The sequence below is a fragment of the Chamaea fasciata genome, unplaced genomic scaffold (assembly GCF_029207755.1).
Source record: "Chamaea fasciata isolate MVZ Bird 193981 ecotype frontalis unplaced genomic scaffold, bChaFas1.0.hap1 SCAF_4, whole genome shotgun sequence".
NCBI lineage: Eukaryota > Metazoa > Chordata > Aves > Passeriformes > Sylviidae > Chamaea > Chamaea fasciata.
In genome coordinates, this window is record NW_027094089.1 from 64,217,071 (window position 1) to 64,505,428 (window position 288,358).

The 288,358-nt window shown below is 40.0% G+C and overlaps 2 protein-coding genes, 1 long non-coding RNA gene and 1 other non-coding gene across 12 annotated transcripts in view; 2 read left to right on the plus strand and 2 right to left on the minus strand.

Moving 5' to 3' along the window:
- The first annotated feature begins 6,988 nt into the window (after positions 1–6,988).
- On the plus strand, positions 6,989–146,354 carry EPB41L4A (erythrocyte membrane protein band 4.1 like 4A). 5 transcript variants are annotated; one of them, XM_066181824.1, is made up of 24 exons: positions 25,731–25,797; positions 26,058–26,371; positions 74,636–74,740; positions 80,575–80,626; positions 81,705–81,783; positions 85,386–85,483; positions 87,971–88,091; positions 92,196–92,283; positions 94,380–94,468; positions 94,852–94,915; positions 105,456–105,547; positions 106,461–106,538; positions 108,972–109,084; positions 114,993–115,074; positions 119,480–119,563; positions 121,801–121,914; positions 124,247–124,294; positions 128,902–128,979; positions 133,374–133,493; positions 138,562–138,609; positions 139,186–139,254; positions 140,108–140,218; positions 141,234–141,315; positions 142,343–146,354. In XM_066181824.1, exons 2-24 carry the CDS (start codon positions 26,273–26,275, stop codon positions 142,469–142,471), a joined length of 2,043 nt encoding a protein of 680 aa, XP_066037921.1. In that variant the 5' UTR covers positions 25,731–25,797; positions 26,058–26,272; the 3' UTR covers positions 142,472–146,354. The 5 variants fall into 5 exon arrangements, 3 of the variants coding, with proteins under 3 accessions (XP_066037920.1, XP_066037921.1, XP_066037919.1); XR_010720528.1 differs by lacking the exon at positions 25,731–25,797 and having other exon boundaries at positions 26,176–26,371; positions 142,343–142,851; positions 143,784–146,354; XR_010720529.1 differs by lacking the exon at positions 25,731–25,797 and having other exon boundaries at positions 26,176–26,371; positions 142,343–142,851; positions 146,110–146,354.
- A 1,652-nt stretch (positions 146,355–148,006) lies between these two features.
- Positions 148,007–151,236, minus strand: LOC136288528 (uncharacterized). Of its 3 annotated transcripts, none has more exons than XR_010720532.1 (5): positions 150,925–151,236; positions 150,415–150,484; positions 149,569–149,675; positions 148,753–148,905; positions 148,007–148,205 (listed from the first exon to the last, which is right to left on the minus strand). It is a non-coding gene; the product is annotated as an uncharacterized lncRNA (long non-coding RNA). The 3 variants fall into 3 exon arrangements; XR_010720531.1 differs by lacking the exon at positions 150,925–151,236 and adding an exon at positions 150,788–150,915; XR_010720530.1 differs by lacking the exon at positions 150,925–151,236 and adding an exon at positions 150,581–150,666.
- Positions 150,134–150,265, minus strand: LOC136289079 (small nucleolar RNA SNORA13). Its single transcript, XR_010720704.1, has one exon. It is a non-coding gene; the product is annotated as a small nucleolar RNA SNORA13 (small nucleolar RNA).
- A 127,639-nt stretch (positions 151,237–278,875) lies between the features above and the next one.
- The window catches only part of NREP (neuronal regeneration related protein), a 20,711-nt gene continuing 11,228 nt past the window's right edge, over positions 278,876–288,358 (plus strand). Inside the window, exons 1-3 of one of the 3 annotated variants that reach the window (XM_066181826.1) lie at positions 278,876–278,916; positions 279,612–279,659; positions 281,175–281,237. In XM_066181826.1, coding sequence (XP_066037923.1) covers positions 281,235–281,237 — 3 coding nt within the window. In that variant the 5' untranslated portion in view covers positions 278,876–278,916; positions 279,612–279,659; positions 281,175–281,234. The other 2 variants (XM_066181827.1, XM_066181828.1) reach the window with 2 other exon arrangements.

Here is a 288,358-nt window from a genome sequence, read left to right on the forward strand (position 1 = left end):
TTTTTCAACTCAAGTTGCCTTTGGTGCATTTCTCTGGGCAGAGCCGCTGGAGCAAGGTACAATCAGTGAACCTTTGGAACTGAAATGAGTGTTGGTTTGTGTCACTGGGAGCAATTAGCAGATGCCTGTCTTAGGATCCAGGAGGGTTTTGTCAAGGAGTGCTGATGGGGGCTAGAGGAAAACAGGCAGGTATGCCCAGCTGATCCTCTGGTTGTGTAAAGGTGGGCCAAGAAACTGTTGAAGGGTTTGTGCAGGTGGAGGAGTCACATGTTTGGGGAGAAGGCACTGCAAGGGCCTGCTAAGGAAAGCTCCAATTGCCATAGGAAAAGTGGGCACAGGAAAGAAAGCCCCAGTCCAAGAGGCCATCTCCCTTCTTTTGGGACAGTCCAACCCAAACCTGTCCATGCTTCTAGGCCTATCTTGTGTCCTGTTTTTTGGGACTGAGCATGGGTAAACCACCTGCCCATCAAGAGCCACCCCTGAGTTCTAGCCTTGGCTTCCAACCTCCCATCACCAGTGCAAGCACCATGAACACAGCCAGTGTGCTGCCTAAGGATGTTGGCTAGGGACCCTCCAGCAACCAAGGCCACAGTTCAGATCCATCTGATGGACATGCCCAGCAGTCTGAAGAGATGGGACATCCTAATGAACACTGGGACCCTTTGGACAGCATTGACTCAGGCTTAGGAGCGTGCAAAGGAGCATCACAGTATGGATCGTGGCCAAAAGTGCCGTGGCTTTCCCCTAAGCTGGGAGGGCCTTGGGGGCAGGTTGTCTAGGAACAAGGCACAGGCCTGCCCATCCTGTGCTGTTCTCTGTGTGTGCTGTTACCAGTGAGTCATGTAGGGGATGGGCTGAGTCATTTCCTACTAACCCCTAAAATCAAGAGCCAACCAAGACCAAGATGATCAAAAGCTTTTACCATTTCATGACGCTCCTCCAGGTGTACTTATAGCCAAATGCACATGCAATGCAGGGCTTCAGCACTTACAGGAGTTTTGCAAATAAGCATCACAGATAAGAATCATCAGTTAGAAGTACAGCTAATGAAGTTATTCCCCCTCTTGGTTTGGAACCCTATTGAAGCCTCTGCCTTGCTTCTAGCCCCCCACTGGTTGTGTCAAAATACACAAGAAAGTGAAATGGCCTTGGTTCACTGAAGAACCAAGATTCAAAGAGGGTTTCAGGAATGTGTTTGTCTACCAGGGTAGGAAACGTCATGCAATTAGCTAAGAAACTATAGAATTAGACAAGACTAGTCTACAAAGCTACAAAGGTATGAGAAAAGCAAACATCTTTTGGCATCATTGTGTACCCTCGGATGGTAGGCGGAGGGCACACAAGTGGTGTGGGAGGCTCGTGGGCAGAAGAGTTGTACTGCTCACAGGCAGAAGGACCTTGAGTGGATGGAGAAGGGAGCTGTCAGGAAGGTACAGCGGAAGAGGCACCACCCTGCACCCACAGCTTTGCCTGGCCCTGGACCAGCTGTGGGTGGTGAGCACCAGCAAGGAGGCCGAGCCACAGGCAGAAGCACCGCAGCAGGAAGACAGCAATAAGGATGCCACATTGATCATCCTTATCTGGCCCAGTGGCTTGTGTGTCGCCACTTTTGGATGAGTCGTGGTGCCATGTGCCATGGTAGGGCAGGAGAGCTTGCCAAGAAGGAGGCCTTGGGCAGCCTTGCCTCTGGCCTCCATGCAGTGCAGGAACAGAGTGGTCTGTGTGGCCCAGTCAGCTTTTGCTTGCCAGAATGCAAGGGCAAAAGCCACTGCTTTGGCAGCTGACAGGGAGCCAGGGCCTGGGCAGCACCTCTGTCCTGCTCCACCACAAGGGCTTCAGATCCATGGGCACAGGGCAGGGCCATGCAGGTATGCTTCTCTGCCCCCCAGGGGCTGGGGGCAGCAGGGCCTGATGCTGGGGCTTCTCTTCCTGCAGCTCCCAGGCACTGAAGGAGCAGTGGGTGAGCGTGCTGCAGGGGTAAGGTGCTGCTCCTGCTGCTGTTGCTATTGCTACTGCCACTGCAGGGGAATGTTCCTGCATTGGCCACACCAGGGAACACAGCTCCTCAGCTGGGAAGACCTGTGGCTTCAGGCAGCTGCTGGGCACAGCTGCCTGACGAGACACCGCAGGTGGCTTGGGGCTCACCCAGCTCCCTGCTTGTCCCTTTGCCACTGCACAGGACCCAGAGAACCCAAGCTTGCCAAGCATCAAAGCCCTGGCCACACAGTTGAACAGCTGCTGTGCAGTGTCTCTCTGCTGCAGTCTCTGTGCCTGAGCACTGCTTTCTGCACCCAGCCACAGAGGCACAGCTGCTCATGTTCTTGCACTGCTTCTCTCTTGCACAGTGGAGGCTGTTGAGCACCAGGAAGCTGGAGCAGCTGGTGGAAGAGCTGTAAAAGTTGAGAAGGTGCTGCCCTCCACCCACTGTTGCCTCTAGCTGTGCTGGGCTGCCAGGGAGTCTTGCATAGTGCACTGACCTTCTGTGCAGGGAAGCAGGGGGCCCTGCTGCCACTGGGCTAGCAGAAGCCTGGGAGAGCCGGTGGCAGCGCTGGCATGTCCTTGCTGCTGGTGCTGGCAGGGCTGCTGATGGGCAGGGCAGAGAGGCCGGTGGGCCAGAGGCTGCCAGCTGTGTGCCACACCCAGGCTGCCAGGGCTGGGTGGCAGCTGGCTGTTGGCCCTTTGTGCTGTGGGGCTGCTCTGCAAGCATGCCTGGCTTCTTGTGCAGGCTGATCCCAAGCAAGGGCCTACCACGATCCTGTCCAACGAGGCAGGACAACTTGGCCGCTGCCCAGGTTAGTCTGGGAAGCAAACTTCTTCTCTGGGTCAGCTGCACTTGCCTGCACCCCATGTGTGGCCTTGCAGGTGTGGCACCTGTTATAACTGAATTTATCTCTGTGGTTTCAGTTGTACGATCTGGGTTGGGGTTTTCTCATTTCGGTTGTACAGTCTAGGGAAAGGGAAAAGCAAAGTATACGGGCGTCTGATAGGCAGCCCTTTCCCCACAATAAAAAACATTTTCCCATCCATTTACTCCCTTCTATCTTCTTAACTGGCTCTTTCTCTAGCTCCCCTGATTCCCCTTGGTTAGTTTCCTGTGCAGCAGCCATTAAGATTTTAGCTTTTAGCTTTGTCTTCTCTTCATCCCTCCTGAGATACACTTTTTGGGCTTCTTTTAATAAGTCATGAATTCCTTGATCTTGCCAGTCTTCTAATTTTTCAAGCTTCTTCCTAATGTCCTGCCAAAATCTTGTGACATATTGAACTTTAAAAACTGCTTGTCCCTGGGAGCTCTCAGTGTCTAAACCCGAATATAATTGAAAATTCTTTTTCAATCTGTTTAACCAGTCTGCTAGAGACTTTTCTTTACCCTGACGGCAGTCAAAAGCTAACTAAATATTATTCGTTCTCGGTACTGCCTCTTTGATGCTCCTAAATATTAGATTACGATATTCCTTCATACTTTGTTGTCTGGTTTCATCGTTTGGGTCCCAATTCAGGCCTGCTAGTGGCAGTTTGTGTTCCCCAGGGGGTCATAAACGGTTTTCTCACTCCCATATTTTCACTCCTCCTATTCTTATAATTTGTAGTTTTTGGAGGAGAAATAGGATGGTTTGGATAGAGTTTATTTCCTCCCATGTATAAACACTGGATCCTAGGAACTGGTCTAATTGGTGGAAGACTCCAACTGGGTCCTCCATCAAAGGCCTAATTTCTTTTTTAAACCATCTTACCTCTGAAGCTGTCAAAGGTGCATTTACAAAACCTATCCCTCCTCTGGTCCCTCCCATGGGGACTGCTCATAACAGGAACAGCCGAATTCCTTCAGTCTGGGAGATATTGCTTACTCTGGACCAAGTGCCCAAATACAGACCTTCTAGCCTGGGCACCTCTAGCCTTGAGGCCATTCCTTTTTCCCAAGTCTAGGGTTTGTCCACTTACATTAACACCAGTGAGGTCTGTCTGATTTGCTAGTACTGTGAGACTAGAAGCATCAGATTGGGAATCTGAGGGACTGGTAGAAGAAAGATATTGAGAGGGTAGGGGAATGGTTATAGTTAATGACGTGGGGCTTTTTGAGGGTAGCACAGGTGAAGATGGGGAAACTAGAGAAGTGACTGGAGCTGTGGGAGTTTGTGGTGTCTCGTTTGTCCCCGTGAGTCCTATCACGATTGGGTGTGCTCTTTCTCTTCTGGGAGACCTTTTATTACCACTCGGGGTTTCTAGGTGAGATTCTGGCCCTGTGATGGCCAATGTATCTGTAGCTTGCCCTTCTAGGGAAGAAGGAAGAAAAGAGGTTGAGGAAGGTATAGATGTGAGGACTGGGGAGTGGGATATGAAGTTGGGAAAGTTCCCATTTGCACTGAAATGAGAAGGATCATACCAAGTCTTGCTAACCACAGGGACTGCAGTATGAGCAACTAAGAAAGGCTGGAGTCATTCCACTCGAGTTAAAGGCCCAGTATCACCTCGCAGCTGAAGAAGACAAGACGGGTTGAAGTTGCTAAGTTAAAAGTTATTGTGTTAAATTTTTCAAGTGACAAGTTGCTGATTTATAATGTAGTAATGTTGCCTTGTAAAAATACTTCCTTTTGTTCTAATTCCAGGAACCTCCAGAGCTTTATAAGGGTAGAGCTCTCCCCGTTTAAGTGAAAAAGATTTGACCCCAAAATTTATCTAACAGGGGATTGATGCACTATGGAATTAAGCTAAAGACATCGAATGAAGACCATTAGAAGTTGAAGCAGAACCTGACTGAATGACCATAAAAGATCGCCTGACCAGAAGAAGTGAGAGAACAGAGAGAATGACTCTCCAATGAGTCCACAACTAGGACTAGTCATTATTCTCTCTCTCTTTACTACGATGAAGGCCAGCGAAGGATGTGATAAATGCTACGATCCTGTCTACATGGGAAATACCTGAGGATATATCCACAGAGTACATAGCAGCATCAACCCCATGTGTATCAATACCAAGGAAGTAACCACAAGTAAAGAAGAAGAAAAAACTTATTGGCTGGCAGAAAACAAAGGATCATTTGAATAAAAAATAAATGGGGCGTGTCCTACCAAAGAGTTCTGGATATGCATCAAAAATGATCTAAGGAACTCCATGGGCCAGGCCAAACAAAAAGGTTTGGATAACATCAAGGAGAAAGAAGTAAAAGATTTTAACTATGGATATAATGGCCCTGGAGTGGGACGGGAGAAATCTATCTCTAGATTAGGTCAAAAGAATTAGTCATGAATTAAACATCAGTAACTGTTGGGTTTGTGGAGGTACCAAAACCACAGAAGGGTGGCCTTGGGAGGGAATGGCCCCAACCGCAAGGGAAATAGTAAAAATAATGACCACCATGGGAAATCCCGTCTTAGGCCCCAGAGACTATGGAGAAACCTGAATTCTCCAGAATAAAATTATTGGGGAAGAGTGCATACGGAGAAAATGGAGGTTGTACATGGGGCAGGTAGGGGAAATGCCTTGCAAGTGATATAAAATCATTGCAAATACAAAATTCAAATGCCCAGTGGACCCCCAAAGCACCGGAATTGTATTGGTCCAACAAAGGGGGCAAGGCTTTTCATATATTAAAGTAAGAAAGTTATATGAATGTATCACCCGAGAACAGAACCCCTTTAAGGCCATCCTGCAGGTGGCCTAATTTTGGGACCAACTAGAAAATACCAAAGAGGAGTTTTGGGTTGCCCCAAATGGACTATATTTGTTATGTGGGGAAAAGGCATACGCCCCATTGCCTCCAACCTGGAAGGGGAGTTGTACCTTAGGGGTAATCCACCCCTCCTTCTTTCTGCTCCCCTGGGAAGCAGGAAAGATTTTAGGAGCCCTCCTATATATCACAAGAAAAAGGAGAGATATAATAGGCGGAACTCAACAGTGGAGGGAGGAAATCTGGACTTCAGAAAGGATACTAGAAACCTATGGTTCTGCGACTTGGGCACAGGATGGTTCCTGGGGATATCTAACCCAAATTTATATGTTAAAGAGAATATTCCGCTTACAAGCTCTGTTTGCCCTGACCACCAATTGTACTACCATAGCAACTGACCTGTTAACTACCCAGTAAGATCAAATGCGTACTGCCTTATACCATAATCGATTGGCTCTTGACTACCTATTAGCTGAGGAAGGGGGAATATGTGGGGAATTTAATACATCTAAGTGTTGTTTGGAGATTGATGACAAGGAGGAAAACATTAAAAACATCACTAAAGAGATTCAGAAATTAGCACACGTACCCCCTCAAAAATGGACCCCTCTGTTCAAAAGTACCTGGCTGGAAGAGTGGTTCCAAGGGGAATGGTGGAAAAAGGCTTTAATAATTGGGACATTTGCTTCATGTGGACTAATTTTTCTCCCTTGTGTCATTCCATATGTAATACGATTGGTAACCTCCACAGTAAAAGCAGCCTTAGAGAACACCTCAGTGGTGCAGCAATTCCTAGTAAAGATGTTGGTGGAAAAGATGGAACAAATCCTCCTAATGAGAAAGAGAGACCCACCCCCTGTGACTCCTAAAAGTCAGAAGAAATCAGACAAGAAGTATCAGAAATGAAAAAAACTTTATGAAAGCTGTAAGAGTCCAGTATGAGCCAACTTAGACTAATACCCAGCAATGACTAGAACATTTTGATGTGAGCATGGCCCGATCAAATGATTAAAGGGGGGAAATTGTTATAACTGAATTTATCTCTGCGGTTTCAGTTGTACGGTCTGGGTTAGAGTTTTCTCGTTTCAGTTCTACAGTCTAGGGAAAGGGAAAAGCAAAGTATATGGACATCTGATAGGTGGCGCTGCAGAGCAGAAAGGGGAGGAAGAAAGGGAAAGGAGGACCATTGGGACTCCTCCAGATGGACAGCTCTGGTGGCCAAACATCTCCTGAGCCCAGGCCATGGTAACAACAAATCACACGATGCCCTCTGAGGCAGGAGGCGGACCCTGGACACAAGCCAAACCAGAGCCTGGAAGTGGGCAACGCTGGCCAAAGGACAGTGACCTCGAAGGGAGGAATCAATGGAAAGGATAGATGGTAGAATAAAAGGACGTACTGAGGTGAGCTTGGGTCCTCTGGGCTGCAGATTGCCATACAGGGTGTGTCTCTGCCTCAGTGAGGAGGAGAAGGGCTGCTCCCCTCTCCTAGCTGCCCGGATTTTAGTGATTGGATGTTTATTAAACCAGTTAATCCCGTTCAATAGTGACTGGCAAGCAATTTATTACAGCACCCTGAGGCAAGACTTGCACTTCTACCCACAGCTTGGAGAAAGGCAGGGTCAGGGGCGGGGCAGCTTGTTGCAGCACCACGCCAGCTCTCAGGTGCCTCCGAGCAGCAGCCATACTTGCGGCTGCCCGCTGCCTGCGTGATGTGTCGCACGGCTGTGCACGGCGCCTAAGGCAGGCAGGGCTGGTTGCGACAGCACTGGTCTGGTGGTCTCCACTGGTCTCCTGGCGGTCTCTTTTGTTCCCTTTTCCTTTGCAGCGGGAGGGACCAGTGGCAGCAGCGGCAGGATGAGGAGGAGGTGGCTGCCCTGGCCCTTTGCTCTGTGGCATGGCCCAGCTGGGGCTGCCAGGGGCCCGGGGAAGGAGGGTTGCAGCTACAGCAGGGCACTCTTCAGGCAGCCCTGGCAGCCGTCTGCGCGGACGACGGCACGTTGCCGCGGCCCATGCAGGTAAAGCAGCTCACACAGGGGTTGCTCATCCCTGCGTCTGGCTGCTGCCCAGCCAGTGTCCCCACGTGCGTCCCCCGGCGAAGGACCACTGGGCTTTTCAGCCGTGGCTTAGCCTTCTGCTCCCAGTCCCTTGGCAGCAGGAGACAGGGAGCCCAGGCCAGGGCAGAGCTCCAGGGCAGCTCCTCACACACTTCCTGCCCTCCTGCCTCTCCTGCAGGAGCTGCTGGCTGTCCTGCACTAGCAAGGGCCCAGAAAGGAAGGAAGGCATCTTTTACAAAACTGAGAGCGCCACTTGGAGAGATACGTAACACTTGTTCAGTTTCAACTTCACACATAAGGCAGAGAACAGAGCCCCTCTTGGTATACCTGTGGTTATATTTGAGAGAGGAGGGGAAGGAAGAGCTTATAAAAAGTCTCGAGATAGAAAAATTGACAGTATTTGGGAAGAATAATGAAGCATAGAGGCAACAGAAAAGCGCATAGCTTGCACAAGCTATTGGAACACATTGGTGTTTCTTACCCTCTTCAATTACTTCTTTGTCTCCAATTTTTGACCTGTCAGGGCATAAGCTGATATGTTCTATCACATGAGAGTTTAAGAAGCAAAGAGGGCTCTGTTGCTTTTTGCACTGTTTTGTTTGACACGACTGAGAAAAGTAGAACTATGTGAAATGTTGGTATAAACAATTAGAGACAGCACAGTTCCAGCAACAATTTTCAGTCTTTTTTGGATAAATACAGCCTGTGCATAATAAGTTATGACAGTATGGATTTAACACCAATGTCAGTCAGCAAACTCACCTTTCCCGTATTTTGGCAGGAGAAACAACAGTACAGCTGAAGAAATGGGTTTGGAGTTAGTATAAGTATAAATATTTTAAAAAATAGGTCTCTGTGAAATACAACAAGACAAACAGGAATTAGTACATATAGTTATATATTTATATACTTACAGCACAGAGAGAGTGGAAGAGATATGTAAATTAAAAGAGACTGTGGTTTATACAGGTTTGAAAAATAGGTATTAAAGCAGTTAAAAGAACTCAAGCTTACTTGAATGATGAATTGTTTATCTATCCTGCATAATTTAAAAAATACGTGTTTATACATACTTTTATAATAAGAGGTATTAACTTACTTCAAATACTGTCATGTATTCTTAATTATTTCTCAATACATTTATGCACATTTGTGTCCAAACAAATCCTATTAAAATACAATCTTTTATTTTTTCAGCAAATGTCAAAGAACAAAATTAATATGACATCTCAGTAACTATGGAAAACAAAGTGCGGTAAGGATAGAACAGAGGATGTATAGCCATTTATTGATTTAACAAGAGTAGAAAAGAGATTTGGGAGTCTCTTGTACTTTTTTTGCCTTGTGATGAAATCTTCAAATTCACATGAAAAATATGACTGGTATAAGAGGCACTTTATGTGTTGTAGTTCTGTCTTTAGGTATTATGTTGCAGGTTTCTTCTTACCTAAAAATAACAAAAAAGTATAAGACTTCCCCTATTTTATTTTACAATTCACAAAAGTATGAAGTAGCAACATTCTGCAGTGCATACTGTATGAAGAAATTACATCTAATTCCAGACAAAAAATAACTGGGCATCCAATTTATCAGTGTGAAAACGACTTCACACTTTTCATTCAAACAGCTGGTTAAGTTAGTAAATTATCAACCGGGCAAAATAAGGAAACAGATGTTTGAAAGACAGTTATGTTTAGGACACCATCTACTCTTAGCATACTACATTAGCAGTAGATTAAGAAACATTACATACCTACAAGTAAGTGTCAATGATGATTATAAAGTAGGTATATTTTGGAATGTGGATTGATTGCACTAAGAAAATGTATGGAAAAAGCTTTCTCTTAACATGTCACAAGGTAGAGAAAGAATAGCCTATGAATAAGATCAAAAGAGGTGGGTTTAAAAGCAGTAAAATTTATATTACTTAGTGGAATAAGAATATCCTAAGCAAACCAAGAAAAAGACAAATGTAAGGGAAGCTGAAAAAAATAGAAGCATATTGTACAAATCAGAAAAAACAACAAGATACATTATTTCAGAATTTATCTAGTACACTAAAAAGAAATACATTGGCATCATCCAGTGTAAATACTGGTAAATCACCTGTAATATGTAGGAAGTAAACCCAAGAAAGAAAACTGTAAAAAAGAATCAGAGCATCACGTCTCAACTCTTCAATCAATGCAGCATTCACTTCCTGATTTCTGAAAGCCAGATACTTTTAATTAAATTAAACTTTGTATTGAGCAGTGCCAAATCAGTAGAAATGGTGGAGTAATTCCAGGACCCTTTAGAATGTCTTCAGCTACTGAAATAGGCAGTATTTAAGAACTTGATTTACAAAACCTTGACACCAAAAGGTCTGGTCACTTTAGATAAATTTCAAACTGCAGATGTTACCTAGAAAATACATGATTTAAATTCTGGATTGTTTAATATTTTATTCAAATTAGGAGCAGTTGGTGAATAAACATAGACTTTTTTAAAATGAAGAGAATGATCACTATTTTCAGTTTACATATAGTCACTTTTGCCAATTTCATACATAAATAGTCCTTATGGATAGTGACCTGAAATGAAAGTTTATTGTGAGATGATACAACTACATATCCTAATACATACTTCTAAAAATAGGATTTTGTTTCCTCAGTATAAGTTACACATTGTTATATTTTAAGAACCAGTTCTTTCAGAATCAGTGAGGAGCTCTGGCCTTGTTCCCTGTGCAGCTGAAGATATTTCTTGAATTGTCAATGACTTCAGCGATCTCTCTTTCTATTCAGTACTATGAGACTTCTTAGGGATGACTCATGAGTTGCTGTAGCCCTTGTATTCACTCCAATTATTGTCAAGAGATGAGATTATTCCCCAGATAAAGAATCACCATCTTCTCTGGCCAGCAATTTAAGCCCTAAATTCAGTAGGCCTGGCCTTGTTTGAGTGGATATTGGCTTATTTACAGCCATGCTTCACAGGACGCATTCTGGCACTAAGTTGCCTTCAATGATTGTGTCTTCTGACTATCTCTCCTCCAGAGAGTAGTGCCAATGCAGTCCCTTTTGATTAAGAGCAAACCCAAAGTGAGTCTTCATTAACGCAAGCTGTTTTGAGCAAATGAAACCAAGAGGGAAATCCTAGAAATACCAGGGTCCCTCCTGGTATTAGCTTACATGGAGGAGCTTTTCTAAGTGTTGTTCCCAGTAAGCTGAACATGCCAACAAAGCAGCAATCAACTTCTTGACAAGGTTAGTAATCTCATTATAATTGAATAACTTTTCAGGATTCTTTAAGCAGATATGTTTCTGCCTGTGAAGAAACATACAGGATGATCCCACAAATGCAGATATTGGCTTGTTCTGTTTGAATAATCTCAAAACCCAGCAACTGTTCAGTTACTCAGATTTCCTCCATGAACTGAAATGTCATGCTCTTGTATAAGGCCAAATAAATGTCAGAGTGTTAATGAGTTTTCTCCATGATTACAGTCAGATTATAAATCTTCTATGAATCCTGTGTAAAGGGCATCAGGAATACCGTGTGTTAAAGAAGCTCATGAAGTTCTGTGTTAAAGAATGCTCAGTGGTTGGACAACGCTGGTATGTTCAAAATCTCTTTCAGACTAATGTGGTCTCTGATTTGTTGGCTGTCTTGTGCATATTCATATAGATGCAAACAATATTCTGCTCTGATGACTTTCATTTACCTGTGTGAGAGTCTAAAGCTATGTTGTTTCCAACATCTGAGGCTTTAAAAGCAGGGCTGAAAAATGTCCTGAGGAAACTTTGTCTGGCCTCACAGCTGATTAAGCTGCAGTTTGACCTAGAAACATCTTTGGACCCTTTCCAAGCTTATCTTCTTATACCACCATCATAAGATATTTGTAGATATCAGGTGAATTGTCATCAGTTCTCTGGTGGGTCAATCTTGACTGAGTGCCAGGTGTCCACCCATTCTTTTTCACTCACCCTCCTCAATTGGACAGGGGCAGAAAACATGATGAAAGTCCAATAGGTTGAGGCAAGAACAGGGACATCTTTTAGCAATTAGTATCACGGGCAAACAGACTTAACTTGGAGCATATTGATTTAATCATTTGCCAATTAAAAATAGAGTAGTATGATGAGAAACAAAGACAAAACCTGAAAGCCCTGTCCAACTTCTTCCCAGGCTCATCTGCTCTCCTTCAGTTCAACACTGCTTCTTCCTTCTGTCTCCAGCAGTTCAGGGATATGAGGAATAGGGCCTGGGATCAGTCCATAGCAGTCCTTTCTTGCTTCTCCTTCCTCCTCATTTTTCCGCTGCTCTGGCATGTCCCTACTGTGGAATACATACCTTCATGAACTTCTTCGGTATGGGTCCTTGCTGCAGGATGCAGATCTTCACTACTGCTCCAGCTGTTCCCTTTCCACTGTCCTAGGGTGACTTTATGATGCTTGTATCCCCAATTATCAGTTCTGTTTATGTTAGATATTGTGATCCGTACCTTTAAGACTGGTTCCAAGAGTGAAGCAGGAAGAAAGAGAAGCGCTGAGTTTGTTTTCAGAAACTGCACTCACTCCTCCACATTCTGCTCCTGGACTGTGTTGTCTGCAGCACAGACAGAAAGTGGGACAGAGATCTCCTTTGCTTTTAGTTGATCTTAGCTAGCTGAGGCAGAGAAGTTCCCTGGACTGTTTTTTTTAATTTTTTCTTGGAACTGTTTAAACTTGTTCTGGACTGAAAATCCCAGAAAAACACCCGAATCTCATGCCTGTGGCCCACTGGGGCCCCAGACAGCATTTTCTGGTGCCAGAGGGACTGGTAAGAGACTGAGTGAGCCAAGCTACATTCCATGACAAGGACTTTCTGAGCTTTGCTATCTCTTTGAACAGCGAGAGATTTTATTGTTTCATATTATTCATTTTTTATGATTGTGGATACTTTGCTTGTTAAATAAATAGTTTTTTCCACTTTTCTCCAAGGAAATCTTTTCCTGAACTGGATGGGAGAGGGGCCGCTTGAATTTGCTATTCTGGAGGGATCCCATTTAGAGGTTTTCTCTCAAATTTGCCCTAAACCAGGACATCCACGGGGTCATTCCTTCAGAAACAGATTGCTTCAGTGTGGGTCCCCCACAAGGTCGCAATCCTGCCACCAAACCTGCTCCACTGGCAACAGGCCCTTTGGGTCTGCACTGTTTCTGTGCAGAGTTTCTGTGGGCTGCAGTTTCCTTCCTGGGACCTTCTGCATTATCTGTATGGGTACATCTATGGATACAGTACTGATTGCTCCCCTGTGCCCTCCATGGGCTGCAGGCGCACAGCTGCCACACCATGGTCTCCTCCAAGGTGAGGAGAGGAATCTCAGCCCTGGCACTGGAGCACCTCCTGCCCCCCCTTCTGCACTGACCTTGGGATCTGCAGGGCTGTTCCTCAGATTTTTCTCAGTCCTCTCTCACAGTTATTGTGCAGTGTTTTTCCATTTTGTTGAATGTGTTATTACAGAGTCACCACCATCTTGGCTGAGAGATTGGCTATGTCCCACAGTGGGTCCACTGTGGGTCCATGTGTGGGTCTGACCCATCTTCAGTCTCCAGTGGCCATTCCTGCAGCACATTCTGCCAAGACCTGGGCACTAGTACCTGGTACAAGTTCTGCTCAACACCATTCTAAACTTGGTTGTTCCATGTCGAGGCCCAGGAGCCTGCCACCAAGGTGTTTATGTCTCAACCCTGGAGGGGCCAAGGCAAAAAGAGAGAAACACCCCTCTAGGTTAGGGTGAGAAGAGCCTCTCTCTCATGGGCCTTTGCAGTAACATACTGATGTCTTGTAGGTTCTGTTATTCTGTTGGCTTGTCAAGTTGATATCACCCCTGTTCAGCCCCTGTTTACCGTTTATGTACCCTTTCTAGAATGTTCTTCCTTCCCTCAATTGATGCAGTGCCTTCTAACCCCTTAGCCCTGTCCAACTCAGTCACTGACACTGCACACAGCAGGGGACACTCTCCAGGAGCAGGATGACCTGGAGTGCGGCTTAGAGCAGCAGCTCTAACATGGAAGGCTGTTAAGGTGCAAGGTGGACATAAAGGATGAGAGGAGGGTCTTCAGTGTTGTAAATTCAAAAGGCTTTTATTCCTCAGGAGGGGAGGTGAACAAAGGGAGACACAGTGACCGAAGACCCCGAGCTGGGGCAAACACATGCTTTTAAGGAGGGGTGGTCTTACAGGTTGTCACGATCCGCTAATGCAAGCAGGGGTTGTGATGGTTTGTTAACTGATCTCAGAGTGCAGAAACAATACAGAGAGGATTTCAATATCGATCAAAACAAATGCACCTTTATTGAGTGCCAACAGCAAATGTGATAGAAGGATTTGAAAGGAAATAAAGGATAGAGAGAAAAGAGAGAGGGTGGGTAATAGCTACCAAAGGAGAGACGAAATCCTTGTGGTCTGACCAATAGATCCGTCTTCTTCCATGGGGTGATCACAAAGTCTTTGGTTAACTCAGGGGTCTTTACAGTCCTTTCCAAAGCAACAAGCAGTTGGCCAAAAGCTGGGGAGATTGTTATGGTGTGTTAGTTTTGAGAGAACGAGAACAGGTACAGCCATTAGCAAGTACAGTCAATTCACCGTGACTTGACCATTGTTTCTGCTCAGGTTCTGATGTTCTGATGGGAATGCATGCTAGCTTTTTCCATCGAACACACCTACAGGCAACACTTGGCAGACGTCCCACCTCAGCCAGGCCAGAACTCCTGTACTGGGGCTTTAGAGTCCTTTAGGGGTTTCAGTCTCTGTCCTTGACGATGGTTGTGAGGCAGATGAGGGATCTTTGGACTGTCTCTTACACAGGTGGGGACAAGTACCTAACCAATAAGGAAAAGGTAGGGGAGGAGTTCAGTAGATATTACAGGAGCCTATGGGAAGACTCTAGGGGAGGGCACAACTTGTCACCAGCAATCACCTGTCGAAGACCATGGAACATTCTAGGGAAAGGGTAAGTACATCAGGGATTGACAGGGAGGGTAGGAGGTACATTTATAGGATTGACACAGAACAATCAAGAACAAAGGGCAGGGTAAGGTAAGACTGACAATTCAGTGGGGACAAGTTAGCCAGGGAAAAACTATTGCAACAGGGAGGTAACAGAACAAACCACAACACTCAATCCCCATTGGCTCAGTTTTGCTGCATTGCTCCAACCCTGTTGTCCTATTGGTTTTCCCACTTCTTAAGCTCTCCTCTGCAGCACTTTCCCTTATCCCTGTTGGACCTTGACCCTCAAATCCACCCGTTTTGTCCTGTATTTGACCCTGTGCCCTCAGTCCAAATCTGTTCTCGTCCCTGGACCGCTCTGAATCTGTACCCTGTTCCCGAATAAACAGCTCTTGGATTATCATAGGAGGGCCTGTCCCTTTGCCTTTATCATCAGTTACTCTTTGCAGTGTGCACCAGCCTTAGAAAGCACAGGTCACTCTCAAGGCCATGTTGTTGCACACCACAAGAGCTCCAAGGGCAGAAGGATCACACAGGATGGAACAAGAAGTGGGTGAATTTTTTACATGATTTCCCAAAATGGAATCCTTGTCCTGAAACATTATGTTGTTTCCAAGCTGAGTATGTGTCTTGGGTTATGCAACCAAAAAAAATGTTTTTCTTTTCCATGTGTTGAAACCAGTTGGAGAGCTGTTTTCTTTATCTCTTGCAACTCCAGGGGGAAGGGAGCAGATGCCTTCTGTTAATGGACCAGCTGTTAAAACCAGGTGGAACACTGTTTGTTATCTCTTCCACAGCATGTCCACCCTCCAGGGGGTATCTTCTGTTAATGGGCTGTTAAAGCTCACCAGTGACATGACACACTACATCATCCCAGTGACCTGTCCACCCTCCAGGGAGATATCTTCTGTTCATGGGCCATTAAGGCTCATCAATGACATGACACATACATCATCCCATTGTGAGATGCTCCATCCAGTGGAGGGCGCCAAACCGTTCCTACCTAGATAAAAACTGAGATGTAGAAACAGCAGGCATTCTGGTTTTCCACTGGATTCCCAAAGGAAGACTGGACCCATCTTGCCATTACTGGACCCTTTTCTACAGGACCATCTTTACTCCAACAGAACTACATCTGCCACTCCAGGAGGATTCACTTTGAACTGACCAACATGGTGTCAGGTTGTATTTCTGACTCTGTCAGGGTTTCTAGGATTTTCTGTTTCTTTTGTTTGTTTGTTTTTTGTACTACTACATTTGTATTCTTAGTAATTCTAGTAAGGAACTGTCATTCCTATTCCCAAATCTTTGCCTAAAAAGCCTTTAATTGCAAAATTATAATAATTTGGAAGGCAGGGATTTACATTCTCCATTCAAGGGAAACTCCAGCTTTCCCTGGCAGATACCTGTCTTGCCAAACCAAGACAGTATGCTTTCTTTGAAAACTTCAAAGTAGTAGATAAAACAATCAAATTAAAAGACCCAAGTGTTTTTCTGAAAAGGTCAAAATTGTTTCAGTCAGCTATCTGCCTCTTCTGCCAATCCTTACCTCTTTTACAAAAAGCCTTGGATCACTAGGATTAGTGATAGAGTCAATATTGCCTTCTGGTTTTTTTATACCTCTGTTGAGAGAGCAGTATAAATAAAAGACTTCTACTTATTTTTTTGATGGTACAGACAGCAGCAAACAGAAATATAGCATTAATTTTTAACTGGTTGTCCTGGCGTGACTTTTTGATGCTTGTATTCCCAATTGTCTGTTCTGTTTATGGTGTATCTTAAGTTCTGTATCTTTAAGACTAAGTAATTCCTGATAAGTAACAGCTGTGTTAATTAACCAATACGGCCTTGCCCCTGATGAGTAACAGCTATAGCCAATAAAGATGAGTGAGATAAAAGAGGGGATTAGCTGGTAAGGGCAGGATCATCATGGAGGAGCAACCTTGAGGAGCATGAAGCAGAGACTCGTGAAGCAGAGACTCGTGAAGCAGAGACTCGTGAAGCAGAGACTCGTGAAGCAGAGACTCGTGAAGCAGAGACTCGTGAAGCAGAGACTCGTGAAGCAGAGACTCGTGAAGCAGAGACTCGTGAAGCAGAGACTCGTGAAGCAGAGACTCGTGAAGCAGGATCCTGGAGAGAGAGAATCACTGCTGTGAGACTTGTTTTGTGAGCGAAGGGAGAGAAAGAAGATGCGTGGAGTTTGTTATGAAAACAGTATTCACTCTTCTGCATTCCCACTCCTGGAATGTGCTCGTCTGAGGCACAGACAAGCAGTGGCATGGAGACCTGCTTTGTTCTTAGTTTTAGCTAGCTGAGGCAGAGAAGCTCTCTTGGACTTTTTCTTGGGACTATTTAAATCTGGTCTGGATTGAAAAGCCCAGAGGAGCATTTAGGAGCTCACACCTGCGGCCTGTCGGGGCCTGGACCTCTGGAAGGACTGATACGAGACTGAGAGAGCTGAGCTACCCACGGCAAGGACTTTCTGAATTTACCATCTCACTTCAGACCCATGAAAAGTTTTATTGTTTCATACTATTGATTCTTTATGCTTGTGGGCACTTTGGTAAATAAATAGTTTTTTCCACTTTTCTCTGGGGAAGTTCTTTTCCCAGACTGGTTGAGGGGAGGGGCCATTTGGGTCTGCTCTCCAGAGGGACCCCATTCAGGGGTTATCTCACAGATTTGCCCTAAACCAGGACACTGGTAAACTTAGTAGCATTATAGTCTGTACAAACACCCATCCATAAATATGCAAAGAATGGTGCAGAACTCAGCTACAACCATCAGTTGGGTTAATAGACTTCAAGGTACAAATACACAACCATGCAAAATATTATTTCAGGTATGCTGTTCTGGCAATGAATTAAAATTCTAGGAATGCAGACCCTATCAAAACAGTATGAACATGATCTAAAATACATGTACAAGCAAATTAAAAATTCATCGTGCTTATTCAGTGCTAGCAACGATGGAAATTGTCAGTGAACTTGGTATAAGGAATATTGAACACTCTAAGTTTGTCAAGAAAAAGCATTTCTGTAGATATATTAATGGAGAAGAAATGGCTTAATCTCATTAATCTTCTACTCAGATGCTGTGTACAGAGTTCTTATATCCTTGTAGCACTGCTGTATCCGTCCCTGGCAATCTGTGCTATTCTGTAATGTGGTGGATTTGAGAATATGCATATATTAGAATAATACTGTGTTTTACATTCTGTGTAAGCTGTAACATTCCTACTTTTGTGTCCTAGAAAATAAAACAACATCCAAAGTTTAATCAATTTGTACATAATATTTAGTATGTTAAAAAGGGGTGTATACTTTGATTTATTCAGGATCACCAATGAACATCTAATGTGGGACACATTGTTCTCCAAGACTGACAAAATCTGGTTTTTATTTTCAAGGTATAGAAATGTTCTTGGCTTCATTGAGCAATTGCTTCATTTTTTTATGTTCAGGTGTGGGGGAAAAGAACCTCCAAACACTGAAAAACCCAAGCCCCATATTATATGAGCAACACAGAGCATGCCTTGCTGTTTAATCCATGTGCTTAGGAGGAGTTACAGTGAGACAGGTTACCAGTTCCCTGCTGGAAATACCAGAAGCTCACCTTTAAAAGTTGTATTTTACTGTGTAGCAAGGTAGGAAGCCCGGCCATGAACGCAGCTTGAGTTTTTGAGGAGCAAAGGAGGTCTGTGGAAGCAGATGAAGGGGAGGAACACCCATGGTGCTTAAACCATGTTCCTGTTGCCTTCAAGGCAAAATATTACATCTGAGGATAAGACCTGTGCAAGCAGCATTTGCACTTCAATTCTATCAGTTATTTACATTTTCATGACCTCATCTGATACTCTCTTTCTATCCCTGTTTATCAGGCTGAGCTCCTGCAGATGCAATTCCTGATTAGAGCACTTTTGTAATACTTTCATGCTCTTTCTCTTTTTCAGTTTATATGCTCTTTTCCTCCACTTTTCCTTTTATTTCTCTCTTCTCTGATGTGCCTCATAGCTGCTTTTATTATCCTAGCTTTCACCTCTGTATGGTATACCTACTTTTCAGTTCTTTTCATCCTAGCAACAAACAGATGTTCTTTCTTCTTCTCCTCTTTCTCCTGCACTTTTCTTGTATACTCCCCTCTCCTCCCCTATGCTGGAAATTGAGTTTTTACTTTTTGGTTTCAGCCAGCTGAATGTTAGCATGGCCAAGTAATTTGAACTTAGAAGTGGGGTGGCAGTAAATTAGACTGTTACACAGACTGATGAGCAGTAGGTATCGTTGTACTGCTAAAGCTTGTGTCAGACATACACTATGAGAATATGAAAGACAGCAGTACCAAGACTTCAAAAATACGCTGAACCTCTTATTTATCTCATCCATTTCTTTGAAAAACACTGGGTGCTGATAATTTTTATTCTGAATGCAGGATGAGGTCTGTAATTTCTTTGCTTTATTAAGGGACTACATGTCCCATGCAGGTCACATTTACTTTTTTTTTTTTTAAATATCTCTTATGGAGAGAATCAAAGGCTAAAAAAAGATACGCACAGGAACATGTCAGTCAGGTGTAACCATGCTTAGAAACTTCCAGAAAAGGGAAAGACTTCCCAGATTGTCATGTTGTTCATCCTGATTTATTAATTCCAGAAAATATGCCTTATCAGAGTGAGTTTCTGGCTTCTGCAGCAAGAAACATACCCCATATTGAAGGGGATGTGATAAACACAAAATCAATTAGGCAGTTTAGTGGTCCTGACTGACTTTGAACTGGAGCAATCCCTCTGCAGGTTTGGCATCACTCACAATCAGAGGCTCATGTTGGAGCTTGAGGGAATCCTTCTCAACCATCTGTTACCAGAAGGAAATTTGAAAGGAAGACACAGCAGGCGACATGTGACATGCTTTAGTCTGTATCTTCTCATATTAATTATCTGAGTTTACAAGATATATATGACAACCTGGTTATTTCCTTAATCAGTTGCAGGGAGCTATTTAAATCTCTTTGCTTTTGAAATCAACATAGATAAGTGTAGTTACTGAAAAAAATATTTATTTCTTCCAATTTCCTGCAACATCCCATCACCACACTCTCATTATAGCTCACAATAAGTGATGTTCTCTAGACAATAACTGCATTTTCTGCTTTCAAGGTTCAGCTTAAGAGCACTGCTTATCCAGAAAGGGCATTTCTTCACACAAATTGTATTAGAAAATCTCTGGATTTTCAGATTGTCCAAAACTTGGAAGTATTGCTGCATACTACAGCTGATACTATTTTAGTCTATTGTAGTGGTTTGAAAGCAAAACAAATGAGAGGCTCCAAGTCAGAGATACAATTTAATAGGAAAAAAGGAAAGAAAGTAAAATAAAATGGATGCAATAATACAAAAGACCACTGACAGAGTCAGAATACAACCTGAGCGTAGTGATGGAAGCAGTCCAGATGAGGTGGTCTTCCTGAAGCAGTGATCCTGTAGAAAGCTCTGGTAGCTCGGGTCCTCTGGGAAGCCAGTGGGTAAGCGCCCCTCTGGTGTTCAGAGTCTCAGCTTATATCCAGGCTGGAATGCTTGGCTCCTCCCTCTGGGCGGAGCATCTCACAATGGGATGGTGAGTCATGTGATAAGGCCTGATGGGCCCATTAACAGGAGATAGTCCAGGAGGGAGTTATCTGTGAGTCGTGTGGCAAAGGTGCTGATGGGCCCATTAACAGAAGATAAGCCAGAGTGGAGGAGGCAGGGAGCACTGCCTCACCTGGTTTCAACAGTTCATGAAGATGGTGATAGAATATACTTTAACCCAGGACAAGTATACATCTCACAATAGTAGAAATTGAGATTAGCTACATGAGAATGACAGGTTTAAATTAGAAACTGTGTTTAGGATTAGCGCTGAAGATCTCAATTGAGAATGTGGCTGTAATATCCAAACATCAGAAGAGAGAATAAATGAAGATCTAATACCTGTAAAAAAACCAAAATGGCCCTGAATTTATAAAAGTTAAAGTTCACAGTAGTAAGCTTATTAAACATAAAGTAGTCAGCTGTTTTCTCCATCAGAACTTCCTACCGATGGCTTTTAGATGTAAAAATTTTCTTCTATGTGTGGGAAATGCTTCCTATATAAAATGTTTGTCTTAATTGACATCTATGTCCCTCTTAACGAGGTCTTGACTGGTTGCCTCCCTGATCTGGCTTGGAATTCTGGCTGGGGGGAGTCCTCTCAGTCCGTGTTTGCCTTGCCTAGGTCATTGCTTAGGTTTATTGTGTCCCTGGATTTATTGCCATGGCATTTGTAGACCTCTGTCTAATTAATCTCAGTGGAACAGTATTGAAGATCTCCAAAACTTGCATCCAGAAAGAGGCCGAGAGGAAAAGAAGAGGCAGTGGTTAAAAACAAATGTCGTTTTTGTTGCTTGAACAATGTGAGGTACAAAAGACAGCAGACTGGTTACCTGAGTTCTGTCATTGGCCAGCCAGCATGGCCCTTTGGGAAAAATTATCCTTCACTAAGTGTATTCAGAGCAACTGCTTTCTACAAGAATATCAGAGTATATCTGGTGCCCTGGAACAAGCATAGCACCAGCTCCCTGAGATGTAGGCTTTGGCTCACCATTGTTCATTGTCTTACCCCAAAGATGCACATCTGGAGCTATTCTAATGGGATAGGAGAAAATGTAGTAGTTTGGAGACAATAATCTTTTTGTGTTTAAGCATAGATCTACTCAGTTGTGCTTTATTAAGAAAAGTGACAGTTTATCCACTAGGTAGTATTCTTTGAAAAACCCTTCTCTGCAAGAAGATCATCTCCCAAACATCCACACATCCTTCACAGCCTCTGGGTTTTTTCTGCAGATTGGGGCTACAAGGTACTGGTTTAAATTGCAAGACCATGACTTGAAGTCCTGAAGAGAATGATTGGTTTTGTTTCCTATTGGAAACAAAGTTAGTTTGTTACATCTTGACACCCAATTACCTTACTATTAAAACTTAAATTTAAGTTCTGCCAAGGAAGCTAAGCATAAGCAAAATAAAACAGGATCATCTGGTTCTTCTTTGCATAGGGCTAACTTGTCAAAGTCTTGACAGACACTTTGTAAAACCACACCACACACAAAATAAGGTTCAATAAACAGTAGCTAAAGTGAGATTTTTTTTTCTTGCTTTAATAAAAGTGTATAGATTTTTCAGTTTCTAATTTTACCTGTAGAGTTTACAATAAATATCCTGAAAGCTTTATTTTATTTTTTTTTGGGGGGGTGGATGAGGTGTTGTTAATGTCATGTTTTCATATTAAAATTAAGTAAATGAGAGGTGCTTATTATTTCCTGGATTGTTAAGTGTGTATTTGTAGTGTTGCAATCTTCTGGGGTCTTGTTAAAAGTGTGAAGAAAATCAAGAAGTGATTGACACTCAGTCCCATGTCAGTTCAAAGGACCTCAAGGTATTTATTGCTATAGAAATACTAAAGAATGTAATCAGCTGTTCAAGTTTACTTTGTGGCCTTCTAAGATTTGTTTTGTTTTGTTGTGTGGTTCTTTTATGTTATCCTTGTGCTGTTTATCTGAACTTGGGTCTTTCTGTAACATTTCTTGTAATTAAGTGGTCTGAACTGGCATGTTGTAATTTAGGGACTCTAAATGTATTGTGTAGAGCATGTTTTATATTTCATGCAAAAATGTTGACAAAAATTTTTTGCAGGAAATATAAAACTGATGAATATGTGAATAAATTTATTTTCACAGTGTTTTTGACCATAGATTCTAATGGTGCAGTGGGTGTGTACATGTCTAATGTGTAGTAGTAACACAGAGTCCAGACAAATCAGTAGTTGACAATGTTGTAAGTAAAGCCTTTCATTAGTGAAATGAGAAATGTCAATTCATGCACCATTGTAACAAACTTTTGCCTCTGAATACTGTAAAATGCAACGCGGAAAGTATTCTTTTTCCACTGCCTGCTTTGCTCGTCTTTTTGGGTGGAAGAACCACAAATAAGTAGAGTTTTTAATGGCATGTTGAAGCTCTGGAGACCCGCTGTGGCGGGTCTGAGGACAGGTGTGTCTGGGCAGGTGGGCAGTGCCGAACCAGAGCAGTGCAGTGCTGCTGAGGGAGTTGTACTTTATTTTTCCTGTAAAGACCAGAGACCCTGCTGGACAATAACTATTGAACAGTTGTCTCAGTAATAGTTTTTTCTTTAATGGAAGATGCATTTGGGGCTGTAAGTGTAGCCCAGGGAGTATGTACTGTTTCTCTGTGTCTTCATTTTAATCTTCTTGCATTAGACCTCAGTGCTTTTTCTCTGTTCATTGTTTGAGCAGGGAATTGAGTCCAGGAGACTTGTTTTTACATGTAAAGGAAAATGAAGAGCTTGCTTTATGCCTCCTTTAAATTTTTCCCTCATTCCCTGGAAGCCCACATGGATAAGATGTAGGAATTACATCCTTACATATCAATGGATAATACTGATAGGTAAATGATACTGGTAACAGCTAAAGCAAGTCATCATAACTCTTACTACATGATCAACTTCCTGACAGCAAATGTTTGTGAGCAAAACTGTAAAAATTAGGAAGAAAGCAAATATGCCACCCTGTGTCCTTTGGGCAGTCTAATTGCTGGTATGTCAGAATATGGATATAGGTCACTTCATGTATAGGAGTCCTTGTGGTGTCATTGTGGTGCCTTGGTTAAACACCCTCATTAAAAATTCTGCATTACAGCTAAAATGGAACATTTTCATGAGGGTGTACTGGAACACAGACCTGCAGTGAGTTCTGCTGGTACTTCATCAAACAGGCAATAGAAAAAAATGCCTTATGCCCTGGTCCTGTACTTACAAGCCAGAATTAAACATGTCCATAAGTGTTTGTGTGATGAGAGCTTACGTCAACAAGTTTCCCTCTGCAGTGCTTGACCTGTGTTTTTTCTTGCAGAGAGAAGTAAAAAGGAGCTGTTTCCTAATGGATTTGGAAAACAGATTTGAGGATCTTCACAAGTTGTGAGCTGGTCTTGATACTTGAAATACTGAGGCAGGGCTGGTCTTCTGTGACATGGAGCTCCAATGAAAGACTGGGCCCTACATTTTTGCCCCTTGGTTGTTTTGATTTCCCAAGCTTTTCAGGGCTCATACTGGTTCATAGTATAAGTCCCATCTATCCCATCCCCTCTTCCTCTGCTCCCCCGGCTGATTTTCTCACTTCTTAAGTTCAGAATCCCCTCCCAGGTGTTCATTTCAAGTAGCAGGGTCTGGTAACGCTGCTTTATCAAGTGCTTAGCTGTCAGCAGTAGCTGGCTAGGAGACAAGTTCATGAGTTAACTTCTCTGTTCTCCAAACACTGGCATCAGCTCAACATGACTGCATATTTTGTATTCTCCCCGTGGACCAATCAGCTAATGTGCAGCAACACAAAATGGGTCTTCAAAAAGAGAAGACATGAAATAGTTCACTAGGACATCTTATAAGCAACATATAACCCAGAGCAGTATTGAGAAAACTGTTCAGCTTTGGGATTGTGATTGTAGCTATATAAACACTTAAAATGATAATTCAGGATTTTGAAGCAGTTTTGAGTTTGTTGAGCCCTCCCTCTCACTTGATTGACCAGTGATTTACACATCTATAATGACTTTGACTGACTTAGGGGGTAATTTACGTCACAATGTGCATGATATCTGGATCTAAATAGACTAAAGAGAGAGAGAGAGAAAAAATCTGTTCTCTAGAAAATTGTCTGCTGCCAGAGGGGCTGAAGAACTGTTTGAAAAATGTGTTTAGAAAGCTATTAGTAAATTTTCTGTGCTTTCTGGATGGCATTCTCATAGGGTACATATTTCCCAGGAAAAAAGGTTAGGAACTCGAATTTTTAAACTTTGTCTAGTCTTCCTAAGTCTTTCGAGGTATTTCAAAAGGCTTTATTTTTTTTGAACGTATATAGTGGGTTTTGTCCTGATCTTCCCAGTGCTCAATGGAGTATTGTTTTTGCAGCTACAGGATGGATATGGAGATCCTAACACCCCAAGGTTCAAATACAAACATGCAAATGAGAGCAGTGTTTCTTGGGAGCAGCAGGGTTATATTTAGGACAGGTGTTTAAAAGCAGACTTACCTACATACCTAGCAGGGTTTGTCAAAATAATTTCCTTGTGCCCCTCTCTTATGCCACACGAACAAGTTAATGACCATAAGAAAAACACTTCTGCATGTTCTTAAATTCACACATGTGAAGTTCTTCAATAAGACTCATGCATAGAGATTTACGTAAATGCACAGGCACTTATGAGACCAGGGTTTAACTTGTGTGATCCCTCTTCTACCTGAGAGGGAAAAATCCTGGAGTATATGTATGTACAGCAATGAAAGTGCAGAGGTGGATTGTGGTGTGCTCCAAAAACTATAGACAGCAACTGCAAAGGCAGTTGGAGGTTCTCCCCTGTTCCTCCTTTTCTTTGTTGGCTGGGTTTTGGTTTCAATTTTCTAAGTTGGTTTTGTAAAATTTATTTATTTGTTTTTAATACCACAGTGCCGTTGCTTTGCAAATGGAATATACCTGTTGCAAGCTCAGTATTTAAGAGCATGACGGAGACTAGACTTCCGACCTAGGGCACTTTCGAAAATTCAGCTTCTGCTGGACCCTTCATTCGTGGTGTCTCCTGAAGCGCTTCTTGGTCAAGTGCAGAGACAAAACCCGCTCCCAGCCTCACGCCCGCCGGAGCGGAGCCGGAGCAGCCCGCAGGGGTCAGTGCTGCTGCGGAGACCGGAGCCGCGGCCGCCCCACGGCAGAGGGTAGCGAGGGCCCGCCCCCGGACCTGGAACGCCGGTGAGGTCCCACGCGATGATGAGGCGCGGTGCCGGGCAGGTGCCGTCCGCCGCTCTCCGCCCCCAAGGCGCCCCGGGGGGGCCCTGCCCAGCGGCCGGCAGGAGGCGGCTGGTGCTGCCTGGCCGCTGGGTCTCTCCTCTCTCCATCCCTCCGCCCCCGACGGGGAGGAGACGAGCGCTGCCGGCGCCCCTCCGCACAGCCGGGGGCAGCCGGAGGAGGCAGCGTCGCGGCGGCCGGGCACTGTCACCGCCCTGCTCCGCCAGCAGGGTCCGCGGCCGGAGGTAACGCGCTGGTCGGGCGGGGACCACCCCCACACCCCGGCTGCGGCGGCGGAGAGCGCTGCCCGGCCCCGCTCCTGCACACAAAGGGGAGGCGAGGAATAGTGTGCGGACGGGGCGGAGGACGAGGCGGGTGGGCGGCTCGGTACTTCCCCAGGGCGGCAGCAGCGGGGGAGCCGCCGTGACAGCCGGGCGTGGACGAGGGCTGTGCCCTGGGATCTTTCCTGAAAAAGCCGCCGGTCTTTTCCTCTCCCTTCCCCAAGAGAGAGCCCGGCAGCCCCGTCCAGTCTCTTCCGTGGGATGGCGGCGGGCCGCCCCGCAGGGCTGGGCGCTGCGCCCTAGCAGCCGCCGGGCTACATCCGCGCAGCCGGGGCGCGGAGCCGGGCGCAGCCCAGACTCGGCTGCGCCTCAGCCCCTCTCCACCGCCGCCTGGGGCTCTTCTCGCCTCCCTGCCCCGTCCCCGGCCATCGCAGCAAGCATGGGCTGTTTCTGCGCGGTTCCGGAGGAATTTTACTGCGAAATTTTGCTCCTGGACGAGTCCAAGCTGACCCTGACCACACAGCAGCAGGGCATCAAGGTAAGGATGCCGGCGGGGCTGCGGAATGCGATGCGGGAGAGCCCGCGGGGCTGCCCGGCGGCGGCTGCTTCCCGACAGCCTTACAGTAGCCGGGAAGGGAGCGGCGGCCGGAAAAAGGGATTTCGGAAGGCGAAGGAATAACGTTGTAACTTTGCTTACGGTGGCGCAAAGCACAGATGGTGTAGGGTGACGCGCGCTGGTGGGGCAGATGTGGCTCTGGGTGGCTTCACATCGAGACAGTGACTTAAAGCGAGCAGGTGCCGACAGCCCCGTGGCACTCGGGACGCTCGGCGCAGAGGTATTGTTCTGTACCTGCCACACCAAATAAAAAGAGAAGAGGGCGGCTGTGTGCACGGCGTGTTGAGCGCTCGTGTTTAGTCATGCCTCGCTCTCTCTGCCTTGGGCCGTGCCCGCCCTGGGACGCGCTCTCCCTGGAAAAACCCGGCGGCAGCGGTACTGGGCGGGCGCGCAGCAGCTCCCGAGTGCAGGGGTGAAGGTCCAGCCGCGTTTTCAGCCGGTGTCCCGTCGCCCGGCCGGTGGGAACAGCTCATGCGCCGCTGCAGCACGCTCAGCGCGGATGAACTCTTCAAAGTAGTCATCTGGCAAGCGCTAATGAGCCGTGACAGAGCATGCGAAAACTGAGATTTTTGGAAAGGCCCTTAACTTGGCCCTGTTTGGTTAAGCCTGATGACAGCTGATGGCATGTCACAGACACTTGAAGTTCTTGTTCGAAGAGCCGGGAACATGAATTTATTGTAAGAACGTGGTTTCAGTGTTGGATCAGAAGAGAAAAAAAAAAAAGTAAAAGAGAGAGAGAGAAAACACGATGAAAGAAAGAAATGAGCCCTTCTAAAATTTATTGTTGGAAAGGGCTGACGAATATTACGTAGGACATCCAAAGAATAAAAATCCGTATGCCTTTATGTTTTAGCTTGAATGAGTGAAGCTTGGTGAAGCAACTGGGGAAAGGAGACTCTGAAGGAGGGTAGTGGGGACAGGGAGTTTGCATTCAACAATATATTTTCAACTGTAATCAGTGGTATTACCAGGTCTGCAGGTATTCAGAATTTCCAAGCTTAGCTGAATCAACTGCCTGCAGATAGGTTCATAAATCCATGCTTAGCACAGAGGAGTAAGCAAATCATGGTGAGGCTGGAATTCAGTACCTCTGTAGGGTCTTTGAAGTCTTAAGTTTAGACGCTTCTGAAAAACCTTAACTTTCTGTGTGCAGATGTGGGTGTATCATGCATGCATATGTGCTTTTGTGCAGTAAATGTGCAGTCGCAGAAGTGTGTTAAAAGAGTAATCCGCAAAGATAGTCCTATGGTTAGTCTAATGAATTTAAAGCCTGACCGTGAAGGGTTTGTGCAGTGTCTAATAAAAATTAGTGTCCCATAAGAAAGAAATAAAGAGTTTGAAGATAATAACTTCTTTCCAAGAATGCATGACTTGCAGTCTTGGGAACTGTCTAGTTTAACATGAGGGTGTGGTTTCCTGCCATTCTTAGTGTGATCTGAATGTGGTATAATGCTGAATATTTCATCCGTTTCACCTGATCCTTCTCTGTCTTGAACCTAACCACAGAGCAATCATGGGATCAGTTGGAGCAGTGTGTGGATCTGACAAGAAAAGTAGTAGTTCGTTAACATTTTGGCATAGGCACTCACACTGCAGATGGGGAAACCTTAGGGAATGGAGAATCTCCCTTTTTTGTAGCAGTCTGTTTTCTGTGTTTTCTTTTTTTTTCCTTTATTTTAAGATTAAGTTTGTACACAGTGAAGCCAAATGTCAGTGCTGTAGCTCCATGAGCCTTGGAAAATCCAAAGCAAGGAACTGCAGAGCTCTCTCTTAGCCAATGATTTCCATCATGGTGCCGTCCCTTGCCTTTATACCTGTATGAGTGTTTGTATAGCTGTGCATGAAGAGCACCTCCTGTCCAGCTGAAGGATAGCCACTGGTTTGCCTTTTGCTGGGTGAGCCTTCAGCTGGACCTCTGTGCCCTGGTCGCCACTGGAGGATAGCAGAAATGACTTTTTCAAGTCACTCCTGGCTTCTGTAATTTTAAACTGCGCAGGGGACATTCATGTTGTTATTATTCTACAGCTATTCAGGGATGTTACATTATTAATTCATAGTGAAAGAGAACATATAATTTATAATTTTTTGTCATTTGGCATTTTAACCTTGAAATATGAATGTTTTATTTTAAATATTTTTAAATGTACTCATGCAAGTGCAGAGACTTGTAATTTTTTATTATTGTTTTTTAATTTTTTATTTTTTTAAATTGGCATGTCAGCTTTGGCACCTAGGTATAGTTTGTAAAAGTTCCTATGTGTTTTGTTTTCAAACTAACATTTCCTTAGAACTACAGGGATGGGATCTTCCTTTTGTCATCTTCACTTTTAAATTGGTTCAGAGCTACATGGGAAACAAGCTTTTGGTATTGTTTCACAGACCTTGATTTGTTACAGGAGCACGGTTTTTAAATGTTTATACAAGCAACTCTGTTCTCCAATTTTCTCCCAAGCAGATGCATGTCTGTTAGAAATAAAAACCAGCTCAACAGCTTTTTTTTTTTTGCTTTTTTTTTTTCTGCTTTTTTTTTTTTTTTCTTTCTGCTATCTATGTACTTGCTTGGTATTAGTGGATATAATCCTACTTGCTTTGAAGGGTGGAAGGCAGTGCCCTGTAGGAATGTGAGCCAAGTTTGTTTCTTCAGATATTTGGATATGAAGTAGATACTTCTGTCCAGAGAGTTTTGCAGATGCATTGCTTTGTCGTTGTTTCTGGCTTGTTATGCTTGGCAGCAGTTCTACTCATCAGAACATGACATTTTTTAATTACAGTTTCATTGATGCATTCTTCATACTACAGTGGGCTTCAAATTGTATTTCACATTGAAACAATGAGCAGAGGTGACAAGACTGACACTTTGAGTGCAATTTAGGGATACTTTTCTCTGTGGACTTGAAAGAGCTTGTTAGGGAAAGGAAAGAATTTGTTTTCTTCTGGCTCCCAAGTGGGGAAGCTGAAATGGAAAGAGGTCAAGTGGCCTTTTCAAGGTTGTACGACAAGGAAACAACTTCCTTTCCCTATTAGGCTGATAGTGACTGATCATTCTTGCCATGGGCCATGCTGTCTGGAGGGTTTTGTGAGGATCTCTTCCTCATAGTTCCTCAAACTAATTTTTGCTTTTTAGATTGTGGTGTTTTTTTTGTTTTTTTTTGTTTTGTTTTGGTTTGGTTGTTTTTTTGTGTGTGTGTGTTTTTGTTTTGTTTTGCCATTATCAGCACTGTCTTGCTGTTCTCCCTTTCTGTCTTTGTGGTTCAAGGTTAGAACACTGCTCTATGAAAATGTGGAAGCTGGTTTTCCAGCACTGAGTCTTATAAGAGGCTGATCCGAGTTCAGTAATCAGGAAAGGCCATCAAGTATCTCATAATCTAAATTTTTATATTTTCTTATAGTACATTAACAGAGATATTCTGGAGTGTACATGCATTGAGATAATAAAGTGATGGCAGTTGTTAGTCCTAACAATTTTGGGATGGAAGAGTCTATTCACCAGGTTCTGGTACAGTTTGTCTAGTCATGGTATATGGCCTCAGATGGGGACAGGTTTTCCTCTTAAAAGGATGTTCAAGTTTCCAGTTAGGAAAGGGGTTTTTGCTAAAGATCTGGTAAGAATCAGCTGCCAGCTGAAAAATACTTTTCCAGGACTGCTACTTTGTCTTCTCTTCACACAGACTAAATAATAACTTAGGCATTTTTATGGTACAGTACAATTTGTAGTTCATCTGTTGATGTCACAAGACATTCCTTTGTCCCCTGCCCCCCCCCCCCCCCCCCAATTTTCTTTCCCATTTTTTTTGGTTTGGGGTTTTTTGTTTGTTTGTTTTGTCTTTGTTTTTGTTTTGTTTGGCTTTTTTTCAGTCCCCAGTGAAGCTAAGCAGTTCCAGACTTCATGTCTTTAAAATACAGTGCATACAAAAAATGTGGGGTGCACTTTTGCATCAAGCTATTTTAGTTCTAGGTACACCAAGGAGTCAGTCTGGGAATGATGGGGATCTATTTTTTTCCCAGGGGAAATGTTTAATGAGTGCATTTGATAGCAGGAAATAGAATCCTATGAATAGAAGGAACTTCCATTGTGTTAATTATTGTGAGAGGTAGCATTGAAAGTCAAATTGGTAGTCATTTGCTGTGAATATGGAATGTATTCTTTATGAAAGTGATTTCTGCTGGTTTATTCTTCTGTATTTTACTTGGAAAGGAAAGCATCTTTTTGTGAGAAATGCTTTAATTTTCTAGTTACGCTACTTCAGAAATCTGAAAAATCTTTTTAAAGGTAGATTGCAATTGCTTTCCACCTATGGTAGTTTACCACCTACAGTAATTACTAAACTGTAATATCAAAGTTCAAGCATATTTAATCATATTTTCCTCTGCCCTCTTTGGTATTGATTAATAAAAACTTTCAAGGCAAATTCCTCTAGTTGATTTGAAAAGAATAGTTAATAAAAAATGAATTGATTAAAAGGACACAATCTCAGTCCCAATTCAACCTTTTCTCTATAAAGCAACAGTTTTCTGTATGTACATATTTTCAGCATGTTTTCAATATGTACAACAGTGTACATATTTTCCATAGCAGCAGGAAAACTACACAGACAATACCGTCAAGTTCCGAGTGTGAATGAATACTCATCTCCTCCTCTAACATTGTAGACACCATACATATACATTGTCTGTAGCAAAAGCAACAAAAAAATGTTAGCAGAAAAAGAAGTTACTGATAATCCCTTCCAAATCAGAAAGGTGCTGGTGTTTGTTAAATTTCTGTTATGGGTGTAAAATAGTCATCTGATTGCACACTGAGGACCAGATGGTTTATGTGAAATTTTGCACTATTTCAGTCCTCTAAAAATGGATGGAAATAGTGCACACTTCTAGTTTACAGAGAATGAAAGGAACAAAAAGGGTCATGGACATTTTTCTTAATTGCTCAGCGAAAATTACTGTTACAGATTTGAAATAGATTACTAATTTCACCAGTATCTGTACAGATGAGGCCAGCAATTTTGAATACCCCACGGAATAACCATAAAATGAATGAATACTGAGACACTTTATTTTCCCTAGGTGCACTTAACAAAATTAATGAAACCAGCACGACAAAAAGAAGGAAATCTATTAAATTCTAAATGAAGTTACGTCTTGGTCAGCCTGAGGTTTGAGCAATAGCATTGTCAGAGGTGTCTGTTCTGTTTTCATTGAGCAATAATTTTGTAGTACGATCAAGGCACGTGTAATCTGTGTGAGGTTGCTTTTTTATTGTACAGTTTTGGATTTATGCAAAATATTGAGCATTTCTTCTATTAAAGTATTTAGTATAGTTAAATATCATCCCTTGTTATGTTATTCATTTTATTTAATGAAAATTCTGCACTAAAATTCAGCTACAGAATTGCAATCCTTTCCCTCTAAAAAGAAAACTACTAAAAATTGTCATGTGATATGAGGAGAACTCTTGAAGAGACCGAATTGAGACGGTGCTTCAGAAAGAGAATGTCTTTAAAAGCTAAAATTTTATGTCAGTTCATGCTGTAAAAATATCTGTTTTCAAGATGATATTGAACACATAGGAGAAAAAAGAGAAATTATGTATTGGTCATGTTGCATCATTACTAATATCTGTATTTTTGGTAGAAAGCTGAGAGATGATTTGCCAGTCTTTTTTTTTTTTTTTTTTTTCTTTTTTTAGATTTATTTTCCTAAAGGGGATTTAATTTTGCAATGATAGATCAGCTATATGACCTTCACTTTTTTCACAACTGAGATATTTGCAATTGAATAATCACATTTCAGTATCTGGATACAGTTTTGCAAACTGTATTTTTAAGTGCACATTTTAGATGCTCCTTTTTTGATCAGATCTTCTGCTTGCTACATACCAATTTAATTGCTGAATTTAAAATGAAGGTTGTCATTTCAGTATTGGTTGAACTTTTGTTCCCACTTCTTCCATTGCATCCTGAGTTGTGGATGGTTAATTACTGTCGGTGCTAAGGTCAAAGGGACATGCTTGAGGTCAATCTGTGCTATTACTCAGAAGTGGAAAACCAACAGAAATATTGCAAAGTGAGAACTCTGCTCCTTTGGTTTTGCTGCAGTATGAAGAGGAGAACTTGCCTGTTTTTCCAAGTGGGAAAAGTGCTTTATCTGCCCTTGGCTTGTGACCACAAACACTGATTTCTTTAAAGAGAAGAGACCTTTTGTGAATGGTGATTCTAGCCGTACCTTTCCAGTGTCAGGAAAAGGACACCCGAGAACTTCCTTTGAACTGATATGCAAGTTATCTTTATGGAAAGGAACAACCAAAATTTAATACACTTGCACAGGAATTTTTGACCTTTCTGGATGGAAATCCCTATTGGGCTGAAGGTATCATTAACCTATTGCACCAGGTGTGTTATGTTAAAGTTTGGTTGTTAAAAGTCTCAGAAACTCTTTAAGATTCCTTCTAAAGCCCTTCTTTCTTTTTGCCCCTCATGATTTCTTTTTAATTCTGTCTTGGTGTGAGAGAGGTGCATGGAAATGGCATTTTCTCACTCCTATCAGGCATTTGCATTAGTTATGCTTAGTAAGAGGAATCTTTTATATTCAGTGAAATCCAACTGCTCCTGCTTACATTTAAAATAAATAATTAAGTCATTACAGTAATGAGTAGTTATTAATGTGAAGGAAAAGTGGATCTAATTTGTATGGATGATGTGCTTAGTTATTCGTCAATATTTACATTTTAAACTCTGCAGGGTTACAACTGGATGTCCATAAAGCAGAGAAGACAATCTATCTTCCTGTAGTTCTTCAAGTTTTGGGTATGTGGGCAAAATATTTTTGTGGCTGAGAGAGCCAGTTTGATAATAAATGGCTCAGCACTTTAATACTTCTCCTGTGTTCTCAGGAAAGTAAGAACTGAATGCACTGAAGAATAAATTTTCTTGTCTGTGTGAGAGACAGAATGCCTTTTAGTAATGGAAAGGAAGGATCATCTGTATCTCAAATCCATGAAAATAATTCAGAAGTCAGAAAATGGCAGTTTCCCTATATAATTAGTGGTAAAATTTGGCATGACTATTAATGTGGGCAAGCACATGATTTAACACTTTGCAGAACTAAAGGCATTTGATCATCTTGTAAAATTGAGCTAGAACAAAGATCATCCAGACAAAACTCACTAGATCTGCTTTTTGTTTTCTACATACTATATATTTCACTGAAAGTTCACATTTATGTCTGAGAAGAGGTTATTTGTAGTGTTTCAGAAAATATTTTCCATTCATAGTAATACCCATTTGTGTATTATATTGAATATCTAGTTTATTATTAATCTTTTAAATATATTTGATATGGAGAAAAATTACTGTTCTTATTTTGGTTCATCGGTTTTATTCAGATTCTCAGTGTCACAGTGTAAAAGAGTTGTGACAAACTTCTTTCCTATTTGGTGGATGAGTGGTAGCTGGAAGGAATGTAGTGACATTTTGTTCTGCCCCCTCCCCCCCCCCCGAATACCAGAGCAAGAGTTGTCTATATAAGAGACTGCATTGTGAATCATAAGGGAAAGTAAATTTTCTTTTTATGCTGTTTGTGAGTTCCACAGTAAACTGGTGGAACTAGCAGTTCAGAATTATAAAAATGAGGAGAAATGTATAGGAGACTAATGAAGAGTGAGTTCAGCACTGACTCAGGACTTGAAGCACATTACTGAATACCCCCTTGTGAAAAGAGGTAATCCTACAATGCTTGTGTGACATGTAATATGGAAGCAGATTCTCCACATCTCTCTCGGGGGTGCCTCAAACTGTCTGCAAAACTTGCTGTTTTGAAATGAGTTTCGCTTTGTTTGTCTGGCCAGCACCAGATGCAGACGAATGCTGCACTAGGTCCTGCCTCTGCTTTGATTCTGTGTCAGTGGAGTTTGCTGTGGTGTAAAAGGTGCCTGTAATTTCTAAAGTAGTGTAATCTCATCATGGGCATCAAAGGGAAAGGAAGTTACTTTTAGAACCAAGTGGGACTAGAAGGCCATGACTGCCGGCACTTCTTCAGTATTTGTTCCCACTGAGGTACCATCAGGTCCTCATTCCCTGTGGTTACTGTGGCTGTGGGAAGTGAGAGGGAGTGCAAGGAGCTTGTTGCAGCTTGACGCTTCCATGCTGTGTCACACAGAGCCCGGACCTCCCCCACAGAGGTCCTTTCAAGTGTGCTTCAGGATGACAGGCAATCCTTTGTCTGTGTGATGGGTTTATTTAATATGCCAGAACAAAAGAAAGCTGAGTGTCAGACTCTCATAATTCTGATTGTCATACCATGACTGTAAGGGGTGGGTGATATGTATCAGGGTGCCTTGGAGGGGACCAGGCAACAAATAATCCTGAATGCTGTGCCTCGATCTCCCTTAAGAGCAAATTAGGACACCTCAGGAGGGATCACAGGAGAGAGGTAGCTTTAGTAGTGGTGATCGGAGGGGGGGGGATGTTCCCAGGCAGATAAAGGAGAGATGCAAATGGACAGAATGGTTATACTTGCAAACAAACTTTTTTGTATTGCCATTTGTTTTGTGGAAGAAGGGGAGAAAGCCACAAGACTTTGTGGAGGAACTTTCTGATTAGGTGTGTGAATATCCTGACTTGCCCTTGGCTTTTTAGGTTTAATTTCCATTGGCTACTTTGGGTAGAGGAGGAGGGATTGGGCTTAAAAATGTTATTTTCGTAATATTTTCAGGATGGAATAAAGCCCTCAAATTCAAAAGATCAAATATTTTTCCCCTGTTTTGAAGAGATGTCAGATTCTTCAGCCATATTCTTCCCTCTATTATTTTTATTCTCTAAAAGCCCCATCTTTTCTTTTTGTGTACAATACATAATTTGGCTGAACACTTCTGTTCTCTTTTTAGTGTGTGCCTTCTTCTCCTGGAACATAACAAATTCTAAAGCTGTGGGAAACAAAAGCTGCTGGTATTCATCATAGGGTATCTACCACATTTATTCTGGGTTATTTTGAGAAGTCTTTTGTTCTTCTTAACAAATGAATTTCTGTTTACAAATTACAATGCCTTTAAAATCACCTCTGATTGAACCATCTTTCTCCCAAAATGGGGAGTATTCTGGAGCTCTCTCAATGCTTTGGGTTGGGATGGATGAGATTTACTAGGGAAATGTTCTTGGCCTTGAGGCTCCTTTATCTATGTCTTCAGCGTCTCCAAGGAGTTCCTGCAAAAGCCAATTCTCTTTCTAGGGCAACCATTTAGTAATAATGCGGGGTTTTGTTGTTGTTGTGGGGTTTGTTTGTTTTGTTTTGTTTTGTTTTGTTTTTTTCCTGTGAAAGCAATAGTGAGTTACCAGGGTTTTTCCTGGGTTGGAGAATACTTGAAATTGTCTATCTGGTTTCAATTCCAATGTCGATGACATGTTTTGGGGTGCTTTGGTACCAACTTCAACAGGAGTGTCCCGGGGTGACTTTGTGACGCCTGTATCCCCAGTTGTCTATTCTGTTCGTGCTGGATATCAAGTTGTGCACCTTTAAGACTGGTTCCGAGAGCGAAGGGAAGAAAGAAGAAGTGGGGAGTTTGTTTTCAGAAACAGCAATCACTCCTCCACATTGCTGCTCCCAGACGGTAGGGACAGCAGGACAGAGCTCGCCTTTGCTTTTGGTTAGTTTGTAGCTAGCTGAGGCAGAGAAGTTCCACAGACTGTTTTCTCTTCTTTTTCTTGGAACTGTTTAAACTTGTTCTGGACTGAAACCCCAGAAAAACACCCGGATCTCACACCTGTGGCCCACTGGGCCCCAGGACAGCATTTTCCAGCTCCAGAGGGACTGACAAGAGACTAGGCAAGCTGAACTACAGCCCATGGCAAGGACTTTCTCAATTTTGCCATCTCTCTTCAGAACGGTGAGAAGTTTTGTTGTTTAATATTGTTTATTGTTTTTGTGACTGTGGGCACTTCGCTTGTTGGATAAACTGTTTTTTCCACTTTCCTCTTGGGAGATTTTTTCCAGGAGCAGTCAGGGGAGGGGACACTTGAATTTGCTTTCTAGAGGGACCCCATTTGGAGGTTTCCTCCCAAATCTGCTCTAAACCAGGACAAAGAGCCAAACTAAACCACATATTTCTGTGAGCAAGTTCAATTAATAAGTGAAAATTTACTGGAAAGGAAAAGTGTTATTTCTTGGATGAAGGTGACAGATGTTATTAATGCAAAATAAAAAAAAAAAATTCTACCTTTTTAACAGAAGTCAAATCCTTTCTTAGTCATCCTTGGCCTTTCATCAGTATTCAGATCTTGAGTCTGACTGTTTGGAGCATGAAAGCCGTGTTTGCTGTTTTCATGACTGAATCTTTATTGTTTCCTTTTTCCTACTTTCCTGGAAAAAAAGTCTTCTACAGAAACAGGTTTCAGGAACTATCTCTGAAATCTTTGTTTAAAGGAAAATTGCAATGTAAATCATACTTGTTTATGATGTCTGCTGCTTTGTGAATAAGTGTACCAAAGTCAGAACAGATGATCAGAAAAAATAGTAGGTTTAGTTTTGGTATTATGTATGTGTCTGTACAGAAATTGGAGGGGTCTTGGTGAAATGAAGATGTTTGGGGAGGGGAATCTAAAAAATGTCAAACTCAAGATAATCTTCAGTACTCTTGTTGTTTTAAATCTTTCTTTGTAGTGTTTGTAGTTTTGTGAAAGTTGAAAATTTTTCCTGTGGCATGGAGAAGCTCCATAAGCAGGCAGAAGTCCTGCAGGAAAGCTTGACTCCATCTTAATGTACTTTGTTGAGAGGAAAATTTGATTGGGATGGAGTTAAATCACTTCCATTTCCACTGAGTTGGCTGAAAATGAATCAAACCCATTTTTTTGTTACTGGTATATTTTCTTTTTTCTGTTGCCTATTCTGTATCTGAGATCATGACAGTTTCAATTCCCTTATTATTTATTTATTTATTAAATTTATTTATTTATGCTAATTTTTGGTTTTGTTCCTGAGCTTTAGAAAGATCAGGGTTGAAGATTTGCAGTAGGGCAACATACAGAAATATTTCTGCTTCTGGGTGTGACACACACATAGTGTGCATATAGAACTCTCCCTCCAACAATACTAATCCAGAACTTTTTGTAAACAGATAGTGCCTTCAAAGAAACTTCAGAATTGAAAAGATAAGTGATTTTTTCTTCGGTATTAGTTAATCCTGCCATACGTCTTACTTTGAAGAGAATTTAAACCCGACAGATTTTTATGTGCCTGCTGTCCTAAGGTACAAGCATCCACTTGAAAAGTTACAAAAGTACAAGTCAGTGTTCTTTATCAGAGAACTCTCTTTGAAAGTTATACAGGTATGTGCTCTTCCCATCTCCATGCCCAGCGTGAGGTGATTATACTGTGTTTATATCTCATCCACCGGTGGATTCATGCAATTCTATTGAAAGTGGTGGAGTTTCTTTGCCTACAGTGGATTAAGGGTTCTTCATCTTGATATGCATTTTTTCCTACATAATCTTACCACATGCAGCAGATGGACTTGGTATTAGTATCTATAAGATGAAGAGCATCTAACAGGATGCTGCTTATTGTCTTGTTTTTCAAGATTGCTGTGATTCATATTTCTTTTCTTGCATAAGGAATATGGGATAAGAAAAATCACTTGAACTGAAGAAATTGCAATGTAATTGAATTTTAAACATTGATTTCTGAGTGTACAGAAGATGAAGTGAAAGAATGTATTCAAGCAGCAAATGACAGGAGGTAGGAGAGTATACATTACCTTTAAGAAGCAGGTGTTTGCTGTGGAGTTCACTGTGCACTACAAATGTGCTTGCATTTTGCAGTTGGTGGGGAAGAGTTACAGGGGAACAGGAAATCTGATTGGCCTAATAAGGCTTTTTCTCTTCAGTACAGGCCTGAAAAAAGGGGGGAAATATAATAATGCAAAAAGCTGGGTTTTGTTTGCTCTTTAAAGACTGAAGCAGGAGGGGATTTAAAAGAAATTGCAGCAGTGGTTGTTGAAAGTATACACAAAGGAAACCTTGCACCATTTTCAATATGGAAGGAGGACCTGAACATTTAATTAAACAATGCCTTTGACTCAATTAGTTTATGCTCCAGCATTCTTAGTACATATAGTTTTAGGTCATTTTTCAAGTGTACAGCTCTTTTCTCCTGCATTACATCTGGGAGGCAGGTACACTGTTGTTCCAGGAGCAGAGTGAATGGGAGAAGGTTTCCAGGCCCAAAAATTTTAAGCGTCTCTGACTCAAAGCTGCAAAGGTAGCTCATCTGACAAAGGCCTAACATGTAATTTCACAGCGAGTATTGACCTTATCAAAATATACCCAAAATCTATTGAACCCCTTTGATTATCCCATCACCCCTGCCAGACTGTTGTGCCCCCAAACCTCAAGACTTTCTCTGCATGCAGAAACTTCTGCATGTATTTCTGACTAACTGGATCTGCCTTCATGGGGAAAATAAAGTACAATCCCCCTGCAGTTTGTTCAAGTATGCATTATGATAGTGCTCATGTAACATTGGCTCACTTGTGGGCCAAAGAATATGTTGGAGAAAGTTAAAACACCTTGAAACATATTTATTTATATAATTGTGCTAAAAATTAGCAGAAGCAGTATTTTGGTGAAGTAACAGAATTATTGAACCATGTCACAACAGATGATTGTTGTGATTTTTTTTTTTGCCTTGATCTACCTCATTTAGGTAGAGGGCTGGATCTGCTTAAAAGGACACATTATTTTAAACAAGGATTTCTTCTGGTTTTCAGCTCTTGTTTCAGAGGGGAATTATATCCTCTAATGATAATTGTTTAAGCCAAAATAAGTCAAGTCAGTTGTTGGAGTTTAGTCCTCTCACACATGTTCTGCTGCAAGAGGAGGAAAGAATACTCTCCTGTTTTGAATTATCTCAAATTTCATTTAAGCAATAGTATATCAACATCAATAAAGTGCAGATCAAACAGAAGAAAATTATACATAATAAAATGAAGAAATTGGAAGAATCTGACCTTGGTGAGGAAGAGCCTGTCAGTTTCAGTGGTAATTTTCACGTATCGCATAATCATAGGCAGGATTGCAGTTGTGCACAGAAGACGCAGGCATTGGAACTTACTTTCAGAACTGTTCAGGGGCTTGCATAAGAGTCTTTCAAAAAGTCTTTTCTAAATGTTATACTGGGCACTCAGGCAACTCTGAAAACTTCTCAGGGCTGAATTACTGGTTATATCTCATGTTTGAGACCTTAACCCAGGAGCTGAGCCTAGGAAGCAGCATCTCAGCCTTACAAGCTGGCATTTTCTTAGTCAATGCTAGAAACAGAAGACTGAGAATTTTATGCAGTCGAGCCTGTGGAGTTAACAGTTTTAAGGAACAGCTGCTGCTGAGACAAAGAAATGTTTGCCCCATAGCAATTCTTCACACAGGAAGATACTAACTGTATTTCAGAAGGAAGGTTTAGCTGTCATACAGTCATTTAGGTGGTGACATTGAGCTGAAAGTTCTGTGATTCAGGTTGGTGTGTTACCCTGTCTGAAATTCAGTTCTCCAGAGGGATTACAGTATCTAAATACTTTACTTGTGTGTAGCATTTGTGGGCTCTGCTGTTCTTACAAGTTTCAGTGGAAAGGTTTGGAAAGGTAAGTGTTCAGTCTGGTAATATGTCCATATGCATGAATAACAAATATTTAGTAATTCACTTTACTTTAGACTGCAGTAAGAGGATTTAGTTGCATTACCTTTTATTTGCTGTTGGCTAAGAGCCTTCACTCATTGTGGTGGTGGTGGTTCAGCTTTTGTATCTCAAAGGGCTCTGATTTCTCTGGGAGGTTCAAATCTGCAATGCTTCAGTCTGATTCTTATAGTAGATTTCACTTTGTTTTTTTGTCAGTGCAAAGTCTTGAATTTCTTTCTTGCTTTCATTTGACATAAACTTTCTATTGTCATGGTTGCAGAGAGGAACTCAAAAGCATGAACCCTGCTGACTCCTAAAACCAGTAAGCCTGCATATTTCTGTGAGGAAACTTGGAACTAAAGCAAATGCTAGGACTTTTTTTTCCCCTTGAAGGTAAACTCCTAATTTCTCAATGGCCAGGATTGCTTCTCTAGAAGAGGAGGGACAGGAGGGAATTGGATGAGTAGAATATATGGTCAGTGTATAGTGAATTACATTATGTTGAGGGCATGGTCACAAATACGTGGCTCATTCTTTATAGGTTCTTTTAGTGTGTGTGATCTGTTTTTGAAAACCCCAACTAAAGGAGCCTCCAATGAGCTTAGCTGCAGTCCTTTGTTACTCTTGTAGGAGAAAGCGTTCCCTGACAAGTCGCCAGGGTCAGGTTTGTTTCAGTTAAGCTACTTTTATGTTTTCCTAACTTCAGTGGGTCTGTGCATAGAGTACATTTGATCCTTAACTTCTTTCCACATGCTTTTTTATGGAATATTAGGAGACTTCATGCTAGGAAATGCTGGAAGCTTTGACTTTGAGCAGAAGCAGACACCAAGGCAGTTGTGTGACAGCCAGGATGGGGGACATTACCTGAATATGGGGCATTAAGTTATGTGCAGACCTCTTCCACCACCATCTCTGCTACTCATGGAGAGTCCTGACTTCCTTAGGACCCCTAAAGGAAATATCAGGATTTGAGTTTGTTTTACCTTTGTTTTTTCTCTCATGCTCAGTGTTTCTGAGTACCCCTAGGAGCCTTCATCTTTGTTTCTGCAGTATGTTCTCACTGTTTTGCAGTTTCCTCTTGCCTTTCTTGAATAGTTCTTGTTGTTCTATTATTTCCTTGCTGGTAGCATTTGTCTGCTGGCCAAAGGCTTGAGATGACGTGTAAATGAGCAGAGTGCAGTTCTTGTTTCTACCAGCCCTTGAAGAACCTTGGCTTCATATCTTGGCACTTAAAAAAATGGGATTGGGGAAATGGTTTTTTGTTTGGTTGCTTTGTTTCATTATTTTGACTTTATGTTGTGGGAGTCAGGGATTAGTAATTGTATTTTTTACAATCCATACCACAAGGAACTACAGTATTTTAGCATTCCTTTTTGTGTCTTATCTCTAAATCATGGTGACAGTAATAAAGCAGGAGGGGCAAGTAAGCACTTGGGGAGGGTAAATAAGTACTCCAGTATGAAACATATATTTTGATTAAAATTGATCTTATCAGATGTAGGTCTTTCTACTAGATACAAGTTCTCATACAGTTCTTTGTTAGAAGATCTGAGAGGACCCTGAAGACTGGAAATGTGTTGAAGCAAAAATCTGGGATTTTATTTAAACTAAAAAAAATAGAGTTCTCTGAAAACAAACCCACAAAAGAGGAGCAGAGCAAAAAAATATGTAATCAAACTTCATCCACCAGCTCTGCCAACTTCCTTGCCCCTCTCCCCTTAAAAATTGTCTACAGCTGTGGGCAGATTTGTCTTTGCAGAATTAATTTTGAAATATAAGTTTGCTGGCTTATGAATCCAATATTTATAATTTCCACTGCACTGTTGCATGCAGTGTCCCTTCCCATTTTTAAATATTTATACATTTACTTCCCGGAAGCAAACCCCATGATTTTAGAAAGGTTTTAGAAAACTCATGGTTTCTACAAGAGCCCTCTGCTTCCACGCATCTAGCAATAGCACAAGAGGACATAGCCTCAAGCTGTCCCAGGGTTGGACATCATGAAGAATTTCATGATGTCCAACAACATGGAAATGTTGTTCAAGCATTGGAATGGGCTCTCCAGGGATGTGGTAGAGTCACCATCCCTGGAGGTGTTCAAGAAATAACTGGACAGGGCACTAAGTGGTGTGATCTAGATTGGTCAGAGTCTGGACTTCATAATCTTGGAAATCTTTTCCAGCTTAAAAGATCTGTGATTCCAGGAAGTTCCTTGAAGTGAACTCATTGCTATTTGCATTCTGGTCTCAGGCTTTGAGGAAGCCATTTATAATGGCTTCTTATTAGGTAAGCTCTGACCTTTCATATTTGAAAAGTACTCTGTATTCTTTGTGGTCATGTTGTTGTTCTGACAATAAAGCATTAGACTGAAACTGTAAATGGTATTAACCACCTTTCTTGACAACTGCTATGCAGGCAGCAAAATCCTAGATACAGAAAAAGTACATTGAATCAATATTTTCCACTGTTGCTGAGTTCAGTTTTATGGAAGGCCTGTAGAACTTTAGGGTAGCAATTGGTGTTTGCCTTCAGTTTCACACTCAGCTTGCTGAGATTCATGGTGTCAGGAACAGCCTGTTTTGAGTTACACACCTGATGCACCTTCTGGGCTGGAGGAGTGGGATAGCAGCACTGGTATTGCTCTTGAATTTTTAACTCTCGCACATTTTTTTTAAGATCCACAAATCCTAAGTGCAGTAGAAATAGGAATGACACAGCAGAGGTGATGTCCCTTCCCATTTATGCTTCTTCCAGCCTAAGAGTTGTTGATATTTTTAAGTGTGGCTGTGGAGACAGGTAGGACAGAGATAGGCTATGCAGACCTTTGTAATGCTCAATGAAATTAGGAGGAAAAATGTCTTTGATTAAGAGAGTGCTTCTTGAAGTCTATCCTGATTACAGCTGTGTGTTTCTCCTCTCCTGACTTGTCCCAGCCCTATGTAAGGTAGCCTGAGGTCTACTTTTGTTTACTCCAGTTGGCAGTGGTCCCTGAGGAGTTGTGTGTCACCTGGACATGGCTAGAACAGGGCTGGTCCCAGCCACTCCCTTTCCCCACCCTGCCAAAGTGCTGTGGGCAGGAGGGTGTGGGAGCTGGATCTCTTGGATGAAAGCCCACCAGGTTCCTTCCAAGTGAGGAACCCCCAGTGGTGAATTTGCTGAGACTTTCCTGTTTAAACTGTGTGGGGTGCAGAGAAGGAGTGAACCTGCTGGCTTCCTTCAAATACTCCCTTATCCCCACCGTGAGACGGTTGAATGCTACAATGCAATGCCCTGTAATTTGAAAGACAGGCACAAGGACCTCTGGCTGAAGTCAGTGGGTTTTATCAAGGACCTTCTCTAAAGGCCCTCTCAGAACAACTCTGCAGTTGGTTAGTCTGAGATACTAATGTCTCTGCATCTTTTGCAAAAATGTTACTTGAGCAAAATAGGAATATTTCAAAGAAAATTTAGTTGCCTTAGTTAATTTACAAAAGATGAGTTCATTTTTCATCTTGTTGGAAAGAGTTTTATCATCTTGTTTCATTAAACAGTGTATATGAATAGTAAATGCAATAAATAGTTGCAGAATACAGTGTAACATGATAAATTGAGGTCATAATTAATTCAACCTGTTAATTTTTCCTTTTCCCACTCCTCTGCATCAGAAATACTTTAATAATTGCTTTTAAATCTACCCTTCTTTCTCACTTTCTTAATATATGCCATGTTTTGGGAGTTGTTATTAAAAGTGTTTGTGCTGAAGTGTAGGAACTGATTCCTTGTCCACAGTAGAGATGTTATTTCTTTAAATAAAAAGGCAGATCCATGGATTATATGCTATCACCAATACATTTCTAGTGTTACTTGCCTACTTAATGCATTTATTTAACTTTGTGATTTATAGCCAGGCTTAGTATTGACCTTCATCTTTGTTGATGGCAGATTTAATGCAACCACACTTACCTTAGGAATTGGGATGTGTATTTATCCTGGTTTAGGGAAAATTTGGGAGGAAACTTCCAAAGAGGTCCCTCTAGAAAGCATATTCAAGCAACCCCTCCCCCTACTGGCTCAGGAAAAGATTTTCTTGGAGAAAAGTGGAAAAAACTGTTTATTTACCCGCAAAGTATTCCCAAGCATTAAAAAAAAATGAATAATATTAAACAATGGAACCTCTTGTTCTGAAGAGATGGAAAATTCAGAAGCCTTGTTCACGGGGTGTAGCTCAGCTTGCTCAGACTCTTCACAGTCCCTCCTGCGCTGGAAAATGCCACATCCCGGGCCCCGGTGGGCCACAGATGTGAGCTCCTGGTGTTTTCTGGGGTTTCAGTCCAGAGCAGGGCTGGTCCTTCCCATGAAAAAGAAAAGCCACAGTCTGGGGAGCTTCTCTGCCTCAGCTAGCTACAAACTAACCAAAAGCAAAGGAGAGCTCTGTCCTGCTGTCCCTGCTGCAGACAACACCATCCGGGAGCAGCAATGCGGGGGAGTGAGCGCAGTTTCTGGAAACAAACTCCACCGCTTCTTCTTTCCTCCCTTCGCTCTCAGAACCAGTCTTAAAGGTGCACAACTTAATATCCAGCATAAACAGAACAGGTGACTGGGGGATACAATTCCGCATCATAAAGTCACCCCAGGACAGGATGTCATTGAAGGAGTTTACAAATAAAAAGTGTTGTTCCAATGCATTGTACCTGTTCTAAGAGCACTGTTTTTTATTACATTGGGAATTATTCTCTGCAGCCTTCTGAATAGGCTTATCATCCATCATAGAAGATGCATCCTCAAAATGTGTAATATTGTTTTGACATAATGTTGTCAGACAGTATAAAAAAGTATGTTTTTTTCTTTTCTCCATATTAACCTTTAATTTTACCTTCATGTCGCAGTAGCCTGTTGTCAGCAAGAACAAGTTTCACTTTAAAGTTCAGCAGACTAATTAGTTGCAAAAAAAATTCATTATCTCTCTGGTTTACAGAACCTGAGTGGGTTTGAGATTATAGTGAACTAGAGTGTATTAAACTGCATAACTGGAAATCTAAAACCTTGAGTAAGGATTAATTGTGAAAATGAATTTTCAGGATTTTCGAGCATCTGGATATGTTTTGTGCAGATCACTGGCATAGTTTTGTAACTATTTGGTTTTACTGAGTATTTACTGAAAAGATTGGCCTTAAATAGAATAAAAAAATACACAGTATAAAAATGCTTTTCAAAATATATATATATCCTTTATATAAAAGAGTGTACAGTACAGAAAAATAGAAATGTAGTTTATGCTGGGATCTCTCTATCTATCTGTCTACCTAAAAAAGTACTGGAAAGACCAGAGCCTTTATCCAGGAGATGGGTGGCTGAAAAGTGCAAGTATGCTGAAGAACTGCTGAGCTGCCATTCCTAAAAGTCTGCAAGAGGGTTTTCAACCCCTTGTGAAAGAGAAAAAGGTACTCAGAATTCTTGTGAGTTGGTTGGCAATGGGAAGAAATTTAAAGATGTGTTTTCCATGTGATGTACAATATCAGTCACATTTGATGACTGAGATGATATAAATTTAAAGAATTGGAATTGGATCTTTATACACCCAGCTTAGTTAAGTGACACATTTTCCACTGATTTCAAAAGACTGAAGGTCAACTTTTATCACTTTCTCCTCTGTTGAAAAAGACCTTGACAAGGGCCTGGGAAAAATGTGTATATGTGTGTAATTTTCTCAAGATTTTGAGGCAATTTAAAAAACAACATAAATGTTCTAGCAGAACTAGAATTGGTGGTAAAAGTTTCAAAACATTGGTGTTCAGTGGAATATTTTCATTTTAGAGGAGATTTTGCACACACACATACCGTAATGTTTACTTCATGTATCAATAATTTTTGTCAAGAGACTAATTTTACATGTAAATACACTATTAACATAAAACTACACAATTTAATATATTATCATATGAACTCACTTATTTTTGTCCACATTTTGAAGTCCTAGAAGTAATGTATTTTTTCAGATTTCCTGGTATATTTTCCTGAAAACTTAAGACTAGGATTTTCAGGTATGAATTCCTGGTGGCACATTGGCTGTGCATTAAACTTAAAGTGTTTGAAATTGTTCCAAGAAGTTCCATCTGAACATGAGGAAGAACTTCTCTCTGCAGTGATCAAGCACTAAACAGACTGCCCAGAGATGCTGTGGAATCTCCCTCACTGGGGCTATTTGAGAACCTGGACACAATCCTGGGATGACCCTGCAAGAAGAGGCAGCTGGACCAGATAACCTCATGGTGGTTCCTTCCAGTCTCACCGTTCTGTGATGCTGTGATTCCAGCTGTGCATTTGTTAATGTTGACCGGCATTTCCAGTGGTTTCTGCTTGTGATATGCGACAGCAAGGTATCAGGGAAATCAGGTCAGTGGCGACAGAGTTGCTTGTCTCAGTGACACAACAGAAGGGAGTAGGAAATCTCCCTGAAAGCAAAGAGCTAATTTCTTTTTAGTTTTCTGAAGGATTTGCAGTGCATTGTCTGAGTAAGACCGGTATGGTTTTTTGTGTTACTTGTGTATGGTGCTGTGTTCTGAGCTGAAGTGAGGCCAGACTAGGAAACGTTTGGATATGATCTGAATATTGCCAAAGTTTCTACTAGTACAGTGTTTAGAAGTGGGTTTATTGCTGTTGTCTGGACTTTTAAGTAGTTTGTGGGCTTGTGAAGGGAATAGCAATATTACAGTTCTGGTTCATGACAGGTGTTGGGAAGCATCACTGTGGAAATTATCTGTCTTGACATGACTATGGGGTGCCAGTCATGGTTTCATAGAAGTCAGGTATGCTTCTCACAGTGCCAAAAATGAACACAGAATTAGCCAATTTTTAGAACTGAATAAACAACAAATCTCAACAGCATGTCTGGGTCTGTTTCAGAGAGTTTTGGAGATTATGTGTGGTTACCAGCATGTTCGTAACTTTCTGGCAGAGCAATTAAATTTTTTCCTTTATCCCTACTTGGGCTAACTGGGACTGCCAGCTGGATCTGTTTCTAGATCACTTCTCACAAATTACTCTGACCAGTATTCTGTTTGTGAAATACTAAGACATCTTATCCTTTCATCTGTGTAATAGCAGAAAGCCTTGGAGTAGGCAGGGATGGCAAGAGGCATGGGATTATTGCCTTGTAGGTGATAAATAGTATGATAGGAATATGAAGCCAATCCAGGCTGTGTTCTGTATACTTCACCTGCCTGTGAGTGTTCTGCAATTAACCTTACATGCAGTACCCAAGGGGAGGTAAAAATTACATTTTAAAACCAGATATGCATAAACCTGCACAATAAATTGATGCCTGACAGGCAATTCTCTGAGCTTCCTAGCAGCACACTTTGATTGCCTCTTGGTTCCTATTTCATCCTTGCTCTCTTTTTATCTTTTCCTTTTTATTCAGTTTTTATGAGGTGTTGTGAGTGTAGGGCGTTTTTTTGTCCTCTCTCAATGGTTGCTTGTACAGGCTTGTTAGGCAGGCTCTTTCTACCACATCGTGATGAGATGATGGTTCTGCAGAACCAACAGCTCACACCTGGAGTCTCACAAGAGAGTGAGAGTGGGTGGATGGGGCACAGGAGACATACAAAGCTCATGCGCTACTCTCTGAAGGCAGGTATTAGCACTGCCCTCCCTGTCAGGCAGAAGAAAGCAGAGCTAGAGAGTTTGTTTCTTTTACACTAGGCACAGTATTTCCGGTCCAAGGAAGAAAGTAGTTGTGTTCTCTCTCCTTCTACCTCTTTCTGCTCTTTTGCTCTGCCTCCATTTAATGCATTTTTGACTGTTTCCTTCCTGACTGGAGCTCCAGGGACATCCTTCCAGTTGCTACCTACCTTCTTTCTATATTGCATCAGGGATAAAAAAGGCTTACTTTAAGAAAATAGACTGTAGGGCTGAATATCAATTTGTTTGTTTGTTTGTTTGGGGTTTTTGTTTTGTTGGGGGGTTTGTTTGTTTGTTTGTTTGTTTTGTTTCTCAACTGTGTTGAAAGTAGACCCTTTGCTGCTGTGTCTTATGTTGCTTATCAGTACATGAAGCCTAATGCACAACTACTTTCAGTACAGTTAGGGATGTTTTGGTCTCAGGCACATGGCTTTGAAGCAAGAGCTCATTTTCTCTCTCACTCAGCCAGAGAGATCCAGAAGAAGGGTATTGTTCATCTGAGTAATTTCAAAATTTGGAAGCAAATTTAGAGCTGATGGCTGTTGACAAAGCCACCTCCACTAATGAATCCAAATAAGTATTTGTACAGTTAGTTTTCATCCAGTTTTGAACAAAATCTGTTCTCTTCCTGGGAGTTCTTCCTTCTCTTCACCTCTTGAAAGGAAGAACTGAAATGCAGTTTTTAAGTACCCATTACCTATTTTTGGTATAGATCACATCAGTTGTGACAAGTTAAGTTGCATATGCGGCTTGCATATGGAAGCCAAAGTGTGACAGTGGAGATCTCAAAGGGCTTTGTGTGTGACGTACAAAAATTACTGTGAACAAGGAATTTTTGGTTTCAGGTAGTACACAGACAAATAAATGTGAATGAAATACAGACACTAAAATTTGTCAGAGAGGATAAAGTCTGAGAATATCAGCTCAGAACTTGCCCTTTTTTATTTCACCTTAGTAATTTAGTAATTCTTTTCATTCTTTAAAAAGCAGCATCCGTAAGAAGAAAAGGTAGTGCCATTTTTGGTAGATTGTGCGAATTGAAGAAAAACCCACCCATCATCTGTGGAGGAAAAGGATTTTGTTTCTGCTAATTTCAATGCAGCTTCAAATTTGGAGCAATCATTATGTAAAACTACCCATACTTTAGCTCATTTTTACTGGCTTATACAGTTTCATAAACCTGTAGAGACAGATATGACAGAGCAGCCTGTCTGGCAAAAGCACAGCAAGAAAGCTAAGTGCTTAGAAATCGGAATTCTTCTTTTAGACAAAATACATTAGAGCATTTCTTTAAACCTGAAATGGAATTACTGCTTTCTTGAGCTGCTGTCATGTTTGTTCTTTTATCCTTCACTTAATGAATACCAGAGCTTCAGGATTGCTATTGACATAGTGATTGCAACTGAATATAGAAGTAATTTTTCCAACTCTTTCACATTGTATCTGCTTGTTTGAGAGCATTTTTTATCCATCAGTGTTTGAATCCAGTGCTGCTTTCTTGCTGCAAACAAAAAGACTAAAGAAGGCATGTATCTTCTCAGAAACAAAGAATGGTATCTGGTATTGAAGTAGCAGAGGGGGGAAAAAGGGGCCCAGTGTATTTACTGAGTAATCATCCCTACTTTGTCTGATATTATGCAATCTACCTGTAAGATAAAGCTCAACAGGTGTGGTAAGTTTCATAGCTTAAGTTTTCTTGTGAGAGAACCATGGAGGTTTCTTGTAGCAGTGGGGAACAAAGCGACACAAACCCCCTTATGCATCCAAAGATCACTTTATTATAGAAACTGCCCCCCTTTTTATACTTTTAACTCTCACTGGACATAACCAAAACTTAACAGAAGAAGGGCACCCGTTGGCTGCTCAGCTGCAGTGCTGCTGTCCACGTCTCCTGTCACCCAGCCAGCTTCCCGCTCACATGCTGTCCACGCCTTCCTCCTCAGAACTGCCTCTCACCCCCCAATAGGCTTATAACCAGCCAGAGCCTGCAGCTGTGCCTTTCCAACATGGCCTTCTGGTGAATATAAGCCTTAACAGCTTTAACAAATATAACCCCATATTCCACAGTTTCTGTAGGTTTTGCTGCTGCCTGATATAGTGAGAAAATATGAGTAGAACCAGAGACAATAATTTAGGGGGAGTCGAGTTTTACCAGTAGTGTCTTTTCACCTCTCTAGACTGAAAAAAAAAAACCCCACCAAAATTAAAAACAAAAACAAAACAAACAAAAAACCCCCAAACCAAACCAAACAAAAAAACCACCCAAAACCCCCCCAAAATACCCTGCAAAAAACCCACCTCCTCCATCACGAGTCTTTGGCTTCAGAATTGCAGTGCCCTGAGCCATCCCCTTCCAACATGATAATTTGGATCCTTAGCATGCCTGTTCCTAAAGGAGGATTATGGAGAACTTCAGTGAGCCCTTCTGCTGCCAGTGCTCTGAACTGTAAAGATGAATATGTTAGTCTAGTGTCCAGGGTTTGAAATATACATTCTTCTGATGTGCTTGGAGACAGCCACACATCCTTCACTGCAGCTGTGATTGGCCACTACAGTGAATATTTAATTTTGGTGATATCCTGTTAACAGTCCTGACCCAGAAATCATTCTGTCTTCCTTAGCTGGTAATAATTTAGATACATGCAGTATTGCCTCTCCATAAATTTGTGCTCAGTTTTTAAAAAGGCAGTGATGAGACTGTAGGGTTTAAAATTAAGCGTTGCTGCATCACCTTTCACCTTTTAGGTTGTTTGATGTGTTATTTTTGTTATTGTCACTGGTGTTTTTTTGTTTTGTTTTGTTTTTTTTTTTTTCTTAATGTTTACTGAAAATTTGCATGGATATCTTTTATCCATTTCAGCTTCCTATGTCTTACTCTGTCTTCCTTGTGTCGATACTGGGAGGCACAGACCAAATCACCTTTAATCTCTTTCTGATATAGTGAGTATTTCAGCATTCTTTGACCCCTCCCAAATGACAAGATTTCTAAACTTCATCTGTTTGTTTTTTAAAACTCCCCATCTGAATGAGTTTTAATTTCTTGAAGCACAGAACTGGTTACATTTCTTCAGTTATGTGAAAGTATTGTCACCTTCTTACAGGGATACCTGGAACAGAAGTTCATGGAGTTGTTTTATTCTCTCCCTGCCCTTGCTTAATAACTGTACCACTGTGATCTCAGGTTCACTTGCTTATTCCTGGTGATGCCCAAATTCCATTCAGAGCTACAGCTTGTCAGGACACAAACCTTACTTCATGAAATTGGTATATTTTCTTGCTGTAGATGATCTTGCCCCTTGCAGTTGTTAAAATGCATGTTTTTCAGAGAGCCTGTCCTACCAAGTGGCTCAGGTTATTTTCACCAATAACTGGCTTTTCTCATTACTTGTCACTTTAGTGATTTTTGGAATGTCTACAAATTTTTCTAGGGGGGGTCCTTACATTGCAGCTCATAGAAAAACTGTTGCAAAGCCCTCCTTTGAACTTTGAAGACAGTTCTCCGCTAAAAATTGTATTTTAGGATCTACAATTCACAACATTTATTTAATTTAATTAATAGTTCATTGGTATTTTTTCTAGAATTATTTAAAACATTATTTAGGGTAGATTTACTTATAACTGCCAGACATCTCCAGTAAAGTGTTGCAGTTACAGCAGGCTCCAAAATTTGAGTGTGTGCGTGGGAAAAACAGACCCTTGTCATAATACACATTTATTTTACACAAAGGAAAATGTTTATTTTAATTTTTTTTTCTCCTGACTGTGTTTAATTATTTTGGGGAAGGAAATTTTATAAATGATATTTCTGGTGCTGGAGATGAAATTTTATGAAACTTAGAGCTTTCCCCTTACAGCCTTCTGGAATAACATAATTATGAAACACTGTCATCAGGTTCTCAAAGGTTTATTCTGTGGTCTGTTTACACAATTGCATTGTGTTTACATGGCAAGGTTTTTGTAGTGGGGTCTGCAGGGGTGGCCTCTGTGAGGGGAGCAGGGGAGAAATGGGAAAGGATGGAGCAGCAGCCAGGGGCAGCTGTGGATTGAGCACAACCCCTGTTACCCATCCCTCTGCACTTTTTGGGGAGTAGATACAGGACTCAGAAATGAAGTGTAATTGAGCCTGGGAAGAAGAAATCAAAAGTATTTTAAGTTTTGCTGCCATTTCTTACTATCCTTTGTGTAATTGTCAGCAAATTAAATCACCTTTCCCCAAGCTGTCTCTTTTGCCTGTGACAGTAACTGATGAAGCCATTCCTCTGTCCACATCTTGACCCATGAGCTGTTAATACTGTTCTCTGTCTTTGTCAAGCTGAGGTGGGGAAGTGAGGGAGTCGCTGGGTGGGCATCTGGAAGCCAGCCAAGTCTACTCATGATAACAATAAAGATTTGGGACACAAACTGTTAGCAGCCCAATTTCTTTAAATTAGAACAAGAACATATTATTGTAAATGGTTATGATAATGCTGCTCATATTTATGATGAAGGGTATTGGATAAATTGAAATATTAAGGAAATACTAAGTTTTGTTCGGCAATAGCCATGGTGGATGATTGCTCTCCCTCCCCAGTTGTAGCACTGAGTTGATGCATTAAGTTTTATTCTACCAGTTAATGTAGTTCAAAAATATTTAGCTGTATTTTAAAAAGGTACTAATTATAAGAGCTATTTATGCTTGTTTTACTCATCCTTTGGGTGTTTTTTTGGCTTTTAATGCTTTTTCAAATACAATTCATGTTAGTTTGGCTGTGGAAGGAGTAGATTTTTGACACTTTTGATAATTTAATTTTTTATGGTTTTATAAGGCATTTTAGCCTTGGTGTAAAACACCTACTCTTTTATGTTATTTACTACTGGTGCATATTAATACTATTATTCCTGTAATGAAAATGAAAAAAAAAAAATGAAGAAAGGAGGAAAAAGTGTCAATATTAGTGGAAGATGTTTTAAATTGTTTCTTAATGCAACCTCCAGTCAGCAGATTTTGAAACAGCATATGAGAAAGTAATGTTGATCATAAATTTCTGATAGTTTATTTTTGTATGTGACCAACATGAAAGTTCCACAATTAAATTGCATTTGTTGAGATATGTTCTGCTACCAAATTGTACAAATAATTTATAGTGAAAAAGACTGCTCTTATTATTATTGTGTGGATAGAGAGGAGTCAGGAGGAAGGCATCTCCAGTTTTCTCCAAGGGTTTTGAAGAACATGGCGGCTGTGAACACGTTTCCTGCTCCACGGAGCATGTTTTATTTTTGTATTTTCTTTAATACCATGTATGTTTTTGTGTCAGGTTGGAGATTTCAGTTCAAGTGTCCTCCTAGTGTGGGTTAGCAGAAAGAAATGTGGTATTGTAAGTCTTCATTTCATAATGTGGAGACTTTTTTCTGTTGTGCTGATTGAAGGCCAGAAAATTAAGAATCAAATTGGCTTTTACATAATGTTTACTTATTTCTCTAAGAAACTGAAAGTTTTTAGTTGAAAAACACATTACTGGGTCCTGAAACCTCCAGTGATGGTTGGTTTTTTTTTCTTTTTATTTCAAAGAAATTAAATGCCCTAGGATCAATTCACCTGTCCTTCTGGGTGGATAAGGTTAGCCCTGGCTGAAATTAAACCAGATGTTGCATACTAATAATTCTTTTTCTCTGCTTGCAAAAAACTTTGCTGGTATGTCTCAGAACTTCCCATACCAGAGGCTAATGGCAGGCACAGGTGCATGGCCATGGCCTTTCCAAGCTGGCAGTAGGTTTCCTGCAAATCCCTCAGCCTCAGGGTAGCTCTGTGGTACTGCAGGATCTGGATGTGAGGAAAGGGGGGCTAGTGCATTCCCAGATGCCACTGAGATGAGACCGTGTGGATTGGCTTCCAAAGAATTTGGGGGGCCTAAAGAGATAGTAGCATTGTGTCACCACACGGATGAATAATCAAATAATGTTAATAATCTTTGCTAATGACAGTCTTCTGTATTCTGCAACTGGGTTTGTTTGCAACAGTTGGAAATAAGTTCTTGTGTTTAAAATGTGTTGCTCTTGTGGAACCTGCTTATGGAAAATGATGTAACTAACAGGAGACCTTCTCATCCACAGCGTAATTTCTCGATTGAGACCTGATTTGGTTCTCCTGTTTTATAGATGAGTTGGACCAATGCCTAATGCAACAGCTTTAAATCAAGATTTTCTGGCCTATCTGTGTGGGGTCCAATTATCACAATATTCCTTTCCAAAACAGAGCCTGGGGCTGCAGTACCACAGATTTGGGCTGAAATATTGAGTTAATTTATTTTCTTTCCAACAGTTTTATAAAGATAAAAAATGAAGGACCAGTAGGATAAGTATCTTCCTTTGTGCATTATTAACACAAATGTCTTGCATGCTAATTGACTGCACCTATTAGACCAGTCCACAGGTGTAATCTGAAGAAGCCATCAGTTACCTAGCTGCCTATACAGTGGAAGTTATGAAATAGTATTTTGCCCTGGGAGACTATCTTAGTGTCTTGAGTCATGCAATTACATAAACTCAGAATGTTTCCTTTCATTTTTCTGTATAAAACACAAAAGAGGAAGTGTTAGAAATGTTTCCTGAAAGGTATTTATGTATAAAGTTCTAAGGAGTATGCTGGCAGGAAAGGAACTTTCCTTTTAAATGCTAAACTTACCCAGTTCTAATGGTGCCTAGCCCATGATGAGCTAAGACTCTGCTTGTTACAACTAAGAAACATCTTGCCTTTGAAACAACCAGCTTTTAATGAATTTGTGCTTTAAAGTTTTAATAATAATTAAATTACTTGCAACTGTTGTTTTGGAGATGACTTTTGAACTGTTAACTGTAGTCTTCCTGAGCTTCATAGGCACATAGCACTTGTTTCTCCCATGCTGGAAGAAAAGGACAAGGAAAAAGAAAAAAAATCAGATTAAGATCCTTGGAATTTGGTATTCAATGCCGCATTTTTTTCCAGACACTGTCTTTTTCATTTCTGTATAAAAATGAAGAATGAAGTTTAATCTATAAGAGAAGCAAATTGTAGCTGCAGATTTGGCTGTGAACTGCTTGAATTACAAAGCTCTAGTAAGAAAATTGTCTATGTCTTTTAATTATAAGTTGTGCATAAGAAATGTTTTTCTCTATCAATGTAATGTTTCAAAAACATAGCAGATTTGACTCTGTGACACAGATGGCAGAAATTTCATCCAGAAGTTCAGTGCTAAGTTCTGAGGATACCAGCTCTACGTAATGGAAAGGCTGTTTTAATTTTTGCCAGTTTGTAAACAGTAATTACTGAAGAGTGAAAGATCGATTTCCAGTTTCTGTTGGGACTGGGCTTCTTTCCTTATTTAGTTGGTAAATGTAAGCAAATTCAGTTTGGTATTGCCTTTCCCAGAGGGAAGTCAAAGCATTGTCCTGTTACAATAGAGGTGATTATAACTGGCCCTGTTTAGGCTAAAATTTTCTCTTTTCAACAGTAATAATTCATAGTAGTACATAGAGCTAAGTTGGTTAAATAAAATCATGAAAGACAAAAGTTAATGTAAGAATTGCAAAGTCAGTCATCTTATGTTATAATTAATGCTAAGATATCAGATCATGCTGCGACTGAAATGGGTTTAAGTGGGTCACTGAGATGCTTGTGCCATTGTTTCAAAGTGGCCCTGCTAGCAGCACAGTAATTTATTGAAAATAGTCTGCTTGAACTAAGAGTCTTCTGTTAATAATTACTGAAAAGAACTCATGACAAGTGCTACTGACCTTGAGTTTCTAACAGTTCACTTTAGAAACTCCTCAGAGGCAGCATTTCTGGAAATTTTGCTATAGGTAAACAGAGCTGAGTTGTGTAATTGACTTTATGTATAACCTATCTTTTGGCATGTTTACTTTTAATGTTAGGCTGACTTGATGGTTAACAGTAGAATATCTCCCTGCAGTTAAGAGTTGTAGTTAATATCTAAAAGATTTGTGTAACTTCTTTTAACTCCTGCTTTCCTTCTTTTATAAATAGAAGCAGTGAAAAAAATTAACATACAGTATTTTGTGGGAATAGTCATTATGAGACTGTCCACTGTGAATGAATCATAGGCTGTCACAATTACGTAAGAATATTTTCCAGTTTGTATATTTACACCTTCAGAATATTTTCAAAGTTAAAATGAGTAGCATTTGACTAAATAATACTCTATTGTCTTGGAACAGTAAGTGTACTGTTTATAACCATTTCAATTAAAAAGTACTGATAATATTTGTTGACTAGGGGTCTGTTCAACCTCTGCTAGGAGTTGGGAGTTTTACAGACTACCTCCCATTTCCCCTCTTGTTTTTATAGTTGTATTAATTACATACATTTACTTCAATAATTTCTGTAGGAGAAGGGTTTCTTACAACATCCTTGGAAGCCAGGAATAAGGGCATCCTTACCCCAAAGTACTATTTCCACGTATTCACATTCAAGTCTAATTTCAGACAAATGCAGATAAAGTGATGCAGCATTAATTGGCTCTCTTCTGTGGGCTGTGTTGTGTGATAGGATCATTAAAACTGGAAGCAGCCTCTGAAGGTCTTGTAGTTTATCCTTCCAAGTTAGAGCAGGAACTTTTCCAGATGAGTTTTGGGTCTCTCTAATGGCTGAAGCCCCATAACCTGTGGCTGTGCCCAGATACTTGTATGTCCATGTGCTGTGCCCCACTAGCCACCTTTGTGGCCCTCTGCAGAACTTTATCCTAGTTTATCTTTGTGCAGGACTTGGATAAACTCACATTTTTGCAGAAAGGAGGCCTAATCAACGTGATATAACTCAGGCAGCCAGGAGAGAGTGAGGAATAAATGTGAATTTTCTCACATCAGTCCATAAACAATATTTAAAAAGTTGTACTTCCTCCCTCTCTAGATATGGTGACTATAATTCAACAAGACTTTTGATGTGTAACTTCTGATTCTTATTAGCCCAGAACTTTCCCAGGATGGTAGGAGTGTGAATATACCAGATTAACTGCAATTTATCATAGCTACTTTGGGTCTGGCTTCTGAAAGCAGGCAAAACCAGGTATTATAATGGCTGTAAAATTACTTAGAAGGAAATATTTGCCCTCTTCATAGCCATAGTGGCAATGTATTATGCTTTATGCTCTTTTAAATAAGCATCTGTTTCTCACGTAAATGCTGAAATAATTCAACTCCAGAAATTGCCTTGTCCATAAAACAGAAATTCTAAACCTCTCAGTTTGTTTGTTAGGTCTTAAATTTGTGCTTATTTTGGAAAATGTGATGTATATAAGCCCTTCTGTGAAAAACAGTTTTTCTGAATATTATCTTGCTTGTGCAGTGAGTGCAGGATTAGGACACAATGAGTTGAGTGCTGTCAAAACAGTCAAATCACCAGCTGACTTGTCAAATAGTGAAGTATTTGGAGCCTACTTATGCCACTTGGTTTTGACAGTGGAGTTGCATATCTTTTCTCCTTTGTGACAGATTTGAGAGCAAACATTGTATATGGGAACATAGGTTCCATATGGATGTGGACAATATTCTCCTACAATATTCTGCTGTTTGGTGAACCAGCAATGTCTCAGACTTTGACTTTCAACAGCTGTGCATCTAACTTATTAAAACATTTTCTTTGGTTTTGTCACCTGGAACAACACAGCCAACTGCTTTGTAACAGTTGTTTGAACACTGGATGTTTACAGATCTTGTGAATTGCCCTGTGAACCCAATTGAGGCTCTTCTACTTGTATCAGCTGAGGATCCTGAAAAGTTTGGAGTGTCTAAGACTTGTTGCACTCGTAAAATTACCACATGGAGATTTTAATTTTTTTTTTTTTTGATTGTCAAATGTGCAATGCATTTATCATCTCCAGGGAAAGAACTTAAAACTGACTAAGATTGTAATTTTTTTTCCTTCTAATTTGAAAGAAGGAGCTGCACAATGAATGTAAAGTTCACTGGTGTATATTTCAAGTATAGGCATCTTCAGCGGAATTTTGATAACCTGTTTTAGCTACTTGGATCATGGTCTTGTGTGATGATAATAGGTTCAGGAATAAAATGCTGAAGTTTCCTTGGGCATATCTAAGCTGTACTGATTTTAGCGGATTTATGCAAAAAAAAGGAAGAAGAGGTAGATAAATACTCAAATAAGCATTTTGGTAGGTAGCACTTAATTTCTTAAAACAGAAAGGATGCATGATCATGCTTGCAAATGTGGAGGTGAAAAATTGAAAAAAATTGATTCTTACTGTGGGAATAAGTACAGAGAAGACTTTCCTATCAGAACAGGAAGAGCTTTAATAGTACTAAAAATACTTGTGGACAAAACTAAGCCAATACAAATTTGCAAACATCTCAATTCTGGAATATTAACATACTTTTGCCTTCTTTCATTCAGTGCTAGGTGTAGTCTAGTTTCTTTAAAAATATGTAATGATTTTATTCTTGCTAGTTGCAAGGTCTTTTTTTTAAACCAAGATTTAGACCTGTAATAATGGACTAAAGCAGAGTGATACAGAGGATATATACGAAGCATTACCTCGGGGCTACTGTGATGAGAAACTGCCTCTCTCCTCTCCAAAAACTATTAGCCAAATAATTTGGCCTAAGTGATAACTGTCTCCCTACCCAAGATGGAAGCTCCAGCAGTGTTTGGGTTATTGCAGCTCCGAATGGGATAACAGATGGGTTCCCTCATCTAGCAAAACAGTAAGGTTAATTCTGCTTCAGCCAAGAACTCTGAATTGAGCAAAATGTGTTTCTTGGCAGCCTTCAGGGACCATTTTCAATCTAGCTGTGCAAGTGGAGGTGATGGTTTCTGTTATCTAACTTGCTTTTAATTGCCTACACTTGATTTTCGTACTGTGCTGCTTCTTTGTCAAAATGTGACATCCCCAAATCCATCAACTGCCTTTCTTGAAGAAATGTCAGCAGCTTATTTCAGACAACAGTAATATTCAAATCCTGTGTTCAGCTTTGAGTCTCTCACAACAAGAAAGTCACTGAGGTGCTGGAGCATGTCCCAATAAGGGAAACTTCTCTGGGAGATGGAAAAGGGTCTGGAACACAAGTCTGATGAGAGGGATTGTTTAGTCTGGGAAGGCCTTGTTGCTCTACAACCACCTGGAAGGAGAGCATTGATTGCTTGTCCCATGAAAAAGTGCTGGGACAAGAAGAAATGGCCTCAGGTAGTGCTGGGGAGTTTTATATTGGATAATAGGGAAAATTTCATTATGGAGGGGCTGTCAAACAGTGGAACAGACTGCCCAGGGAAGTGCTGAAGTCACCACCCTGGAAGTATCTAAAAGATATGGACATGTAACGCTTAGGCACATGGTTTAGTGTTATGGATTTGGCAGTGCTGGGTTAGTGGTTGGTCTCAATGTTCTTAAAGGTCTTTTCCAGCTTTGAGTTTTCTATGATTCTCTAACAGAATCAGTGTCACCTTTCTTCTCAGTGGTCCCAGGGGAAGTTTTCACTCTTGGGGCAGGGAGTGACAGCTGGGTAATAGCTGAGTTTATAGAAGCTGTTAGACAACTGTTAAGGAGTGAACAGTTTGACTGTAAAAAAGTGAGAACTACTTCACTCTGGCAGGAAGTGAGGGTGCACAAGACCAGGCAAACCTTCAGCATCCAACCTCAGTATTTTCCGTATTTTATTAGTTAGCCTGGATAATCTTTGATCATCCTTCTGTCAATGAGAGTTTGTTGCCTGTTCTGTGGTTTAACTTTTTATTAAAATCTATATTAGAATATAGGGAAGATACTGGGATAGTGTTGTCCACTCATCCATGAATGACCTCAGTCAGTGACTTTGGTAGAGTGTTCCACGGCAGCAGGTCCAGGCTGGGCCTTGGAAGTGTCAAAGCCACTGACATTACTCTGCCTTAATTAACTGGATAAATGCCAACACTGGCATAGTTTTGTAGTCACCCCAGGCCCAATCTAGATAAAAGTTGTGTATTTTATCAGCATAACTCTGTCTGGGAGATGGCCAATTTCCAGGTAAAATTTCATACATTTTGCATAACCAGATATACCAAATGCCCTTTAGCTGTGTGCTGTGGCTGGGATAACTGATCACTATTCCAGTGCAAGTCCTGCAACCTGGGGGACTTGTTAATTTTCATACTGATTGGATTCCCGCCTAAAATTCCCAGTAGGTTTCTGACTGAGACATCAGCAGGCTATGGCAAGCCAAAATCCATTAGATTTGTGAATTTTAACTAGGACATCTATGCTATCCTGGTTCATTTTTATTGAAACCAGATGAGTTATGCTCCCAGGAGCAGCTGTGTAGGTTGGCATCTGCCCTCTCTTCAGCAGAGGGATGGGGATGTCAAGCACCTTTGGCATCTTGGTGAGAGCTGCTGGATTTGTTACAACTGGGTAGTTGTACGAGACTGTCCTTGAGAACATTTGCTATGTGGGTAATTCATCTAGAGCTAATAGGCCAAATAAATGAATGCATTGATCCTTAGTCATGGCTGAGATGCAGTGGTTGAGGAGCAGAGCCTCAAGAAATTGTGCTGGGATAAATCTTTAATACGGTGGATACTGGACCAACACCTGTTAGGAAATGAAATGTTTGGTTTAGGCTTTTATGGTGGAAAACATTTATTGAAACCTGCTTTGACTCATATAGCACTGCACCTTTCAGTGGAAGGAGACAATCTTGCAGTTTTAGTGACTGTCTTCCTCTTATTAGCTACCTGGGATGAAGTTTGAAACCTCACCTTGGCTGAGCAGCGTCAGTATTTTGGAGGATGCTCTAAATAGTTAAACAGCCTCCTCCACTTCAAAACAAATACAGTTATTTAAAAATCATTTTATGTACATGTTGTAACATGTACATAGAAAGAGATACATATTTTAGTATGGTTTTGGGTGTTGTCTCATGTAACAGTCTTGATGTGGTTATTGTCAGCAGAGGAGTTTTGTGAGCAGAAGTTCATATCACCAGGAGAAAAAAAAAGGATGCAAAAATCAAAACATTACATTTTACAAGGAAGGGTGCTTAGTCACAATTAATTCTGGAAAATGAGAGTCACTGACTTTGCAACAGAACTTCAAGAAGCACTACTTTGGTATGTCTTATTTAGCAACCCGTTGACAAAGGGATGAGTATGGGCATGGTTGAGGTCCACATGAAGAGATAGACCCTAAAATTTACAGAAATGATGCCAGGGAACCCTAGGGGCTAATACTTTATAAAGTTCTGCTCAATATGCTGCTGGTTTTACTCTAAACAAACCACATTATTTTATTTTCAAACAATCAGATCAAAACTGAAGGGTGAGAACCTCCTGTCTTTAAGCAAAATGTTTTGTAGGGTTTTAGTTTTTTGTTGTTGTTGTTTTGGTTTGGTTTTTACTTTTGGATTTCAGTGTGAATAGGATTTTATCCAAATAACCCAGTAAGCTAAATTTACTGTAAACAAAAGTAATGCTGCCAAAAGTCTTGCATTCTATACAGATCAGAGATGAGTAATTTTACCTTCAAGATTTGGACATAACCAAACAACAATCTGGACATAACATTCTGAGCAAGTTAAAAATGAAAGTAGTTATCTTCAGTTTGAAATTTAATGGTCTAGTCTGCAGAACATGTCATGACTTACCTTCAGTGAAAGAATTGTGTTGGGATTATGCAATATTTAAAATAATTCCTTTAAAACATGATCATTTGAGGTTCATCTAGTGCTCTGTGGAGGGCACAGCTGTAACAGAACTGGAGATTCTCTGTTGGAGACTCCTGACAATACACCAGTGGCTTGCCTGCAAGCTTGGGATTTAAACAGAAGAGTTTTTACAATCAGCCTTCCGTTTCATAGTTTATTTTGCTTTCATTGTAGTCATCAGTTTTTTACTCTTATAATTGGGAGGTAGCTGGGATCTGTGTACTGTTTGAGTTCAAAGAAAGGTGTTAAGCTCATGAGCCCAGTAGCTCCACTGTGAGGAAATTTTAGGCTGAAGGCTTAAAATCTTATTTCTAACATAAATCTAAAATTCTCTGCCTTAAAAGTCGGTAAAAATCTCACATTTATTTAAATGTAAATTAGTTATCTTCACATCACTAGTGGAAAAATCTAAAGAGATTTTTTTTTTCGTCTTCTGGTAATAATCAACTCCTTTTTTCCCCTGATGTGAAATATGTTTGTGATTTCTTGTGTATAGTCAGCAAGCTGTTTTAAAAACTGTTTTCCTTTTTGTTTGACATGTGTAAGTGGACTCATAGAGTATAGCAGATAGGAAAGGGTGGTATGCCTGGGGTATTTCATTAACTAACCTCTTGACTCTGATAATGGAGATGCTGCAAGGATGCCATTTTTCATTGGAGTGACAATACTGAGACTATGAGCAGTAAGGGGTCAACTGCTTACATGTCTGCAACTTTTGTTAATGCACAGACATATTTGTTTTGTACTAAATGTAAAGAAAGAAGGATCTGGTTCTGCAAAGTTAAGTGTGCCATGTTTGTGTAGAGATCTTTATGCTATGCTTATCACCAATCTGCCTATCAGTGGGCAGCAATTAATCCAGATTTGCACATGTATATAATTGCTTTATATTCTTCTGCATGGAGATGTATTGTAAAGATGGGGGGTTTTTTTCTTTTTTTTTTTCATTATATGGAATATTCTTGTTAACTTACATAGGTAAGCTGCCACCATATATAAAAAGATAACTCTCATATATATATGTCATACATATCATATTATACCATGTATAAGATGTTCAGTTTCTTGGGTGTTCATATCAAAGAATAAAAACCTTCTGCAGTAATAGGTTTCAAGTCAAGGTATAGCAGTTAATTGGTTTGTAGCCTCATGTTAAAAACATCTTTCCCCAACAACCTTGGTATGTTAAACATCTCTTAAAAATAAAGAGATTGTGGTAATTTTACTGATGAATACATGAACATGCAAATTGTATTCTCTGGTTTGTGCAGTCTTCCCGTATCAATGAAGGCACTTCTAAATATAGTACCCATTTTAGGGATCCAATGAAGAGTAATCAGTGAGAAAGTAGTCCTTGCCTGAATCACTGTGATTGACATCACTACTTGAGAGGTTTTTTTGCTAAAAGGGAAAAAGAATGGAGGTCACAGGGAAAGAAAATCTCACTAAAATATGCTATAGTTTCCCTTAAAATCATACAGAATATTTTGTGCATTACCTTTTCATAGGGAGATGGATGTGTTATCACTACAGTTCCTGCCCAAGAACTTGTTCAGGGTAATACTGACCTTTTAGTGAAATCTCTGAGAAAATAGCTGTAAATTCAGGGTGAGAAGCTTGGGGGACTTCCCTGAAGGGAAGGTGCAAGGGAGAGTTAGCCCTACTGGAGTTGATTGTTCTCTTTGTAGGTTTTCTACGCATCATATTTCAAATTCTGCAATGAATTATTTCACAAAGTTTTGTTCAAATCAGTTTAGCTATTTCCAAGAGTGAAACAAGGAAAAAAAGGGCTGTCAAAGAAAAGGAAAACCAGGACATTTTTGGCTGAGAAACTATTCGAGCAAAGACTACAGTTGCTGTCAGCATGGTGACCACGCCAGAGATGTGTTGTTCTCTGGGTTGGTTTTTTGTTTTTTTTTTTAAGATATGCCTAAAATAAGCCCATTTAAGATGCTGGAATCTCTGTCTCAGGAGAGAATTCTTCATACTTTCTCAGTGAAGTCCTGTTAAGGATGCTATTTCACACTGGCCCTATCAGGTCATACTGTTTCTGATGCTTGAGTTTGGGCACCAAAACTGAAAACAATTTTCTTGCATTTGGAGTCATCAAATGTGTTATAAATGACCAATACAAAATCCAAGGATTTATTTAGCAATTTCAAAAATCAATTTCAAAATGCCATGATAAATCAGGACAACATCGATCAAATGTTGGGTGGGCAGTGGGACAGCAGCAAGGGTGCCTCCCAATCTTACCCACAAATTCGGAGTCCCAGGGTAGGAACTTTATATGGTTTTTCTGCCCTGAGGCAAAAAGCATGACTGTATGCAAAAAGCACAACTTCATACGAAAAGCATGACTGCTTCAATGTCTTTCACTCCTCGAGGGATGTTTTGAAAGGATTTCCTGAAGAATTGAAATGAAACCCTAAAAAAGTCATTGAATCTTCTTTTGGGGCACTTGATGAAGTCAACTGCTAGATTTTCCATCACGATCGATACCAGATCCTTGGGTAGCTGCGAAGATGTGGCCTGCCCGATTAATGAGCCATGTTCACGTTATCTCCTCTGTTTGTGCTGCAAATGTCATGGTGGCACCTCCAAACTAAAAAAGACTTTGGAATTCTGGAGACGCCCTCGGACTGTCTCCAAGAATCCAGGTTTTTTAATTCCAATGTATAATTTTCCACATACAGTTTTAATACGCAAATTTTATAAAGTACAGCTATTACAAAATGTGTCACCTGTCCCACAATACGAGAGTGTGGAGAAATTTCCTCTCTTGATTCACGTGCGGACAAGGGCAAAGTCAGCAGGGGAGAGTGAACTAACAGATTGGAGGTGGATCAGAGTAGTGGAGGGAGGATTTGGTGCAATCCGCGGGAGCCAGAGAGGATGGCTGGCTGGGGGAAGCAGCAGGGTCTGTGTTAAGGGGGTGTGAGCATGAAGGATGCTGTTAGTGCTCTGTGGAATGAGGCAGTATGTGGGAAAGAGCAAGGAGCTAGGAAGTGGTTCAGGAAAGCACACAAACCCTCTGGTTTACACCATGGTTAGATCTAATTACGGAGCACAGCACTGACAGTCGGGAAAGAGCAATGATGCCAGGGAGGAGGCAGTGATAGTCCTGTGTGAGTTGCAGGGGGAGGGGAAACAACTGGTGGTGACACTACCACATACACAGAAAAGAATGAATTAATGGTTTGCAGGTTCTGTCAGTGCTTTAAATTTAAATTTTGTGTGTTGCTATTTTAATTTAAGACGTGTGTTTTGTGTTTATTTATGTGCAGGAGTATCATTCTACAAAAAGAAAAAAAAAGGCTGGCTTGGATTCTGTTTTATCTGAATATGTAGGGCTGGAATCTGCAGCAATTCAGGAACTGATTGACAGCTGAATGATTTGGGAATTGATTGACAGATGAATGAGGCACTCTGGCTGTGAGTGGGGGTGTGAGGGGCCAGACAAACACTAGCTAGCAGAGAGTGACAATAGCTGGGAGCTGTGATGGATACCTCCTTTTCATTCCCCTCTGCTGCCGCGGCTCCATGATCATCCTTCTTTTCCCATGCAGGGGATTTTATGTTGGGTTTTTTGTTTGTTTGTTTGTTTTTTAGTCCAGCTTGTTAAAGTTGAATGCAGCCCAGCACCAGTAAAATGAGCCCATGCAGTGTGTGGCACTGGATAGCATCTCTTCAGGACAGCCAGAAATTCTAGAAGGGGAAGGAGAGAATGCAGGTGTATTGAGTTTCCCATTAGCAGCCATTATGGCCTCTAATGGGTAACTTATTCTTGTCCTGGTGCAAACATGTTCACTCTGTGTGTGTCTGTGTGTGTGTGTGTGTGTGTGTGCGGCATTTGTTAATGAGAATATCTGGAAAACTATTTTTAGAACAAAAATACTTGCCGTGTCTCCTTCATTGCTCTAACAGGAAATGTCTCTTAAACAAAAAATTAAGGCATTTTAAAAAATGTCAATCTTCAATTTTTTTAGTACTAATTTATGATGTTTATTGTGAGAAATGTAAATGAGAATTAAGTTTCCAGTAGAATGAAATCAGTTTTCTGGGAAGCACCATAGCAATCAAACTATTAAAGATGTACATATGTACATTTTTCAGGATAATATTTGTATACCTTTGCCTTCTATCTTACTGCAGAAGTAACTTGGTGGTGTCAGCCTAAATGAGAAATTGAACTTCATCAAACTGGAAATAAAAGTTTTAAATATTAAAAATCATAAAGTGTTTTGGAAAAACCTTTTTGGGATGTGAACGGCTCTGTGGTGGGGCCGGACTCCCTTGGGTTTGTGGTGGAAAAGGAAGTTTCCAAAGATCTGTGTGCTTTGAAAGGCTTGCTGAATGGAAAGAGCTACTATTTTTGTTTTGTACTTTCCCCTCTCTTTCTCCCCTGAGTCACCCATGCAGGAGCTAGGGAGAAAAGGTGTCTCTGTCCTTTCAAGAAATATATCCTCTCTTTGTCTTTTCAATTAGTTTTGCATCTGAGAAGGTTCCACTGTTTTTCTTGTAACTTTTTCTCTTGTGCTATCTCCTGACTGATAATGAGACAGTTCAATTAATGGAATCAGATGCTAAACAAAATCATGCTAGCACCATTGCTTTTGAAAAAGGAAAATGTAAGAAATTACTGATTTTTTTTTTAACTGAGCTTGATAAAGGTTTCTAAGCTGTGAATTGACTTGAAGATAAAGATTTAAGCCTCTATGTTCTATACATTGTAGCCCTTACTCTTGAACACGAGGATTTAGAAAGAAAAGGGTTAAAAAATAAATTGAGAATTTACTTGGGAATTACCATCATAAGTTGCTGACTTCATGACCAGAACATTGATGAGACTTTGAGAAATGGAGACTAAAGGAGGGGGAAGAAAAATGAGGGGATCATACAGGTAAAAGTCAGAGAGGAGCAGAAATAATTATTCTAAGAAAAGAAGATGCAACTTGAAGGCAAAGAGGTTAACTAGGCTGAGAGCAGGGCACCAAATTTGGGCTTTGCTGAGGGAGAGAGTGCATGAGAAGGTGGATTGTTTCTTGCTTTGTCTATTGGAGCTCTGTACAAACAAGCTTCTGCAGGTATGCTCAGCTCTGACAGTACAGCTATTCATTCTGAATGAAAAAATGGCAAAATAAAGGATTGGCAAGATGTATACTGACCTTTTCTCCTTCCTATTCTTATTGCTCCTAATAAAACTTTTCAAACAATGTAACACAAAAAACTTTCTAACCATTCTGCCAGCTAATAATTTGACCCAACTTCTTATAATGAGAATATAACTTCATTACTTCTTTGTTTAACAGCTGAAGTAATAGTAAAATCCTGAAACAGTTTGATAGAGTGAGTGTCTAGTCTTCAATTTTTAACGTTTCTCTTTCTGAAAGCCTTTTAGAGTTTAACTCTTTCCTGACACTCTCCCTTGTGAGTCTTGCACATAAAACAGTTAAGCAAAGCAAGTGACCTATTTGGTCCCTGTGCCCTGATACTGCTGTGCATAATCAGTTTAATATGGCCCATTGTTAAAAATGACCCTATAAATACTGGCTTTTGCATTTGTGTATTAGTCTTTACATGTTGCTGTAGCCCGTGGAAATAGTAGTGTGATGAATATGTTATGTTATGTATACAGCTTATAGCTTATAGAAATAGTAGTGTGATGAATGTATTATACTGTAGGCCTTAGAAAAATATAAAATGTTAAAATGCTTTTATGTAACCAAGAGAGCTGTATAAAGCAATTAATTTTTTTCCCACATCTGCTGATGGACCTCTTCAATTGATAAGATAACCATGACACAAACCAGAACACCAGAGAATTAGAAATCTTGTTAACTACTCATTATCAGGGATGTGTGAAACAACAGGATGAAGCTACAAAAAGGAATAAAATATATTGACCTGATCTGCAGGATGTCATGTAGATAAGTCAGAGTGGAAAACCAAAACAAAGGAAAGTTTCTACAACATCAGAAGCTACCAAGAATGTTTGAATAATGCACGAAACTTATGAATAAATATGTACCTTAGTAATGTAACAGTATATGGATAACAGTGTCTTAATGTACTGGTGTGTTTGTTGGCCGATAGCCAGGAACACCCCAACACTGGACATCGTCCTTTTTTATTTCGTTATTAAACTTTTGAAAATTATTCTGAGTGAACTTTCATTTTTCATATCCAGGAAAATGCATGCAACACCTAATTTAAAAGAGGTGTTTAAGTGGATAACCATAGGAAAAGACAGGGTGTTAGAACTGATGCTTTAGTACCTCAAGTGCCTCCCTTTGGCACAAAGGCAGAAATCACAAAATCACAAATAGAAGGAATAGAAGCAAACATACCAGGACTAGATGACAGATACAAAAAAGATTATACCTATGTATTTATTCCTCAGTTGATATTTTGTATGTATGTTGACAGAACTAACATGGGAAATACTGCTGTAATAAAACATAAGAAATAAAGGAAGACAAAAGAAAAAAGAAATAAGGTAAAATACCTAAAAAGGGGACAAAACACAAACCAAAAATACCAGAATAAGCAGCAGCAAAAAATAGACTTTTGAAATTGCAACAAGTTTATATGAGAAAAGTTTCAAGAGAGACTTTAATGACTGAAGAAAAAAAATTGCATAAACCATGTCATGAAAATCACCTAGAGGTGAAAACAGACATGCTTACTTTAGAAAACGGATGATGCTTACTTTATTTAGAAGGAATGTGCCAAAAGTAAGCACAGCATCCTTTCTCTGCTAGAGTAACACTTCCACCAAGTGCTCTTTTATGGAGCTGCTCACCTCCCAAAGTAAAGGGCCCTCTCCTGACAAGAAGGTACACCAGATCACACAACTGTGAGTGAAGATGTAGTGGTTTGAAAGCAAAACAAATGAGAGGCTCCAAATCAGAGATACAATTTAATAGGAAGAAAGGGAAAAAAAGGTAAAATAAAAATAGATGCAATAATACAAAAGACCACTGACAGAGTCAGAATACAACCTGAGCAGGGTGATGGAAGTAGTCCAGATGAGGTGGTCTTCCTGAAGCAGCGATCCCATAGAAAGGTCTGGTAGCTCGGGTCCTCTGGGAATCCAGTGGGTAAGGGCCCCCTGTACTGCCCCAAACCCCAGATTATATCCAGGTGAGAATGCTTGGTTCCTCCCCCTGGGCAGAGCATCTCACAATGGGATGATGAGTCATGCAGGGGGTCCTTGATGGCCCATTAAACAGAGGTAACTCCCTCCGGGAGTTATCTATGAATCATGGGCAAGGCATTTGATGGGCCATTAGCAGAAGATAATGGCCCAGAGGGAGGGGATCTGGGAAAACACTGCCCCCCCTGGATTCAACAGTTCATGAAGATGATGATAGAATATTTTGTGCACATCCTATACTACAACCCAGGACAGAAGAGCAGTTTCAAAAAGTAGAAAAACAATAGTAACTTACATGTTCACCATTCCCAATGAGTGGTTGTATTCTGTATTTTTAAATTTCATTATTATTGTCATAGTTCTTTTCTTAGGTGTAGAATTATTCAAAGTCCATGAGAATGATGGAAATGTGCATTGCTAATCAGTTCTTCAGAAAAGCTCTTTTCTGTGAAAACTTGAAATGCATTATTGTTGGTAGCTTAGCTCATCTGTCATATGGTGAATGTAGATGCTAATGAACTGGATAATGTTAATATCGGGATGGATTAGTGAATAGATTTTAAAATAAAATGTATATGGCTAGAATTCCTCTAAATGGAACCAGTTGCTGCCATATTGTAAAATATCATTCATTGCAGAGGAGAGATCAATTTTAAAGTGCTAGTAAGTATTTAATTACATTTGCAAAATTTAGTTGTCTTCCCATTATTTGTTTGCTCTCCTTGCCCTTTGTTGTCTTCATTGATTCCTGCTTAGAGCATTCCTTTTAACGTGTGTGCAGGTCCAAATTGCATTGCTATACCATGTAAATATAAACATACTTGCTTACATCTTCTCCCCAAAAAGGACCCCACTGAACTGATTTCCCTTAAGCCAAACATTTTTTAAGTATAATTTCTTTAACTTTTTTTTCTTCTGTGTTTCAGTGTCAAGTAAATTAGTTTACATCTATTTGTGACAGTGCCTCAAAGTGCACTCCAGCCAATAGTTACAAGGGGAGATGTTTAACTGGCTGGAGCCTACGCTCCTAGGAATGTATCCTTCTCTCAAGTTTGCCCGTGAGCAGATAAATTTGTGACAGATAAAATAATTGCAAAACCAGAAAAATATGGTGCATTTTCAGATATTTTTTCTAGAATGTGTTTTATGACTGAAATACAATGGATTGACCACTAGTGAAAGCTAAACTGGTCTACAGGTATCTTAATATACAGCATGTTGACTCCAGTGTCATCTGTTACATCCAGGCAGGTCAGACACTGTCAAGTTCTTGGGAACAGTGATAGGGAAGTCTGTGCCTGTGTCCATAAATCCTAGGAGTTCTCACACAAAAACCTCTGAAAATATGTTGGCATGTCTGCTGCCACTGAAATACAAGCTGAAAGGCAGGGATGGATTAGTACCTTTTGGATGGTTCATTGGATATATACTTAGGGCAGCCTGTGATATTTCATTTCAATTTGTTATATTCTCAGTTTCTGAAAGTATTTACTGCTGTTATATGATTGTGCTGGGGAATATCTTGCATGTACAAAATAACACTAATGTAAATTCATCTCTGTTTGTACATGCATTCTGGAAATTAAGGTTAAGGTGTTTTGTCTGGGTGAATATTTGTAACTGTTTAGCATTTTTAATTTAAAGAGTTTTCTCTGCTTGAAAATGTGGTATGCAAATTGAGGCCTGGGTGGCACACTACCTTGAGGAAAAGGGACCCTTAGTCTTCAGTGTTGAAAACCAAGAACTTTGATTTCTGAGCTTAATGCCTTGCTGCTTTTGTCAGGGGAAGGTGATGAAAAATTGCAATGGTGACTAGTCTTTTCTGAGCTTGAGGTAAGGAGGAAGAAAAAGAAAAGGGAGAAAATGGTATTTGGGGACACCTATTTCTGTGCTGTGTCTGCTCACTCTCATGTGTGAGTGTGTGCTGCCTTTGCTTTTTTTTAAATTTCTCCTGCGTAACCTTTACCTAGGGAAAATACTACAATTGGGTCTCTGAGCATGCTGCATCAGGGGGACACTTTGATGGGCATCTCAAAAGGCAAAGGTTATGTTCAACCTAAGTTCTAAGCCCTTTTTCTGAGCAAAGGTACATGAATTCTTCTGCATCTTCCTTAGATTTTTTTGGGTTGTAAGAAGTACAGTATGTGGATTGAATTATTTTCAGGAGGAAAGCATCATGATGTCTGCTTGATCTAAAAGAGACAATGCATTATTCTATTTTAATAAAAAGAGGCTTCACTACCTATAACACTTTTCCTTCAATAGAGGGACTAGAATCCTACTGAGGCACAGATTTTGTTTTTAAATTCAGTTAATTTCAGTAATAGTTCTGATACGCCTCCACTGCTCTGTGCAACACAAGAGAGAAATTTTTAAAAATACCCAACAAGAAAAACCTCACTGGAACTAAAAAGCAGTGAGCTGTTGAAAAATAACAATTTCAGGTGTCTAAATACAGAATAATATGAATGTTAAAACACAGTATTGTATGTACTGCTTTAAAAAGAATAATTTCAATTTGGTTAAGAAAACTACAGTTAAATCAGCCTTCTCCTGAATCTTCTGGCTGTCTCAGCTAGTATAAACCTGCCTTTCTGGTTTATGAAGCTACAGTGCTAACATGTAAAGCAAGATGTTATGACTCATTGAAACAATTCTTTGTTCTCTCTTGAAAGCATTGCTGATGGTATTTTCAAATGTACTTGGGTTTACCCCAAAGAATGCAAACCTTTCACAAGTCTGAGCTTAATGCAAGGCAGATTATATAATTTTTGCAGTGCCATATGATGTGAATGTAATCCTGTTAAACATCATTAATAGTTTTGGTTTCCAACTTTGCCGAATTTTGGTGTAATTTTATCAGGGGAAGTAAGATGGCCTCTCTTAGTTTGCAAAACTTTGAGCGAATGTAGTTAAAATGTGTTTCAGAAGAGACAAATAGTTACTAAGGGATTCATTAGCAAAACTTCTTTCTTGACTCGACTTGAAGATGCAAATTACTTGCACGAAACCCTGAAATCATGTGGCTAAAAATGAGAACTTCAATTGAAAATGAGTCTGCAGCTGTTTCACCAAGGGGTTCATGTTTTACCTGGACAGTACTCCCTAGTGCTGGGAAAATACGAGGTTAAGGAAGGTGAGGTTTGAAGGGTGTGAGGAGAGGTCCTGGCTCACATCCTGGCTGTTCCCTTGCAAAGCACTTTGTGTTCAGCCGGCTTTGCTGAAAGACATGAAAGGGATTAGCAAAGAGGGCTGTGGAGACTACAACATGAAATCTGTTTTGGCTGATTGTAACCAAAGCACTGAGCATCTTGCTGCTGTAGAGGTGGAGAACCCCCAGCCATTGTAAGCTGGATGGATTTGCTCAGCCTTTCCTCACAGCCAGACCACCTATTTCTGCAGGACCTGCAATTATTGGTTAACTGAGCTGCGTCAAAAGAGAATAAATTATCAGGCATTTATGTTTTCTCTCTGCCTAGCAGTATAAGTAAAAAGCAGTTAAAAAGCCTTTTATCTCTGAAAGGAAAGAAAGGAGGCTTTAGTTTTTAACCAGACCAGGTCTGAAATGTGCATGTTTCTTGGAGATAACAAACCAGCTTTAGGGCCCAGGGAAGGAAAGCTGTCCCAAGAACTCCTTGTGCAGTCCTCAACTCAATGAACAAGAAGACCTCCAGCCAAGAAGGGTAATTGCATTCTAAACAGGTGCAGAGTCATGTAAGTTGAACTCCTGTAAGGCTTAAGCTTCTTTGATTATTCCCAGGGTTGTGTTCTATTACTCTAAGATGCTTGAATGGGAAATCGACGGTGTCATCTTGGTGGCTCAATTAGTATTTCTCAATTAGTATTTCTTAGTGCTGTTAATAAAACCAGTGAATAATGGTACTGGTCAGACAAGGAGTGGAAAGCTCATTGAAAGCAAACAGATTTGAACTTCACATAATCACAAAAGCTGAGCAAGGGTTAGGTGGGCACTACTTGATGTGTCCTGTGAGCCCATGGTGCAAGGCAACCCTTTTTATACCTTCTTGCAAGGATTTACTGACCTCACTGTGGTTAACTGTGTCAAAACCCATCGACTTTGAGTGGCTGATGGTAGAAATCCTTTAGTCTAAAATGTTCTCTGAATGTTTAGTGCCCAGCTGGAAGTGTTGCCGTCATTTATCTGCATGGGTCATTTGGAGTCAGGGTTGCTTGTTTATTTTGAACTTTTCTTGTGTCTGTTTCTAAAGATGCTTCTCCAGTCCTAGGTTCCCAAGACATTGTTGTACTGTTTAAATGAGGATAGAAACAGCTAACAATGCTGAAGGTAATTTACCTTATATGACACGGAATCATAGAACATGCCAGTTGGAAGGGGCTCATCAGGATCGTCAAGTCTAATGTATGAATGATGAGATAACAATGTCCATTTTAGTGGGATGTCTCTTCTGTTTCTTTTGAATGACAACTAAGTTAAAAATAAAGCAAACAAGGAAAATTACTTCAGTCTTAAGTCCTTACTGTCTAGTAATCAAACCTGCATTTTTAGTATTTTTTAAGGGTGTGTTTTGTTTTGTTCTTTTTTCTGCAGTGCTCCTGATAGTCACTCTACAGCTTGTCTTGCCTTGTTCTCACAGCCTGAGTTCAACTTCTTGTTGACAAAACTGATGATAAAATCACTGTATTGCTCTGCTTTATCCAATTTGGTAAATTGTGATTTAGTGAATTTCCACTTACCTTAATCATGTTTCCACCAGATTACCTTCTGTTTTGTGGGTGATCATTAAGGCTCACTGTACACACTGAGCAAATATGTAATTGCAGTTGCTTGATGTAAACAACCAGTATGATGGATTTAGACGAAGAGAACCTTTCAAGTACATCTCCTGCTTTAAGCATATATATGGTAAATCTGTGAATAGCACCGATATGCAGTTTCCAGCCTAGCAGAGACGTTTACTTTGTCATGGCTTGCTTAGTGTGTGAGTGGCCACCTGAAACTGTTGTATTGTCCCTGCTCATGGGATTAGATATTATTCATGACCAAATGCACCTGCTGAAAAAAACCCAGATCTTCACCATTGTGCTATGATTGATACTTCACCAGCAGAACTAAATGAAAGGATTTTTTAATCAGTATTATTTGCCATTTTAATTTTGAAATTATCTCTTCATAGGTTAGAAAGTGAAATTGCACAAACAATATCCCACAGCTTCTATTTTTTGTTTCTTTCCTCTGTGATGATTTTACTACAGTCGTTTATAAAATATGAAGCAGCTAAGCAAAACCTAATTGTGAGTTATGTCCATATTTTCTTGTGGAGTTTAGGACTGTAATCATCAAAGACTCTAATTGATTTGAGGGGGGATCATTCTGTGTAATTATTTTCCATGTTCCTCATCTCTTTGTTGCTGTCTGCCAGGCGAACCAACAAATACAGGCATTCAGGTGGAAGTGAGCTTTTTACAGAGCATTCCCAACAGTACAATGCTGTTTACAATTTGTCCCCAGCATTGTTTGCAAATACTGTCGTAGACACTTAATGAAGTGTTACTCAAGCAAACAGTGAAATTATTTTAATTCAGGGTGGTGGACTGCTCCCCCTTCCATTATCAAAAATACTTTACAAGAAAATAAATAAAACTTAACTTTCTTTACAAAGATTAGTAACAGAGAAGCTAATGATGTATAATTTAGGTCTTAAGGGCAGTTTTGCCTCCTGATCTCCACTGTCAGATTTTGAGTGACAGGTCTGTTCTGGAAGGGCAAGTGAGATTTGAAAAATGCTGTGTTCACCAGAACTATGGGGGTTTGTGTGTTTGTTTGTTTTTCTTTTGGTATTGTGTAACTACTACCTTGCCAGCTTCTTAATAGTATTCTACAGAATTACTTTTTAAACATGTAAAATATTTTCATCTGTACTGCTGAAATATTTGTTAAAGGCACTGGGAACTACCTCAGTTTGTTTTTTTTTTTTAGACAAAGCTAATTGAATGCATGAATGCCACTGCACATAGCTGACAAAGGCAGAGCATCTTTGTGAATAGGCTCTTTAAATTCTTTCCCACAGAAGTCAACAAAAGGGTCGGTTGTCCTGGGCTACGTATTTCGTCACTTAAATTTGGTGGAAATAGATTACTTTGGACTGCGCTACTGTGACCGAAGTCATCAAACGGTGAGTAAAAGACAGCAGATTGGATTTGCTATGTGTAAAATTTATCCTGTTGTGCTGTTTGCCTGTAAAGAATTAGACTGTCATACTTCCCCTAATTTTCAGTGTTTCTTGGCTCAGGTTTCCAGTAATAATTTCTTTTGTTTGTTTGCAATAACATCTTGGAATAGCCATTAACATCTTAGGTAGGAATGGAATCAAATGCTAAATGTTGTTGAAAACTAAATTATGAAAGTACAAATAGTAAAAAGTAATTATATGAAAGTAGGATTGATATTTTTTTCCTCTTTAATATTGTGCCCAGAAGCCAGTGCCTGGTGCTCTGTGCTCCTCAGCCTTGCTTGGCCCTGCAGTGTCTGGGAAGCAATGTCCCTGAGTGCACCACAGCCTACTTCACTTGCTGCAACACCGGCTGAACACCTGTTTCAGGTGTTTTGCCATTTCATGCCATTTTCACTCTGGCTGAACCATCTCTGTGTCCCTGAGCCCACAGAGCCTCTTTGACAGGGATTCACCTCACATCTGAGGCTTTTTCCATTGGGACATTACCATCCTAAAAAGACAAGGAAATGTTTCAGCCAGGCTGAGATGTTTCAGCCAAAGCAGGCAGTGTCTTGGAGCAGTACTATCTGCGCTGCCAAAGGCTTGTGCTGGATTGCTGCAGGCAGAGGTGAGGAGCAGGGGGTGCTCAGCAAGAGGAAACAGTGTTGTATTCACAGGATGGTCTTCATACTACCTTAAAATTATGAAGAGGAGAGTGCCTGGCGTATGGTTAAATTAAGTCAAGCCATTACAGTAAGGATAACAAAAAGTTTATGGTCCTTCATCTGAAAAGTTCATTAAAGAGCCAAACAGTGTAACTGTGTGTAGTTTTATGTGTTTTATGATGAGTGGTTTTATGCTGCTAGCTTGCCATTTTTAGTGAAATCTTGTAGACTCTTAAGAATACGCAGTATAATGGAAAGTTTTCACACAACAAACAACACCTTGTGCTTTAGCTGTAAACATATATTTAGTTGCATGCTTACTATGGCTAAAACTCTCTGGGGTGCTGTGGGAATTAGTCCTGTAATGGCTGGCAAGAAGCCTAGATCTGAATTTTGGATTGGATATTTTTTGGATGGACCACAGTAAAATTCCTAAGGGTAAGGGAAAAAGGTTACCTTGCTAATTAGTTTTAAAACCATGGCCCTGAGATAGTCTCAGGGAGAAAAGTGTTTGGGGGTTGGGCTACCTATTAATGCATTGCTTGTGGTGGGGAAAGTTTTATTATTTGTACTCTCAGTTTTTTTGTCACACTATATATTTAACTGAATTATGAATAAAGCAGCACAGACAAAACTATATATTTTAAACAACAAACCGGTCACAAAAGAAACATTTTTCTTATTAGGGGTTTGAAAGGGCTTGTTTAGTTATTTTTCCCATTACTCTTGCATGCCTCAGCACTTCCAGGTGGTCCTTTAAGTGCTGTGTTGGTGAGCTACCTCTTATGTGGGTGGTAGCATAATTATTTTAGTACTACCAGTAGGGCTCTAATGAGTGAACAAGGTTTCACTGTGCTATGTAGTGTGTATGAATGTGTAGCATTAAAATGGTCTCTTCCTGAACAGCCAACACACTAATTAGCCCGTGAGAAGAGCTAGATGCAGCAAACAGATTGACAGAACTGGGTGGCACTGGCAGAGGCAAAAACAGTAGGATAAAGCATAAACTGGATGACCCTGTCTCTAGGGTAGTAATTTGGTCACATTACACAAATTTGACTTTACTGATATTGCAGGCCTCCCCAAACTCTCCACAGTAAAACCACGGTATTCAAATTGAAAAATCAAGCTCTGGAAGATTACAAGTTACTGTCGGAATAGCATTACCTGTACCTACTTAGTGCTCTGAACAAGACAGGTCTCCACAGGAACAACAAAATGTATCTTCTAATAATTAGTTAAAATACAACATTTAATAATGAATTAAAAACTCCATGATACAAAACCACACCCCAGTGAATAGATGCGTTCAGATAATGCTGTGTGTTTTCAGTAGTGTTTCCTAATCTCTTAGTGCCTCTGTTGATAAACTACATAGTGCTTCTTCTCATGTGGTATTTGATTACCTTTCTTTGTGGTGCAAATTCTTTAAAAGAAAGACCAATTTTCTTTGAGTGCCACCAAATCACTTACTATGCTTCATCATCTAACCTTCACCTGAGCCTCTTGCATTACTGTAGAGAATGCTGGCACCCAAATTAGTGTAAGTTGACACCAGATACTGTCCTCATGGTTCTCAGAGAGGGCATTTGTGTCTTCTGCTTCATCTCCCAGGACTTTGTGCCCCATCTGCTATTTTTAGGTGAGACACAATCATCAGAATATGTGTAGTAGAAATTGAGGGTGGTTTAGGAAACGCTGTCCAGGATCATGGAATCATTAAGGTTGGAAGGGACCTCTGGAGATTACCCAGTCTAACCCCCTGACAAAGCAGAGTCACCTGGAGCAGGCAACTCAGGAACACATCCAGGTGTCTCCAGGGTGGGAAATTCCACACTCTCCCTGGGCAGCTGTTCCTGTGCTCTGCCAACTTCTATGGAAAGAAGTTCTTCCTCATATTGAGGTGGAACTTCTTGTGTTTTAGTTTATGGCCAGTGCTCCTTATCCTGTCACTTTGCATCACGAAAAAGAGTCTGGCACCATCCGCTTGGCACTCACCTTGGAGATATTTATTTGCGTTAATGATATCCTCTCTCAGTCTTCTCTTCTCCAGACTAAACAGGCCCAGCTCTCACCTGTCCTCATAAAAGAAATGCTCCAGACCCCTCTGTGACCCTCTGCTGGACCCTATCCAGTAGCTCCTTGTCTCTCTTGCACTAAGGAGCCAAGAACTGGGCAAAGTTTTCCAGATGTGGCCTCACTAGGGCTGAGCAGAGGAGCAGGACTACCTCCCTCGACTTTCTGGCCACACTCGTCCCACTACAGCCTCTCATTGCTTTAGTATCTGGGGAAAACAGTGGCCCAGGGGTGTATTTCTCCAAGGCCTGGGTGAACTGGTACTGGGAGGGCTATCCTGCCACTCTCACTGCTGGTCCCCGCTATGCTGCAGCTGCCAGGTGCCCTCCACCCAGTCCCTTTGCTACTGCCTTTATGGCTTTGCCAGGGGTGTGTAGGATAGTCAAGCTAGTTACTGGTCTGGAAGAGGCCAGTGTTTTTTTTGAGGTACACAAAAGGCAGAGATAGCAATTTTAATACATGGTATGTCAGGAAAAGCTGAGCAGACTTTGATGAGGGAAAGGGTTCTTCTGAAGCCCAAAGGCGTTCCTTGGGAAATGCCAAAAGAATCATGCTATATACAAAAAATTGTACAGCAGGCTGTGATGTAAATATTGTTCTTATTTTCTTACCTGATACTGCTAATCTGAGCTATTATAATCAGAATGTATCCAGATACCCTCCTAGGGCACTAAGAAGAGAAATACAAATACAGAAGGACATATCATGATATTCATTCATATTGCACCATGCCCCCAGACCCTGCAATGTAGGTATGTTTTTCTCCCCTGCTAGGAGGAAGCTCTGTTTGAGCACAAAACCCCGAGAGCACAGCAGGTAGGAGGTAACCCATGACAGTAGAGAAAATTAATGTCATACAATGTAGAGTATATTTTGTCCTCAAGATCTTAGAAAAAAAGTTAAATTGTACTTAGCTTGTGTTTTGTTTAATGTATTTTTTTTTCTTTTTATGGATTTTTATACTCATCCCCAAGCATGGTATACTAAATTATCTAGGAGGAAAGAGAATTGTTGGGTGTGTTAAATTAGCTGTCGTAGCCAGTGGAAAGAAAAAGGAGACTGAGAATGTTGAGTAGAAACAAGAAATTTTAGAAGAATATTAATGGATTAAAACAACAGACACAAAGCTGATGGTCAGGTAAGTTAGAGGTAGTAAGAATAAACCTTTATAGTGCAGCAGGATCAGTTCACTGATACGATACTAAATATAACGTATATAACTTAAGATTCTGAAAACAAAGATAGAAGCATTAAATACATATTTGTATGTAGGAATTGCCTGAAAATTTTTACACTTCTTATGTAATAGAGACATCCTGAACTCAGCAGATTGAGGTTCTTTGCACTGAACATTTGCAGGGAAAATCTGACACCGCAATTCCTGTTCTTAGTGTTGTCTTAGGTTGTGGGAAAATCTTGATAATTTCAGATTATAATTGAAAAATTACATATTTTATCTTCAAAATTATGTTTCTTCCTGTGGCAAATGTGATCAAAAACTGACACATGTGGCAGGATAGGTACAGGTTTGTAAGAATCCAATTAAGACAGTCCAGCATTTAGTTTGAAGTTGATAGATCTTTCTGCACCAGACACTTCATTGATTGATACTACAGCAAGCATTTCAACCTAGTTAATATTTTGTTTCAAGCAGGTTCATGGAATTTGACCCAAGTTTAACCTTATGCAGATAGAAAAAATTAAGATTCCAGATTAGTGGTAAAGTTCTTGCAGGCACTTAAAAGGGCTAAATATGAAATACTGCATGGAGCTTGGATGGATGCTGCTTACAAATCTGTCTTGTATTGGGAGCCAGATTTGTAAAAGTACAAAGGACAAAAGGGCCCGTTTATTCTTTATGCTGTACTTAAAAACATATATTTTAAAAATGTAATTTCTACCTAAAATTTTAAAAAGGAGTTATTTTCTTTAATAACATTGTACCTTTTTAATCAGTCTTAGTAAACAAAAATTATTAAAGTAATACTATTTGTGTTTGTAAAGAACAATTAGTAAACTAGTACCTTTAGTAACTGTATAGTTGCATTGGTTAGGTCTATTAAAAAATGATACTTTTTCCTCATTTCTTCTGTAAATGTTAAATAGTTCTTTTAGATTTGCAGTATTGATCCCTTGCAGTTAGACGAGGAGGTGCTGGGTCCTCCACCTTTCTGCAGCAGTGGTGAGCTCTTTGCAAGCCTGTGCAGGGAGGGCACAGGTGGGAAAGCACTGAGAAGTGTCACAGTGGCTGCCAGGAGATGAAAAGGGGTAAGGCAGCGTGTCGGAGCTGCCTTGGCCTTCACCGCTCTGGGGTTTGTTGTCAGCAACTGCCATGCAAGTGCATTCGATTAATGAGACTGGTTTTTTGTTCCATTTGTCTTGGCACTTCAGCGTATCAGCTTGGTAGCGTAACTATACCTGACACTGTTTATCCATCTGTACAAGCATTTAACAAGTATCTAACACACATAACTGTGTAGCTGTGCTTAGGTGTGCTCGCAGGGCCCCAGTGTTGGGGTTCTTAGGTCTCTAAATATTCTCATCTTTACAGTCTGGCTTCAGAAATGCCTCTGCATTATCCATGAAATTCCATTCATCTTTGGCTTGCAAATAAAATGTTAGAAATCTCTCGCTCCTCCCCCCACCTCCTGTATTCTTCAGGAAAAATTTGGCAGCCTTTGAAATAACAAATAGCTGCACGGTGATTTTATGTGTGTGTTTGTGCCATTGCCATAGTGCTGAATACTCACTGGGGAAACTAAAAGGTAGATGAGATTCCTGTCTCTTCTCCAACACATTCAAGTGTTTAATCTCACCTGTGCTGATCTCAGGACCTGTGGCACTCACAGAAAAACATGTTCTCTCATGCCAGTTGATAATTATTTTTACTAGCACAAGCAGCAGCACCCTGTCTTCCAGGGATTAGAGTGCAGTTTCTCCTGTCAGCTCAGTATGAGGGAAGGAGAAGAAAAGTTTAAGTGATATGAATAACCAGTTGTTCTGTGTTAATTTTCAAAGTTAAGTAACTAATTTCCATAATTATCTGTCTTGCAGTACTGGCTGGATCCTGCAAAGACCCTCGCTGAACACAAAGAATTGATAAACAGTATGTATTTAATTTGAACTTAAAGGACAAATATGAAGTTACAATGTTCCATCTACACAGTCTGCACAATATCTCTATTCTAGTCACAACAGATCTATAGTTCTTAACAAGTTTGTTATTAGTTTGTTATTCTTAGCTGTATCAAAATTTCACACATGGATTGCATAAAGTATCGTTTAACAGTCATTATTGTCCAAAGACTTCTGTGTGCTTAAATTTTGTTTTAGGCCAATAAGTGGTGTTATTCTTAATCTGTATAATTCATTTTATAGTATATATAATAAAATGCTATCATGTTTAGCATACCATAACTAACTTAGATTCTCTTCTGTTTTTTAAAGTAAAAGTTGTGTCTCCTACTGATAATAGATTTTCTTCTACTACTGTCAGTCTTCAGATATTGCAGATGCTAGATCTGTTTTATTTATTACATTTAAAGACTGGTATTTAGAGATCTTTTTAAAAAATATGTAGAAGTGGAGAACACATGAAATAAATACACTTATAAGAATTTTGCTACAGAGTTACCTGAATAACAGGAGAGTAATGTTTTTAAAAGGTGTATTAGAAGAACTTTTCCAAATATTTCTAAATCTGATTGGCACATAAATGAAGATGCTTCATAAGATACTTGGAAATGTGGAAAGGATTAGTATTCAGCATTATTATTTATGACAGGGAATCACATCTCATGCACAATACATTTTTCAAAAAGCTTCAGTGGAAAAAATATTTAAACATCAAAATCAAGCAGCAAAATAATTATCTTAGAGAAACAACAATTTAGCAATGAAAGCTAAATTACAATATTCAAGATAAGCAAAAATTCCAAGTAGATAGACAAGATGTGAATAATTAAAAGGTTTAAAAAATAATAATAAAAATAGTTTGTTTCCCCTAATGTGTAATGATTGTTGCTGTATGGATTTACTGTGTGAATGTAACATTGTTTCTGAAAATTTCAAGTTTCATAAAATGTTAGTAGCTGTTTTGTAGTCAGCTAGGAACAATTCATACCAATTCATACAAATTAACAATTCATGACAACTCACTTTTACACCAAATTTTTTTCCTGCAGCTGGACCACCATACACTCTGTATTTTGGCATTAAATTTTATGCAGAGGATCCATGTAAACTTAAGGAAGAAATAACAAGGTACAGTATTTAATAAAAGTGTAGTTTGTTGATCTCAGACTAGCAATATATTTCAGCCAGGTGCATATTGTTAGGAAGCCCAAGAAGAAAAGATAGTCTCTGGTCAATCAAAAATCAAAGGACCTTGATGTGCATTTCTGGGAGTGGTTTTTTTTTTTTCTTCTTATTTTCAGTAATGCATTACTACAGCTGCATTTATACTATGTTATAACCAACTTTAGAGTTTACTTGGATAGCAGATATAAATATCTGCATTTTCATCTTTATTTGCCATAGCTTAAATTCCAGAACTGTTTTTCAAGGGGATTTCTTTTGGTCTAAAAATATATGAAGGAAATTGAAGAGTTGCATGCCTCTGGGTCTTTTACCAAAGCTTGTCCTGTGCAAGGTATGAGGATGCACACAGTAACGCATGCACGTGCACACACTTGCACACAGATGCACACACATGGTTATTTGAACCCTCTCACAGTTTTGGGGTTTTCTGTTTATTTTATTTATTAAATGTCTTGGAAAATTAGTTTTAGGTTCAAAAGGAAATTTGAGAATTTGGGTAGGTAGGCAGACAAAATTAGTGTGCTGGCTTGCATCAACAAATGCCAAAACGCTTTTGATGCCCTAAGAATGTGACAATGGGGATTCATTAGAATGCACACAAGGTTATTAATTTTCAACCTAAATTAAAGGTTGCAGCACAGGCAGAATATTTTCTTATTCCAGAGTGAGAAAATTCTTCTGTTTCCATACTGGCACAATAGGAATGGAAGTCTCCAATGTAACAAGACCCAGGCTGTCCTGGTAAAAATAATAAATTCTGTGACTTGGCAGGTAAAAGAGCATAAGCTGGCAGCAATGGGATACCCCTGTACTATGGAAATTTGGTGCCATTTTCTTGTACTTTCCCAGAAGAACTTTAGATCCTTCTCACAGGGAAAGACAGGTGTCCCTGGGAAAGGGAACTTTGGCCACAGAACCTGTTGTGATTGCCTCTTGGGGGGCAGGGTGGAGGTAAGGGGCTAAATTTTCACAAGTTCTTCCTTTGCCCTTTGATAAGGCTAGCCAGTGATCTGCACTGCTCATTAGGTGTGCAGCTCCAGTCAAGAAATGTTGCAGTGTCATTAGGAAGCATCTGGTCATGACTTGACAGTGTTTGGTCATGCAGAACTGGAACCTTGGCTGGTACAGAGGGACAGCCTATGAAAGTGATATGATGGTATTGTCAGTCTTCTATGAAACACATTGACTAGTCAACTGCCTTCAACATCTGTGAACACTTATTCCCGTAGGCTCTTAAATCTTGGAAGGAAGGCTTCTTTTTGTTATTGTTGTTGTTGTTGTTGTTGTTGTTGTTCAGGAAAATAACATTACTATTATTATTATTATTATTATTATTATTATTAATAATAATAATAATAATAATAATAATAAACATCTCCTTATAATAATTTGGGTTGGAAGGGACTGTTAAAGGTCCTTCCACTTAAGAGGCATTAAAGGCCCTCTTTTCCTTTATAGTGATAGTAATAACAGCATTCAGCGAAATTGTGTAATTCCAATGATCTGTTAACTGCTTTGTGCTAATTGATATGTTTCTTTAGAATACATATTGGTTACTTTAATGGACATGAGAGCTAGCTCTGTTGTTATTAGATTCTGACTATCTGTGCCATTACACAATTACTCTTTGCAAATAATGAAAACCTGTCAAATTTGTAATTGCTTTGCAGCAGAATCTGTTTGGCTTGTTGGCAAAAGCTAACACTGTTTGCTAGATGCGTTTGCTAGAGAAAACTTGCAATTAGGCACTCTAATATATGCATGACAAACATGACAGCACACAAGATGAGAGTGCTTTAGTTATAGGTATGAACAAAAGGCCTGGTTTTGCAAAGAGCTCAGTGCCTTCAGTGGGAATTGAGATTGTTCACCTTACAGGAGTCACTTAAGCAATTAACAGTGCAGGATGCAGATGTATTTTGAAGGCTCCTATGCTACTTTATTTTGAGACTACAGAAATATAGGTACCTGCTCCAAGGATAATATATTTTTAGCACCCTCTCCTTCCAAGCTCTGCTTTGTAGAGGTGGAGAAATACTAACAGAAGTGTGGGTGTGCATCAGAAATGCACTTCATGTCAGAAAGATGATGTTGTGTACTTCACAGAGGATGCAAAATCGTCTTGGTCATTATCATAATTCATACAGGGAAGATTTGTTTAGGTAGGATTACAAGCATAAACTAGAAGCAGGATTGAGGTATTGCTTAGAGTGAGGAAACATTGAGTGTCTGTCCTTTTTGTTGCCCAGTGATATTCCCAGGAAATTCTTCTGCAAATGCCCTGTTCCTCTAAGGTAGAGAACATTAACCATTTTTTAGAGGATGGACATGCCTATTCCTATTCCTAACATCTGTCACAGCACAAATTCTGGGGGAAATCATTAATCAGAAGGACATGGGTATCTTTATTCAGAGGCTCATGTGATAAAGTCTAGAAAATTTGATTCGACCTTAAGTTTTCTGAGTCAGCTGTCATGTAATCTGCAGTTTGTAAACTGTCTTGAAATCAGTGTAGGTGCATTTTGAATTTACAGACCATTCCATGGTGCTTTCATAAATTACTTATACTAACACAGAATAAATTATTTGCAGAGTAGCTGAATGGATTTATTGTAGATAAAATTGAACTAGTGAATAATGGAAAGACTATATGCTTGTATGGAAGACCCTTTTTTGTTCTGTAAAAATTGCCTTCATTGTATTTTTACGTTTTGTAGGAAATCAGTACAAGAAATTAACTTAGGATGATGTGAAGCACTGCATAAATCTGTTGTAATAAAACCAGACAAAATCCAAATAGCATTTAAAAGATTTCTCATAAATCATTATGGGAAGTTGCCATACTGCAGACCCTTTATTTAATGGCTTGTTATCTTGTCTGTTCCATCTGCTTTGTGCATATTGATTCATTCTAAGTGGTCTCATTTTTGTCAAGTGTAGAAGCAGGTTATGACTTTGAAAATGACATTTTCACCCCTGATATTACTATCCCAAGCAGGAGAGAACCCAGCGCTATGACAGATTCTGATGGCACAGACTGATTGCTGATGGCACACTCATCCATCTTTTCATGGACTCCATCAAACTTACCTGCTGCATTGTAGTTGTTACTCTGTTTATGTGGAGAGGAAATATTTGAGTAAGGAAGCATCCAATACCCAGTCCTTCTTTACACTGATCCAGTGATGAGGTTAAACTTTTGCCCTTTGATAGGTTTCTTGTTCATGTTTTCTAATTCCTGTCCCTCTTCCCCACTTCCTGACTGCTCTGTGAAAGTCAAAAGAGGTAATTTTAGGGAGATAATTCATTGCGTATTCACAAAATAAGCAGATATAAGGGAAGTCAGGAGTGCTCCCTTTCCTGGGTTCTTTCACTGGATTAATCTTAGTTGTTACTTCAGGGTCAATAGTGGAACTCATTTAGAGAGGAACACAGGCATTTACTGTCACACAGTTATGGTACATGGTATGTGCACAGTAAATGGGATGATTCTGAAATATTAATTGGACTAGAAATAACAACTTTGTTCTATCTCTGTGTTTTAGGTATCAGTTTTTCTTGCAAGTAAAGCAAGATGTTCTACAGGGCCGTTTGCCTTGTCCAATCAACACTGCAGCACAGCTGGGAGCATACATAATTCAGTGTAAGTTCTTCTGGCCCACTGAGAGCTTATTTCTTTTAATCCTGCATTGTGATTAATTTTAAGTGATGACTAAAGACATCATTAACACTTTATGCATTCATTTACAAACAGAAGTACTGTGACTGATTTCACTTAGAGAGCTGTAAATAAATGACCATTCTGAATAGATAATGCAGGAGCAATATGGAAGTTAATGTAAAAAAGAAACTTTAAAGTCAGTCTGAAGACTCTGCTAAACATTCTTTGCTTTGCTGGGGAATATTTTAACAAGTACTCAAGGCTTTATGACTTTGAATTACATGCAGAGTATGACAAAACCTTCATCAGGAGACTTACAGATTTCAAAGACTATTGGCAGTCTCAAATCACAAAATCTTGGAAAAAAAATATTATCTCAGAAATTACATTATGTCAGTATGAATGCATGTTTACTTAATAGGAGGATATGATTTGACCTGATGTGAAGAATTTTCATTTCATTTAGTATTCGTCTACATTCATCCATTAGTAGAGATCTTTTCAGAAGTGGATGTTACATCCTGCATGCAGAATAGAACTAGCAATCAATTCGAAAGGAGTTGTCTGTCTACTGGAGCTCTTCTTTTTTTCCATTACACCTCAAGATCTATATTCAAACACAATTGATAACCAAAAGTTGTGTGAAGAGCCATGCTGAGACCTCTAATCTGCAATTTCTTCTGTGTTAAATTTAGATTTGTCTGAAGTGATAGGTATCAAGGAAAGATTCTTTGTATTATTGGTGTTACAAGTATGACTCAATAACACTGATTGTAACAAAAAATAGGCCTCCATTTATATCCATTTAAGAATGACAAGGCAGAATAACTTGTGTGTGAAATGGGAATGGGAATAATACAGGATTTCATGGTGGATTATATGTGTATCTGAAAAGCTAAAATTTCAGGCAGTATTTATTTGTGTACAGTTATTTTTTACTTAATTTTGCCATCTAAGAAATATGACATCATCCTCTGAAAAATTGTTTGCAGTGCACATTTCACTTTACTGGCAGACATGCCTTCCTTGAAAAAATACTACAAGTGTGAAGCAGGAAAATATTCAATGATGGCACCATCTTCATTTTATTATGAGAAATTAGTAAAAAGAGTAAATTCATGCCCTTTAGTAGTTTTGTAAGGTGGTGAGAGCTGTTGTTTTGGTATACTGTCCTGGTCCTGTAATTCTAATCTCAAATATTGTGTTGGAAAACAATGAGAAAGTTTATAGGAGAGAGAAGAGTTAAAGCATGGCCAAGGTTACATACAGTGAGTTAAAGTTAGTCAAGGCACTAGGAGGCATGCATTTCCATGGGCTCTATAAAAACTTTATCCTTGTATTTAGGGCTTGCACTTGTTCCAAATATGTAAAAACACCTGAGAAATGTCTGTCTCAGACACTGAACACGTAATTTTTATGGAGGTTTTCCAGTGAGACTTCTCAACATCCCTACTGAGCAGATCACTGTCTCTTTCTAGCACTGTCATTTCAACATTTTGGAAAGAAACATCACTAATTAGATGAGTCTTTTCCTTCTTGGCTCTTGAAGCCGTCTTGTGGTTATGTTTTTTGGCTTAGCGGGCATTGGCTAAAAAGCTCCGGTGAAGTCTGTCTCAGAGAAACCCAGTGTACAGATATTATGCAGTGTTATAAAAAAATTGAAATACTAACTTTTGCAGTTTCTCAGACAGATGCAATGATAGTTAAGATCAGTAGATGGGGGTTCTGGCCAAGATGCATATTTGTTTTATAATTATGTTACAACATATGAACAGACATGACTAATGTGTACAAATGTAATTTGCTTCAAAGAAAATTACATTGGCTATTCATCATATTCTTTTCTTTAAGAAAAGTCTTTTGAAAGCCGTTTTTATTTTAAAAGTGAATTTGATATCCAGGAAATAACACTGATATTTTATTGAAAAAGGAAAACTTGTGATTCTTCACAAGAAACAGTTACCATTAGAAGACTTTCTCTCTAGGACTCTCAGGATATTTACCTCCATTTGTATTCCCAGCTTATGTTGAAGTCCCAGCAATAATGTGGATCAGTTCTGCCAGTAATATAGAAGTTTATCATGCGAGAGATATTACAAAACTAGACTTTTCTTCTACACTTGTTTTACATATGCTGCCAAATAATCAAGGTCATTGAATTCAAACTTTGTTGGCTTGGTCAAAATTCTGTGTGGTGTGTAGAAGCACTAGGTTTCTTGTCAAAGCCTCTAGCTCTTTCTAGCTCTAGCCTTCTATATATCTTTTAAAATGCGTGAAGACAATTTTTTCTTGGTTTTATGTGTGTTGATGTGAATAGTTCTCTCTTCCCTTCCTTTTTTCTGTATCTGACTGCTGATTAAATTGGCCGTCAGCTGGAATGCAGTGGCTGTGCACCAGTAGATGTGTTATATAACACATTTTTTGAGAAAAAAGTACAGGTGACCTTTGTTTTCTCCTTGTGTCCTGTAGCTGAGCTGGGGGACTACGACCCGTACAAGCACACCACAGGTTATGTCTCTGAGTACCGCTTCGTTCCTGACCAGAAGGAAGAGCTGGAGGATGCCATAGAGCAGATACACAAGACTCTGATGTAAGAATTCAGTACTGTTGGGAACTTGGCAGATAATACCAGACTCAGGGATGCTAGGCAGGTGGGGAGGAGCAGCCTGTGGTGCAGAGTGGAGGTTTTTACACTTAAGGAAAGGACACAGGGGATCCAGTTACACCTCTCAGAAACAGGAAAGATTTTATGTATTGAAGCTGTTCTTTTAGGAACCGACTAGGACAATAACTGGAAATATGAAGTGTGTCAGACCTAGGTATGGGTGTTTCAGAGCCAGCAGTTTTAATAAAACATATGTCAGAAATTCAACCATATGTAGAGCCAAAATAAACATTTACTTTCTTATCTCCAAGTTCATGTTCCTGGTAAGTGTAAAGAAGCTTGTTCTAACAAATCCAAGTTAGGTGCAATTGTGATATAAGCATTTATGAAGATGAGAGCAGTAAGGACCCTTTCATGAGAGTGTTCATCATAGCCTTTGTCAAAGTAATGCAAAAAGAATCAGTTACCCATCTTGTAGAAGATCTAAATTTTTTGATTTTCTTGCTATAATGAAGCCACAGCCTAGATAAAGGTTAAGTAATTTTTGCCTGTAGCACTGTGTGTTAATGTTATATATATCTTGTTTAATGAGAATAGGTATTAACTCAGGGTCACAGCTGTTCTCTGAAAAGTTTTCCAGTAATTGGAGTCTGTACCAGTTGCCACATTGACCTGAGCTTTCTCTTCCAGGGAAGAGAGTCTGTTGTCAGTAATTATTTCGGTGTGGCTGCATGACAGCCTCATACTAAGTGATGCATTTCAGAGAACTTTCTACATGTAGTTATATGAAGTAAAAAAGTATTGTTTTTTCCATTCCAGAGAGAGGAAACTGAGTCATGGCTAGTTAGTTTGGTTCAACATCACAGAAGCGGTTTGTGAGAAATGAGACTTGACATGAATTGCTGTGAGCTAAGCAGCCTTCATTTCTCTCTCTCAAGTTTCTGTAGTCATTAGATTCAGAAGCCAGTGGTTGTGAAGGGAAGCGATCATTGTCATAACACTTACTGATCTGGAGCTCTGGTATTGTTCTGCTGCTTGCCTGCAGTTGGGTGTCAGGGATTTAGCAGCATCAGAACAGAGAGGAAAGCCAAGGTGTACTTACTCATTGCTACTTCAGCGCAACTGTTACCACCAGCACTGCCAGCTTTGACTTCCGCACAGTTGACCACAGTCTCTTCAGCTAAAAAATGTGAAGCTATAATGGATGAGGGCATCCCAAATTGTCCCATCAACCAGAGACATTTCAGGCACACATTTGTGATTTGGTTTGGAAGAACGGTTTTATTCTTTCTGGATCCCATCATGGAAACATGGGGGCTTTTTTTGGTGGTGGTGGGGTTTTTTTTGGTGGTGGTTTTTTTTTCCTGTTTTCTTCAGCGCAGCTGTGGCACTGTATATACATCCCATCTCCTGGTTACGTCAAGAAAAACTGGTTTTGGTTTCATGTTTCCTCTCAGGTTTGTTTTTTTTTTACGCAACACAATAGCTATTTGGAGACTCAGTAAGGATGAAGTTTTTTGAGAAAGTTTCTATAGCAAGGAAGGTGAGGGAAGAAGGCAAATGGGGTTTCTGATTCTGCAGCCTGCCTACTGTGATTGTTGTTCCATCTACACACCAGCATGACAGCTTCAAGGTCAGAGAGAAGTATGAGGTGACCTGATGTTGTCAGGCACATCTGGGGGATCAAGCAGTGACTTTGGGGCTCACACATGAGGGAGCAAACACTTGGTGCTGGAGGAGAGATAGAATCCCTCTGTGAAGACATGACAGCTGGTGTAGCTCTCCTGACAGTGCCTGTTTCAGACTGTGGGAGATCTGTCACTGACTGGTGCTTGGCAAGTCAGCTGCTACTGTGTTTTGAATCAACATTTCATGCTGCCAGTGGGGCACAAGCAAAGCAAAAATGACCCTGATATTTAGCTTTAAGAGTAGCTTTAGATGTTGTTTAGGGCTTCAAGTGGCACTCAGGTGCCCTTTGTCCATCCAAAGGAGTGTGTATGTGCCAGCTGCATGGCTGTCACTTTGCCAGCCCTGTCATTCCCACTGGCAAAGACTGCTTTAGTTTTGGGATGTGTGATGCTGAGGGGAGTTTGTGTTTTCACAGATGATAAAAATCAAACACGCTTTGTACTAATGGGAGTTCTTTCAGTCCCTGACAGTCCTTCATCCCTTCACATTCTGGTTTCTCCATCTGCTTTTGGGAGGACTTCTACCTCTGTCTTCCATCTGCTTCCTTCAGAAGCTCCAGCTCACATTTTTGCTTTCTTCAATATTTTTGCAAATTTAGTTTCTAAAACATGATGAATTACTGTGAAAGTATTTATAAAATACATCAAACATTTATTTGACATTTGAGCCTTTTGGTCCTTTCAGAGGGAAGTGAGAATAGAGGGATAAGTGCATCAACATTTTTCTAAGCCTGGTCAGTAAGGAAAGACTAACAGCAGGGTTTAAATTGGTGTTGTATTCTAGCACTAATTCAATAATGGGGTAATCCACTTTGCTCAGGACTGGTATTTTACCTGCTTGTGAACTCAGTGAGACAATACAGCCCCTGTAAACACTTTGCTTACATTTCTGGGAGCTCCTCACAAGACTTTAAATTAAAAATCAAGCTGCAGAATAAATTTTTACAGCAAAAAAGATGTGACAGATGTGACTTTACTGATGTCCTGAATGTCCAGTATTCAGTGTGTTCTAAATACAGATAATGAATGACACATCTACTGGGATTTGAAGAAAGAGATTTCTCTTAAAAGTTTTAGGTCTGCTGCTTTTCCAGGAGTCCTTGGAGAGACAAGCACCTGGAAAAGTGGCAGTGCTGCTACACAGATAAGATGAGCTGAAGCAGTCCATCTCCTAAATACAAAGAAGTCATTTAAATGCCTTTGAATACCTTTAAATACCTATTGCATTCGTGCAAACTAGCGCTGCTGTTCACTTCTTTGACCATGGGAGTTCTTTTTCTTTGTCACCCATAACACAAAGTTGGGAAAACCTGGATGGTAGCTTCTAGGCTAGAGAGAATGGTGACACAAGAAGCAAGAATGTGCATATTGCAGGACTTTTCCAGATTTTTGGTCAAAATGTTGAATGTAGAATGCTCTACTTCACACCTTGAATTTGAAAGGTAGCACATCCAGTGAAGTATTTCCCCAAGAAAACCAACAGGATGAAGGAGGATATGCATCTTTTCGAACTGATATTTTTACAAGATGTGCTGTACTTTCCCAATAACGGTCCACTTGCTTTCAGAGAATTATTGAAAAGAAGTGAAAATGAAAACATGGTTTCAACTATTTCAAGCTTACAGAAGAGGATCTTGTTCTTGTATCAGTGACAGATATTAAGGGAAGAGCAAATTAAATTCCGAGGACAAGGCTTTAAAATTATTTGTTTTGTTCTTTTTGAAAATAAATCCATTGTCAGCAATGTAAAATGTGTTCCTACTAGGCAGGATTTCCCCCTCACCAGTTTTTTCAGTTGTTTCCTGCCAGTGGTACTTTTCAACTGATGGACTGGTATCTGCAGCTAGGAAGGCAGGCAGGATCTTTGAAATGGCTAATCTTGCGAGACAGATTCCAGATTTGGTTTTAGTGTAGCAGACCTGGGTACCGCCAGCTGGTGTGACTTACCATAGGCAAGATTTTATGAAAAAAGTAATAACTTATCAGAAATTATGAACCTTGCTTTCAGGAGCTTCAGTATTGCTATGGGGAAGTAGTACTTCCCAACCAGTCATACTATTCCTGCTTTATTAATAATAATGTAGTTATGGGGTAAAAAAGTTGTTTTGCATATTGAAGCCTAAAAATGAAATGTGTGAAGTGTGTTTGTGACAGCAGGGAAAAAGTTAGCCACTGCATTAGGCAAACTTTATATATATGATAGCATATATGTCTGTGGTAGGAGATCACTAGCGATCTAATCTTACTTGGAATAAGAAGTTCAGTGTTGAAAAGACAATGACAGCCTAAAAATCTGGTAAGAAGGGCTGCATATGTGTCCAGGAAACAGTATTTATTAATATGATCTATTTTGATATGTTGATTGGAATTGCATGATTCTTACAAATAATTGTGTTTACAGGGGTCAAGTTCCTGCTGAGGCAGAAGCGAACTACTTAGGTGTGGCCAAATCTCTGGAAATGTATGGAGTGGATCTCCATCCTGTTTATGTAAGTGTTAACTGTGAGAAATAATTACTGCACTAATGTATGAAACAGTATTTAGTTTTGTTGCCACAGGATAGCTGGAAAGGGAACACTACTCAAGAAATGCAAAGGAACACATATTTACAGATGGAGAGGATTCAGTTATTCATACATACAAAAGCCTAATGATTTTCAGAATAAATGCTGTGATTGTGTTATGCCTATAAAAACCAATCAGTTATACTCTGGATAAAAACAATTTAGACAGAAACGAAGTAATTTGTACAACCATCAGGAGACATGAGTGAGGGTTATCACCTTTGTCCTTGACAGAAGAATTTGCCCATTATTTTCGTTTAAATAAGGACAAGTGTGTTCTGAAACCTTTTCAATACCATTTCAAAAATTAGGGTGGAGTAGCAGTAGCATGTCTGGCTTTTTAAAATATTTGTTGTCAAGGTTCTACTAAAGATCCAGACTATGTTTCCATTTTTTCCCATGTATATCATGCAGCATTGCAAGTTGTCTGTATTGCCTCAGAAAACTCCTTCATTTCTTTTGTCTATCAGCATGTATGTTGGGACTGGATCCAAGTCATCACCTGGAGGCTATGTGCTCCTGCTGGAAACATCATTCTATCTTGTTTGAATTATTCTGCCTGTGGCAGGTGGTTGGGGGTTTTTTTGGGTTTGTTTTGTTTTTAATAAAAGAAAATCAGGAGTTCAAATAGGGAGTTGCAGTACAGAAAGTTCACTGAAGTAGATGTACTTTGTAAAATTACTTGAAAGAAAATAAAGAAATCAAGATACTACCTGAAGATTTAATATGTATTTCCTCTGAAAAAATGGGTAGCCTGCAATATAAAGTACCTTTTAATGCACCCTATGGCTTAATTGTATTCATATCCCAGGCTTTGTTCCCCTCCTACCCACAGAAAGCTGGGGAGTTACTGGAACAAGATCCAACATGAACCAACAAAATCATGTTACATTTGTACAGTCTGGAATTTTTTTTTTGCCTCATAACTTGCTTTTGTTGTGCAATGAAATCTCTGCCTGGGTAACCTGTGAACATCATTGTTCCTACTTAAATTACAACATCAGCAAAAGCCCTCATTTGAGACTGAAGCTGCACACATGACGAGATGCAGTTATTTTCCTCCTTTGGTCATATTAAAAATAAAGTTGCCTTTAGCAGTTAATTCACTGAGGAGCAGAGGCAAAGCTTGCTAGGTGTGCTTGACCTTTGTCAGCCCTCTAATCACACAGGACACTTTCTCAGTGGCTCAAGTCAGTCCCTATCACAGCTGACAATTTTGCTGTTCATGCTGCACTGGTTCAGAGCTTGCAGGGCTCTTCCTCATTGCCTCAAGTAGGAAGGTGAATGAGCTTTTCCAGCTGACTTTCTTTTAACCTCATGCACTAGGGTTTGCACTCCTTCAGCTGTAAGCTGCGTCTGGTTTTGGTTATTGATTGTAAATAGGGGAGGTGCTACCACTGAGCAGCAGGGCTTTCACCCTCTTCTCTCCCAGTGCAGTTTGAGATTTGTATCCTGACTTTTGGAATGGTTTCCTTTGGAGGAGTTGATCCATGTGGCTGTTCCCTGCATGCCATTGCTCTTTCTGAACAACAAAAAAAGAAGCTTGACTCTCGCAAAGGAGCTACTTCACTTGGAGGCAGCAGCAGCTGACACTCTTTTAGGAGGGGGAAGGCAGCCATGTGGTTGTATTATAGGTCAGAAAATCATCATTTACTTTCACCTGAAAGTTGGGATAACTGTTGCATTCATGCCTGAATAGAGGAGTTCAGTTTCTGAGTTTTGGCCATTTGCCAAATAGCAAAAATTAATTCAGTAAGAAAACAACAAAAAAGTATTTTTGGTTTTCACTCTGGTATGAAATTCCCATTCTTTCCCTCAGTGCCATTCTTTCTTGCCTCTTTCCCCCCAGAACTACACATTTTCATATAGCAGTTTTCATCAGTAGATCAAGTACTATTTTTTCATTTTTACAGAGAGTGAAAGAGTATATTGAAATCACCAGGATGAATTTCTCACTGGATCTCACTGATACTGTGATTCTACCTGCAACTGTATGAATGACGTAGACTTTTATTTTTTAGGGTGAAAACAAATGTGAATACTTTTTAGGATTAACACCCATAGGAGTTGTTGTCTACAAGAATAAAAAACAAGTAGGAAAGTATTTCTGGTATGTATTATTTAAATATGCAGTCTGCATGAAAACAACAATGTTGTATGGAAGTCTGTGATTTGTGGTTATCTATTTGAAAGTTTAATCATAGCAATATAAAAAAGTATATACAGAATTCTTAAGATTTCTCTGGATTATGCAGCTTTTTAATTCTTTGATAATCTCAGTATTGAAAACAGCAGATCACCTTTACCATACTCATGCTAAAATGTTTACATATCATTAATTATCTGCTGACACCTGGGGCATACTTGAAAAGTAAATCTACCTGTGAGGTTTTTTTTGGTCTTTGTATGCAAATGTATACAATTTCATATTTTATTATGCATGAAATTAAAAGCTCATGAAGTTCTGTCTGTCTTTTTTTCTCAATATTACAGGCCTAGAATTACGAAAGTTCACTTCAAGGAAACACAGTTTGAACTTCGAGTCCTGGGAAAAGATGTAAGGTTTTATTTAGGCCTGAAAAGATAAAAAAAATAATTTTAGGTCTAATGAAGATGGAAATTTAGTGTCTCTGTCAAAGTCTAATTGGTTTTATTGAAATTTACTGTATGAAAAACAATGTAGGTGAAAGGAACCTCACAAAGCTGTCAGGCACAATACAGGCAGCCACATTATATAGCTTGAAACCCATTTGTCAGAGTTTAACATCACTTTGCTCTTAGACCATTTGAGAGAAAGCAATGTTGGTTCCAGTGGGGCAAGGACAGCAGGTTGATAGCAAGAGACGAGGTTTTAAGACACAGTAAGTAAAAAAAAAAAAAATTTATATATATATATATATATATATGTATACAATCCCCTATAAAACATGTGGAGTAGGAAGAGGAGGAGACTGCTGAGAATGTAGGAAAAAATTATAAAATATAATAACAAACCATAGTTGCAATCAGTTTGTGGTTTTTGCTGTCTGGTTTAGTTATAAGTTTAGTTGGCCTAATTATTTTTTGAAAATACTTTGTATATCTTTTTGGAACATGAAAGTTTATAGTTTCACAAGGACTTATAGTTTATAGTTTCAAATAGTATTAACCTGCTGGCAAACATACCCTTTACTGTTTTTCTATGTGTCTTTGTTCATCTTTGCAATGGTTGTCATCTCATCCACAGTTTTTCCATGAGGACATACGTCTTGCTCTCGTTGTGGACAGCATTTCTTGTGTCTTTGCAGAGGTCTTAGCAAATCTTTCTTTTGTTACTCCTAAATGGCTTATATATATTTGGTGTGGTAATATATGGAATTTTTATTTCTGAAGGTGTGTTTGTTGAAATAGGAGGGTTATTTAAAGGCTGGGGGAAGGTTAAGAAAACTTTTCACAATATTTCATGTAAAGGGTGAGTGATAGTTCATGTCCGAGTTTGACTTGGAGTGAACTGCTTGGAAGTGAAGCTGTAGCTTCTGTTTGATGCCACATTTCCAAAGATTTTGTTTTAACCATGTGCAATTGCAAAGGCTTAGCATGCTGAACAGAAGACCTAGAAGGTTTTGGAAAAGATGAGGCTGTGAATATTGATGGCTGGCGAAATCTTACCATTATGATCATAAGGGAGACATTTTGACAGAACTTGGTAGTTTCAAGCCTCGATGGGTATTTCTAGAAAATGTTGAAGAGAACAGTAAGTACAGGGGTGTGTACCTTCATGAAATTTGCCTTTGCAACTAATACTAATCTGAAGTATTTCTACAGCTTTCATATCCTAAAAAGATCAGGAAAGACCAAAATGGCACAGAAAAATCTTCTTTTTCTTTTTTTCAACAGTCTGGGGGTACTTTGAACAAAATTATATATTGGAACAAGCAGACTGTAACCTCAGTCTCTGGATTAAAATTGTCATGATAATTTATGCTGTTCTACACAGAGAAGGAAAAGCTTATCTGTGTATTTGTATGAATGTATGTTCCAATAATCTTAAAAAAAATCTGAGTCACAAGTTTATTTTATTCCTTGTTTTTGAAATAAATGCTATGACTTTGTCCACCCATGTGACACATGAATATATTATAGGAGAGTAAATATGCAATTTTCACGCCATCCTGCTTCCTGGAATATCATTTTACAGCCTGGGGGATCAATACTTTCCTAATACAATCAATATATCAGGTGTGGTTTACCAAGTCTGGAATGTTTTGTGTGTTTCCAGTAGTTATAGAGAGCTCTAGAAGAGATTCAGAAGGAGTAGAAATACTGGGGACTATCCCCTGTCTTTAAAATGAACTTTATGGCATAAAGTGAAGGAGCTACCATGTAATGGAGCAGATTTCTGAGTGAAACAAGTGTTTTGTGTGAATCATGTTTTCCATACATGGTAAAAAATCTCTGCAGGGTGGATTTTGATCCATGTTTCCACACACACCAGCTACCCTTATTCACTCTGTCACCTTTCACTGCTCATAAAGAGGAAGCTGTTGGTGCCTTTAGTACCAGAAAAGTGTTGCTCTTCCCGTGGATGGAGTTACTTGCGGTAACTTCTTTATTGTTGCTTGCTGAGATTGGTGTGAAATTTTTTTCAGCCATGCCAGAAGAATCTGTGTATTTAGCACATTAGGGGTGGAAATAGATGTCCTGATCTTCTTGACAGATGACTCTCTAAATGTACAAGTCCATGTCTTCAGACTACCTAAATTCCATGCTGTTGCATGTCTGCGTCAGCCAAACTATGGCTGCTCATTTTCTTGTTTACATTGCTTCACTTTTCATAAACTAGATGTTTATTGAGCAGAGGATGTTATTGCTTATTTTATTTATTGTCTTATCATAAAGTAAGGATAGAAAAGCTTTGGCTTTTCTGTTTTGTAGCGTAACATCTTGTACTTCATATTGCTTCCATGAGAATAATTCCTGTATATTTAGCTGCCTCATATTTTTTTTCCTGCACACCTGTTGCTATTGTGTACAAGCATGGCCATCAGTATTTTGGTTCCATCTTTCACTACTTTGCTTGTGTTATATGTTTTCTCCCTACGGCCATTGCTGTTGCCCCTTCATAAACAAAATACTGCATTTAATATTTGGTCATCCATGGGTATGTGAGCTGAAGCTCTTTTTCAGTGGTGTTAATCTTTGAATCAGTATTTCATTATTGTCTGCATGAATCCATGTTGTGAATTCTGAGCTATAAATGTGTTAGGTCTTCCCTGGCACCTCTAAGTATCAGCATGAAATTAGGAACTCTTACCCTGCAAGGACTGCTCATGTTCACATTCCCTGAACATGACAAAAAAATTGCCAAGAGTTCTTGAAGATTGAAGTTTATTTCTCAGAAAACTGAGAAATTCATCTAATGCCTATGCATAGTTTCTTGCAGCATGTCTGTTGAGCAACCTTGCTGGACACTATCCAGTAACACAGGCAGCTGCCAAAGCCCTCCCCTCTCCACTAGCAAAACAGAGCTTGATCACAATGGATGCTCTATGTAGAAGTGAGTAGTGGAAGGAGTGCTCAGCATACCTCCTGTGTTTCCCCATGTGAGGAGCACGGCTGGCTTCCTAGATATCTCTTTCAGCTAGGGACATGAAAGGAATCACAGAAAAACACACTTTCTTTGACCGTGTAGGCTGGGAATGTAAATGTAATAATAGGCAGGCATGAGAGATGTGGAACTTTTTTGCTTATAGGTACCAAGTACTATTGTGTTGTTCCCTGCACCCTGGTGCTGTTTTGTGCCTTTTACTTTAGTTGCTCTGTGTCTGAACGTGCACGTGAACGATTTCACTTCTTAGCAGGATTTATGCAAAACTTCTGTTCTTACTTCTCCTGTTTCACAAAACAGAAAGCATTCAATGTGCAAAATAAATCTTTGCACATTGCTTTTGCTTTACAGAAGTCTTTGCTTTCAGCATTTTTGCTATAAGAGAAGGGTCTTTTGGAATTCTGAAATTCTTATTTTAAGAGATCATGAAATTTGGTTATTTTCAAATCAGAACAATATCCCAATCTGTGCAGTTAAAAATGATTTACACATTTCTGTGCATTCCTCTGCAGTCTTCCAAATTCAGATGAAGAGGCTTCCCTCAGCTGAATTCACAAGACGAAATTGGTAATGACTCTTCAGGAGCAATACCAACCACTGATGCAAGTCCAAAGTACATAATTCTTCCCATTTTGCATGGCTGAAACTTGTGTAAATACAATATTTTTTTGTTCTTTTACATAGACCAGAAAACACTGTAAATATGCTTTTTAATCTGCTTTTCATAAGTGTCGTAAGTCTGAAAAATAATTATGTTAATAAGGTGATTCAGCTGTACCCCTTCTTTTCCTATCAAATGCTATATTCAGTCTTGAGTTACAAGTTCCAGTCAGGAACTAATTTGATTTTTTGTTCCTGCAATTTCTTGGGAAGATTGAAGGGGATTTGAAGATAGGTTGCTCTCTGTCTTAAGTCAAATTTATCGTATGTGTAGTTTCCAGACAAAAACAGCAGTTTGATTTTTCTTGTGGTTTAAGAATTGCAAATTACTTTTGAATCATGTGCATTTGCACCTGTCACGATCCGCTCACACAAGCGGGGTTCGTGATGGTTCGTTTTAGGGATCTCAGAGCACTTAAGACACAGCGGGGGACAAACTCAGTTTACTCAATCACAAATGCACCTTTATTTAGTGCCAACAAATGTGATAGTGGGGAGAGAAAAGAGAATAGTAAGAAAGACAGAAAAAGAGGGGAAGGGGATTATAGCTACCAACATGTAGGGTCGAGTCCTCGAGGCTTTTGAAGATGCCTATAGACGCGAGTTTCTCCAGTGGGGTGATCACAAAAGTGAGCGGGGGTCTCCAGGGTTTTTATAGTCCTCTCCGAAGCGACAGGCAGTTGGCCAAACAGGTGGGGGAAATCATTGCAGTGTGTTCATTTAGAGAACTCAGAACAAGTCGGTCGTCAGCAGGTACAGTGTCAACCAGTACAAGTCAGCAGGCACAGTCACTTCACCGTGACTTGCCCATTGTTTCTGCTCAGGTTCTGATGTTCCGATATGCATGCTGGGTTTTTCCATCGAACACACCTGCAGGCAGCACTTGGCCAACATCCCACATCAGCCAGGCCAGAACTCCTGTATTGAGATTTTAAAGTCCCTTTTAGGGGTTTCAGTCTCTGTCCTTGACGATGGTCGTGAGGCAGATGAGGGATCTTCAGACCGTCTCTTACAGCACCCACTTAACTGGGTGCAGTGATAGTAGAGTGATAGTAGAGGGTGGAGGTGAGCAAGCACAATGATACCAATGTGTCATATTAAACAGTTTTGGTTGCTTGTGGGTTTTCTTGTTTTTTCTCAATCACTTTTTGAGCCATCAGAGAAGGACTGTAAGATCGGATCAAGGCCTGCATAAAATTAAATTCACTGACACTAAGGTGATACTGTCAGCTTTCATTTTTTCTAATTCTTCCTCAGTATTTTTGAATTGCTTTATATAAAGCTGTGATATGTTTTGTTTCAGTGTTGACATGCAACTGGCACAGCTTTATCAATTTTAATTGCCAACTTGGTATAACGTTCCTAAAGATTGACCTTCAGTAACCAGCAATAGTACACTGTAACACAAGCTGTGATTTGTCTGCATATGTCAATGTATAAAGACAGAATACTTCTTACTGGAATTAACAGGTGATGGTACCCAGGTATGTGCCTAACCTGGCAAAGAATAATGTTCTGAAGGAGTAGCTTCAGAGCCAGTGTTAATAATTCTGTTACATATGCAGGTGTAGTATGTGTACATGAACTGTGTCCTGTAATAGGGCAAGATCCCTCCTTATGTAGCATTAGCACTCACTGTGGTTGGGAGGAGTGGTGTGTGTGCTGGCATGGTTCCTTCTCTGGTTTTAGGGCTTTCTTCTTCATTTTCTGAGCCTGCATTGCTGGGAGCCCATAAATGTCTTGTAAATTAAGGTAGCTAAAGCCTGCTCTGAATCAGTGGTTCTCAAACTATTTTTGCTCTGTGGGCAGGTTCAGTGCTCCCTGGAATGGGCGTAAATCTACTGACAATGGCCTCTTATCCTGAGAGTAATCCATGAACTCTAAGAACAAGGGATCTAGTGGCCTCCAGAGGGAAGAGCTCTTATTTTAGGTGTGTCTTCTCTTCCAGGTAGAACTGAGCTCACTCCGCCTGGGAACTGAGCTAGCTGGGCGCAAAGCAGCTCTGAGCCTGAAAGCTGTGTAATCAGGCTGGCATCGCGAAGCCAGCAGGAACCTGTTTGCCAAGCACTCCTGAACTTGTGTGCTAGTTTCAGGAGTGTTCTGTGCTTAGGCAGAGCAATGACCCCTCTGACTTGTCCCCTTTGAAGGGTTTTGTAACACGCTTTCAATCTTTCACTCCAGAAGTGTGGGTTATCAGGGTGTAGCGCTGTTCTGATTCCCAGCTCTCTAGTGGAGGTCTTAAAGGCCCTGCCAGATCAGTGTTCTGGCTGGTCTGGCAGCCAGCATAAAATGGAAGGGCTTCAGTGAGAAACAATGCTCACTTTTAAAAACTTCAAAGGTTTATTAAATCTTAATAAAATACAACAAAATGACTGAATAAAGAAAAATTACACTGCTGAGAGCACAGAACTAAACCACCATGTGCTCAGTTACACCGTGGATGCTCTGCCTTTTATAGCTCTGGCCCCTCCTATGTCTTGTCAGTCAACTCCTTCTTTGCCGTTCATTGGTGGAGATTACTTTGCTACAATTTGATTGGCGGTCAGGTGTTGCCATGCTATGCCTCCTAGTAACAAGCCTGCCTTCCTCCCAAATGCCTTGATTACTGAGGCTGTCCAGTGACAACAACACAAGGGGTAGGGGAAAGAGGGCTGTGGGAGAGCAAATCACAATAACATAGCTAAACATCAATAAAACTTCTCTTAGCATACACATAATACTCATGCCTTAATTGTGAGAACCTACCATCACATTAGTGATCTACAACAACTGTCCATCTCTGAATGAACTTGTAGTGTAGACAAGCTATCTGCATCCACTGTGCTAGTCTCTCTCTCCTCCTGTGAGTAAAAATGGTGGTGAGGTTCTAGCAGTATGAGCTGTAGCATGTTTTGGAGACTGCAGGACAAGTTTTCAAAGGACCTAAAAGGAGAGGGATATGTAATGCTCATCCTCACGTTTTTTCAGTGTGTGCTTTTCTCAGGGTTAGGAGGAGGCAGTCCCACAGCTTCACAGGTGGTTATTGCTGCAAGCATCCTTTTGCAGCCTCTGGTCCCATCATCCTGCCCCTCCCTTGCTCCTGCAAGTCTCAGATGGGATTGAAAATAACCATACAAAAAGAAGTGGTTTTCTACTTCTTTGATCAGCAATATGGGCTTCCTGAAAGAACAGAAAAACACCAAGATTGTTCAGAGGAGAGAGATCTCCAGAATGTGCAGACAGCCAAGACTGCTCTGGAAACATGTTCATGATTTACAATTCCTCACCTTTAGTACACTGGGCACTCTAAAAGCAACAGGATGAGTAGCCAGGAGAAGCTTAAGAGGCACCAAACAGCACTGAATGACTTTGGAAGTGTCATTTTCTATAAATCATTAATAAAATTACAATAGGTCTTTGTTTCTTTTGGTTCAGATATATGAGAATAATAAAAACACCCTGCTAACACTAACTACCTGTAGGAAATTGCAATGTTCAAAATGCTAAAAATTTTGTCTTTTATTGGAAAGAAAAAGTCATGGTCTTAACAGGTAAGGCCATCCTTGTTTCACCTATATAAATCAATTCTTTCTCTTGGGGTAGAAATGTTAAACCAGAAAGGTATTGCTGTTTTCAATACTGCTTACTTTTTATATAAGGATTTATAAATTGTCAGGGTAGTCATTGCTCTTACAAGCCTTAAATAGTCCTAAAGAGAATATGGAGGAAGACCTAAACCTGGCTATGCTGACGCAGTGTCATACAGGACTTGGTTGCAGTAAGTTACAGAATCCTTCCCAGATAAGCTGAGACATGATGAAAGAATTATGGATTGTTTCCCCTTTGACAAGGATGAGTGTTTTAGGCTTTTTTTCCTCTCTAGTAAAATTTAATTGTGCTATTGGGTTATTGCAGGCATCAGTTTTGAGGCCACAGTTTTCACACACGGTTTTCCTTCAAATGCAAATAAATAAGTCTGGATGTGTTATCAGTAGACTTGTTGGTCTGTCTGTTGATTTTTAGACAATTGTTTCATTTTCCAGATCTGAGTTCCAAAATGTTTTGGTAAGTTGGATCTATAGGGTTAGTCACCTCCCTGTCTGCCCCACCTCCCCCCCCCCCCCCCTTTTTCTTTTTTTACCCTCCCTGAATGCTGTTGATTGCTGAATACTAAGTGTAGATGTTTTAGCATCATCAACATTTTTCTTAAAAGCTAGGGTGAACTTTCTTCCACCTTAGAAAATTATGCCTTTGTATGATGGAATCAGTAATTTTTGTTGGTCAGATCTTTCTATGATCTGGCAGTGTAACTATATGGTCCCTCTTATTGTCACTTACTGATTTTCATGTGTTTTTTGCTGTTTGTTCTGTGTATGGGAAAGTTCTAAAACTGTAACTTAACAAAGACAAAATGGACAAATAGAATTTTTTCCCCAACAGAAATCTTTCATTGAATGCCAGTGGCATTCAAACTGGTCTAACAGTAAGATATAGCAGAAACACCTTATTTTAAAAATTCTCTTTAAAAAACCTCAAAAAATCATACCTGACTCCTCTCTGCCCCTCCCTTCCCACATCACAGAAACTTCTTCCTTTGAGATTATGTAATTAAATAAATTTAAGTGCAATGGAAGATTCTTTGCCTAAAAGTAGGAGTGCACAAAGGAGCAAGACCCTGCATATTAAAAGTGAGTCATTGAGTTTTTTCCTAACAGAAGCTAAACTGACTCATCATATTGCACCAAGTTCGCAATATTACAGTCCAGTTTGGTATTATCCTTTTGAACATGACTATAGTTGTGTGGATTTATATGTAATCATATTAGATGACAGTCTTATATAGAAGTCATAATTTAACTCAAATAATGAAATCCAAAGCTACTTTTGTGCTATGTGCAAAATAAGTAAATGTAAAGTACCACTTTACATGTTTTCTTTTAAAGTTTTAAAATGTAAAAGTGCATTATGATTTTTCAGTGAGTAGGCTCTTGTTTCTAGCCATCAGAGGAGAAAGAGCAATGTTGTTACTCTGGAAGACTCCAAGATAAATTGATTTTTCTCCGTGACTATTTTCAAGATTTTTCAGGAAGTCTTTACTTTTCAGTGATTAAACCTATTTTTACTGCAAGTTAAACAACTTATGAATCTTGCAGAGGGATGATGATCCCTATCAAACCTAAAGGACTTTGGGAATATAATTATGGGACTAATGTACCACAATATCATTTTATGATATACACAGCAGTATCAGATGAATCCTAGGTTGCAGTATTCTTTGTGGTTGTTCTGTCTTACTGTACTACATGTATTCGTCTCTCTTGCTATAGAGAGTAAAATGTGCTTTTGATGGAAGACCAGAGAATTATTTTAATTCTTTGCCCATTCCATGATGCTGTTCCAGCCAGACATTTAACTAAAATAATGCATGGGAGAAAATAAATTCATGTATGGTGGGGGGTTTTTTGTTTGTTTTTTGTTTGTTTGTCTGTGGTTTTGTTTGTTTGTTTGTTTGTTTGTTTTTTGTCAGGGAATGAAATCTCTATCATTCTAACCACAGGTGCAAAATTCTGTCAGTTTTACTGTTATTTGTTTCAAGGTGAAGGAAAAGCTGCTTGAGGAGGTAATTTTTGGTTTTGTGAGGCTGCTTGACAGCTGTTAATAGAGATTATACTAGCATTTTGTTATAGGTGAAATTTTGAATTCTAGAGAACATAGAGAATTAATTCACAGTTTGCAAGGTGCTTGGAGATAATAATAAACAATAATAAATGAGGAGGGGGAGAAGCGTGCCTGTGCTCTCTACTTGGCATATGCATGTCACTGAAGAAGTGTAACTAATGCAAGGGCATAGATTGTCCAAAATCAGGTGCTGAGGGTGGTGTAGATCACACCTCCTTTTTCACTCATACGTGATGCAGTTTTAGGCTCAGCTTTGTTACAGGGGGTGTCATCCCATGCTGAGGTCTCACACTGATGTCACTTGGCTTGCTCATTCTTTGTGCAAATCACAGCTGAAACACCAAGCACTTGAGTTCACCAGTGAAAAATACATGGAAGGGTATTTTTTGTGAACACATCTGAGTGTTTAGCTTCTTGGAAACAAGCACTGTTATGTGTCTTTTGCTTCTCCTTTTCTGTTGGAAGTATGTTACAGTTTGTATGTGTCCCACTTCTCTTTTCTCTGCCAGTTTCCAGAGATCAGCTTTTAAGCCTTGACTATCCTTTTGTTGTGGCTGTTGTTGTCTTCTTTAAGAGATTTTAAGGTGGATTTTAAGACTTTCAAAATTTTCCTAGCATTTTGAATTATTCTGAAGTTAGCTTTTTTAAAAAATAAAACCCTTCCCTTCTTCTGTTTTGTTGTTGTTGTTGTTTGTTTGTTTGTTTGTTTGTTTGTTGTTTTTCCCTCAGGTTTAACTTCCTCCTTTTCTACATGTATGTTTTGTGTGTTTCCTGTGTCACTGCTTCATATTAGTTTATAACAAATCTTGAGTTCCTTTCTTTCACTTATTCTTGCTTTTATACTGTTTATCAGAATATTTTTGATTGACACCTGAGCTGCAGTTTCAGAAACATCAGAAACATAATTTTTGGGGAAAAAAAAATTGTGCGTTTTACTTAGGAAAAAAGCTGACATGTATGAACAAGAATGAAGGAATGGAAGTGTTTCAATAATCTCTTTTCTCTGTTTTTCAAAAAGAAAACCACTTTTAAATGAAGAATTCTACAGAATTATAGAGCCTGCTTTTCTTTGTGCTGATTTCTTTTCTTGCATGGACTGACATGCGATGGTTGGTTTTTGTGTTCAGTAAATGAGATTTACTTCAATGGCAGGATACCCCATAAGAATATTAAATTTTTTTTTTATCTTCAGTGCAATGAAACTTCCTTCTTTTTTGAAGCACGTAACAAGGTCACATGCAAACATCTCTGGAGATGCTGTGTAGAGCATCATACATTTTTCAGGTGAGTAATGCATAAGTTAGGTTGTGGTTTCCTTAGGGCCACTACACTGAATGGGACCATTGTTATACCTGCAGAGTGGTGTAACAAAGGCTTGGTGTCTTGGTTATAGAATGCTTTTAAAAGCCAAAACCTTTTCTTACAGTGATGTGAAACAATGTTTTTAAAATTGGGTAGTTTGGTGATTTCTTTTGTCTTAGCATTCTTTTCTAAAAAGTACTTCAGATTGCGTATAGTAGGCTTTATCAGAAATACTCACAAATGTGTATGGCAGAATTTAAGATGCCATATAGATTTTGATGTATTTATCCATCAGATTTTCTGTAGCAGCATTGGCTTGAGGGAGGCCTTTGGAATTCAGACATTACTATTTTCTACAGTGCACAGATTTTTTTTTTAAATAGAAATTAATTGAATTTCCATAACATTTTGTTTACTTACTGAGGTGCATAAAATCTTCCCAGTACTGCATGTCTCAAAGCACTTGATTTTACTGTTGCAAAAAACACCAAGAGAAATGTGCTAAGGTGTCTAGTTGGGAACTGGTGGATGGAATCCTCCGGGCTGCCTTTAGCAGTGCTGTAAATAAGTGAACTGAGAATCCCTCCTGCAGTCTCATTACTGTGAAAGGCTTGCCTTCTCCCAAAATTACATGAAAGTCTGCTGGTGCCAGCAATTTACACTTGACTCTGAAATAAAGAGGTATGTAGTCAAAATAGGAGGGACAAACAGGTGGCTTTGGGAAACTCTCAACCCTGTAAGAGTCTGTCCAGAGCTAGGGATGCAGAGGAACTTACAGAAAAAAAAAATTTTCTGAGTCCAAATTTGTATTGTTTATTCTTGACTTGGGAAGAGGACTATCATTCAGATCTATCTATGCATCTTAATCTGTTACTTTATTTTTCAAACTACATAGGATGCCAGAGAATGAATCAAACTCGCTGTCAAGAAAAGTCAGCAAGTTTGGATCCATCAGTTATAAACATCGGTACAGGTGAATTTTTTTGATTGTTTGAACTTCAGTTCATTTCTTTTTCATTCCTTTTCTCCTCTTTCCTTCCAGTGAAAGAAAACCCCCACCCAGAATATGAGCCAGTATAGTTCTGAAGACAAAGGATGAATCAGGGCCATTTGAACAGACTCTTCTTGGGAGTTCGGCAGTTTTGGGACAAATAAAAGTTTCTTCTCTGGATCCCAAATTGATTGAGGCCTGCTGTAATCTGCAGTCAAAGTGGGAGCAGCTTTGACAATTTTTTAAAATCAATATTTCCTTTTAAATCCTGAAATTATGTCCATGTCCTAAAGAGGTTTTCCTGACAACTGGGGAACACTAAAATGAGGGCGTGTCTTTTCTTACTTAAATAGGTGACAACATTGAATGAATGTTCAAGGCTCTAAACCTTGAAAGATGCTGTAAACTTGAAATTAAGGGTGGATAAGGAGCACTGTTTCCACTATCATGCAAGAAATAAATGGATCATAATGAATAATGTTGATAATCATTAGTTAGGCAGATCTTTTCACTTTGCCTATTTCATAATCCAGATTATGTGAGTTATCACACTCTCTGGCATGATCCAGATTCTTCTTGCTGTGGATAACAGAGTAATGATGTCCTGCCTTTTGTGTTTGTAGTGGATCCTGGCCTGCATTACCCCATCTGGGATAATGGGTAGGAGTTTACTGGATTCCTACCAGAGTACTGCCAATGAGTTTTTTCTGTTGGACCATTTCAGCAGATTGGAGCAGTGCACTGGTGCTGGGGAGGAGAAAACTTTGTGTTGGCAAGAACTTTCCAATCAATTAAAAAACAACATGCTATGAAGCAATTAACTGTTTGAGCTATTGCTGCTGGTGGTGCAGTTCAGTTTGTTTTCCTATTTTAATAAACGTCCTGGATGATCGGTGATCAGGCTTGCCATGTTGGGATGATGATCATAACTGACAACTTTGATTGTCTTCCCTTTTTGCCTTTGGTCCCCGTTGTAGCACCGAAAGCAGTGACAGTGTTGTGTATCTGTACACATCATTAGCTCAGAGCAGAAACCATAATATCTCTGTCTGTGTAAGTGGGGGGACCATAATATTTTCATTTGTCTTGTGGTGTTGGGGTGGGGTTTTTTTATGTTGTTTTGGTTTTTTGGTGGTTTGTTGGTGGGGTTTTTTTTGTTTGTTTGTTTGTTTTGTTTTGTTAAATCTTCTAGGTACTTCTCATTGTGTGTTAGACAGTTTTCAGGAAGGCAATTTTCTTGTCTTAAGATTGGATGCTTTGGAGGTCTTAGTGGGGGTGGAAGGTCCTATTCCTGGATGTTTTGTTAAAATTGCTTCTGGAATTTGCAGAACTGTCATGGTTGCCAAACTTAAATGTTGAGCAGAAGAGTTTTCTGGCTGCCTTGGGATCTTGCTTTAAACTAACCAAATAAAAATCCCCACAGTACTGTGATGTAGGGTTAGGATTAGAGATTTTTTTTGTCCTTTAATTCTTTTATAATTTTGAAAATATTAAAATTCTGCAGTGCTGACTATCTGTGAAGGGCTATTGGTGAAAATGCTATCAGTATTTCATGAAGTCTATTCACATAATTCAGACAATCTACTTATATAATTCCTGTGTAGTTGCTTGGTAGTTTCTAGTACGATAACTTTTACTTCAAAATCATCAAACTTCAGTTGTTGAGGACTTAAAAGTGACAATTACTTCTCTTGTGTAGTAAGTTTCCAGGAGCAAATACAGAGTTTTGAGAAGGAGTACGAATTTTAGATTTTTGCTATGACCACTATATTCTGCTTAGTCACGCTGAGAGGAACATGAAAATGAGTATAAAATAATTTATTTGAACTTAATAATTTACTTCAATTGTGCAGTGAAGAAAAACTTTACTGTAAATAAAAATCAAGATTTTTACTTAATTTGTAGTTATCTGGGGCTGTGCTAGTGAGAGTCCTTTTTTACAGTTTGTTTTGCAGTCTTTTGGGCTGCCATTCCACATGCATGAAGAGTAGCTCCTGACTGACTGGAACTGAACAATATTAAATATGTGTAAACAATATTAAATATATTTTCCTTGGAGGAAAACGTAGAGAAAAAAATTCAGGAAGAAATAATATTATTTAAGAAGGTCGTATGTTAGAATATTGTAGGTTAGAAAAGGTCATGCTATCTTAGGCTATTCCTAACAAACCAACATTTTGTTTTAGTGGCTTGTCTCCACTTGAAAATGCCAAATATAGGAGTGGTTGGCACAATCTGTTGGTGATTTTGACAGTGACTGATTCAAAACAAAATTCAGGGTAGTGCTGCTCAACAGGAGAACCAGAGGTGGGATGACAAGTTAATAGCATTTTATTTAGTCTAAGAATCCTTAGTCTAAGGATCCTCCTTGGTAACTATTCCAAGTGCTCCTCATGATTTTATTGTGTTTTGAAGTGGCAAAACGTCTTTGCGAATGACCAGAGACCCTTCTGTGCAGCTTCCACGGCCTGACCAGAGCATTGAAAGAAGTCGCAGCAAGACTTACCCCAAAAGAATGCAACAGACAGGTAGGTCCTTCTCTGCCAGCCTGGGGGCAGATGTCTTCTTTTTTTGCTTCATTTTCTCATCATGAGGTGACTCAGAACTGCTGCAGTGTCCTTGAGGATTTCTCAGAATGGATTCTGTGTTTTACTTTAGGTCAGTATTTATATCTAAGCTTAGCAGGATATGAAACATCCAGCTTTCCAGATAAAATAAAAAAGTTGCTGTGGATTAAAGAGGATAAAACCCCAGGTGTGTAGGTCTAAGGTAAAGGTCGAAAGGGAAGTTTGAAAATAGACAGTGAGAACATGTTTTTTTCTCAGGGGTCCTGTCTATTGCAAACTAATTTTATACCTATATGTCTTGATCAGTATACCATTGTGGTCTGTTTGACCCAAGGTGTCACTTTTGTGCATCTTCTTCCCATTTCAAGGACAGTATCCCTTTATTTTGATATTAAGTGAAACAGAAGTTAGTGCCATGCAGTTTTAACATGCTTCAGATGTCTGAGCTGGAAATCTGTTCTGCATGCGGAAGCTGTCATGGCAAGCTGGAATCTTTTACATGTGTTAGAGGAGATAGGATTAAACTTGTATCACAGAAGTCATGCCTTAGATAACAGATGCTTCCTGAAATTTGGTAATAGAGATGTCAAGCTCCAGGTCCACATACGATTACATGGGTATTACTTAGCTTCATCTATGACAGAAGGCACACAGACTTCAGTCAAACTTGTGCATTGAGTTAAGCATGTGTGTGTGTGTGTGTGTTTGTTATTTGAGAAAAAAATGTGTCTGGGCTTTAAAATGTAAACAATATCCCTCTTTTATTGTGGTTTATATGTCACCATAGAATTTGGGAATCTGTTTTAAAAAAGAGAGCAGATATATACCTCTGGAAACCTCCAGTGTTTATCCTGAATGCAGTCTTTTGATTTAGAAACCAAACTGGTGTGCTCTGCCTTTTAGCTGTGGTGGCTATTGGAATGTAACATAATTAAAAGTATAGCCTTGGAAAATAGAGGCAGTTTACAACATTTTTTTAAATTTTATTTTATTTTATTTTATTTCATTCTGTGTAAAAAGAGAAAAATTGCTTTGCTTTCTGATTCTGGTATGTTTCATTGTGTGTGCAGCTTTAAGTGAGTTTCTGAGAGGACAAGAAGCTGTTCACCCTTTAACCTAATGACTTAAACTTTTTGTTCAGCTGGACTGTCCTGTTTTTAGGGCAGCAGTTCAAGCTGAACAGCATTTCCTACCTCATTAGCCCCTGGTTCTGCTTCAGGAAATTTGTGTAGCTATTTGTCACCTAAAACTCAGCTCTTGGTTTAAGATTATGTTTGCCTTAGCCCAGGCAGCAAAGCTCAGTCTGTGTTGCTGTAAGCCTGTGCATGTGTTGTGTTCATTTTATTTTCAGTCTCTTTGACTGGAAACGTGAGGAAAAACGGAACCCTTCCTGTAGCCTCTTCTGCACTTCTGATGTAATGTGTTAAGAATTCTCTGGGCAACAGATTTTTACTATTTTGGTGGCTTTAAACACTTTCTCCCACTTTAAAATAAAATGTCTGCTTTTTTACCATTTTACTTATGTGTAGTTGTGTTATCTCTATCATCCATCTGTTTTCTTTTTAAATTAAAGCTTAATTGATTACCCATGTGTTCCAAGTGTGCAGTCATATTCCATTGGGGTAAATGCATTAACTTAGATGACATTAATGTTAAATGAATTTTTTTTCATTTCCCACTCAAAATATGGGCTGAGGAAAGAGAGCTATGTCTTTCAAATGCCATCTTTCCCTATGAATTTGCGTATTTTTCTCCTTTTTTTTTTAAGTTTGTCTTTGCTATTCACAGTGATAAATATTGAGTACTCTTCCTCCGTTTAAATAGGCCTTCAGAAGCTGAATGAAGGCTAATGCTGCTTCTCCTCGCTGTGTCAGACATGATAGTCTATTGCATAAAATAAATCTACCTCTTTTCACCTAAAGTTATTCTTAGATATAACAAAGTCCATTTTGCACAATAAATCAAGATTATTTGGAATATTTTAAATTTGCTTAAATATACTATCCCAATGTAGATTTTATTTTGTGGACTATTCTTTTATTTTGGAAGCAAACCTGATAGTCTAGTAAGTTTTATGAGTTATGTAAAAGTTTCCCTGACTGAAATGTTTGAGAAAATTAAATAACATTTCTTCTTAAAATAAATATTCCTTTTGCATAATGACATTATGCAGATGGTCATCATTGATGGCTAGTCCTTTGTTCTCAATTTTCTGTTTGTAGTATGGTGTATTAAGGCTAAATATGATTTGTCCAGCATTTTAAACAGGATGATTTTAGTTTGCATGTATTATATCTTAAGGTATTTTCTGTCAAATACCACTTTAGTTAGGATCCAGCTGGACAAAGGCTTATAATTTGTTTTTGAATGAAAGTCAGGTTTCCATTTACTTCCCCAAATCCAACAACAGCTCACAAATAGCTCATATGAAATTACTTCCTACCACCTTCTCTGAGTTCAGCATCTTTCCTTATCTGCTTCTTTCACTTTTTGTCTTTTCTTAAGACTGCAAGGTGAAATGTATTAAAGGCTTCATTTTTGCAGCCACTGCAATTAGCGATTTTGATTTTGCTTAACCTTTTTTTAAAATCTGTTGGTACTGGTGATGGGACCAGCCACAGCAGTGATTTTGGGGCAGTTAGAACAAGAGCATGACTGCAGCATATAAAATTGGCATTGCCTCCATTAGATGAGTGTCTGTGAAGTGCTAAAACCTCTAGCCTCTGACATCTAATTAAAACCCTTTCCCTTGTTGCTTCTTTTTGCATTCATGTTCTGGTGTTAAAAATATAGTATGTGCTTTTTATATTTTTTTTTCTAACCTGAAGGTAGAGGTTAGTTATCTCTAGCAGAGCTGAGAAATAGTGTTTCTTTGTCTCATTGGTTCACTAAAGTACACAAAAGTCCTTAGAACTCCAGACACTTGGTGATCTCTGGTTAAAGAGCTGAAGCAGGTGCCAGCCAAGACAATGATAGAAAATACTATCTCTTTTTAGTAAAAATATTTGTGGTTTAACAGCGATATTGAAGGAGATGATACTGTCAACAGAGAGAAACTATTTTTTGTGTATAAAAGCCACTGACTGCTTCCCCTGACAGGATGAACACTGCAGACCTTTTGGCTTTAGCATGGCAGATTATTTTCCTGGAATACAGATTGCAGTGTTATTTTGTCACTTGTTTGATACATTTCCTATCTCAGTTGTTCTAGGGCTAGTGGAAAAATCATATAAGGGAACTTTAATGGCTATGATTTTATATTAGATTTAGATGGTGTTTTTATATTAGTGTATGGGGGGGGTTTTGCTGTATGTTTAGGGTGGTATTCAAGTTGGTGTTCATCCAGAGAAAGTTTTTTTGTTTTGTTCTGTCAAGCCTTACGAGTGAGATAAGTGTAATTTGTTTCATTTGCTTATTTTTCCCCTTTCAGCTGAGAGAGAATTACAGTTGCATTTTGCTCTGCTTGCAAATAATAAACTCAAGCTTGGAACAGCATCTCTCACTGTACTGTCCTAGGGCCAGGCTGATAATGTTCAGCTTTCACAACATAGGGTGAAAGTGTTCATTATTCTTTTGGCTGAATGCTGAACATTAAAAGCTCCTTAGGAACATCCTCTAAGGGAAAACGTTGATGTTACCAGACCTGTTGCTGTGGGTCTGAGTTTATTCAGTGGTGGAAAACACATTGCTTAGGGTTTGTTGTTATTTGGTAGCTGAGGTTTGTCCCGGCCTTTGCATGCAGGGTAGTTGTATAAACCAGTGTAAAATAAGTGTTGCCATTCTGATTTAGAAGCCAGGTGGAGACCTGGGTATGGGTATTACAATTTCAGTACTGTCTCTATTTTGATAATCCCTAAGCAATCACTTTTTACCACAGATGCCTATCACTACCCTAACTAGTAGCCATGGTAAGGAGAACTGTTGGTCTGCCCCAGTCAAAGTGTAAGACTGTGTTTGAAAGTTAGATTTTTGAGAAAATGGATTTTGGGGTGATTTTAGCTATTTCCTAATTTATATACAATGTTTGGTAAAAGAATGGATGTGACTGCTTCAGCATTTCAGTCATGGGCATGAGATGAGCAAATTCTTGAGGGTACAGACTTAGAAACTAATAAGAAAAAACAGCTGTTATCACAGAGTAGGCTGTGCTGGTGTAGACATACGGAAGTCCATTCATTTTTATAGGCTCATAGTAGCCCAGGGTGCAAAGCATGAGCTCTTACTGCATGTTTCCATTTGGTCACACTGTCTGCTGCTCTCATGATTTGGTTTAAACACAAACACTGCTTCCAGATAACGTCAGTTAAGTGGCTTTTTTATCTGATAAGAAACAGGCATACCAAGCTAACTACCTTGCCAGGCTGATACGGTTTTGGACACTTGAGTTTTTAAAAATGTAATAGTTAGCTTGAATTGAATGGACAAATCAGCATCAAGATGACTGTAAAAGGGAATTGTGTGCATTCACCTCACTGGAAAAGTTCAGTGCAGTGCATTTAGTCCTGAGGAGTACTTAATCCAGCCAAATGTAAATGACCAGGGAAAACATCCACGAATGAGACGTTCAAGATTTCTGCCTGTCTAAGGTATTTTTGAGAGGCCTATTGCCTCACCTAGTAAGAAACAGTGATATATGTCAGTTTTTGCAATGGGGGTGCAGTCAGAAAGCTCCTGATTAACCCACCATAGTCTGACACTCAGAGGTGATTGGGTGCCTGCAGAATGCTATGGATATTCCAAAAACATAGCAAACAAGCACTTCTGGAGGTGTCTATTACTTTTATATCATCTGACCATCTGGCAGTTCTTTCACTATGATATGTTTTGGAGCACAAGTTTTTTATTCCTCCATTAAGTGACGAGGACTTTCTGTTACTTAATCAAAAATTGCCTCACAGAGGAAAATGTGAAGCACTGAGATCAGTTCCTTTGTTTGAAAAAGTCATATATTTGCTGATTTCTGCAGAAGACTGGCAAATCTAACCTGTAAAAGAACCAACTGATGAGCAGACAAAATGCCTTAGAAAATCTCAAGTATTTGTGTTGAAGTAGGGTCCAAAGACTACGCCAAAAGGGTGGTATGGGAAGTTGAGGGAGATTGTGAAGAAATCCTTTCTCTGAGGCTGAGGAGAAAACTTACCATGCAAAATCTTTTCATAGCTTAAATTAAGACGTCACATTTTTGGTTTAGCCAGTCAAAAGGGCTTAGGGTTTGTACCACTATATTAACAACACTGTGATGCTGTTGCTTGTGTCCAGAGGCCATCATATTATAATGTTCAATCTGTGTAATTATCTTCAACGAACTTGTTCAGAATCCTGTCAAGAGGAGGTCTACCTCAATAATGATATTGTTTTAGTGTTCTACTTGACATCTGCTTCTATAGATGGTAACAGTTTTGTAAGAAATGTCTGAAATTGCCAATTAGGTGGAACCACAATGTGTGAACTGAAGGAAAATCACAGATTAATATTAATAGCAAAGCATGGAAACTGAAATCATAGCACCAGCGGGAATGAAACTGTATTAACCTCATATTTTTATTCTCATTGTTGACTGAGCAGGGAATTGCCTTCTGATGACAGTGGCAGAGTATCCCTTTGAGAACCACAGCTTGAGACTTCTCTGTGTAGAAGAGTAATGAATGTGCTTCATGTTAAATTTTATTGTGCCCTGGTACAACTAGAAATAAGGATAAGACACAAATGTGTGATCCTTACACACCCTTAACAAGAAGAGCACGCACCAAGTATCTTGTGTGTCCATTTTATCTCTCATGCTGCGTTGTAGGTGATTATGCTCAATAGGTGTGCAAACATTTATGCTACAGGACTCATCTGGTTTGGGCTTTTCTTTTTTTTTCCCCAGGTTCTAAGAACATGAGCCAGATTGCAACAAATGGGGAAAATGAAGGAACTACCAAAATTATTGCACCTTCTCCAGTGAAAAGGTATGTAGACCCACAGTTTTCCTTACAGCTTTTAAGAGGTCGTACAACACATTGGATAGAGGAACACATTTAGTAATCATGAGTGTCAGCTTATCCTGCCCTTGAGTTCAGGACCATCTGATCATCTGCTGACAGTGGTCAGAGAGTGTTGCCAAGTAATTAATTCTATAAAACCCTGATCTTCCAATCAGTGCAGAACAGGGATTTTAGGTAACACATGGTTTGAAAACCCATAAATCAGCACAAGTTAATGGGAAGGCGGACAGTCTCAGGTTTAAATAGAAAAAACCACAGGTAATGACCGAAAGGGTCAGGATAGTCCTGAGACGTCCTGTTAGTCTCCCCTGGGAGATGTGGGCTGGCTGTCAGAGCCCTCACGGCATGGACCTTCTGTCTCTGAACAGCACAAGCTTGGGGTGTGTGGGCAGGGAAGAGCATGGGCTCTCTCCCAGCAGTTTTGTTAATCTTGGAATGATTGCCCATTACACTGTTCAAATTGTAATAAAAATCAGGAATGTTTGTTCCTGATCTGCAGGAGTAGTGAATTACTAGGGCCCCTCTGGACTTGTGTGTTTTGCTGTGTCTAATTTATCAGCGCTGAAGTGCACATCTCTAGTTTTTAAGCATACTTGAAGAGGTAAGGCTCAGATTCAGAAAGGGGTTTATATCCCCACCCCTTATTTTAGGTGGAATTTATGTGCCTGAATCAGAAAAAGAGTGATCTGACAAAAGAATTAGTCAAAACCACAGCACTTAACTTCTGTTTAATTGCCTGGATATCTGTCTCTGCATGCTTGGCAATCTGGGCACTTGAGTTTCTTTCTTGACTGAGTAACCCTTAACTGGGCTCACCTATGCATTGAAGCTGTGAACTTCACAGACTAGGTGTCTAGACTGACTTCTGAAAAAGGATCTAAAAGATTTACTGCAAATACTTGGTGGATAGTGTTCTCTATTGCCTAACATTTAGAACAGTTGACTTCCGAAAGAAAAGCTGAGTTCAATTGCTTTCTCATTTTGAGGGAAATTGAATCCACTATTCTAGCTCTTCAGAAAATAATACTAATTGTGTGTTAGAAGAAAGTTTATGATTTTGTAACTTGGTCATGCTGAAGCCACACCATTAAGTAGAATACAATACATAGGTAGAAAAAATACATGAAAGGAAGGCACAAAGAGGATGGATCCAGGCTCCTTCCAGTGGTGCCCAGTGACAGGACCAGGCAGGCACACACTGAAACACAGGAGGTTCCCTCTGAACATGAGAAAACAATTATTCTCTGTGTAGACGACTGAGCACTGGCAAAGGTTGTCCAGAAATGTGGCGGAGTCTCTATCCTTGGAGATAATTTCACAGCTGTCTGGGAGTAGTTCTGGGCAACTGAATCTGGGTCACCCTGCTGGAGCAGGCAGCTGGACCAGATGACATCTAGAGACCCTGACAGCCTCACATTGTGTTGTTCTGTGATTTGTTAGAAGAAAGAAAGATACAAAGGTACCATTATTCCACAGCACAGAGATCATCATTTTGGGAGGCATGGGAGTTCTTTACTACAGAATTTTTGATAATGAGCTGTTAAAAAGAAATGGATAGGCAGGTTTTAGAGGAAGAACCAAAATAAGTGGCTCTCAATATGACAGCTTCAAGGTTTCTGAGTTTAGTTTCTTACCTTGACAGTTCAAAAGCAGTTCAGAGGCAGATTCTTACTCAGTCATGTTTTAGACAGTGTTAGTCACTTCCAGGAAAAAAAAAAAAAAAGGTGTTGGAAGTTGTTTTTCTATTTAGGATTTGGTTTGTTTTTCTCTGTGTTTCTGCACATGAAAAACGTCTTTTGAGTCTGTCAGGCTTCTTGTATGTGAGGCAGCACTTACAGTTTGGAGTTTTGCTCCATCCTGTGTAATTCTTGCATTAGTTGTCAGTGATGCTTGCAGAACATCTTTCAGTAGTGTTCACAAGCTGAGTTTTCATATTTAACATTTCGTTCACTGTTGATATGTATAGTTAATCACTTCTGTGTAAAGTGGTATAATCTCAAATCATAAAAAACCCCAGTGAAATCTCACATGAAATTCAGATCCTAACCCTTTCAGATACTTTGAATGAACTCAGTAGCTTTTGCAACTTGAATTCCTGGAGATGCGGTTGGTATTTGAAGGGCTGTCACACTCTAGCTTTCTGTCTGTAAAGTGTGTATCTGCTCCAAATGAATAATGACTTGGGAATTTAATGCACCTCCCATGTACTTTCTCTTTTTAAGATTTGAAAACTATATTCACAGTTTTTTAAGTTCAGCCTAGCTATTGTTCAGTAGTTCTTCCTGTGCAAATCAATTCCTTTTTGCAATGTGGGACAGAAATGTATTTATCGAAGTTACTTGCTCAGTCTGTAGTAAGCACATATTTTTTTAAGCCTAGGAATAGACTGCATGCACGTATGAGTCAATAATTAATGGGTGCAGCATTAAGAAAATTATTTACCTGGTAAGGTGTAATTTATTTTCTTTTCCTGCTGACTTACTGTAGCTTTGCATTTTGTTCACTCTGTGAGAATTAAATTTTTATCTCAGTGACCTGTAGTAACCAAAGGCTGAGGTTAAAAGTGGATTAGTGAGTTAAGGAGCCACAATTCCGTAATAAAGCTGTCTGTCACCTCCTGCTCTGGGGAAAGAACTCCTAGTTTATATCCTCCTCTCTGTAAGCAATTGTAAAGCTTTTATTTTTCCTGCTTGAGTTGTACTTTATAAATTTATGATGTATTAATGATTGTGTGGGGTTGCTGTCAGTAATACTTCTTGATTACTTTAGTGGAAATCAATGTGGCTGCCTCATTCTGTCTCAGGTGAACAGCTCGTCCATGCAGGAAAAGAGCTCTAGAGATGGTGCTGCAGGAAAAGCTCTGCCCAGCCATTGGCAAGGACAGGGGTGTGCTTCAGTGAAAAGTCATTGAAGTAGCAATTAACTGGAAGCTTTAATGGGTCAGAAGCTGTAAAACCTGACACTGTGAGAATGATAGGAATAAAAGAAGAATTTTAGCATACTGCTTCTTTCCCTCCATCCCCATAGGTATGGTGGGAGACTGGTTACCAAGGTTGATACAGCTCTCAGGCCAGGTGACTGTCCTGGTACTTTGCATTGCAGCAGTTAGTGAAGTCAGCTCTTTCACAAAAATGTCTTTCTGGCAAAAATAAAACCCAAGGCTGTACTGGGGAGGGTGTGAGAAGGATATGCTACTCTGTGAACCTATGAACCTGTAATCTCTCATGCTTTGAATAGTTTTCATCACTCCTGCCTTTGTTGCTCCCATTTTAAAGTACATACTCTACCTGGAAAAATGGTAGAGAAATATGATAAGGAGAATCTGAGGTATGTGGTGAGTCCTGTACTGGGCAAGATTAAGTAGTCTGTGGTTCTTTCATTGAGAAAAGAGATTAGACAGTTCAAAATGTGTAAAAAAAATTAAGGGGTGGAGGTTTTTGATTAGGGAGCCATCGTTCATAGCTGTTTGTTTTTCTTTATTTCTTTCTATAATCACAGAAACAGTCACGAGCAAGGGATGGAAGTTTTGAACCAAGTGGAAGTTTTGAAATAACATTAAATAATCATTTAAGTCATAACCAGATACTGGAACATACTCCAACCAGTCACTATTTATGACAAAAATTAAAAAATGTTTGAAAAGTATTTAAGTAAAGCTATGGAAGAAAGTTTCATTTAAAGCTTTGTAAAATAAAAATTAGGTAAAGCCCCCTGATTCTATAATCTCTTAACTGCAAATTATGGAAGACTATGAGATCATATTATATGTCTGCCCTACTGTTAGACTTCCTACTTAAGTATCTGGTTTTGTTTATTTGGAGACAGGATTACTTGTTTTTCTGATTCAGTGCTGCCACAAGTATGAGCTTGCAGAGATGATCCCTTCCCTTCCCTTCCCTTCCCTTCCCTTCCCTTCCCTTCCCTTCCCTTCCCTTCCCTTCCCTTCCCTTCCCTTCCCTTCCCTTCCCTTCCCTTCCCTTCCCTTCCCTTCCCTTCCCTTCCCTTCCCTTCCCTTCCCTTCCCTTCCCTTCCCTTCCCTTCCCTTCCCTTCCCTTCCCTTCCCTTCCCTTCCCTTCCCTTCCCTTCCCTTCCCTTCCCTTCCCTTCCCTTCCCTTCCCTTCCCTTCCCCTTTTTTCCTTCTTCTTTCTCCTTCCCCTTATGATTGCTCTTTTTAAGAGAGATTTTTCAATGCAGCAGCTCTTTGCCCTCTTTCACATAACAAATAACTATATGCCAGGGTGGGTCTCTCTATTGAGTATATGCCTTTAAAATGAAATTTTAAGTGATCAGCATAAAAGAAAATGTGATCTCTGTAAAATGTTTTTTTTTAAATATATATACATATGTATATATCTGTACTATTATTTAGCTTTAAAAACATGAAAAATGAAAACAGTCCAGAAATGCAAAGAAGTAAAACAAGCACTCCATGGGAGGAAAATGGCCCACAAAGGTAAGGCAAGACTTGATGTCTTAGGTATTGTGCAATGGTAAATGTCATACAACAGCAGAAGGTTGAAGGTTCTTAATGTAATATATTAATATTAATATATTAACACATATTAACACATATTAATATGTGTTGATTCATAATATATGTGTATTGCGTGTAAGCAGATAGGTTCTTTAATGGATAAATAAACAATTAAAAATTAGGAAAGTATATGTAGGAGAAGGTAGCCAGTGAATGAATATCAGCAGTGGCTTTCTACAGAGATCTGTTCATAGACCTCTGATATTTAGTACATTTGTCAAAGAACTTGGAAAAGGGGTAATAAAGTTGGGTGATGATACAAAATTGTTTAGGGTAGTGATAAATTTGTCTGTGAAGAGTGGCAGAAAGACTCCTAAAGCGTGACTGATCAGTAGATTCTGTTGAGCCAAAAAATGCAAAGAGAGGTACATGAGGACAAAAAAAATTACCTTAGATTTCTGATTAATGTGAAGTGCAGTGGAATTATGATGGATAACAAAGAAAACATCAGGTGTGTAGCATTCAGAAAAACAATTAGCAATTATTAGTAAAGCAAGAGAACAGCTTTATGCCATTATATAAATTGGTGGATCACATATGTACTTAGTGAATTTTGGAAGCAGTTCTGATGTCCTTGTCTCAGGAAAAGCAATAGACTTTGAGAGGGGTAGCAAAGGTGATGAAAAATGTGAAAAGCTCTGCAGTAAATCTGCACAAGGAGCAAGGGCAGAGGCAGACAGGAATCTTTCTTCAGAGTGTAAAAGAGGAAATTTCAGGGGATGACATCTAGGAAATCACAAGTCATACTGAGAAAAGAGAAATTGATCAGGACTCTATTTTTCCACCCAAAGAAGTCAGGATCTTCAGGTGAAGCTATTGAAGGTGGTTCAAAAGTGTTGATAAAGGCAGTCAGCAGGGACTCACCATGAGTTGGAGACTGTGGTCCTCCTTTGCAAGGAGGTGAATTCCTGGGGGAAGCTGGGTGAGTCATGGGACAAAAATCCTGAAGTGCTTCTGAAGACAGAGGTGCTGCAACTGGCTCAGTAAGTCCCCTGGACTAGGAATGGTGTGGGACTCAGGGAGCACTGGGAAGCTGTCTTCAGAGTTTTGCTTCCTGTAGTTGGTTATTTACGGCTGCTTTTGGAAACAGGCTACTGAACCAGACAACATGTAAAGTGTAATCCAGAATGGTCCTGCTATTCTGTGGCAATTCAGATCGATACCTGATGTGTCATTTGGGGCACCCTGATGATTTACCCCTTGTACTCCTGTAAACAGCAGTAGTTTTGAGAGTAAGAACAAAGCAGCAAGCAAATATTCTCTTGCTAGGACAGACCTGTTCTTTGATTATTTTTAAAAAAGAGGTGTCATCTTGTCACTTTATGTCTCCAGTGTTTCAGTTGCTCTCAGGACTGCAGGAGGTTTGATCTTGCAGGAGCCAAACAATGGTAGAATTGAGTTTTTGCAAATCTATTAATTCTAAAGCACTATGCAGGTTTAGACACGTAAGTAGGCTGGATGTTGCACAGAGGCTTTCACAGCTCTTAAAAATAATTCTCATTGAGATGAACTGTGGGAACTTTTCACCTGTGCAGAGCAGTGCTGTAATCAGCTGTCTGCAGAAGCAGATGAAGAAGAACATATTCAATTTGAAGGCCAGAGGCTTTCAGGAAAGCAGAAAGAAAGCTGGAGTTTGGAACACCTTCACACCATTGGCAGAGGTTTGCGTGGATGAACAGAAGAGAAATGCAGATGGAATTGTTTCATGTTCCTAAGCATCAGCTCTGTGATGAAGAAGTATGTCATGACAGAACATGGGAAGTTTTCATAGCTACATCCATGGAAAACACGAAGAATACCTAGCTCTGGGTTGGATACGCCATAATAAAGCACAGAAATTTATTAGGGTAAAAGAATATGAATAAACTAAAATCTGTATTTTGTAAGCTTGGAGTTGTTGACTTGGCAATGCTAAGAGGTCTCTCCTACATTTCAAGGTTTAGTGTGAAAAATTTATTGCTAAAGCAGTACTACGTGCATTTACATAGAACACCCACTAACACCCAGAAAAACATGTATAGCTGAAGACTCACCTGAGTGTGTGTGTGTGTGCATGCATGAATCTTTTCATTTTTGTAAGCTGAATTTCAGTTACCTGGCCTAACTGCCCTGGAAATTTTAAAGCTGACTCTTTGCTCTTCCTTTTTTAACCTTAGTGGACTCTATAATTCTGCCAATGACCGCAATAAATCACCAAAGTTTCCTTACTCTTGCCGAAGGAACCCATCCGGTGGCAGTGAGAATGAGTCTGGGCAGCTAGTTCGGAGGAGGTAAGAGCCCCAGGATTAATTACTGTCAGCTTCTTTGTGGAGAATCTTGAGATCCTGCATGTTCAGTGTTCAGTTCGTGGAGGCACAGCTGGGTCCTGGGAAAGGGGGTATTCCAGGGGCCAGTTGTTAGTCAAAAAAACCACCTGAGCAAGAATGCCACAGCTTTTTTTGAAAAGGAAGCTTTGTTCAGGCTGTTTGCTTGTGTGCTGTTGTAAGAAAATGATGTTAATAATGTGAAAACTTTTATTATTGGCATGTGCAAGACTGCTTTACTTACTGGAGCTTTTTTTGTCTGGTGAATGAAAGCACTTATGGATTTGCTTGCTTGACAGTGAACTTCCAAAGCTGTGTTATAAGTACATTTCTTCACTTTAACTGCCCCAAGGATTACACAAATGAGCCACAAAGCTGTCTTCAACAGTCCCATAGGTGAACCACTTTGCATTAGAGAGGATGCCAGCAAAAATAGAACTGTGTGACACTTTGAATTGGTACAAACTGAATTGGATGACTTGGAGGAATAAAACTGAATAGGTGGAGATTCTGTGCTGTCAGTCCTTGAGCATGTCCAAAAAGCAAATTACAGGGACAGTTCTGGAGGAATAGAGTATTGAGACTGTGTTAGCTGGGATGATTTGTCCTGCTGAGAAGCTGCTTTCATCGCTGGGGCACCTTGCCTGGTGCTCTGATCTGTTAAACAAACACAGATACGGTGCCATATTCATTGCAGTCTTCCAGGACTGCCTTAGGAGCCAGCACATGAGAGTTATATCTCTTTCTTACAGCTCTGAAATGAGTCCCTATTTGGCCTTCAAAGCCAGAGCTTGCAAAGGGGTCTCTGACAATGCAGATATATTGATGAGGAAATCTAATCTGTTGTGGAGCTTTTATCCTTGTCAGGTTTCTGAACTTTTTCAGACCTTTTATCTGCCATTAGCTGTCTGGGACAGAAGAGAAGAAATTCACCCATAGTACATGCTTAATGACCTCAAATAAATCAGTATAACTCTTGGGCAATGGAATAATGTTTATTTGCTCTGTTGGATAGAATCCTTGTAGGTATTAACAGCAGTGTGTTTCCTGAATGGGTTTTTCACGTTATACCCTCAGCTAAGCCCCAGGCAGCCCCTCACTCTCCCACCAGCAGGATCAGGGAGAGATCAGAAGGAAGTAGAAACCTTGTCAATTGAAAAACAGTTTAATAGGGAAAGCAAAAGCCAAGCACCAAAGCAAAGTAACACAAGGAATGAATTCACTGCTTCCCGTGGGTGGGCAGGTGTTCAGCCATTTCTAGCAGAGCAGGGCCCCAGCACACTAATGGTGACTTGGGAGGACAAACACCATCGGTCCAAACATCCCTTTCTTCCTCTTCTCCCCACTTTATACACTGAACCTGATGTCACAACGTCTGGAATATCCCTTTGGTCAGTTTGGGTCACCAGTCCTCCCTGTGTCCCCTCCCAGCATCTCATGTACCCCCAGTCTCCTCCAAAATGTGGCCTTGGCTCTGTGCAATCCCTGAACAGCAATAACAAAAGTGTGTCTATATTATCAACCCTATGTTCACCACAACCCTAAAACACATCCCCATCCCTGCCACTGTGAAGAAAACTAACTCTACTGCAGACAAAACCAGTACAGGTTTTCTGATACATTGCTATCTTAGTTGTCAGAAGGACCCATTTGGATTTGTAAAAACAAAGGAGTAGAGATGTGCAAGGCAAAACTCTCTCATATCAAGAAAAGAAAAGTGATTGTGCACTGTGCAGCAGCAAATTGTTTTTATCATCTGGGCTGATCTAGTCAGTGGATAGACAGTCATGCCAACAGCAATTTTTCTCTTGGGCTACCACATAAACAAAATGTTTTAAAAAGTCTTATCTCACATGTGAGACTGTGAAGACCAACAATAGTAGATAGATTTTAACTTAATTATGCCTTCCTGAGTCTTGGTTTTGTTCTTGCACTTTCCTTTTCCAACTGTTAATAACAATAGCTGTGTGGTTTATGCACTCTTTACTGGGGTTAAGAGGAAACCACCAGGCTCTGCTGTGTTGGAAACAGTAGTAAACTCTAAAGGCCAGCACACCTAATTTTGCAAGTCAGGGGTTTGCAATGAGAGCTTGAATGGAATCATGACTTCAAAACTTACTGTGAAGGTGTCCTGAAAGGTTTAAAACAAACATATGCACTATTTTCTGTGCCTGACATTATACTGGAAAAAAAATTCCATCCAAAATCTAAAACACTGTGGGGTTTTTTAATGGGTAATTCTATGTATTCGTATTTAATAACTCTATGAAATTTCATTAAAATTTCCTTAATGTCACAGGAAAAATCAAAACAGTGGTGAAGATTCAGATTTAAAGCAAAGGAGAAGGTAAATATATGATCTGTAGCAGCTATGAAATGATACTGGCCATATTTTGGTTCACTGCATCTCCTCCTTTCCTTCCTCCTCCCTCATCCTCCTAAATGCATAAAAGGTTTGTTGTGTTATGACCTTTTAATTTTTTATTTCTTATCTTTTGCTGAAATGCTCTGTGGCACAGCCTCATCACAGCAGCGTCTTGGAGCACATTGTTACTACCCCATGTTAGAAGCAGCTTGTGAAATTTCCTAAGGCCTTATCTGCAGCTTGAAAGTCAGTTCCATAAGTTTTAGCTTTTGAATTTTGAATCGGCAGATCTGTGTTTACTTCTCCAGCCTCCCTACCCACTTTTAATTAATCTGTTTTGCCAGCAAGTGTGCTATCATCTGAGATGAACTGTCCTCCCAGAGGTAAGGGCAAAGGCATATGAAACTCCTCATGGTCCTCTTGCTGTCTTGCACATTTTTTGCTGAATTTTCTTAAGCTTCTCCTCCCTGCCCCCATCTCCCATTTCAGACTTCTCTAGTTGTCACATTTCAAGAAAAAGGCAGGTGTGAATTTGGGTGTGCCCTTCAAGAACTTCAGCTTTCCACAGATTTTTGCCACATCTGCTCATTATGACTCGCTTTAATGCTTCTCCTTGCTCTTGTCCTCCTGCTTGCACTGCTGGAATAAGAAGACAGTGGAGTGCATTTCAATGTCAGAAGCTCCTGGAACTTGGGAAGGAGAGGAGGCACTCCCAGGATCTAAATCACTGCTGCAGCAGGAAAGGAGCTCTGGCAGAGATACAAACATCTCAGGACAATCGCAGGAAGCCAGAGAAAGTGGTCACATACTTTGTACTTACTATGAAGTAACAGAATATTTTTTGGAAGGATGCTAGCATTACAAGCTGCCAGTGATAGTCCTGTGATAGATGCATAGCATATAAAATGGAGAAGATTTAGTTAAGCATCTCAGATGGAAAGCCTCAGTGCTCGGAAAGGAACTCTTCCCACAGGTTTGTTATTGTGCATTGCAAAAGACCTTCTCCACTTCCTCATGATTTGGCTACTCTCCTCTCATTTTAATCAGAAAAAGACTGCCAGAATGTGAGCTTTCCTCAGCCCAACAAGCCTTCTCCTAGGCAGTGTTTGTTGTGTCTCTTGTAAAACTGTGACTTCTTTCCTGCTCCTTATGCCAGAGTATATAGGTATTCCACCTGCAAAATATCAAATATATTGTATGATGAGGAAAATAAGAGAATAAAGGACAAAAAGTACCTTAAAATTGTCAGAGATCAGGATGATCTCATGTTCTTGCACCTGATTTAGGAAATAATCTTTTTTTCCACCTATATTTGGTATTTTATTCAGTGTAGTAAAAGATGATATTTAATATTCAGTGAAAGATAATATTCTGACAACAAGCATGAACATCTGCCACTCAGCTGAGGAGCCCTTCTGTGTCCCCACAACTGCTTTCCTGACAGGGAACACAAGATAATTCGATATGCAATGTCCAAAAGGTGGATCAGAGTTCCATTGCTGAAAAGTTAGAGAAGGGTTTGAGTTTGATCGTGGAAGTTTTATCTTTTACTTTGCCTGCCACACTGTGATTTTTGGCTGTTTTGGTACCTTATGAGATAAATTACTTAAATCAAGTAAGAAACTTCTTGTCATACTGAAAGATGTTCAAGAAAAGAGTCATGCTAATGACCTGGAAGTGTGAAAGAACAGTGTTGCTCAAATGACTTATTAATGTTGATGTTAGTGGTGTATTTATTAAACATCTGATAAAACTGGGGTGGAGAAAGGTATACTTTCGGCTGTATAAGGTCTGCTGCAGTTCTAGAGCATTTTTTTCTCTTAACTCTTCCATTGTGCTTGAGTGATTCTTTTTGACACCATCTTTTAATTTTCTGTCTTCCTCTGGGGTTACAGTTTTCTATAGTAACACACATATTTTTTATCCCCACTTTAAGCTTCACTCAGAAAAGTGTATTTTTAGCTGGCAGCATGGATCACCTGGCTTTAAATTACGAACATGAAGTTTGGGGATGAGCATGTGACCACAACTGTGGGAAAAACAAAAACCCTCCAACAACATTTTCAGTATTAGAGAATCAAGGCATCGCTTTATTCTGGCCAGGATGTTGTTCTGACCAGGATGTGCAACAGAAATAACTTGATCCACAAGTAGCCTGGATGTGCAGAGGAAATAATTCCCTGACATACATTTTTCCAGATTCTTAACTAACTTTATACAGTTGAAACCCATAGAGATTCATTGGTTCAATGTTCATTGGTTCCAAGTTAAGTAGTACTTAGTATTTGGTTTTCTATTGGGTATTGATTTGTTTGCCTCAGATGTTAATTTGGTCCTAATTCTTATCTCTCCTTTCCCAGACCAGCTGTCTCTGACCGTGTCAGGGTTGATGTTTAGAGCTGATGGTTGTTAATTTTCATTGATGGTCATTAGCTTTTGTGTATCTTCTGTACTACTTCTAGTCTATTGAGATGTTAAATTCATCATGCCTTGCCTAGTGGAACAATGCCCTGAAAAAAACTACAATTCTCTTCCCCGGGGGCAAAGGGAAACAAACCTGGCTAAAGCTATAAAATAAAATAAAAATTAAAATTAAAAACAAAACAAAACAAGAACAAAAAACAAACAAACAAACAAACAAACAAAAAAAAAAAAACAAAAAAACCAACAACAACAAAAAAAAGAACAAACAAAAAAAAAACTCACCAAAAAAACCTCCAAAAAAACCAAACACAAACAAAAAAAACTTGATATCTTTTCCAACAGGGTGAGGTTTCTTCTGTGGGGAGAATTTCACTTTGCCAAATTTTTTCCCTTCAGGCAAGCTGGTTTGAACTGCTTTTCCTAGACCTTAGCTGTCACATTATTCTAAAACGTGTTTGTTTGAATGGGAGCTATTTGAGCTAATGATTTCCTAATTTAGGAGAGAAGGGAGAACAGACTCCATGGACGGAAGCATTTAAAGGCTCAGCAATTTGTTGAAGGCAACCATAATTCACTGGTATTATGGAGAATTTCATGAGGCTCTCAGGTGTGTCAGAATGACATCTGTAACAGTGTCCTGGTTATTTAGTGGTTGTCCTCTAGAAAGCAGACTGGTGTGTGCCTGACCAGATAAAACAGCTCCATTCTGCATCTGTGCTGTTCCCTGGGAACAATCTTCTCTCATCCTGTTTGGGCTCTTCTTCCTAAACCATTAAAACATGCAGTGAGCAGGTGCTAATCAGCAACTTCCTACCTTGTCACGAAATCTTCCCCTTACCTGTTACACCTAAGGAACTCCTTGGCTTGTTTGAGGTGTAGTTTAACAAAGCTGTCCTCTTACGAATGTTAGATATCAAAGAGCAAAAGAAAAGCCAGGAGGCATACGAAAATGTGTATCTCTACCAGCATCATCAGGAGTTTTAGCTCCTATTAGAAATAGCTCCTATTTCATGGCCAGAGACCTCAGAAGAAAAATGCTCTTTTCCAGTGCAGCAAAACCATTACCGATTCCAACTCCATACAGTCTATATCCTTGTAGACCAGCTCCTGTTAGTATCAGTCAGCTTTCCTCATTAATCAGATGAGCTGTCAGTACAGCAGAGAAACACTTCTGTCTTTGGGGGCATTCATGGGATCACAGAAATGTTCAGGTTGGGAAGGACCTTTTTCAGATCATCAAATCCAACCATCCCAAGACCATCCTCACATTAAAGAACTAATGGTCCAAATCAGATTTTGATGAGAATGCCAGTCGTTAGAACCTAGTCAGTGGCACCCTGGGAGAGTGCTGGTTTCTGGGACCAAAGCCCCAACCATTGGTCTGTCTGCTCCAAAATGCAATCACGGATTTAAGGGTCTCAGGTAGTAGAGACGAGTTTGCCTGTATATAGCAGCCTTCTTTTTTCCATAAAGACTATCAGAATCCTAGTGTTTCTTCCATGCTGCCTAACATTCCCTTCAGAGAAGCTGGGTTCAGCTGATTTTCCTAGACTTAAGCTGTCCGATTCTTCTAACACGTTTTTGTTTGAGTGGGAAATACTTGAACTAATGATCTTCTGATTTAGGAGAGAGAAGAGAACAGACTCCATAGACTGAGGACTTAGGAACTTACAGGATGGAAGTTGAGGGGAATAAAAAATATAGATTTGTGAGCATTTTGTTTTGCCTGCAAACCCAGAATTCTGTATCATTTCTGTTGAGAAACTGTGTACCACAATGTGCAAGAAGGAAAGAGCCATACATATTAGAGATTAAACATTTCACACCTCCAAGAAACACGTTGATGTGGCATATACAAAAAGAATGCTGAATGATAAAATAATAAATTTTTTTGAAAAAAAATGAAACAGTGAAATTATTCAAAATGAAAATAGCACTCACCTGATACTACACTCTGGGTGCACTGCTTTTGAAGCAGTTCTTCCCAATCAATTAATAAGAAAAAGATAATATGACTTGCAGGTGTAGGCAAGCATTCCAGAGTCTTTTAATTCTGGTTTTCTGAGTAATGTCTTTGCAGAGTTGTTCTTTCCTCATTTAACACTGCAATCATTTTGGTGTTAGTAGATAAATTCATCCTGAGATGTTGCTTTTCTCTTCTCCAGGTCACGGTCCCGCTGTAACACCAGCAGTGGCAGTGAATCTGAAAATTCCAACAGAGAGAATCGGAAGAAGAGAAACAGGTGACAATATATTAAATATTTTAGACAGGGAGACATGAAACACAGACAAATGGAGATGGACTTTTCTCAGATAAGCCTAGTAAGGAGGGATCTACCATATTTTATGTGTATAGAGTCCTCCTGAGGCAACTAAAGACCCTTTTCTGAAAAATAAGAGTGATAATTGCCAGTACATCATCATAGTTGTATGCAACGAATACCTGCCTTCCTTTTGCTTGGGAAGAGCTCAGTAATGAACCACAAGATCAAGTACAGGGCACACTTACAAAAGACTTGCAATATAAATGCAAATAAAGTAGATAATATCTTGATAATTATATTCTCTGCATATACTTTTACCTCATAAATTCAAGTGCAGATTTTTTCAAGCAGAAAATAAGCTGTTAAGAAGTAAAAATATTTTTAGTGGATATGAATCTCAATGTTGCTTTTAAAATCATGTATTTAATTGTATAAAGATTTTGTTTTCCAAAATATCACGTGTGAGCCCAAACCCAAAGTGTGTACAGCATCAAGTTTTAATAGGACAGCAATAGTTCATGTCAAGTGATGCTAACGAGTCCTGTATTATATATTCTATTTTTCTTGTTGCTGGTATGAAAAAGATGCCATAACTACTGATCTCCTATAAATTTCCTTCAAAGCTGTGTTTTTTATGTTGCACAGGAGATAACAACATCCTAGAGGTATTTCTGAAAATATACTTTTTAAGCACACATACTATTTCCTCATATTGCATAAACACAGTGCAAGAGAAATGTAACTAGACAAAAGAGGAGCTGCTTAAAGGCAAAGTTTCCAAGTTACTGTCTGCATGAGCTGCCACCATTTCTTCATTTCTTATATTCAGTGATAAATGATTTCCAGATCTCTGGAAGCTCTTAGAAATAATTGCATGCTAGATAATGCTGCAGGAGTATGCAGTATAATTACATTCTCAGCATGCCTTGCAGTAGTTAAAGAAATGTTAAAAAGTCATTGTGACACTCACATGGGATGGCATAAAGCACATCTGAGACATAAGATTTCTTTGAAGCTTACCTAAATTAGAGCACTGTCTTGTAAACTACTTGGCTAACAATAACCTAGTGTGCATGGAAGGTTTGCTGTCCAGCTGAAGTTTAAATGACATGCTGAGTGTAGTTTCAGTGATCATCAGTAAATGGTATTTTGTATCCCTTTCTTCAAGAACACTCTTGCCAGGTTTTTTTCCTCCTGTGAAACTCCTTGTGCAAGGAGCTCCACAAGCAAGTGAAAGAAGTTAGAGACTCGCCACAAGAATGTTTTTAAGAACTCCTGGCAATATAAAGACTGAATTTTAAGAAGTATTAAGTACTGCTTATCATTTTGGGAAGAATGAAAGGGCTTTTACCAACCCTTCCTTACCTCATGGAAAAAAATTAAAAATAAAGAGAAAAAATCTTTTGGGGGGTTGTTTTTAAGTTTTTCACATTTTCGTAAATGTAAGATACAGCAAAAATATTGATTTTTCAGCAGCTCTTGTTCTTAGGTGATCCATTGAAACCCAGCCAGATAAAAAATCGTTATCAGTGGTAGATTAAACAAGTACTAAATGAGCTGGAAGTCTAAGACTTTTTTCTTGTGCGCAGGTGCAGGAAAACAACCAGTCGTAATGAATTTCTGCATTTTGTTAGGGGCCACAGCAGGAACACAACAAGCTGAAAGCTTACTGTCAGAAAGAGTAGCTTTCCTGTTTTTAGAGATGAGCCAGCCCTAGCAGGGTTAAATAGAACATTATGATGAGGCTTGCAACTGCTGTTACTCAAGTTTCTGCTTTTACATAGACTAATACAATTTATTTCCCAGTACAATAATCAGGTCCCTGACACAAGCAGAAACAAAATTGTTTTATTTTATTGGAATAAAATGAGTGAGTATTCACATTAACTGTAGAAATCTGCTTCTGGTCATAGTAAAGTAGAATATATTGTTCACATGACAAGAGATCACTGTGACCTATTTTCCAGAAGAAAACAAATTATCAGAGAAAACCAGAAATGCAGATGAGAGCATCTGAAGATAATACAACACTAGAAAAATCTTAGGGAAAATCTTATTACTTGATCTCAGTCTTTGAGGTTTCACTCCATAATATTAATGTTTTCTCTGAAGCAGATGTTCATATGAAAGTGAAGAAGAATCTGTGATGAGCATATTTCAATCATAGAAGAAATGCATTTGTGTTTTCAGTCCTGTGGTCAAAATTTATTGTGTAGATAAAAATATATTAAAGGAGCAGACAATGTGTACTGAAGCATAGTTTCCTTCCTGACTACACTTAGAAGATGCATCTGATTAGAATCAGAGAGTGACTGAATGGTTGGGACTGGCAGGGACCTCTGGACCACCTGGTCCAACCACTGCTTCAGCAGGGCCACCGAGATCCAGGTGTCCGGACCATTCCCAAGCAGCTTTTCAGTCTCTCCAAGGATGGAGATGCCACCATCTCTCTGGACAACCTGTGCCAGTTCTCAGTGAAAAGAGTGAAAGGAAAACTGTAATGAGCTTTCAGTACAAGGGCAACAGTCATTATTCAAAAGTACCTTTAAATAGAAATTTAGGACTTGAGCTAATATTCTTTCAGCTTTTTTAAAAATTTTTTCTGTCACCAGAAAGCTAAAAAATTTGCCCCAAAATTATTAAAATTTGAACATTGCATTCAAATAATGCATTTTGTGTAGAGATTGTGGTACCTTGACCATATTTTACCTTGCTAAATGTGAGCATACTATGTTCCTTTGCAGCTGCAAAACAAATGTATGTTTTGTTTCTTTGTGTCTCCATCTAATAGAGTTCTGTTGTGGTGCAACAGTACTGCAGGTGTGCTGACACTGCTTGTTTTGATAGCTGCGATGCTAACTTTATATATTTAGATTTTCGGTATTTTTGTGCAAATGACTGCCGTGTGTGGGGGGCAGTTGGTGGTGTCTGTACCACATGGGATGATCGCTGTTTGCACAAATTGGATTCTTTGGGATGAAAATCACAAGTCATTACTTGTTGCTGTGTGAGTCCTATTAAATCCTTAGGTAGAAGTTAATGCCTGTCAGCAGATTACAGATTTTAAAAGGTCTGCTTAGAAATCAAAACCTGAAGTTGCAGTCTTCTTCAGATGCTTCATACCATTTGGTAGAATTGTGGCTGTTTACAGTAGTGGGGATTGAGTTCAAAATTCATTATGCATGTGTGAGAAGATCTGATTAAAGGAAAAGCAGGAGCCCGTGTAGCTGGTTTAGAATTCAAAACTCAAAGAGAAAAGTACATCTGAAGTGAAGAGCAGCAACATACTTTGAATTGCCTGCATCTCCAGTGTAATCCCTTTATCTCTGTTGGCTTCTTTGTTTATTTTACCTCTCAGCCTTCCCCTCTGGTTTCTCCAGTATGCCAGCCATACCATCAGATCAGACAATCCACACTTGGGTGATATTTTCCAGGGATGTTTTGAAATCCCTGCTGAATTTTAAATTCAATGCTGTAACCAAGCTTATCCATTTGCTCCACCACCATAGCACTTCATCCCAGCAGTCGTATGTGCAACCTTGAAACTCTGGGAAGCATCTGTGGAACTTTGGTCAAACACTGCCTGGCTGCCTGGAGGGCTGTGGCATTGTGGAATTACTGCAGCCTGCTAACAAATGTGCCGAGTTCACAGCATTTTTATACTTGTTTCAATCCGTAATGCATTCTATTAATGAATTACTGGATTTTAAAGAAACCAAATTTTAAAAAGAAGAAATAAAAGGCAAAGCATGTCATTTAGATCCACACAAGTCATGACAGGGACCAGAGCCTCAGGGCTTAGTGCAGGAGTGCCGTGGAGATCTGCATGCATCCTGAGGTTTGTTGCAGGTTAGGATGAAAGAATGATTCTTCTGAGTGGGGACTCACCAAGGGGATTTTTCCCTGGATCCTAGGAAGGTGCATGCTGCAGTAAAGTACTTTTGGAAGTTGTAATAGTAGAACCTTGTATCATGATGTGGGTGTCCTGTTTGGTGCAGATGAGGTAGAGTGGTATATGTAAACAGGAAAAAATTCCATATGTTTGGCTTGGGCTGGGAAGAAGAATTCAAGTTGTGCGTCTGTCCTTAAAGGCATGGATTGTTACATTTTTGGCTCATACTGTTTCTAAATAACAAATCAGCGAGTTTCCTTTTATATAGTTCTTACACTTTAATGTAGTTTGGGAGCATTAGTTAAAATTTAGCAAGATGAAAGTTTAAGTACAGCATTGCAGAAGCCAGATTTTTTTTTTTTTTTTTTTTTTTTTTTTTTTTTTTTTTTTTTTGGGCGGGGGGGGAGGAAATACCCCATTGCTTCTCAGAGCATCCTGCCCTCAGAGTCCCCAGACTAAACTCTTGGTACCTCTTCCGCAGATTACGGCAGGAGAATGATATGGTTGACTCGGCTCCTCAGTGGGAAGCTGTGCTGCGGCGGCAGAAGGGGAAAACCCAGGTGGATCCAAACTACCGGCGATCCAGGCACAGATCTCGATCGTATGTAGCGCTTGCACCCTTTGATGTGTAAATTAAGGCTGTTGAATCAAGTTAAAGAGCAGGAGGAGTATCTCCAGTGTGGTGGTGGCCCTCAGTGCTGAGGAACACAGCTTTTCACATGGTATACTCCCAAATTAGCAGATTTGTCTTTGTGGTCAAATTGCCTTTGTTTAGTGATTTCAATTTTAGGGCACAAATAATGCAGAGAGGGCTTTGTAACAAAACTGCTGAGAAACTCTGTCCATCACCTGGGAAAAGTCCTGGGTGGTTCTGTGGCTCACTGAACATTAGTTCTGTAATGAGTGCAGTAATTCCTCTTTTCTGGGCAGCAAGTCTGTGGAAGCATTGAGATTTTACTTGAGAGCTGCAAACATTTTTATTAAATATATTCACACCTGTTTAATCATATAATATCTGCAGTGGTGTTCCAGATGAAAGCAGCTGCTCATGTTTCCATGTCAAATTATCCCTGACAAGCAGCAGTCAGTGCTATATTGTATCCCAATGTCAGGATTTCCATGATGGAGCTGAACTGCCAAAGCACTGCTGTTCCTGCGTACAGCCTGTTCTGATATGGTGAAGTTACTAGCATTTGAAATTAATTTTCTCAAGCTAATGAAAGTATTGGTTTCCTTTAATTTACAGTTTTCTTCTAAAATGGCCTGGTTTTGGGGCACAAACACATTGTTTGATATCACTGAAACCACAGTCAGCATTGAAGTTTCCAGCATTAAAATCCACTTGAGTTCTGTTTTCAGTGGCCCATGTTGCTAGAAATTGTTGCTGTCTCCAGTTTTATCGTGCAGAGTTTTATTTCTTTATGAGGAATAGAATTTACCTTTACACGTCTAAATATTGAATGTTTTACTTTAACAGGCTTTGTACAGACATGTTAACTTGCAGTGGCACAAAAGTCATGTGTTATCAGGTGTAATCAGGAATATCAAAGGTCACTTGCATAGAATCCAGAAAATACAGTTGATCAAATTTGATTTCCTTTTGTTTTATTATATATAGGAAGTGCTGTAAACTAGGCAATGTACTCAGTTAATAATATATAATAATAATTAAATTTGTAGCCAAGTTTTCTTTTTTACTCACAGGCCAGGTAAATCTCATTGTTTGGACAGCATGGGTTCCCTCTTGTGGTTAACTTAACTTATGAACTGGCTTTGATTTTTCAGCACAGTGACATTCTGAGTTAAACTACTTTTAGTAAAAAAGCCCATAGATGTTAAGCATATAACATAAATGTATTTAATATTTAAACATAAATATTGATACAAAACCTTAAATTTAGTAGAGCAGGTAATTCTTTCACAGTAAGTCCATTATTTCATTTGTAACTAGAGCTTCCCTTTGAATAGGTGAAGCAGTGGCTGAAATGTTTGTTACTGTGCCTGGCACACTGCATTTCATTTGTTTGATAATGAGTAATATTATTCATTCGTGGTGGCAAGGTGGTGTCTCTTTGGTCTTGGGAATAAAAGTATTTGACAGGAATTTGACCTTTCTTTCTGCTCAAGGAATCAGCAAATGCAGAGAGCTCTCAAATCTAGTTCCCCAGGGTTTATTTTCAAGAGTTCATGTAAAACATCTGTGTAGCCGAAGGGCTTTTTCTAATTAAGCAGAATGGCCATAAAATTCCCCGGCTATTTAAATTTACCATTTGCGACTCAAACTGAAATATTAATAAGGGTGCAGATGCAGGCACAAAAAATAATGGAGATTTTATTAATATGTAGAGCTATTCCAGGTTGTGCAAATAAAAAATAAACGGAATAAAAAGTAAACAAAATACCCGCATGAGATTCATCACTTACTGGGCATTCCCATTATGTTTCTTGTGCATTAGCGAAACTGATTAGCATGCAAATTGTACAGAAGGTATATTGATCCAGATACTGACATAGGACAATCTGAGTCCTACATATCAAAACTGTGAGGTCCAAAAAATATTTTTTAAAAAAACCCAAAGTAAAAGGGGGTTGGGATCTGGCTTTAAAGATTTAACTGAATTGTTTTGTTGTAGGCTCTTAAGAACCATACAAACATTAATTTCCTACGCAGTATATGCAATACCTGCATTTCGTCTTACATTTCACCTTTCTTTTTGTAAAATTTCTGTCATTTTGCTTTCAAAGGAAGTGGGAACAGGCCTTTGGAAAGAAAATGCCTTAATTAAGTTACTTTATCTGCATCATATTTCTTTATATTCTTTGGTGGAGAGCTAACCTGAATACATGCTGTAAGGTTATTCCAGTATGGTAACACTTGTTAAACAGATGGAAAATAACTAACTGCAGGATGTGAAGTCTTAGAGAAGTTTGCTCTGAGGTATCATTGTATTTAGCCCTTTTTTCTTTTTTTTTTTTTTTTTTTCCATGGGATGCCATACTACTAACTTAGTATTGTACAGCAAAGTCTTTATTATTAGTGTAATTCCAGGGATGGAAAGAGGGAAAATGGCAGAGATCACAGAGTGAAATACCTGTAGCTGGTCACAGACAGCAGGAGCCACAGTTCCTAGAAAGTGGAGACATTAAGATGTCTTCTTATTTAACCACTCTCTTTCCATGCTGCCCTACAAATTAATGTTTCTTACCGTCAGTGAGGCTTCACACGATGCTTTCGGATACTTGAGACTTAAGGCCAGGTCCTGAACTGCTGTATTTCCATGAATAAGTAAAAGCCATGAACTGATCATATGGGTGTGGTGTGCACAGTACCCGGCTTTGTGCAGGTCCTGGGTTAGGGAGCCACTCTGGGGCTTTGCTTCCTTGGGCAAACTAGGGCTTGTAAGCATGACAAAGCCTCCTTGGAGAAGCTGGAATTTTTCAGGGAACTTTCATATCCCCCACTGTCTGATTATTCAGCCTCAGAAGAGGATGCCTATCTTTCCAGCCCCAGGGTGAATGCAGAGTTTGCAGCTGCTATTTGGTGAGCAGGAAACTTCATGGAGGCAGAAAGCAGTTCAAAACTAAGGGGTGAAAAAGGCTGTTAAATGCCATTGCATTTACTACATCAGGGAGTTAAAACCAGTGTGGACTGATGCAATGAGAAGAGAATGCAAGAAGGGAGAAGGAATATTAGGAGTATTGTATTTAGCCCTTTCTTTTGTTTCCCGGTATGGGATGCCATACTGCTAAATTGGTATTGTACAGCAAAGTCTTTATTGTTAGCGTAATTGCAGGGATGGAAAGAGAAAATGGCAGAGGTCACAGAGCAAAACACCTGGAGCTGGTTACAGAAAGCAGGAGACATGGATAGAAGTAAAAATCAGAGAAAACTAAATGCATTATAATAAAAAGAAACACACAAAGCTTTAAAAAGCTCCGAACACAGAGAACAAATAGAGTGTAAGCTACTTGTGCTGTAGCTGTTGCTGTCATGAGAACCTGAGGAGCTGGAAGGGACAGCAGTATGTCAAGGGTGGGAATCATTCTGCCTGGAAAGCCTTGGAGCCTGAGGTGGTTATGGATTAATTAATTTTAGCCCTACTAGGGAAACACAAATGCTAGATTGTTTTTCACCCTTTGGTCTTTCTCTGGTATATATAAACCAGTGAAGTGGTATCTCCTAGTACTTCTTCTCCTATGAAATCTGAAAAGTACCCCAAAACATTGCCATCCCAAAATATTCTGCCTTTACATCAGCTGTATAGTGTTTACTGCAATATAGAAGTCTCTGAACTCTATTCCTAGACTGAAGCCTGGAAATAAGCCAAACATGGTAATGGTGAAATAAGGAAACAGTTAAACTGTTAATGGTAGAAAGCAGTTTGGAATTATTTCTGATACATCTCTGTCTCTGGGCAGGAAGAGCTCACTTAGAGGTGCAAAAATGCATATCTCCACTGTCCTCCTTGATCTGCATCTAAATTTGGATTATATCCCTCCTAAAGCATCTTTGAATATGAAAGGCCTTTTTGTGTAAGAGAAAAAAAGATCAGACTGTATACCTGAAGGTGTAAGACTTAGTATTTGAGAAACTTTGGGCATATTTATGTGTACTATATGTGTCTGAAAGTTGTATCCCTCATTTTAGATGGTGTGGAACAGTCTAGCTGTTGACATTGAGCTTAAATAATGACAATGAAAAGAGTTATCTGATCTCTCCATGCAAATGTAGTCCATGCCACTGTCTAAAATCTTTACTTAATTTATTACTTTGAATGGGTTTGGCTGAATTCTAGCTGCAGGTTCAACAACAGTGGTGGGTTTGCACTAACCTTGCAATAGAAAAGGAAAAGTAAAAATAAAGAGGTTCCAGTTAGAAACATCTATTCTGTGATTCAGTAGAAAATGTGAGACACGCCCCTCAGGCTTGCTTTGCCTCTATGTCTGCATTTTTTTTCTCTATGTCTGCAATAGGGACATTACCATTTTTTGGTAAGTTCTTTGCATGTGAATTTAATATTTGCTAAAATATTTAGGTGCATAAGTAGACATAGTTGCTGGCTTGAATAGTTTGTTGATGGGGTTTTGTTGGTTTTTTTTGTACTGGACACCAAAAATAAATAAATTGAGCAGAAACCCTTTTTGGAGATCACCAAAAAGGGAAAGGCTGCACTGTGATTGCAGTGGAGCCACAGGTCTTTACTGGTGTCCACTGGGAATGGCTGGGATTACTGATCTGTGGCCTGTCCTTTCTTCTGCCCACCAAGGGCTCTGTGGGCCACAGGAGGGCCCCCACTCTGAGGGCCTTTTCCAGAAGTGTTATTCCAAAATGTGTTGTCCTTGGAGGGATAAGTGTTGGCATGGACTGGGCAGTGATTTGGCTTGCAGAATTCTGCTCTTTATATTTTATGTACACTCTTGCTGAAGGCTGGTGGAACTGGAATTGTGATTGAGAGCCTGTCGTTTAAGAGATGACATTTCAGTTGAAGTAAAGCAATGAAGTTTGATGCATTTTCTGAGATAACAAACCTTAAAATTGAAGTCACTGGTGGATTACGTTTATCATGATTTCTGTGTAGGGTCTGTGCTGTTAAAAGTTATTTGAACAGCAACATGTCAGATGATGGTTTTCACAGCTGAGCCATTGTTTTCTTTGTTGATATTTATAGGAGAAGCCCAGATGTACAAGCTAAAGAAGAACTGTGGAAACATATTCAGTAAGTATGGTCTTTGTAGGGTCTGAGAGATGTTTGGTTTGTCTTTTATGTAGTTATTCAAATCCCCTCTACTGTGGCACTACACTGATTTAATTTCAGTAAATTATGTATATGTTAACAACCTCCTGTGTGTAGAGGATACTGAAGGTCACTGAGTGCACTGAATAAGGATTACCACTGTATGTAAATAAATTATTAAAGAACAATACATCATTTTAGAGATTTATTCTGGTGTGGCTTCCAAAATGTCAATATTAACTCTTTTAGCATGACACTCCATAACCCCTTAGAAAGATATTTAGCAATTGCAAAGCACTCATAATGTTCATGATATTGTGAAGCAACAAGATCAGATTTGCAGGGAGGTGAGAGGAAGGTGGAACAGGATGCAACATGCAGTTGAAGCAATCAAGGTGAAGTTACACTTATTTCAAAACTGGTGTCTTATTTTGATGTCAAGATGGCTTCAGGGGTGATAACACTCTTGTTAGAGTAAATCATTTTAGTCCAATATAATAAAAATTTTTGCACTTCACAGTTACTGTTACATTTTTTACTTTTCCTAATCCCTTATAGGAAGGAGCTTGTGGATCCATCTGGCCTGTCTGAGGAGCAATTGAAAGAAATTCCATACACTAAAGTAGAGTGAGTTTATGTCAGAATTTTTTTTTTTGTGAATATAAAAGCCCACTTTTCTTACTTTACAGTGAATTCTGTCCTACTGAAATAGGAATGAATTTACACATAATCTACAAGCTTGTATCTATTCCAAAGACTCCTTTAGGATGGGTTGGGTGGGAATACTTAATCTTAAAATCAAATATTTTTCCTTTTCGAAAATAAGAAAAAAAATCATCTTAATCTCTCCCACACACTCATGAACTTGTCTGTATGTTCTGTATGTCTCCCCATGCTAGCCATGACTCTTTATTATATTATAAATTACAGAACCAGAAAGAAGTGAATGTAAACAAGAAAATCCATTTTTTCTTAAACTTTTTCTTTGTTTTAAATATTCTGATCATCCAAGGCACTCTTTGACCTCTGCAATCCCTTCCCTGGCTTGTCGTGTGCAGCTGCCAGGGCATAGCTATTTCCTTAACCAGCACTGTGATAATTGCCCATTTGGGATTCCACTTATCAGTGCAAGCAGCTGAATGTGGCACAAATGGGATCCTGGGTTGCAATTACAATGTGCTTCCAAACACCAGGCAGAAAAGGCTGATGTTATGGATGTATAAATTAATGCATTCTTTATTAAAGTTTCATTCTCAAATATGGGCATGCCAGTTTGTGACCTCTGCTCTCTTAAAGCATTGAATTCCAACTACATACTTCTAAAAAGAAGCATCAGCCCTTTAAATTCAGCCAGTGTATGAAGCCATCTATTACACTTTAGTAAGAAATGGGAGGACCTCTCAGCCTGCAGATGAATTTATGTTTTGTGCCAAAGATCTGGTTTACCAACCCCCTGTTGTGAACTCTGTGTCTGTCTCAGGACTCAAGGTGACCCCATCCGCATTCGGCACTCACACTCCCCTCGCAGCTACCGGCAGTACCGGCGGTCCCAGTGCTCTGATGGGGAGAGATCTATTCTGTCTGAAGTCAAGTATGTGAACATGGTTATTAGCACTGAACTAGTCTAGTGCAGCCCAAAAGTTGTTTTGAGATCATGGTAGTAAAAAGCAGCATAAATGTGGCTTGTTGGTGGCATGGAGTTCAGACAATCCCCTAAAGAGTATGTCTTCAGAGGTAAACATGAATGGAACTCTAAAATCATTCATGGTCTATTCTCAGCCACAGTGGCTTGATCCATTTGGAAGGAGGAAAAACTGAAAAGGCTGAAATAAACCTCTATTGGTCTTTAGTGGTGGGTCATAAAGTTGCTTAGGGGATGAGAATTCCTGAGTTGCTTTCCAGACAATTTCATCCTTGATAGTGTTAAGATTTTATCTGCATTAGCTCTTTATTTTGTTTCATGGGAACTCTAGTACAACCCCTTTTGTCAATAGGTGGATCAGTCTTTCCTAGATGATTGAAGAGTACTTACGAATGGAAAAGCAACAGCCCCATTCTCAGTTGCAGCAAGGCCATAAAAACATGAAAAGCAGTCCCCACCTGGAAGGCTAGTTTTAGCTGCATAGCACCCTGAAGGAGATGCGGCACACCCATGATTTCAGGTGATACTTGTCTTTCCAATGAGGGTGGCTGGGCCCTGGCAGAGGTTGTCCAGAGAAGCTGCCCCATCCCTAGAAGTGTTCAAGGCCAGGTTGGATGAAGCTCTGAGCTACATGGGATAGTGGAAGGTGTCCCTGCCCATGGCAGGAGGTGGAACTGGATGATCTTTAAGGTCACTCCCAAACCAAACCATTCTGTAATTTAATGATGTTGTAGCAATTTGGGCTGCTTCCAAAGACCAGGAAAAGACAGGGATGGGATGGGATGGGCTATGCCCTGAAGGTACACACAGAGAATCAGCATGACAGCTTTCAGATGTCCAAAGTCAGAAGATAAAAGTCTTTCAGATCTATGGAGCAGTCTGCATCAGTTTCATTGTTCTTCCTCTGCACAGTTATAGTTTACTTCATTAAAGCAATATCCATCTTATGATATCATAATTCCAGTGTCAAAACTGATCTGGTCCCTCCACTGCCTGTTACACGATCTTCAGATGGGAAAGGTCCCAGCATCCAGCTGACTCAACAGGTTAGTGATTGTACATCCTCCACCTTTTTCCTTTATATTGGAGGGACAGGTGGGGCTCTAGTGCTTTATTTAAGATGGTCTTTGTTTTTCAGTGAAAAATGAGATTTTTTTTCAGCAGCAATGTGAATTGAATTTTTGTATTTTACTTACACTCACATTTGTTTATATTCCAAAATACATGTAGTTCTGTAGCATATGCCCCTGTGAATACTTGCTTCTGCTGCTGGAGAACTCTTTCCCAATCTGATGCATCTCTGCCCCTCACAGAAGGAAAACTGACTTTTACAACTTGTGAATTATGCAGATGTGGTTGTGATGCAATTGTAATCACAGAATTTATTCATCTCTTTTAGAGGTAGTCTGAAGAGTTTTGTTGCTTGGCCTTGAAACAGTCCTTTTCCTTTCCCCCCACAAATACTTAATAATTTTTTAGGCTATTGACATCTAAAAAGGACAGAACTTGCCTTTTTTAATCTAACTTAATCACTGTCTTTCATCATATATTACACTACCATATCTCTCAGGTTTAGTAGTTTTATTGAGCTCAAAATGTGAGAAGCAAATTCTATTCAAAAGCACTCACAGGTCTTTTGTACAAACACACAAAAGGAGAACCAAAACATGGAAGGAAGAATTCCAGATACCTTACTTACCATACCAGTAATGTAAAAATGTTCAGTGTCTACAAACACCTCTCTTTTCCCTCTGTCCCAGGCTCCTTCACAACAGTGGCCATTAATTCCTTGTGTTTGCTTGCAGTGTTTTGCTAAATATCACATAATTAATCATGACATTTCCTGAATAGGCAATAGCACAAAGGGGCAGCAGCTGGCAGGAGGCAAGAGGGGAAAAAAGTTCTGTTTGATCAAATAAATGTAGAGACTTCAATATTCCTGATGCATGTATATATATGTATATATAAATTGCCATACCCATAGCCTAAGACTTTCATAGCAACAGTTAGCAAAATAAAGTGCTTAAATTCTGCTGTATCTTTTCATCAATATGTTTAATTTATTCTCTTCAGAGGCAGAATGGATCTAAAGACAGCCTAATAGAAGAACCATCTCTGCTATCCACTAATAATGTTGATGGAAAACATGCCACTAAGATCGTAAAAACTGTACAGGTGTCATGCTTCAAGGTGCAGACTTGACTGATGAAGATAGTGAATGGGTTTTGGTCTTTGGAAAGTCAGAATTTGTTTATGTGTGCAAGGGAAGGAACTGAAGTTGACATGGTGGTCTTTCCTTCAGGACACCTGGCAGTGCAGCCTGCTTCCTGGGAAGACCAAGCAATGGTTTTCTCACCAACACCATTCTAGTGGTGTGACTGATTGAGGACAAGCTGCCCGACAGACAACCAAAACCAAAAGTTTTTGCTAAACTGAAAGATCAGAAGTTACATTTCCAAAAAATGAACAACAACAAAATTGCTGCAACAAAACAGGCTTCATGGTCTGCTCTGTAACTGAATAGTCTTGTTCCAAGAAGTGACTGTAAACTGACACGATCAGGACCAGATGCTTCAAGATAGGTAAAATAGTCATATTTTTTGTCAATTGTGCAATACAGTGTGATATGGGGAAATTATCTTCACAATTTATATGGGGATCAACTTGTGTCCTGACACATAAGGACAGATAGCTCTTACAAGGGTTATTTTAGCCTAGCACAGTAACAAATGCTCCTGTTGTTGATAAAAATTCTGACTTAACTCATAATAGCTCATAAACAATAGATTCCTTAATGTGCTGTAGCAGTGAGTTCCAGAGGTGATATGGACTTACTGTGCTTTGGGCAGGTTTAAATGTTTTAAATTTTTAATGTCCTTTTATGTAGAGGCACTATTTAAATGAACATCCTATACCACAGAAATACATTTACCAACTTATCATAAAGAACACTGGAAACTAGGAAATATAAATTGACCCACTTGTTAAGACTGGCACTTCAGTGCTGGTTAAATGAAACTTGTGGAGTAGTATTTAAGATAGCACTAGGTTAGCAAAATCCGACTTAATATTTCATATAAAATGATGTGACACTTCTCTGAGCCATTTCTACTATGTTAAAATTACAAAGGAAGTATTTTGGGTATGATAACTATAATTTTTTTTCTATTGTCATAGTAGGAATACTAAGTTTTAATGATGCTGCACACTGAGTGGGTTATCTTCTGATATATATCTGAAGTGATGCCTGGCTCTCCTCTTGTCCTATCACTTAACAAATATCTGAAAGTCACTTCTCTGCCTCCCATTTGTCCAGAGTCAGCACATGGATGAGCCTTCAGGTGTTGCTGACTTGCTAGGGAGCTTAGCAAAGTCTTTGTGTTGTAGAATGTTTGCTAAGTGTAATCATTGAACTAAGTATTGAATTTGTCAAATAATGTTGTGAAGAGCTGTAGCAGCTCACGTGCCTTTCTACATCTGTCCTCTCTACACTCAACCCCCACAACCCACACAGATTTGCAGTGATCCTGTGTCTTCCAGTCAAAGCAACGTCAGAGAATTGCAGCCCTGTCAGAAAAGCAACACTGCCTGAGAACAGGCATTAGCGTAAGCTGTCTAAGTTACACTTTACAAGAGGCATGGGATTACTAATACACATTTTAACTGACTAAACTAGTAAGGGAAATGTTGTACAGTGTGTTTTATTTTCCACTTCATTTTTTGATTCTTCATTGTTTCATGATCTGAGGTGGTCAGGTGGGTGTTACTAGCCAGGGTGGCAGCCATGCAGTTTATATATTCCTATCACAGTATGGAGTTGGGGAGTGCTGCATCCTGCCAGGGAAGGCAGATTCACGTAAATACTTTTCTTTGGTGATTTGGGACAGCTCTGCTTCTCCAGTCTCAGTGAACAAATCTAAGGCAAGGGAAGACTAAGAACGCCTCTGTAGTAAAAATTCAGTTTTCATGGAGGTTCTTCAGAATTTTTTGAATTTACTATGGATTTAATTCTAGGACATTGTTGGGCTTGGCTTAAAGTATTTGCTCAGTTTTGTAAGTTTGTTGAATAGTTTCATTGTCATTGCTCCAATTTAAAGTGATCCTTTAGGATCTGTTTATGGCCTTGTGTAGTACTGTCATGAACAAGAGTTTAAAAAAAAAAAAAATCCAAACCACAAGAAGAAATCCCAACCAACCCCTAGGGAAAAAAAAAAATCACTATGGCAAAATAGCCTAATGGAGAGCACCTTTTGGAAGACATTTGAAAAATAACAAACTATACAAGAACTGGTACAAGTGTCTGCAATGAAAGCTGCTCCTTTTTCCTTTGAGAAGGTGTTCCAACTTGGAGTATTACACACTTACCTGTAGTTTCCTGCTTTCTGAATCATTACCTTTAGTTTGCTATCCTTACTCAGGCACAGGTAAGCAGCACATATCTACTACTGCAGGAGGATTTGTGTTATTATTTGAGAATTATCTGTACACAGTGTATCTATCTTGCCAATCTTTCAATATTCATCAAGAAGGTTTATATCCAACCTTATGTTTTTCTGTATGCTTTCATCTTCCTGTGGCCTTTTGTGTGTTATTGCTAGATACCATCAGCCATGTGCATGGTATTCTACCTACTGCGCTACATCAAAAAATAGGCTTCTATCAAGTCTAATAGTGAGAGTTTTCAATTCTCAAATCACTGGAGAACTGTTCCATAATTAAGCCAACTTTTTTTGCATTTAAATGAGAAATTTATGAAGCAAGCCCTAGATTTGAGTTAGTGGTCTTCCTGACGAGACTATGTAGGAAGCAGGTTTTTTAGCAAGTCTGATGCTAGCCTAGGCCATACAATCCAGTTTTGTGTCCACAAAAACTAAAGATATAATGCCCCCATTCCACATTTTCCAAATGTTTCATTGTGCCAAAACAAGGCAAAACTTGCAACAATGACATCACTCTCAGCCAATAGTACAGAAAAGCAAATTTCTTTCATCTACGTGATCCTCCTTTCCCTTCAAGCTTCTTTTCCTCAATTATTTGAGGAAAAGCACTGTTTTAAATTATCTTTTTTTTTTTTTTAAGAGATACACACAAGTGATCAATCACTGAAAGTACTTACTGTGTCACAGCTAGGCCTTCTGGACCTAAACCAGCTCTACATATCTAAATGACCAGCCTCTTACAGCTCTGAGCTACACCTTACCCTCTCCACTGTTGCTACCCTTCCCCAGCTCTCCTGAGGCATTCACTGTCTAGAGGCAGTTGCATTTTCAGATCTGGAGTCTGGATGTCAGTCTAAAATACTTGTACATCCTGATGAGTCAGGCAAAAGACAGGAAATGCATAACAGTATCAGGAAGTTTACCCTGGGGCTGAATGCCGTACAGACTCATGCTCACTTGGACAAAGGATTGGTGTTTCATGCATTCTCATCCTCATTCTCCTGAACTGATCTCAGGCCAACGATTTTAACTTTGTGCCTCTGCCTTTACCTCTTCTGAGATTTCCATAAGTGCTAAGCATTGGTAAGTTATAGAACTCTCACTAATTAATAGCAATTACAACCTAGTTGTACAACCTTTTGCAAAACATGTATTTTATACAATAAGGAGGGCTTGCTAACCACAGCACAAAAGCATTGTTGTATATCTGGCACTGGTCCCTTTGCTTAGTTGGCTGGTTTCTTTCATTAGGAACTAGCTTTGACCTGCTGTTTTCTACACTGGACTTCTTACCAGTATCACTAACTCTGCAACTTGTAATCTAATCAAGCTTATAATATTGATGATGTTTGTTGAAAAGTCATTACCATTTAAGTTGCCAAATTCATTCCCTTTATACAGGTGGATATTGAACTGAAGAGATAGCATGTTTTCTTTTGGGAAGATCTGTTTAATTCAAAACTCCCTTAGAAAGTTGTTTGAAGACAACATACATGAACATACCAACGTGATACATTTGTTCCCTGTACATTAGGTATTCATGAAGCAACTGTGTGCTTTATTTTAAAATGAGTTTTATAGATGGCTGTGTCAATACTTGCGTCCAGGTTATTTGAAAGTCAAGTAAAACTTGAATTTTTAGGGCACTGCATGGTTGCCTGTGTGTCTTATTTACATTACACAAAGGAACAAAGCCTTCAGAAACACAAATCCATTTGACACCCACCATCTGGTAAAAACAGGTGTAGTAACAATTAAAATCCACTTGAGGATACAGCTTCTCCAGATTAAGTATTTTATCCTGTAGCAGAAGTTGTCAGTGTAAGCTTTGCATTTCCAGTGCACATCTGTATCAGTTTCCTTTCTCACCTAAAAATCACAAGAGAGCAGCAGCAGACTGTGTAAGCTGTCAAATACACAGATACAGCACCAGCGCGGCAGACACTCTTTCCTTAATGTGTTTTTTTTATTCCTGTATTTGTTCTCCTGAGTAATAGCTGCAGTGTTGACCTTGGCTGGACACACCAGGTGCTCACCAAGCTGCCTGATCACTCCCCTCCTTAACAGGATGGGGGAGGGAATTAGATGGAAAAAAACCTTGTGGGTCAAGATAAAGGAGTTTAATAAAGCAGAAGCAAAAAAAACAACACCCAAACTCCAAAAGATTTACTTTTCTGCTTCCCAGGAGCACATGGTGTCTACCCAGTTCCTGCAAAGTAGGGCTTCAGTAGACGTAGCAGGTTGTTCCAGAATACAAATTCCCTATCCTTTCTCTTCAGTTTTTATTGCTGAGCAGATTCTTATAGTCTGAATTTTTTTTTTCAAGGGTGCAATTCAGTTAGCCAGTCATACAAAATAAAAGGCAGTCCTAATGTTTAACATCATACTTCACATTTACCAGCATTATTATTTAAGTAATCTGTGACCCTTGCACTCACCTCTTGCTCCCTCTACCTCACTTTTCCCTTTTTCTACCGCACTATAATACCTTTATTACACATTGAAGCTTGGGGTTCTACATTTCTTTAAGTTGAAAAGTAATTGACATTTTTGATACCAATCATCAATTCCTGGCACTAGCTGCTGCTCTTGAGATTTTTTTTGAAGTTTTAAAGCTACTCCTGTCGGTCTTGCACTTCAAGAACAAAGGCCCATGAACAGAACTCCAGAACAGATGGTATCTTCAGGGAACGTAATGCCTAGTAAAAACCCTAAACTTTCAAGTACATCCCATAATTAAATGCTGGATCACTAAAAATTAATTTCTTTTGTCTAAACCTCCTTCTCTTGACAAACAAAAAACCACCTTACACTCAGAATTAGTAACATGCTTACATTCAGTACTGAAAAATCAGACATTGCAAGATATGCGATTTAAGCTTTTTTCCTTGTGATAAATCATGTTAAGTCTTCCTAGAAAAATAAGCAGCAATCCCAATTATCTCAAGAGTATTTCACTCCAAGTTATTCTGAAGTACCACATGACGTAGCTGGTCAAGCTGTTAATAAACCAAGCTAGCCATTCTCCATGTTGGATAAACATCTTTCCTGCTATTTTTAAACCCAGGTTTGCTGCATTTCTGCTTTTTAAATTTCTACTTTTGCTCACCACAAAACAAATCTGAGCCAACCTTATCTCCAAATACTAGAGGAGACCATGGTTTAAGTCATCACATCCCAACCACTCAGCAGCTCCTAGGCTTTGTTTCATCCAAAGGGGTGCATTGGTATCCCAACAATAACACAGAAGTAGTCTGAAACAGAAGCAGTTGTTACTAAACCTTGGGAAAGACATAAATTCTGAGAACAGAAATATAAATCTTTATTTTTTATCTATATAAACATTACTACACACTGCCACAATGCAGTTAAATCCAGTCTGTCTTACTACATGGAGACTTAATAGTCCATCTTTTAAACAGTTTTTTTTTTTGTTTCTTAGGGAGGAGTGTTTGCATAGACAGGCATTGCTCACAGGCTGGTTCTAATAATTCTTCCTAAGGAGAAAAAAAACACACAATGTGAGACTGGACACAATTAGCACACAGTTCTTTTCAGTAACATCTTCTAAATTCCCAACACTAATGCAATATTACAAAGATGAGCTTCCCCATATCCCTTGGGCAAAAAGCAAAAAGGTAAAATTTGCAAATCTAATTTTTAAGGAGCCTGCCTGCAAGAGAGGCCTTTTACCCACCTAAGCAAGAATTCAGATAGTAACTACAAGCTGGTGGGAGTAATAACACTTTCTGGCTAGTGAGACTCAACAGAGATTTCTGTAGTACCAACTCATGCATATGACTGCATTAGAAAATCCTCTGGGCACAGTAAGTCAGTAATACAAGATTTAATCATTTTATGTTGGAAAACAAGCAGCAGCCCTGTTACTGAACACATAACTAATAATGGATTACATAAACATTTCTCTTCCCAGTGTCCAACAAGTTCATACAAAGAGTGCCCAATCTACTCTTCAGCCCTGCAAAAGTCCCCAGTGCCTGGGGCGCAGAAGGTGAGGATGAATTTCACAGGCTCATTTCCTACCAGCAGCAGTGGTAACGAATTCAGTGCATCTGTGTTGGTCAAACAGATTTTCACGTTCTGTGGATTAAACTTTTTGATGTCACTATTTTCAAGAGCATCATGGTCAATCTGAAGGAGTTTCATCACTTCACTGGAGGTTAGTTTTATTTTCTCCTGAAAAAAACCCCAACCCAAACAGAAACTACAGTGATGTAGTAGCACTGGATCATTCTTAGACCAGATTTCCAGTATTGACCTCAAAGTTCCTGGCTTCAGAGACGTGGATTACTTGTCAGACCTTGGGTATGTAGGTTACACAAATCACAATCTCAGCAACAAAGAAAGTTTTGATAGTGCATGCAGTTTTTATTAATACCGTGTTTGTACTAATGAATTTTGGGCTGACTTGCACTACTCAGCTTTTCAATAGCATTGGTTTTTCCAAGACTTTACAGTGAAGCAGTATCTGGCATATGAGATTCCAAGCTTTCATTTTTTGCCAGTCTTCTTAACATTTTCAGTCCCTGTGTTCTGAACTGCTTCACAATATCAGACCTGTAACAGCAAACATGAGAAAGCACATCCTTGTCTTGGACACACTGGCAGCCACATACTGATTCAACATGCCACCCACACCAAGCTTTTTATTTTACAGCTTCTACTTTGCTTTTTTTTTTTGATAAGAATTCAGCCATCATGCTGATCTCATTCTCACTGTTCCAGATCTAATTTCTGCTCTGAATTCATTGTGCTAAACCTCCTTCTCCAACAGAAAGCCTCCTTCCTTGTAAGAACAGGCTACAGGACAGAGTTGCACAAGCCATTACTGTTACTCACAGCTGTGCAATCAGCACTTCATGGTTTCTTCCCACAGGCCCTTATCATGCTCAGAGGCTTTCACCACACAGGGAGACCTTGAACTTCCAGCAAAACACACTAGAAACCTGTAAGAATTCCCAGCATTAAGCATTCTGGCAGGAAATCTGACAATATCAAAGTACATTTTACACTTTCAAAACAGCATGAAGGAAAACCCAGCAAAAAAGTAAACAATATATTATTCAATACTGAATAACAGATCCACAAATCTACAAAAACAAAACACATTTTTCTCCCCTTTAAGAAAATTTACGTATTTTTCTGCACCTGCATATTAGGCTGTTAATATCTTTTGACAATAGAAAAATTAGAGGCCACAGCTGGAAACCTGGAAATTTACGTACTAATTGCTTGCAGACCCAAAGATCATGAGAGACAGGACAGCTATACAATGCAAAAAGTGGACATTGTAACTTTAGGTTTTCCTCTTTCAATAACTATCAGATCCTCCACTTTAAAGGACAAGAATAAAATCTATTATGCAATTGCTTAACTATACTATTTCCACAGGTTGCTTGGGGTTTTTTGTCCTTGCAAAAAGAGAGAGGAAGAAAGTACATAACCAGCTCCCTAAACCTGTTTGAGAAAGAATTCCTGTTTGCATTTTTGACACCACATCCATTCTGGACAGGAATGAATGGGCAACACAAAGGCCAAAACTTAAGTATAGGAACTCTTTCTGCAAAAATTAAATTCACAGCTTTTAAAAATGAGCAATTAATCAGTTGACAAACACTTCAAAATTCACAATTAAGTAATATTTTATACATTATTTAAACATTTAATAAGAAAAGCCAAGAATACCATGCTCTTGGGACATCTTTTGGTCATGTTGGTGCATGCTCCGGCCACTGACCAACTCCATTGCTATCACCTGGGGAATAAAAAAAGGGAGAAAGCAAATTTGGAAGAGCGACAGAGACACACGAACGGTACAAGGAATCTAAAAAGACATCCTAGAGGGAAGTACCCGATTTCGAGGACAGGCAGCCCCAGCCACCACAACCTCACCCCGCAGCCCCGTCTACGCCCCCGGCCACCCCACTGCTCCCGGCGTGCCTCCCGCGGGGTGAACCATCTCTCCCGAAAGGGAAGGGGCCACGCCGTGCGCCGCCTCCTCCTCCCCCTGCAGCGCTGCGGACGCCTACTGAGTCTGCCGCAGACGCGAGCTACTAACTAGGCTATTCGTGCAGAAGGAGTCCTGAGCAGGCGACTGTGCCCGGGAAAGGCGCCGGGGAGCAGACCAGCATCGGCTCTCCCCCCGTCTCAACGCGGCGATGGAGACGTCTCAGAGAGAAAGACAAGGAGTCGCACCCCGCTGTGTGTGTATGCGCGGCGCCCGCCCACCGAGGGGTGTGGGGGCTGTGGACGGAAGTTACTGGTGTTTCCTGTTCCTGTGGAAGTTCCCGGTCTTCCAAGGGCTTTCGTGAGGCCTCCTGGAGTTTCCTATACTCTCGCGGCGCGGAGGCTGCGGCGGGCAGGTTCCCGGGGTTCCCTTTGTCGTTCCAGGGGGAGATCACTCCATCCCCTGAACCGCTCGCTCGTGGTCGCGTTGCCTTCAGGTTGAATTTTCTGTCCCCAGGCTGAATTCCCCTCGCCTTTTGTAAACATAACCAGCGCCGTCCGACAACTTATACAGCAGAGGTTGCTTAATAAAGAAAAGGGCTGTGTTAAGAAGTGCGCATGGTTACATTACAGAAATAAACATGCGTTCTGTGGGTTGAATATATTTTGCTGTGTAAAAGCTGTGTCCTATTACCCTTTAGTGTGCTTGACTTGTGGAAACATCCACTTTGCTCCCTTGCAGAATAAGCAATGTTTCTTTTCTAAACCTGGCTCTGCGTTTGTGTTCAGAGGGCCCAAATGGGTCACATCCATCCCAGCAGCATCCTGCTGTTTGCTCCGCTGGAAGCGTATGGAAAGAGGAAGCAGCCTCTGTTCACGCTGTGAGTTGTGATAGTCCTCAATATTTAAGGCTTGAACGCTGGCAGAAGCTCAGCTCTGAGTGCAGTTTCCACATTTCCTGACCGTGCAAGTGGTGACATTCACACACTTGAAATCCTGTGAGAAGAGGGAACTAAAGCAGGCAGGTACACCAGGAGGATAGACTGGCACTGTGTCTAGGGAAGAGCAGGATGAGGCTGGTGCCAGCTATAGGGAAACCTGTACATCTCTCCTACCTGCCTCGCTCTGCTTCTTGGGGCTGCTATGGTCTGCTTGCTCCTTTTGGCTCGTCCTACGTGAGAATATCAGAGGAAGCACTTACACAGTGTCCGGAAAGGCAGAATTGCCAAGTCACTTCTGCAGAACAGCCTGGAGGGTGACGCTTTAGCTAAATTACAGGAGGTCATGAAAAGGCTGCCTAATGCGCCGGCAAAGGGGCATGATTCATTGCAGCCAAGATAGTTAGGAGGAATAAAGATAAAAGGTTAAGGGGCAAGCAGATGTCACCACTTAGAACTTCTGGGAAAGTCTACGCACCTACAGAAGTGCAGCATTAATTTGCTTTACAGAAATTAGGTTTTGCATCACTATGCTTAGACATGTCTAAAACGGTATATTAGTGCTCCGTTCATAACACAAACTAAAATAACATCCACATTAATTTTAAGCAGATTCACCTGCAAAAGGTTTGGCTTGTCATTTGGAATTTGTTTTCCACATGAGGAAGATTGTCTTAGGCATTGCCTCAAGTCAAACTTACGCATCCATAAAGGTCAGCACTTTGAGTAAAGTGATACTTATAATTCACAAGTAGTGGTCTTGGAGGGACACTAATGAGATTGTTGCTGACATTCAAGCTATTGAATCAGTGGAGATCTGTTACTCTGGGTTGCTGATACAATCAAGTGGTGATTTTCAGCTCAGGGGCAGCTGCCTGGACAGATCTTTAAGTCAAATGGTAACTAGGTTTTGATTATCTAATGTCACAGCTGCAGCTGATGTGTAGACTCAAAGATAAATCTGGCCATAACAGATCCCCAAACTCAACCAGCCTAGAAGTAAACAAGTCCCTAAGTGAGCAAGGATAGGATAGATTTGAACCCAAGTGGGGAACCCCAGCCAATCCCATGCAATCCTGCAGGCAGACAATCACTAACCGGAGAGCTGGGTGGTGCGCTTAAACCCTAACCAATCAGTTGTCTAGGTCTGGGAGTTTTGAACCCCCTAGAAAAGGGGACTCTGAACAAAACCAGGCTGTTTGTCTCATGATCATGGGTCAGTCCTGTCGTAATTCTGTCTCCAACCTACAGTGTACCGTTGATGTGGTTGCCAGAAAAATTCCCCGAGCTAGCCCTCACTACACGGCCCGCGCCAGGAGTGTTTGGCTTTGACCTGAGCGGCAGTGCAGTGCAGGGCTTCTGCTGCTCTCAACGGCAGCTGGTGGTACAGCGCCTAGGAACAGGGCAAAGAATGGGGAGGAGCCTTCCGTGTGTTTCTCAAAACACTTTATCACCCAAGAAGGCCAGGGATGAAAAGCCACCTCGCATAACTGCACCGGCTTTTAAAGGGGGAGTGGAACAAGGGGTGGGTGTGATACAACAACAAATCAGGGACAGGGGAGGAGCTCAAGGAAGGGTTTACAAGATTACAACCAATGGAGGTACAAACGGGGTGGATACAACTTAACTCAGCCTATGGTGCGTTGAATAATGGAAGAATTCCAGGGAGGAAATTAGGCAAGAGGTTGGGACAAGGATTGACAGAAGGCTTTCTAGAATAAGAGGGAGGGCCAGGGAGGATTGGCAACTGGGTAGGCAATACAAAGGGCAGGTTTAAGGAGTGAGCTACGACTGGAAAAGGGAGGACGAAACTTGGAGCAGACCAACTGCATGGGGGAAAACAAGAACATACCATTAGAGGGCTTGAAGAAAATATACAATAAAGAAAAACACACTACCACATACCGTAATAATCTAAGTGAACAGTATAGTGAAGAAAAAACTTTAAATGTCTGTCACATTTATTATTTATGCCTGGGGATACAGGAGAACTTGAATAGCCAAATGAGAAAGCGTTCCATCTACAGAACACTAATTGACTGTGTGAAAAATGTGGTCATTTCAGGTGACACAGAAGTTGTTACAGTGTCACAGAATGGTCTGGGTTGGAAGGGACCTGCTAGTCCAAACTCCCTGCCATTGGCAAGGACATCTTTCACTAGACCAGGTGGCACAAAGCCTCCCCACCAACCTGGCTTTGAAGACTTCCGGTAATGGGGGCATCCACAGCTTCTCTGGGCAATCTGGCTCAGGATCTCACCATCCTCAGAGTAAAGAATTTCTTCCTTATGTCCAATCAAAATTTCTCCTCTTTTAGTTTCAGACTGTTGTTCATTGTTCTGTCACTAGAGGCCCTGGTTAAAAACCTGTCTGTATCTTTTTTTATAAGCCCCTATTAAGTATTGAAAGGCTGCTTTAAGGTCTGCCTGTAGCCTTCTCTTCTCCTGGCTGAACAACACCAAGTCTTAGGAACCCACCCCTCAAGCTTATCAAGGTCTCTCTGAAGAGAAACCCCTCCCTCAAGCCTTTCAGTTTGATGTCATCTGTAAACTTGCTGAACCAATCATATACCGTGGGAAAACAGTGATCAAAGCTTTTCAGATGATAAATACAGGTTTAGGGACATTGGTCACACATCCTGTGTTTCTTTTTTTACTGAACAACTTTCAAGACACTAAAAATAATCAATGGCAGAATTTACAAAAGACAGGAGATGATACTGCACAGCTGGATCTATTTAGTTTTTCAAACTGATTCATTTAGTCCTGTCAGGGTTAGAATTTTCTGGAAAGTGGCAAAATAATTCAAATTGGAATGACTTCTTGTGACCTCTCTTCTAGATGATCACAGTGAATCTGAATTCCTAATCTCTGAATCTGCAATCATTTTATTTGTTCCAAATATTCCCACAAAGCCAGGACATGCTAAATTGAAGGAATAACTAACAATAATTCCCAGTTATCTAGTAGATAAGAACAACCTCTTGAGGTGGAAGCAGATGCCACATTTAAATATGTGGGAGGGTTAACAGAAGATTAAAGTGTGAATCCTGCTTTGCCAGCTCAGGACACTTTTGTCCCAGCAGTTGGCCCTGTTGTTCAGGTTATTTATTGTACATTTTGCATGGTTAGCAGCTGTGAATTAGCTGGTTTGATACAAAGCCCTGTTGTAGCTTTGTGGCCTCTTATGGGGAATCCAAGCTAAACTACTCTCCAGTAGTATGCAGTGGTTGATGTATTCCAGTTTGTCAACTGAGCCACAGGGCACAAGAGGACAACTTTGACCCTACAGTGATGAAGAAAGAAAAGCTGAACCTACCTGGTGAAAGGCATAAGACACTAATCCTTTTTGTCTTTGAAGTTAATGGTGAGATACTACTTTCTCTTTTGTTTCCTAAACATGCGATCAGTTATTTAATCACTGGAATTATTTCAGTGTCAGCTGGCAATATTTTTTAAGCCAAATTGTGAAAGGGCTAAAGTATATTAAGTTTTTGAAGGTTTTCTGAAAAGTCATCATTTGGCTGGCTGAACATGCTGCATGCATTTCTTGTCATCCTGCCAAATGGAGAAGGCATGGGAGGGAGCAGTGATAAGGTCTACACTTACTAGTGTATTGCTTCTTTTCCACAATTTTCTTTTCAATCTATTAAACCAGCTTGCAAGTGGCACTGCAGACTTCCAGTAGCAAGGTACTGTGTCTCTGAGTACTTGTGGACAGCATCTGTGTTTTGAAACTCCACTGATCTGCTTCAAACCCAGCATTGAAGTGAGTCTGCTATTAACAGCTACATAAGCTGAAATTTTTCCTTTCTGTTGAAATATTCTTGGGCACTTCCTGAGCATGCACAAAAGGCCTTTTCCTATCACTGATGTATTTTTTGAGAGTACTTCTGATAAGTTACTACTGAAAGAGCCTATTTAGGCTTTAAATTATATTAACTTTAGTTGTAAAAAGTACTGCATATCAGAAATTCACTCTTGCTTCTTATTTTTAAGTAGAATTCAACAGCTGGCAACTGACATAGTTAGAAGGGGGCTCCCTGCATCACCACTCCCCATGAAATATAATGTCAAACTATGTTAGTTTTTTATAAATTAATCACTATGTGCAAGGGAGAGTGATTTTCAGTCTTACTCTACAAGTGCAGTAAGCACAGTTCTGGCTCCTCATCCTTTTTAAAAGTAATTGATTTCCTGTGAACACTAATAAGCAGTCAAAATCTGAGTCTGCAGTAAACATCTTGTTTTGTTCCACTGTGTCTGGGTGTGTCCTTAGTTTTACTGAGTGAATTCCAACACTAATCTGTAAAGCTAAAATTCCCTGTTGTGCTTTCTTCAGCAAGAAAACCAGTTCCTGCCCTTCCTGGCTTGTGGCCTCATTTCTGTTCCCAACAGCAATTAACTGCTCCATGAGTTTTGTCAGTGCTGGTATTTGTGGCAGCATGCCACAAAACTGGTCACTGAAACGGTCAGACTCCTAAAAACAAGCAATTTGCCTTCATGCACACTAGAATGCGCCATAGAAGATAATAAATAAAAATAGTTAAATATAACCTGAAAAGAGTCAAGGAACGTTAAACACATGCACTTCATTTTGAGATGTGTGTTGCAGAGAAAGCTTGCAGATCCACCTATTCTTTGCTTCCTTTTCTTCTTAAAGATTAAGGGGCTGGTTTGTACAATTTTTTTAGTCGTGTTACCGGAAATCTAACACAACACAGTAGAGTATTTGGAGAGAGCATCCTGTGTAAAACCTGAAGTAGCTCTGAAGTGATTTGTGAGCAATGAGGCATTAGTGAGGCATTGTTCCTATCAGGCTGTCTTAAGATACTTTCAGAGTCAGGCTTTCTGCATGTCCTCGCTGAACTCTCACCGAAGTTGCAGGATCTGATTTCCTTAGCTTTTTATCCGCTTTATTTCTCGGCGTCTTGTTTTTTGCAACCCACCAGAGGTCAGTGTAGTGCCAAGAATGGCGAGCAATACGGCCCGGGCAGTAATGCCAAGTTCCTTCGAGTTGCTGGATTTATAGGAGCCTAGCAGCGATCTGTCAACAGCGTACCTTGTCTTTTGTCAGTACCAGCTGAATTGGGGAAAGGGCGTGAAGCTGTCAATAAGTCACTATGAAGTCACCTGTAGATGGTGAGCTTGTCAGAGGCTGACAAGCCTCCAGAAGCATGAAACTGGCTATATATTTCAGAGTGTTAACATCAATTAGCACTTTTTCAGATATTCTGAAGAGCCAAAAAATGGCCTGATCTTATTCAGTTCTTGTCTCAATGGCTCATTCCCTTCCTTTTCTAGCAACACTTCGTCATTGAATAAAGCTCCTCACTGGACTACAATATATCAGTTTCCTTCAAAAGTTGTAATATCAGTGGAAACATTTTGGGACTCCAAGTGTATTTTTTTTCTCCTTTACGTTTTATTTGTGGTTACTGACTTTGTTTGCCACTGTATTTCCCTATTCAGCTGCTTTGTGCAGGCTATTTGCAAGTTCCTCTCAGCTTCTGTTGGTAACCTTACTTGCTAAGTTAAATGTTAAATTATAAAACCCACTAACCCACTACTGGCACACTAAGAATTTTGTTAAATGTGGAAGAATTTTTTCTGTTCAGGAATTTTTTGTAGCCTCTCTGTATGACAGGTCTCTTCATCTGGTGCATTGCATTTGGAGCTGGTTTGCCAGAGTGAAGGGCTTTTTCTACCTGTTCTGTGATTTTTATCACTACTAACAAAAGAATAGGCTATGTTATCCTGGACATAAAAAATGTTTTGAGTAAGTGCCTTTCCCCCGTCATATGAATCCAGCAATTGACTCTTTATTTTGTGGAAGTTCTAGGACTGAGTATTTGGTAGAAAAAAGTACTGATACTCAGGTGGATCAGTTAGTAAAGCCAATTTTCATGCACCTGAGCATCCCCAAGAGAGGACTCATTTACTAATGTGTGAATCTGGGCATCAGTGGCAAATAACAGACTGCTCCCTTACATTTAGTTTTAGGAAAACATGTTTCCATTATTATATAAATAATTCTCACAGTTATTGAAAAAACCACAGAAAATCAGTGTGGGAAGTCCTTGGTGCAGAGATCTGCCCAGCAGCACATATCTATTTACCCTTGAATTAAGAAAAAAAACTTGAAACTGATGCAAGAATGTTGCTCTGATGATGGAGACAAGAATACAACAAACACACATCAAGATCATGCAGCAAAGGCTGGCTTTTTTGAAGGTCAGCTCCTTATATAGGGACTTCAAGTTTCCCGTGCTTACAAATGTGATTGATTGTGATCTTAGTACCGCCCAGCTCACTTGGCCAATGACATGTGTGCATCCATGATTCATAGGGATTAGCTGGGGTCCCCTTGTTTGAGCTTGAATTCAGCCAATCACTTTCTTACCTGGGGACTTGTTTACCCCTAACTTTACCTCTAACTGGGTTGGTTGAGTGGTTGTCTGTTAAGCCAAATTATTTCTGCAGCTATAGACCAGCTATAGCTATCATACAGGAAAATCACACATTAGTCCTTGGCATAGTGCCCACAGTTCTGCTCAGGAGACTGTGAGCTGCTCAGCTGCTCTGTGGGGATGGTGAATGAACCTGCCCCAGATTCTGATTATGAGAATATCTCTTTTGTTAAGTTAAACAATTTTGATTTTTTTGAGTTGATGGACTGATTCTTTTCAAAGCAAGATGTTTTTGTATGTGTATTGGCACTGTCTTGCACTGTATATGATATATACACTACACTTGTTTCGGAAAAGTTAACTCTAATTCCTGATGCATTCAAATATTCTAGAAATAGTTTTTATTTTCAAAACATTAATTAATGTAAACATACACCCCCTCATTCTTACCATCATTGTTAAGTCTTTGGACTGTTTATTTGTGGTTGAGAAGCTCAGTCAAGGTGGGCACGGAGTAAAAAATCTGACTATTTGTTTGTCTATATTACCACCATGTGGTAGTGGTAGTGCTGGTAGTTTTTTAGGGTGGTTTGTGAAAGTAGTTTTTTCTTTCCACTAGAAGTTCAGTCTTATTACGGCACTTTGCACATTAGCCAGGAGTAGCATGTTCAGTTAATTTGACACTGGACACTTTGAATATGGCTTCTAGGTTTAGTTTGAATAATGTTTTTCACTTTCTTGTAACAAGGTTCTTTTAGTCCTGTGGAAATGGGCAGAACGATAGTGAGAAAGATTACAGTATCCTTGGTTTTCTTCAGGGTATATTCTCTTTGCAGAATCCTTGGATAGATCCCAGGCTGTCTCCTTGTTCCCTGTTCTTTAATTTCTAGTGGAAAGGAGTGAAAGAGATCCAAGAACATTTGTTGTACAGAAAACGGCTCGTTTGTTCTTGTCCAGATAATCAGGAGCTGTTACCTAGGTACTGAAATTGGCAATACATTTTCTTTACAAATATGTTTCCATAGCTGCAACTCCTTGGCTTTGTAAGAATGGAGACCATGGCTGTGTTGCAGAGTGATGCATTACTGTTCTGGCTTTTGGTTCTCTATACATTTTAAGAAGTTATAACAATTCTCTGTGTACTGACTGTGTTGCCAGCATTTCTGACTCTGAAAAGGGTACTGGCATTTCATTACTGTGAGTGCTGTGGTCTGTATCCAAATGATGTATCTTGAAAATCACTGTGTCTCTGGGGTCACTGGAAAGCAGGGGAATTGGAAGGAGAGAGATGTGCTGACAAATATGCAAAGTTCCTTTTGAGAGGAGTATTTAAAAATGGCCACCTTTGAAGAAGTTAACGACTGACACCTTTCATCTGGCCTTTTCTGTAGTGTTCTGACATTTCTGTGTCCCTGCTAGATGTTCCTGATCCTGATGTGCTTAGGAATTATCTAATTTGGACTAATAAAGAAAAAGTGGTACCCTTTTAAATCCAGAGTACTTTGACACGTATCTGTTTGCCTGATGACCAGTGTTTCTAGTCAGTTAGCAGTGTTGTTTTACCTAATCTGGCAGTGGGACCTACTTATCCCCTAACCGGAAAAGCAGTTATGAATATAGTACAATTATCTTCTGCTTAAATAGTAGATGTGAGGCTTCCTAAAAACATGGAATAATCAGTGAAAATCTTGAGGGATCCTTTGAAGGGTGGCAGCTAGGTGCAAGATAGATAAAAATGATTTGACAGTTTGTGCACCTTGTGACTTGTTTCCTTAGAATCCTCAGGAAACAGGGAATCTGGAAGGAAACTGCAGGCTGGAAAATTTGCCTTGGCTTCCTGCAAACCAACCACAGAACTGGTTCAATCCATCCACAGTTCAATCCTTTTGCTTTTCTACCTTCTTTCCCCATCCGCTTCTTCTGCCATGCACCCCTATAGTATTATTTGATGACCCTTGATCTTTTGCGTGGTTCAGTGTATTTTTAATATATCCTTTCTGAGTAGGATGTAAAATTCCAGGAGATTTTTCTTTTGAAACATCAGCACAGCGAGGTTTAGCACAGTGATTTAGTGAATTAAATACTCAGTTGTGAGACTGTGCTCGTAGTTGAGAAATAATGCTATCTGCTGGTGCTAATATGCAGAATTAATGTTATTTTACACTAATGTGGCTCATTAACCCTCAGCATTGTAGTTTCACTGGAAAATGTGTTGGCTTGACATCAGCTAAGATAATCAGAGCTTTTCTTTCATTCTGTGATTGCACACATCCTCTTTAATTAGTAAATTGCAGAGTAGAAGATCCTTTCAGGCTGCAATATGAAAAATGTCAGTATTAATCTACAATATTTGTTCCATTTACTATGAGCAATTATGAGTGATGAATTATAGATGATAAATTATACACTGTGGTATTCATTTATACTGCAACACAAATAGGTTTGCAATTCTTGTCCCGTGCATAAGAAAACCCCTATATCTTTATTCACCATGAAAATGGGATACAAGTTTTCAATTCTCCCTGAGAGCTATTGGCTTTAAATTAGTTGAGAACTGTTGTAACCATTTAGGGGAATGGTCTTTCGCCTTTTGACCCTTCTGGAATTTCCTCCTTACATGTCCATACCTAACTGGCTGAATGCCAGGACCCTCCCAAAATAGGAGATTAGATAAGACCCCTGTAATTTCTTTGTTCTCTCTCTTGATGGCCCTGGACGCCTTCAAGGAATAAGCGCCTTGGAATAAACTGAGGGTAAGAGCCTCTTTTGGATCTTTTGCCCTGTCCCTTCGGAGATATTCCTCCAAAGCCTCTCCAGAGCTAGCCCCGGGGGGGGGCTGCGGGGGGAATATTTTCAGGTTGGCGCTCACGTGTGTTTTAGCAAGTATTAAAACCCACGCGTAGCTGGAGACCCGTTAAAAGGTCTTAAAAAGCTACTGAGAAAGTCAATTGCCCTCACAACTAGCAGTTGTTTTTTGCACAGCTGTGGGGTGCGGGATAGGGTCGACAAATTTGCATTAGCCCAGTGCAAAACGACCTGGGACAGGGACTTTTGACCCTTCACACGACCGACCACGGCCCACAATACAGGTGAGATCCCTTTCTGCGAAGGCTATTCCGGAATAGCCCCTAGCTGGGGGAGGAGTTCTCGCAGTGGTCGTGGAAACTGTGGTCTCCGCGGGACCTAGGACCCAGCGGAGACCTTGTGTAAAACGCGGTTTGGTTTTTCGGGTTTTTTGCTGCCGGGTGCCCGCCCGTGCGGGGCTGCCTCGGTTGGAACAGCCCGCGTTTTAGGGGTGAATACGGCACGGGCCGGGTCCCAGAAGCCAGGCTGCGCCGGCAGGACCCCCCCCCGAGTGCCCCAGAAGCGGCGAGAGCTGGAAACTCAGGCTCTCCCGACCCCGTGAGAAGCCCCCCGCTCCCGGCCTCTGAGCCGGAGTCGGATAAATAAACGTGCGAGTGTTTTTTTCGCGTCAGAAGGTAGATATTGGACAGAGAGCTCTTAAAACATCACAAAAGTGGGCGTATCACTATCTGTTCACCAAAGAGTGTATTAAAACAGCTTAAAAATATTTTAATCAATGCAAAAATCCCTAAGAAGTTACTAAAACAGTTTGTCTGCTGGCTGTCAGCTGAAATTCCTGACTATGATTTGCAGGTAAGATCCTGGTTAGGCCTCACAAATGAGGACCTAGCCCCCCTCTTCAAATTAAGGGGGGGAAGGAAGCTGAAGGGGGAGAGGGAGCTGGTTTCTCCCAGGGAACTGACCCCAGAGGCAAAGACTGCAACTGAAAAGGTACAGAAGGCCTTGTCAGAGAGACAGGCTCATCAGTGTGAGCCGAATGTGCCTTTCCATTTCATTGTTCTAGGAAAGCTGTCACAATTGCATGGTTTGATTTTCCAATGGATTGAAGAGGAGAGAGATTCACTCTTGATCATAGAGTGGGTATTCCTTTCTCACCAAAGATCCAAGACCATTACAGAGCCACAAGAATTGATAGCTCAGCTGATTTGGAAGGCCAGGATGAGATTGTGCAAAATGGCGGGTTGTGATTTTGCATGCATACACCTCCCAGTCAAACTTTCTGTGGAGGGAAAGAACTCTCCTGAGAGAATGACCAAAGAGACTTTTGAGCATTTGCTCCAGGGCAATGCCAGTCTCCAATTATCTCTGGACAGCTAAAGCAGACAGATATCAGTCCATGCCCCATCCCACAAGTTGTTCAATGAGGAATTCCACCTCATTCCTCGTGAGAAAAGGAGTTGGAGACCACTTAAGGCTCTCACAGTGTACACGGATGCATCCGGGGCCTCTCACAAGTCGGTGATGACTTCGAGAAATCCACAAATGCAGCTTTGGGAAGCTGATGTTGAGTTTGTGGAGGGATCACCCCAAGTGGCTGAACTGACCGCCATGGTAAAAGCTTTTGAGAAGTTCTCGGAGCCAATTAATTTGGTAACTGACTCTGCTTACGTGGTGGGGGTAGTGTCCAGAGCAGAGCGGGCTGTGCTCAAAGAAATAGAGAATGAGCATCTCGTCAGGTTGCTTTCAAGGCTAGTTTATTTAATCTCTCATCGAGAACATCCGTTCTATGTTATGCATGTAAGATCACACACACTGATTTGTCAGGTGAAATTGCAGAGGGGAATCGTCAGGCAGACGGTCTTGCTACCCCAGTTGAAAAAGCATGTCTCCCCGACATATTCCAACAGGCAAAGCTGAGTCACCAACAATACCATCAAAATGTGCCAGGTCTGATCCGTCAGTTTCGGCTAACGCAGAGCCAGGCTCGAGCCATTGTGGCCAGCTGTCCCTATTGCCAGCTCCAGGCCATACCATCGATGGGTGTGAGGGTTAACCCCCAGGGCCTTGGCAGTTGTGAGGTGTGGCAGACAGACATCACACACATTCCTAGTTTTGGCCGCCTCAAATGTTCATGTAAGCACTGATACATATTCAGGTGCAGTCTATGCCTCTGCACACTCAGGAGAAAAGCTTGTCCATGCTAAGCAGCACCTAGTGCAAGCTTTTTCAGTATTGGGGATTCCAAAAAAAATCAAAACTGATAATGGCCCAGCGTATGTGTCCAAGGAGTTCCTGGAATTCGTCCAGCAGTGGGGAGTTGTCCTGGGTTGAAGTATATTCTATCACCGTCTTCATGAACTGTTGAATCCAGGTGAGGCAGTGCTCCCTGCCTCCTCCACTCTGGATTGTCTTCTGTTAATGGGCCCATCAGCACCTTTGCCACACAGCTCACAGATAACCCCCTCCTGGACTATCTCCTGTTAATGGGCCCATCAGGCCTTATCACATGACTCACCATCCCATTGTGAGATGCTCCGCCCAGAGGGAGGAACCAAGCATTCCAGCCTGGATATAAGCTGAGACTCTGAACACCAGAGGGGCGCTTACCCACTGGATTCCCAGAGGACCCGAGCTACCAGACCTTTCTACAGGATCACTGCTTCAGGAAGACCACCTCATCTGGACTGCTTCCATCACTCTGCTCAGGTTGTATTCTGACTCTGTCAGTGGTCTTTTGTATTATTGCATCTATTTTATTTTACTTTCTTTCCTTTCTTCCTATTAAATTGTATCTCTGACTTGGAGCCTCTCATTTGTTTTGCTTTCAAACCACGACAGGAGTGGAACGTAAAACCGGCATCCCTTACTCCCCCACAGGTCAAGCTGTGGTTGAGCGTGCACACCAGACCCTCAAGCAGGTCTTGGCTAGGCAGAGCAATTCAACTGTGTAGATGTCTCCACAGCAGAAGCTCTGCAAAGCCTTGTTTACCATCAGTTTCCTGAACTGTTCATTTGAGAACATGAGTCCACCGGTGGTACGTCATTTTAACAGTGGCAATCAGTTCGAATTTTCTCAGCGTCCACCGGTCTTGATTAGAGACCCTGAAACGTGGGAAACCAAAGGTCCCTATGAGCTCATGACCTGGGGTCGTGGCTATGCATGCGTGGCTACTCCCTCAGGCCCTCGGTGGATTCCGCAGAAGTGGGTGAAACCTTTTGTCCCCAAAAATCCAGCTCCAGCAGAAGGGGATGAGATGCAAGTAGCCACTGCTGCAAAGAGAAGATACCGCCGGAAGAAGGAAGAAGAATCTTCCTAAGTGTAAATTCCAGCAGAAACAGAAATGTAACTTGTTTTAAAGTGTTTGTTTTCCCTTGTAGAGAAAAACTTCCTCACACTTAACCCTGTGATGAACCCCATCCAAGTGATCACCTTGCTAATGCTAAACAGTCTGGTAACGGCGTGGATCGTACCTCAGCCGCGTCAAAACGTCTGGGTGACCCTGGCACAGACACTTCAGCAGGAAAGCATATGTTTGTCCACTGCAGCATAAAAGAATCCTATGTCCACCTGTCTGGTAGGAATTCCATTGCAGGCTGGAGAATTTCCAGCGCATTTGGACAAATATAGGTCCAATGACATTCCAGAATCGCGTACCCCCCGACCACACGATGATCAGCAGCAGCAAGCTGTGGTGTTTGGGAACCCCTTAGAGGAATGGGTGTGAAATGCGCCCAAGGTAGATCAGGAACCCCAAGAGTTAGAGTTATTGGGTTCCTCCCTTGCATTTTATTGCATACATTTCTCAGTCGTTCCAAAACCTCAAAACACGGATGAGTATCACTATATGACACAATATCGTGGGGAGTTCACTGCAAGGAGATGGTGTCATAATAATAGCCATATTGCAGCTGACAACCCATCTCACTCAAGTCCCAAAAGCCTCCCTAAGGGATTGTTCTTGATTTGTGGAGATCGGGCGTGGGCAGGAATTCCATCTCGACTTCTAGGAGGGCCTTGTACCATAGGGCGGTTGTCCGTATTGACACCCAACCAAACTCTAATTGGTGAATGGACGCACAAAAACAAATCAGCAACCAAAATTCAGAAAAGGAGTGCTGACCAATTGGACCCAAATTGTGATTCAGATATTTTCCATTGGGCTAAGTCAAAAAGAGTTGCTGTGTCCCTGTTCCTTCCGTGGGTCGCAGCAGCCAAAGCTCTAGGTGAATTGGGCCATCTAGAGTGCTGGGTGGTCAAACAGGCAAATTTGACGTCCACCGCCATCAGCTCTCGCCTAGAAGATGAGGAAATTACCAGACAGGCAACGCTACAAAACTGTGCCGCTGTGGACTTCCTCTTGCTCTTGCATGGACATGAATGCCAGGAATTTGAGGGACTCTGTTGCTTGAACCTGACCTCAAAGGCTACAGACGTCCATGCTGCCCTTCGGAGCATGAACAGCTTGATCGGACAAGTGAAACAAGAATCTGAAGATTGGGTCAAAGAACTGTTCAAGGGCTGGGGAGTCACAGGGTGGTGGATCTCCATTGTTAAAACAATTTTGTTATTTCTTGCTATTCTTTTCCTTGTAATAATTGTGTTTGGGATCCTACGTTATTTGGTTTTCAAGGCTATCAATGGTCTCATGCTTTCTACCTCAGAAGTCAACCACATAGAGTTGGCTAACCTGAAACAGTCTGATTTCACCACCAATTGTAAGTGGTGGGAAAGCTCACATGCCTTGTCAAAATGAATGTAATTTTCTTGTAACCTTATTAAACAAAAAAGGGGGAATTGTTGTAACCATTTAGGGGAATGGTCTTTCGCCTTTTGACCCTTCTGGAATTTCCTCCTTACATGTCCATATCTAATTGGCTGAATGCCAGGACCCTCCCAAAATAGGAGACTAGATAAGACCCCTGTAATTTCTTTGTTCTCTCTCTTGATGCCCCTGGACCCCTTCAAGGAATAAACACCTTGGAATAAGCTGGGGGTAAGAGCCTCTTTTGGATCTTTTGTCCTATCCCTTCGGAGATATTCCTCCAAAGCCTCTCCAGAGCTAGCCCCGGGGGGGGCTGTGGGGGGAATATTTTCAGAGAACAGCTGCTGATCACAGGTGTCCATTCCGTAGGAGAAGTGTGTGCTCAGGGTCCACTGAGGACATACCCAGCTGCAACGACAGGAATACACGTTGATTGCAGATAAAGCTGAGCCAGCCGAGGCACTGGTTACCTCACATACATGTTCTTCCCTGCAGCCTTGCCTTCTTGCTGGGGCAAATGCAGTGCCAAACTATGGAAAGGGCAGAGTAAAGCTTTGGTAGCAGGCTTTCTATTGACTTTTTTAGGTAGCACTTGCTCAAAATACTGGGTTTTTTTCTCATGCTTGTTCTGAAATACTGAACTTTCTCTTTGCAGGGTACAGAGAGGTAGACCTTAAAGCCAAAACAACGTGAGATCACCATAGTACACTCAAGATTGTTAAGCCTATATTCCTCTATGGAGCTGACCCCAGAGCAGCCAAGTCCTGGCTCTGCACTGCAATACACCTGTACATTCAACTTAATATGGGTATGAAGGTGGAAGCCTTTCAGAGCACCCTGACATCCATTTGAAAACAGTTTTCAAACATAGATGTCACTGTTTCACTGTGCTCATTGTCTCTTTATCACTGTGTAGTGCTGGCTTTGCTTACCAATATATACTTGCAGTTTCACTCAGACTTCTAAATGGAAGACTCCGCTGCAACCTGGTCAGGTTCAAACTTGTCATTTAGGTTCCTGGAATAAATGCATATTTCCAAATTCAACATGTAATTTCCTAGTGTTTAACATCTCAACTAGTCAAAATCCAGAATACATGCAGCTACTATGGAAGTGTGCCTTTAGACTGGCAACCAGATAAGATTTTATCTAAAATTCCATTTAATTAGAACTTAAAAACTGCTCTGTTTCAGGAAGTGATTACAGGAAAGGCTCTTGTTTCTCAACAGATCTGCTCACTAGATTCAGGAGGACAGGTTAAACCAGCATTAACCAGCTTTTCCTCTTGTTAGCCTTAGAGTTCACTCATCTTAAAGGAATACACTGAGTATTCTTTTCGTATATTCGTCATGAAGTTGCTTACTGAATGCCAACTTTTGTATGTTCTTTGAAAACAATGGGTTTCCCTCTTCCTGCTGAATGTTCTCATGATCATATGCAAACAGGAATTAACTCATCTTGACTTTCAAATCCCATGCTAAATTTGGGCTTGTCAGAAATTACTTCATTTTAATTTGAACATATTGATATGAAAATTCCAGAAGAATAACAAATGCAGAATGTCCAAAAGACCTGCCTAAAAGACATTAGTATCAGTTAAAAAAAAGTGTTTTAATATGAAGGTAGAGAATATATCTTGGTGTGTCTTAGTTACAACTAACAAACTTCAGCTGTGAATGCTTTTACCATCCACACATGCCAGTTGTGCTTCTTTGTGGCATGTTCGAACACCATATGTTGTCTTAGTGTACTTCTCAGGTTCCTTCTGCTGCATTCAGTGTGTCATCCTGGCAATTGTGAGCTCATGGTGTCCTTTCTTCCTACCAACAGAGTTTGGCACACGTGTCACTGGGAGTGGTGTGAGAGGAGCATATGGTATTGCTGCAGCTGAGGAGGGATTCCTTGTGGAAGTATGAGTGCTGGGAGTTTTATGTCACCTGGAAGCTTTTTTGTTCTTGACAATTGTTATTTTTGCTTTATTGAAATGGACATATCTGTCCATTAGCAGGCACCTTGGCACTGCAACAGATGGGCAGGAACATAAGTAGCCAGGTCAATAGATTTGTATATCTCTCAAATGTGTAATGGTCTGATTCTCAGAAAGTTGTCACTAGTTCTTCATAGGGAACTTCCTTAGCATATGGCTGTGAGATAGTTTGTTATTACTCAATTGCTTAAAAAAACTCAGACTATCAAATGTAATGTGCTGTATTTCTCTCTCTAATGAACAGGAAGCAGAATGTCTGGAGATAACAAAAAATCTTCAGGTTTCTCTGTTTATGTGAAGAAGAGATTCTAAGGACAAAAAGGCTTGACACCTCTATCAGTGTGTGCTAATATGTTGTAAACACTAGTTGGTAGTCCTGTATTCCATGAAGTGTTTACAACCCAGAATCAGACAATAGGTGCTTGAGCAATCAAGCAGCTGGAACATAGCATAGCTAACATAGAGAATGGATATTACAGTGTCTATAGTACTATGTTTTCTTCATTCTGGGTTAGTATTACAGATTTTACACTTAAAATATATATATTTTTTTAGAACGTTTCCTCCTATAGATCTAAGGAAAACTACTGACTTTTTATAAGCAAAAGCTGTCACTGAGAGAAATAACACAGACAACTCAGGTATTAGATGTTGTGTTTGGCAGTACATCAACCAGCTGGCAGCTGGATGTTAGCAGATGCAAGTTCTATTTTTTGCCTTTGTGAGGGTGTTATCTGAAGGTTGAGAAAAAAGGACAAAACCCTAAGAAAACTAAGAAGCCTGCTTCATAGTTCTCCTACCAACGGAACACCTTGTAATACATACACTTTCAGGTACTGAGAAAATCAATATTTTCAAAACAGAAGTTGATCCAATGAGAAATGTAAAATAGGATCTTTTCAGGACTTCTGGTTTATGGGACTGGTCAGATTTACATGGGGAATATTAGAGAACATTAAAACAGAACAATTAATAATATTCAATTATAACAAACTAGAACATTCTTTAGTGTTATAAGGGAGTAGGAAGTTGGGTGTGAGTCTTGGCTTTTTACTTCCATGCACATGTAGAGGAAGGTATGCTCTTCGCTCAAGCAGACACCTGCAAAGGTGCTGTTAAATGGGACCATTCAAGCATGAACACTAATGTAGCTTTAGCAGCATGCAGCACTGCAGAACCCCGCTGCACAAGGGTTTATTTGTGGGACAGACGGAACAGAACCCCACACTGCTGCAATTGGAATTATGCCTGGAAAGCTTGCCATGGTCACCTCCATGAAAACTTAGACAGCAGGGTAGAGATGCCACTGCCCACTGCACACAGCCCCAAAAGTGGGTGATAGATAACTCACTTGCCCTTGAAATGGAGACTTTAGAGTGTTTGCGTATGAGCCCTTCAAATTGATAAGCGCAGATGCTGGAGCCTAGCCAAACCTATTCTCTGGTACAGCCTAATGCTCATGCTGGAAATGGTTTTCCAAATTTTAAATTACTCATGGAAAGGCTTTGCTATTTTTGAATCTAATCTCCTTTTTCATTTTTTACAGATAAACCAAGTAACATGCAGGGCCCATATTACAATCACTTGTAATGTCTAGGCTTTTTTCATAAATCCCAGTATATACCTGTTCATTTCCAGTAGTGTTTAGAAGACCACTCAGTAGAGTCAGAAAAGCATGGAACCCTACTGTCCTAGATATGAATAAAAACCTTAAATTATCATTTTCAACTTCAAGAACTTTTAAAACAATGTTATCAGATTACCTGAATTCCTGTAGGGCAACATTAATTATAATTAATTATATGCTTAAGGTTAAATGCATATAAATATGAGATCTGAGCCTAAGAAAGTAAGTGATTTGAAAACAGAGACATACAAGAGAATTAACATAGAGACAATTAATTCTGCATTTTAAAGGTAAATTGAAAACATATCCACATACTTTTCGTCCTTTATATTGCTGTTACATATCTGTTTAAAAATTGAAAGCAAAAGCAGATTTCAGTTTGCTGCGAGTGAAAAACACTTAGATATAAGACAAGTTTGTTACTGAAAGAAAAACTAAAAACTATCCACTCAAATATGGATTTTGAAGTAGAGAATAATGTAGCTTCTAAAGAAGCAATATAAGCTATGTGACTACTAGAAAGATTGCATAATGCAGGCAAAAAAGTTGTTTTCTGACTATTTCCAGAAAAATGCACTTGAAAACAGATAGGACATAATTTTACTAATCCTTGAGCATCTTTCCTCTCTCTCTCTCTCTCTCTCTCTGGGTTGTTGTTGTTTTTTTTTGTTTGTTTGGTTTAGTTTGTTTATGTAGAGCAATGCATCTGAGCTAACATTGAAGCCATAACTCAAGGAATATTAAAGGGATAGCTGTATTTTAGGCCTAGGTTTAAAAAATGTCAGAGAAAGCACTGTTTCAAGTCAAGGAATATTTTTAAACTTATGTCACTCTGCCTATGGGATAACTTCACTGAACTCAGATTCAAAGCTGCAGATTTGCACAAATGTTAAGTCATCTAAGAAACTATGCATTTACTATAATTACCTGAAACTAGAAAGATAAATAGTTATGTTAAATAGGGGCCTTGGCAAGTCAGAATTGCAGAAAACTTAATTTATTCAGCTCAAAAAGCAAGGACTAGCCCTTAAAGTTCCATGTGATTGAGGTGACTCATTCTTGGCAGTACCATGCTACAGCAGAATGGAAAATCATCTGGATTTGTAATACTAAACAGAAGCTCATATATACAATAATGAGAATGAGTATATCAGAAGGACTTACGTGTATTGGTTCAAGCGAATTGAAAATTTGGACACACGTTTACTTGCTCTGAAATTATCTGGGAGAAGTTCAGAAACACTTGCTATGCTGTATCATAAACCAAACTGTATTTTGCATCACAGAATGGTGTCCTTGCATGTGCCTTTTTATGCAACATCATTCCATCATCGTGTGTTTTTTAAGTGAAGCATAGCACTACTTCACAAATGGAGCTGTGATCTAAGAAGAAGAAAAAGACACAACTCCAGGAAATTAATTTTACTGGTGTCCTGGGTTGTAGTATAGGATGTGCACAAAGTATTCTATCACCATCTTCATGAACTGTTCAATCCAGGTGGGGCAGTGTTTTCCCAGACTCCCTCCCTCTGGGCCATTATCTTCTGTTAATGGCCCATCAAATGCCTTGCCCATGACTCATAGATAACTCCCTCTGGGAGTTATCTCTGTTTAATGGGCCATCAAGGACCCCCTGCAGGACTCATCATCCCATTGTGAGATGCTCCACCCAGAGGGAGGAACCAAGCATTCCAGCCTGGATATAAGCTGAGACTCTGAACACCAGAGGGGCGCTTACCCACTGGATTCCCAGAGGACCTGAGCTACCAGAGCTTTCTACAGGATCACTGCTTCAGGAAGACCACCTCATCTGGACTGCTTCCATCACTCTGCTCAGGTTGTATTCTGACTCTGTCAGTGGTCTTTTGTATTATTGCATCTATTTTATTTTACTTTCTTTCCTTTCTTCCTATTAAATTGAATCTCTGACTTGGAGCCTCTCATTTGTTTTGCTTTCAAATTGCTACAACTGGACAAGTACCTTCTTAGTTATGTATGTAACAGATGGTAGAGGTGCTGCAGATGATATGGAGGCCTTGATATTGCTATGTATATGTTTGGGAAGGTTCACAGTGTGGAGGAGTAATGGAGTTTTTTCCCCTAAGTGGTGGAATCCTTAAAACTGAGATTCTTCCTTCTTTTTTTGTTTTTATCTCTATGCAAACATGTACAGATTTGAATATACTTTTAAAGTAGCTTGTGAAATGATTTTATTTTGGTTTGGTTTAATATAAGATTTACTGTATTCAGAATAGAAGAAAATAAAATTAAAAATGTTCAGAGCCAGACCTTTTCACTTTCATGCTGAAGACAGCCTCTATTTAGACAGGATTTCCAAACAGTAATGATGCGAAGGCTTGCTGATTTTTTTGCTACAGTTCACTATGGTTCATGGAATTATTTTCACAAAATGGAGTTAGTGGGACTGCTCACTGAAGTTTAGTTGTGTGCTTTGCTGTACAGATAAGACACCAAAATCAAGCCTTTGTTTAAAGGAAGATAGTCAACATGTGTTTATTTCAGTAAGGTCTTGATAGAAAAGGCCACTTGCAGGAAGTAGGTTTAGGTCTGTTGTAAAAGGTGGCACATTCAGGTAGTGAATATTGTATTAATGAATATCATATGAATAATGAACAAGTGTACTTATAATTCTCTGGATTTTTAGTATTGGTAAGCACACCCTTTTAAAATTTTTTTTATAAAGATATGTAATTTTTTAAAATATAATGTGTAATTGCATCAAGTACAAATGGACCATTACATTATGGAAAAGAGAATATCATCCTTGTTTGGATCTGTCATGCTTGTATGGTGCTGCAGTATTGAGGCGTTTTTCAGGTAAAACCTAAACAGAGGGACTGTTTCATTTAATGTCTCCTACATACATATTTATGTGAATGCAGGATTAGTAATCTGTCTGACACCCTACAATTTATCTGGTGACTGTGATCATGATAATGTGCAGTTCCTGTAAATTTATTACCTATGAGATTTATTCTAAATTTTGAAACATCTAAACACAACAAATGATTACAGGAAGAAGAGAGCATGACAAGAAAACATTTTCTTCACTTGTCTAAAAATTAGCTATGTAGGAGTCTTTTTTTCTCAAAAAATAACCTATGCTCATGAGCCATTATTATTATAATTTAATCCAGTGTTTGTTCTAGCTTTGAATTTTTTAAGCAAAGATTTGCCTTGAAACTGCAATGTTTATTATATTTGACAATTGTAATATTTTATAATACTAGAAACATCAAATCCATAACTTTTTTAGAAAAGGTAGCTTGTATAATTTATTGAGGGCTTTAAAATTTCTCTAGTACAGTAATTTGAATACAAGATACACAAGAAAAAACAGTCTAAGAGAAAAGAATTGCAGATGCTATACAGCATTGTCATGTTTTAGTGTTCACAAATCCTATTTTTATATATATTGTGTGTGTAGTATTTAAATGACATGCATATAAGTAATATGTATATGTATATATGTGTATATATGTATATGTATATGTATATATATACATGTAGCATATAAGATTACATGAAGAATTACATAAGACTTGATCTGCGGGTTTTTTAGTAATATTTAGTAGTATTCCTAATACTTTTTTCTTTCTTCCCAAGAAATTACCATTAATACAATGGGATGTGTGATAGAAGAACAACTGACAACTGGGCTTGCCTTTGAAATACTAGAATTGGCTGTTCAAGACTCAGCTGTGCCCTGTGTTTTCCTCACACTGTTTTCTTTTGTTGACATCAGTCAACACAGTTCTGAATTGGGATTTCATCTCATTCTTGTGACTTTGACTCATGTGAGTGAATCAGCCATTCTAAACATCGCTTGAGGAATCCTGTATATAGGCTATCAAGCATAGTCCTTCTGTGGTACAAATGTGATGTGACAAACATACATTTTATCTTAGATTCTAGCATTTAAAGTCTCTGGGAGAAGGACAAAAGATAAGAACAGAAGCTGATTAAGTGTACTTAAAATGCATTCTTTCACAAGTAATGGTCAAATGTATTCCTCAGGCAAACACTCTGAAACACTTGAAATCAGCATTTCTCTGCAACAGATTGAAGTAGTTTCTGGTGACAATCTTTTGTGAGTAAATATTATTAGCACAAGGTGACAGAAAACAGTTTGCCTATGCAGGCACAGAAAGCAAAGGAGTAGGGATATGCGCAAGACCTTTGTGGTAGAGGAAAATGTTACTGACAAATAGAGGGCAGAAGTATTTGCACTTGAGCTGTATTTGCAGTAACTTAGTGGGATGAGAAGTCTCCGTACAATTGGTGGGAGATGTGGATTGATGCTCCAGGGCTGTGAACAGAGTACTTTTCTGGGAAGAGCTGCCAGTGTTCTTCACCTTAAAGATCCTCTAAAAAGCACTCTGATAGATGTGCCTTTTATTCCCAGCCTTGGCACGTTGCAACTAGGCCTGGTTTTCATAGTTAGAAATAATGCATGAAACTTCAGATTGAAAACCAGTGACCATGGCCAGTCTTTTCAAATGTGACCTCAGCAAGCCCAGATGAAGAGCTCTGTTCCTAGGATTTGATGTAGCTGATGCTTAAATATGAGCAGCTCTAAGGCTCATGCTGAGCTTCAAAAATTTGTGATAAGCAGAATGAACACCTGAAGCTGAAATACTGTCTGTGAGTGCCATTTTTATGGACAGGCACAAAAGGTGAATAGGTTTCCTCTGACAACACTTAAAGGTGCCTGGAACTGGGCCAGCTTTGGCCTGCAGATCCTACCACATGACTCTGAGCCTGAGTTAATAAGCTGTGCAGAGCCAGCTCAGTTCCTCTGCACTTGTCTTGAGGTAGTAGAAAAAGATATGTATCCTTTGGGAAAAGCTGAATACTTCTTTTGTGGTAATCACAAAATCTGTCTTTTAAACCTGCCCTGTTAATTCTGGAGGTTTTCAAATTGATGAACCCAGAGAACCATGCTTGTGTAAGAAGAATTTATCCTGAAAAAGAAATCCAGCTCTTTTATTTATGTGGTAATACTCCTTGCTTCATTTATTTTAATCTTGTCATCCTCAAAAGTTGGGGTGTTTTGGGTACCCCCAAACAATAATTTTATTTTAACTAGTTTGACATCACAGTCACTGGAAGGTACTTCACCATAATTTTTTTTCCTTCCTTTAAACACTCCACTCACATGAGAATCTTGCTTTTTCTACTGCTGCCTATTCACATACTGATACTTTGAAGTTAACAGGAGTTTGAGTTCCTGTGCAGTTTTCATGGTTAAACTTAGTAAATGTGGAGACACTTCAGTTGCAAGCAAAATTTGTTCATATTTGAAATAAATTTGACTAGCCTCATTTATGGTAATGAAAAGTTTTGTAGGCATAGCCTTTCAGTATGTGCCACTATTGCTAGCAGTCAGGAGTTTAAATCGAAATAATTACCACCACATCACTGTTGTGGAGTCTTTTGTAGTGAACACTCAGGTATTTTGTAAAATGGATGTAATAAACATGTATTTTCTCTTCTCTTTACTAGAGATCTTGCTTGATAAGCTGAAATAAAATATAGAGTATATTTGAATCATACTTCGGTACTACTTCAAACGTGCTATTCATGAGGAAATAAAAGTTGTCATGGAAACTTGAACTGTGAGATGCAAGAAAATAATTTTATTCAAATCCTTTATTCAATGAATTTGTTCTCTTGCTGCTAATTAAGTGTGAATTACTTATGGTTTCCTTGTATTTTTCTCTTATTTGAAATAAGTTGCTAAGCAATTTCTATTAATGTTTCTATTAATGTAATTTCTGAGTACTTTTCACATATTTAATATATGACATTGAAAAGGTTTATTAGTTTTGGTTGAGAAAAGTTGTCACATGATAGGGTGTATTGCTTTTCCCTATGCATTTGGTATGCATAAATATAATAGACTAAAAGTCATGGAATCTAAATTTCTCTGATAATTCACAGTTTTATTCTAGTCTGCAGATTCACTTCTCCAAGTGAATTTCTTCAAACTTTATTGTTCTCATGGGCAAGTTACATTTAAGAGTGGAAAAATGCCTGTTTCTGCTCCACAGGGCTCTGCAGTTGCTTCTTTGTCTGACTTTCTATGTGACTTTTTGCTTATTTAGCCCCCTATTCATGCTGCTTTTTCTTCCCCCGTATCTGCTGTTCTAGTTTACACGATTTTTTGTAATGTTTTTCCACTAGGGCAGTTCCTTGATGTTGACATCAAGTGTACCGAATCACTGCTGGAAGGTGTGGTGTAAATAAGTGCTGCTCTGAAGAAGCGTGGCTGACAAGTAGCTGGGTGGCTCTGGCCACCAGTAGCCTGACTGCCTTTTCAGCAGTTTCAGATTCCTGGGAGATGGGTTTGTTTTACTAGCTCCCATTCCTACTATTCTGAAATAGGACCAATAGGAAGATTTTTCTAGTATAATGTTCATAATGTTCATGAGTTTAGCTGAGTCAAAAGATTTTCCTAACGGAGCTGCAACTTTTTGTGCACATTTACTAATGTACACCAGCGAGAACCTTGTGATTTTGTTGCTGTTGTTTTGGTTTGGGGTTTTTGGGTTGGTTTTTTGGTTTTCGGTTTGGTTTTTTTTTTCCCAGTTTTTTCGGTTTTTTTGATGAAGTGTGTCTCTAACAATTTTTGACACTATGATACTGACCAGCATTTCTGGACATGTAGTTGCAGGGCTAACAGCAATGGGCTTGAAGAGTAGAACTCATGAGATGGAAATGGAGATGCTTATTGATATGCAAAAGATAATGACACGGGTTGTCTTTTCTCTCCTTGATGTGCCTTTCAGTGATACAGGCTTTATCTGCCTAGATGAACTGTTGTTCACTTTTATCCTGCTCCAAGATTGAGACAAAAAATCGTGTAGTTTCAGTTCATATAAACATGAATAGAAATTGCCCTTCTTATGTAAAAATCTTGTCTATTCTTCATTTTGTGTCTATGCTCTCTTAACCACAGCAAGATGTGTCTTGACTTCAGAATCATATGAGTAATTGCTTATTAAATCTTTCTAATCTTTTGGCAGTTGATCTGTGAAAGTACTAGTTCAATCTCTACCTTATTGTAAGCTTTTTCAAAATGGGTGTTTGTGCTTAGACAGACTTTGAAAAAATATTGTCTGAAAAAGATCTCATTAAGACAGCATTTCAGATCCTGAAAATGTTCATAGTACAAACAAAATAAATAATTTTCCTTTTTCAGAACCTGATGTTTGAGAGACCTTGCTTAGAAGACAAGTAGTTTAGGCTTAAGAAAAGTTAGTGTAAAGCGAGTTAAAGAAAATGATCTTCTTCAGAGGCTTTTCTTTACTTGTTTAGAAGACTAGGAACCACATGTTTAAATAGACCACATAAAAACTCTGTTTAGTAAGAAGAATCCAGTGCCCTTTTAAGAAAGAAAGGAAGAATTAGTTCTCCACTGTTTCTTTGGAGAACCTATTTGTCCAAGGAGAAAACAACTTTATGAAATATCTTGAAATAAATTTTGTTTAGATAGGAGTACTCAGTAGGACACCAGCTATTACTATAAAAAGAAATTACCATAGTGAGCCATATCTACAGTTATCTGAGCAGACCAAAGGAAATGTTCCATGGTGTACTACACCTTTCAAACTGCTAGCAAAAAATCAGTGTCCAATTTAATAGTGTTTGTTCAGAGAAAAGTAGCATTTCACAGTAACAGTAGCAAAACATCATCATTAAACTAGTGCAAAGTTCAATGCTTGATCTAGTTTCTTACTCCAAAATGGTTATTTTGGACATAACCATTCGTTCATGCATGCTGTGAGGATTGGAGGCTTGAGGTTAGAATGTACTTTTGAAATAACAAGACTTCCATGTTTCATGGCTAAAGTGTTTGTGATACTAGATTTGGACATCTACATTTATTCTGCTCATCAGATGACCTCTGTAGAGGTATTATATTTAACATTTCTTAAATATTCTTTTTAAAGGAGTGATAGCATAGATTATATTTCAGCTGGGCTGTACACAAACCCAAGGTTTTGGCCTGTTTGGAACCTGTGAGCTTGTAAAGACAAATATTAAGTACTAGCAGCATGGTGGGTAAGATGGACATAGTGTATGAAAGGTGGTCTTCATTAGCCAGAATTCATCTAACAGTGATTATTCACCTTATACACTTCTGAGGCCACATCAGGAGTACTGTATCCCTTTTTGGGATAGTGGGACCCCAGTAGTGGAAGGTTCTTGCCAAAACTCGGGTGAAGTCAGCAGGAGGTGCTTTGAGCACATAACATATTCTGACTGAGGGCAGTAGGTTTGTTTGGCTCAATTTTCAAAAGACTCAATTCTTCAGCTGCAAAATGCAGGCTGTTTACAAGATTAAACTCCACTGCTCCCAGGGGTGTGAGCTTGAAGAACAAAAGACAAGAGTCCCAAATTGCAGATAAAGAGATTCTAAGTAGGTATAAGGGAAAAAACTGTTAATTGTGGGAGTGATTAAACACTAGCACAGGTGCCCTATGAAGATGTTTTATGCCTGGAGATTTCTAATTTTAGGCCAGACACTTAGCAACCTAATCCAACTTGGAGGCTCTTTAGAGACATGCTTTGGGTAAGAGCTTGGAACAGTCAACATGCAGGGACATCTTAAGTGATTCCACTTAAATAAAGGATAAATCTGAACAAGATGAGGGGACAGACATCTCAAAAAATTTCCAAGTGCTAATCACTTTCTTTGGGTTTTGTGTTGTTAAAAACTTTTTCTTATATTTGTTACTGCTAAAGATCAAATGTTTTAAGTGGTACTTTGGATAAAACCTAATTCCATCAATAACGGATGTCTTTGAAGAAAATCTTCATTTTTGAGATTTTAAGTTTTCTCTTTTTTTCCTGTAAGTAGATAGAATATATTGAAGTAAAACTTTTGGTACATCAATGTAACATTTTATGTCTTGTCGTCTGTTTATTGCATTTCAGACATCCATTGCAGTTATCACAACATCTGAGTCTAGGAACATTAGTGATAAACAATTGAACTTCTTAGTTAGCTAGCTCTAAAAATACACTTCGTTCTCTATCAGTCAACAACACCTGTGATGGTATTCTAGTTTAATTTCCCCCTTCAAGTGCAGAAACCATTAAATTACCCAGAAGAGTAAGATACAGAGCAGAAAGTTTGTCATGAAAAATAAAAGCTAGGAAGTGTAAGAAAATTGTGTTCCATGCACTATCTATAGTAATTATATCCTTCTCTCTCCCCTCCTGTATTAAAGGAGGAGGCTCTTTTGCTGACACTAAACAGATGGCCAGCCCACCATGTGCAGAGATAAGATCAATGGAGAAGGAATCTAAGTATCATTTTGATAATGACAATTGTATTTATTTTTAAACAAAAATGTTTCGTTTCAAACAGGTCAGGTAGGAGTCAATAATGGGCAATGCAGAAAGCTAAAATAACTTTCAAGCTTTTTCTGTAATGTTCTTTTAATTATGTTTGATTTATTTTTTCTTTGAATTTGGACTCTTTGTATTTATTTACAAATCAGTCTTATGTGGGGGAGTACTGAACAGAAAAAGCTTTGGGTCTTTTGGATGAACTATAAAACATGCTGTCTTGTTAATTTCCTCCCTGCTTTTCTTTTGTAAAAAGCTTCCAGCTGTTTCCAAGTAATGATTAGGTGCTGTTTATAGTAAGAGAGATGGAAAATTTGGATAATTCAAGAAAAGGTATAATTTGGGTCAAGTTATGGAATGTCACCCATCTCCTGAGAGGTAGGGGAAAAAAAGAAAGAAAATAGGAGAAAAATAAAACACCTGACTAAAACTGTTCCATGGACAACTGTGTTGTTTCTTTTTTCCATCTGTTTCCAGATCTAGACTCTACAATTACTTGACAATCAAATAATTTAGCAATTATTTAAATAACAAATTATGTAAAGCTTAATTAACCATAATACACCCATCAGAAACATGAACAAATGTAGAACAGCGGGGACCAGATCTACCCACACAAATTCTCTTTCTTCCCGAAAGACCTGGCACAGATAATTGCCTTCCTTTTGGTCCAAGTGACTAGAAAACATTTGGGGCTTTTAAGGATATTCCAGTGAGGAAAAAAGACCAAGCAGTGAGCTCAGTTAGTTTGTTCTGTTATGTTTGTTTGCAATAACACAGAAAATCCAGACTTTTTTTTTTTTTTTTTTTTTTTTTTTTTTTTTTTTTTTTACCAGAAGAGTAATCTAATATCCTTCTCATAGTCTTTTAGTTTAGGACCAACCCTGGTTTTGTACCTCTTTCTATACCCAAGAAAAATCTGATTTTTTTTTGTCCTGATGTATCATCTACCATCTCACTTTTTTTCTAACTTAAGTGCCCAGCATCCATTCAAGCTTCAAATAAAAACATAAAATCCCTTTTACCTATAGCAACAGAATTCCTTTGCCTGTTCAATGAGGGGAGATGTCTGAACCAATTCAATGAGATTTAATTAAGTGTCTAACAATACCCATTGCACTCATCTAAAAAATCCCAGGCAGGTTTTATTGAAAGATGAAGATGTCAAAGAGCTAGGCCATAGAAGAAAATGCCTGCTGTCACTCCCTTTCTTTTATTTTTTGGAGTTCCAGGTGGACCAGCACCTTTGGCAGATGCATTAACACTATCCCATGAGGAAAGAGTAATTTTTCCAAATGGGCAGCACTCACACTGTTCAGATCAGCACTTATGCTGTTAAATGTCACCTAGAATCCAACAGACAACTTATTAAGGTCAAACAGTGTCAGTAACCACACACTCTCAGGAGGTGGTATGATTGAGAATCAAATCCTTTATCACCTTTTCAGGTCTGGAAGAGGAAAACCTCATTAAGATCACACTGCAGTACAATAAGGTGAGTAAGGTGTGGAAAACAACAGAGAAGTCTAGACTCAAAATCTGTGTCTTAGGACCATGACCAGAATTAAATGGGAAGGAGCTGCCTTGGCTATTGAAGCAATATGATTATCTTAACCAATTGGGAAGCTAGCTAAGGTATTTTTAACAAGGTAAAGAAGCATAAAAATGTGAGAAAGCATTATTGCTAAGTGGGAGTGGAATTCAATTGAATAGGTGAGTTTTTTATAGCAGGGCTGGAACAGCAAGTGTGAGTCCCAGTGTTGAAGCCATATTGCCACCCCCATTTTCCCAGCTTTCCCCTCCTGGATATCACCAACTTTATAGCAAATATCTGGATGATGACCAGTGAAGCCACTTTAGCCACTGCTGTTTCCAGCCTATCACAGCAGCAATATAAAATTCGGTCCACATTCAACTCCTATTCCAGTTTGTGAAATCCAGTGCTCGTTCAGGCAGCTGCACTTGGTCTTAAAATCCCTACCCACACATCCCCCTCCACAGATGGAGGATGGCTGAGCAGATAGAGGAGGATGAAACAGAGTTGCAATGGAATAATAGGTTGCAACAATGCTGAGTTTAGCTGTCAGAAAGTCATACGAATTCTGTCAAATATCTGGAAAGATGAAATGGAAGCCTGCCAAAATAAAACCTGTCTAGGGCCTGGAGAATTCAGATGATTTGTTTTTACAAACCTGCATAGAACTGGAAATTAATTATTCTTTCATTACCCTCATCCATGTGGAAACCTTCTATATCATGGGAAATTTTCTTTGAGAATGTGGCACTGATGGAGCCTGTATTAAAAATGTACTTTAAATCAAATGGAAGGGAGAGCAAAAAAGAATGAAATACAGATTGTAAAGAAAGGAGGTGTAATTTGATGTGATCTAGGTCAAACTTGTAGTTTCATCACCCCTGTACAAAGTTTTAGCAGAGGCCTTCAGGATTAATACAAACCCAAATACTGAGATATTTTTATTGTCTTCATAATCTTCTTTCTGAGTGATAGTTAAGACCCTCAGAATACATAAACTAAAATATTTGTACTGTGTTCATGCCTGCTGTATAGCTAATTACTAATTTTACACTACTTTGGTGACTAGGAGTAAAAATTGATGAAAACCAATGCTGTTTTGTTGATGTTGTGTTCAATTTTGTTGTTGTTTAGATTTGATGTGGGTATGCTGGGGGTTTTTTTTTTTAGATGCTTGCTGTTTCAAGCATCATATTTCAGTCCTAGTAATAATCCCAGAGCAAATTCACACTGGAGGTTTCTGTTCAGTGTAGTAGAAACAAAAGTCAGGGGCATGGATGTTGGAAAGATGTACTTTATTATCTGTACCTTTCTTTGAGATAATTTAAGGGGATATTTAGATATTTGCATGCAAACCAGTTCCTGCAGTATTCTAAGATAGGTCCAGCAGTAGTAATATGGCTGTCTGAGCTCTTACTCAAGGTCCCTTTTGGTTTTAGCTGGCCTAGATGCAGCAGTTTCCATCAGAAATCTTGTAACGGGTTGTCCTCTACCTCAGCTGTTAGCACCCCAAATTCTTACTAGAACAAATCAAAGTTCTGGATGTGAACTGCTGTTGCTGAAGGGGGACATGCTGTCTTTTTTTGCCATTATTGCTTGGTGACAGGAGAGTCATGGGTTTTAAACTGTGACATTTGTCATCTAACATTGATAATATGTCAGAGTGTTTAGCACAGCACTTGCACAACACAGTCTCCCATGTTTCCCTCCTCATTGAGATGACCTGCCTTATGGCTTGCCAAGTCATGATTTTAGGCAGGCACAGCAAGTTCTGAACTGTGTACCCAAGTCCTAAACCTCTCTTTCTATATAGTGCACATATTTATCCTTTTATTTGTGGAATTAGATCTAAGGAAATCAGTATGCTTAGCTCACCTCAGAGCACAGCGGGGCATTGCTGAAAGTGACTGATGTCTTGCGCATGAATAATGAACGAAGGTCAGATAAACCTACTGTATGAATACAATGCTTCTGTTGAAGGAAAGAACTTAAGCAACCCAGGCTTGATAATTTATCTAGTGCAGCATTTTTGCTGGTAGCACAGTTCTGTCTCTGCTGAGTGTGTTGTCATCAGTGCCTTTGTCCATACAATTATTATTAACATTATAAAAGCCCCATGAGGCCCAAATCCTCAGTACTTTACCAATGCCACTCTACAGTCAAGAGCCGCGTCCTGGAGAGCAGTCTGGGTCTGTGGGGGTACAATATTTCCTTTGTCTAGGTTTAATAGCACAGCAGAACCAAGAAAATTCACATGTGCCTGTGTGAGAGGAGAAGGCTTGGACTGGTCACAGCCAATCTGATGTGCTTTTTATTCCTCTTATTTTCCTTCTCTGTTTTGTTTTACAGGTGCAACTGAATTCTCAAGCAAGATTGGATTTTATGCCTGAAATTGTTTGTTATACATTTATACTGAAGTAATACATCTACATACTGCTGTTGTAAACAGCATAGTTTTCTGTTGTGCAGAAATTTGTGAACTTTCTTTATTGGCTTTTTGGCATAATAAAATCCATCTGCACTTGGAACAAAGAGATAAGGCCTGGCTGAATACAGGACTATTCCTCTTTGTAAATTCTTACTCTCTTTCCATGAATTAAGAGTTGTTCTTTACCCCTGTCTGTTGTCTTGTCTCCATGGTCTGGATAAGTTTTTGGAATGTAAGAATTCAGTCAACATTAACTTTTGTTCCTCTGCGTTGCTTAGTTTAAGACTGTTTCTGCAACAGCAGGAAATTAATTTTTTTAAGAAAAGTATTTGGATCTGGAGGTTTTCTTGAAGATCTATTCTTATCTTCCATAAAATGACAACAAATACAGTCGATAACTTTGTTGAACCTTTCTGTACTGCAATTCTGTTCACGTATGTATAGTTACTGTCTAATCGGATATGCACTTGTCCTCCAGATAGCTCCAGAATGTCCTCCAGAATGAAAACATTGCATTGCTATGTCCACAAATTAAGCCTTTTGTTTTGGGTTATACAAGACTTATTTCACATCAGGATGTATACCAATAAACAGGTAGTCATATATACACGTATAAAAAATTGCAGAAATTAAACTCTTTAAACTCTTTTCCACATTTACGAGGGGAGAGGATGAAGTATCACATGATTTCTGGTAAGTCATGTTGAGCTAACACTGCAGCATCCATTGTACACTTAATTTCTTAGTCTCTACAGTTGACCCTGCCCTAGATAAGACAATGTTGATCACAGAGGAGAAAATGGGCCCACAGTCTATTCCTAAAGTACAGCTCTGCAGTGAAAAGGATAGGATTTTCTGTCCATGGCTTATGTTGGTGTTTGAGTTGCTGAAGTACTGACAGCACTATCTATAATTCAGTGATAAAGACTGTAGCACTATACACATGAATGGTTGCTGTTCAAATACCAGGATGTTCTCAAGCTAGACCACTGATATCAGAAGTATTTTTATCCTCATCTGACAGATTCTGAAATCAAAGAAGGGAGTGACTATCTCACCTCATCACACTGCAAGTTATGAAGCATCCATGACTGTTTAATATACATATATAATATTCTGTATAATTTAGCACATGTATTTAATATATATTAAGAATTCACTGGTATTTTCTAACTTGCTTGTGATTCACAACTGTGTGAATCCCTCCTTCAGTTTCTGAATATATAAATAGTAAACCCATCAGTGTTTATATTTTAATATTTTGTCTTTCTGTCATTTTTTCTATTCTGCCCTCTGGCTGTTCTTTCCCTGCACCTGGTAGCTGCCATATTTTAAAAGGTACTTTCTTTAGCTCCATCAACCTAGCTTTTTGGACACTTAAGAAACAAATTTCTGAGAATTTCTGAAAATCTTCTCTAAGCTGTACTTGAAATTACAGTACTTTTAGATTTGATCTATGAAATGAGTAAAACATTTTAATCTGTAAATTAATCAAAAACCTATGGTCCCTGACAATTGTGTGGCTAATATTTTATTCTGGGATTTACAAACATATAACAAAGAAGCCACCAAAACCAAACAGCTAGCAAAATGATCTGGTGGTCATGCTTACTGAAATAATAATACCACAAATGTAAATAGATCAGAGGATATTTAATTCTTTAGGTTTGGATTTCAGGTGGAACATGTCCAAAATAATACATGAGTAGAAGAATATATTGTTTGCATCTTTGAAAACAAAGGCTGTGGAGTCGGGCATAACACATTTATTTATCATGAGGAGAGAGAATATTTGCTTCTAACTAATTTATAAAATTCTTCCCGTCAGCAATATGGAAGTAATTTTGTGGTCAGTGAGATCGGTTGGATGTCCTTTCCTAGTTTAAGTGTTAGATATTGTACGTGATGCATGCAGTCCTGTGTGTAATGTACTCCATCTGTTACAAGACTGAAAGCCACATTTGGTGCATGCGCCTGCCAAATGAACTGCTGTGAGCTGCCAAAAGTGTAAGATGTTAAAAGGGAGAGAAGGTTGAATTTCCTGATTGTCTAATGCCTGCAAATGTAGCAATTGGAAAATAATTTCTAGCGTGGCATACCGTGGAAGAATACAAAATTATTTATATTCCAGTGTCTTTGGTGTTTCCAGTCTTTTCCCTACCTTTCTCCCTTGTCCACAGCTGTGTCTCAGCAGTGAGCAAAGGTTTACTGCCACCGAGCATTACTCAGTCTCTCCCTGAGGTGCACAATCAGGCATCCTGTTTTTCCCTTGGAATCTCCTTGCCTTCTGTTTCAAAGATATCGCTTCTCTGCTAGAAGTCATGGCTACCCAGCAGAGCTGGGATTTTTTAAGCCTAGGAACCAAACCAATGAGAAGATTCTGGGTGCATGATGCATCCAGTTAAAGCAAGGGAAACTTGAAATAGCTCCAAGCTTTCTACCCTGTTAAGGTAGAAAGTGGGCCAAAGTCACAGAAGAATGCATTTCTATGTTTTTCCTCCATTCCTCCTGCTCTGTGCAAGGGTGGCTTGCAGTAGACAGGAGGACATGGCACTCAGACAACTGGAGGCTGCTGGCGCATTGCCATGGTATGTTCCTGCTGTTCAACTCAGAGCCCTGTTCTAGCTGCTCCTCAGCTTTCCTCTGTAGAGGAGTTAGTTCTTGGCCAGTGGAGCAGTGAAGAAGGGGACAGAAGGATTTTGGGCCATGGCTTGGCCTCAGTTTCCTCCTATGGCCTGCAGGGCATAAACGATGCTCCCCTTCTCAACCTCGCAATAAGGAGAGGGCTTTGGAAGACTTGTAGCCTTTGAATTGTGCAGTTTCGGTGCTGCCTGCATCAGCATTTTGCAAGACTGACATCATAATGCTCAAAATTAACAAAGGTAGACTGATCTAAAGCCCCATGTCCCCATAGTCTGTGGAAAAGAGGTCTAAAGCTTGAGTGAAAACCTTCTTCTGTCCAGTGGTGGGGCCGTGCACATAGTGAGTGTGTGTATTGTGCAAGGGACAGATTATTTGCAAATCTCAATATCTGATATTTAGAGTCCTTTTCTATTTGATTCCCTGAGGATGATGTTTGTGAACAGAGGACATATGGTGATGGATAATAGATGCAGAAGGACAAAACACACTGATGTCAGCAAAACAGCAGCAAGGAGCGAGTAGGTGTACAATGAAATCTGCAACAACCAGATCATCTCTCTTTCCTGCTCTCTCCGTTTCTTCCATGAATAAAAGATAAGTCTGTCAAGGCTACAGTCTAGACTGCATATTGGGGCAATTTCTGCTGAAACAATAGGACCACAAAACAGATTGCATTGAAACTTGAAGGTTTTTACAGGTTTTAAATTCTGGTTTCCCTTTCAAGAATATTTGCTTTTGGGACATCCTGCTTGAATGGGTAGTTCTTGGTTGTGTTGAAATGGTTGAAGTTTCCTTTTGCCTGTGCAAACAAAGCTGTAAGCTCTGATTTAGACAGAACTATTGTGTGTGTTAATTTAATTGAGCAAACACAATCAGCTATAATGAAGGAAAAGTATTTCTGTGCTGTACTGCAGGCGGGTGTTGCACTTCTCAGGGATGGATTATAATGTTGACAGGATCTGCTGTAACACAGTTTGGTATTGTCTTTCTTTTTGTGGTTCTCATGGGGATTCATGTTGGTAAAAAAAGCCCCAACCAACATTACAAAACCAAGAGAAAGTAATGATGCATAAAATATAATAACGAGGCAATATTACATCTGACCCAGAACTCTTTCCAGATGATCAGTGTGGTCATTTGTGAGTAATGGTGGCAAAGCTGAGAAAATTATTCAGCTTAATAGGCCAGAATTTTTTTGTGTGTAGTCTAGTATAAGCTAAATTTCAGGTACCAATTCTGTCCCTGCATACTCAGTTTGCAGCATGGCTGGTAACAGGTAGTTTCACCTGATTCTTGTCTCTTGACTTCTTCTGGTTGAAAGGCACATCATGGGAAAAGACTGCAGTATTTCAGCAGCTCCCTGCTGTTTGGAAAGCTGCACAGCAGCTCTTGAAACTCAGTATAATTTAACATCAGCAGTAATGCTGATCCACCTTAGGCAAAGAACTAGAATGGCTCCAGGGTTGTCTGACCCCCCTCTAGCTTAAATACATCTTCTTGGTATAGTGATGAAAGCAACTTTTACACCCCAGCCAAGAAATGTGGGGCCATGGTGTTATTAGCTGCTCCTTTTATCACAGATCTGTGCATGAGTGGGAGAAGCATAATGACATGTGGAGATGTCTCACATAAGGACCTAACAGCAAAAATGACAGAGAAAAGGAAGAATTTTTCCAGTTGATAAAATAGGATGTCATTCACATAGGTTAAGACAGGGGCTGAAAGCACAATTAGTATCATAAAACCAGACAAAGTAAGAACTTGTCTAAATCCAAAATTTTAATGAAAACCATGCAATGTAGGCTCATAGGTGTAGTGTGAGAATTGGTCTAAATTTCAGGCTGTAGAAGTATTTTGTTTCAGCTAAACACAAGACATCAACTTATTGATTCCATAATCTTAACTTAAAAGGTTTATTCAAGACCCAAAAGATTCAGCAGGAGCTAACCCTCTGGTTATTAGGCTTCTGGACCCAGAGGCCAAGCTTTGCACATTGAAATAACTGCAATTGCCTCAGCAACCATGTGGTGTGGGAGAGATCTTTCAGGATATGCTGCCTGGGGACAAGAGTTATTAACACTGCAGTAAGCAATGGTGCAACATTCTGCAACACATCACAAAAAACCCCCAGACTTTGAAATGAAGTGGATTTCACTGTAAACTGGAAGAAATTAGTTGTGTTTACCTACATAGTCAGTGACAGATGAGTTGAAAGTAGAAAAAAAGAGTAGACAACTGTACAAATGCCAAGGCTTCCTCAGTTGCGACTCACTGAAAACTGAACCTGTACACAGTCTCCTTTGCAGCTGACTAGGATAAATAAATAGATATCTCATTTTTCTCAGTGCAGTTTATGTGCCAAGATGTAGAGGGATGTATATTTCCCAGATTCAGAAGGCACTGAGAAGTGTGGAAAGAGGAAAACCTTGGGAAGTTAAGAATTAAGTGCCCCTAATTTCTAGAAGCACTTCTAGAAATTCTGAGAGTAATAATCCATAATCATGGCCATTGCAGAAGAGTAGGGTGGAGGGTGATTAAAGTACTGAGTAGCCTCAGAAGAGTTAATTCCAGAGAGAAAAAGAGACAAGTGAAGGAAAGCTAGAGGCAGAAAGTGATTGCAAACCCTTTGATTAAAACCCCCATGTAAAGTCATCTCTGTGTAGAGATGGTAGCTGACCTTAAGCTGCTGGGAGCCACTGGCTGAGTGAGAAGAAGGCTCACCTGGCCAGCACTGGCTCTTCAGTGTAGTTGGCTTCCTGCAGCCATCTCCTTTCCCCCAGGACGATGAGCTCATAGCAGATACTCTTCCATTTGGCCATGTGCCACAGACTGAAGTGGATTTGGAATGTGATCTGCATTAGCAGCTTGTGCTATACTGAGGCAGCTCTTGGTATATTGCTTTTGCTGTAATGCTTCTCAAATAATTATGATTTAATTGTGATACAGTCATTAAGGCTAACCTATGGCTGCATTATCTCATGCTTTTTTGTGGGCAGATTTTATTCAGACTGTTTGGCAACTGTGTCAGGAACAGGACATGTTAAAATTCTTCTTCTATTTGTCTGTTCACATTATATTCCTGTCTGACAGTGTAATATTACACATGGTTCTCAAAAGGTCACGCCAGCCTTTTTGCCCTGTACTTTCTGTAATTCTACTTTCTGCTTCCATCTCAAGCAGCACTGAAGCATACATAGCTCCCTTGCACCTAACCACACGCTTCAATATGCCTAAAATATACAAACATTTCCTTCCCTTGATGATAAATTACTTTTCTCTTTGTAAATGGATTTGTACAGACCACACACAAAATGCAGACTGAAATAACAACTGAGATGCAATAAAGAGAGAGAAGAATTAAAAATTAATTATCTTATTGTGGCCTAGCAAAAATCTTTGCAGATTATAGAAAGCTACAAATGGGATTGTCCTAGGGCCAGGGTGTGGGCTGTCCTGATACTTCTGTGGCAGACACAAACACAGTCACACTCCTGTTTTCACACCCAGACTGCAGCAAGGGTTGTAGCAGCATGTCACAAAGAAAGAGTAAAATTTAAGTGCAGCAATTTGCCATAAGTAGTAATCACTGCTGGCTACCTTTGTAAGAAGAAGAAGAAAGACAGATTTATTCAAGCCTGTGGTTACAGTTGTATAGATACTCAAATACATATATAGATGTTTGCTACCCGCTAGGAAAACTGTTGTTAAGAGTGCGATTGTTGAAATTAGGCTGTAAGAGGCATTTTGTGTAGAGATTGCTTCTACCAACTTAGTGGAGTACATGCTGAGTGGTTCTTAAAATGCCTTTCAATCGATATTACAATTGTAATGCAGGCACACATTTATAAGTGTATGTGAAATAAAATTCTGTAAGTCAACAAGAACAAATGAATAATGCAGGTGCAGATTAGAGAATTTTTTGAAGCAATTACCCCTGACAACCTAGGTGGCGTTAGAAAAGCCACAAATGGCAAGGTAGAAACCAATGATTTTATATTGGCTGCAGTGGTAAGTAATGGAAAGAAATTTTCCTGTCCTTCCTTGACATTAATTTCCAACCTAGATTAAATTTTGTTCCCTGCTATTCTGACTATTTAAATTATTATCGTCCAGCAATGTCACCTGATACAGCTGTAGATTTACTGTGTGCAATAAGGTTCAAGGACAGGCATTATACATCATAACAGCATCTCTTGCTTTAGTCCCAGTACAATTGTGGATTGCAAATCAGAAAAAAAGTAGATGAAGAGGAGATGAATTGTCATTTGCTATGACCCACAGCTTTTAGGAAACCTTGTTAAGCAAAATTTCCAGGTACTGCATTAATTTTCTAGAACATTTTTTTTCAAATATATTGCTCCCTTCACCCCAAATGAAGTGTTTTCGAGACATGATACTCTTTCCGCAAATTCAACTAACACGTGGGGGGGGGGGGGGGGAAGATACGGTTTTATAATTGAAGAAACCTTAGCAGAAAAGTCCTTGGGTTGGTTTTTTTTCTATTTGTGTCAAGGCCTGAGGAGATGGATAGAAGTATATTGCCATAAGGGTGGCTTTTGTAAATGTTTTTGTACTTTAACTAGAAAAGAGGCTTCTACCAGCCTCACTGAGTCAAATATTTCCACTTTGACAGAGAGGACAAATTTTCAGAAATCAGGTAACATGTCAACATCTTGGCCTAAGTAACTGTAATGGGCCCAGGGTTTTGCCTTGAGCTTCAGGAAAATACAAGATTCATTTCCAGTGAATGCAATAAGCCTGAGTCTTAGATCTTTGATGCGGCCACCAACTGCCAAATGCATGTTTTGCTTTGTGTGTTTGGGAGTTTTTTTCCTTGTTTTGTTTTTTTATTTGTTGGGAGTTTTATGTTCTGGGTGTTTTGTTCTGCTTTGGGATTTTTTGTTTGTTTGGTTGGTTGGTTGCTTTGTTTGTTTGTCTGTTTTGTTGTGGTTTTTTTTGTTTGGGTTGGGGGTTTTTTTGTTGGTTTGGAGTTTTTGTGTGTGTTCGGTGTTTCGGTTTTTTGTTTGTTTGTTTTTTGTTTGGGTTTTTGTGGTTTTGGTGGTTTTGTTTGTTTTGTTTTTTCTTTTTTAACTTGTTAATTTATTCATTTAGGATTCCCCACCTCTCTCTTTGTATTCTTCCTGTTATCCTGGTTTTAGCATTTCTCAGACTCACTACTGGAAGAAGAATTTATAATGACAGAAAGAGTAGAAGAGGACTATCTACAATTAAACTTCACTTTTAATTGCTGATCAGCATCAGAAAAAAACAGCAATATATTTTCAGATTACAGTGGAACTGAATTTTACCACTTGTATTTGTTTGTCATTTGGAAGTCCATGTACATCCCAAGCAGTATTGCAACCTAAGTATACAAGAGAGTAAATAAACCTAGAGCATATCAGGAACATCCCTCAGGACTTTACAAGCAAATTCAATCTACTCATGTCAGACACATCCAATTGGAAGAAAAAAGAACATTAGTGTGAACAGGGAAAATCTTCATAGTAGAAATATTTTAATAACTTTGTTTGAGAAACAAAGCAAAAAGTTTTTGACTCAGAGGAGCCAGATTTGAGGAGAAAATTACTCACATATGATGTATAGGACCATGAAGGAATAGTTTGAAGTGAACTGAACAGGAAAAGAGAAACCTGATTTTCCAGCTACTTGTTCTTAAGTTTACACCAAGCAGGGCAGCCAGATACCTTAGGTGACTTATGAAAATGTGTGAAGATGTGGAGATGGAGGAGAAGCATGAATATAGAAGCGAGGATCAAGCAGCAAACCATGGAAGAACAGAGATGGCAGTAAAGTAGGAAAATGTGCCAAAGGTTGAGTAGGACAAATGACTGGGGGAGGCAAGAAAATCTTGCTTGGAATAGAGAGGAAGAACAGGAAGAGAGTGGGAATAGTGCTGTGAGAAGGAGAACAAGGAACAGGCATGAGGTGAGGAAGGGGAAGATCCAGTAAAGAAGGCAAGAGATAGTGCAAGCCACTAGGAGGAAAAAGGAAGAGGCAAAGTTGTGAAAGTATGGTGGAACAGTGGAGAAGTGATGCCCAAAAAGCACTTAATCACTTGAAGAAGAAGAAAATAGCATAGAGAGTAACCATTGAAAACAGGAGGTGAACTGTCTGCCAGAAGGAAGCCTGCCTGGGCATACAGCTCCTGAGTGAGCCAGTGAGATGCTAAGCATCAGGTTCATGAACAACTAAGAGTAGAGGAACAGCTGGCTACTGTGCCTGTGGCTGGCCCGATGAGTCTGACAGCTGCCAGCCATAAAGTGGGCTATTGGCAAGCCTCTTATCCACGCTTGTATGAGCAAGGACAGAATGTGGCTGTGTGTAAATACTTTTAAGGATGAGGGTTAAACTGATCTGATTTTGATGTTTGGAATGGGTTATGTGTGGGCCAGGAGTCTGGCCTGATTGACACTGTAGGGAAAAGCAAAGAAGGAGAATGCAGAACTGTCTTTTCAGCTGTTTCTGTGTCCCTAGTGTTGGAAGTTCCTGGTGTGTGGGGTAGGCAGGCAGGTAGCAGAGCAATATTCTGCTATTCAAAATCTCTAGAAGGTATCAGCATCCAGTTATTCTCTCTTTTAATTTGTTGCCAAGTCTCCCTCAAGCTGAAAATTAAGAGCCCGAAGAGGATATACCACATTTTCTAAATACCACTAAAGTGGTTTAGCTTTTAGTAGCAGTGTGATGTGAGGAACTGATTCAAAAGATTTGACCGAAGCAATAATTCTTCAGATATAACCCCAACTTTAAACTAGCCTGCAAACTATCTGCACTCACTTACCAGCACAAGGCGTAAAATCAGGGATTAATTTATCTTAACGACTTTATTTGTGGAGACTTGATTAGAAGGGGTGACTGAAAAATGCAAATATTAGATTTGAAATTTCATAACATCAACATAATATACTTCTGAATTATTTAGTGGGACAATGCAATATAGGTAGATGATGTTTAAATTATTAAAAACGTAATTTTCTGTGGGAATACACAAGACAGAGAGTGAGCAGACTTAATTAGCATAGCTAGTCTAATGACTAGGATGCCATGGCAAAGACAAACAAAACTTTGAGATTATGAGAAGATGGGATTAAACCTGCTTAAGGGAAGAGATTCAATCAACCCCCTATGATAAAGATGTTGTAAAATGCATAAATTGCTTGTATAATCTTTTAGCCTAAATATTGTAGTGAAAATTATTAACCTTACTGAAATGGTATATAAGTTCTTGAAAAACCTGAGTAAAATCGAATTCTGACCACCAAATCAGAGTTCCCGTCTCTCCATCAATCACCAATAATTGGTGCCCTGTGTGAGGAAAACAACCAGCTATCTGACAGCAATCGGCGACGTCCATAGAACTGATCATAACAGTAAGAAAACCACGTTTAAGCCCACAGTCCCTGTACGCTGCGACATGACAGGTGAGCCAAAAGAGCTAAAAATATGAGACAGGGAATGTCCACTGAGAGAGACATCTATGAAACCATGCTACGCCTCCTAAGCAAGTATAAATCCCCCATCCGTAAGCAGGACCTTAAGTCGCTCCTATGATAAATATCACGCATATTCCCCAATACCATCCCTTCTTCTATTTTTACTCTCTGCTACTGAAACAAAATCAGTGTCAGACTCTACAACCTGGCTACCCTGCCTGGCCATAAGCCAGAGCCTTGCCTGCTCCCCGCTTAGAGGGCAGTCATAGTTGCAATTAAAAAAGAAGAAGGAAGTAAAGTAACCTGTGAAGCAACCGTGGAGATGGTCCCTGAAGCCGTGTTAAACCCTGATCGGCCCAGGTCCCACTCTCCCTTCCCCCGTCCGCACCCCCTCCCCAACGAAAGCCAGGGGCAGAGCGCAGACGCCACCTGTAGCCTTACCGCTATCCCACCAGCGACCCCAGAGCCACCAAACGTTGATTATACAAGCAGTGACTCCAGCAGAAACAGAGAGCCTTTCAACCCCGGTCCCCCCAAAAATCTAAATTTATTCCCTTTAAATGCGCACAACATTTAGTTACAAATAAAAAACAAAACAAAACAACAACAAAAAAAACCTTAAAGACAAAAACTTTGCCTTTACTTCACTAATTGCCGCTTTAAGTTTCACCAAAATGGCCAGCTTTTACAGAGAAGCATCTCACAGCACAAGACTACAACAAGTGCTGACACAAATCCTACAACCTGCAGCAGCTGACACAGTAACCAAGAGCAACCTTCAGCTTCCAGCCAACCCTGCACACCCACCAGACTGTCTCCGACTTACCTGCAGTCACTACGAAAACAGCAAGCCTAGACATATTAACCAATAACACAGTAATGTTGTCTTATTGCTCAAATTTTTGTCTTCTTACAAGAAATCTATAGACTCTTAGTAGTCAGTTACCAAGCCTTAATCATAAGTAGATCATCTGCATTAGTAACAAGGCGGTTTTGCCAAGAGTCATTGACTCTAACAAGGCTGAGAAGATAAAGATTATAGCTTGGATCTGCCAAGCCACCCTCTGTAGTCCCAGCCAAGGGCAATATAACCCTAACTCATACCTCTCCCAGCAGTACCCTTACCTACTCTCCCCATAGCTGAATAGAGGGGAGGCGAGTTTAGTTCCACAGGGGTCAAAAATTTTCTGGACAATTTTCCACTTCAAAATCAAAACAGTTTTTACAGGAACCTTCCCATTTAATGTGATGAGTCTGAATGCATTTGTTAAGAACTCCAGTTTACTGTAGTACAGTGTGTATTGGTAACAAACAAAAACAAAGAGAGATGTTATTCCACAATTTACCCAAGATATTCTAGTTTCTGGGTTTAAATTTTTTTAAGAAAAGAACTAAGTCAGTACTTATGCCATAATTTTTGTGTGATTTTTCTTTTTTTTTCAGTTAGTGGTTATTGCTTGAAGTGTATTACTTACACAGTACCACAAAAACACATCAGTATACCAGATCCTATGCTGAAGGATGTGTCATTTCACTGAAACAGATACAGGCATAAAGTTTTGTATCTCAAAATCCACATATCTCTTTGCCAACCTCTGCTTAGTTGCTTGATTTACCACACATATTTTTAATGCCTGCATGACTGTAGGATCTGGCCAGACTATGGATAGATGATATTCTACATTTCTTTGTCATTTTGGACACAAAATAGATCAGGCTCTGTAACTATAGTGATGATCAGTGTTGGACAATATGCAAGATTGATTGCAGTATGCATACATGGATATTTCATACTGCTTCTCACAGCAAAAGCCAGTTCCAGCAGGAAATGTCCCTTCTCCTGTTCCAGACACTTGTCCCAAGAGTCCTCAAAATCAGTCTAGATTTGCTATCAGGATGGGCTGCAAAGAGATGTCATCCACTGAGTAAATTTTTCTAATACAGACCCTGAGTCCTAATCTGCTGATGGGTGCAAAGCACAGGCTTGTGTCACAATGTGCCCTGTCAGGCACCTTTGGGATGCTCCTCTGACATGGCATGCCAGGGCTTCCCACAGCTCCCCTGTCACTGACCACTGAAGGACACCACATCCTCCCCTAGCACAGCCCAGGACCTCACTGTTTTGGAATTTCAGCTTCAAACACAAGTGGAGGTCACTGGTGACAGAAAGCCTCACAAAATCCAGCAGCTACTGGTGACCTACAGAAAACTGAATTTCAGCACCTTCCCAGTGAGAAGTGTTTTCATGCTGTAAGATTTGCCTGTAGTTCTTTTTCAGCTGCCTACTTGGAAATGGTAGATGAGAAATCAGTTAAGGCGCTGGCCCTGAAAATGTTTCATAATCCAAAATTCCCACTCAGGTAATGTCTCTGAGGGTTTTTTTCCAGTCAGGTATGTGTTGGCCCAGGGCCTGAGATGCCAGAGATTGTCCTTTCAGCTTGAGTAAGAAGCTTCCTCAAGCTTCCTCTCTCCATTTGAGAGAGGGAGGCTGGGCAACCACTATGGCTTTCACACTTTTAGAGGATGAGCAATGTCTGAATAATGACTCTCAGCCTCATACATTAATGGTTGATAGCCATGAATTGATTTGAAAATTCTGATTTGTGCCCATTCACTGTGCCTTTAACAAAATCAAACCTATTGTGCCAAGTAGGATGGTGCAAAAATAAATAACTAACTCATAGCAGCTGTGAAGTCAGTGCTTGCCAGAACTGTATATAGCAGTTCCCAGAGACCACTGGGAAGCTGTAGAGGAAAAATAGTTTTAAATAACATTTTAAGTACAATTTTTAATCAAACTAATAACTTACAGTGTAACTGTATCTGTGGACTTGTTTAAGTAGAATGAATGTGGAATAAATGAAATATTGACATCAAGCAAATATGTAATGGGATTGATGAGAAATATACTCTTCTCCACACTATTCATCTTCTAAACACTAAAGATTTGGGGAAGTGATTCAGACATCATTCTGGTCCTTGAAATTTAATACTAATTCATTTCTATCCTGTTCCTGATTTGTAACAGGAAGGATTGTGAATGACGGGATCATGAGCCTTGCTAAAGAAAGAGAAACTATTGGCTTCTGAGTCTGTTTAATCTTTTGAAGAAGTCAAAAGTATGCAATACTAAATGTTTTAAATTCCCATTGAAATTACCAGTTTAGGGCCTTTTTTTTTTAATGCTCATTGTTTAGCAGTTCCCATTGTAACCCTACTGACTGGACACCCTAGAAATTTGTGCTTGATATAACTGTCTATTCTGAAAATCTGGCCTCAGTTATGGAAGCTAAGGAGTTTTGAAAGTCTGTCCATTTTTCAGTTGTTAAACTTACATCATAATTGAATATGGAATAATAAAAGAGACACATATTCCTTTAAAACTGTAAACAAGTCCTAAGGAGACCACCAAGGTGATCAGAGGGAGGGAGCACCTCTCTTATGAGAAAAGGCTGAGAGAAATGGGATTGTTCAGCCTGGAGAAGAGAGGGCTTCAGCCTTCCAGTACCTGAGGAGAGCCTACAAGAAGGATGGAGGGCGGGTATTTACGAGGAAATGGAGTGACACAAGGGGGAATGGCTTCAAACTGAAAGAGAGCAGGTTTAGATCAGATGTTAGGAGGAAGCTCTTTGCTGTGAGGATAGTGAGGCCCTGGCAAAGGTTGCCCAGAGAAGTTGTAGCTGCCCCATCCCTGGAGGTGCTCAAGTCTGGGTTGGAGGGGGCCCTGAGCAAACTGGTCTTGTGGAAGGTGTTGCTGTCAATGGCAGGAGGGGTTGAAACTGGAAGATCTTAAAGGTCCCTTTCAACCCAAACCATTCTATGCAACTGTGATCATTCCACCCAGTTCCCGACCCTCACACCTGTTGTGTGAGGTACCAAACCTATTTTCTAACTGCTAATCTTCAGAAGGAGCAAGAGCCCTCCTTCTTGTGTGAGTAGTGACCTGCTTCCAGCCTTCACATTCAACAGACTCTTGACTTACTGCTGGAAATGGCACAAAGTCCACCTGCACCTCTGCTGCCATGGTGGGACGAGACTCCTGAGCCTGCTGGGTCTCTGAGAAGATCCCACCATTGTCTCCCTCATCCTCCTCAGTGCTACACAGCCTGTTCATGTGTCATGGGAAACTGGTGAGAGACAACTGGATTTTAAGCAACATCGTTTTATTTATTTGATGTTATTGAACATGGTTATAAAAAGAAGTTAATTTGATTTCTGAAAGTAACTGGTGAATCTGAGTTGTGGATTCAAACCTTGTGTCACCCACTCTTGATAATTCTAAAGAGAGTTTTTTAGACAATGAAGTTTTCTTAATATATCTAAACTTGATACACAAAAAATGTGAAATTTGAAAATCTCTACCCCTTAATATGGCAAGCAATATACACAATGCTCATGAAATGGCAAAATATTGAAACAGTCTAGGCCAATTTCCTGAAAAAGGAAAACTATTCTAAACTGTACTAATAATGTCAAAAGAATTTACAATCCAGGTTATATAGCCATTTAAATGTGATTGTGGTGTAGGAATGTTATTGTGATATTCTGAAACCAAGGAAGAAAATACTTTTGCAAATATACAGGTCTCAGAGTATGTGAAATAAATGACTAAGTAGGGGTCCTAGGCTGGTACATAAAGCTAGTGGAGTTATTGGAAAGGACTAATTACAGGTAAATGACCTCATGTCTTCTTTTTTTCTTGGTAGCATACAAATTAATTGAATACAAAAAATATTTTGATTCATTGGATTAAATTATCCCATAAGTTATAATTATGCATTTCCTGATTATCATTGTACAGTGCCTCAGAATAGCTGATGTGATGGAGAACAGAACTGACCTTTCGTTTCTGATTTAAAGTCCCCGTTTTAGAGTAAGTGAAAGACCTGTATCTGAATTATTATATTAGTAATAAGATGAGCTATATATTTGCTTTTCATTAGCACTACAGAACATCAGTTATTCAGTACACTCTGTTATGTGTAATATTCATTCCTTAGTGACTAATTACAGGGATGACTCGTGTGATATTTGAAATGCTGATCTCACTATTCATGATTGCCATGAAATGTGGGTAATTTCATGTACAGTCTGTATGATGGTATTGAATGTTGTGTGATGTAAATATGTTACAGAATGATAAATTCTGATCCTCTTTATGTCAGAGTCTTTGAAGTATTTGTTTGTAAGTTATTACTGTCATTAATTATCCGTGAATATTCCTCAACTCTTCCCCCCCCCCCCCCCCCCCCTTCACTAATTTATGTGTGTAATTTGTTTGTGGAGCTGAGGGAAGACAGCATTTTTCCATAAAAAGCATACTGGCTGATGGAAATTTGAGAGACAGGGAGTAAGAATTCAATTGGTGAATAATTGTAATAGCCAGTGTACACATTGGAAAACCAAGTTTTCAGTTTTGGAGATCCAGGGCAGTGGTTTCTTTCAGAATTCATTTTTGAAAGACAAAACCTCTGTCCAGACCTCGTGGTGCTAGTGCACTTTTTATCCTTTCTGGACCCAACAAAAATATTTAGTGTATTGTCAAAGACTGTTGTAAACTACTTATTTTAGGAGCTGTGTATCTTATTCTTGGCAAGTGACATCAAAATATGCCAGTAGACATCTACTGGATGTGCTGTTGTTGGATAACATGTTGTTATCAGCTTTCTCTTGGCTGGCCACAGTTTTGAATGAGCAGTTGGGGTGTGTTGGGTGTGATTTGTGGATGCCTGCTAAACTCAGCACCTCGGGACTGAGGTGGGGAGTGTCCATGGACGTTGATGGACCTCACTGGTAGTGAATTCAGCAGAGGCTTTTCTGAGTCACATCTGCACAGATGCTGAGCTGGACATGCTCCCATTAAACTGCCTGCTTCAGACCTGAGGAGTCTCCAAGATTTGCTCAGCGCTATGGTTAGACAGAGGTCACAAGGCTTGAATGTTTTGATTGAAGTCCTGCTGGTGATTTATTTCAGAGATCTAAATTCTTTCATGGGTCTGAGTCATAGGCTTGGATCTGTAATATGAAAGTTGAGAGCAGACTGCCACATCTTTATTGGGACAAGGTTCTGGACTGACACTCATTGTCAGATTCATGACTTGTCAATCTCTGATGGGAAGGATTAAATATCAGCTTTGTGCTACCTCCCTTTTCCGTGGGGACTTTCTGTTTGTATGATCCATTGTATGAATTGTGTATTTGGTCTTGAACCTTGCCTTGGGACACCCCTTATGTATGCAGGGTACATATAGCCTTTGTGCTTGTGGGTGGAAGAAAAAGGCTATTGCCACAGAGCAGCAGAGATCTGGACTTTGCACAGCTGCATTTTATGAAAATGTACAAATAAATAATCGCATTATAGATATTTTCATTTGAGACCAGCATATTCTTCTTGAAGGATACTTAAAATCCTGTACCATTTTTCTTCTGTTTTCTAAGAAATACAGGAAGAAATCAGAATCTAATATGAAAAGCCCACATCATTTTTTTTTGTGTAAGATGATCTACAGATCTTTTGTGGTATGAAAAGACACTATTTTTACTTTCTTTTTTGTTTTTTTTTCCTTTTTTGTTATAGTGTTCTTAACTGACTTTATCTTGGCCCAGGTTCAGTGTTTCTAGGACATGCAGAATAATGTATTTATGGAACTTATGTACTAAAGATGTACAATTTTTTCTTTGAAATTTGCCTCCCTTTGTATTCTTTACTTATAAACCCAGATAAATAGAAGAACACATGCCTGGCTGAAATGCACAATCCTTGCAGTTCTGACTAATTGCTTCCTCATTGCAGTCCTGCTTCAACATTCCTCCCTCTGGTTTTTGTTTCAAGATTGTGAAGACAATTTTGCCTGCTTTCATGTTTGGCAGAAGATTGAAGACAATTGCTAGATAAACTTGGTCACCACTCTGGGAGGCCTGTAAAACCAATAGCTCCCCATCCCTCTGCATGATGTCAAGACAAGAACTTGGACAGAATAAATCCTGTTCCCATTAAGCCAAATCTTTTATGTGGAACATTTTTAATAAGTCACTAGGAAAAAGAATATTTTTTTGCATTTTAAATAGCACACTCAAACTACTCTGGCCAAGAATCTGGGGAGTAATTTGTTTAATGCCAAATGGCAGGCTTGGGCAGGTAGACTAGCATGCTTACCAGAGGAGGAAAATGCTGAAGCAGCAGTTACAGTCATTGCCAGCAGTGGGGTATGCCAGCACTGGCACTATTTTTGGAGGCAGATATATGGCAACTATGAAACATTTCCAAGAGATGTGAATCAGTCTTGTTAACTATCAGGGAACATGGTCAATTTCTTTCTTATAGTTTTGATTTATTAACTTCTACTCTGAGGCTTAAAAATCTGAACCAGTAGCATGCTCAGGTTGCTTATGTGTTTTCCATGCAGTAATTAATATATATCCTACTCGCATTTGAATACGCTTGTTCTAAAATACTGCTTCAAAAGGTTGCTAAAAGAATTTTGCCTGGATGACAACTTCAGAAATGCACAGAGGCTATTCAATTTTATCTGAAAGGTGACTTTTAAAACATAGAAGTCTAGGGAATTTAGCAAGAAAAGGTTGAACTTTAGCCTGTGTTTGTTCACATAAGGAGTGCTTTCCTGGAATGTAGATACCTAGATGTTGTATGTTAGCAGTAGAGCTATAAAGGAAAGATTTGCAGTTTCCACATATAGCAAAGCCCCCGTGGCCTCCCTCTCACCTGCTCCCGGGGGAAACAAGCTATTATTCAGAAAAAAATGTTGTTTTTCCAGTAAGGTCTTTTGTAAGTACAGCGTCATATTCTTCTTAGCTTCACAGTCTTCTCAAATAAATTCCTTGCAGTGAACATACATGTAGTAAACCTACTCATACAGTAAACCTAGACGAGTATTGGATTTTTATTTGTAATATATGCATTTGGAGGTAATTTTCTTGAGTCAGACTTCAGTGCGTTAAGGAATCTTTGCTGTCTGAGCATCCAGGGGCTGCTCTGTCAGCCATACTTGGCACCACCTGCTTGGGACCAAAGTCCCTCCTGGTGGCTGCTCCAGGGAGGTGATGGATTCCCTGCTCGGCTCCCTGTACACTCCACACAGTCAGACTACTTTCCTTATTGCCTCAATTTCAGGTCTTCCGCAGCAGAGTCTCAGACCTCTGGGTCCTTAAAGTAATGTAATCATTGTGCAACAACAGAATGAAATAGGACGGAAAAAGGAGTCTACAACTAATAATAGTTGTTAGACCAGTATGTATTTTAATTGATGTTGAGATCTGTGGAGAATAGTTTCACCAAAGATGTGTATGAGCACCAGAGAGCTTGCTCCCCTTATTATTCCCCAGGAATCTTACATATGCATGGCATTGCACTATCCACCTTGTACGTATTCATTCCCTGGCCCGCCCATCCCTGCCTCATCTGGTAATTAACTCTGCACCCTTCTGGGCATGCTCAGTCCATCATGGTGGTCTCTGGGGGTCTCTGAAGGAAGAAAGGAAACAGAGTCTTCTTCAGCGAACTCTTTACCTTTGTCTTTCTTGCATGTGGCACTTTTTCAAGGCAAGACGTCAGTTTCTGCTGGCTAAGAGTCAGTGTTTTCTTCTTTATGTGCATTCTTAGTCCTGTTATCCTGTTGTGTTTAGGTTAGCCCTTCTTATCACTGAGGGGACCCAGATGTTTGTAGTGCCTTAAAATATATAAAGGGTAACAGACATGTTAAGAATGGGCCAGGAGACCAACTCCTTTTAAAGGCCTTTATTGAAAACAGCCTGGGTGGGGGCTCAAGGGGCACACCACCGCTGCTCCCTGGACGGCACAGAGGAGGAGGAGATCAGCTCCGTTTTATGGCAGATCTGGGCTTTCCGTCCTCTCAGGAGTCCCTGGGGGCACACTTGCTGGCTCGTGGTCTAGGGGTGTCTGTCTGGGGGTCTCCCTACTGAGTCCTTGACTCTTGTGCCAGAGATCCTTGTGCATTTGTTACACAAAAGGTTGGCAGTTTGTGGATGCTTGCCTTGGGCTCTGCCACCCAGACCTCAATCTGCACAGTGAGCTACCTGCACTAAATATATTCCTCAACATCGGAAACATTCTTCCTCCTAGTTTCCTAGCAAATGCTCATCCCTGGGTATGACCTTTTGGCTCTAATGCCTTCTGAAATATTTTATTCAAATTGGTTTCTCTCCTTAGCCTCTTCATCTAGTCAATTACAAATTTTCTGGAAGACTCCTGCCACAGGTAACATCATATTGTGAAGAAAAACTGCCTAAAATATTTTATTAATATAACGTGACTCATAATTTGCTTGATATTGCACTGGTTGCTATACAGCTGCCTGCTAGAAAGAATTCTTGGCTGTTTCTATTAGTCTGTCTCATCACTTACTAGCCATGGCACTTATTTGGACTTTGCCTGTGTACTGAGGTTGGCACCATGGCACAGAAATCTGGGGTGGGAGATGGAATAAAACTCTTTCGTAAGCCCCTGAAGAATGATAGGAATGACAAGTTTTTGCCGAGCACATCATACACAAGGCTCCTTTTCAGGTTGTGAACCAGCCCATTTTTTTGTCTCAAGCTGAAGTTGCCCATGTAGTCTTTTAGGAGACTCTTCAACAAAACTTTGGTAAACATTTGCTTTCCTTGAGTATTTCTGGAAGGACTTGTGAGTCTAGGAATTGTTCCAAGTGCACAGTGTGGCCTTTTAAAGGTGGGGAGGAGGACAAGGTTAGATGAAGAACTCTGCACTGATTTGTTCAGCAGTATAAAGGTACTGAGGACTGGGTCTGTCTAGGCAAAACAGGAGCACAGACCTTTCATTGCCTTGATTCTGATTGCTAGTAGTGCTTCCTCTCTCCTGAGGAAGTTGTGTTCATTTCACCTGCAGACTCACAGCACAGGCCCAGCATGGCTGTTCTGGTAGAGTAGGCCCTGGTCAAAATGGCACTTTGACTTCCCACTTTTTGTTCAGTGAATGAAATCCTGGATACACGTGCTGGTAGCACATGTCAGGCAACTTACTGAGCTGTGTGGAGCATGTTTTGGGTGGAGGTAGCCAAATCATCTGTCTGCTCCTGGCCTGAATTACAAGCTTTGCGATGTTGAGCTGGGCTGCGAGGCAAAAAAATCTTGTTGTGCTATTCTGCTAAAAAAGCATGTGAACAGGCTTTGATCAGGGGAGAGTCTGGCACTGGAGGGTAGCATGGACCTGAGGAAGTATAGCTACAGTTTCACTTGCTGTGCTTCCTGGTTGGTAACATTTTGATAAAGACAGGTATTAAAATGAAAAATGATGTAGAAAAGTGAGTTTAAACATGGTTGGAAAATATTTGTGTAGAAAATATTAACCACAGTTAAAAAAAAAAAAAATCAGTTTTGGCAGGTTCTCTGGAGATCATCTAGTTCAATCTCATACCCAAGCTGGATCAAGTCACTCAGGGCCTGGTCTGGCTGAGGACAAGACATCTCTTCCAAGGATGGAGTATCTGTTTGGGGAACTGTGCTGGTGTTTATCCTCCCCTACAAAGAACATTTTCTCTGGAAATCTAGTTAGAATTGCTTTTGCTGCAAGCTGGGACAGTTGACTCTTTTCTCCTCACTGTGCATCAGAGAAGAGTCTGTCTTCGTATTTCCTATAATCCTTTCTGTTTTAGTGATGAATATTCTCTGTACATGGCTACTCTAGTTTAGTAACTCCCACGATGCAGGTTAGGAGTTAGGCATCTCCAACAGTATAATTGCCTGTGGTGGCTGTGGTTTTCCTACAACTTTTGCAGTTGAATGGATGACAAAATCAGAGCTCAGTAGAATTCAGCTTAGCCTGTGATGTCGCTAGCTCATGCAGACTGATCTTAATTCAGCCTGACTGTGATGACACATATTGAATAGTTCTATAAGGCAATTATAGTTCCATTGCTCTGGTAGTGATGTCACCTATTAGAAATGACTGAAGTATTATTTTAAGCTAATACTAACACTGTAGAAAATGATTGTGTGCCTTTTTGATATTTCCAGCTCCATTCTGCACACTGGTGGAGCTCAGTAACATCTCCATATCCTGGCAGGAATGGGGCAGGTCTAGGAGCTGTCTGCTTTGTTCAGCGTTTTCTTTGCAAAGAAAGTCTCCCTGCAAGGCTTCTTATTACATATTATGTTGTGTGGTTTCCCTATGGAAAACATATGGCTGAAAGGAATGTCACTAGAATGTGAAGAATTTGGGAATCAGTTTTTCCGACATTGCTTATATAGCTCACTCTTGAAAAGAAAAGCAACAGAAAGGAAAGGCTCTTTGTCACATCCTGATGTTATTATCTCCTTTATTTGCTATTTACTGAGGGAGGTTGTGACAGCCTTATTCTATTCTGAAGGTTATTTTAGTCTGGAAGAACGATGGAAAAAGAATGAAAAACAGGCAAGAGAGGAAGGGAGTGAGTGGTCATACCAAGAGGAATTTACTGCCAGAGTCTTGTAGAAAAAGCAAAGAGAGCAAAGCAAAGGATGACATAGTTTCATCCCTTTTAATGGCATAGATTTTGTTAGCAGTGTAACCATCCCACAGAAACCTCCAGCAGTGAGAGTTAAAGTGATACTGAGAAGAAATTTTGATGTACATGAGTCACTTTGCTCTTTGGTATGTGGTAGTTTCTAATGGTATTCCTGTCATGTCATATTTCAGTGATCTCCAGTACCTGCTGCTTTTATTGGGGTTACAAGACTATATCTCAACACAGCAGTCTTTTCTAATATTCTATGATTTTTCAGTAATTTTTCATAAGAAAGGAATTGCTGTAGAATATGAATGTAGAAAATGAAAATTTCCATGTAAATAGATTCTATTTTGTAAATATTTTTTAAAATTTTGTAAAATCATGAGATGCATCTCAGAAAAGATGACATTTTTATTCTTTGATAATGTCATAGTGCACATGGAGGTCACTATTGAAGTATTGAAGGGGAAACCACTGTAGTAATTCATAAACCACTGCAATAATTTATCTCCCAATTAAATTAGTCTTATGATTCTGAAATTGAAATTAACATTTTGACTTGGTTTGCACTGAAGTCTTCTGCTGATCCTTGAGTCTTTATCCCAAGAAACTAAAAATGTCTGATAAAAGCATGACTGACATTTTCAAACAATAAGTAATATAGTTTCAAAATACAGTCTCCAAGGAAAGTACATACCTGCATTAGTAGAATGTTAGAATTCTTTCCCAGTGGTTCTGTGTTTTGGAAAGACATTTTCTTGGATGCTGGAAACCAGCAATTACAGATGGACTGAAAGAGTCAAAGAGGGAACATCTGAAGTGTTTTTTACACATTGCTGTAAGTCACTCTTCTGTTTTAAATTAGTAAGATCTAAAACATTATGGTAACATATGTTGGTATCTAAGGGCAAACTTTTCAGAGTGGAAATCTCTCTGTGTGTCTTCTGCTCTGCATACATAATATTAACAACATAAAAACATATCTTGTCATTCTAAGAAAAGTTTTCACCTACATTGAATAGTTGGCTTAGTTAGACAAAAGTTAGTAATGTTAAAAAGGTTAATAATCTTCTTGTGCCTGACTGGAGTAAATACTAAGGGCCTATGAATATGCATGATAGTCAAGAGAATCATTCCTTATCTTTTTTGTTTTGCTATTCATACTCATTTTAAAAGAGGAACATGATTTATCCTTTGCGCAAAAGCTTCTCATTTTTGCATGAAAACCTAGGTTTCACAAAATGTGGACCGTAATAACAGGATCAGGGAAAGTGAAAGCTGGAAGATATACACATTAAAATAAGTAGATTTACTCTTGATGTCTATTCCAGACAGGAGAACTTTCAGAAAGGTTCAAAGGGTATTGACTATTAGATTATTGGAGAAGATTACTTCTTTTTCAACAACACAAAATATACTGCTTTTATAAATGAGCTGTCTTTCTTAATTTATCCTTAGATTTAAAAATAATCACTTTATCCCACTGCCAAATCTAATATATTTTGTGTGTAGGATCACATAAAAATTATTCTAATTTCCAAAAAAACCTTGTATTTCCCTCAGGTAAAGTGAGTTTAGTGCCTGGTAGTGGCATTTAACAGTGATAAAAAATGGTAAGCGATTAAACTTATCACAAGATGAAGCTTCTCATTTGCCAATTAGAAATTAAACAGAAGTGTTAATCAGACCCATGATCTTAATTTTCTCTGTTCTGGAAATTTAGAACAGATTTTGCATTTTCTAAAGATGAAGAAAGAACCTGGAAAACACAGTACAGAAGCATACATGGATCCTTCCTTCCTTCCTTCCTTCCTTCCTTCCTTCCTTCCTTCCTTCCTTCCTTCCTTCCTTCCTTCCTTCCTTCCTTCCTTCCTTCCTTCCTTCCTTCCTTCCTTCCTTCCTTCCTTCCTTCCTTCCTTCCTTCCTTCCTTCCTTCCTTCCTTCCTTCCTTCCTTCCTTCCTTCCTTCCTTCCTTCCTTCCTTCCTTCCTTCCTTCCTTCCTTCCTTCCTTCCTCCCTCCCTCCCTCCCTCCCTCCCTCCCTCCCTCCCTCCCATAAATATTTTAAATATGGCAGTTTTATAATTTACTTTGAAGAACACCAAAATGCAGCATACTTCAGAAGAATGATTGTCTCAATAATGAGGCTTAGGAGAGCTAACTTAAGACAGTGACCTGAAAAGCTTGTGTAATATCACAGGCCTTTATTTCATTTGCACTCAATGTAGCATTCATCTGTGAGAACTGCCTAAGAGGAGTAAAGTAGTTTTGAGGAGTCTCCATAGCTAGTGATAGTCTGCTGTTTTCAGCCCAGATGTTTAGCTGGTGTGTGTAATCTTGAGGACTACTGGAAGCAAAAGGGAGTTACACACTTCTTTTGAAATAAGAACAAGATGTTCACATTTTATGTGTCTGGGTATAGAAAAAACAGGAGGAAGTTGTAAAATTTCTTCCATGAAATAGCATTTAGTCTTAGAGGTTTGTTTCTCTGAATATCTCTTTGTACTTTTTTGATATCTTCTCCACATTTTCATCTCTTCTAATACTAGAAGCACTGCACTGGAGACTAAGTCCCTCCATCTTTTCCCCTGTCCTCTCCAGCTGCACATAAGTGTCTTTGAGTCATCCCAGTATGCATCTGGCTGTATCATACATCCTGTTGCCTTCTCCTCCACTGCTGTTGTGATCCCTTCAGAGACATGCCCACATTTTTCATCCTGGCAGACAGCCCACTCTCCCTTTCTGTGAATGGCCCATAGAATTCTTCCAAAGGAGTCATGTAAACCCACTTCTTTTGCTGTTCATATGGAATTCCTACACTGCATTTTTCTCCTGTCTGCATATCATTCTATGATTTGGCCTGATTTCATGTTTATTTCTGTCTATCATCCTTATGCCACCTTCTATTTTTGTTATTTCTTCTTTGCCACTCTTTTGGGAAGAGCTGCTTCATAGTTCATATTTTCTCTTTTCACTTAGTGCAACCAAACACTTCCTTGGGAATATCTTTGCTCTGGTAGCTTTCTTCCCCTCTTCTGTCCTCACATTCTTCCACAGGCAATCTATCTAAAACAGGATTTTTCGTCTGCTACTTTCTGTGAGGTACCTCTCAGTCTTGGGTTACCTACCAATTTTCTGCTCCATCACAATAATGAATCTCTAGCAAACTCTGTTATTCTCTACAGTTGTATTTAAGTCTGAGATCTCATAATTTGTTGTCTTCATTAAGTCAAACCTTGCACAACAATGGTTTGTGCCAGGTAGCCCTCTGCAGAGAGACATTCTCCTACCTCTGCACCTTCTCATTTATGTCATGCCAAGCTTTCAGCCATTTCCAGCTGCCCTTCTCTGTGTTTTATCACTGACAACATTTTCCGTTTTACTGGCCTTAAAAGAGAAAGAACAATATGTCTCAACATGTCTGTTATGGTCTTTGCTTTATTAATGTGGTGGGTTGACCCTGGGACTGGATGCCAGGCACCCATCAAAGCGACTCTGTCACTCCCCTCCACAGCTGGATAGGGGAGAGAAAATATCAGGAAGGGTTTATGAGTTGAGATAACAACAGGGAGAGATCCTCAATGATTACCATCAGAGACAAAACAGACCTGATTTGGGGAAATTAGTTGAATTTATTACCAAAAAAATCAGAGCAGGATAATAAGAAGTAAAATTAAAAACAGCTTCCTCCAGCTCCTGTCTCCTTTCTGGACTCTACCTCCTCTCCCAGAGGCCCATGGAGACAGAGAATAGGGGTTATGGTCAGTTCATCATACTTTGTTCTTGGTGCTACTCATGGAGAGGAGTTCATCCCCTGTTCCAGTGTGGATTTACACTCAAAGGAGACAGAACTCCATGAACTGCTCCAGCATGAGTCCTTCCCATGGGCTATGGTTCTTCATAGACTGCTCTAGCACAGGGTGCAGTAGTTCAGGAACTGCCTGCTCCAGCTGGGGTTCCCCACAGAGTTTCCTTCCAGGAAATCCACTCCAATGTGGGCCCCATTCTCCACAGGGCCTCAGTTCTGCCAGAAGCCTGTTCCAGCATGGGCTTCCCATGGCATCACAGCCTTTCTTGTCCATCCCCCTGCTCCAGTCCTGCATGGGCTGCGACGAGGAGCTGCATGGATCTCCATGGGCTGCACGGCCACAGGGGCTGCACCACAGGCTGCAGGGGAATCTCAGCTCCGGCACCTGGAGCACCTCCTGCCCCCCTTCTCCACTGACCCAGGTGTCTGCAGAGCTGCTCCTCTCACATACACTCACTTCTCTCTTCTCTGAGCACAATTATATCTGCACAATAACTCTTCTTCCTTCTTACATGTGTTATCTCAGAGGCCTTACCACCATTGCTAATGGGCTCGGCCTTGGCCAGTGATGGATTCGTCCTGGAGCCAACTGGCACTGTGTCTGTGTTGGCCATGGGGGAGGATTCTGGCAGCTTCTCACAGAAACCATTCAGTAACCCACCACTACCAAAACCTGGCCACATAAACTCAATACAATTAGTCACTTCTCATACAGTGGAGGACGAAAGTCTTAATTATGAAATTTACACTTCTTTCCTCCTGCATAACGAAAGTGGCAGAATTCCTGCTTTAAATGTGAAATTTCTTGGTGTTAACTGTGGAAATCAAGCTGTGTAATTTGCTGGCAATCTTTGCAAAATTAAAAGCAAGTGTATGGGATTTTATGCAAAAGTCAGTAACTAGCATCTGCTTCAATGCTGTATTGTAGCGGAACAAAAGGAGAAGGATGGATTCAGAAAGATCCACAGTAGTACTGATTAATGCAACTCCACTGCTAGGGAAATGTTCCTCTACTCAGGACATTACCATTAGGATTAGAAAGACTTTGAAAAACAGCAGGTTTTGTCATCAGCAATATCTAAATGTTGTCAAACACAAACACCTGTAACCATTAAATCATACAACTTAAAAGAGAATGAACAGGACAGTTGAAAGTTTTCAGGAAGTTCCAGTTTCTGCTCTTAAACTACCAAAAAAATATCAGATTTTTGAGGATGATCAGAATCTGACAGCAACTCATAGCTACCAGTGACTGGACACTATTTTGTCCTCATTGAGTCTGGATGAAAGAGGTTGTATACCAGGCCAGACAGAAACTGGTAATCCAGAAATAATATCTGGTTTGATGAAAGCCAAATGCCCAGATTTTCACACAGTCACTGTGATTTGAAAGCAACTTCAAAATTATAATTCCAGGGGTCAGTTCTCATAATGCTGTTTCTGAATTTTAAGCCAGATAATCCAAAATGACCACACTTAGAAGTCAGGTAAAGTAGCTAGTCTAACAGTAGTTCCCTGTTAGATTTTAGAACTCAGCAGCATAATTTGTTTCAGTTGATCAGTTCTACAACTGCTTAATAATAGCAGCATTAGAACAGGCTCTCCAGAGCAATGCTCACAGCACCACTCTGTCTGAGCTAAATAAGCCCTTGGACAACATTTTCACACAACATGGTGTGACTCTTGGGGGTGTCCGGCACAGGGCCAGGAGTTGGACTCGATCCTGACTGGTCCCTTTGAACTCAGGTTTTTCTATGATGACATAATTCTGCAAACTGTTAAACTGCATTGCAGCTACCAAGCAACAGAATTTTTGCACTCCTTTTATTGAAAATCATGTGGTTTATGGCTTCAAACTTCTCTCTTTTCTGTTCTATTGCAGTAAGATATGGCTCTCTTTGTAGGAAGTGAAGAATTTGTAATTTTATGATTGAATGTGAAAATTGTTATCACTCTCTGGTTTTGCCTGTTTTCTTCTTGTCTTGCTGAGCAATCTGCACCAGCTGCTGCAGCGAGCTCTCTTGTGTCAACCTTGTGTTTGACCTTGCAGCACAGGTTGCCCATGCCCACTAGGAATTCTTCTGTGGATGGCACCTTAAATCATCACTGAAGCATCTCACAAATATTCCTGCACTGATGAGAGAGGGTGCATACATTTGCTAGTGAGTAAGCAGAATGATAAAATCTCTGAGCCACTCATGCTGAAGGGATGCTTATGGGAAGGGGAAGCAGTGTTGCATGATGAGGTGTTGACATTGGTGATTGGCCATAATTTTCAGATCACATTTCTAGAAAATCATGTGCTTTCTCCTTCCTTCTCTTTTCTAACATTTCCATCCCTTTTGTCCAGGGAAGAAATTCAGATGTTTCCTGGATTTCTACACAAGAACTTTCACATTTATTTTCTTCTCTTCTGTGAGCTTTTAAGCTTGGAATAAACTTAGAGAGAAATTTAGAGAAGACAGGGCTGCTGTGGACTAAGGTGCTAATTGGCACAGGCATTGATGACAGGGCTAGGCCTTTCAGTGAGGTTTCTGGTTTGCTCATCCACAGGGTGATACAGAAATTCTCTTGGATTCATGGATGGTACAGATGGAAAAGTCATACTCAGTCATCTGGTTCACCCATGTCAGAGCACACGGTTATTCAGTAGGACATATGTTTCTAATATTTTGTCCAACTTATTTTTATAGGGTGGGTGATGAATCATGGCTTATATCATCCCCAAAGGACCAGCATTCTATGTCTAATCAAATTTTAATGCTGAGAAGTTTTTTTCTGCTATAGGTTTTCAATTTGTTAATTTTATTTTGTTACACTTGCTTATCTCTTCTAAATGCTTCTCATTTTTCATACTTGAGTTCTTCATCTGTATCTTTGCACCAATCAGATTTTAAACAGGGCAAATTGTTGAAGCCTATCTTTATTTTTGCCTGGTAAGTTGTCTTATAAAACCCTCTGTACATTAATGTATCATTTAACCTTCAGACTTCAACATTTTGGAAAGTTCAGCTGCATCCGAAGACTGTGTGAGGCAAAAATACCCATGCTCCCTTCCATGTTAATATAAGCAATACAGACATTCAGTTGCAGCTCTGTACATCCATGTTTTGAAGAAGGGCTAGGAGATTTGGCAGGAATGGTGGCTGCTTACAACCAAAATGCATCTCTTGACATCACTGAAAAATGTATTTTAGACAAATGATGAGTCCAAAGAAGTAGTCATCTCTCAGGAGTGCGGTGGGAACTTGTCAGAGCCTGGCTGTGGACTTTTGAGCAAGGAAGACCCTCTATCCAGCTGTGACTGCTGTGGGATGAGGGGATTGTGACTGTGCCAGCTCTTTGCCCTGGGGCTGGGTTGAGAAGCCCCTGGCAGGCAGAGCCCTACCTTGCCTGAGGACATGGGGCACCCTTCCTGGTGCTGGCACAAAGCCGACACTAGGGAAGTAGGAGAGGAAAGCAAGCATAAAAATAGAGCTGAAGAGAAAAAAAGAGAGAAAAGATATGTCCAAGCTGGGAAGAAGAGGTGAGAGCAGTCAAGGAAAACAATACACACTAGGCATAGGAAGCAGTACAAGACTCCCTGTGATATGGTCCCCTGCAGAACTGGGTGTATGATAATGGGTAGAAAGGTGTGTATTTCTGTATCCTATGGATATAAGCACCTGTATTTTCAGTCCTAGTTTTACAGACTTAGTTTTCCATTCCAGGCTCTTGTTTTGCCTGACCAGACCCTTAAGTAGCTCAAATTCCCATTTCCCATGTTCTCCTGAACACCTTTCTACCCAAAGGCAGCTCCCTGTTTTCCCCATCTCCTAGATCCCCATCTTCCCAGCTTGCACTCTGCTTCCTTTCCACAGCAACCAATAGTAAATGTTAACAAATTTAGGGCTGTATTCTTTTATTAGGTACTACGAAGTGCAGTGAAACATGCAGGATGACTGATTTGTACAGTGTGATAGGAACGATGTCTACTGTCATTTCAGTGACTATGAACACAGCATGAAGAATCTCTCAACAAAAAATACCATCTAACCCTTCTCATTTCAGTGGCCATTTCAGTGTTATATTTAATAGTAGTTCTGGGGTTTGATAAAAATCAAGATTTTATCAAACTACGTAAAAAAATATTCGCTTGACCTGGGTGAGATGAAGGAGAAATAAACACTGCTTTATGCTTTAAGAGAGAAAACTAGTTTTACCTCCAGGGATTTTCCTTCAGTAAAAGGCTGAAAGGGTGCCAGATATTAAGGAAAAAGTTGTGGATTACAATACTGAAGTAACTTTCACTGCATTGAACATTACTAGGCCAGTCATAAAGCAATATGAATTTGAATTTATTAGTCTCTTTGCTGTCATTATCAAAGCTGCTTTTTAAGATCATGGCTTAAGAACTGAGATCACTGAAAAATCATCTACGGTGTCATAGAGAAACCTTTTATTACTGAACTAGGGGTGTTGATGCTCCTGCACTAGAGATGGCATGTAGGGAAATTTACTCGGTGCTTTTGGAACTCTGAACAGTTTATTATCTAATTCCTAATGTATGAAATTATTCTACTCTTTATTTCTTTCCAATACTTGTACTCTTTGATTCCTTTGCATGCAGTCATTTTAAGGAACAAATACTGCTAACATCACCATGGAAGGTAAAGATAAACCAGTTTCTACTGGTTACCCAGTTCCCAAATCCAGACTATTGTATCTTCTTTAGTATGATTTACTTTGTCTTCTGAATACAAACTCGATTTGTTGTCTGGTTAATGAATGAATAGAAGATCTCTCCTTTTCAGAAAATATTGTATTTAACCAGATGTGTTTCAGGATTTAATGGGCCAGGATTTATTTTGACCTATCACGTACTAAGCTATTTGTGATTGTGTGAACTACAAGGTGTACATTTCAAAAAAGAAGCACTACATAGTGATCTGGGGCTAAAGAGTAACTTGAATCCTTTCAAATATTGGAGAGCATTCTGTTCAAAGTCTACTCATAGTAAAATAATATTAAGAAAGTTGTTATCGACAAAGCGATAGGTTTATTTCAGAGTCTATTTGAAAAGAATATATTTTTATACTGAACTTTCAAAACCACATTTGCCAAAACATTGGTTATACTGCCAGATATCTTTGTGAATTACTTTTGCTATTGTGGTAGATTTATGTAGCTACCATTATATTAGTGTTGAAAATTTTAATAAATTAAAAAATGGGACTAATTAATTTTTTTATATTTATGAGAACAAAATAAGCTTGTTCTTGCTGAAGTTACAAACAGATAAACTCCTTTCACCTCTATTTACCCTTGAAGGAAGTATTGCAGTTAATTATCTCTATCACATGCACACCAGCACACATTGTACCCATTCATTTACTGAAGTGATTCAATTGTATGTATAAAGAAAAAAGAGACTTCTACTTGTAGCCAGAATTTAGAATGGCGGTTCTATCTTCATGCAGGCCAGCAATCTCTATAGCGCCAGAATGCCAGCCCTTCTTCTTTTGAGTCCTTACTGTGGCAAGGGTGCTGAAAGCTGTGTGCTGAGGAATTAAATGGACACAGTGCATGAGTGAATTACTCACTACCAAGGGCACAAAGATTCCCTTGAAAGACTGCAGCATCTTGAAGTAAACTCCACTTCACCTTACACAGAGTAATGACATAAAAGCCAGCATGTAATGCTAATTACACAGTCTGAGTCACTGCAACTGCACAATCCTACCCACTTGTTTTCCTTCCCTGTTCTTCCTGCTTGGGACTTGTTTGATGCCTGTAACAAGTAGCACTGGACAAGACTGTCTGCTCTGATTATTTCATTAACTAATGCAGTGTGGTTCAGTCTTCATTTTGGAGGCTGGTAAGCACTGGGATGCTACTGGTAAACTAAAAAAAGGACATTAATTACAGAGGTGGGACTTTCCATGTAAGAAATATGTCAAAAGAATATGCCACAGCCAACATGACTGCATTAGACTTCAAAATGTGTGGTCTGGGTTAGGACCTCGTAAAGTAAACAGCTGGTAAACAGCTGCATTGGAAAGTATGATTTGGCTAAGGGACTGGTCAGGGATTAATAAACACCTGCAAACTTCTCTGGTATTTGTGTATGCCTTTGCAGCTTGTATTTTCTTTCCTCTAAAACATTAAGACTGTCCAGAATGAACTTGTTTTATCACTATGTCTTTCTTCTTGAATAGGAGTGAGAAACCATCAGGAAAAGCACTTGTTTAATTTAAGGGTTAAGCAGGAATTACATCATGCCTTTTGTTGGGGGTTAGGTTTGTTCCTTCTTTCTCTAAAGAATTTTTTCCCCACAAGTTACCAAGGAGACCAAGTGTTGGATACTTGAGAGTACTTAACCAAAACAAAGAGGTGGACAAAGGTGGAAGGGGGAGATAACGCAGGTAAAAGACAAAGCTTGAGGCAGCTGTGGGCTCTTCTTTTTCCAGCGTTCGGCGTTCGGGGAGGGAGAGAACGGCTGTTGCTGGCTGGAAGAGTTTCACTGTGGCCAAAGGGATCCAGTCCTGGGAAATCTACTATCACCGGTTTGGCCTGAATCCTGAGTTTTCCCTGCCACCCGCGGGAGCTGGTCCAGGCCCTGCCTTGCCTTCAGCTTCTTCGGCGCTGCTCCTCTTGCTACAGTGTGACCCTGCACCCCCTGCCTGCCGGGACATCCTGCCCCTGCCTGCAGGGACACTCTGCCATCCCAGCTACCAGCCCAAGACTTTTCCACTGTTTCAGCTTGGTGCTCTGAGGATCCTGCAGGGACACCGAAACCAAACTGCCCTGGGTTTTGTGAAACAAAATCCTCAAGGTTCTTGGTACTGTTTTCGTTTGTCATTAATGCTGTAGTTGTTTGGTGGGGTTTTTCTTTGTGTTTGTTTGCTTTGTAATACATACTAGTAAAGAACTGCTATTCCTATTTCCCAAATCTTTGCCTAAGAGCCTCTGATTGTAATTTATAATTGAAAAAGAAAAAAAAAAGGGGGGGGTTACACTCTCCATCCCAAAGGAAACTGCAGTTGTTTGGTTTTTTTTTTTTTTTATTACCTGGCAGATACCTGTCTTCCCAAACCAAGACACCTTTCAGCTCTGGTGGTCTCTCTCATTCCTTTGAAATGACAGCACAGCCTTGGCCTGGCTGCAGTGCACATGACTAAATCTCTAAATCTGAATTTCCACAGTTGAGTTTAACAGAGAATGACCTGGTTAGGTATCACTTGTCAGAGGGGATTAGCAGGTCAGTCTAGAAGCCAAAACTGGAGAAAAGAATATAGAAATGTCTGGAAGGCCATTAAAAGCCATTCACAGAAGACGCAAAGAGCAGTCAAGTAAGGAACTGGTCAGACTTAAGAAGCTTGAGAGATGCCAGTGACCCTTAGGTTTGGGGCCAGAAAGGTGCTTGATGGATATTCTTGGTGAGAAGAACAGAATAGTAAGGTGACTACTCATTTCCTTTGTTCATCCAGAACTTTAAAGGTGATTCTTCAGTCGGGAAATCTTGCAAAGGTTAAGATGACTGTAGTGCAACTAGAGAAGATTGTAGTTGGTCACATTCAAAACTGCACTCCTATAAGCCCTTGTTGTTGGTCTCTTTCTTGTTGTTCTCCCCTCTGCAAATGTTGGTCTCTTTCTTGTTGTTCTCCCCTCTGCAAATGTTTGCCTCTTTATATTTACACTGGAGCCCTAGATTGTCACAGCAGAGGAACTCAATGCCCAGATCATACCTACTCATGCATAGCACTGGTTTAGATTTTTGAATGAACCAGTGTGCTTAAACTTCCTGAGATCCTGGTTCCAGAGATACTTGAGAACTCATTTCTGCATGGATCATTGCCCAAAGATTTTTACCACAGATGGCAACACACACACACATAAACGAAACCACCTAGTCACTGACTAATAAGCAAAGAAATAGTATTTTTTTTAGTCTTCGTTACTTCGGGTTTCCTCCCATATTCTCCAGCTGCTACTTCAAAATTTTTCTTGTGTTATTACCAAATTGCATATTTTAAAAAGTCATCATGCAAAAGCTGGCTGATTAAAAGCAAGTTACTCATCCAAATCATTGCAGCTTTCATGAGTGTCTGTCTCATAGCAGCCAGAAGAGTTATTTTGCTATAGTAGCATTTTCATTAAATCTATTCTAAATTCTGTTTATCAAGCCTCATTTCTCTAAGGATCAGTTGTCTTACAAAGGTATCCAATATTCTTTTGATTTTGTCAACCAATTTCTTTGAGGGAGGAGGTGTGATATGAAAACTACTAATGGCCATCAACCTGTTCCTTTAAAATGCGTATTTAATTTCTAAGTTTTCACTGCATAGAATTGCACTCTTACTGATCAAAAAACCCTCCCTTTTGTACTTGGTTTGCCAGAGCAATTAATTCTGTCTAAGGCATTGCTATTTGATTTGTGTTTTGCTATCTGACTTTCTTTCTTTTCCACCTGTATATGAATATAAAAACCTGTCATGGTTCTGAAAGAAAGAATATTGCAATGTTGTTTTGAAATTAGATGCTCAAAGCTTCTGCGCTTTTTTTTGGGGATGAAATAGAGCCCAGAGATCTCTGTGCCATCCCTGACATGAACTGTGGAAGATTCAATCCATTTGGGGGACTTTAGAAGATTTGGAAACCTCAGTTACAACTGACACTTTTCTATAAGTATTCACTATGAATGGAGTGAGTGAACAGAAAATTTTCTTTTGACAGCTCCAGAATAAGTTCTTTGTATCAGTAAACAGAGTTATTTTTAGCAAATTAAATCCATAGAGTCAGCCTTGTGTTTTGAGCAAAAATGCAATAATCTTTCCAGAGAAAGATGGCACAATGCTGTCAAAATGTACTAAACTTTGACATATGTAGTGTGTTCATGATCAGTGTTATCAAGATTGGAGATGGTTCAAGTAATCATAACAAATTAAAAAAATACCATTTAGTTTGTTCTATAAATCTTTGATCAACACACAAGAGGCTTATCTGCAAACAAATCTAGTCTTACTTTAGCATGGCACTGGGATGGGCTGTTTGAAGTGAGTGCGGGTTACATTTTTAGTAATATTGTTCAACTTCCTTTTTAACTTTTCCAAAAAAGAATTTCTTTCCATAAACATAAATCAATTTGAGAATCCATGATGGACTATTTTCAGCTGCAAAATAGCACTGTGTACCTCTGATACAATCAGATAACTGCTATCCAGAGATAAAATAATCATCTCCAAGAAGCAGGCCTAGACAGAACAAACATCCAGATAGCAACAGGGGAATTATTTTCACTCCCAAATACTTTCCTTTACAGATTATTAGGAAAAGCAGTTGTCATCCAGTATTCATGTGAAAACTAGAAATCCATTGTCATGAAGAGGATCTATCTTTTCTCTCAAAACAACACTGGCTACAAGTGCTCCAATTTTGAGTTTTGTAAACAAGCTAAGAAGAAGGTAAGAAGTCTGCTGCTACTGCAGACCTGCTTACATTTTGGGTCCCCAGCACAAAGATTACACAACAAAGACAGAGAAACAGCTCTTCTAGATAATTTTGCCATTTCAATTAAATAAAAAAACAAAACAAAACAGTGTTCAGTTTTTTCTGTTGGGTCTCCCTTACAATGGCAAACATTTTCATCAGTCCTTTTCCAGTTTCAAGAAACTATGGGACACAGTGGTAGTGCTAGAATAGTACAGGTCTTTGCGCTCAAGGTGGATGAGACCACAAACAGCCATGCAGAATGGTGCTACTTCCTTTCAGCTGTGAAAGTTGAGGCAGTCTCTGTCCCTCAGTCTTTGGCATGGAGATCATGGTGACTACGTAAGTGCCAGGAGATTCTCTGTTACTGAGAGAGTTATAAAGGCCTATGTGGCTCTGGAAAGGGTGAAACACTCTGTCCTTTCAACTCAGAGCAGACAAAGGCTGACTGGTGTCAGAAGGAGCTTTTGAACTTGTGGCACAAATAATTTCTTACATTATCAGTCATATGTACCCTCTGGTTACTTAATGAAAAGAATACAAGAAGAAAACAAGCCCCAGTTTCTATCCACTCAGTTGCAGATTTGTTATTACAAGATGTATTTGTTATCTCTAGGGCACTCGTTGACCATGGCTGTGAGCACAGACCATGGCGAATTGCAGGCATATTCTAATAAACATAATGCAACAAATGCAAAACTGGTGGAAGAGACAAGCCAGTTAGCCATGATTTCCAGTAAAAAAATTATAGATTTGATAAAGATCCATCAAGTATGAAATGGATAAAATCAGCCAGTTTTCTTTGCAGCAAAAATCACTATGATTGTTTTACACTGAACTACTTATTTTGTTTTCTGTTGGTTATTTTCTACTCACTTCCTTTTGAAAGTAGCAGTTGTGTATAGTAGTGTTTCCACCTGTTTCATGGGATTTGTAATCAGAAATAGACCTTGATAGAGATGTTTTAAAACTGCTTTTATGTTTAATCAACAAAACACGGGTAGGCTTAAAAGAGACAAAAAGCAGAACTTCCATAGCAGCTAAACAGGTACTAGATTATCTATTTCTGAAGCAAAAATTGCTTAGATTTTCTCATACAAATTGATGTTAAAGTATTTAACTTTTCCTCAAAAGAACTTTTCAGGTTCATAACCAGAACAACAGACAATATGCTAAGCACTGAGTTAAACAGTGAAACTAATCCTTGATCAGCCCAAAAATAGCGGGAGAGACATTGAGAAAGAAACTCTTCTGGTCATTTACAATTTTAATACTTTAGAAATATCACTGTGAATCTGTTCTTACCTAGTGCAACATAATAAATACATTGTTCCCCATTAAAATGGATTAAACCCATTCAGATCAGGTATGCCACAGAATGCAACTACTTCTGTTAGACTCGGTTACATTAAAATTTTTTAGAATTTCCTAGTCTCTTCTGCAAAAACTTCTTAGACTTCCTTCTGTTGTTTTCCTTTTTTTCATTGTTCCCATTGGATTTTTTTGTGTGCCTGTGCATGAAGTCAATGGATGTCTGCATAAAATTTAATAATTGCTGCCCATAAATGGAACAAGGAAGCTTATAGTCAAAGCTGGGGCTGCTTTACTTCACTGAAACAAACTTAACAAGCATCAGACTAATTTAATCAGATCTCACTTCACTCTTTCTCCCTATTATGTTCAAACATCCAACTCATGAAAAATTTTTAGACAGTGAGTTTCTAGAGTGAAGGAAAAGTGGATGCTTTTCTCTATTTTAATGTTCCCAAGTAGAACCCCAAATATAAATAATGTGATGTTTAGAAGAAAATGATACCCCATGTCTCAGAACAACAAAATGAACAAAATTCTTCTCTCTAAAGATTGTAACCTAACCCTCTCCCGTTCAAAAATTCCTGATCACCTTTTTACAGTGGTATTTGGGACCATTTTGTCTGAAATGCATTTTGCCTGTGACTTAGAGCTGGCTCTGGATTTATAAGCAGCAGATCAATCCAGAGTGCCATGCCAATGGATATGCTGTGCTTACATGGGAATTGCCTTTTCAGAGCCTGCTACAGGCACACGCGGGAAAAGGGGTAATTTGTGTGGGAAAGCTGAAACCTCAGAGCCTTGCTACACTGTCTGAAGTGCCACAGTGATGCTGAAGCCGCTGTGATAACCCCGCCCCTCCTCTGCAAGACAAAGCAATCAGACAGTGCTTGGCTCCCCACTCCTAGTCTGTGTCCTGGACACAGCCGTGCTCTGCCCCACAGTAAGTTGGCAAAATTTGGTTTTATCTTCCCCGTTGAGAGGTTTTATGATGGCTTTCTTCTAATGTAAGCCAGAATTTGTGTACAAGAGCACAGGGGATTTAGAAGGATCTATCTGCTCTCTCTTAACTAAGTTGAGGTAGAAAAAAGTACTAAATATCTTTATCTCTCTTTAGGTGGCATCACTTCCACCTTCAGAAAACCTTGAACTGTCTGAGTTACAGAAACAGAGCAGCAAAAGGTACATTCAGTTACTAAGCAACAGCTCCTCAAATTACTTTGGAAGTAGGAAAAAAGTGAGAATGAAAAAGAAAACAAAAGAAGATAAAATCATTATAAAAAACCTCTTTCTTTGGAATGGTAGTATTCCAAAATGAACATGTTTCTTTTTGCTATCTCATGTGATTTTAAACATTAGTCTTGCACTATATTTTTCTTATGGAGTAAGTTGCTGACGTCATTGCAACATATTCTTTTTCATAAGGCATTTTTTAAGGAAGTAGGTGTAGAAGATGCATGAATGAAGTGTATACATGATGTTTAGGAATTGTCAGCTAATAGCTTTAGAGCCTGGAAAAAAAATCATTCTGCAAAATAGGACTTTGTGTTCTCAGGGAATCCAAGTCTTCAGATTAGAAGTCAAAACTGAGACAAAACTTCTAATTTCTTTTTTGTTTCAAGATAAAGCATAGCTATCTGTGTTTAGGGAACCACTTAAAAAGTGCTAATTGAGGGAATAATAAAAAACATGTTTTCCTTTGAGTTCCTTTGACCAAAGTAGGCTCCAAAGACATCTTAATTTCCTAGACTTCCTGTGCAAATTTTATTCACACAGGAAGTGCAATCACATGTCAAATTACTTTTACCACTGAAAGATCTATATAGAGCAATTTTATTTCAGATTGTCTTTTTTTCAATTACTTCTGTGAGATATTTAGTGTGTCTTTTGGGGCACAGTCATCCAGGGGGTATTTCCAAATGGTATCAATGTAATGACACCAAAAGTGCTACTATTTTTCTGTTTCAGGGCATTTTGTCCTCTCACAGCAAAAGCCACATAAATTTAATTGTCATGGACTGTGAAACATTAGGATGCCTTGCAATGAAAGCATCACAGTAATTGTGATCTAAAATTATGTGCCTTTTTTAATTAAAAAAAAAAAGGCCAGATTGCTGTAGTCATATGCGGAGGCTAAAAAGGAATTACAGTTTATCTCACTACAATGTTATCAAAGATTGCAAAAACCCCAGCTGCTAAAGACCATCCTTCAGTGAAGTGTTTGTAAAGGGGTGGTCTCTATGTTTGTACTGTCTGCTGGTTTTCAGCAAGATGACACTTTGTTTTCCACTGTGCAGCCCGGATAACGTGAGTCACAGTGGAAGAAGATTAAATTAGTTGATCTACTTCTTTATGCACTGCTTGTCATGCCTTACTTAAAAACATTCAACATGCATCAATAAACAATATGCTACTATGTATTTTAAAGTGTGTGCACTTTGCATGTGTTCCAGTTGTGACATTTTCTTTTCACTTTGGCAGGTACTTAAAAAATTAAGAGTGTTCCATTCTCTTATTGAACCAGATGTTGCTATACCTTCTTATGGCTTCATGAACAAGCATTCAGGATTTCACTCTAAAGCCTCTAATTATTCCATCTGAACCTACTCTTATATAAATCTTACTTTGTAATTAGAATCTATTTCTATCTTAATTGTTAACTCGATTTTCTTAACTAGTGATATCAATCCAAATGCCATTTTATGCACTCATAGCCACATGGTGCTAAAGCTATGCATACGTACATGACTAAGCACTCATAACCACAGAAATATTAGAAGGAGCTTGGTATGATGTTTTTTCTTCTTACAACTTCAAGACAACATTATGAACGTCTCTCTGTGAATCTTTTTCATATATTCTGATAATACATCTGCAGTTGCTGGCTTCGAAGTTTCACTGAACACCATACTAAGGTGACTTTGATGTAAATTCAGCAAAAAAGCAATTCATGGTGAGAAAAAAAGTATACTTCATAATTCGATTCCTATTTTCTCTGTGCCCTCAAAGACATAGTGTGTAATTTTGAAAACAACTGTTTAGATTGAAGATAAATGAGGTAATCAGACTCATCCAAAAGTTTAATCATCTCAGTTCATCCACTCCTGACAGGATCACATTTACGATGGCTAACACCTGAACATGGAATATGTAGTTTCGACAGTGCGCTTCTGTTTCCTTGGTGACAGGGTTGATTAAAGAAGGGCTTAATGTCATGAAATACCTTGATAACCTGTCAAGTATCTCATGATAGTTGTAATAACTCAGGTGATGTAGAGCTGGGACAAGAGGTCCTTCTGAAAGAGCACAGGACTGTCAAATCTTCCTGCTGTTGTGCACAACTGCACAGCCACAGATGGTCTTTTAGTTTCTCCTTTGGCCCATGGCAAAGTTTGACACACATTTGCTTTTTTTCCATTTGCAAGGATTATTTGTGCAGAGGCAGGTGGTACAAGAACTTTGCTTTCCAAAATTCCCCTGATTATTTCATAATAACTGCACTACTGCAGTCAGCCTGTATGTCAGCACATGCATTTGGAATGAAAAAAGGATCAGAAAGTAGCAAACTTTCTGAAATAGCCTTTTGTTGGGGGTTAGGTTTGTTCCTTCTTTCTCTAAAGAATTTTTTCCCCACAAGTTACCAAGGAGACCAAGTGTTGGATACTTGAGAGTACTTAACCAAAACAAAGAGGTGGACAAAGGTGGAAGGGGGAGATAACGCAGGTAAAAGACAAAGCTTGAGGCAGCTGTGTGCTTTTCTTTTTTCCGGCGTTCGAGGAGACGCGTGTCTGCCGCTCCTCGAGGAGCTCAGCCGCCGCAAAGCACGCCGAGCGGAGAACGGCTGTTGCTGGCTGGAGGAGTTTCACTGTGGCCAAAGGGATCCGGTCCTGGGAAATCTACTATCACCGGGTCGGCCTGAATCCGGAGTTTTCCCGGCCACCCGCGGGGAGCTGGTCCAGGCCCTGCCTCGCCATCGGCTTCTTCGGCGCTGCTCCTCTTGCTGCAGCGTGACCCTGCACCCCCTGCGCTGCCGGGACATCCTGCCCCTGCCTGCCGGGACACCCTGCCATCCCAGCTACCAGCCCGGGACTTTTCCACTGTTTCAGCTTGGTGCACTGAGAATTCTGCAAGGACACTGAAACCAAACTGCCCTGGGTTTTGTGAAACAAAGCCCTCAACGTTCTTGGTACTGTTGTCGTTTGTCATTAATGCTGTAGTTGTTTGGTGGGGGGGGAGGTTATTTTTGTGTTTGTTTGCTTTGTATTACATACTAGTAAAGAACTGCTATTCCTATTTCCCAAATCTTTGCCAAAGAGCCTCTGATTGTAATTTTACCTGGCAGATACCTGTCTTCCCAAACCAAGACAGATTTGTAGGACAATATATGGGCACAGTGGGAATGGAAACCCTTATCTTTTATTTTGTGCCACCCTGCTTTGGTCACATTGGCACTTAGTAGGTAAAGACATTGATCTTACAGAAGAAGAGGGCTGTCCTTCAGCCTGCAAATGCAAGTTCAGCAGCCAGCCTGCCACTCCTAATTATGCTATTACGTCCTGCCAGGTGGTCATTTTTGATTGGTAAAATACCAGGAGTTATTAGAGGATAAATGAGGTTTTCTAAAATGTAGGAGAGGGCAGGTATTAAAGTGGGAAATGTCTTAAATTAAGTAAATAAGAGCCCTCCCTTTCTAAAGAGGTAAATGGAAAATATGTGCCCCACCTTGATACCTTGGTACCTGCATATATCTGAGTTTGGCTCTGTAATCTAGGACTTTGGGCTTGTTTCCTCTTTGGTTCCCGCATTTCTTGTGATACAGGTATAACCATCAATGCACTCAATGGTCCACAGCTGCCTGAAACGGTCATTGTCTTAAGTCACTTTCCATCTCAACTGTTAATTGTTACTTCAATAATGGTTATCTTCAAAATGGTTATCTTCAGTCTAAATAGTTGTTTTCAAAATTACACGCTACATCTTTGAGGGGACAGAGCAAATAGTGGTTATTAATGCTCACCACTGTTGAGTAAAACACTGCTAGCACTAGCAGTTGACATTCCAAAGCAAAGGGTATGCACTTATTTGGGCTGCCCAGCTCTAGTAAGCATTAAAAAACTGTGTCTGAAGGAGTTACTTCCGTTTTTTGCTCATCTTAGCACTTAAAGACCAGGATGAGTTTTTAATATGTACATTTTTCAGCTATTCTTCATAGATTCAGATCTGAGAGAGTATGATCTCCTCCTCACTGTGCATCCAGGGAACTAGTTATATTGGCTATGATAGTGCCTGTGGTTCTGAAATGAAGACGTGGCAGTGCTCTGCAGCTGGGGAGCACCCATGAGCCATGTGAAATAGCCCTGAGATGACAGAGATATCAGCCTACACCCCCTGCAAGGACAGACTGAATGTGCCAGAAGTGAGACTGCTCTGTGTGGTTGAATGGCACATAGAGGAGTAATCCTGAAAGTTTTGTGAATCACAGGAGGTGTACTGTGAGCATCATTTTGAAGCTGCGTTGCTGCAACATTTTATTCTTTTGCAATGCTAGTGTGTGGCCTGTGCTGTCTGTCCGCTGTTTACATCAGAGCATGACCAGTGACTCAGCTCTGGAAAATCTACTTTTAGAGAAAAACTGAAAGAGCTTTCCCAGCAAATTCTTCACAAATAAAAAAGTTTTTATTCCAAGTAGCCCTGTTCTATACAGACAAGGGAAAGGATCTTGAAGATATATGACATGAACCGCTGCCTTATCCAATCTTAAAAATGCTTCCAGGGAAACCTGAAGTAAAAAAAGCAGGTGTCTATTTCATAAATAAAACAAATATGTTAGAAAAACCTTCCATCTATTTTGGCACATTGCTCTATATGCAACCACTAAGAAACTTAGTCAAATACAAAAATGCAAACTGAACTTTGACCCAAGCATCAGAATAATTATGCAAATGAACAGGGCTTCCTTTAGTTGCTGAAGAGTCCTCAAGAAACCAGATTTGTTTCTGGCTTCTGCTACAGTCTGATTTTGCTTCCTAACAATTCTTTTTTTTTCCTCAGACTGAAGTTGTTTATGAAAATACTGCAATATTGAAGAAGAATACTGTCGAGAATTTACAACATTGTATTTGGAAAATGAACTTTTGAAAAGACAGGAAAAAAAGAAAGAAACAATACAAAAAATAGGTATTAATTTCATGAGGAACCTTTGCCCCAAAGCTGTGCTTCTTCTATACCCAGAGATAAAGGAAACTGCCCAGAAACCAAAAGTACAATTTGAAATTTTTGGTAACACCATGAAATATTCAGCTTCAGCTTCAAAAGTTTGCTCTGCTTCTCCAGTAATTATAATATTTCAGAGGAGGGAAACAAACAGTGTTAAAAATAGAGTGAAAATCTCAGTGTGGGAAAAAAGGATAATTTTATCACTTTTTCTTCAAGAGTTCTGCAGTACTTTCATCAAGTTCTTTGTAATATCAGCCAACATTTTGACTTCATTTTTAGACTGGACTTACAAAACCTACAGAGTCTAAGGCAAAACAGAATATGTAGTAAATGAGATTCTATTTCCTGTTCCTTCAGCATTGCTGTGGGTGGTACTTTGGTTCACATTTTTCCCTTCTGTGAATTGTTCCTCACAGCAACACTTATGGTGGCAGCAAGAAGTGCAGTGCTACTGGTGAGATGCGAATTAAATTGCTTCTGAAGGTGCCTCCTAGTCCTGTTTTTCTGGATTTGTATGATTTTTATGGTTCTTTGCCTCCTAGGATGGTGGCCAGGACAAATGAGACTTGTTCCTTACCTTTTCTCAGGCAGACAGTAGTGAAGAAAAGAGTCTCTCTGTCCCAGCTGATGTTGCAGATGAAACAGAGCACCACCCCAGACGGCTTGTGCTAAGTCTCCTGCTACTGAACCAGTCTTGCTTCTGGCAAAATTGAAGGTTTGTTTAGCTACATCACACAATACAGATGATGGCTTGCTGGACAGAGTCTTCTTGTCAAATTGTTCCACCAAGTAGGTCAGCAAACCAAACTGCTGCAGTGTGTCCAGAAAAAAAAGCAAGCCTTGGCTGTCTCCTGATAAGGGAACAGGCAGTCAGGAAGCCCCTTTCTGTTCATTAGCTCCTATTGCTTTGCTTATTTCTGGTGAAACATTAATTTTGAAGAATTAAAGATTTTAGTTAAACCAGATATTCCTGAAGTAAGACAGATAGACTTCCCTTTTGATAAGCAGAAGCCGGATTTAAGGAACTGATAAATCATGAGGCCTGTCAACTTATGTTTGTGTATTCTGACTAATCAATAGGCTTCAAGAAGGACAATGAATTCATAAATCAAATACTCCTGGGAAAACAGGATTCAGTTGTCATGCAACACTAAAAGGTTAAAAAGTCAAAGCGAAGAAGACTCACTTACTTCATCATTTTGAGACCCTGCCCCATAAAAAAGACCACCGACCCATTTCAAAGAACAAACCACACATGCTTAGTAGCTTTTGGCTAATTACCATACGAAGCGGGGAATGGGATGTACCAAAATCATGAATATACATTTGTGTTTTGGGTATTCAATATTTCTGTACATAAAAAAACCCTGTGATCTTCTGTAGGGGCGCGTGTGTTTGGGAGCTATCCCGCACGCTGCCCGGCGTCGTAATTAAACATACACTTTCTAACTTTAAACTGTTAGAGTCTTTTGTCCGTCATAGTTGGATATCGGCATTAGGGCGATATTCATATTTTTTTTAATAATTCACTGGGATATGCTTTAAACTTCAAACTATGTTTTCTTTCTCAGTATATAAATGCTCGGAGTTCTGTTTTATAACTGTGTTTTCTTGCATCAGCCATAGTCTACTTCTGCCATCAGTCACATCCATTTACTTTTCTAAAGCTGCCTCCCCTATGAACTTTCACAGTTGTATCTTCTGCATTCATCTCTTTCCTTGTCCTTTTCTTTTGAATTTAAGCCTTATTAAAGGTGCTAACAACAGAATGTTATAATTAAGTGCAGATTGCTATGGGAGAAACAGAAGTTGTGGTAGATTTTTAGGAATTAATTTGTGTTTATAATAATACACTGCATAAAGTCATATTCTTAAGTCTAAGGAATGTGGGATTCCTGGAAAACATACCTCTGCCAGGAAACTGAGAATCACCCACTCCCGAGAGAAAGGAGGGTGTCACCCATGGGTGATGGAGTTAAGCACTGTCATCAACAGTCGTTGGCCGAGTGCTCAGCGCCTGATACCCATCTCCTCTATCTCATCAAGAACATATATCTCAATACCAGATTCCAGTAAACCCAGACAAAAGCTTATGTCTCCCCAGAAAAAACTATTCACCGGATTTGGGACCAGAAAAGGAACCAGATGAATATGCATCAAGGACCAGGGAAACAAAGATCAATGAAGTAATCGGTTGAACAAACCCAAAAACTGTATGAAAATGGACTCTGGACAAACGGAATTCATGAACCAGGGGGGTTTCGCTGCCCGAGAGGCTGGATCCATGGTTCACCCAGTGCCTATTCCCGGAATTGGAACAACATTTTACTTGTGGTTTTATTGGGGGTTTTTTCTGTAATTTTTTTTAATAAATTCTTTTATTTTATGAAATTGGCCTCATCATTTATAACAGAAGTCAAACGTGCTTTTTTTTTCCTATTTTTTCTGCCACTCTGAGCCATTAGAAGCAGAGCTTAGGATAACAACAAATTTTACTGATTATCACATGGCAACTACTTTACCTTTTTTTTCATGCTTACATATATTTACTCAAGATAGACTTATCTCTAGGTGGGGCTTTTTGTCCAAGTAACACACAAAGGCCAAGATGGTTCAATAACAATAAGAGGAAATGGTCATCCATTCTGTGGCTGAGGTGAAGATCGGTGCCCTTATAAAGTGGAAATCAGCTTCACCCACACCACACCTAAGGGCTGGTGCTGTAGGTAAGCAGAATGTGGAATGCCTGCTGAAGTGACATTTCCAGCCCTCTGAGTTAAAGTAGAGGTCACTCGGTGACTACTTTGTGGCCAGAATTTTGGTCTACAATGGGTCTGTAGACTCTCTGCTGGTGTTGCCCCTGATACTTGAAACGCTGCAAATGGATAATTGAAGTTTTGTGGCTCCTCTCTTGGCTAACTTCTGTCTTCCTGTGTGAATTTTGCCAGAATCAAGGGTTCACACTGCCTGTCACGTGACTTCTGTTTTCCTTCTCCAATATTAAAAGGTGTTATGATGCTCAGAAAAACACAGAAGTTTTGTGCAGAGTAGAAACTTCAGCTCATCATAAAATGTGCACATTAACCTTCTCATTGCAAACATGAGGAAGGTTTGTTTAAAATCTTCCATAGCTACTCTTCCAGGCCTACAGTTGGACTGTAAATACCTTGCTGAAGAGATCAGCAGCTAAATTCTAACCAGCATATTTTGCTGCCAGGGAAGGCAGATGTGTGGATGTCTGGCTCTGAGCCCATCTCCTGTAGCAGACAATAGTGTTAAGTCTTTACTGCCTCTAACCTAAATAACACATGGTTACATTTTGTCTGTAGTTTGTTTGTTTCCAGTCTATCCATGGCCATAGTATGCTTAAGAATAAGAGTGCACACACCATATTGTGATGTTTTTCTCCTACCTCTCTTGAGTGTTTGAAGCAAACAGAGCCACATTACTGCCATCACCCCAGAGCACCTTGGGAGCATTATGAATATGAGTCAGAGTCTTTCATTCTGCTATCCGAGAGGATCGGATTTTTGCAACAACTAAGCAGAAAAACACCAAGTATGCCTGTTCAGCTGGAACGCTCAGAGTGTCAGGAAGGCAGAGCCAAGGTTTCACTCTGACATTACACAACTGCGTTTGTGGGGAATACAAGTGAAAACCAGGCTTTTGTATACAGATAATGCATTTATTTTCAGATCCATTAAACCAGGCTGTAGTGATTCAAGGGTTTAAATGTGATTCTTTTCTTCTGTTGGCAAACAGTCCTGCTGTATCTAATTAGTTGATTATGTGCATGGTCTGACTGGTGCTTAAGTGTGTGTTGTTGGTGGGACAATGACACTACTAATAAGCAACAAAATATTAATTTAACTGGAAAGACCTGAAGTGAGAGGGCTGTGACATAACCTGTTAGAGCCATGAAGTGGTAAAATGACAGTTTTGCTGATGGGACTAAATGAGCAGTATGATACTAATTCCTTTTCATTATGAGCTTTTAAACCAGATTTTAAATTGATGACCATAACTAAGTTCATGCAACCAGCTCAAGCTTGAATGTCCAACATTTCCAAACTTGAATTTTTTCAGTATCTGTGAAGTTCTTTTGTTTTAGGTCAGCTTCAGTGTTTCTATTGTCAACAGTTTATTCTTCAGCCTGACTGGACTAAATCAATTCAGGTCTAAATTAAATGGTGTCCCTCTTATTGTTTGAGACAAGCTAGCCTAGAGATTACTACAGTGAAAAAGAAAGCAATTTTCTTCTATGTGATAATTCATTGACATTATGTTTCACATTGTTAGGGAAAGATCACTGATAAAAATGGGCATTCAAAAAGCCAATATTCTTTTTTGGAAACTGACTTTCCACAAAAATATTTTACTGTTGGCAAGATATTTTCTGCTGAAAGGTTTCTGTTTTATAATTTAAATACAAAAAGCCAAAGGAACAAAGACAAGTTTCAACACATAAAACCTGAGAAAAATTTTTCATTCTCCATAGTTTCAATGGAATAAAGAACTTCAAGAAATGATGACTGAATTAAAACATTCAGACAAGATATTATTCCCTTGACAGGCCCTCCTGCTCCCATCATTTAATGGATGCTTTGTCTAGCCCTGCTTTTGAGGAGATTTTGTGAGCAAATTGAAGGGGAAAAGAATGAAAAAAAAAAAAAAGGAGGAATATTTGTATTCCTCCCAGGTACATAGTTGTTATGTACTATAATTTGTGACCCTTTTATTTAGTTTCCATTTTATGTGTATCTTTGGCTCCTATTTTTTTCAATTTCAGAGAAAAAGCTACATAAGTCACAGGCACCAGAGATTTTTGACAAATAATTTCCTAAGACACATGCTTGCTTTCAGTAGGACACTGAAGTCTGTCTGTGGGAGATACACCTTCTCTCCACAAAATGTAAAACTCCAAAGTAAAAGTTGTGTAAAAGTTGTGTTTTGGAGAGCAGGAAAAAACAGTAAAGAACCAAAATAATTACAGTAATTTTGCTGGGGCATACCTTTTAGAGATCACCCCCTGGGAAAACTACTATCTGTACAATCTGCCAAGAGCTGATAACCTCTCCTTACCTATCCTAAGAATATCTCTGTATAGTAATTTTGTATTTAGATTGATAGGATTGTTTTCACCTTCAGTATTGATTGAATCTCAATCAATGATGCACAGAGCTCTTTGCTCTTCAACCTGTCAGCAGCAGGGGGGAAGTTTAGATTTCGTCCAGGTATTGCCTTCATCATGTGTCATTCACAGTGTTAGACACCTTTGAATGTAAAATATGGTTCAGACAGTTATAAAGGAGTACTCTGGGAAGGCTTGTTTGGCAAGGTGAACAATGGAGTAGCAATTGTCCCAAAAATTTTCCCTGGTTGACACTTTGCTTTAAGGTTGTTTTCTGGACACTCCTTGGAGAATCAAGAAAGTGCCAAATAAGACTTTTTTTTTTTTTTTTTTTTTTTTTTTTTTTTTTTTCAGAATGGGAACTAGCCAGTCTGAAGCAATTCTTAGCGTCAAGGCAGCAACCAGCTAAATAATTTGTACAGTGTTACAAATTATTAGAGCCAATTTCCAAAATCAAAGATTTATTTAACAAATTTGGAAAGCAGTTTTGGAAAATGCCACAATAAATCAGGACAACATCGATCGAATGTTGGGTGGACAATCCGGGAGCAGCAAAGGGTGCTTCTCCGGATTACTGCCCACACATTCGGGGCCTCAGGGTAGGTGTTTTATACCATTTTTCTACCCTGAGGCGAAAACAAGATGGTAACAAAGAACTCGAGAAACATGACATCATGTACATAACATAATTATTGAAATGTCTGGTGTCTGCAAGGGATATCTGAAAGAGTTTCCTGAGAAATTGAAAAGACATCTGAATGAAAAGTCTCTGAATCTTCTGTCAGAAGGTTTCTGCCGCCCTCCGCCCAGATTGGTATCGGATCTCCTGATGAACTGTGAAGATGTGGTCAGCCCATGATTAATGGGTCGTTTCCCGGTTATCTCTCTGGCGGCAGATGTCGAGGTAACACCTTTGGACTGTGAAAAGACTGTGGTATGCAAAGAGACGCCCTGGAACTGTTTTCAGGAATCCAGGTTTTTTTACATTCCACTGCAAAGTTTAATACGCACAATTTTAATCCACGAATTTAATACTATGTATCTATTACATACAGTAAGCATTGTTCAGTGTATGCAAGTGAGGGTGCTTATTCTATGTAGCCAAGGTTGTCATCTCATACTCACTGTGCTTGGCTTGTTCATAACCAGTACCATACACTCATCTTTAAAAATTGAGGAATTCATGATAGCAACAGAGATGTCTCACCAGGTTTTGCCATGATCACAGGGTTTTCTGGTTTTTGTAGTTGATGTTCCTCTTTCTTATTGGCCAGTAGGAACAGGGGAGTAAATACAATGGAGCCTTGGATTCTGGTTAGTCCAGAGAAAAACAAGAATGATGAGTGCAGGGTCTGAAGGTATAGGAGTCATGGCTCTTCTCCATTAAAATGAGACTGATTTTCTCCATAAAGGCGATTCCAACTGCAGTACAGTTGTACTTGATGCACCAGCCCAGATCCTGACTGTCAGAGAGCAGTGCCGGAGCTTCTGACCTGAAGTTTGTTTCAGGATTAGGTGCTTGAAAGTGGGACATTGTGTGAGAGTGCTGCAGATACAGGAATGGGGGTAGAAAATAGGTAGGGTGGAGCCAGGGGAGTAAGAAACCTTGACAGATCTTGGCCCCGAGCTGCACTGATGAAGCTGTTTCTTGTTTAAGCCTACAAAAGACACACCACAATGCAGGTATCCTTGTATTTAGATATCTTTCTGCATAAGTAATAGTGAGGCAGCACTTTGAAAGATACACACTGTTTTGCTTAAAATTAGAAAGAGGTGATTAGAGGCTTGGGATTAGACACTTCATTCTTTTGCTTTTGTAAATTTCTATGCAGTCATTTACCCTGTGGCCAGGGTGTTGAGTGGGAAGGAAAGTGTACACAAATTAGGTGTAAGACACTTGGTGCAGTGGAGCTGGGAGCTTACATTCTGTTTTTTAAAGTGTCTAGGCATTTGGGAACTTACATCTAGACATTTCAGCATTTTTGAAGATTTTATACTCTGTCTGCCAGTAGTATGGTTTGTGAACCTATTTAGTTAGATTAACTATGAATTCCTTGACTGACTATTTATATATCTTTTTTTTCTCTCACTCTCTTCCCTACCCACCCTCCCATTAAAAATGGTGTAGTAGAGTTGACAAAATCAACTTTGGTTGCAGTGGGAATCATATTTAAACTGAGGAAATAAATTAAGTTAGTCACTGTCAGACACTCTGATGAGGCTTTCCATGCTGAATGACTATAGAGACAATTAAACACAATTGCATCACTTTAATGGCTATCCTTTTTTTAACCTCACCTAAACGTGCAGTGGCAGTGTTTGGGGACTGCTCTTTCATTATATTCGATTCAGCATGAACTCAATAACAGTAAAATATGTTTTAAAGAAAATGCTAAACTCTGATTATAACTGGTTTGACTGACATTGATGAATACCATTCATAAAGCATGGTTCTGCCTGGCCTGATACTAGCATAAGAACATTAGGCAAAAACCTGTTAGAATGCTAACATATATTTAAAACCTACTAGGTTGAACCTCTTATGTACATACAAGTACATCCACTTTATATCACCATCATCTGTAGCTACTGCTCCATTTGCCAAAGTAATTTGTTCATTTTTACCTGGTTTGTGCAGCTTCAAGCCATAATTTTTGCAAGGTATTGTAGCTACTATATAAGAATGACAAGATGTGGGATCAGTTTGCCTGGAAGACACTGATTTGCTTGGAACATGCTGTACTCAGTGTTCTCCTCTGACTAACTAGCTACCAGCTCTTTTGTGAAGACTTTTGTACGGCTCTAGATGACTAACCCTTCTTCACAGCCAGGAAATGCATCAGAAGGACCCTTCACCCATTATTTCACATTGTTTCTGAATGGATTCATATCCAAACAATGGAAATTGGGTTACTCTGGAGTCAAGTGAGGAAAGCTGGTCTTGTAGACAATGTTATTCCTCAGACAGGATTCTCACGAGTGTGTCTGGTTTTGTAGCTTTTTATTCTAAATCTGTGCAGCTGCAGATGCAGTGGGTTGTAGTAACCAAGAAGAGCATGAATCATGGTATCGAGGCTCTGGTCCAAGAGGAAATGACACAGAGTTTTTGGCTTAAAGATGGAGGGAGGCATTTCTTGCCACTGTTCCTATTGATGTGCTCCTGTGCAGTAGCTGGCCTGACATACACATGATCCCTATTGGCCCATGAATGAGAAAAAGAGCAAGTTCTATTTCCTGACTAGCTTCCTGACATTTCTTCTCCTCATGCCAGCACTAGTTCTGGCTTGTTTGTCAGTTTCATGTGGCTGCTTGGTGTGTACATGAGGTCAGTGCAGTACTGGGGTAATGATTCTGGATAAAAGCCATGGTTCTGATGCTGCCCTAATCTAATATTTCATTTCTGGTAGAGTTCATCATGTCATGAAGTGCCCACTGAATCAGAATCACAGAATGGCCTGGGTTGAAGGGACCTTAAAGACCATCTTGTTCCAACTCCTCCTGCCATGGGCAGGGACAAGGTCCATTAGCCCAGGTTGCTCCAAGTCCCATTGAGCCTGGCCTTGAACACTTCCAGGGATGGGGCAGCCACAGTTTCTCTTGGCAACCTGTGCCAGGGCCTCACCATCCTCACAGAAAACACATTCCTCCTAATATCTGATTGGAACCTGCTCTTTCAGTTTAAAGCCTTTTCCCTTGTCCTGTCACCCCATGTCCTTGTAAATAGTCTCTCTTTATCTTTCCTGTGGGCTCCCTTCAGGACTGGAAGGCCACAATTAGGTCACCTCAAAGCTTTCTCTTCTCTAGGCTGAAGAATCCCAATTCTTTCAGCCTGTCCTCATAGCAGAGGTGTTCCATCCCTCTGATTACCTTGGTGGCCCCCTCTGGATTCATTCTAACAGCTCCACATCCTTTCTGTGCTGGGGATATTTTGTTGCAACCTACAGCAGTGAAGTCCTTCAGTCTGCGTAAACATGTATCACAAATAATGCATTTTTCCTTTCAGTGCACTCAAATTCTCAATTTTTTTTTATTCTACTGCATATATGGATTGTTAAATTTGTACTGAGCTTCCCCGTAGAGACTGTTTCATGTGGAGTTTTGTGAACTAAACGGTTGGGGGGAAAAAGGAATTATGGGTGGTAATTTTACCCGGTTACAGCAATTAAAAGAGTGCCTTCGTGATTTTATATATCTAAAGATTCTGATGTTGTATATGTAATATCACAATCTATTATGCCATAGCATAATGAGCTTTTGTCCTGTAATTGTTACCCATGTAAATACTTTAGTGGAAACATTCTGAAGAGTTTGGAAATATGGCTGACCTCAGGCAGAAATAAAAGTTATCCTTTGTAAAAAACCCCAGTATCTTCTGCTGTAATTAAACTGAATTGCTGTTGCTGCTGGGAAGTGCAAGCCAGGCTAAAAACACTACGAGGAAAAGAGATAGTTCATGCTACAGCTGCCCTCTGGCTTGATGCACTTTTTCCCATTCACTTCCCGCAGAGTATGGCTCCTGGATGGCATACAACAGGAAAGAATAAAACAGAGATGGCTTGGGTTACATTCCCGTTTACCACCCTTTTGTCACACACAGACAAGAGGGACACACAGAGGAGTGGTGCTTTGGACCAGTCAGTTGTAGGTAGGAAGGCAGTGCTGTGAAACAGCTTTTCTTTGGCATCATAAAGCAGTGCATTTAACAGAGATTTGTGGAGTAGTTTAGGGACCATGTCACTATTGTTCCAGTTGTTAACACTGTTATAGTGTGGTGGAGAATGGTAATTTGTTTCTTATAACATAATAATATCTCCTATGAAGGTGGGCTGAGAGAATTGGGGCTGTTCAGATGGAGAAGGCTCTGGGAAGAACTTAGAGTCCCTTCTAGCACACAAAGTAGATGTACATGAAGACTGGAGGTTTAGATTAGTTTTTGGGAAGTAATTCTTTACTCTAAGGATGTTCAGGCACCGGAACAGGTTACCCAGGCTGATCATGAACTCCCCATCTCTTGAGGTGCTCAAACCCAGGTTGGATGGAATTCTGAGAAATCTGTTCTAGTGAAACATGTCTCTGCCACTAAAGATGATCTTTAAGGTCCCTTCAACCCTATTTTTTTTCTGTGCAGGAAAGAGCTCTCAGCCTGCACACAGCTCACCAGGGCAAAAAAACCCAGTAGATGTATGTACCACCCACTTTTTATTTGTGCAATAATTTGATAGCAAGTCTCTAAAAACTTTTGTCAGAACAGAAGGTCAACCTCCAGAGCTATCTGCCACCACCTTTGATCCTGTTAATCACATTGCAGATAAAGTAGAGCATTTATTTTCCTGTACAAATGATTGTACTGAAGAACTGCAGGCATCCTCACCCTGCTGGTCCTTATTTGTGGACCACCATTGGCTTCAAATCAGTGCAAACCAAATAATCTGTAGTGGTTTGAAAGCAAAACAAATGAGAGGCTCCAAGTCAGAGATACAATTTATTAGGAAGAAAGGAAAAAAAGTAAAATAAAATAGATGCAATAATACAAAAGACCACTGACAGAGTCAGAATACAACTGTCATGGATTTTGTAAAGAGCATATTATCCTATTCCATCTGGGTGGAGCAGAATTGCTTATCTTTGCTCAAATGGGTCAGTGTCACTTATCAGATGGTGGAGTGCTACTTATCTCTTTTCATTGTTTCACTACTTCCATGGGAATATCTTCTGCTAATGGATCATTAAGAGCTCATCAATGACATTACACATTACACTGTACTATTGTAAGCTGCTCCACACAGGGAGGAGGAGCCAAACCATCTTAACCTAGATAAAAAGGAGCCACAGTCCCACTAGGTATCCAGTTTTTCTACCGGATCCCTGGAGGAAGACCGGACCCATCTCACCATTACTGGACCCTTTTTCTTCAACGGGACCATCTCTACTCCAACAGAACCACATCTGCCACTCCAGGAGGGCTTACTTTGGACTGCTTCCAACACCCTGACCAACAGGGTGTCAGGTTGTATTTCTGACTCTGACAGGGTTTTCTAGGATTTCTTGTTTGTTTGTTTGCTTATTCTTCTGTACTAGAACATCTGTATTTTTATAACCCTAGTAAAGGACTGCTATATCTATTCCCAAAATCTTTGCCTGACAGCCTTTTAATTGCAAATTTATGATAATTTGGAAAAGAGGGGGAGGGGCTTACATTTTAAGGGAGACTCCAACCCTCCCTGGCAGATACCTGTCTATCTAAACCAAGACAACAACCTGAGCAGAGTGATGGAAGCAGTCCAGATGAGGTGGTCTTCCTGAAGCAGTGATCCTGTGGAAAGGTCTGGTAGCTCTGGCCCTCTGGGAATCCAGTGGGTAAGGGCCCCTTGTACTGTCCCAAATCCCAGATTATATCCAGGTGAGAATGCTTGGTTCCTCCCCCTGGGCGGAGCATCTCACAATGGGATGACGAGTCATGCAGGGGGTCCTGCATGGACCAATAAACAGAGACAACTCCTGGAGGGAATTATCTATGAGTCATGGGCAAGGCATTTGATGGGCCATTAACAGAAGATAATGGCTCAGAGAGAAGGGGTCTGGGAAAACACTGCCCCACCTGGATTCAACAGTTCATGAAGATGGTGATAGAATACTTTGTGCACATCCTATACTACAACCCAGGACATAATCTAAGAAGGAAAAATGCTTGACATGTTATTTAAAGACCCAGAGGGCAGCTACTGTCAGCATTCATTATGGACGGCCCAGTCATAATTCCATGTGACAGCCAAAATTCCAGTAAATATGATGGAACACTAAGAAAGTCAGTTTGGCTGAACAGGAGACTCTCTTCTACAGGGGACACAACAGAAGTAAGAAAGAGGAACTATGGATGTTTGTGGACTAGTGCTATTGTGATAGTTTGAAGGAAAAGAGAGCAGGAAAGAGAAATTGTAGGGGAAAAGAGAGACTTAGTAAATGAGAGAATGAAAGGATTCAAACCCTAGGCTGGCCAGGGACTTAGCTGAAGAAACATAGAGGAAAACTGCAAAAAAATATGTTGGAGAGTGTTGCCCTAAGTTGTCTTGCCTTTTGAGTGTTTGCATTTTTGTGGTGGAGATTCTCACGCAGCTTCATGTAAACTATGTATTGTTTACATATTTCTCATCTGGCAGGAGTGTTGTGATTGATGGTGGTGTTCACCTACAAGGTCAAAGAGGTGGCAACTTGTGTAGCCAGTCTTTTGCCTTCTGATAAAGTGTATATAAATGGAGTCAGAAATATTAAAATGGAGCTTTCCTGCCTGACCTTCTGCTGCCCGTCTAGTTCTTTCGTGTCCCAAACAGCGACATCTGGTGACCCTATGTGGGACTGCAGCCTGCTGTGTGTCTGAGGTAACAAGTGGTAAGAGATTATGAACTCTGACTATTCCTCAGATTATGCCCTCATTTGGACCTTTGGTTTGAGGTCCTAGGGAGGGAGGGAGCCTCCATTCCCAGAGGAGACTCCCAAGAATTGTTCTAACATGCTAGAACCCATGGTTTCTTCTGCAGAGTCCAGGCTGCCTTCTCCACAACAGAATGGAGATTCCTGGGTGACCACCTGCTTCAGTTTTTCACTGCGGATTGCAGCGTGGATATTTTGAGGTTGCTAACCTGAAAAAAGGCTGGAAGGGGCGCTGCGCAATTCACAGCCTCCAAGTTCTGGGGTTTCAGAGCTTGGCTCCAGCCTGATGCTGTCTCCCGGGCGAGGTACCAGGGGAGATGGTGGAGTTTTCTCCCCCGTTAGCCCACCACAGACGTGCCGCTGGAGTGGAGGGGATTTATCCCCCTCCCGCACGCACACGCTGTTGGCGGGAACACCGACTCCCGCCCCACGCAGGCGCAGAAATGAAGAAAGCCTGCCCTCCCTCGGTGCAGCTGCCGAGGTGGGCGCGGGGTCCGTGGAGCGGACCTTGCCCGTGCCCGCAGCCCGCAGCCGCTGGAGTGCGGGAGATCTTGGGGGTTGTGGAAGCCCTGCGGGACCGGCACCGCCGGCGGCCCCGACCCCCGTGCCGCCGTGGTGGCGCAGGAGGTCTCTTCCCCGCCCCGTGCCTTCCCGGCGCTGGAAGCGCCAAAAGTGCATTTGGACCGGGGAGGGGGGATGATCACAGCGGACTGCCCCCATTGTGGAATTTCCACAAAATATTCTGTGGAGGAGGACGGTGTGGACTCGCGCTGCACCGGGGTGCCAAGCGGATCAGCCCGAGACCTGCGCGGCGAGGACCTGCAGTGCGCACGCAGCTCTGGGCGGCCACCAAGTCCGCCCAGGGCGGCATGGCGCCGGAGAGTGAGAGACCCGCCCCGCAGTGGGCCGCAGGGCCGCCTGCCATCGGGGTCTGGGCAGCCGGGGGAATCTTATTGGGGGCGATTCCTACAGCCCCTCCCACGGCCACAGCTCCGCCGAGAGATGCAGGCGTGGGGTGGTGCTCGGGTGGTCTCCGAGCTGTATGGGCTGGCTTTTCTGTGAGCCCTTCACCCCCCGCGAGCCCCCCTCCTCCTCGCGTTGCCCGCAGCACCTGCCCCATGGCTTCATCTCCCCCCGAATCGCCTGCACCCTTGAAAGCGGCTCTTGGCAGTGCCAAAGTGCCGCAAGACACTCCCCTCCCAGCGCCGCACTCTCCCCCTACGCTGAGCCGCCACCGATGCAGAGGTGGATGCCGGCTCTGCGGTATTCACTTTTAAAGGAGGGGATGGCACAGCCGACGACAGGCCAGTGCCCCCCTGCGGCAAGGGGTCCCGGGACGCCGGCTCGCCTTCGGCTGGCCACTGGGCACTGCCACCGTCAGGTGACGGTCCGGCCGCAGGACCGTGCACGGTTTTGGGAGGACGTCCGGTCCAAGGCTGATGCAGTGGGCGGCCGTGGTTCAGCACGGCACCCCATGCAGGGCAGGTATGACTTCCCTAGCTCTGCAGGTGCTGCAAGACAGGCTCCTGCCTCTGTCCCCGTGGAGTCCACGGGACAGGATTCAGAGGACGATGATGCCTTGGCAGACGGTCTGCAAGCTTTCCCTGTGATTCGGGAAGCTGGCTGCAAGAAACATGCCCATTTGTCGTGGCAGGCATCGATTGATCTCTGAGATAGGATTGGTAAATATGGTCTGGGGTCTCCTGAGATGATGCAAGTGCTACGATTGGTAGACACAGACGTATTACCACCCTATGACAATCTTGTGTTTGGCCAAAGTTCTCTTTCAGCCAGTTGAATATGACATATTTGAGTCTAAGTGGTCTCAATTGGCTGAAAAGACGCCAGCACAGAATCTGTTGGCTCATCAAAATGACCCTAGGTATGGGGTCGGGCCAGACATGCTTCTGGGTATAGGTGAGTTTGCTGATGTTAATAAGAAAATCACCTATGAGCGCTTGGTACTAGAGCAGTGCCAAAAAACTGGCATGGTGGCATTGATACAGACAATGAAGATGTTTGCACCAAAGCAGTCATTTGCCACAATTGTTCAGGGGACAGACAAACCTTTCCTGTGGTTCATAGAGAGGCTGACAGCTTCAGCTGAGTGACAGGTGGATATTTTCACTTCCAGAATGATGCTGCTCAAGCATCTGGCAAGGAACAACTGTAATGCAGAGTGCAGGAGGATCATCGAGGCCCTCCCAGGCGATCCCTCACTCTCACAAAGGGACAAGGCCTGTGCAGGAATGTGCACCACAGGTTGTAAGGTGGTTGCTGTGGCTACCACCCTGCGGCCAACCTGGAAGGAGCAGCAGGGTGGGAAGCAGAAACTGGCAAATGCTCAGGCCGGCAAGAAAAAAGGGAAGAAAGTACAAAAGGGGACCACTCCTTTGTTTCTCTGTGGATGGTGTGGAAGGCCAAAGCACATGGCCAATGCTTGTAAGGCATGTCAATGGCCAGCCTCTACTGGGCTCAGGAAACGGGCAGTGGAGCACAAAGGGGAAGTGCACTCGGACACAAGTGTCTTCCCAATCCCCAGAGCCAATGGAGATCTGCTGGGCAAGCTCACAGCCAGCACCTGTGGTTCAACAGGCGTAGACATCTGCACCGCTGAAACTGTTGTCCTAATGGACAGTGCTGTGCATAAAATTCCCCTGGATGCCTTCGGTCCTCTGGGTGATGGTTTGAGTGCCCTTCTTATGGGCAGATCTAGTACCACCACTCAGGGTATCGTTGTGGATCTGGGTCTCGTGGATGCAGATTACATGGGAAGGATTTATGCCATGGTTTCCACATCCACTCCCCCCTCACTATCCCAGAAAAAACATGAATTGCTCAAGTTGTGCCCTTTAAGTCCTCTGTCTGCAGGGCAGAAAATCAGGTGAGAGGAGACAGCAGTTTCAGATCCAATGGGACGCCTCAGGTCTTCTGGACCGATGCCCTGACGAAGAAGCCTCCTGAGAAGATGTGCACCTTGTCCATTCCTGGTGCAATGCCATGGGAAATTCGCCTCTACGGAATCCTTGACACAGGTGTGGACATCACGATTGTGTCTATTGCTGCTTGGCCCCCAGACTGGCCTTTGGACCTGGTGGGGATGCCTGTAGCAGGACTGGGAGGAACGCAGCAATGTTACGTGAGCCAGAAACCAGTGACAGTCACGAACCCGGAGGGTCAGATGGCCATGGTCTGGCCCCACTTCACCGGCACCTCTAATAACCTTTGGAGGAGGGATGCTCTGGCCTTGTGGGGGGTGTGCATGGGGACAGATTTTTAATTTGGGCCACTGTGCTGAAGGGCGCAGCATGTCCGATACCTCCTATACGGTGGCTGACAGACAAACCCGTTTGGGATCCCCAGTGGACCCTTCCCCAAGACAAATTGGTCGCCTTTCATGATCTGGTGCAGGAACAGTTGGACCAGGGTCATCTGGAACCTTCTACTAGTCCCTGGAACTCTCCTGTGTTCTGCATCAAAGTCTGGGAAATGGAGGTTGTTACAAGACCTCTGAAAAGTGAATGCAGTGATGGAAAGCATGGGGATGCTGCAGGCTGGTATGCTGTTGCCCACCATGCTCCCAGCAGAATGGCCAGTCCTTGTTGTGGATCTGAAGGATTGTTTTTTTACGATTCCTTTGCATCCCAATGACAGACCGAAATTTGCCTTCTTGGTGCCAGCAATTAATAATGCTGAGCCTGTGCAACAGTATCAAAGGGGAGTTTTGCGGCAAGGCATGCGAAATTCCCCAAGCCTGTGCCAATGGTTTGTGGCCCAAGCCTTGTCTGGAGTTCGCAAGCAATTTTCTAATGCCCCATTTTATCATTACATGGATGATATCCTGGTGGATGCGTCCACCCAGGATGAATTGCAGAGGATTCAGCATCAGCTGATCCATGCTTTGCATTCTCATGGGCTGCCGGTGGCTTCAGAAAAGGTTCAGCAGCAACCTCCATGGAAATATCTGGGTGTCAAGATCTTGGAAAGTACAATGCAACATCAAGAGGTGCAATTTGTGCACTTGGTGCACACATTGAATGATGCCCAGAAATTGGTGGGTATCATCACTTGGTTACATCCATATTTGGGACTAACCACAGCACAGTTGTCTCCTCTGTTTTATTTGTTAAAGGAAGACACTGATTTAAAATCACCTCGGACATTGACTCCAGAAGCATATCAGCTGCTGGAGGAGGTTCAGCAAACTGTTTCAGCTCAACAGGTTCATCACATTGATCCCTCCATTGATGTTACTGTGTTCATCACCACTCCAGATTTACATCCCATAGCCATAATTGGTCAATGGAGTGATGAGTGGTCTGACCCCTTGCATGTCCTGGAATGGGTTTTCTTGCCCCATCAGCTGCAGAAGATGGCAACAGCATTGTTTGAGCTCATTGCTCGTTTGATAGTCAAATGCCGACAATGGTGTTTGCAATTGATGGGCACTGATCCTGCACAGATTGTGCTCCAGGTACCACGGGAAGATTTCAACTGGAGCCTTGCAAACAGCGTGTCACTGCAAAGTGCTCTGGAAAATTTTACAGGACAGACCACTTATCATCTGCCCAGCCACCAGCTACTGCAAGTGGTGAAATCCACACAAATCTCTTTGCGGCCCAAAACCAGCCAGGAACCAGTGCAAGGACTTCACTGACGGGTCAGGAAAAACAGGGAAGGCCATTGTCACTTGGAAGAATGGATCTGAGTGGAAGGTCCTGGAAGGCCATGAGGATGGGTCAGCCCAACTGGCTGACTGAGGGCTGCCGTCATGGCTTTTCAGCAACCCTTCAACTGATCACGGATTCCCCTTATGTGGCCAACGTTGCTCAGCAGTCGGGTCATTTGGTGTTGAAGGAAGTCAGAAATGCTGCCTTGTTTAATTTACTGAAGACCCTGTGGTGTGCTATTCAGGATAGGGTTCATCCCTACTATCTTCTGCATGTTCAAAGCCACACTAACTTGCCTGGATTTGTAACAGAAGGTAACGTGACAGCTGACAAGCTGGCTAACCCAGCATGGGTGGCCCCTCAGCCTGATACACTTGCGCAGGCCAAGGCATCACACAGGTTTTTCCACCAGGACATGCATACACTGCAAGAGCAGTTTCAGTTGGCACCAATTGAGGCCTGTGACATTGTCGAGTCCTGTGACGACTGTCATGCGGTCGCTGCACCTTTGCCACCAGGGGTAAACCCCAGGGGCCTTAAGGCCTTGGAACTTTGTCAAAAGGACTTTACCCAGGTTGCCAAGTTCGGCTGGCTGAAGTATCTGCATGTTATGGTGGACACATTCTCATCTGCTATGTGAGCTTTGGCTCACACAGGAGAAAAGACCCAAGATGTCATTTCCCACTGGAGGCAGGCCTTTGGTGTCCTAGGCATACCCTCTGCTATCAAGGCCAACAATGATCCTGCTTATGCCTCACAGAAGGTGCGGCAATTCCTGTAGTTGTGGGGTGTTTCTCATAAATTTGGTATCCCTCATTCTCCCACGGGCCAGGCAATTGTAGAACGCGCTCATGGTACACTCAAGCACATTCTCCAAAAACAAAAATGGGGAATGCAGGGTGAAACCCCGCACAGTCAGTTGTAAAAGGCTTTGTATACAATTAATCATCTCACGGTGCTGCAGAACTCAAATAACCCTGTTATCTAGAATTGCCACCTTTCATTACAGGCTTTGGGAGAGACGCATCAGCCTCGAGCGAAGATCTGGGTGCAAAATCTAGTCACCAGGCAAGGGGAAGGTTCCTATGACCTTATCGTTTTGGGTCGCAGGTATGTGTGTGTCTCCACAGATACTGGAGTACGCTGGCTACCTGCAAAGTGTGTCCGTCCTTGCCTGAGCCCACAGAGACAGAATTCAGCCAAGAGACAGCCAGGAGACTGTGACCAAAATGAAGGTCAACATGTGGATGAACCACAGAGTGATGACTCTGATGTCAATGACGTGAGTGATCACTCCAATGGCTCTTCCACAAGAAGAAATTGAACATTGTTAATTTTCTTTTTTCTTTTTCTTTTTTTAATGGTAAAAGGGTGAGATGTCGCCCTAAGTTGTCTTGCCTTTTGAGTGTTTGCATTTTTGTGGTGGAGATTCTCACGCAGCTTCATGTAAACTATGTATTGTTTACATATTTCTCATCTGGCAGGAGTGTTGTGATTGATGGTGGTGTTCACCTACGAGGTCAAAGAGGTGGCAACCTGTGTAGCCAGTCTTTTGCCTTCTGATAAAGTGTATATAAATGGAGTCAGAAATACTAAAATAGAGCTTTCCTGCCTGACCTTCTGCTGCCTGTCTCATTCTTTTGTGTCCCTAACAGCGGCAGGAGAGAACAGGTATCTTTTGAAAATTGAGTTAAACTCAGAGGCAGAGGAGCCCTGACAAACCCTAAAAACGAAACTGAAAGTGCATCAGAGAACAGCCTGTAGTGGGTTTCTACTAAGAGCTGTACAGGTAACATTCTAGCACACCATTAACTTCCCATTAAGCTTTTCCAGGTTTTCCTACCAAGCTTTGCGTACAAAGAATGTTCTCTTTGCTTTAAACCACACATTCCCTAAACTACAATGGTTTTGTGTGCTTGTGTTAAAACTTGAATGGCTTTTCTTTCAAGATGAGCAGCATCAGCGAGGTTGTTTCATCTCTGTTTCCAAAGACTACCAGTAGGAAAAGAAACATTATTTATCTCTCACTTGTCTTTGAGAGATGATACTTCTTTGTATGATTTTTGGGGGTTTATTTGCTCTTGGAAACCGCACCAGGCATCACTGACTTGCAGCCCCTGGGAAAGAGCCATTCCAGAGCCCAGGTGTTTATGCCTAAGTATGTTCCCCATCAGCTTAAACAATCATTAAAAATGGGTCTGTGGGAAAAGCAGGTGAGAGCCTTGGGTGAAAAGTCTGGATCTACAAGGGAATGCATTTAAGACTGCTGCTGATGACCATATATTGGCAATCTTTGGTCACCTATGTGAGAGTGACAGTAGAATACAGTAAATGACCCATAGTAATTAAATTAGTTAAGAAGCACATTTTCACTATCACATATAAAAGGGCTACCCATTTTTGATCACGTTCATAGTGTGACCTTCTCCATTCTCAGCACACCACTCTGAAAGAAATACCACAGGTTGTTTCAGAGTTGCACAGCAAAACTTGTTGAACTCAAGTTTTCATTACTTCCCAAATACCCACAGGCAACAGTTTATCTGAGCAAACTTAGCAGCATATCAAGTGACCAAAATAATTTCTGAGCAAGGTACAACATTTTCTGAAGACCTACACTGAAAGTGAAATTGTTTTAAGAGTAAAAAATAAATACTCACCCCCCACAAACCAGCTTCTCTGTTCATGGCTGACATTTTTTAATCTATGCTCACTTTTTATTGTCTTCACTGTTACCCTTTCCCGCATATAGATGTCTATTTTGCTTGTTAAACTGCAGTCTCCAATCTAATTGCTTACTTGCATTTAATAGTGCCTCACTGCTGTAGGTATTCATGTTGTTGTCCACATCCTAGCTTTGTTAATCCTTGCAAAGTTACTGTAAAATAGATATCCCTTTACACTATTGAAATTTAAAATGACTTCACAATTGTTTTCAAGTGCTTGTGAAGAAAGGAATAATGGAAGATTACTTGCCTGCCCTTCTCCAAAACTTTCTGTGACAAGACTTAGCTCAGGGCAAATTTATCAGTTGAATCTTAAAAATGGATGTCAAATGGAGAAGTTGACGGGCCATGAACTGCTCAATCTGACTTGAACTGTCTGTAATGTCATGTATTTTCTCAGTGTGTAGGGTGTCTTGTTCTCTTTTCTCCCTAACCCAAAATTACAGGTCTTCTACACGTATTTATGCTAAGTGCCTTAAAGTATTTAGACAGCCCCTTCCTGATTTTTAAGATGCAGCCATTTCATAGTCCTTGAAAGCAGGTGCTGTTCATGGTTTGAGCTCTGTTTCTCTGTTCCTCAGCTGTTAACTTCTCCATCTCTGCTACTGATTAACAATGAGGGGTTTGAATGACACCAGGGCAGCGTCACAGCTGCACTGCCGTGAAGACTGCTTTCATACTCCCCTGTCTCTCCCTCTGGGCTCTGAAAAGAAGGGAGGGACATGTTTATATAGTCATTAAGCCAATATTTACTTTCAGTAATTTTGCAGTCTACTTGCTTACAGACTTTCCTGCAGATAACTTTCTGTGTCACCTGTTTTTCATTGTATTCTCACAACACTCTGGTGTTTCTTCCTGGTACAAAGGGGCCAGTGACTGAAACAAGAGACCTGGAGAATCTGAGAAAGTGCTGCCAGCACCCATTGCTGCTATCCTTTTTCTTTGCTCATGATATCCCTAAGTGATCAAGAGCAGAGCCTAGTGGATGCAGCTTATCACACCACACCTGTAGTGTTTCCTAACATCCCTGGGTAGTAACTGATAGAGACTGCCCAGCAGTGTGCTACAAGGTTATGCTTGGCTTGGCAGGCACTCTCTGATGCAGAGACGTCAGAGCTCTGAAAAGCACCTGCTTCAGCACTTCTCAAACCCATGCCTGCACTTGCACCTGCCGAAAAAATGGTAGGAAAGGCACCGGGTGGTGCGGGAGCTGTGGCTGCAGGTTTATATTAGGCAGGTGTTGATGTGACAGTTCCATATGTTACCTCGCTGCCCAGCAGATGAGATGCCTTGCAGCTGTCCTCCTCCACCTGAGGTGTGCAAGCATATGGCCTGATGGCACTTCAAGGCACTGTTGACAGCATTTGTCCTTTCCCAGTCATCAAGACTGGAGCAAGGACACAGTTTGATCCACAGCACTGAGGGTCCTCTACTTCTGCATTAACTGAATTTCACTGTTTTGAGTTGCTGTCTTCAGAAGTAGTTATTCAGGAATTAATTTTTCCCCTTCTTTTAAATTCATGATCAGTTCTCTGGGAAAACATTGTCACAGCACCTACAACTTGAATTATACATGTAAAGATTCTCTAACATTTAAAATTGACATATTGACTCTTCAGTCTTGTCACTTAACATTTCTGAAATTAAAATAGATAGGCATGAGTGAAAAAAAAATGTGTTTACAACATTTCTACAGAAAAAAATTACTTATAAGACAGCAATGAAGTAAATTACTGAAGCAGTAATTAGGGCAGTGTACATAGTAAATGTGTAAGAAGTATATGGAAAATGTGGACTTTTGTTAGTAGGGAGATAATAGAATAAAACGTTTTTCAACAACCTTCCTTGTTCAATAATTCTTTGCTTTCCATTTGGCATCAAGGACAATGAAACAGATGAAAAGCACCATGCAGCAAAGATGCCAAGTCCTTAGGGTAGTTGAGGGAAGCCTTGAAGGATCTGCGGGTTTAACAGTGAAATTGACATGTTAAGTGTTTTAATTTGGTGCATTCTTAAGAGCATTTCTGAGAACTCACACTTATCAGCAAGCTAACAGGATTCCAGTAGAATTTCAAATGAGGGTATATTGTTTGGAAGGACATTTTATAAATTATTATACAAAAATCTGACCATTTCATCAAGACTTATGGAAAGTATACTCCTAAAGTAAAGACACCCCAGGAGAAGTAACTCATGGATTTGTCAGTATGTCCTTTGGTATAATATCCTGATGCAGCTGCTCTTAGTGCCGACTGTATTAACAGAAATATTTTTAGCAGGAGACCAACACATACAATCATTTCCCCTCCCCATTCACCACTGTTCTAGACACACATACATCACTGTTACAGAACCCAGGAAATGGAAAAGACTTGGAGAAATATGTGCTGTTTCCCAGCTTTGGCTCATAGCCATTTCACTGCAGCATTATTGATGAGAACAGGCTTTAGAAGAAGAATATTAGAGACAGTGAAGAATTAAGAGTTATGGTCATAGGACATTCCAAAAGAATTATTTCAACACCTTTTCCCCCCTCAGCTCTGGATGTAAAACAACCTGGTTTTGTTGTTAAAGCATCTCTCAAAATATGCTGAACTCAGTCAGAAATAGCAGTGAGAATACTATGTTCACATCTGTTGGGGTATGTATCAATTTTTTCTAAAGGCCACAAAAAATAATGTGGAAACTGGTATCTTCCAAGTTCTTGTTGAAACAAGAAAGCCAGATGCACACCACATTAAAATGAGGGTAAATTCTCTCATCTATATCTAAAAAAATGTTGAATGGAAAAGTGCCTTAGAAAAAACACACTGATACCATACAGCAGATTTTACAAGCTCTGCATCCTTCTGCAGGCTGCATAATTATTTTGTAGAGTAGCCAGCAATCATTTGCAAAAATTACATTTCTCTCTGTGAAGTTCATTCCTGGAAAAGACATGATAAGAAAATTTGGGCTTCTATTATTTTTGTAGGTCTATCTTTTAGTTTAAAAATGGGAATCAGGACTAAAATCTCACTGTGTGCTGCTATATGTAGTAAAAATTGATGATAGGTACATGTGTCTTGGGTCAGGGTCCAGTTATACTATATAGTACTGAAAAGAATATCCTTCACATTCATCAGGTCTTTAACATGAGGGCCCAGTGACATCTTGGACTGAAGGTGATGTTCCCTGGGAGAAACTTGCTAAACTTTTGGGTTGGCCAGAATGAGAGAGCTGCAGACTAAAGGGGTAACACTATGACTTGTATGATGATTCTTAGGCTTGCATTTGCAAGCAAGACAACTGAGAAATGTGGGAACAATGGAGAATAGAATGGGATTGCAACAGTGAGAAATGTGGAAGGTCAGACAAGGGGACTGATGTGCAAAAATATCAGTGTCTTACAAAGAGAAACAGGAGAAGAAACGTTGAGACCAAACAAGATTTCAAGAAGATGGCTGACTTTTCACAAAGATTTCTGACAACTAAATGAAAACAGGGTGTAACTTTCAAGGAAAACTTTGAAAGTGATGCATGCTTTGTGTGTAGGGTCTGCCTAAGCAGTGCAGATGAAAAATTGATTAATCTGATCCTAAAGCACACACCTACCTGTAGTCAGATTGATTGCTTTCTATAGCCTTTCTACAGACCAGGACTTCACTAACTGACACAGGTATGTGCATACCAGCCTCACAGACCTGCATCAATTATGGCTAAAGACAGAGCCGTGAACCCCACTCTAGTTACCTCTTGTGTGTGTAAGAAGATCCTGTTATAAAATGAACTTTTACAGGCATTTTGCAATCTCATTATCATGCACACTACAAAGAAGAAGAGGCAATATATGCCAGATCCAATGGAATTTGCTCACACAAGGATACATTTAGCTCTTTGCTGTCCATCTGCTCTGCACAGGGGTGGCCTCACCTCGAGTCTTGGGGGCAGTTTTCAATACCACAATATAGAAAAGGCAGTAAGTTATCAGAGAGTGTCCAAAGAAGGGACACAGAGATGGTGAAACCATATGAGGAGTGGCTGAGGGCCCTTAGTCTATTCAGCCTGGAGGAGAGTGAGGGGAGACCTCATTGGAGTCTGCGACTTCCTCATTGGAAATGGAAGATGAGGGGCAGACACTGATCTCTTCTCTGTGGTGCCCAGTGACAGGACCCAAGGGAATGGCCTAGAGTTCTGCTAGGGAAGGTTTAGGCTGGATATCAGGAAAAGGTTTTTCTCCCAGAGGGTGTTTGGGCACTGGAACAGGCTCTTCAAGGTGGTGGTCACAGCAGCAGCCTGACAGAGCTCAAGAAGCATTGAGACAACATTCTCAAGCACATCGTTATGACTCTTGGGGTGTCCTGTGCAGGGCCAGGAGCTGGACTGAATGATCCTGATGTGTCCCTTCCAACTCAGCTTATTCTATAATTCTATGAATAAAGTGTGTGGCCTCCAGGGATCCAGACTGTCACCTGCGTTAAGTGGAGCTTATCCTTCCATCTGCCATTTATTGAGTTCAAGCTTTCTCTTGCATCTTCTCTGACACATCACTTTTGCTGGATAAAGACAAAAAGAACATAAGAGGACGGCTATTTACACACACATTCCTCTGTGTATCATTAGTGTAGTTGGTACAAATTAGTGGCTTTGTTTTCTAGGGTGCTTAATAACCACAGCTGGATGAGAACTTTCAAGTGTCAAACTAATTTGGAAATCAAGTCACTTGTGTCTGTTGCTAAGTATGATTTCAGGCCTTCTACTTTGAAATAGTCACAGTTCCTTTGAGAATAGTGTGGCTATGTTTTAACGGATATAGCTGCTTTACTGTTGTCCTCAGTGCACTAGATTAGTGCAAAAAACAGCCCAGTTCCTTTGAAATGCACAGAAAAGGGGAGTAGATGCTCATGATTCAGATGTTTGCTTCAGTTGTCAGTCTGTTCGGGATTTACATCGAGCCCATTGAAATATTAGATCATCCAAGCAGTACCTGCTCGTCATATCTTACAGAAGGATTGGACTTTGATCATTTAGCTGAATTGGCATCTGACCAAGACAACTCTTTCATGGGTGAAATGGGAACTGAGTTCTCTCAGAGCACCTAAGCTGAACTTTTTGCATACAAAACACTTAGATTTACTTTCTTTTGTAATTTACTACTTCTGGCATTCATGTGAGCATGTGAAATTCAAGTGTGTTAGGCTAATCTAAGCCAATTAATTTTTGTCTGGTTCTGCCTTGAGCAAATGCTGACATTAGACATAACAATAACACACAGTGCTGTGCCTCCAGCATAAGGTAAACACAATCTGTGTAATCCATTTATGAGGAACAATAATGGGAAGTTACCCAGTGCTAGTAAAATCCAGGTCAGGACAATTTCAAGGTAGCGTAATGCTCCAAGACTACAGCAGATACTTGTGCATGCAGTATTGATAAAGACCAATAATTTAAAGTAGCATCATAATGCTCTTATTCATCTTATGGTACTTCATTGCAGTAGACCCAAGGAAAGTATTTCTGTCAAAGGTCATGTAAAAAGATCAGAATCTTGCGCTTTTTTGTCATATTTTGGAAATTACTTAGTCTGTGGGCTACATCTATTTGCAGCCTTAGATAGCAAAGTTTTTCAGCTTTCTGAAGCAGCAACTCTTAAGGGTTGCCTTTGAGGGATTCATAAATGACATTTAAGGACAGTAAAGTTATTTTCAATAGTGTTCTGTCTTTAGGAGAACCACAGATTGAAGAAATCTTGACAGTTACCAAGAACACTTGTATTTGTATCCTTACCTGGCACAAAAATGATGGAAAATAATGCATGAGTTACAGGTGTGTGTGTGGCAAACAGAAATTTGACCAGTTCATTGTGTATATTTGGTGACAAATCAATTCCCAGACTAAACAAATGCGCATGGACATGGTATAAAAATGTATAAAAGCCTGTCAGATTCCGTGATAATAGGCTGCCTTATCATGACAATGAGTCCTTCAGTGCTAGGCTCAGACACTTAACTGCAGAAAACCTTACTCAGTCCTTCCTCAGGCAAAATTCCCTTTGCTCAGTTGGAGTTTGTCTGGGTAAAGAACTTGGGATTTGATAGGCAATATTTATGATTTATACAGGAAAACTAGCTGAAATAGCAATATTTCCAGCCTTTCTTGATAGACTAATAAGTTATTTCTCAAGCACCTGGAGGATTTTCTGTAATCCCTCCAAGTTGTTAAGACCAGTTTTACAATTATGTCTTCTAATAAATGATGGAAATTTCTTTCATTTTTCCATCTAAATCAGGTGTCTTAATGAGTTCTGCAGGGGAGTTCACACAAGTTAAAACACAAGCTGGAAGCACAATCACTTCTCGAGACACAGAACAGCTGCTTACAGACAGTTTGTGGTGAAGAACCACTCCCAAATTCTGAGGAGACTACATGTCCAGGGCAAGGTTATACCAGGTAGAACACTGTCCCTATTCTTTCATGTCTTTCTCAGTACACCTTGCCTGCCTTCCTGCCTGCCTCCTCAGTAAGGACAGAAAGTGAGCATCTACTTCATCTACTGTTGGTCGGACTGAGTTGCGTGAATATGTGATCTCTACTGAAAACCTGTTTTAGAAATTATAGACTGAGTAGGAGATCTCCTCTTGCATAGTTTTGTACTGCCTACTACAAAGGACAGAAGAAGTTTCCTCCCTCAGATATGCCTGTGTGTTTTCATGAGGTTGTTTTTCTTATTGAGAGGTTTAAGGATATTTTAGTCTAGAAACATATGTACAATTTTATTCTAGTTTGAAAAAAGGTCTTTTTTCCTTTATCATAAAAATCATGGTGTAATATTTTTAATACTCAACCTTCAAAATGCTGAATATTTTCTCTTTTTCTATGGCTACTGTGATATATCACATCTTCTGAAGACATAATTTTTTTCTCCAATATTTGATTTTATTTTTCATGGATATGGACAAACTGTACTGTGGTCTGATATGTAGTGTGTGGTTCAGGTATTTTGTATTTAGAAGTACATAACAACAGTATAGAAGAGAATGCTTAATGCAGTTCATTTCTGTCCCGCTTCATTCCAAAAAGTTATTGTGGTATAAAATGTCACTTTTTATTCAGAACAACTGACAATCCAGTGCAAGACATATTACTGCTCCTGTGGCAATAGTAGAATGGTGTAGGCAGGCATCTTTTCCAACATCTGTTTGGCATGGAGCTTGGTGCTTCTTTCTGTCTTGATGAAGGGACTGGGTGATCTTAACTGACTGTTACAAACCATATCAGCTTACTAGTAAAAGATGCTTTCTCTCCTGTAAAGCTTAGATTTTTATAATATGTATACATGTCATCTTCTGCATAATAGATATATCATCTTTATACAATAGACATACACACAAATGTCTATTAAAAGTCCTTGTAAACTTGCCTTGGTTAGCTCTTTATTTTATGGACAATAAGAGGAGGTGTCATAACAGCAAAAATATTCTGCATTTTTGTTCTAATCAATGGTTCTGTGGAAAGAGCTGATACAATTTTTACAAAACATGGAAGAACAGGAGGTAACCAAGACTTGTGTCAAAGTTATGGCCACAAAAAAGTTCACAAGAAGGCAGGGAGCACAATAGATGAGTTCACCATTAAGTTTGTCTCCACTTGGGGCTGCCTCCCAGGGGAATGCTCCCCCATCTCCAAGACAGAATACCTGTTTTCCGGATATGTACCTGGCAGCAATATATTTTCAAGGCTTTCCTTGCATTATCTTCTCTGGTGGAAAGGTGGGAAGACTAAATATTAGTACTGTTTGTTTAGCTGGTAATAATATCATGAGGAATCAATACATTTCCAGGCCTGCTTTTCTCTGACTTGCTGGCAACCCAGAGCATTAGTGTTAGGGTTAAAAGTTGCAAGAAGTCCTGGAACTAGGACTGCTCCATTTAGTGCATTTTTCTGCTTTTATATTACTCTTTTTTCTTCATACTTTTATCTGGATCTTTTGGGAGAAAACGAAGGGACTTTTGCCTGGACTCTGTGGCTGTTTTACTAAGGGAGTAATTTTTACAGCTCTACACTATGAGTTCATGCTTTCTATCTGAAGGATCCTCAGGAAATTTCTCACTTTTATCCTGTTTGAACAATTAACTTTTACTGTGATATTATCATTATCTAACATTCCCCATCTCTTAGGCATGTCTGGAAAAACAGTGTGATATAGACCAGTGATTGTACCATATATTAATTTGGGAATGTGAGAAGTATCTGAGAGATGAAAGCACAGACCCATGATCTCCATTAGATTCTGTACCTCTGCTTTACTCCCAGTGAACAGCTGTAGTGCAGTGGAAGTGCAATCACATGGAAGTGCACTCTCGTGGTCTCTAAGCTGCTGCACTTTTGGAAAGACCTTTTTCTTTTTGACCCTTTTTTTTGTATCTTTCTCAACTGAGATTCTGAGGTTCTGTGATGGTTTTGGCTGGTGTAGAGTTAGTTTACTTCCCAGTGGCAGGTATGGGGCTGTGTTTTGTATTTGTGCTGAAAACAGGATTGATAATGCAGAGATGTTCTTGTTGTTGCTGAGCAGGGATTGCGCAGAGCCAAGGTCGTTTCTGCTTTTCATGCCACCATGATGAGGAAAGGGCTAGGGGTGCTTGGGAAGGGGGGGAAAGACACAAATAGGACAAGTTACCCCAGCTGACCAAAGGGATATTCTAGACTTTGTGACATCAGGCTCAGTGTATAAAGTGGGGAGAAGGAGGAAGGGGGGAATGTTTAGAGTGATGGAGGTTTGTCTTCTGAAGTGACATTAGTATGATGGGGCCCTGCTTTCCTGAGGATGGCTGAAACACCTGACCAGCCACGGGAAGCAATGAATTCATTCCTTGTTTTGTTTTTCTTGTATATCTGGCTTTTGCTTTCCCTATTAAACTGTCTGTATCTCAACCCATGAGTTTTGTAGCTTTTGCATTTCTGATTCTCTTCCCAGTCCTGCTCATGAGGGAGCATCTCTGTGTAACTTGGCTGCTGGGATTAAACCACAACCAAACAAATCTGAGAAGGGAAAAAACCCCACGTTTGTCATTGGAAATGTGATTCATTGTTTGCTGTTGCTGTGTTCTTGGACACCTGCATTAGGGCAGCACTCAACACAAGACTTTTCACCAGCATCTAAGTTCCCTGAATGCAATTATCCTCCCCCTAAACCTGAATCAATTTTTTCCCCTAAGGCTGTATCTTGTCATACCTAGGATTCCCATAAAAAAGATCCAATTCCCCTTGGACCTCCCAAGTCCAGTTGACACTAAAAAATGATCTAGCAGTAATGGACAGTCTTGTTGACAGTATCAGTAATAATACAGAGAACACCTGGGAATTATTTGGAATGAAGTTTATTGCTGCCTGGGGAATTGTTTCTGTCTGGGGATTAGGAGGTACGCTGCTTCTCCTTAGGGGATAGGTGGTAGACAGCACATTTCACAATCACTGCATTTGCCTGTCTTCAAGATATTTAGGGCAGCTCTGCCCCCTAGTTCTGTTAAATTTACACCAGGCTGAGACCATCATGGGGCCTGTCACTCCATTTTCTTGAACACGATGTACATTTTGATTACTGAGGCTCTATCTGAGCCACTGGCTGAACTGATATGTTCTGACCTATGTTTGCCAACTAACAAAAGCACTAAGTCCCATCTACAAATACCTTCATTAGGTCAAACTATTGATAAAAAGCTTGTTCAGGATGCATGACTTCTGATAAGCCTAGCTTTCCAACCTTGTCTGAGGGAGTGAAGACTGTTTTTTCTTCAGCAAAACAAGGGGCAAGCATTCATACATTCACTATTTCTCACTGGTCTTGTGCTCTTGAGAGCCACATTTGTCTCATTATCCAAATGGGAGAAACCCCTAATTGTTGTGGTACCACAAAATAACATTAAATATAACTGTTGAAGTTCAGACACTGATTTCTAATGTCACTTAAAGAAGGAAAGAAATAGCAGAATTTATGGAAGAGTGTAGATGTCAGCAACTGTGTGTCACTGTATGATGGATGATTGGCAAATATATTCTCCAAATGGTCTCTTCTTCCCTTGCTTGTGTTTCCAGTAATAGTGAAATGATCCAGAACTTACTTACAGATTATCTCATTGTCAGCTTCTTTCACACAATGTTATAAAATTAGCTTCAAGAGAAGAATGTAAGGGATGTTCTTATGGATGTGTGGAGTTGCTCATTAATTCTTTACTGATAGTAATTATTAAAAGGGTGTGATATACAAAGTAATGAATGGTTGAAGCTGAGTAAGAAAGAGCTGGCAGTTCTGCAGTGCATGAAAATTTAGAGCCTAATGGTGTATCTCCCAGCCATGATTTGTGACAGCCATGTTGGATTAAAGGCTCTGTTGCTTAAGCTGACATTTTGCTCTGGCAGCAACCCTACTGCAATCTGTAACTCTTTGTTGAGAAACTGTTTTCCGCTGAGTAGTGGATCAGACAGTACCATGTCAGTATCACAGATAAGAGCATGTACTGGCAAAATATTTTATAGACCACTGCTCCCTTTCTTCTCAGATCCTTTTCATGGACTGTGACAAAAAAAAACCCCAAAAAACCCACACACAACCAAAACCAAAACCAAAACCAAGACCAAGACCAAAACCAAGACCAAAACCAAGACCAAAACCAAAACCAAAACCAAACCAAAAAAACCCCCACCCAAACCAAAACCCAAAAAACCCACCAAGAATACACCCCCAACTAACTCAAAAAATCCCACCACCGAAAGAAAAAACCGAAAACAAACCCCACCCCCACCCCCCACCCCAAAAAAACCCAAAAGGGAAAAGAGAAAACAAAGAAGAAACACAAAACAAAACCCCCCAACTTCACAAGAATAGTTTAAGGAAATAATTGGTGTTGCACTCCTTGGTCTGCCTACTCACTTGGCAACTATATGGGGCCATGTACATTAAGCTACATAATTAGGAATTTGACATAGGTAAAAGTCAAATATAGCTCATGGACAATAGTCTTTGAAAGTTATATGCCCTCTTGTTACCTCCTGCTTGTTATAACAATGAAATAAAAGTGAGGAACAAGGGGCCCAGTAGCAGGAAACAACTATGACAACTTATTTGCAGCAGGAGTTAGTAAAGCACAATGAGATGAATTCCCAACAGCATTGTTGCATATAGAATAGAATATTATTTATTTGTATCTACTGGAAGGTAAGTTCAATGGTAAAAGTGTGTTAATTCGACACTCTTACAAAGAAATAGTCTCTCCACAACAGAGATGTTTTGAACAGACTGGTGTAATGTAGTTCTTACATTACACCAGTATGAGAATATATCTACGAGCCTTACATTCAGGTCCTACTTAAGGCTCTAACCTAGGTCTAACAAGTTCAAAAGCATTATCCTTTCTGTCATATTGCTCATTTTTAGGACTTTCCATTGCAATTTATCACCAGAACACAATTTTTTCAGTTAAAACCACTGTCTGAAATTCACAGATGGTTTCATAGTACTGGAAGTTATCAAAGTGTCCCTGAAGACACCTAGAAGTCTTCTGTCTGGGTAGAAGTCAACTTTGGGTGCTTTTAGGCACGTCCATATACGTCAGTATAGGTGGGAAATGTTTTACTTGCATACATTTCTATGTTGGAAAGAGTCTCATCATATTCAGACATCATAGCTCGAGTATGATTTTTCCCTAATGAATTAAGAGTGCAGGGAGGGGAGCAGATAAAGTGACTTTTTCCCAGTGCAGCAGCTGGCATGCATCCCCTGTGGTGTAACCCACACTGGGCCCCCAGTTAGAAAGATTGAGAGTGCTGTTATAAACAGCAAGAGCTGGATGCCACAGACAGTGTGATCGCCCATCTGCTAAACTTAGAGGGCAGAATTCCAGTGAGAGAATTAACACTCAGCTAAGGTTTCAGGTGAAAAAAACTGTTCCAATAGCAATTTTGGCTGCAAGAATCCCTGCCACTTTTCTTTAGAAAAAGACATGCAGGACCTCATGTCCTCATGGTTCTCTCAGGGTATGCAGATCTGTCTGAGGAGTTTCAGGGCTAGCATTTTTTGTTGCAGAGGTGAAAGATGCTGCTGCTTCCAGGGCAGAGAGAGGTCCCCATCACAGCTGCCAACAGGGCTGCTTGCTTATGGTAGTCTAGCCCTTTTTGTCCTTTTTTGTGATTGGAGTTATGAATCCAGTTGTTTCTTTTGCACAAGCAAAGGAGGTGTGAAAATTTGCCAGCAAACACAGTTGTGTTGTATTCATTTTATCTGCTGTGTCCCCCTCCTTTCTTTCTTCCATAAAGTCAGTTAACCTAGCAGCTGTTTTAGTGATTCTTTCTAGATAGGGTCTGGCAAGGTGAAGGCAGCAGTAAGTGCATCAAGAAGAATAGTATCAGTAAATGTACACCAGCATGCCAGAAAAGCTGCACAGCCAAACAAGATGCTAGCTTGAAAATTCTTTGCAAATATTACAAAACTTTGTCCACTAAGGCAAACAACATGAAACAAAAATGACTCTGCAGAAGTAGACATTATCCCCTTTTTATAAACAGAAGTGGTAAAGCAGAGTAGTTGTTAATTATGGTGGGTTTCTTAAAATTTTGTAAAGCTTTAAAAACATTGACTTTTTTTGGGAATTATGACAGGGAGCTGAAGAAAAATAAAATTTTTGGTGTTGCTGTAGACCTCTGCAATGTGTTTGATTTCCCTGATTTATAATAAGAAATTTTAAATAAGACCTTGTGTTTCCTTTTAAAATATGCAAACTATTTGTATTTTTGCATCTTTTCTACAAATGCAATGTCCTCACTAAAGAGTGCAGTGATTGCAATTGCTATAGCTTTAATGTGTAATCAAATCCATAATAGTGGTAACTTATCATTCATGGAGAACAGCAGTTATTACGATTCACATTTCATGTCATATGAAACAAAAATATTAATTGATGTTAAACACAAATACTCTCTAGCACTCCTTTACCAGTCCAGCTGAGAATTATGCGCTCCTAATATTCTGAAGCAAATGCTTCAATCCAGTTTGGATCCAGTGCAGAGTGACATCAGGATCAGAGCACAGGCAGCATCAATCATGGGCAGCTCTCCTGCATGTCTGGCAGCCTGATGCAACAAGTAGTTGACAGTAGACTTTGGACATCTGGACATACTTTCTGTTTAGGAAAACAATAAACTTTCTGGATCATCTCTCTGTATAGCAGACATCGTTCTTCCAGTATTTGAATTGTGCCTCTTCATCTACACTTTTTGCCAAAGAGTATCCTGAATACCGTTTGCCTTTCTGTTTGCCTTTCTGTTTGCCTCAGAAGCAGAACTGATGCTAACCATTAAATACAAAAATCATTTTCATGCAGTGAGTTTCATCCTTTATTGAACACAGATAGTAATTTTCCTAGGGGCAATACTAACACTGAGTTAAAATCCTCACTTATATACATTCTCTTCTACATTATATTAATTATTGGGATTCATCAGAAGTCTGGCCTCCTGATAGAAAATACTAAACTCTTATAAGTAATGTGTCAGCTTAGGCACTTGATGTCTCAGGAAGATATTTTGTTTTCCCAAGAGCATTTAAACAAAAGAAACTCAAGCAGTTTAAGTAGGAGCCTAGCAACAGTACCCTCTGATATGTTACTGCTCTCATTAAGCTTGTCTTGGGCTTAATTGCTAACCCAAATAACACTGGGCTTTGGATAATTCAAGCATTTTCTAACAGCTACCAGTAATTAATTTGCCTGCATGAGAGTGACTTATTTCATGGGGACACTTTTAAGACTTTGGAAGAGCAATAAGTATATAAGAGATGTTCCTAAGACCAAACAATTACAATTAATACAGTACCATAAACAGATGGCCAAAGCCCAACCCTCACTGATACCTAGTCTGGAATAGTCCTGATAAACCATTAAATTATGAGGATCTTCTGAGTAGAAAAAGTTGATTTAAAGTAAATATTCAGCTGTGAGCTGGACATTTTGTCCAGAAGGATCCTGTGAGACAGGGTCAAAAGCTGTATGAACTGAGTCATCAACTGCCTTCTCTGGTTAAGCTAGGTGGGTTACCTTATTATGAAAAGAAATAAGGTTGGATAAGCAAGACTTTCATGTCATTAAGCTGTTCTGGCTGTGACCAGTGACTGTGTTGTCATTCAGGTGTTTTTTTAATACTTCCCCAAATAATATTCTCCATAATTTTGCAAGGCACTGAAGTAAAACTGACAGGCCTGTATTTTCCAGTGTCCTCCTTCTTGTACTTCATGAAAACTGGGACATTGTTTGCCAGACTACAGTTGAGACTGTAGTTATACTTTTCAACTCTAAAATATAATATGTATGTGTTTTGCTTAAAATTTCCTCATATTAATGGGATGAATGAATGTGCTACAAGAGTATCCCTTTTTGGAATGACCTGATGCTCCAGCTTGAATCATGCTGAACCAAGAACATGGAAAGGTATAATGTAACTCTGCTGATGTTGGGGTGGGATACTGCGATGCAGCATATGAACACCATATAATCTGTAAGCATGAGTTTGGGATGGCTGTAAAATGAGTAGCGGACATATGATCACCTAATACTGTTTTTGTCCAAAACTGTCCCTTTGATCTCAACCTACTCAATGTATTTCAGAAAGTGCAAACTGCAACATCTTGTCCTGTACAGACAAAATATGGACTCAGCAGTGGGAGCTACCCACAGTTTTTACACAGGGACAGCATTTTCTCATTGATTGAATAACTCTCTTTCTAGACAAGGTGGCACTGAGAATGTGCTGAATATGTATCTCTACCAACAATCTTAGCTGTCTTCTCTTTGGTGAGAGACACTCTCTTTCTGAGCAGTTCTGGCAACAAATCAGCCCCACAACACAGAAGCAGGGTGTTGCTACCACAGGCAGCTGTAAAATTAATCTCTGGCTTTTCCCAACACCTGCTAGGAGCCTGTTTGCGATCAGACCTTGTCCTTGAATTGATTCTGAACAGCTCTGTATTTTTTTGTCACTTAGTGCCAGCTGGAAGGTTGGTGCCTGTATTCCATAGGAACCTCTATATTTGAAGTGGCTTAGGGAGTATCTTCTTGTATCATGCACAGGAAATGGGGAAGGATCCCTGCCTAGATGCTCTTCCACTGTGAAATATGGATTTTCTGTGTGAATGAGAAATGCTGAAAATATGCATTCCTTTTATTGCACTAATGAAGTCTTGTGGCTCTCTTGGTCTACACAGGCTCAGTTGCTCCATTGTCTGTGGTAACTCTCCCTTTTCAAGGGGTCTCCCATGACAGGGAGTTGGGCAGTGCTGTGTGTTTTATTCTGTTTCCCCCAGGATCTAACCAGCAGCTCTCAATCACAGTTAAGGCTTTCCTCAGGTCCTTGCTAAGACCTGCTGACCTGGATCAGTCTGAGACACATCACTCTTCCCCATAGGAAGTATGAAATGGCTTTCTGCCCCTGAGAAATGCCTCTGCTCTTGAGTAACCCACAGGTGATGCTGGCCTCTTACTCAGTTCAACCAAAAATCAGTTTGAACTTCTTCCATGCACATCTATAAATGTGTGGGCCCTGAGGGAAGAACACATTTTAACATTGCGTCCCAGGAAAGGCCTCCAGAGCTAAGAATTCTCATGTGAAGTGTGGTGACTTCTGAGGCGCTTTTACTCTTTTACTCACTTTTCTCTCACCTCTCTTCTTTTCACCCCACCTCCTGCACACCTGGCTGCTAAAACCAGACACACATAAGCACAGATATGTTTTATGCTGTCTAGACAAGCACCCTAGTAGGCTGGGCTGGGGCAGCCGTTGCCATAGAGATGAACAAATACTGTTTTGTAGCTGAAAATGAGGTGGCAGGAGATTCATACTTTCTTCACAGTATAGTGGCAACATCAGAGTGAAATTGCAGCATGAGAAAACAACTCTGTGACAACTATTAGCAAAAGAGTAATAAATAGGAAGTGATGTGCTGATTTAGGACTAGACTCTTCTATTCATTTTGAAGGTGAAAAACTGAGTTTTGAAATAGCCTCAAAACTGCTCCTGAATGAAACAAAGGCCACTTAATATTTGCAGTATTTCAATTTTTGTTGGTATAAAGCATAACTTTGTATCTTACAGTACTTCAACATTTGAAGTTCCTGTTGAAGTTTTAGCTCAACAGGTAGTTTTTCCAATGTCATAGGGGAACAGAAAATTCTAGGTTTTGCAACATTTCTTACTGAAGCAGCATTGTCAGGGAATTGCTGAGGCAGGCTCAGGGAGGAGCCATGAGATTTTTCTCACTGCTACAAAGATTCAAAAGAAAAAACTTTCTCTTTTTCACTGTATTGCATAATACAAAGTCAAAACGACCTCTCACTTCATTTACTGGGCATTAGGTCAAAGGTTGGACATGATGATCTTGGAGGTCTCTTCCAACCTTAATGGTTCTGTGACTCTTGATTAAGGTTGGAAGAGACCTTGAAGAACATCAGATCCAACCATTAACCCAGCACTCCAAATCCACTGATAAACCATATATATGATTACCATATCTAGATGTGTTCTTGAACACTTCCAGAGACAGAGCTCACGTCCAGTCCCCTGGGACCTCTGGTTAGCCAGGAGTGCTGGAGAATAATGGAAAGTGACTTGAAGGCACTTCCACCAGCTCCCTTAGTACCGCTGGGCACGTTGAAATGGAGCAGCAAGTCACTGACTGTTTCCTCCTGGATTATGGGGACTCTTTTTTTTACCACGAGAACAAGGGCCAGCACCTACACGTACTGCTCAGCTGATTGTGGAGTATTTCATCTGCCTCTTCATCGTGGTTGGGTTGTCTGTAACAGCCTCCTGGGATATCTACCTTGTTCACCTTTCGCCTAATTCTTACCCGTAAGAATTCAATCTTCAAATTCATTACCATCATAAAGCTCTTGGCAGTCAAAACGCTCCCTTGCACACAGGGCTTCCTCACTGCCTCTCTTCCTTGCCTGTCCCCTCTGAAGGGTTAGCAGCCAGCCCCTGCAGCACTCTGATCACCTGAGTTACCCCACCACAGTTCTATGCATGCCATAGATTTACTTCTGAACAGCTTTTGCAGTTTCCATTTGAGGGGCACCAAGAGGAAGCATCCTTAAAGCAGCAGCACATCATGACAGCTCTCAGTCCTCAGCTGCCCCTGCCACAGTGGTGCCTGGGACACAGTTCTGCTGCAGCCCCTCCATGGCTCACACCGTCTCCTGCTCCACGCACGGGGCCCATCATAAATCCTTTTTGGTTGTAGAGGAAGCCGAGAACAATGCTCACATGGAATGTTTCCCATTAAAAAATGGGTTTATTTTCTTTTGATGTTCCTGAAATATGTTAAATTGAAAGGTATTGCAACAGAATTGTGCTTGGAGGTAATAAAGCAAGGAAGTGGCATTTCAGATGGTATTATGACATGATTATGAGTCCTTTTTCCCTTATCCCTTTTGCATAGTTTTTATATCAGACTACTAGATACAGCTAAGCTGTATATTTTAATGTATATGTTAATATACACAAGCTTGTGAGCTGTTAAGAGGTGGAGAAAGTATTTTCCTAATAGAATGAGTTAAAACAAATACTAAGTTACCACATATATTCTCAGTCCTAATTTTTTCATTCAGAGAATGTAACTTTTCACCATTTCAAAGATAGTGAGCAGATGTGGGCTCAAACGTTTCTGTGAGCAAAAATACACACAGAAGCCCAGGTGTCTTAAACTTTTCTTACAGAGGTATATGGTTGTTAACTTCAAAAGGAGGTTATTAAGCTGACAATTTCCAGAAGGCTCACTTAAAAAGAGGAATTACAGGGGTTATAAATCATCTGAAAATTCCAGGGAATAAACTGACAAATAGACTGGGCTAGACCATTCACAATTTTTTTGAAAAGTATTTTATAGCTAGATTTTAGATTTCAAATTAGCAAAAGTAGTGAAGATGCTTATTACTACAAATGGATATAACCCCACTATTTTCCAGTCACAAGTCTAATTTTATTAATGCTTGGTTGCTAACTGGGGTGAATAGCATAGTAAATTAATGGTTTGACTTGATGATCTTAGAGAGTTTTTCAAACCTTACTAATTGTATGATTCTATGATTCAATTATATTACTTTTTCCATCCATCAGGCAGTTTGTAGGTGGAGTGAACTGCGTAGAAAGTAGGGCACCTGATGTTAGTACAGACACCACTTTGGATAGCATACCCTAAATCAGTTCCTAAGGAGTACAACTGGTATCTCTGCAGGAACTTTTGCAACAGGACAGCTGAATGTGTGAAGCCCTTCTGTTGCCACAGCACTGCTGGTGAAGTGTGTTTTCCTGGGCTTCCTACCAAGGAAATGAACCTGGTCAAGGCTTGCTGCTTTGGCCCACATCTCAAAACTGGATATACAGAAAGAATCGAGACTCAGCTGTCCTGCTCAGATATAGCACAGCATAGTTAGACAAAGTAGGAAGATAAGGACATTTTTTTCAGGAGTATGTAAATAAATTAATGTCAGTGTTTCTATTGAACAGTAAAAGCCCAGGTGGGTAAGTTCATAATGTATGTCCCACTTGTAGCTACTTAGTCTCTTGAGTAACCACACTAAGTTTTCCCAAAAACTTATTCAGTCTGTATAAAAGACTCTGAAAATCATCTTTCTATTCCTCCTTTTTAGATGTGACCAAAGCTATCTGTTGCTGTCCATTTAGCACAATTTGATTTTTCATACTTCATCCAGACAAGGTCCAGAAAGATCAGTTCTCTCTTCTGACTTTAAAACCAGAGTCTGACTTTTCTGCTGTGTGAAGGTTTTGTTGTTGAGCTCCACAGTCTTAGAACAACACAAATAACTGAAAGCTGTCAAGTTGACCAAAAATGCCTACAAATCAAATAGCTCTCAGATAAATGAGTTAGAATTAACAGAGTGATAAAATTTATGGCATGCTGTAATCTTGTTTGACAAAGTATTTTTTTTTTATTTTTCAGTTGATAGAAGTGTGAGTACTCCTGCTGGTGCCACAGTGGAATTAGGATTTTGACATTGTTGGTTTCCTTTGCCCATTGTAAAATGTAAAAGGATGTCTTAGAGCTGAGTAAACAATCAAATACGAAGTTCCCATACACTTAGTGGTATATTGGAAGAGGACCAAAGGCAATGGACATGAGTGGAAATTTGTGATTCAGATTCGATAAAAGAAATAAGTTTCCCTATGAGGACAGTCAACCAGTGGCAGAGCTTATACAAAGGCTAGGTAGTATCTGTCCTTGCAGAGTTTCAAGCCCTGACTGGAAGAAGTCCTTTGCAAACCTGTCTGACATCAGATGTTGACCCTTCTTTGAGTAGAAGGATGGAATAGAGATCTCCTGATATCCTTTTCAGCCTGAATTATTTTGCACTTATATGATCAGATAAAAAATAGTGAAAGAGGTTTCCACAATTTCATAGATACGAAGGAGTCATCTGCTACCAGCAAACACATCCCTATACCCTGCCAACCTGGCAAGATAAATATTTAATTAGAGGTGCCTCACACCATGCCCTAATGGACACATGATGAATGTTCCATCCAGCTCTGAAGTAAAACAGTTTCCAGGACGTGACCATTCTGTCATGAACAGACTCACAATGTCCTTGTGAGTACAAGCACACCTTGGTCATCATTCTGTGGACAAGAAACATGGAAGCAAGGAAAAATTTCTGAAGAAATCAAAACTTGCAGGAAGTCAGACTTTGTTGAAACTTGGAATTGTGAATTATAACTTGGAGGCGGAAATACAGACCACCAAATCTAAGGTGTGGAGAAAGCCAGAAGTTCACTCCAGGCAAGAGGTTAACTGCTGTGGTAAACACTGTCTGAAGCTTTCAGGTCTTTTCAAAACCAAATGAACAGCGAAACAGATTGGAGTTCAACGAGGCAGAGCTGCAGAAGTGTCCCAAGGTAACCATTTACGGTTAAGGCAGCCACTTGGCTCATAAATCCTGTGAAGTACTGAAAGCCACTATGGTTACCTTCAAATTCAAGGTATAGTTAGTCTTCCAGTAAAATCCTTCAAACTACTCTAAGATAAGAATAATGAGCCATTCATCATTTTGGCCCAGAGATACCACTACACCTTTCAGGTTGCAGGACTTCCACTGTATGTAGTATGTATTTGAGCTAAACAAATCTGTGAGCAGTGTGAATTTGCAGCTGAGCACCTGCCATTGTCAGACAGCTGGAGGGGTAGACACCTCGAGTTGTTTCGCTGGCGGCCTTTTTGCTAAAATCTTCGTTAAAACCCTCAGCTTTCAAGTCAGCTGATGTTGAATTAAGCTGCATTTTGGGTGTCACTATAATGAAAAGTAATGTAGGTCAAACCAACAAGTGCTTTTTTCACAGCCATGTGTTTAAATCCAGATGAAATGAGGAATGTGAGGGATATATCTGTGATAAATCAGTCTGTACTTGGTCAGTATGAGCTTTAATGTGTTTTGGTAAAAATATGCTCTTATGATGTGATAATAATATATGATTACAACCTGTAAGGAAAAAAATCAGATGAAAAAGCTGAATACAGTTAATTTGCTTAAAAAAAAAAAAAAGCATTAAGATATTCTTTACTGTTTCTTTTTTCAGCTGCGCAATATTGCAAAAAAAATTGACATTTGGGGGTTTGTTTATTTGTTTGGTGTTTTTAAATATAATTTGGCAACTTTTAAAAGTGTTACTCAGAACTTCTGAGCAATCCTAAAAAGAACTTGTCTCTCAGAAAAATGTAACTATACTGTTACTACTTTCAAGCTGAACTTAGAAAATACACAGACTGCAACTCACTTTTAACTTGGGATCTAAACTAAATAAATTGTAATTTTTGTATTGCAATAGGTTTGAAGTTTTAGTGTTCCTTATAAATCTGTGATTTAACATGCTATTTCTCTTGGTCACCTGAAGATGTTTAACATGGTTGTTAAATACACAGAAAGACATTTTTATTTATGCAATGTATCTTTAAATTGCTGTTGTGTGGAAGTAAAAATTCTGAACCTCACCATTACCAATTTAGAGGGCAACAGACTATGATATGCAAATTCAGAATTATGACTTTACTACAGGATCAAGCAGCAGAATCTGAACAGCTGTGGAAAACATTTATTTAAAAGCAAATACTAGCCACAAAGTGAAAAGAAAACATACAACAGCATGTATTCTCTGTTTAATTTGATGTTTGAAACCAGTTCATTTATTGTGAGAATATAATATTTAATGATAAATAGTGGAGTAACAGTAAAGGACAACAAGACAGTCAGGATACATATTGAAAGATGATGCAAAACCAAAAGGCACAGGGTTACATGTCCCTCCATAGGGCAGACAATGTCACAGCACTGACCTGAAGGGACTTTTTTCAATTTATCTGCACTGAGTTTTAGTCCACCACCTTGTTACTGTGTCAGGAAATGAGAATGCCAGCTATGCCTGAGTGCAAGCATTGGGTGAAATAATATCAATTATGAACTAAGCTGATCAACCAAGTCTTTCACAAGCAGTGGTTAACCTTGTGTCAGATGATAGTCTGGATAGATTCAAGAAGAGTAACATGCTGAAGACCTCCATAACCTATAAATAAATATTGTACTTCGCTGCTTGGTTGATTTTTTTCCCTTCCCTCTCTCTTTCTTGCCTTTCAAATGTCCTTTAAAAAAAAAAAAAAAAAAAAATTCCCCTCCCAAGGAGCAAAGAATTTCCTTTAAAAGATGTCTTTTTGGCCTTAGATAAAACATGACCAAATGCAGATGAGCAGCTGTTTTCTTCTAGGCCAAGAAAAAGGACACATGTATATTCTTATCCATCTGTACTGAACTGCTCAGGAGAAACCTCCTGTGTTTCTGTCTGTGGCCCTTCTTTGTGGTCCTGTCACTGGGTGCCACTGGAAAGATCCTTACTCTCTCCTTGCACCCTCACTGCAGGTGTTTATATACATTGGTGAGATGCCAAACTGAGGTTCCTCCTCAGGAAACAGTTCTCCATGGACTTCTCCAACAGGAGTCCATCCCACAGGCAACAGTTCTCTGAAACATGGGCCACCCTCCCATAAGGTACAGTCCTTCAGGCACAGCCTGCTCCAAAGGAGGTACCTCATGGGGTCACAAGTCCTACCAGGAAATCTGCTCCAGCATGGAATCCTCCCTTCATGGGTCTGCAGCTCCCTGCCAGGAGCCTGCTCTGGCACAGTTTTTCCACATGTTGATAGCCCTCTCTCAGGCTCCCTGCTCTGCCCTGGGCTTCTACAGGGGCTGCACGGGCACAGGGGCTTCACCACAGCCTTCACCACAGGCTGTCGGGGAATTTTGGCTCTGCCCCTCCTTCCCCACTGCCCTGGGTGTCGGCAGAGCAGTTACTCTCATGTGCTGTCACCCCTTTCTTCTCTGGCTGTAATTACATCTGCACAGTAACTTTTATTATTCTTACATATGTTATTACAGAAGTATAACCACCATTGCTGATGGGTTCAGCCTTAACCAGCAACAGATCCATCCTGGAGCCAGCTGGCACTGGCTCTGCAAGACATGGACGAAGATTCCAGCATCTTTGCACAAAAGTTACCCTTGTAGCACCCCCACAACCAAAACCTGGCCATGCAAACCTTATTAGCTGAGGAGCTTGTCCTGCTCTGCACAATCCTTCCAGGAGAGGCTGCAGCTCTCTGTTGCTCCAAGTCCCTGTGTGTTGCCTCTGAACTTCAGTGGCAGCATAGGAATCAAGAAAGACCCTTTAGACAACCCAGGAAAATCCTCAACAAAGAACTTCCATTCTTAATTGCCAGCTTGCTTCTCTATGGTTCTGCCTTTTTTTTTTTTTTTTTTTTTTTAATATCAATTATGATTAAAGCCAGGCATTTACAAAATGAGAAGGAAAGCAAAGCTTCATGGAGTCCACAGCTACACTGAAAATTCTGCAGTCAACATCTTGGAGATTAGTAATTATTTTTCATGACAAGCCTGATGTTGACTACACTACCCTTATTCTTGATTCTCATATGCAGTCTCTGACCCAAGATAGATTTCCACAAGAAAGGTTGGAAATCAATTTGAAAATATGTTTTTGAGATTTAGTAGTTTGGAGGGAAATAAGTTTAGGAAATAAGGGCTTAGTTTTCAAATCTGTTTCATATTAGTTGTTCACAAAAAGAACACTCAGAATAACTTTAAATTTTTGGAACTCTTCACTCTTGCTGCTGGAGAGAGTTCTCCAAGTACACATTTTTGCAAATGATGCAAACTCTGTAATGTGATCATAGAGTTTTCACAAGGACAGAACATTAGTCAGACATGATTTGTATGAATGATTGAGTGGGGCCAAAGGAGGAAATCTAACATTGTCAACAAATACTATTTACCTTGAATCTTTCCTACTGCTTGTCAAATATTATTCCACAGTTCTGAGTCTGTTCCTTTGTATTTCTGCCCCAAACTTTTTATAAAGGTGCTTTGGGGTTTTTTTTAAGGTGGAATTTCCCCTCAGCTGTGTAAGTTTTTTATAGTGGTAATCAGTAAACTATGAGCATTCATCAGAGCTCTAGATTTGCTTATAGAACAGCCCTACAAAATGGTAAATCACACTTGTGGGTTAAAAAGGCAACACCAAGAGGACAACCGTGAACAAAGTTCTTTTTTAATAGTGGCAGATACAAACCAAGAAAGCTTCCACTAAAAACTACTTAAAATGCATTACTAAATTCCTAACAGCAAGCCACCATTGCTATCTGCAGAGGTGAGTACACTCTGGATTGTAACATGCAGCTGCCCAGTCCTCCATCTGCACATGGTTTGAATACTTCAGTTGCAGCTGTTCAAGAGGGGGAACTTCTAGTTTTAAGAATAACTAACCACATTTTCCCTGTATTAAAAAAAAAATTTAAAAACAAAAAAAGTGTCATTAAAAACAAGGCAGTAGATTGAAGGAAGTGGACACTGTATGTTTACGGCTGCATTACAACCTAAGAACAAAAGACTAATTGCGGCCTTTTGGTCCCAGAAAAAAGCTCCATTGAACCCAAACTAGGTTGGGATGACACTGCCCATGCAAGAAAAGCATGTCTGACATTTTACATGGAATATCTGTCAGGTACCAGGTGGGGTAACTACCTCTCCAGGCAAGAACTGGATTTTCATTCATCACTGTAAAGTACAGCATAACTGAACCAATCTGCTAAATCTAGGAAGGAGTCTGTAATTTGGAACTCCTTTTAATTTATTAATTTTTTTTAAATGCACTATTTCTTTTTTATGACATGCTGGAATTGCTGAATCCTAGGCTTTAGCAAAGTGGAAAAATACAAAGTGTTCTGGAAACACCCATACAGACACACAGACACACAGACACACAGACACATACACACATCTTTGAGAAAGAAGCTCTGTTCACCAATTTTAAAGGGATCTTCTAACTTTTTCTTCTAACTTTAATCCTTTGCTGCCTGTTCTTTGGCCACTGTTATGAGAAATACCAGGAAAAAGAGAGAGTTATTGGATAAAGGATAATGGACTGAAGCTTAGTCTCTTCCAAATGAATGGGAGATGTGTTGTTGGTGAACAGAGTCATGACCTTTTACAGATATACCCCGAGGCAGAAAGACTAAATGATGATACAGTTTGTGAGAGACATCATAGTGCAATGCTCTGAAAAAAAACTGAAAAAAGGAGAATTTCAAGGCAAGATTATTCTGACCATGTCTTTCCTTAGTGAGGAATTTATAAGTCCTTTTGGTTAAAGGTAAAGTTTTGGTGTTTTTGAGGTTTTAAGCCTATGACGCTAGCCAAAAAATTGCAACTTTAAGTCCGTACCCATCACTTCCACAACTTCACATTTTCTTGGTACTCTAAAGGAAATGCTATAGCCTATTATACAGGATTAAGGGGTCCCTGAGCTGTGGCAATTTAACTTTTTCCCTAGATACAGTTGGGAATATTAACTCATTCTTTTCCCCTTTATATATTCTGCAAACACAAATATTTATCTTCCTGTCTCACCCAAACTTTGTCCCTTTTATGATTAGTTTCAAGAATCCTGCTGGGTCCAGGTCTGGATGCAGAAATTTAAGTGATATTTGTTTTCTAATACAATCATGTGTGTTGTAATACAGTGTGCCCAGACAATCAGCACTTTCAGCATCATTGGTAGTGTGAGCCTGAGTAGCTTTGTACTCAACCGAGAATGAATTTTCCTTGACTGAATTTATTTACTTATATTGTGGTGAAAAAAAATCAGAAAAATCCAGACATTTGAAAATAAGCTGACAGAACTGATTTAAATCAAACTGCGATATTCTAATCCTGCTTTTCCAGAATTGGTGAACTAGCAACAATTGATCCTCTGGTCTTGCATCCCAGACAAATTAAATTTAACTTTAATTTATTAATACATAATTTAACTCTGCTTTATAGCCAAACTTAAGGTTGACTTAAATTCATGAAGTGTTGACTAAGGTAATGTTGCAGGTTCTCACCAAATTGCTGAGAAAAATTGAATGCATGGCCCATAATAGAAAAACTGTAGTGTGCATTTTTAATTAAACGAATTCTCACAAATTTAAATTAAGTATTCTGCATTCAGTTAATCAACTTGAATTGAAAGGCTCGTCCCTTGAACTATTGCTTGGAACAGCAATTAAAACATCTTTGCAGTCACTAGTGTGAGTAAATGTGACTTAGAACTGAAGGTTTAAGAGTTGCCCTAACACTCATGTCTTAAACATTCCAGGCATGGCAACATTCCAAGTATATATACATGTATATGTATCTGTGTCCGCACATACACACACACACACACACACACACACACACACACACACACACACACACACACACACATATATATATAGAAGCTGGAATGACATTCACAAAATCTGTTAATGTAATTAGGAGAAGTCTCATGTTGGTTTGAGCAGAGTACAGAAATGCTACCTGCTTTGGGTATAATTTTGGTTGGTAATTATCAACAACAAATCCTTTGATCTGTATTTTATCTTTTCTTCTGAAGTTTGATAATATCTAAGGCTTTCTCCCCTGCCTGTTCTCCATCTCTTTCTCTCCAGGGAACATATGCCAATTCTTTAACCCAGCTGGCAGAACTAGCACTCCTCAGTCACTCTTAGTCAGAATTAATTGTTTTCCCACTGTTTCCCACACCAAAGTACTTGAGTCTGCAAGGAGTCTAGCCCATACTGTACTTTCCCCCCTAAGTTTCTGAATCTTTCTGTCTTGTTCAAGTAATTTATCATAATTTCCTTACAAGAAAATTAGGCATTGCTTCATGCTCCAGCAAACTTCAGTTAGTGGTGTCTCTGTCACACTCAGTCACCAGAGTGGCAATGTCATACAACAAAGCAAGCCATGTTCTTGAGACTGACCACCCTTTAGGGTTCTCAGGAAACTCAGGAGATTCCCTGTTCCCTACATGCAGATACTGCTTTAAATATTCTGGCAATCAGGCAGCACAACTTGAAGGACTTACTTAGTTTATAGAAAAATACAAGTTCAAGGTCAAGTCAAATCCTAAACATTTACTTATGCAATTGTTCATTAATATACAAGCTTTCTTCAAGATATAATCTACTATCCATAAATAGGTCTTTTGATCTACTAGTGCTTAGTATTTGGGTACAAATATTTGTATTATTGGACCCGATAACAAATACATAAGTGTCCCGGAGGTAACATGCACATGCTTTGAAAATTTGAACCAACAGTTCTAGGTTTAGTTACATGATTTACTAATTCAGATAATTGTCCATTCCTGCATTCTGGGTATGACTCCACAAAAGAAACCCTAACTTCTTGTAAAACCCATAGGAACCCTGACTAGAGAATCATTATTCTGTTTTGCTCCAACATAAGAATTAGGAGATAATCTATCAGGTTATTAAGAGAGACAGTACCATGGAGAGATGTCTTACCGCATGATTCATTGCTCTTATCTTCTACACTCTCATGAAGGGTGAGAACATTTTCATGAGACAAGTCAGAAGTCAATCATAGTCAGTGGTCATAAGATCACTGGTTACAAGGTCTTTTAAAGGTTAAATAACCAATAAACTACTTTCACAAAGAATGTTTCTATTTTCACACCAACACCTAATAAAATTGTATCACATGTCTTGCCACAGTGCAGACCTTCTTAACCAATCATATAATGACACACAAACCCACTTGCTACACCTTAAAAATTTTTTCTATTGCTGTAACTACTTCTATATCTACACCTTAAAGCTTTGAAATTTTTCACTACTTAGCCTAACATGTTTCTACTTAAACTACAAATCCACATTCTCGCCTATGGTTTCTACATCTGGAAGGCTTTTCCAAGGTCTCAGGTCAAACCCTGTATTCATTTCTAAGTCTGGGCCTACATGCACAGCATTTTGAGAACTTCCTGTGCCTTGATTTCCCACAATAACCAACTGACATGTCAGGGAGGCGATATAGAATGAAACATAGGATTTTTTTCTATATACTGAAAGTTGACAAAATATTTAACAGCCAGTGATCAACAGACCATGACTGAACTAGGATCCAGGAAGCGCACATGCAGGGTAAGAGTACCCAGCAAGCAAGACAATATAGCCACTCTTTTCTGCTTCTTTTTGCAAGTCCAAAAAAAGGCTTTACCTGAACTCTTAGGCACCCACTGATACTGTGGCTGCCGTTTTCCAAGAGCACAACTGCAAAGCAGGGCATCATGAACCAGTACTGACTGGAAAAAAAAAAAAAACGATCAGCACCAGTATCTTTTTCTTCCCTTCAACAGCAGCTCTCTGAGCCATTTACTGTTGCTTGTGGAGCTCCGCTCACTTCACTGTGTCTCAGGACAGAAATCTGCTAATTTTTTTCCCTCTAAAGACCCTGAATCATACTGGTTTTTCTTCTATAATACTCTTAAATTATTTTTCTGCCTGGCCCAAGGGAAAAACTCACTTTATTTCAGTCCATAATAAAGTCCCCCTGGATTTTAGTGGATATAGAATATCACTTTAATTTGTATAGGCCTAACCTTTGCAGGGTACTTAACTCGACACATGTAGGTAGCTTCACTCAACTCAAGCAGAGTAATCTAACTGTACAGGCCATTCCACAATTTCCTTTCCTTTGCTATATTATTTAAGTGTTCTACATATTTTGGATTACACCTACCTGTCAAGTGTCCAGTGTCAGTCATCATTGCAGAGGAACTACAACAGGTTAAACCAAGAATTCATTCTGGAAGTGTGAAGAACTTCAGGTAGTTAAACATGAACCTGTTCATATGGCAGTTGATGTGTATTCCTTCCATCCAAGCTGTCCTCTGATGAAGCACCAGTAAAAAATCCTGAATATTTGATTTATTTAATGATGAGTTAATCTTATTTGGAAATTTTCCAGAAAACTTGGTTTCTTCTGTTATTTATGCATAGCTCATTTTGTTTAGTAATAAAAAAACAAAAAACAAACAAACAAAGAAAAAACCCAACCCCTCCCCCCCCAAAAAACCCAAAACCCAACCAACCAACCAACCAAAAAACCAAAAAAACCGAACACCAACTCTCATAAATTTGGAGATTATGCATGAAAAACTAACCCACTGAATCCAGCTCCCAGAAAACAAAAACTCCCTGAAAATAAAACCCACAGTTTGTGTCTTCTTAAAATGTCAGCTAATGGAAAATCTTCCCCTCTAACTTCCATCTTGTTGCCACAAAAAACATCACACATACTTTCTCGTACCTAGTTTATAATCCACATTGCCCCCTTTATATTTATTTAAATCTTTCAAAGTTTTTTATGCACTTTCTTCCTCAAATTTATTTGTTGATGAATAGAACTTAAGAATAGGATTAGCACAAGTGACTGAAGAATTTGAAAGAAAGGAAAGTTGTCAATATATGTTCTATCTTTACACCCACATGATGAGTTTCTTTGTGATGCTTTTAGGACCTATCCATGAAAGTAATGGAGTGATGCAGATACCATTAACGGCAACTGCATAATCACAAAAGCCACAAGCAAGTATAATTGTATTTTGGGGTTTGGATGGGTTTACAATGAGTTGTATGCATGACCTGGCTCCAGTTGCCAAGATATCACCTTCACCCATCTTGTGCACCTTCTAACCACCTTCCTTCTTCAGGTGCTCCAAGCAATTCAAATCACTTCATCAGAGGATCAGGCAGCTCTCAACCACCTCTAGTAGGCTCAAGTCTGATGGATTTCCAGACCAGAATCTTGTGAGTGTTGTGTGTTGTGTTCAGTGCTGGAATTGGATGGTTGAAGGACAGAGGTGAGAATAAGACTGGGAATTGCAACTCACTCTCTCCTTCCTGTCAAAACTGGAAAGAACAACTTCAGAGTGATTTTCTGGTGGCAGTTTTAGATCTATTCATCGCAAGCCATGGAGTTTCTCAGCTGCTTTATAACAGTAAATTTTTGTTCTGCTGCTTTGACCTTTTCCTCAGCTACAACGGCCTGTGGGAGTAAAACTAGTTGGGATGGGCAATGGCCTGGCCTCAACTGATTGCCCAGGAGGCATCAACCTGAGGCCATGGGAAATGGGAGTATAGGCAGGGAAACAAATGTCCAGGTTGTGGGGAAAAGAGAGGGGTCATGGGAATTGTTATGCAGATTAGGCTGTTACAAATAAGGTAATGTTTCCAGTTCTCATTCATGATTGGTTAAGTCAGTTTTACATAAAAGGTTATGCTTCTCATTCCCAGTTTTATTTGGACCCTGTGCCCCCAACATTTGATATATAACATTGTATTTCCCCCATTTTTGGGTCCTTTGGGATTTGACCCTGTACAACACATGGCTTATCCCTTTGCTATTTTACCCATTATTACAGCTCTTTTGTTTCAGGTAATCCAACTGACCCATCCTTTTATTTGCCAGCTGGCCCAGTCCCAAGGAATGCAGGCCAAAACGCAGCCTGTTCTGCTCTGTCCACTTTGCAGGTCCATTTTAGGTTATTTGTATAACACTTTGTATAATACTTTGTAGGTCAGGACTCTATCCATTTTAGGGATTATAAATCAGAAAAAAGATAGAAATAAAGAGAAGAGGAATCAAAGGGAATTGTCACAGATGAGAGGTAACAAAAGGAACAAACTTTTTCTCCCTGTCTATAATTGACTGCAAAACAAAGTCAGATTGGTTTGGTAACCACAGGGTGTAACAATCAGGCTTGAGGTTAAACGTATTTTCCTGAGGACAGCAGGACAATCTACCTGAGTGGCACATTTGTAATAATGAAGTTTCAGAGGAGTGATCAAAGACTAAAAAAGCATTGGAATGTTGGTATTGGACTCCCAGTCAGGCTGAAGGCCAGAACTACAGGTGCAAAGAGATTTCTACTACATCACAACAGAGCATTTTAGAAAGGGCAATATTTTCCCTAATAGGCTACTCACCTATTGGGTGTTTCTTAGCATCCTAATGCTCTTGCCACTTTGACAAAAACCTAATATTAAAAATTTACTTCTTAACTAATAATTTCAGTAAAGCGTTTTTTTCAAAGATACTTTAGTTCAATATTAGCAGCTTGCCTGAATTGGTTCTTAGCCTCTCTGAGTTTCTACCTCATTGTCTGGGGTCCATGTTAGCTTCTGTGTTCCTAAATTTGGAAGTGTAATTGCATTTCCAAAACCCTTCCTGCCTCACAATGGGGCCAAACTGCCTCCTTCTGTTCTCCCATGCAGGATCTTGCCCTCTGACCCCTCTTAACAGCTAAGTCTGCTTCCAGTTTCCATCAGAGCTGCTGAGGGAAGCTGGCTAAGAAAAAGGAAACTGCAGATGAAACATTAATTTTGAAGAATTAAAGATTTTAGTTAAACCAGATATTGCTGAAGTAAGACAGATAGACTTCCCTTTTGATAAGCAGAAGCCAGATTTAAGGAACTGATAAATGATGAGGCCTGTCAACTTATGTTTGTGTATTCTGACTAATCAATAGGCTTCAAGAAGGACAATGAATTCATAAATCAAATACTTCTGGGAAAACAGGATTCAGTTGTCACGCAACACTAAAAGGTTAAAAAGTCAAAACGAAGAAGACTCACTTACTTCATCATTTTGAGACCCCACCCCATAAAAAAGACCACCGACCCATTTCAAAGAACAAACCACACATGCTTAGTAGCTTTTGGCTAATTACCATACGAAGCGGGGAATGGGATGTACTAAAGTCATGAATATACATTTGTGTTTTGGGTATTCAATATTTCTGTACATAAAAAGACCCTGTGATCTTCTGTAGGTGCACGTGTGTTTGGGAGCTATCCCGCATGCTGCCCGGCGTCGTAATTAAACATACACTTTCTAACTCTAAACTGTTGGAGAGTCTTTTGTCTGTAATAGTTGGATATGGGCATTAGGGTGATATTCATATTTTTTTTAATAATTCACAGACAGTACAGTCACACTAGAGAGTGCAGACTTGGAGTAGTAACATAGCTTGTTACAGGCAGCAAACGGGTATAACTTTTCACAGTCACATACACACAGCACGGCAAAGCAGGTTGCTTACCCACGCTACAAAACCAGGTCATTGGAAAGAAAATCTGTAATCGATGTGGTGTATAAATTTGCATGTAAAATACTGTACATAGTAAATTTATACATTGTCACTAAAATTTGGATTCTCCGAAGCAACTCGAGGGTGTCTCCAAAATTCTAAAGTCCATTGTTCAGCTGTGAAGACCACAAAATTTGCAACAGAAACAATAAGGCTGGACTGGAGATGGCCCATTCATCAAGGGTGGACCTCACTTCATGGCTACTCAAGATCTGATATCAATCTTGGTGGAGGATCCGGAAGATGATTGAATCAGTGCCCCAAAGGGAGGATCTGGGAGGATTTTTGGGATGTCTTTTCATACCACCAAGAAATCCTTTCAAACCTCACTTGGAAATAAAGAAATACATGAATATTCAGACTTTCAATGGACATTGCCTCCAGGCAGAAAAACTGTATAAAAACTGTACATGGAGACCCAGGATTTGTGGGCAAGGTTGGACGGCACCCTTGTTGCTGTTCCTCTGTCCACCCAGCATTTGATCAATGTTGTCCAATTTTGTGGCATTTCAAAATTGATCTTGGAAATTGCTAAATAAATTTTTTTATTTTGGATTGGCTCTTAATCATTTATAACAAAAATGAAGACTAAAAGGGCTCAGAAGGATGTTTACACCTATCCACAACCATTCTTGGTGGTTCCAGAAGGAATTTTAGGATGTGAGTAGGTTCTCAAATGGGCTGCAGGGGGAGGGCTACAGATAAGGCTGTAGAAACTGGGCAAATGTGGTTTTGAGGTAGCAAGGACTGGAGAAAGATATGACAGCTCTAGCTGGGAGTTTATGTCTCTCTTCTCCACAGCTTTTCAGGAAATTGCCTGCAGAGGGTCCAGGTGAATAGAAATTACAAGTTAAATTAATTTCTAGGTGACGAAAAATTTCAAGTTAAGGTGTATTAGAAATTTTGTACTACACTACTTATTGATTGCAATAAATTTTCTGCTATGAGAGTCATAATATAGAATGTTATCTCTATTCTGCTGAGAATAAAAACCTGTAACTGCAACTATGATTTAGTGCAACCATTATTCTGCCAAGGATCCCTAAAAGAATCTGTTCATCCCCCCCTCTGTGTTGGAGGACAGCACTGTCCACTTCAGCCTCCTGGGGGCTTCACCAGCACAACCTGCCCACCTTCCACAGTCAGGTCTTTGGTATTTAGCTTCATTCCACGGTGCCAAATCTCTACAAGTGACAAATGCCTGACATTTCACTAGCTAGGACACATATTTTACAGGTTAGAAGATGCATCTATGCCAAAGGGAACTCCTTGCTCGTACCTGGGCATGTGCTGTGAGGACCTGCTACCTGCACTGGACCCATACTTGTTATCCAGAAAAAAAGCCCCTAAACAATCAAATGACTCTCCCAAGATAAAATTTAAACCTTCAAGCTCTGATGTGTTTCAGTCTTAACAGCTGATGGGTGAAATCTGTAGAGGAGATAGGCAGCTGAACAGACATGAGCAGTAGTAACTGTATTTTTGAGGCAAATGATCTGATCCTAATGCATTAAACTTAGAATTATTATCACATCTTATCGGGGGTTTAAATGTCAGGGGCTGTTTATATCCCATATTTTTCCCTTCCAGCTGCTGAATTTTCCTGAAGCTGGAAGGTCTGCAGAGCACTCCCAGAGATATAGTAGCTGTTCAGGAACGTGCAGAGATATGCTGCTTGCACTCGACAAATGGAAATCCCATATGGACCATAGAATAACGCAGTTTATGGGGAATTGAATACCGGCGGGTTTGAAAGACAAGGTTAGCTGCTTATAGCCTAGGCCTGATAAAGAAGGCTTAATCTTCTATTAGCCTGCATCACGAATGATTTCATACCATTTTAATCACTCTTGCCTCGGACATTAACTCTGAGCAAGATACCTTCACACGCTGCGGGGTAACAGGGAATTTGCCTCTTACCACCCGCTTCTTTGGGGTTTTTGGCAGTATATCCCTGTACAGACTTTGAGGGAGAGACACTGTGGAGCAGCGCACCTCCCCTGTGTCCCTCTACCGATCTGCTGTCCTTTCATCGCACCCTTTGCCCGCTGCCTGCACAGCGGGAGCCTTCGCAGAGTCTTTGTGTCGCGCTGTCGCACAGCGCCCGTCTGCCGCTGACGCCTGCTCCCCGTCCCTGCGCACAGCGCTGGGGACTGCTGGGCACAAAGCGCGGCCCCGTTGCTGCAAACCCGGTGCGACCCCTCGGTGACAGCCCCGTAATCCCACTCTGCCCCCGCGCCCGGCCGCGCCTCCCGTCCCGCACCCGGCCCCACCCGCACCTGCGGACACCGCCCGCGGCCCCGGCCCCGCGTGAACGCATTGCCCGCCCGTACCACGGCGCTCCCCTTCCTCCCCGCCCACCGTCTTCTCCCCTCCCAGACAGGCATGGCCGAGGCGAACCGGCGGGCGGGCGGCTGCCACCGCCTCCCTCGCCTTCTCCTCAGATGCCCTTTGCAGGGTTATTATTACAGTTCGTGGCTGTGCTCTGCCTGCCTCCCCTCCCCGCCCGCCCTTCGGCGCTGCGCAGCGCGCTGGCCGCACTCCCCGCCCGCGCTGGCCGCCGCCCAGGGGTGCGGGATCCCCGCAGCCCGGAGCCAGCGCGCTCCGCTCACCGCGCCCGCTTCTCCGTACCATCGCCCCGCTCCCCGCACCCGCTCTCCGCACCCGGCGCTGCCCTGTGACTCCCAGACAGCGGGGGGAACGCGGGGCTGCGGATTATTGCAGACTAAGCAGTCTGGCGCTGCAGCATCGTGCGGGGGGAGGCGGGCGCGCAGGGGGAGTGTGTGTGCGTGCGTGCGTGCGTGTGCGTGTGTGTGTGTAAAGGGGAGATGGAGCTGGCAGCTAGCCAGCTACCATCAGAATTAGCTCATTGTTCAATATAACCAGTGCTGGCAAGCAAAACCCAGCCAGAGAGAGGGAACGGGGCGGGGGGGGGGGGGGGCACAGCAGAGGGGGAGAGAGAGACTTTCCCCCAGCCACCCCCACCCCTTTTTCTTTTTCTTTTTTCTTTTTTTTTTTTTTTTTCCTCCGAGGCTGCACTTTGGAAGAGGTGCAGTCATTCTTACCCACACCCCCTACCCTCTCTCCACTCCCCCAACTATAAATTCCCTTCTGTAGCATGCTGCCCTTTTGTAATCCACATTTGTGTTTCAGATCATGTAGAAAGGACAGAAAGTGAGCAGGGAGCGGGGGCTTTTTTCTGTAAGTATATTCAATTGCAATCCACAGAATTTTATTTGTTTTAATTAATCCCCTTTCTCTCTCTCCCGCTCTCTCCCTCCCTCTCCCCCCTTCCTGCTTTCTTATCTCTGTGTTTCTCTGTTTCTTTTCATTTCTTTTTGATTTCTTTCTGTCCTTAGGCGGACTTTGCTGCATCTTGTCTTTCCCCTCTCGGTGCACATTTCCAAACAGGCTTTTTTTTCAGGAAAATGAGAAAACGCGCAGTAAATTTAACTCTTTGTCTTTGTGCTTTAAGGCTGAATATCTAGGCTGAGGATTTTTCTGCACACATGCAAGGGGAGATGAGAAGTGATTTTCGAAAATGTTTTCCTTTTTCTGGGTTTTGCTCTCTGCAAACACCAAAATGAATTTTTTGAACCTAATGCACTTGGCTTTGTTAGCATGCATGCAACGCTCTAGGATAGGTTTATCATCTCCTTTCTTCTCCCTTGTAAAACGAATCTCCCTCTTCTTTGCCCTGACACTGGATTCCTCTCAGGCTGCTGGGGTTTATTTTTAGAAAGCAGTCATTCTTGCAACAGCCTTCTGCATTTTTGCATGTGCAGCAGTTAAATTTTGGGTGGTTCTTTTTAGAAAAAAAAGAAAACAAAGCAACAAAACCAAAACAAACCATATTTTGCTGAATGTGTAGTGACATGCTGCATTTTTCAAACATTTCTGTGTACATTTATGGATATATGAGTTCACAGTTTTAAATCCAATTTGTATTTGTGTGTTTGTGTAAACATATGACTCATACCTTATTTCATACATACACGCTACAGGTAAGAAATATGTGATCAGTCGAAGAGAACTTTTAATTTTTGTTTCTATAAGAAAGCAAATAAAGGAGATATGCTACAAATTTAGTCCATTAGAGAGCGATAATTTAGGGTAAATGAGGTAGGACCCACTTTTTTTTTTTTTTTTTTTTTTTTTTTTTTTTTTTTTTTTTTTTTTCCTCTCACTGCTTGAAATAGGGGGTGTGTGTGGAATAGAGAGAGGGAGAAAACCGGAGGTTATGTAATGCAGTGCCATTTCCAAAAATACCTACTCTGTGGGCCGTTACATTGTGTTATAGTTGTTCCTTGATTGCAAAACCCCACAGTTAGTAGTATGCCTGGAAACAATGGATCACAAATTACAGTAAACGTAGACTGACAGTTTTTTGTCCTCTGGACTGATTTTTACCTGTGTTAACCATTACTTATGGGGCTCTTCAGAAATATACCCAATGCTAAGAATAGCATAGGGTTCTGCAAATCCAGGTACCAGTGATTCCTTTGTCCTATGTTTAAGCCTGCAGACCACTGACGTGCAGAGATGCAGAATATGTAAGCATATGTATGGTTAGAATAATTTGCATGACTTTAATCTTAACCACTGAAGCTTATACTTGGTTCACCCACTTCTATGCTGGCACAAAAAACCTTTTAACTATTACGACAGTAGAATTACTTTTTTTTTAATTTTTAATTTTTAAAAAATTGTTTTCAGATTGTTCTCCTTGTGCTACTTGAGAGAAACTGCAATCCCAAGACTTAACAGAACCTAAAAATGGTAAGAATTAGTTGCTTTAGCAGAGTATCAATAATTTTTTGTGTCAGTACAAGTCTTATTTCCTTCTTCCCAATACTCATTTTTAAATAGGACCTTTATGCGACATACTTTTTGAGGCTATGGGGACTTGCCATACAATAACTGATGTAATCTGAAAAGCTTCTTATGTTGGATCTTTTATTTTCTTGTATTTTTTGAATAAAAATCTGAAATCCCTTTCTGTGCAGCAGGGTTTATTTAATTGAAACAAAAAATATTGAATTTATTGTGAAAATTACATATCATAACATGTAGCAATACATGCAGACAAAACAATATCCAGTAATGCCAACCCAACACTGACACCCTTCTCTGAAAAAGAAGAAATAGGTCATTGCACCTAGTAAGTGAAAAAGATTTAATGTTAGTCTGTCAGGGAAGTACATAAGGTGCAAACTAAATTTTCTTATTACGTTAACCTTCTGAAAACACTACCATTCTTTGTGACACATCTGTTCTAGAAAAAATGTTTAGGCCTCAAACCTGACTGACCTTACAGGCACTTGTTTGGAATTTGTTTAATGAACAACAACCTCTTTCCTCCAGTGCTATTGTGTTTGTATTTTTATTGATTAAAGCCCATTTTTTGTACTCTGAGATACCACTGCTGACAAACTCCTGATTTTAAGAATATGCATGTAAATATGGTATTCTCTGAGAAGGACTGTCTCAGAAGCAGCAGGACAAAGGTAACAGTATTTTGTAAAGAAAAAGTGCTCAAACTAGGCAGATTTTGTTTAGACAGTTTTTTATCCAATTGCATTCTTAGCCGAGGATGCAGCTACCTCAGAAACATATCTAAATACATGTGCTGGCAAAAATGTGATGTATTTTGGATGCTACATGATAAAATCACAATCAAACCTCTGTTAATTAGTATTGAGAAATGCTTTAAGTAGCATTGCATAGGGTGTACATTAGCAGAGAATATTTTCCCCAGTGTGAGATTCTGAGGGACATAGTCTTATGAAGATTGGGTTAATTGCATTAATGTTATCCATGTCTGGTTCTGTGGAGTTGTTTTGATATGGCGGAGGAGTGATGATGAAGGAATGATTAAAATAAGCAAATACATACTTTGCTATAAAGACTTTGTTGTTGTTTTTGGCTCCTTGTTTTATATCATTCCTATCTGCAAAAATAAACTTGCAAATTCTGAAGTTTAAGTCTATTCTGGAACCTACTTTCATCAAAGTGCTTTGCTCATCTGTGTTTAAATGAATAGATGGGGGTGGGGAATTAAAAGGGAAATGATTCACTTAAACTGTGAATAGAAATCATGTTAAAATACATGTTGTTCACACAACTGTGGAATATTGGATAAGACAACTGTTTTCCTACCAACACCAAGGTGACAATCAGCCCACATTTTAGATGTTATACAGTCAGCTATATGCAATCTATGCCTATCTATGGAACAAAAGATTATTTTAAGCTTGGTTAGGTATAAAATAGCTACTGATTTTTACCAGCAGATGGTTCTATAAATCTAACAAGGTTCCTGTAGTATCCAATGAAATCAGTTTTGTAAAGCCAGTCTCTGGGCCAGAATATAAAATACAACTTAAAGCTATCCAAATGCAAAAAATAAAATGTTGTTACCCACCTCTCTAGTCCCATCATTTGCTTTGCAGTGTTAACATAAATATAAACCTCATTTAGTTGTTTTTTAAAGTTCCACTTCTTTTTTTGTGATCAAAATTAAAATGTACTATTAGGTTTTACCTCAGCTTGCAAGGTTATTTAAGATGTGATACTTGGCAGAATCTCTTCTCCTACCACCACCCTTTTTTTTTTTCCCTTTCTTTCACTTCTGGCACACTAACACTGAATGTCATTCCAACTCAGACCAGTGACACACTTTCCTTGCAGTAGTGGACACACTAGTCTTCGGCCTATCTCTTCTTGTATTAACTGCAAGAATCTCTCTAACCGTTCTAACTTGCAGGAAATACTCTTTGCATATCAACACTTTCTACACTGAAATAAATGATGATGAAAGTGCTTACTTTGTTTTTAATATCACAGTATATCCAAAGGCTCTATTCTGCTCTCACTTGTCAGTGAAAATTAAGCTATTGTGTTTCAGTAGACTTAGACCTAAAAAATGGTGGAAAGTGGCTTTATTTTTTTGCCAGTCTGAAAGTTCATTAATTATTTAGCTAGGCTTACAGTAAAATTTGAAGTGACTAGAATAAATTTGTTGAGTGAGAACAAATGACTTCTTGGTTTAACTTCACTGTCTTACCCTCTTAGTTTCATAATTTTCTCATAAAATGTTTCTTAAACATTTTAAACAGTAAAAGCTACTTATTTAACACATTAGTTTTCAATGTTGCTTCTCCTTTCCCTGGACTTAGAATTAGAATTACCTGATTAATTAATTAGTCTTTTTTGCACCTGTTTAATAACAATATCCACGATTTTAAGAGAAACAAAAAAGCAGAAGAGTGCACTATCTATTATTATTGTAATTTTTAACTCATGGACATTTTGAGCCATCTTACACAAGAATATTTGCCATTTGAAAATCTGTCCTTACTTCTGCATAATGTATTTCCTAAAGTGTCTACCTGAAGGAGGAAAGAGCCACATATTTATGTGCAATGTATAGAATCCTGATGTGACTTAAGTGGTCTTTTAATTTGAAATGCTAGAACTTCTGTATACTACCTTCGAAACAAGTGCTGAATGTCATAAAATATAAACTAAAATTTTAGTGGGGGAAAAAAAGGTTCTAACTAAAAAAGAATTTTTAAAAAAGGATTTGTTTTAAATTTTTTCTGCCCTGTCCAATCACTGAAAGTGATCCAATCATTTAAATAAAGGAATATGTTAGAAGAGTGGGAGTAAGGAAGTCTTAATTCCAGTTTTCTGTGATCTCAAAGAAGGCTCCTACCAAAACCAGGAAAGAGTTGGGTTTTATGTTGTTTGTTTGTTTTTGTTACCATAAATATTAGTTTCTAAATAAAGAAATCAGATGATCATTTTAGACAGAGAAGTGTTCTCTTTTTTGCTTCAAAAACATTCAGGTGTGCTTCCAAAGCACTCCTTTTCTCTTTCTTGTGTATTTTAAGTTAAGTTCTAGGAGCTCACAGTGCCGCTGCTTAAGGAATTTAAACTGACAACACAAATAAATGTGTGTATCAGTAAATAGATCCTTAAGAATTTAATTTTGACTTTTCTGAAAGTAAACAGAAGATAATCTAGAACCAATCATTAACTTGCTCCTGGTTTACCACAATGAGATTGCTTTCTTGTCAGCATTTCTTACTGGTGTGGAGTCTCTTGGCTGGCTGTTGTACAGTTCAGCTGTGTCATCCCAGAGCAAATAGGCTCTGGAAGTAGGTCATTTGGGCTGAATGCTTCCTGTAGTGCATCCTTGCCTGAACTGCATCGGTTCTGAGGTTATTCTGTCATATTTGGTCATTTACATTCCCTGGATTTTATAGTCTTACTTGGGGGAAAAGAGAAATAGGGGAAGATTACCTTTAGGGGCAAAAAACAGTTTGGAGAAAAACCCTTCTTTGTTAAATCAGAGGGAAAGAAAAGGCAGTTTGCATTTGGTTGAAGAGAAGATAATCACCATCTCATTTAGATTTTTGTTTGTGCGCGGGTTTTTTTTTCTGGTTTGTAGAGAAATTTATAGTATCATTTACATTAGGTGAAGATATTTATGAATAAAATTTTGTGTTTAAGATTTCATCCCAGTTTAGCCATTTCCAACCTTTTTCCAGGGAGTTACAAGTAGGTGTCTTTACACATTCTGTAATTTTCTGTGCCCCTGGGCTGCAACAGCTCTTCATAATTTTAGGATTATTTGTGGAGAATGGAGTCTAGAACTGGTCTGTCAGAGGCAGGCATTATTTGGAACCTTTTATATGCTCTGAGGGAAAAAAAAAAAAGAAAAGGAAAAAAAAAAGAAAAAAAAAAGCTATGAAATAATGAGGAAACTCATACCTAGTTGATTATTACCAAGCATGGTACTGGAACTGGAATTTGAGTCTCCTTTATGGTAAGTCAGAGCTGAACTGAACCTTCAGGACTGTCAGATCCTCTTTTGTTCATGTATAGCATGGGCAGAATTTGGTCAAGAGAAGTAATTGTGAGGGAGGAAAGCTAAATAGTTTTGGCCATCTGTTGAGGGTTAGGTTGAACATGTATATTGTGCTTATGTCATGTGAATGTTATACATTGTGTGTAGTTTGCACAGTGCTACTTGATTGCTGAAAAATCAGGGGAAATTAAAGCCTTTCCAGCTTACAAATTTTATAAGCAGGAATACAAACCAATTCTTGCAATTCTTCTGTCAAGCCACCTGTTCAGCTGAGCAGAAAACAAACCTTTACTTGACTATGAGTAGAAAAGTGGAGTTTAAAAAAAAAGTAATTTTTGCCCAAAGCTATAGATACTGTGGACATTTCAGTGATACAGTTCATATGCATATGAAAAGACAAAAACTTTTTATATACTTGTTTCTATTCAGTCAGAAACATGCTCTGGGTGCTACTCTGCTCCAGTATACTCTATCTGAACTGAACTGTGTTGACACGTGGAATGGGTGGTTTATGTAATACTAGGTCCACGAAAAATCTTTACTATTGTTTTCCTCAAAGGCTGAAATTTTGTAAAACCAAAGTTAAGAATATACACGTAGTAACACAACAGATAAGACACTGTTTTTTTAAGACTTGGGATCTAACAATATTTTTACTCTTTTTCCTGACCTTGCTATATTGCTGCTTCATACCTGAATTCTGATCCTTGTATATGCTGAAGAGGTGGGAAAAGGATGACACTTAATAGTTCTAGAACAACTTCATAAACATAATTCTGTTGGCATCATTGACTGGGACAGGATATTTTAATAAAAATAGTTTAAACTATTTGTATTTTGGTTTTATTTCAAATATTTATTCCTTCATTAAACCATATTGATTGAGGGCACAATCTTCAAAGGTGCAAAAATATTATTTTCAAATGTTTAATGTAGAATGATAGTATGAATCATTGTTTGAGTGTTACATGCAATTAGATTTGGACTTCTGGTCTGGCAAATTCACAATAGCACTACTGAATGAATCCCTGTGTATATGTTGCTGGGAAGATTCCTGATGTTTCCTTCTGTAAATACTGCATTAAAACAAACAAACAAAACCAACCCACCCTCAAAATAAGTAGGATTTTCTCATCCTGCAAGAAGAAGTGTCTCTGGAATAATTTTGTTAACAGTAATCTGATTATCTCTAGTAGCTTGGCATACTTATGTGGGAGCAAGTTGAAAAAAGTTATTAGAAATTTGTGCATCCTCACTGGAGGTGCTAAAAGCCTTGACTTGATACACGCATTGTCAGAAAGAACACCTGGCCTCTTCCAGCACTGATGTTTAGAAGGCGCACATTGACAACACAGAACTACTTAGAAAGGTCAAGTTAGAGAGGAACAAGCCTTCCTTCATTGCTTTAAAATGACTGTGTACCTGTGATAAATCTCCATCATGAAGTATGAGTTTACACAGCTCCGTAGATGAGTCCCAGAACACACAGATATTTTATTACTTTTAGCCTCCATGATACATTTTGTGCTTTTGTGTCTGGAGTAGCACTTACCTGCATTACTATCTGCCTAGTAGAGGCTGTTAATAGGGAGGCTTCAGGTAAATGTACCACAGTGCTTTCAAGCACTTGTTAACAATCAGCTGCCCTTGTTACATCTCTTTTAATGAGGTAAGTGAGGACTGGCTCTATAATGTGGTTCTCTCTCCCATTTCCAAGAGTGTGGCTGGGGCTTTTTAATACTTGCCTGAAAAATGCTGCTTGGGCAAGGGGCTGGCGCCTCCTGAGGGGAAAGAAGGGCTCTTGTGGCTGGGCTAGGCAGGAAAGTAGTTGGCAGGGGCAGTGAGTTTGCCTGCACTTGGGGAACAGCATCCCTGGTTGGATTTCTGCTCATCTTTTTGGTATGTGGGAGAATAACTGTTGTAGTCCAAAGAGTCTCTTGAGCCTTCTGTATGTTACAATGTTCAGGCCATTAATTTAGTAAACATATAAGAAATTTTTAAAAAGGAACACTTCTTTTGGCAGACTGCTTGGTGTATACATTTTGTGTACCCCAAGAGTGGAGGGCCAGGTCTGAGAGGGCATGCAGGAGAAGTGTTATTCTGGTGTGCCTCTACTCCTATTCTTAAGGATGCACTTACTGGCCACTGTTCTTGCTGGTCTTCCCCTGAAAATCAAAACTCGGTAGAGTGAGAACATGGGCTAAATAGACTTTTTGGTCAGCCTCTGACCATGCTCCTTTTCTTCCTTCTCTGTAGCCAAGTAATTTGTCCATGTTAGGTATGAAACTACTGCAAAATGACTATGCATCCTTTGGTCCAGAATTTTTGCTGCCATGCTCTGTGTCCACCTGAGTTTATAACAAGAGACTTGCTTATGCGTTTTGTTCTGCAGTTATCATTAGGTATAGATGTAAATAGTTACTAATTAAGCTCTACCTTATTGCACTTGAGGGGCAAATTACAAACTCCTATGTAATTAACTGAGAACCAGAGTATTATTTCAATTCTCAGCCTTGTTGTTGTTTTCTGTGCATGTTAAGTAAAACAAAACAAAAAAAAATAGTGTAGTACAGATACAAAATAAATATGTGGGGTTATACTGGGTTCTCAGTTTGGTTTTCTGGATGGCTGATTTGCTTATTTTGATTTCTTGATGTTTTGCAGTTTTGGAGAACATACACAGAAACTTACTGGAGAAACAAAGTAATTTGCAGCCATTTTATTGCTTGATGGAACTTTCCACATAATATACGTTTGCTTTTTATTTTCTCTGAAATAAATGTATTCTTTCTCTTTCAAGGAGTGTAACACTCTGGTAATGAGCATCTTAGTAACATCCATTAATTCAGTAAAAAGTTGGAGAAGCATTTATGACAGTGTTCACAATGTACTACTTGATTATTTTTCTCTTACTCTTTGTATGCATGGTAAATATTAACAATGTTTTGCAATGATTTTTGTGTATTAATGAAGTAAAAAAAAGCAGCATGACAACACTTGTAGCCCACAAGCAGGATTGATTCTA

Coding starts and splice junctions, on each gene's coding strand:
- EPB41L4A (XM_066181824.1), top strand. CDS start 26,273: ATGGGCTGTTTCTGCGCGGTTCCGGAGGAATTTTACTGCGAAATTTTG. Junction 85,484..87,970: donor GGGAGCATACATAATTCAGT/GTAAGTTCTTCT, acceptor TGTGTCCTGTAG/CTGAGCTGGGGGACTACGAC. Junction 94,469..94,851: donor CAAGTAGGAAAGTATTTCTG/GTATGTATTATT, acceptor TCAATATTACAG/GCCTAGAATTACGAAAGTTC.